The sequence below is a fragment of the Kogia breviceps genome, chromosome 1 (assembly GCF_026419965.1).
Source record: "Kogia breviceps isolate mKogBre1 chromosome 1, mKogBre1 haplotype 1, whole genome shotgun sequence".
NCBI classification, from domain to species: Eukaryota; Metazoa; Chordata; class Mammalia; order Artiodactyla; family Physeteridae; genus Kogia; species Kogia breviceps.
In genome coordinates, this window is record NC_081310.1 from 2,090,375 (window position 1) to 2,378,732 (window position 288,358).

Consider the following 288,358-nt stretch of genomic DNA (forward strand, 5'->3'; position numbering starts at 1 on the left):
GGCAGGCGGACTCTCAACCACTGCGCCACCAGGGAAGCCCTATATATTCTTGATATCAATTCATTATCCGATATATGATTTGTAAATATTTTCTTCCATTCTATGTGCTGCCTTTTTACTCTCTTGACAGTGTCCTTTGATGCACAAAAGTTTTAAATTTTGAGGTAGTCTCACTCATCTATGTTTTGTTTTGTTGCCTGTGCATTTGGTGTAATATTCAAGAAGTCATTGCCAAATCCAGCGTCATGAAGTCTTCCTCTACTGGAGGTTATTTTAACTCATAGTCTCCATCATGTTTCCTTGCCCTCAGGTTCAAGTCTAGACTCATCATGGCCCTTAGGGCTCTTCATGCCTGACCCCTGATGAAAATGCACCCTCTCTTCATTCATTCAGAAACTCGACACACACTTATTGAATATGACCATGTTTTAGACACTGGAAGCAAAGTAGACAGAAATCTTTGTTCTTGTGGGTCTTACAATCTAGCGAGCAAGCTCAGAAAACAAAGTAAAGAGTAAATGAATTATACATTCATGTGAAATTATATAAAAGAGTAGATATTAACATTTTTGGCCATAAGTAGTGATAACTGCCATGTGGAAAGAAAAATAGATCATACGAGGGCTCAGGCGTTCTTAGGTGGAGGGCTGGTTTGCAATTTTAAGAAGGTCACTAGGGTAGGCCTCTGAGTAGGAGACATTTAAATAAACACTTGAAGCTGCCAGGGTGTGAGCCCCGTGGGTATCTGGGTGAGATCCTGTGCAAAGGCCCTGAGGTGGGAATCTGTCCATTCAAAAAGGAGGAGGAGGTGTGAGGTCAGAGCGGTTGTGGGAGGGGAGGTCATGTCCCGTGGGATCTTATGGGCCACGTAAAGACTCTGAGTGAAGTATGGAGCAGAGGAGGGTCATGATCCGACCTGACACTTGCACAGCCTCACGCTGGGCCTGTGTTGAGGATTCAGTGTAAGGGGGCAGGGGCGGGAGCAGAGTCATCTGTCCGTTAGAAGAGTGTTGTGAGAATCCAGGTAAAAGACAGTGGTGCTTTGGATCAGACGGCCAGCCAAGGAGGTGTGTTGGGGAAGGGTGCCCTGGTGCTAGATCACAGCTCTCAAGTCCCTCTTCTTTGCAAAGTTGCGGTTCTAACCCATGCTTAATATGGCACGCCTCTCGTTACAACTCCTAGAAGAAAATACATTTCTATTTCGCTGAATGATCAATAAAGGGTCTCTTACACATCCGGGTGTAGTTACTTGTTAGCCAGAACCTCTCTAGCCAAAGGGCCCCCTCTACGAAAATGTTAGTGTCGAGGACGTCGGTCTACCCAGCCAGTCTCTGACCTCTCCTGTCCCTTGCACACGAGGGGAACTGTCTGAGGGCAGTTACTTGTGAATGCAGCAGTGGTGCCGGGTGTTGGAAGCGGGGACGGGGGAGTCCGGGAGTGCTGATCGTAAGTCATGGGATTTGTAATTAAACTCTCCTGTTATTAAAGCAGAAATTCATGGAGACTCCGGCCTGTGTGGGGCTGGGAGTTATTTATCACAGGAATTCAGCCTGCTTTGCTATAAAAGTGTTGTTATATTATTGCATTCAGGAGATCCAGACACTGATTCTTAAATATCTGTAGCTACAGATGGGCAGACATCACGTTGACGTTCTTCCTGATGTCAAACTTACTGAGACTTTTGTGCGCGTGCGTGTCTGTGGGACTAACGTCTTACCCTTTCTTCGCTGAATCTTGCCTTTTTTAGGCACCCAGTAGGTGTCTCAGACTCACAAGCGCAGCTAGTAGGGGCGCAGAATGAGTATACGAGCATAACTTATCCCTTTGCTATGTCCTGGGCGCCTCTCTAGGAGAAGCTAGCCCCCCAGTGAAGGCAGCAGCCATCAGTTAAATAAACAAGCATTTCTATGATGGCAGCAGCCTCAGCGGGGGTGCACCCACCACGTTAGTCTCTACTGAGGGACTTTGCTGACGGAACCATAGTTGAGAATTATACAGTGAGTTTTTCCTTCCACGTGGGGCCAGTTACCACTTGGTACGTGTGAAACTGAGATAAACATACATTAAAATATATTAACCTACGTCTGTTTTTTTTTTTTTTCCGGTACGCGGGTCTCTCACTGTTGCGGCCTCTCCCGTTGCGGAGCACAGGCTCCGGACGCGCAGGCTCAGCGGCCACGGCTCACGGGCCCAGCTGCTCCGCGGCACGTGGGATCCTCCCGGACCGGGGCACCGCCCGCGTACCCCGCATCGGCAGGCGGACTCTCAACCACTGAGCCACCAGGGAAGCCCTATCATCACTTTAAATGGAGCCTTGAATATGGTTGGACTCAAGTCTACCATCTTTGTTTTGTATCGGCCCCAACGATTCTTTGTTCTTTTCCTCCTCCTTTCCTGCCTCTTTTTTGGTAAATTGAATATTTTTTAGTATTCCATTTTATCTCCTCTATTGACTTTTAACTATACCTCTTGTGTGTGTGCGTGTCTGTGTGTGGTTGCATTAGAGATTACGATACGCCTCTTTAACTTACCCTAGTCTACCTTCAAATAACATTATCTTACCTCACTACCATCACTTTAGTTAATTTTTCATATGATCACGAGGGAAAAATCAATGCTGTACCTACTATATTTATGTGAAGATTAGCTGTGTTCAGATTTGCATTTTAAAATCAATGTGGATGTACAGGGCCCCTCTGCCTAATCACAGCATTGATCGTGCAGTTCACAGATGTTGCTGGCTTGCCTGAGGATTTTATTTCTTCAGAGACAAATAACTCTTTTGGTTTTCTCTTTTGAAATAACGGATGTAAATTAAGAAAACAAAAGGAAACATTTAGCAGAAATCTTTCTTTAAAGGGAAGTTGAAGTGGGGCTGCAGTACAGGCGGTGGTGTAATGACCTTTCTTCACAGTGAAGGCGACAGGAGTTTCTACCTCTCAGGCATGGGTACCATTTTATTGAGGTTTGTGTTGACTAACTCATCATCTGAGAAAGTGAATGGATTTGAGGGGCTCAGTTTGGGGGTGCGTGCTCTTTGCCTATGACAGAACCCCTTGCCATGGTCTCCATGGTCCCCTTTCTTGCCTTCCCGTGTGACATGTGTGCTACAGCCCATTTCACACCTCCGTGTCTATCTCAGAAGTCAATGTCTTGTGCACCAGGGACGAGGGGCCTCTCCTGGCACAGGGACACGCAAGTGCTAACTGCTCAGTACAGCTGACTTAACGGATCCGCTATGTCTATGCAGACCGGCCATCTCTGGAAACTACTTTTCTTGGCTACCAAAGGAGCAACTTAAAAAAAATATATATCAGCGCCTTTACAAATAGCATATGGTGAAACATTGCCCCTGCTTATAAAATTATTGGCTTGACCTTCAAGCCTTGAATCCTACAAAATTCCATCTGTTATTATTTTACAATGTATAGGAGTTCACGTTACTTATCACTGTTTGTGCATTTAATTTTCAAAGTGACATTTTAGTGGCGTGTCATACCTTATAGTAGGGGATGCATGAGTGGTTATTTTAGCTGATTAGCCAAATTACTAGGTAGAAAGAACTGTGTTTATGACGATTGAGAAAGCAAAGGAGGGCATGCTTTATTATTCAGAAATACTCTCCAAAATACTTTTACCCAATGAACATCCACATACACGATCAGGTAATGCTCATCGTACAACTATTTTGCTTTTTCTTAAACAGTTCGTTTAAAATTACTTTATTTGGTTGCGTGGGGTCTTAGTTGCGGCAGTCGGGCTCCTTAGTTGTGGCATGCAAACTCTTAGTTGTGGCATGCATGTGGGATCTAGTTCCCTGGCCAAGGATTGAACCCAGGCCCCCTGAATCGGGGGCGCAGAATCTTATCCACTGCACCACCAGGGAAGTCCCTAACTGTTTTGCTTTTAACTGGTTACCTGGAATAGTTGCTTTCCAGGTTCTTATCAGGAACTAAAATTACAAACTCACTGCCATTAATATCTTTCAAAAGCTCTGCAGAGAGAAACAGTATTTATGGAGGAGTGCCTGAAGTCTCTGCTGTCTATCCATTTTTTAGATGTCATCAGCAGCCGGTGGTCTCCCAGACCCCTGGGGGAATGTGGAGTGATTGCAAGGTCGCCTGGAAGTCCTCCATTGAAGGTATGATCATTTCTGTCATTTTTGTCTGTAAGGACACCACGCTGACGTTGAATAGTTTGTTTAAGGGAATAGAGCCTTTTCCAACATCCAGGTCTTCGCTCAGAAGAAGAAAATCGTGTGATAAATGACGTCAGTCATGGGACATGGAGCTGGAATCTCCAGGCTCTGAACTTAACCACTGGGGTTTCATGCCCCACTTCGGCATCACAGGATCCGGCTTCGGAAAAGACCCGAGGGCTGGCGTGGGTCACTTTTGTTCATCTGTGCTGTGGGTACCAGGCAGCTGGTAACACGGGCAGGGGCGTTTCCCTCTGGAGGTGCACTTGCTGGGATGCCAAACTGTTCTTTGTAGCCGACAACCTTTATAGCTGCTTTAAATAACTGTTTTTTACAATATCAATAAAGAAAATAATTTTTAAAAATTCCCCCTTGAAATGGAACAGGGAGAGTAGCAGCCTCCACGGCTCAGGTGTGTCAGGACGCGCGGTGACTGCGGTGATCCGACCGGCTCTTGCTACCCGGTCCGCCACCCAGAGCTGAACTGCGGTAGTGAGCACCGTGCTTTGTTTGCAGCCACGTTTTGCTTGGCTTATTGTTGCCTGCAGTGGACTGTGCATTCACAGAGGGAGGCATAAGAAGCACTGAATTTTTTGAAGGTCGTATGAAGCCTCTAAATCATAGTAATTCTGCCAATTTACCTCCAGTTGCTCTTCATCAGATCTGTACGTTGCATTCATCTGATCTGAATTCTGATACAGCATCAAGATGCCTCTAGCTTTCAAAAGCCAGGGGCAAGAGAGGGAAACAGAACGGTGATGACATCCAATTTAGCTCTTCGTTTATAGAGAATTAAAACTACCCATGGGGGCGATAGGAAAGCCTTTGCAAATAGTAACGGGAAACCTTCTTTTTTATCTTGTCATCCAGAAATAAAACAGATGATAAAAATAACATTTTAAATGTAAAATGTGTTTCAAACATCTGCTCCTGAAGACAGTCGTTAATCCATATTAGAGCAGTTAAATTAATTAACTATATTTAATGTACAGTTCATCCCCAAAGCAAATATAAAATGGAGGTTTAACATTTGTCATCAAATCATGTCTCTTGATACAAATACTTTAACGTACATTAAGCATGATACTTATTAACGGGAAAAGGTCAAATTTTATAGTTATGTAATGCACATCTTTACATATGATATTTAAATACGCTTTAATAATTTCCAACTACAATAAAATATCTTTTCTTTCTCAAAATCATTCCTCAATCACATACCTCACACAAGTGACACAATTAAAAAATTCCAGAAGGAACGTGTGAGACCGTGAAATGGGTTTGAACGTCAAGGAAGGTTAGGAAACATTAATGTAGATTACATCTTAGGAAAACAGGAAGAAAAGTAAAAGCAAGTAACGGAACGATCTGTATTATTTTATAAATGACAAACAAAATAAATTCTCCTTCCATGCGGTCTTTCTCTACATATAAATGTAAATGTATGAAGTGTTGAAAGCTCTGAAAGGATTCACCCCAAACTGTTAACAGCGATTCTCTCTGAGGAAGCGAACAGCTTCAGGCTAGGCAGGGAGAGAGAAAGCAGGTATGTGTTTATGTACTACGTTTAGGGAGAGAGAAAGCAGGTATGTGTTTATGTACTACGTTTAGGGAACGAGAAAGCAGGTATGTGTTTAGGTACTACGTTTAGGGAGAGAGAAAGCAGGTATGTGTTTATGTCCTACGTTTAGGGAGAGAGAAAGCAGGTATGTGTTTATGTCCTACGTTTAGGGAGAGAGAAAGCAGGTATGTGTTTATGTCCTACGTTTAGGGAGAGAGAAAGCAGGTATGTGTTTATGTCCTACGTTTAGGGAGAGAGAAAGCAGGTATGTGTTTAGGTACTACGTTTAGGGAGAGAGAAAGCAGGTATGTGTTTAGGTACTACGTTTAGGGAACGAGAAAGCAGGTATGTGTTTAGGTACTACGTTTAGGGAGAGAGAAAGCAGGTATGTGTTTAGGTGCTACGTTTAGGGAGCGAGAAAGCAGGTATGTGTTTAGGTACTACGTTTTACTTGTGTAATAATAATAATAATAGTAATAGTAATAATGGAAAGCAAAAAGTTAAGGGGTGGCCACGGCCAGGAACGAGTCTCTTAGATCTTGTGCTGCAGAGTGTAACTGCCCCCTGACCCCGGCTGCCACCCTGACCCCCCTCACGGTGGGCCGTCTAGGCCACACTCCAGGGGCTACTCCCAGCCAGTGTTGGTGTGCGGGGCAGGGAGGGGGGACTCAGGCAGGCCTGTTCGCGGGAAGTAGGGGGGCGCCTCGGATGGGAGAGTGTGGCGTGAGGACTCCCTGTTGGCCTTGGCAAAACTTTAAAAAGACTGCTCTGCAGTTTATGACCTCCCTCCCTCCCAACCCCAAGATTGGCATCTCACTCCGACAGCAGGGCCAGCCTTTTCCAGGGCCCCCACATCTTCCCTCGCTGGTTTCTCCCATTCACCTGGCACTCTAATCCCATCTTAGCATCCACTTTTCAGGGGGCCCTGACTAACATAAAGGCTTAAGAAAGAAAATTAATGACAGATGAAGCCAGCACCGTGCTGCTCGAGCGCTAGAGATCGCTGCTCCACTGGCGGTGCTGGGATACTGGCGGTGCTGCTCTACTGGCGGTGCTGCTCTACTGGCGGTGCTGGGATACTGGCGGTGCTGCTCTACTGGCGGTGCTGCTCTACTGGCGGTGCTGGGATACTGGCGGTGCTGGGATACTGGCGGTGCTGCTCTACTGGTGATGCTGGTCTACTGGCGGTGCTGGTCTACTGGCGGTGCTGGGATACTGGCGGTGCTGGGATACTGGAGGTGCTGCTCTACTGGCGGTGCCGGGATACTGGAGGTGCTGCTCTACTGGCGGTGCTGGGATACTGGCAGTGCTGGGATACTGGAGGTGCTGCTCTACTGGCCGTGCTGCTCTACTGGTGATGCTGGTCTACTGGCGGTGCTGGTCTACTGGCGGTGCTGGGATACTGGAGGTGCTGGTCTACTGGCGGTGCCGGGATACTGGAGGTGCTGCTCTACTGGCGGTGCTGGGATACTGGCAGTGCTGGGATACTGGAGGTGCTGCTCTACTGGCCGTGCTGCTCTACTGGTGATGCTGGTCTACTGGCGGTGGCCAGCATGGGGAGACATGCATCTGACACCGAGTTCTCTCATGGCAGCATTCACAATACATGTAAGTTAAATGTATTGTACTTATAAGTGTTATTTAGGCGCATGAGATTGATTTATTTATTTTCAGTCAATTGAGGTACTTAACATAAATATGATAGATTAAATCTACAAACGCAATTTAAATTTTTTGAAGAAGTTTAATGTCCTAAGTTAGTGAAAGGCAAGAAATATTAATCAATACCCTTAAAGGTGATGTGAAGGTTTGTAGTTTTATAAATAAAATAATAAGATATGAAGTCGTTCTTAAAATTTAAGGAAAAAATAGGCTTTTGAACTTGAAAACAATGAGAAGTAAGTATTGATTAGGGAAAAAAAAGTAATTTTCAACCCAATTGAATGTTCTTTTCTACATACTAAAATTATCCTCAAGAGTACCTCAGGGACTTCGCTGGTGGTGCACTGGTTAAGAACCCGCCTGCATGGGCTTCCCTGGTGGCGCAGTGGTTGAGAATCCGCCTGCCGATGCAGGAGACACGGGTTCGTGCCCTGGTCCGGGAAGATCCCACATGCCGCGGAGCAACTAAGCCCGTGAGCCATGGCCGCTAGGCCAGCGCGTTCGGGGCCTGTGCTCCGCAACGGGAGAGGCCACAACAGTGAGAGGCCCGCATACCGCAAAAAAAAAAAAAAAAAAAAGAACCTGCCTGCCAATGCAGGGGACACGGGTTTGAGCCCTGGTCCAGGAAAATCCCACATGCCGCGGAGCAACTAAGCCCGTGAGCCACAACTACTGAGCCGGTGAGCCACAACTACTGAGCCCCCGTGCCACAACTACCGAAGCCCGCACACCTAGAGCCCGTGCTCCACAGCAAGAGAAGCCACTGCAGTGAGAAGCCCGTGCACCACAAAGAAAACTAGCCCCCGCTCACCGCAACTAGAGCGCCGCAACTAGAGAAAGCCCGCGTGCAGCAACGAAGACCCAATGCAGCCAAAATAAATAAATAAATAAAGTAAATAAAATAAAACGAAATAAAAAAGAGTACCTCAAAGTTCACGTTTAGTAACGAGTAAGGCGGGGTGTTCATGCGGGTGGTGTGCTGGTAAATACTTAATAACCGGTTCTCTGGGGCGGGGGGATATGCCAGTATATATTTACATAAGATTATTAGGATTTTACCTATATAAAGGGTGCGTGTACCTATGGGAACACTATTTCATGCTTGTCTTGATTTGAGGCAACCGTACTGCTTTCAAAAAAGAGCCAGCCACGAACCAGAAGAAGCGCAGGCTAAAGGGGTTCTGGCAAAGGTCACACATGCATCACCTGCCTCCTGTGTCCAGTTCCCCCGGATTCAGCAAATATTTACTGAGAACTTCATGAGCAAGGCGTGGTCGGTGCTGAGACGAGGTGTACACAGGCACCCCTGGGAGCCCAGGGGAGGCTCCTTAGGCTCAGCTTGAAGGCAACTCTGAGGACTTCTCGGATGTGGGAATCCGAACTTCGAAGGCTGCGTAGAAGTTGGGGAGAAAGTGCCTGTTACCGACAGTGTATTCCGAGTTGATACAGTTTTCAAAAAAGTTTCAACAGTATTTCTTTTGAAAGAAAATCCTTTGGAATTAGCGTCAGCAGCTGTTGAGAAGTAGACAAGAGAGGATTCCAGCAAAAATAGGGGAAGCCATGCCTTCTGAGTATATACAGATATACAATGGGTAGTGGGTCAGAGACGTGGTCTTGGCCACGCAGCAGCCGTGAGTCACGGGAGCCTTGTCTCAGGAAGTGATGTTTAAACCTAAGCGATGCTTAGCAATTAGCCAAAAGGGGAAGGGTAAGAGTTTCTCAGGAAGAGGGAACAACGGGAACGAAGGCCCTGAGATGAGAGGAGGACATTTTATTAAAAACAAAAAAGTCTCGAGCGGCTGGAGCCAAGGGAGAGGGTGGCTGGGAGGTGAGGCTGGAGAGGTCGATGGGGGCCAGGAGAGAAGGTTCTGGGACACCCCTGACAGGAGACTGGAGTCTAACCAGAGGCGATCAGAAGCCTTTGAAGAGTTTCCCGTGGGGAGGGGACACGATCAGATTCACCTTTTCAGATAATCACTGTGGCCGCAGGCAGCAGGATTGATTGGATAGTTGCCGTGCAGTCATGCGAAACAAAAAAACCCAAACAAGCCGCAAAACAGCCTTTTTCATTTGACTTGAGCGACTCTGAAACCATCGTAAGGAAAATTTCAACACATGCTGACGTAGGAAATACAGTTCTGTTCCTTCAACGATACTGAATGTCTTCTATTTTGCATTCTGTGTCTCCTTGCATATTCATGGCCGAGTCCCGGTGGCAGCGCGGGGCTGCCTTGGCGTTCATTAGCCACGGCCACGTAAACGGCAGCTGTTACCCGCCCCGGAGCGTGGGAGCCGCTGCCCACGCAGGAGCATGTCACTGTCAATCCGTTTTCAGTGGTGGCTCTTATTTGTGACTTAGAACTTGGGCTCCTGTTTGATACCATTGTTTGTTTTCTCCGCGCGGAGGGGCTTCGTAACTGCGAGTCCCCTCAAGCCGGGTGACACTGGCGTCTCATGTTACATGAGATTCGGTTGCTCAGAGCACGGCCGCCCGCGATAGTTTAAATTATTCTTGGCAAACGTTCGTTCCCCTCCTCTCCTGCCAGGGGCAGACTCTGCTTCTCTGTGTTGTTGATTTTGGACTTGGCCGCGTGACTTGCTTTGGTCAAAGGACTTGTAATTGATGTCCTGTAATCTGGGGCCTCGACGTGCTTGCAGGCCGGCCAGACGGGGGCCTGAGCTCCAGGGGCCGTGGTCTGCGGAGGGAGAGAGATGCATGGAGCCGGCCTGTCCCCAGCCAACACCCACCCGGCCTCTGCCTGCTGGACAGGTCACTGTGCTGAGCCCAGCCCGCACCCCTCAAAGCGGGACACTCTTTGTCATAAAGGCGCTGCGTCTGCGTGCTTTGTCCTGCAGCGCACCGATGGCGAGAGCTGACTGAACCGACCGTCTCCCGGATGCTGCTTTCCCAGAGCTCCTCTGGGGGAATTTTCTACGTGCCACGGAGTCGTACATTTTGAATGAGTTTAGCCACTTTGAAAGCATAGTACTATGTGTTTGTACTAAACCTTGGTTGGGGCCCGGGGCTTTAAACTCTAATGGGGAACATGGGCTTAAATAACCACGTAAGTAACTGAGCTAGGATCCCTTGAACTCGGTTCTGTGAGGGCTTAACCAAGGGAGTCTGCCTGAGACAGTGGAGTCTGCAGCTCTGCCATGGAATCCGTGGACCCGAGACTACGGATGACAGATAATGATACGACCGCCAGTAACACCAGTCACAGCCGCGGATCTCACGTGCTGCTGGGGGCTCCGCTCTAAGAGCCTCACCAACACTGACCGGTGTGGTCCTCACTGAGGACTAACCCAGCAAAGAGCTGGTGGCGGCTGAGGCCACAGGCAGAGGGAGAAGCTCAGGAAGGGCCCGGGATGGGTGGGGACATGGCGCCCCCAGGGAGCCGAAAGGCATTCATGCAGGGGTGTTGATGGAGGGTGGCACGCCCACCGCCCACCGAGGTGACCAGGCTGGGTGGGTCAGCTGGAGGGTATTTACGCTGAGAACCAGGGGAAGCCGTCGAAGGGCCTTAAGCAGGATGTGGAATGGGCCATCCCAGCAGGTTGCGTTTAGCACAGAGAGTTCAGGCGGGTGCGCGAAAGGTCGGAAGGTCCCAAAGAAGGATGAAGGGACATCAGGGAGGGGTAAGGGGGGTCTTGCAATGAACCAGGCCTGAAATCATGGTGACTTAGGCCGGGGCGACGGGTGTGGAGGTGTAGAGAAGCGGACATGGCTGAGCTGTGTTAGGAGAGAAAATCTGCAGGGCTGAATGATTGGGTAGAGACCTTTAGTGTTATTGATTAGCTTCGCGGTTGAGTATCAACATTTTACGTGTAACTACGCAGCCCCCCTGGGGGGTTTCCCAGTGGAGGCCCAGAGCTTGGAAGGAAGAGTGGTTTTCTGGTTCAGTGATCCTCTGTGAAGGAGGGGGAGGAGACCCCAGCCAGCTAACCGGTGCCTTGAAGGCAGTGAACGAGTCACTGCCCGCAGACCACGTTCTGCGTTTGCACCCGCGTCGCCGTTTGGAAATGAGAGGAACTGGACAAATGTGAGGACATAACAAAACAATCCACAATTTGGGCATTGACAACGCCACCTGTTGCTAAATTATTATCATCTTAGGTTTCCACGAGGGGCTCAGTGGCTCGCGGGGAGAATTCCAAATGAGCCGGGAAGATGCCTTCAGGGCTGCTAGCCTCCCACGTGACCGGGGATGCATTTTACGTTGCTTTTCCGAAGTTCAGGAGGGTATTATGCGCTTCCCTGGGAACTAAGGGTCTGCTCACTTAATGTTCTCCAGCCTTAGAAGCTGTTCCTACCTACATGTGTATTAAATCTATAATGAATGCAAATTTAAGGGAGTTTATAGTCTGTTTCCCTCTTCCATTGAAAGGAAATCTGATTTTGGCTTTAAATGCCTTTGGAGACACATTAGAATATTTTAGGTGATTAATAGGTTAGGAAAAATTTGCTTCTGGTGGGTTTTGCCTCAGCATTTTATTTTTCTTTCTTTATTTTATTGAAGTTTCAGGTGTACAATATAGGGATTCAATATTTTTATAGATTCCATTTAAAGTTATTACAAAATAATGGCTATATTTCCCTGTGCTGTACAATACATCCTTGTTGCCTATTTATTTTTTACATGGTAGTTTGTATCTCTTAATCCCTAACCCCTATCTTGCCCCTCCCCACTGGTAACCACTAGTTTGTTTTGTTATATGCATTCATTTGTTTTATTTTTTTAGGTTCCACAAATAAGCGATAACATATAGTATTTGTCCTTCTCTGGATGATTTATTTCACTAAGCATAAAACCCTCTATGTCCATCCATGTTGTTGTAAACAGCAGAATTTCGTTCTTTTTTATGGCTGAGTAGTATTCCATTGTACATAGACACTGCATCTTCTCAGTCTATTAGCGTGTAGTCGGGCACTTGGGTGGCTGCCATGTCTTGGCTATTGTAAATAATGCTCCATGAACACTGGGGTGCGTGACTCTTTTCAAGTTAGTGCTTTTGTTTTCTTCAGATAAGTACCTAGGAATTGAATTGCTGGATCCTATGGTGGCTCTATTTTGAGTTTTGGTTTTTTTTAAATAAATTTATTTATTTTTATTTATTTATTTTTGGTTGTGTTGGGTCTTCGTTTCTGTGTGAGAGCTTTCTCTAGTTGTGGCAAGAAGGGGCCATTCTTCATTGCGATGCGCGGGCCTCTCACTGTCGCGGCCTCTCTTGTTGCGGAGCACGGGCTCCAGACGCGCAGGCTCAGTAGTTGTGGCTCACGGGCCCAGCCGCCCCGCGGCATGTGGGATCTTCCCGGACCGGGGCCCGAACCCGCGTCCCCTGCATCGGCAGGCGGATTCTCAACCACTGCGCCACCAGGGAAGCCCTGGCGAGAGGAGAGATGGGGAAAATGTCCTTGCCTTTCAGCTATGCTATTTAAACAAGTGAAATAAACTAAACGTAGTCCCCTGCTCCCTTCCCCCCCAAACCCCAACTCCTTTTTAAACAATTATGGGTGGTAAGTTATTTAAGGTAGAACATCAAATTATTGAAATTACTTTAAAATCAACAGTGGGCATCTCTGTATCCATTGATTGGCCAGTTGCACATCGTTCCTTCCTTAATTCCTTCATTACGTGGGTGTTGAGAGAGCCGACTTTGTGCTGGCTCTGGGGGTTCAGCAGGGAACAAAGTCCCCGCCCTCGGGAAGCTGACATTCTTCTAAGGAGGCAGGCGTTGAACGTGGTGCTCAGGTTGTGACGAGGGCCGTGAAGGAAACGGCCGACACGGTCACCGTGCTATGGAGGTGGGTAGCAGAGTCCTGCAGCGGCCCGAGCGCCACGCTTCCCAGAGGACGAGCCGCAGCCCCAGTCAACGGTCATGAACCTGGTGAGCTCGGGGGGTGAGGCCGGCACAGCTGCAGCTGAGGGAGGAGAGTGGAAAGAGACAGCTTGCAGAGGCCGGCTGCAGCCAGAGCCACGGTTCACCTGCCCCGTCTGTCTTTGTCCACCCACCCATTGATGTGTATACCTTCCCATCAAAAGTCCTGTGGGACAGCTTATAAACATACACCTAACAGGAGGAGACAAATCAAGGAGAGGAGAGGGGGCGACTCGACAAAGAAGATAAAGCTGGCAGAAGAGGAGCTGCAAAATGCACATGCTACCATCTGTACCCTTGTAAGCGGGGTGGGTCTACAGACTTAGTTCGGAGCTTCCTAGCAGCCAAAGCAAAGAGAGAAAAGGGATCAGTCAGGTGATTCATGAGGGTCCATGAGATCAAAGCAAACTATTTTCCGAGGAGAAATACTTCCCTGTGTCCTGGGAGTTGAGGAAACTTCTTTCTGGCATCTGTGGTGTCTTGTCAGGTCACCGGGGCTGAGGGGCACCTTGGATTCCCAGCATCTGCTTCCCTGGTTGGCTCTGGGTAGAAGCGGCTGAAAGACAGAGAACGTGGTGCCTGACTTAGAAGGTGGGAGGGACCAGCCGCTTTTACTCTCTGCAGGCCGCGGAGCCCACACAGAAGGGGCACACCCAAGGCTGCTGGCAGCTCCCACCGGGCGCCTGCTCTCCTGCACGACCGCCCCTTCTGTCCACACCTTGCCCTGAAGGCAGGGGCGGCCTGCCCCCCCCCCCCACTTCCGTGCATCTCCGCCAGCTCAGCTCCCCTCCACGCCCACCTCTGGCAGCCCCTGCCCTGAGCCCAGCTCCCCACCTGTGTCCCCCTGTGCCAGAGCTTCAGGAGGGCTGGGGCTGACGCTGCCCTGATCTTCCTCCCCAGCTGGGGACCGTGCAGGTCCTGTAGTAACTCCCCTGGCTCCTGATCCGCATCGTGGCTCTGCTTCCTGATCAAAGCTTGAGTGAGATGGGCTCTTACAAGGGGATTGGATGGCAGGACGGAAGCCATCCCCTCAGCACACGCGGTAGCCAGAAGTCCCCTCAGAGGACACGAGCAAACACGGACTGGCCACCTGCCCTGTTATGGGGTCCGCAGCGAGGAGGGGGAGGCTGCTGCCACCCCCAGCCTGTCACTTACTCAGGAGCTGCCGGGCCCAGTTCAGACCCACTCGGCCACATGAGGCCACTGGGTGCTTGAAAAGTGGCTCCTGCCACTGGGGAACTCAGTTTTAAGTTGTAACAAATGAAAATTAAAAGTAAGAAAAACTGGTAACTCGGGTCGGTTATTGGAAAACTTTTAAGTATGATTCGGAACAATTTGAGTATGTGAGTCTATATTTTTTACTTTAAATTTTATGAAACCTAAATCCATATCTACTATCTCTGATGAAAATCTGGAGTTCAAATTGAGAAAGGTTGTGATTGTAAAATACACACTGCATTTTAAAGACTCAGTGTGAAAAAAAGACCATAAAACACTTCATTAATAATTTTTTCTGTAAATCACGTTGAGACAATAGTATTTTGAATTAAATAAAATATTTGAGTAAAATTTCATCCTCTTTACCTTTCATTAAAATTACCTTTCATTAAAGGATAAATTTCATTTCTCTTTACCTTTTTTAATGTGGCTACAAGAAGATGTAAAGTTTTGTACGTGGCTGGCGCGTTTCTACTGGGCAGTGCTACTCTGGAGCTCAAGGTAGCACCATGGATGAAACGACATTTATTTGTGTGTCTCTCTATCAATGGTGGGACAGAATTACCTCCTGGCAAATGTGGCGGAAATCGGTCTGACACTTTGATGAGGTCCTGAACTTGATTCTACTGGACCGTCCAGTTTGAGTCAGACACTGTCTTTACACGATGGGGAATTGTTTTGCTGAGTCTATGACACGAATGGCAGACAAACATATAATAAACCAAGAAACACATTTCACAGTGCAGGTAACAAAGGATGTCAATCTCACTTTTCTCCCAGGAGAAATTTTGTTGGTGAATTTAAATCTCCATGTTCCTTGATATTTAGGAGACTTTGTATTTAGGGCAGTTTTCGTACTTGGGTCTGAGATTGATGAGACCTCTTTGGGGAAATCTCAAAATTCTGGGTGTAAGAAGCCTCTCTTTGTTGAAAAGGAAAAGGGGCTCAAGACAGTTTTATAAATGCTGATGTGAAGTAAGCACAAATTATATGCAAATGGAATTCCTCTGGGCGTGTAATATTGACTCTGGAGTTAAAAAAGCTTTGTAATATCGCTCCTTTAATTGGTACTTGTGAGGGTCACACGGAGGTGCTTGTGAATAAGAGCACAGCTGGTGGGGCTTCCCTGGTGGCGCAGGGGTTAAGAATCCGCCTACCAATGCAGGGGACACGGGTTTGAGCCCTGGTCCGGGAAGATCCCGCAAGCCTGCGCTTTAGAGCCCGCGAGCCACAACTACTGAAGCCCGTGGGCTTAGAGCCTGTGCGCTGCAATGAGAAGCCCGCTCGCCACAACTAGAGAAAGTCTGCCCGCAGCAACGAAGACCCAACGCAGCCAAAAATAAATAAATTTGTTAAAAAATAAAAAAATAAGAAGAGTACAGCTGGTGTGAACTTCTAGAACTTTCTGCATTAATCAACAAAGATTCTTTTCTGTTCCATCAGGCCCAGGGCCCTCCCTGCGGGAGATTGGAGGGGTGAGGGGCGATGGTGGAGGGGTGGAGGGTGGAGTCCACTCTCTGCTAGAGTTCCTAGTACAGTCACTGGGGCAGGGACCAGTGGTGGGAAAAGCACTGCCCCTGTGCTCTAAGCAGACGCAAAGTAAGTATAAGCCAAAGGGAAAATCTAGAGGAAAGACAGTTATCGCCTTTAGGAGTAGTCTAGGTGTTCCCCGACATGACCAGTCCTTCATTTGGCCTCCTTACGGTTCTTTTCTTTAAAAGAAAACCTGAATAAGAGCGAACGAGGGCTTGACCGTCGGTTGCGGGAAGAGCCACTGATGAGGAATGGCAGCTCTTTGTGGAAAGTGCTTTATGCTACAATTTTAAACGTTCTTCACTGAGGATTTCAAGCAAAAACCTACCTTTTACCTATGTGCTTCAGCCTCTTTTGCCCCTCAATCCACCTGGCCCCTGGCGGGGGCGGTGGGTGGAGGTGGGCGGAGAGCAGAGGTCTGTCTGGGAAATGGATTCTTACCGCCTCGCACTAAAATGCTACTACAACGATTGTACATCCCCCAGTCATGAGTAAACAAGTCAGTTTAGCAAAGGACTTGTTTTTCTCCAGTCCCCATGCTGATCTCAAGCTGTGACCTCTCCTCCTCCCTCCTGGTTGTAGGTAAGTCTACCTAGGCAGGCACTGGGTAGCCTTAGGAGTTCGAGGCTGGGCCGGCGGCTTGCGTGTCGGCTGGCTCTCAACGGTAGACCATTGGAAGTTTCGCGTTTTCTGTGCGGCCAGCGAGAACCGTGGAGCTGTTCCGTGGCCCTGCGTCCTCTGCTTTGCAGCCGTTTTCAGCTGTGCACACACCTCCTGTAGCCTGAGGACAGCGTGTCTGCTGGCGTCCGGTGGTTTCCAAAATGAAGTGTGTGCAGTGAAGGCCTACGGAAGGAAAATGTGAGAGCTTCCCTTTCTACTTTTATCTCATCTCCCTTTTATCTGTTTTTTGGCATAAGTTTTACAGCCTGACTAACGTAGTGGTAAAGGTTCACAATCCCTTATTCTGGCGTCCGACAGCTCCCAAAGCCACAAGTTATTTTTTTAATTCGGTTGTCAGCTCAGCCTGACCTGACCGGAATGGATGTGTGGCTATTTATAGCTTTTATTGAGCCCAATTCATGCGAGCCATCAGAATAATCATATGTTTCTATGCAGAAGTCCTGAAGTTTCCTCACGGGGGACTGGGGGGGGGGTGCCCTCGATTTCCAAGGAACGGAACGTGACGTATGGTGTACGCACCCTATTACCTTACTGAAATCGGAAAAATTCTGAAGCATGTTTGGTTCTGAGGATTTTGGCTGAGGGTTTGGGACCTGTAGCTGTGTACTATTTATTTATAAATGAATAATGTACAGGGTTCAGGCTCCTGGTAAGTCTTGTGACCACACAGTCTTGGAGTCCAATACCCAGGCCGGTGCCTCTGACATTGACCTTGTCTGGACGGGGGCCTCCTGACCCACGGGGAAGGTTTCCAGGTGCCGTGTGTGGTGACTGCTGACCTCGCACTGATCACCCACCTTCGGGTAAACACAGCAGGTAGAAGGACAGATGTGGGGCAAACCAGAGACAGAAGGAATCAAAGGTCCTCTGTACCTTGGTTAAGAAAATCCGCACAGCTTAGAGCCTGCCAAGACATTTCTTGGGATGGGAAACTCACGGCTCAATGCTAGAAATTAATATTTATTTTCTTGCCCTGTAAAATATTCCATTTGTCATAATAAAATTTAAGAAATCATTTTGTACATAATGACTTTTTCACAATTGACAGAAGCAGTTATTCATATTTTAAATCCGAGAGAAAAAGAGAGAAATTTGGGCCTGAAAGTTACGAATTAAGTAGAGATTTCCAGTCTCCTAACTGTCATGATGGAATGATGAAATCACAGTAACAAGAGAAATCAAATGATGGGAAACAGTCTGACGAGGGCGGCAGCATACCCAAATGTTTTGTGTTAGCTTCCCTCAGCTTTCTTATAAGTTGTCACAGTGTTTGCTTTATACTCAGAGCCTTAAAAAATAAACTTGGGGGCTTCCCTGGTGGCGCAGTGGTTGAGAATTCGCCTGCCGATGCAGGGGACGCGGGTTCGTGCCCCGGTCCGGGAAGATCCCACGTGCCGCGGAGCGGCTGGGCCCGTGAGCCATGGCCACTGAGCCTGCGCGTCCGGAGCCTGTGCTCCGCAACGGGAGAGGCCACAGCAGTGAGAGGCCCACGTACCACACACACACACACAAAAAAAAACTTGGTGCGTGGGACTTCCCTGGTGGCACAGTGGATAGGAACCCGCCTGCTAGTGCAGGGGACACGGGTTCGATCCCTGGTCTGGAAGATCCCACGTGCTGCGGAGCAACTAAGCCCGTGCGCCACAACTACTGAGCCTGTGTTCTAGAGCCTGCGAGCCACCGCTACTGAGTCCACGTGCTGCAACTACTGAAGCCCGGACGCCTAGAGCCCACGGTCTGCAACAAAAGAAGCCTTCGCAACGAAGCGTAGCCCCCGCTCACCGCAACTAGAAAAAGCCCGCGCCCGGCAATGAAGACCCAAAGCAGCCAATAAATAAATAAATAATTAATTAAAAGGAACAAATCTTAAAAAAAATAAACTTGGTGCAATTCTGAAGGATTTTGCCGAGCAACTTTTGCATTTGCCGTCATGCCAAAGATGCAAGGGTGTAGCATCCTTGGACATCTGTCGTGGTGTTTACCCCAGGGCAGCAGAATGGCGCGTGCAGTGTTTGCTCCTGGAGTTTTCTGGTCGGCTCTGGGGACACCAAGTGTCACTCTGACTCCAGTAAGTAATGCCAGTGGTACGGGTAGATGGATCTGACAGGCCTGAGGCCTAACAGCATCTCAGGCGCCTTTCTACAATGAAGGCTATCCATCAGCGCTCCGAATGTGCTGCAGCCGCAGAGGGTGACAAGGGAATAACATCCCTTTCTCTTCCATCGACAGGGGTAATAACTCCTCACTCCCTGGGGACAGATTGTAAAAGCCAATAGCCAGGAGCTGTGAAGCAGGGAGGGTGGAAGAATTGAAAATTAAAGAGGGAGTGGAAATTTGGCGTAAGGCTTTAGTGAGACGGAAGAAACCATCAAACGTCAGTCTTTTAATTGCCTTGTTGTTGACACGAGCGTTTGCAAATGTTCATTTTGATTGCTTAATTATTTTAAGCAGATTATTAAGATCGTGTACATTTTATAAATGCGGCTTTACGCTTCACGTTTGTGTTTCTGTGGCGAATGTTCCAATAGGCTGAGACTTAATATCTGGGTCTTTTTGAAGTCACTGTTGAAAATTCCCTTTTGACAATGGATTTAAAAATATCGCCATGAAGCAAGATGCAAGGGCACGTCGGACGGCTTAAAATGCTTAACCTGACGTCTTTATTTCCTGTTGCGTATCTGCGTGTCTATGGCGGCGGAATTTGACAGGGCTGTGTTTATGCATATCGCATACAATATTTTTCAACGGCTAAGAATTTCTGTTTTCGAGTAACCTCCAAAATGACTTAAATGCCGTGCGGACGTTCGTCTTCTTACGGCAACTGAGTGCTTTGCGTTCACGGCACCACACGCATCAGTGAGTTTGGGGGCCCCAGTGTTGCTTTGCCTTCAATGTAGCCCGAAGAAAGTTTTCACGTCTTAGAAAATCATGCCGTTGGCCGACTGATGCCTTTGAACGCCGCCTGCTTTATAGGAAACGCGCTTCCTTAGCTTTTAAACGAGGACTGGTGTTCAGTTAAATCTCCTGCGGACTCAGTTCACTGAAGGTGACAGCAGTCCTCACTCGGGCTCAATGAGAGGAGACACGACAGTAAATTTTTCCGACGGCGACAGGAGATCTTGTTATAGGAGTCAGAGCAGGGGTCAGGGCAGAGCCTGTTGATGACTGAGGAAAAGAGAAATAAATTCATTCTGCTTCAGGCACTTTGTCAAGTGCCAGTAGCTTACCATTGAGAGCTAGTCACCCGTCCCAGTCGTACGGCCCTAGAGGTCACCCCTCCGAGATAAATCACAGCCCCGCATGGGCGCAGCCACCCACCGCCACTCGAGGATGAAATCAAAGAGAGGAGTGCGGCTTTCGGGAGGGAAAGGGCCGCGAATACCTCACCACGTGTTGCTGTTTAATGCAATCTGCGGCTCGATATTGATCTCCCGAATCAAGTCATTAAAATGTGCAGTTTTTGTTTATTGGAATGAAGCAATTAAATGGTTCAGTTATGCCAGACCTTACCTTTTCTGATGAAAACTATTGATTTGTTGCCACAGCTTTATAAGCGACAATGTTTTTGATTACTCTTGACAAACCTCCTTGGAGTGTTAATTAAAATGGTACCAGATGAGCAGGTGTGGGAGATCATTAGATGGGCCGGATCACACCGCCGCACTTCATATTCTGCAGCCTTGCATAATGAATAGGGCACAAGAGGGCGGAAACAATATCTTCATCAGCAGAATTAGCATCTTCACTTTTTAAAAAACTAGGGGACGTTACATTTGACGGTACAGATGCTTGGAAATCACTGGTTCACTCCTCCCGCTACGTTGGATCAAAATTTGCTTTTCAGGTTTTGCTTTAATTTTCCCAACGTCTGATGAGTTGCTGGTTTTGTTTCCGAGGTAGCAAATATTTAAACACATATTTATACAGATAACTGAGGAATCAAATAAGGCTCTTCCAGTGCTTATGCAGATGAAGTCATGAATATTAATTGGATTCCACTTAACACATTCAAAATCCCCTCAGTAAAATATCTTCAGCAGGATTCTAAGAAATATTTTACTACTTGTTTTGGGGACCTGCATGAAATATGATTATTTAGGACTACGCTCTTCTGAAGACTACGTTCTGTTGATTTATAATCCTACTTTCTCTGCAGCTATTGTAAGAGTGTTGCATTTTAAAAATTAAAAATACTCAGTGATAATTTAGAAAATCAGAGGAAAATAATACTCATGTTTTTGAGAAACGAATGATCTTTACATTCGTGATATTTGTCTCGAAACTTGATTTAATTATTACTTCATTAATATAGGCATTGAGGGGAACTTCTTCAGTTTTGCAGAACACACAGAATTTAAGTAAATGAAGTTAGATTTAAAATCCTCTGTGATCTGGTGTCTGTGGAGAGCAAGGCAGCTTGCATTTCTCAGATTCATGGGCCCTGAAAAGAACTTTGAGAGGTCATCTAATCCAGTCCCCTGTTGCCAAAGTAGCTGTTTAAAAATGCACAATTTTTCATTAGTCTGGAATTTTAAAAAGGATTAATGAATTTATAAATGCATTATTTACTATGTTTTGATCATGTATATCTAACTGGAGCTAACAGTTAGACTTCGAAATGATAAGTTTTTTTTTTTTAATCTCAACTTCTCTTAGTAAAATGTTTTTTATAGTTTATGAAGTGTTTTTCCATTTACGTTCCTTCATTTGATCAACAAGCAAGCTTTATACCTTAAAGAAAGGTTTTATAATTTTTAAAATATACTTCTGGCTCAGTTTATTCAGCTGACTTAATAATATTTATAAGCTGTAACAATTTGAAGCTATGTTGTAGTTTCACAGCCTCTGTCATGAACAGCTTCTGGAAAGCATAAGGGAAACCTACACTATTACTTGTGTTTTGTAGTTGAAGGGAAATAGGAAGTTCAGATAAAAGCTTCAGTACAGTCTGTTTAGTTCTAAAATCTAACTCACTATTTCTAAGTCCCATAAATAATCATTGTACTCTATCAACCACATAAGCAAAATATTATAACTAAAAAACATAGAATAGTTTTTGCAGGATCTTAGAATTCTAGTGTTAGAATGTTTGCTTGTATCCTTCTGCCTAAAAACGTAGTCATCTGAAACAAAGAAACCATCCATTTTGCTCATGTATTTTCAGTTAGGGCTGGTTCATCTGCTGGACCAGGGGCTGAGGCTCCACCTTCAAGGCGGCTCATTGAGATGGTCCGCAAATTGGTGCCGGTTGTCAGCTAGGAACTCAGCCAGGTCTGTGGGCCGGGAGCCTCCCCAGGTGGGCCTCCCCGAGGCTTACCTTCCGGCTCGATGGCCAGGTTCCGAGACCGAGGGTCCCAAGAGAACAAGGCAAAGTACGCGGCATTTAAAAACTCTAGCCTCGGAAGTCCCAGCGTCACGTCTGCCATACTCTCGGTTGAGGCGGGCCTAAAGGTCTATTCAGGTTTGCGGAGAGGGGAGTGTCAAGGTCAGGTTTCAGAAGAGCTTGTGGAATGAGAGATGCTGAAGCCATCTTTGGGTGACACAATTTGTCACAGAAACCATGTGTCCAATCCCTTTGCATAACACATATTATTTTGGGTGTGATTTAATTTGAGAGAGGTAGAAGTGAATGGAAAATCAAACAAGATTCTAATAATTCAACCATAGGTATTCTTTAAACAGCATATTTTAAGCCGTATTTTGTTTCAGAGAGAAGGGCATAAAGACAGGCCATTCTTTTAAAATTTTTATTATTCTTTATTTTATTGAAGTATCGTTGATTTACAACGTTGTGTTAATTTCGAGACAGGTCATTCCTAATGAGATCGTGAGTGTGAGAGCACTTTGAAATCTGTAATCTATAATGTAAGATTCAATGGGAAATGAAAACTGTGAATTAAAAGAAATCATAACAATTGTTTAGTCAATATCTACTTCACCATCCTTTGAAAATCAGTTAGGTTCCGATGAAAAGAAGCCACGCTGTTTCCAAAAATTCTAACTCCTTTGTCAGCTTTTGTTGTTGTATGTTGTTACATTAGAAACTCATTTGCTGTGGCAATCACGTTCGATGTTTGCTGACAGTCTATGACTGCATCGTAGCGTTACGTATCTGGAATCTTTAAGAGTTCTCTCATTTATTCAGTGAATACTTGTGCTTCTATCCTGCGCCAGCCACTGTTCTAGGCCCTTCGAAAATGATTCTCCGATGGGCTTCCCTGGTGGCGCAGTGGTTGAGAGTCCGCCTGCCGATGCGGGGGACGCGGGTTCGAGCCCCGGTCCGGGAGGATCCCACGTGCCGCGGAGCGGCTGGGCCCGTGAGCCGTGGCCGCTGCGCCTGCGCGTCCGGAGCCTGTGCTCCGCCACGGAAGAGGCCGCGACAGTGAGAGGCCCGTGTACCGCAAAAAAAAAAAAAAAAAGTGAAAAAATAATTATAAAATACTTTAAAAACAAATAGTAGGGCTTCCCTGGTGGCGCAGTGGTTGGGGGTCCGCCTGCCGATGCGGGGGACGCGGGTTCGTGCCCCAGTCCGGGAGGATCCCACGTGCCGCGGAGCGGCTGGGCCCGTGAGCCATGGCCGCTGAGCCTGCGCGTCCGGAGCCTGTGCTCCGCAACGGGAGAGGCCACAGCGGTGAGAAGCCCGTGTACCGCAAAAAAAAAAAAAAAAGGCCGGAGGACTTGGGCACGGAGCCGTGAAGGATGCCGGCGACTCGGCCGCGATCTGGCGGAACAGCCCACGAGCCCCTGAAAGGTGTCTCTCAGGGTCCCAGCGCGGCCGGGGCGCTGGGCTTGTGCTAACACCCGTCCGCTGTCAGCCAGAGGCGGCCGGCGTCCGGCCGAGCGCCGTGGAACGCGCAGACGGCCTGTCAGCAAAGGCGGCAAACGTGCGCTGCTACGAAAAGCTGTTTACATCAGCCTCCAGGACTGCGTGCGGTGAAGCTGGCGTCGTGTCACCACCGAGCTGCTCCTCCCTGCCCACGGCCGGCACGGGCCTTCCGTAAGGCCCCGTCGCTGGCGTCCCCGCGCCCTGGTGGGGGGGCTGGGGCCGTAACGGGGGAGGCGGGGCGCCGGTGAGCGGCCGCTGCGCCGCAGGCGTCGGAAGTGGCTTGGCCCCGGTTCCGTTGCTGTGTTTTGGCTGCGCTGCGAGGCTCGCGAGACCTCAGTTCCCCGCCCGGGGGTTGCGCCGGCGCCGTGGCAGTGAGAGCCCCGAGTCCTACCCATTAGGCCACCAGGGAACGCCCCCCAATTCTGTTTCATTGACCCTTGATCGCAGCCTCGGCCCTGGACCCGATGAACGCACAGCGGACCCTCGCCTCCGGTGCGTGGCCGCCGGGGGTGGACGGACGGAGGCCCCGCTGTCTGCCTCTGCGGACACGGGCTTCCTCAGCTCCTCGCTGGGGAGGTTTACGCTGGGAAGGTCTCTGTCCTCGTCCTCCAAGACGCTCTGCTCTCAGGCCCGGGCTGCATGAGGGACAGAACTACACTTTTTTTGTTTTTCTCCCTTGACCTCTTCATGGCACCTCCCTCACAAATTCCAGATGCCCTGCCGATGCTGTTCAGGATGTGTCGTCGTACTGCTGTTCAATAGCGACACCGTTGGGGAAGCTGTCCGGCTAGTTTCTTTGTTAAAGAAGAATCTGCAAAAACTGTCCCCGTGCTCAGCTTTGTAATCAGCACCAATTCCTCTCATCGAAACATACTTGAAAAATGAGTAAATACGAAAAGCATATTGTATATTAATTTGCCCTGAAATTCAAACTATTACAAGGACAGAAAGACCCTCAACAGAATAATTTGCATAATTATTTTCTATATAAATAGATAATTTAAACCAATTTATATCATATTTGGCTTAAATTTTATGCATTTAAAAAATAGGCATTCGGACTTCCCCGGTGGTCCAGCGGTTAAGACTGCACGCTCCCAGTGCAGGGGGCCCAGGTTCGATCCCCGGTTTGGGAACTAGATCCTGAACACCGCAACTAAAGATCCCGCAAGCTGCAACGAAGATCCTGCTTGCCGCAACTAAGACCTGTCGCAGCCAAATAAATAAATAAATAAACATCAAAAAAATAGGCATTATTTGTTGTGTCATTTCTAAGTTACCATGTTTCAAGTTTTCTGATGTATTTTTCAAGATGGGTGAGCTCATAAATGATTAGAGTAAAATGTTTAAGAAAATATGATTTGTTGGCCCGTTTTCTCCAGGAACAACATTTAAGTTAAGATCAAGATGGGTATGGAACAATGTCATGTGACGTGATAGAGAACTGAATTTTACTGATGGTATATGTAATGTCCTCAAAGCAAGATTGATGTGAGGCTGTGAGGGAAACAGTAAAGACAGCTCCCCTCTATTGCTTGGGAACATTCTCATCTTCACAATTGTCCTGGAGAATCAGATCATTTCAATAGATTTGATAAGGAGTAGGTTTTGATCTCCTATATTTTTATAGGTTATAGACCTTCTTTACATTATCACATGAAATCGAAAGCTTTCAGCTCCCAGGTTTAAGATGAAAGAAAAAGGTATTGTCCATATAAATTTAATCTAGAACAGTATATTTCCTGTATGTGAGGCTACTAAAACAGGAACATGGAGACCCTCCCTACAGTCTTTTAAGAGTCTGAAATTTTTCGCTGATAATAATTTTGTCAAATGTTATTTCAGGAAGGCAGCATGGGAGCAGTGGACATGATATGCACCTTTATAATTTGGATTAGGGAGATCATTTTATTGGCTCTTGGTATGTGTGGTATTTTCGTAGATGTCTCAGAGTGACTGGATTTTTTAAAAAGTATGGCTAGCACAAAAAAGAAAAAACAAAAGAAAATGTAACAAAGCCAGAGCACGGGCTTGTGCCCACTTTGGGGGACCCACGCCGAGCTGCCTGTCCTTCCAAACGTGGGCTACTCGGTTTCCTGTTTTCCACACCCAGGAGCCTGCTTCAGTGGCAGGCTTTTCCACACACCCCAGGAGATCGCTTCCTTAAAGTGGCTCATTATTTATCATTGAAGTGAGCCATCGGAATTTCTTTAATTCCTGTTTGACTTAGCGCATGCAAAATGCTATCATTATCTGGGAGAAGATAATGTTAACTTATAACATTACCCAGTGTAATAATTAAGTGACCTTTGCAAAACAAACCTGATCAGGGAGTTTAGAAAACAACGAAGATGGAGGTCAAGTTGATTCCCTTCCAAGCCTTTGGGTCTATAACCTGACATGAACAACCGTTAAAGCCTGTCTAGTTATTGGAAGAAGTTCTTTCATGTGTCTTGACTAATGTGATCAAAATTTAGAAATCTCTTTAGCTCCAGCCAAATATCAAGTGAGCTGAAATTCACCCTGTGTGGTCCTCAATCTGTCTGCCTCCGTCTACCTGTCTGTATCCAGATTCTCCATCATTTTTGTCTGTCTCTTAGCAACACTTGGAGAGACTATGACAACCTAGTTTACACTCAAGTATAAATGACAGTTTGCCGAGTATCGACCTTTTCTAGGGCTATTTGTACTTTAAAATGAGATACAATTCTGAGCTAAGAAAATAAAAATTTGAAATTGTAGGCTTCAGTTAACTTGGCAGGAGGGGTATTTTGGGTGCATGTTGAAACTTCTCAGCACCCCTGTAATCATATCAACTAAAAATTTGTTTCTTTAAACCCAGATCTATGCTGTGCTCTCTTGTATTTATTAGATGGTGTAGTATGCTTTTTAAAAAAAATTTGAATTGACCTACAGTCCAAGTTTACTCTTATGTTGTGAGAAGTTACACACTTGAGATGTCTATGTTTCCCCCCTGGCCAAAATCATCTGATGACCTTATTTCTTAATTTTGTCTCAACAGGAAGGAAACCTTATTTTCGTTTTCTTATTTGTCCTAAAATATACCATCCTTTCAAACATTTTTGAATTTCCTAAAATCATTTTTACGAATGTTACATTCTTTTAAGCATTTCATTGACTTTTAAAAAAGTACCTATTTTTAAAGAAAAACTTAAGTGCTGTCCCAGTTTCCAGTTTCCCCTGTTCACCTACCCCTATAAGCCGGCCATAGGTGTCCTGGGCATCAAATGTCACTCAAGTATTGGGGGGATGAAAGTATAAAATGTGTAAAATAAATGGTGATGGGCTTTTATCGAAAAGCTGATAAAATGAACATTCTGATTGAAGATTGTTGCTTTGATGCTATAACATTTGCAATATTTATTTGTAGCTTCTGCCTCAATTATTACACTAAGAGGAATATTTTTGCTTTGTAGTAATTGATGGGGAAATGTTTCAACACACTGCACTCTGATTTATAAAAGAGCACAAGATTAAAGTTGGAAAGATTGGATTAATCTGACACTACGTTTCCCGATAACGTATCTGATATATGGTGTGATACCAGTAAACATGCAGTAAAAAGTCAAGGGATTTTTATCCCAGTATAATTTCAAAAGAAATACCAAAGACTTAGTGGCTTTGCAAAGAAGTAAAAGTACAGCAATTATTTATCTGATTAGGGCTGAAATCCGTCCAGGTCTAGATATAAGATTCTACGGGATTGAAAAGCTTGTAGCTGGAATATTATTGCACTCGGTTGTTGATTTCACTGGGCCTTGGGAATGTCGTTAATACTCAAGGTCTTGCGATCTGTAATGAGTCTTCTTGTTCTAACATAGTGTGATTTGGCTACTTTCTCAAATTACTTCCCCCTCATCTTTAGATACACACAGTCTTTTCCCAGATGTCCTTATTGTACCATGGTTTCCTATTATCAACAGATTGGAACGGTTTATATTTAGAATACTGGACAATATTGCTTACCTATGCTCCCCTTTTTTTTTTCTTAAAGAAAATTTTCATGAACTGTCTTATTTCTGTGTTATACGGCTAATTGATTAAAAGGCAGCAAAAATTCAGCATCTCAGCAAGTACTCCATAATCAGCCATATTTATAAACACAGCTTCATAAAAATAGGCCATGATATTCCGTTGGCCGTACAATGACTAAACACTTACATCCTTGGAGAATCGCGCTCACGTTCGGTGATGCATCAGCACACGTTTTATCTATCACCAAAAGAGCATCCCACTTAAAGCTTTCCCCCATGGTAATCAAGGTTAAAGTCAGAGAAAAATTATATTCCCTCCAGAGACGACATCAAGATGAGGTGAATAGTTTTAGAAGACTAGCCCACTGGGTCAAGTTCTTGCCATGACATCATCTTGACTAAATTTGACTTTCCCATTTCACTGCCAAGATGTCTGTCGACTTTCTTCTTGAAAAAAACCTTGACTTCTAATACCTTTTGCCTGAAGGCAGGAGTATACTGTTTCTTTTATTATTATATGTTCTCTTTCTTCAATTGCTTGTTATAAAGATTGCTATAAGATTTGTTTGGTTCAGTGCTCACAGTTTCAACAGAGTTTTAGTAACTTAGCAATGTGTTTGAAGCTATAAAATAATTTTAGTATTCACAGGTCAAGTCTTAAGAATGGTCAGGCCTCCTAATCTTGTTTCTAATACAAGGCACTCCTGTCCTTTGGACAGCTGCAAGTATAATGAATTCATTCAGTCCACTGATATTTATTTAGACCTCCTCTATGCCATTCGCTGTTGACACAGTGGAGTAAGTCACCGTCCAGAGAGCCTAGTGTTTAATAGGGGAGACAACTGACATTCACCTTACAGTGTGAAAAGCAAGATGTAGGGGCTGGCTTTTAATACGTGGGAGAGTTGGGGAGAAAGCGAACCTGGGCTGAGTCAGAATAGGAGTTAGTCATCTGAACGTGCTCATGATGGACTAAATATTCCCAGTGGAGGGAATGGACTGTAGAAAGCTTGAAGGTTAGAGGGCAACTCCAGGAACTAACTGCAGTGCATGTGGGTGAGGAGGGTTCAGGGTCCACCCAGAGGTTTGGATGTGAAGGCTCTTTAGGCAAAATGGGAGGCCCTGGAGGATTTTAGGTGATCAAGTGACATGATAAGAAAGGACAGTTTGATGGTTAAGGGCTGTACTAGGTGGGTTCAAATCCCATCCTTGTCACTTAATTTTTTTAATTTTTAATTTTAATTTCAGACTATAATACAAAGCTACAGTAATCAAGACAATATGGTATTGGCACAAAAACAGAAACATAGATCAATGGAACAAGATAGAAAGCCCAGAGGTAAACCCACGCACCTATGGTCAACTAATCTATGACAAATGAGGCAAGGATATAAAATGGAGAAAAGGCAGCCTCTTCAATAAGTGGTGCTGGGAAAACTGGACAGCTACATGTAAAAGAATGAAATCAGAACACTCCCTAACACCATACACAAAAATAAACTCAAAATGGATTAGAGACCTAAATGTAAGCCCAGACACTATAAAACTCTTAGAGGAAAACATAGGAAGAAGACTCATTGACATAAATCACAGCAAGATCTTTTTTGATCCACCTCCTAGAGTAATGGAAATAAAAACAAAAATAAACAAATGGGACCTAATGAAACTTAAAAGCTTTTGCACAGCAAAGGAAACCATAAACAAGATGAAAAGACAACCCTCAGAATGGGAGAAAATATTTGCAAACGAATCAACAGACAAAGGATTAATCTCCAAAATATATAAATAGCTCATGCAGCTCTATATTAAAAAAACAAACAACCCAATCCAAAAATGGGCAGAAGACCTAAATAGACATTTCTCTAAAGAAGACATACAGATGGCCAAGAGGCACATGAAAAGCTGCTCAACATCACTAATTATTAGAGAAATGCAAATCAAAACTACCATGAGGCATCACCTCACACCAGTTAGAATAGACATCATCAGAAAATCTACAAACAACAAATGCTGGAGAGGGTGTGGAGAAAAGGGAACCCTCTTGCACTGTTAGTGGGAATGTAAATGGGTACAGCCACTATGGAGAACAGTATGGAGGTTCCCTAAAAAACTAAAAATAGAATTACCATATGACCCAGTAATCCCACTACTGGGCATATACCCTGAGAAAACCACAATTCCAAAAGACATGCACCCCAATGTTCATTCCAGCACTATTTACAATAGGCAGGTCATGGAAGCAACCTAAACGCCCATCGACAGATGAATGGATAAAGAAGACGTGGTACATATATACAGTGGAATATTACTCAGCCATAAAAAGGAACGAAATTGGGTCATCTGTTGAGACGTGGATGGATCTAGAGACTGTCATACAGAGTGAAGTTAGTCAGAAAGAGAAAAACAAATATCGTATATTAACACATGTATGTGGAACCTAGAAAAATGGTACAGATGAACCAGTTTTCAGGGCAGAAATTGAGACACAGATGTAGAGAACAAACGTATGGACACCAAGGGGGGAAAACCACGGTGGGGTGAGGATGGTGGTGTGCTGAATTGGGCGATTGGGATTGACATGTATTCACTGATGTGTATAAAATTGATGACCAATAAGAACCTGCTGTATAAAAAAAAGTAATCAAGTGTATTCTATTGGAAAGGAGCAAAAATAGACCATATTTACTGTCTAAATTGTGTAATAATTTAATGATATTTAGCATCTATTGCAGATGTATTTATTATTGCAGATTGTATTTGCTTTATTGTGTTGCTTTTTTGAAGTATAGTTGATTTACAATGTTTCAAGTGTACAGCAAAGTGATTCACTTATCCATATCTATCTATTCTTTCTCAGATTCTTTTCCATTATAGGTTATTACAAGATACTGACTATAGTTCCCTGTGCTGTACTGTAGGTCCTTGTTGCTTATCTGTTTTGTATATAGTCGTGTATATCTGTTAGTCCCAACCTTCTAATTTATCCCCCCCAACACCCCTGTCACTTTAGATGCCTCTCTTTTCCTGTCTGGGAACTCACCTGACTCAAGATGGTATACTGAGGATCGAATGAGGTGATACATGTGAAATGCTTTAATCGTTCTTAGCACTTGTGCTCAGTAAATGCTGTTGTTATTGTCCTAACCCTGGAGTGGCTGATGAGGTCCTGGTGCCAGGTAACTAACTACCCTTTAGTATTAATCCAGGGGATCCATGATGAACTAAGGCGTGGAGGTGGGGAGAAAGAGGTATAAATTATGGGGGATTTAGAAGGTAAAGCAACAGGATCTGGTGATCCACTGGATATGGTGGGGGTAGGGGAAGGACCTACTGGAAGTGGGGGAGGGGTCAGGGCTCCCCGGGATTCTAGCTGGGGTATCTGGGTGGATAGTGGTATTAATCAAGGAAGAGAGAGAATGGAATGAGGGGGGCAGTGGGTTATGTCGCCTGTGAAGTGTTGGAGGCGAGCCAGTGAGCGTCCAGACATCTGGGCAGGAGCTCAGGAAGAAGGTTCTTGCCGGAGATGTCCATCTGAGCTTATGGGTGGTCATCGAAGCCACCAGAATACTTTGGGCTGCAAGGAACTGCGGCAATCCAAGTCAAACTGACTCAAAAAAGAGATTATTAGCTCTGAAGAGTGAAAGAGCCCAGAGGTAGGCTGGCAGTCAGGCTTGTTTCATCTGGGGCTGTAGCCTTACCTCTCTGGGGCTTACTTTCTCTGCCTGGGGCTACTGCGCCCCTCCTCCTCTGGCTGGTGGCCAAGGGCTCCATCAGCTCCACCAGCCTCATTCACGGACACATTTGACAGTGTCCCAAAGAAGAGATGTCGGGTCTGAAGTGTGTCTCTTGGAAGAAGGAGGCGCAGAGGCTTTCCCTGAGTTCTCAGTGCCCCCCACGACCTGAAGAGTTGGGGCACAGGTGGGGTCAGTGGTCTAGACAGGCAGGAGATGGGGACTTGAGTGGGAACCAGCATTCTGCCAGGGAAGGACCGTGGTGGAGAACCAAGCAGGCTCACTCTCGCAGAGGGACACATGAGCCTCCCGAAGGAACTGTGAAGGAGAAGAAAGCAGGACTGGGACGAAATCCTGGGGAAAGCCAGACTTCAGGAAGGTGAAGAGAAAGAAGGGTCTTGGGTTATTTTGAAACAAGGTTTTTTTTCTTCCCCCCCGCCCCCTTGTAAAGTTTTTAAAATTTTTTGGCCATGCTGAGTGGTCTGTAGGATCTTAGTTCCCCAACCAGGGATCGAAGCCGTGCCCCCTGCAGTGGAAGCCCAGAGTCTTAACCACTGGACCACCAGGGAAGTCCTGTTGGTGGACTTTTTTTTTTAACATCTCTATTGGAGTATAATCGCCTGACAATGGTGCGTTAGCTTCTGCTGTATAACAAAGTGAGTCAGCTATACATATACATATGTTCCCATATCTCCTCCCTCTTGCGTCGCCCTCCCACCCTCCCTATCCCACCCCTCTAGATGGTCACTAGCTGGTTTTTTTTTTTACTGCAGATGTTTCTCACTCAGAAAACTTGAGAGGAAACCATTGGCCAAAGAAGGATGGAGTATGTGTTTCACGCCCTCTTGTGATTTGTTAAATTTTCAATCTCCACAGAAACCAAACTCAAGTCACTGGGTCTTAGGCTTCAAGAGAGACACGTTTTTGTAAGGGGTCTGTGAACCCATAGCTCTGACGAACATTTTATGTGGGAAATAACCCAAAGCCCTGTGGCCTTGCACATATGGGGTGCTCAGGAAATGGCGGCCAAGCCCGGGGCTGAGGGGGAGGTCGGGCCCCCATCACAGAGTGTCTGGACCTCATGCTGGAGGCGACCGATGGAGACCCAGAAGGGCTTCAGAGCAGGGTGTGTGTGGTCAGGACTGGGGGCCGGGGGAGGTCATTATGAGTCAGAGTTGGTCATGGATTTATGTGGCCTAGACGGGAGAACGAGAGCACAGTTGGAAAGCTACTCGTGAGAGTCTAGGATAGAGATTCGAGGGCTACTGTGTTGGATGTAAAGACAAAATTGGGATTGAGGGGTGGGTAGTGGGCAAGGGTACAGATTCAAGGAGTATTTAGGAGGTAAGATGATTCTAGGCTGGTTCTCAGGTTTCTGGTCCAAGTGACCGGGTGACCGGTGGTGAGATAGCTGTAGGGCAGGAGGACAGCGAGGTCGGGCTTGTCCAGAAGGGTCAGGTGTGTCCCCTACGGGGAACCCAGAGGGCAGCCTAGGGGAGGTGTCCTGTAGGTGGCTGGATGGACAGATCCAGGGCTCTGGGGAGAGGGCCAAGCAAAGCACTCCGCGTGGTACGTTCTATACAGTGAATCGGGGCGGGGTGACAAGCCTGCCCCCTGACGCTGGTTCCTTACCCAGCTCTTGACTTGGGCTAGAATTTGCCTCTTGACAGCCTCTGGAACCCGTTCTGCTACCCTCTGGGGGGCCAATAGAGGAAGAGGCGGGATTGCGGTGCTGCTTGGTGAAGTGGTGACAATCTGACCGTTCTTCGAAAATGTGAACCCAAGGAAAGCCCCACAGGGGAGGCGGTGGGGCTCTGGGCACCTCACCACTGCATCCCCACCCCCATGCCCATCACGGCTTCTTTCCCTTCTCGGCAAAGCTCTGCGGGCTCGTCGGCTCCCCGGGTCCTCTGTGGCCCAGAGACGGATGCGTTATTCCGGGGAAGAGCGATGAGATGAGAATAACAACAAAAAAGACACATGATTGAAGACGTACTCTTTCGCTTACCTTTTCAGACTCATTTTCACAAGGTGGCACTTCTTGAAATGCCATAGTTTAGAAAAATATGAGCGTTTCCTATTTATGGCGCCCTGGCCTGTGAGATGAAAACTTCTTGCAGTTCCAATCTCTCTCATCAGATTTGGGGGTAAATAGGCTTCACTCACCCCTGACGATGCCATGAGGAACAGCGCCTCCGTAGGATGGAACTCCATTGATTTTTCATAAAAGTTTAATAAGATGCTACAGGTCAAACGCTTTGCAAAGTTTGCTATAAATTTTAGTGAGGAACTGAGCAAGATGTAATTGAATGAGAAAATGGAAATGCAACTTGTTCCAGTGCAGTGGCGTGGATGAGAGAACAGGGAGAAGGAGGCCCTCCCGCCATCTCGCCATGGCTGACCCGCGAGTGCGAGGCTCAGGCCTGATCCCTGGTGACTTAGTACACCTGTTACCCATCAGTCACCTACTCGGAACGTCACTGACATTGATCAGGTACGTTCTAGGGGTGCCGGTTACATAGGACCATCAGTATGCTTTGCATCTGACTTAATTTCCAGGTTGTGCTTTCTGGTTATATTGTCTGATACCATAATAAAGACTAGCGTAAATTATCTTCCTTTCAAACCAGCTGCGCTATTTCCAGTACCTGTAATTTATGCTGTATTGATTTACTTTAAATTTTCTAAAGGAATGCAAATTTATTTCATTTTGACATAAGATACTCTCTCTTCCTAAATATGGCTCTGCTTTTCACATTCATAATGTATCTTACTTAAAGATTTTGAGAGTCTATTTTCTTCAGTTGCGTTGGAAATGATACCAATCCGTGCATTCCTTTTTTCTTATTAAAAAGTGATGGTCTCGGGCTTCCCTGGTGGCGCAGTGGTTGAGAGTCCGCCTGCCGATGCAGGGGATACGGGTTCGTGCCCCGGTCCGGGAAGATCCCACGTGCCGCGGAGCGGCTGAGCCCGTGAGCCGTGGCCGCTGCGCCTGCGCGTCCGGAGCCTGTGCTCCGCAACGGGAGAGGCCACAGCGGTGAGAGGCCCGCGTACCGCAAAAAAAAAAAAAACCAACAACAAAAAAAGTGATGATCTCTTTAAAGACCTTTGGCTAGTGTCTGTCATTGATTTAAAATTTCTTGCTCAACACAGCACATTCTACCTAAACAATCTGTTTAGAATCAATTTAACGTCTCGAAATATCACACACGCACACACGAATGATATTTCTTACAACTGTGTTGCTGTGGAGATAGATACGGGAAAGATCGGCTCGGTAGGCTTCCTTTGCCGTACTACTTTCTCAGTTGACACATAAACTTTCTCTCTCCTTTGTTGGTGAAATTTAGGATAGAGTTAGATGGATGCTTTTAGAATGTCTCTGCTTTGCAAAAAGCAGCTAGTTCGCGTGCTGGTTTAAGAGACCCGAGCCTAATGGAGACTGGGAGGTTAAGATGATGCGGGCAAAACCATTTTCAAACAACAGCCTTCAATTTCAGATTCCAGTAAATTACTAGGAAGTTGTGCAACTGCTACTTAACAGACACGGACTAATTATAGACCGGGAGTGGTGAGTCTCATCCTGCGGATACACAATATAATTCCTTTCAGAGAAGCAAAGGCATGTTGTTAATATCAGGCCGTATTAGCTGATACGCCCCCAATTTCAAAGGGGTTTCTTTAAAAGGGTTCATATGACAAAGAACCAGCAGGTAGCAATCTGAGCTTTGGACATTGAACTATTCTTTGGTGGCTCTTTTGTAAATGGCTGCACATAACTCAAAATTCTGAGTCACAGGGCTTCCCTGGTGGCGCAGCGGTTGAGAGTCCGCCTGCCGATGCAGGGGACGCGGGTTCGTGCCCCGGTCCGGGAAGATCCCACGTGCCGCGGAGCGGCTGGGCCCGTGAGCCGTGGCCGCTGAGCCTGCGCGTCCGGAGCCTGTGCTCCGCAATGGGAGAGGCCACAGCAGTGAGAGGCCCGCGTACCGCAAAAAAAAAAAAAAAAAAAAAAAAATTCTGAGTCACAATCCTCTACTCTGCAACATTTGTTTCTCTATAACAACCACTTTTATTTATTAATGACAATAACAGTTACCATAGCCAAAAATTATTGAACCTTTCCTCTTTGCTAAGTGGTTTATATACCCTAGCCCATTTAGCCCTGCCAATAACCCTGAGAGAGTATTATTCCATTATCTTATAACAGATGGAAAATGGTAGCTCAGAGGGGTTAAGGAACTCGCCCAAGGTTACACAGTTAATAAGTGGGGGAGCCTGGATTCAAAGCCAGCTTAGCCTGTGCAGTGTTGCTCATCTTAGTTGGGGATGGCTAAGTGGGCCATTCCTAGTTCTGGGGCTCCGTGCGACTGAATTTTCCTGTGCCCTGAAGATCTCCAGGGTATTGGATGCTCTTGGAGGAAAGAGGCGGTTGGCCCTTGAGCCCCAAAAGGAATGTGTTTTGCAGTTTGACTACAGATGGTCCTGAGAGCTGGGGTTTCACACCAGTGAGTCTCTGGGGGCTGCTCCAGGTCTTGGAACCTATAGATGCTCCTGGGATCCCTCATGTCTCCCTAGTGGGAAGCGTATTTATCCAGATCTTGGGTCTATGCCTTGTAATATCTAGGAAATGCCTAGAGGTGCCAATATCTGAACTTGTTGGTTGATTTGAGACATCCTGGTAAGACTCAAATCTCTATGGGTCCTCAAAGAACTCAACTTCTTCTCTAGAGCTCTTCTTGTCAAGAGCCTCGCCTATTCTAGGCATCGGTCCTCGGATAGCTGGGATTCTTTCACACCAACCCGGGCAGGCTTTCCGGTCTTTACATGCGGGCAAGAGAGCCTTTCCCCGAGGAGGGCTCCCCTTCCGCCAGGTCAGCTCCTCAACCAGGCACGGAGGGTCACCGACTCCCTCCTTTCCTGGTGTCTTGCCTGTGTTCACACCAGGTGACTCAGATGCAAACACAAAATGATGGCTTTACTATCAATAATTAGTATGTAAATCTTGTGGTTTGTCTAGCTGATTTAGAAGCATTTTCTGAATATTTTATGATGATTTTCCACTTAGATGGAAGAACTTTTAAATCTTTTAATCACTCATTCGTTCATTCATCATAGACTGTGTGTCGTGAAGTTTCAGGCTTGGGGATGTGGCTGTGAGTCAGGCAGATGAGGGCTCCACCCTCACCGGCTTACGCTCTGATGGTGGTGGAGGGACGAGATACACAAATACAGAAATGCAATATCAGGGTAGGAGGAGGGCTGTGCAGAGAACTCTAGCAGGTGAAAGGATATCAGGGGCTAGGTGGCTCATTTAGACCCCAAGTCCAGGGGTGGCCTCTCTGAGGAGACGGTGTGAATGACAGCATCCACCACATGCAGATCTGGAGGATGGAACTTTAGGGAGGAAGGAGCAGAGCCCGTTCAAGGAAGAGAGACAGGGCAGCGGGTGAGAGGGGCAGGGTTTAACCCACACTCGGCTTTTTGTGCAGAAACGTAGCCCCGCTGTTCTTTGTACAGCCCCCAAAACAGTTAGTTTACGCAGTTAGAGGTCATGTTCACCGACCCTTTCTCTGAAGATGTCGTGAGTACATCCACCAGGGTCAAGCACGTTTAGGCGCTGTCGGTGCACAGTGGTGAGACAGGCGGACTCCTGTCCCCAGGAACCTCAGTCTCGGGAGGATGCTTGAGGCTACGGATGTGTCGGACGTGTGCCATGCCGTGTGGTAAACCTCTGTGGGGACACGGAGAAAAGCATCTGTCCTGGGAAAGGGAGTCTTCCTGGGGGAAGGGAAGCCTGACGTGGGACCTGGGTACAAGCGGTGTTTGGCGGGGGAGGGGATGGAAAGTGGATTCCACGTGCAGGGACTTACCTAAGTGAGGGTCAGGGGTCAGAGGAGAACAAGCTTGTATGGGGACGGCAGTGCGGTGTGAACACAGCAAACAGTGAGGGGGGCAGTGTTCCCAAGATGTGCAAATTGTGCGTGATAGAGCAACGCACGAATGCATTTTTAAAACTTGAGGTATCAGTATTCTGTGATAGCCTATAAGAGAAAAGAACCTAAAAAAGAGTGAATATATGTATATGTATAACTGAATCACTTTGGTGTACACCTGAAAGTCACACAACATCTTAAATCAGCTATACACCCATGAAATTAAAATTTTAAAAAATTTTTAAAAATTGAGGCATAGTTGACATATAACATCCTATTCGTTTCAGGCAGACGTAATGATTCACTATTTGTATATATCGTGAAACGACCACTACAGAAAGTCTGATTAATATCTGTCATATTATGTGCATATACCCGAATGCACAAATGCATCTTTAAACTTCAGAAACAAGAGAATACCATTATGAAATGTGAAAATCATAAAAAGGAAAGAAATGCAAAGTATTTGTAGTTTTCACAGCGAAACCTTTACCCCGGGGAAGTTCATGTGTCCAAATGACAGTTCCGTGAGTTCAAATTCTCCTTGTCACGGAACCTCAGACTCAGAAACGCGAGCCTTTGGCTTCTTGCTTGATTGTGGCATTTTACTTTTGCAGCACGCCCCAGGTAGAGCATGTGTCACTTGTTTTCCGTAAATGATACAAGCACTTTCATAAACAAGTTATCTTGGTAACAAAGGATGTAGCACCAGCAGGAAGGAAGGTCAGAAGAGCCTAGAGTTACTGGGGAAACATATAATGCCTGGCCACGTTTTTTCCTGGGGAGAAGTGTTTGGCCTCAGGAGGGTGTCACGTGGGCTTGATAGGGAGGTTGCGGAAGTGCCGTGTGTATCTGCGTAACACACACGATCGCTGGAAAGTGAAGAAGGAAAGGAGTCTGTTCATTGTCCGTGCAGCAGAAATGCTACATCCTGATCCTGACGGGAAGCTCTGCTTTGTGTTGTTCTTGCTGACCGGTGGAGCGCGTTCGAATACTCCAAAGGAGAAGGGCATGCGCTCGGCGTGGCTCATGGGATTAGGTTTAGTGAAACCGATCCACTGCGCTGCCTTGCTGGATTGGTAAACCATGAGATATACGTCTTTGTTTATTTTTAATTTATTTTGTTATTGAACTAACATTTGTTTATAGTATTCTATGTTTCATGTGTAAAACATTTTAGGTCCACTTCTGTTTACCCGACAACATGCTCACCACCAAGAATTTATCTTCCATCCGTCACCGGACAGTTGGTCCCCTCTACCCGTTTCCCCCTCCCACCCCCGCCCGTTCCCCCCTTGCCCTCTAGTCACCGCTACTCTGTTCTCTGTATCCACGTGATAAACCACGGTATTTAGTCTTCTATTAATATGAAGCGTATTTTAATGGAGCAGCTGGCAGATCCTTTTCCAAGGGGTCATCTCATAAGGACATGTTTTACAAATTTGGAAGATGGATACCGAGCAATGGATGTGCCTTTCTCTTATCTTGAAAATTCAGCTGATTCCCAAGAGCTCTCTGGCTGGTTTGCGGGAAAAGTTAGAAGAATTAGAAAACGTTTTATTTGGATGAGTGTGAGAGCGGCTTTTGTTTACTTGAAGCAATTAAAGACGAGACTCCTGGGAATTCCCGGGCGGTCCAGGGGTTGGGACTCGCTGCTTTCACTGCCGAGGGTGCAGGTTCGATGCCTGGTCAGGGAAGGAAGATCCCACAAGCTGTGTGGCGCGGCCAAAAAAGAAGAAACAAAAAAAAGACAAGAATCCGCAGGAAACCACACAATAATATCTGTTTCTGATATAGCCATTGATTTCTAATTTTCTTTGAAGAATCGAGACAAAAAGCACCCAGTACTTCGTAGTGTTTATATGTGTGTGTGTTCCAAACTATTCTTTAGGGTAGAAAACTGCAGATTGCATATGTATCTCTCCCCCATATAACTATATCATCCTATAGTTAACTGTACAGAAAAATGACACTGTGGCAATCCAGCTTAAAACCTTAGAAAGAAGTGATTCCTGTGTACTGGTGAAAAGGGCACAAAAGTTTAACTTTGCACCCTGATTAAGGGACTCACAAAAGAACTTCCTTCCTCTTTGCAAATAACTCACATAGTCAGGTTGTCCATGAAGCAGGAAGCAGGCAAATATACAGAATGAAATTAGGAATATCTTTGGTCTTTACAAGAGATCGTATCACACTGTCTGTTTCCCGCCTTTATCTACACCCTGCGTTAGACAGCTGCTCTGAGAGAGATGCCTGTTTCTCCGGCCCTCCCGCCCCCTCCCCGCCACTGCCAGCCCCTCCCAAAGCAGGCCTGTCCGTCCTCGGTCCTCGAACGGCGCTCTTTCTAAAGTTGAACTTACTGGGCCTATCTTAAAAAGGACGAGAGATAATGCAAAGCACCACTGGGTAAAACTCGGGGATAGTCAGCCTTGGGGGAAATCACCAGAGGCTGGGGGAAGTCAGGAAGGCTTCCTGGAGGAGATGGGACTTGGGCTTGGCTTTTAAAGGGGGAGTGGGACTCAGGCCAAGTGCAGAAGATGAGCCAGGATGGTCATTCTGGGCAGAGAAAAGCTTCCATTCCTATTTGAGCCCCACAGAATGTCATAATGAGTGAATGAATGCCTCCCAAAATGGTCCAGGGTGGGAATGACACGTCCACACTGCTATATTTAAAATAAATAACCCTCACGGAAAAAGAAAGAAAACAGAAAGTTTGCTATGTTGGAAAACACGATGGTCTAGGAATTGCAGGCACCCTTGGCACTTCGTGTGCCTCATTTGTAAAACCAGGGTCTGGCCTCCAGGCTCTGAGGCCCCTCGTAGCTCTGTGGTTAATTGTGGTTTATAAGCATACAGGCTCCCTTTCTCTGGTTACCTTCGAGAACAAAGTACAGAAACATCGGGCAGGTTCTTTCCTCAGCCCGAGCCCATCACAGATCTCCCATTTGTGAGCCGAGGTTCTTTGTCACTGTCCCGTTTTGTGGCGTGAATCTTCCTGTCTCTGCCCCGGGCGTCTGCTTTCTCTATCTGCTGATTGAGACCAAACTGATCACTGAGGTCCTGGCAGGAAGCGTAGGTGCTGAATCACCGTTTCTCCCTAGTCCGTCCTCACGCAGCTGGTTCCCCCGCAGCCTCCAGCCCAGATGAAGAGAGAGAAGGGGAGAGGCTTCACTTCCCACGTCGGGCGCTTGGAATGAGAACAGGCTTTCCTGCCCCGAGAGGGGTTCAGAGGCATCTGGAGTGAAAGACTCCTGCCTCCCTGGGAAAAGGGCGAGAGGCACCCACACAGAGATCAGGATGCTATGGGATCTGCTTCTAAATCTCACAACACGCCAAGTGCTGAGAGTATAAAAGTCTGCTTGACAAATCTCAGAAATATGCCCCCACCTCCGCCCAGGACTGGGTGACCCCTCTCTAAATGACACCGATTTTGAGGTCTCTCAAGAATTGAGTTTTAAAAGTCGATCCAAGGGCCTGTGGCTATTAGAATATCAGCGTCTTCTTAAGAAGGCCTGCTTTGGGGTCAGCTTCTTGGCCCTAATGTCTCATTCTCCTGCTTTGTGTGTGTGTGTGTGTGTGTGTGTGTGTGTGTGTGTGTGTGTGTGTGGTGTGTATATGTGAGCGTGCATGTGTGTGTGCTTGTATGTATGTGCACGTGCTAAGTGCCTATTTGCTCTTCAGACCATTCCCAAGTGACCGGAACTTGTGTCACGCAGCTGAGATTTGCAGGGAGGATCTGGATTAAAAGATTTCCCTGTTAGCGACGGAGTTATTGCTGCAATGGGTACAATTATACGAGTCTCATTTCTTCGGCGATTCTCATTGTGCTAAAAATAGCAACGGCTCCGGGCTGCCGGGTGGAGGATTTGAGATTTAGATTTAAATCCCTCTGACATGTTGGAAATCTCTAGGGAGAGCCTACACTCAGGTGTATCCTGAGTATCCACACTCAGGTGACAACTAGGAGGGGAGGAAAAAGAGATGCAGGCGTTTCCCACGTCGCGTCGTACAAAGCAGACTTGCCCATAAGTTGACTGAAAGGCATTTCTGCCCCGATACAGCCTCGGATCCTTCGGAAAGTTGGGTAGAAAATGCTTGAACTTCCATTAGTGAAACGACTGCTCTACAGACGTGCAGTTGTGACACTGAACAGGAGATCCCTGGAAGACGTAGAGAATCGTACCCTCAGCGGTGACATTATTTTTCTGAGACTTGGATATGGTATTTAGAAGTGAACTTAGGAGCAGGGGATGGAGTAAACAGTGAAAGAAGGACAACCAAGAAAACATCTGGATCCTTACCAGGTGAACTTGCATCCTCGTATATCCTTGGAACACGCATTTTATTGTGGAAACTGAAAAAAAAAAAAATCGTATTTGTTGAGAATAAGTTTTAAAAATACAAAACGTATCTTGCTCTTTCTAGCTGTTGCTATGGTTTTGAGTCATACATCATTAGCAGGCCGGCACTCCAATGATGTATTAAAGCCATACATCATAACTACGCCATGGCTTTGATGATATATTAATGTAATTCGTGGTTAAGGCGCCATTGGCCCCATGATGTATGACTCAAAACACCACCAATCGGTTAGATCAACACACAGGGACCTGTGTGTTAGGGACAGGAGAATGGCAAATGATTCTGGACCAAAATACAATCGAACTGCTCAGAGATGTCTCGCCCACAAGGCAGTTCTGTGAGATTGCATGGGCTTCAAAGGCGAGCCCGGGAGGAGTGGGTCTGTGCAGCTGGCAAAGGGCGGGGAGATGCCCGCTCTGACCCCGTGGGAACCTGCGCCCGGGGCCAAATTGTCCCGAGGTGGGGGAGGAGCATGCTTCCGCTTCGCCCAGCACCAGCCATTATCTCAAGTCGTCCCTGCCGAGACGCCACTGGACGTTACGCGCCTCATTCCAGAGATCAGGGACCTGAGGTTCCCAGCAGGGAAGCGAGGTGACGTGCTCGGGAGTGACGGGGCTGCGACCGGAGCCCGTGTCTGTCTGTCTCTAGAGCCGCGTGGACGGGCTCCTTCTGATTTCGTGCCCGCGTACAATATCAAGAGGAGGCATTTGAAGGAGCAGATCTGGGGAAGCTCAGGCAGTGTTACAGGCTTCTGGCAGCTGTCTGAGTTCCTCAGGGTCCTGCCGAAGGCCCGACCTCTGGGTGAGGGACGGGGGCCCCTGGGGGCCGGCTCAGCTGGGGACCAGAAGCTCGACGTTGCCCCTTATGTCTCCTGATCAGCCTCCTCCCCGGATTCCAGGCTTCCACTCCGCCTCCTGCGACAAATCCATCCTTCCCACGGCAGCCAGAGTCGTTATTTAAAACTGCAAATCCCACCATGTAGCCATTTTACTTCCTTCCCTTCGCGGCTCTGCACTGCACTGAGAGTAGAATCAAACTCACTGCCTGGTCCCCGAAGCAGCCCCGACCCTTGGTGGGCTCGCTGCTGCCTTAGGGCTTTTACACGCATCGGTGACCTTGACCAGCTTGGAATGGCTCCTTCGAAGGTCTCACCTTAGGCGCCACCTTCTCCGAGAGGCTGTAGCAGATCACCCGGCCACTCTTTCCCGCCCTTCCCTGCTGTGCATGTCTTATGACTCCCCGATAATTCATTGCTTCTTGCTCTGTGTCTTGCCTTCCTCCTGGAAACCCTAGTGGCAAAAGCCTAGACCTGGTCTCTCGTGTTCTTGTCTGTGTCCCAGGGCTTAAGACAGAGCCGGGTGCACGGGGCAGCTCACTAACGATGACGAAAACTAAAGACGACGTGTTGATTGATTGACTGACTGACGGTGGAGATAGCTACGGTTCATGAGAAGACTCAAACACGAGCTGTCGCAGAGCTAAAGGAAAAAGAGGGTTCGTAACAAGGGACGGTGCTGGCCTGAGAGAGACGGCTGACATTTCCACGTGGCATATGAGATGGCCCTTTCTGCAGCAATTGGAAGGCGGAGCTGGACTAGGATCGGGTGGATTTTACACACAGTGCAGGGTGTACACGGTGTACACGGTCGTGTGGGATCCCATTGACATTCGTGCAAAACTTCAAAAAGTGAGAAATTATAATCACAACCCCTTTCACCCTTCCTCACGGTGGCTGATGTTGGAGAAGCTGCGGGTGTTTCGTATTCATAATGATCACAGACCCTTGTATTGGTACTTTGACATATTTTTCGTAAGCAAGTTCCCCGAAATTGTATTAGCTTCAGGTCTCCCAAACCTAGGTTCACCCCTGGTTGAAAGCATGTTTTGGAAGAATGAGAATGGGAAAAAGAGTGTGGTTGTAGACTGTGTCCTGATCAGTGTAGATCAGGGGTCCCCAGCCCCTGGGCTGCGGGCCGGTACCGGTCTGCGGCCTGTTAGGAACCGGGCCGCACGGCAGGAGGTGAGCTGTGGGTGAGCCAGCAAAGCTTCACCTGCCGCCCCCCCTGCCATCGCTCCCATCACCGCCCGAAACATGCCCCCCACCCACATGCCCTGTCCGTGGAAAAACTGTCTTCCAAGCAACTGGCCCCTGGTGCCGAAAATATTGGGGACTGCTGGTCTAGATGATGGAAAACTAATTAGTGTCCAGTAATCCTTTCACTTTACAGTGGGAAGGAATTGTGTCTTACGATTTATTATAACTATCTCTTGTCAGACAAAGAGCTCAGAGCCTGGGAAAAAAAGGGAAGTTTCTGGAACTTTCTTCCTTTCTTACAACTCATCTGTTTCTTGCCTTATTTTCTTGGGGTCTTGGAAAGCAATGGACTATTTAATTTTGGATAAATTAATTCACATTAAGAGGTTATTCATTTAGTGTGTTGTTTGCGGTTAGAGGGCTTCTCAAGGGATGACAGAGAATGAGGAAATTTAGGACAACACGGTAGAAGGTATGAGAGGCAAGAAGCGTTTAGATAGCCCTCAAATCAAGGACCGAAATGCCCTCTATTAAGTTAAATAAACCGATTTGTTGGGTGTCTTCCAAGTGCGAATTGTTGGGAGTTAAACGGCGACTCAGTGACTCAAATCAGAAGCCGTGTCCTTTAAAATTACGTTTACAGGAGTTATACTTCAATTTCCAAATTTAGTACTAAATGGTGATGTTTCATGTGTCATTCACCACTGTTAGAAAATGTCGAGAGTTTGACTTTATTATAAAACAATGCAGGGTTACAAAATTTTAGTATGCTTTAAAAAAACGTATCTGGCTTTAATTAATAATGAATATTAATTGTCTATAATTAACATACACAATTGGAATTCACGTTGGCAAATTAAATAGACAAGTATTATTTGTGTTTATTGAAAGACCTATTTAGGACTTCAGAGATTGTAGTACAGAAGACATTTCATGGTTCCTGAGGAGATAAAGCATTAACTTGTGAAAAATAGAAATAACAGCACAAAAAAAATAGCAAAAGAATTGTATCTCTTGGTTGGTCGCTAAATGAACTGTACAGATAATAGATACTAGGGTAGTTTTTTAAAAATTTAATTTTTATTTTATATTGGGGTATAGTTGATTTACAGTGTTGTGTTAGTTTCAGGCGTACAGCTTAGTGACTCAGTTTTACATACACATATATCTCTTCTTTTTCAGATTCTTTTCCCATATAGGTTATTACAGAGTATTGAGTTCTCTGTGCTATACAGCAGGTCCTGGTTGATTATTTTATATATAGTGGTGTGTATATGTTAATCTTAAACTCCTAATTTATCCCTCCCCTCCGGTAAACATAAATTTGTTTACCAAGTCTGTGAGTCTGTTTCTGTCTTGTAAATAAGTTCATTTGTATCATCTTTTTAGAGTCCACATATAAGCGATATCATATGGTGTTTGTCTTTCTCTGTCTGACTTCCTTCACTTAGTATGAGCATCTCTAGGTCCATCCATGTTGCTGCAAGTGGCATCTTTTCATTCTCTTTTATGGCTGAGGGGTAAAGGAGGAAGGGAACCTGCAGGGCAGGAGGCTTTATGGAAGTGATGGGATACGAACTCTGTCTTTCAAGGCTCAAGAGGAGTGATCAATCAATTCAAGAAGTTATTAATCCCCTTTTATTCGATATGCTTATATTTGACCTCACATGAGACTAGATAAGTATAAAATGATTTCTGCATTCAAGATACTTTCAACCTAATAGGGATATTACTAAAAAGCATGGAAGTTTCCCAGGGGGATGGAATAGTAAGAACTGCAGTACGAGGCGGGTGTCACTGAGCCCGTTTGCGCGGAAGGAGCGGTTTCCCGAGTACTAGCGGGACCCCAGGTAGCCGATGGCTAAGCGGCTTCCAGACTTTTCGTTTTTCCTGCAGCCAGTGAGGAATCACTTAAACACCATGAACGTGTAGCTCTTTTGTGCTCTCACCACGTCCGCGCGTCATGCTAAGCGCGCGCGTTCTTTGGAGGAGAATAGCAAACACCACTGAATCCGGGGCTGCCTGGTCCCAGGCCCCGCGTCTGCAGGCGAGCGTGATGGTGCAGGCGCGGGTGGGGCGGGCTGCACGGAAGGCAGAACTGAGACCGAGCGATCAGGGCGGTACGTGCGCGGAGGAAGTCGGGAGGCGCAGACCTCCGAACGCAGGAGCGTCTTAATCACCCGACACAGAATCGAGATGCCTTGCCGTGGGTGACGAGGGTGTGGTGCGTATGCAGAAGCGGAATGTTCCGCGGCCAGAAAAGAGAACAAAACGATGCCACTCGCGGCAACATGGTTGGACCCAGAGATGATCCTGCTCAGCGAAGTGAGTCAGACAGAGCCAAACACCGTGTGCTATCGCTCGTGTGTGGAACCTGAACAGATAATGCGAGTGAATTTATTGACAACACAGAAGCAGACTCACAGACATAGAAAACAAACTCATGGGCTTCCGTGGTGGCGCAGCGGTTGGGAGCCCGCCTGCCGATGCGGGGGATGCGGGTTCGTGCCCCGGTCCGGGAGGATCCCACGTGCCGCGGAGCGGCTGGGCCCGTGAGCCGTGGCCGCTGCGCCTGCGCGTCCGGAGCCTGTGCTCCGCGACGGGAGAGGCCACAACAGTGAGAGGCCCGCGCACCGGAAAAAAAAAAAAAAAAAAAATTCACATTACTTAATTTAAAATAGTCTTCCTTATTCTTTGGCTAGTATCTTCATAAAATCATAGTTTCACATGATAAGTGTGCCAGAGACAGTGCATTTGTTTCTAGCGAATGTAAAAGTTTGGCATGGTTTGTAGTGCGTGTTCAGAAGAGCAGGAGGGGGACCGCACGGCGGCGCAGCGGGAGTCACGTGACCGGGCGGAGTTGGCTGAGAAAGTCTGCGCAGCAGCCGCCTCGCTCAGCTTCACGGACTCCATTCACAGGCTTGTTCCGTTCCGTGGTGTGAAGGAGAATGTAACAGCGATTGAGTTTAGTTCCTCAGAAGGTAAATTTTAAAACATGAAGTACTGCCATGATTTACTTAAGTTTGTTGAAAAATCTCTTTATTAAAAGCTGGGACAGGGCTTCCCTGGTGGCTCAGTGGTTGAGAGTCCGCCTGCCGATGCGGGGGACGCGGGTTCGTGCCCCGGTCCGGGAGGATCCCACGTGCCGCGGAGCGGCTGGGCCCGTGAGCCGTGGCCGCTGCGCCTGCGCGTCCGGAGCCTGTGCTCCGCAACGGGAGAGGCCACGACAGTGAGAGGCCCGCGTACCGCAAAAAAAAAAAAAAAAGAAAACAAACTTATGGTTCCCAAAGGGGCAAGGGAGGGAGGGGTACATTTGGGACTTGGGATTAGCAGATTGCAAGAAGAGATGCACTGCCAACAGCTCTTCCTCGGAGGCCAGCGTTTCAGCATTGCCCCCGGGGCGCAATGGTTTTTTCCAGCTATTATTAGTCCTACACGAGCAGAACCCCGGGGGCTGTCACCAGGACCAGGAGGGGCCTTGCTTAAATGGTATGCAGTCGTAAGGACGGCTGAGTAAAACATGCCCGTGGCATTTTTCTTCTGGGCCCTCCCAATTCTCTCATTTTTGCGCCTGCCTTTGAGTTTATGGAGACCAAAAAGCCTAGCGGTGGAACACGCGAAGCCGGTCAGCGTCCGGGGTCCCCGGGAGTCCTGCGAGCCTTGGCGGCCAGACGCAGCCAGGGGCGCTGCTACAAGCTGTGGCTGCCACGGGCTCCCGGCTGGTGGCCCACCCTCCTCGCCAGTTCCTTCGATCCGAGCTTGCAGGGGGCCTCGGGGAGACCGGCCCTCTCCGTTGCAGGCCTCGTCGGGTGGCTCTGAGGCTGCGGTAGGCGGCGGGGTGCCGCAGGGGACCACGGTGTCTCCTCAGAGCCGGCCCCCGGCAGGGCCCCCACATCTCCCACGAGTTACAGTTGGCTGGAGGAGTGGGAGGTGGCGCGGGGGCGGCGCGAGGGGCGGCAGGGTGGCCGTGATCTCGGGGAGCCGGCGTGAGCAGTGTGTCCCGAGCTCCCGGCCGGTGAGGAGACCCGCGCCAGGAAGGACACAAGTGGGGGCGCTTTCCTGGGCTCTGTGAAGTTTCCCTCGTGGTCACGTTTCTGGGATGGCTGTGTTCACACCTGAGCGTGAAAGTTGCCTTGAGTGACAGGTGGGGAACGTGTTGCTTCAGACGCAGTTAAGTGATGAGCATCTAGGTATAGAGTTTGCATGTCCCGCACGGCAGGTTCCTGGACCAGGCGAGGCTGCTCAGTGGGTGCTGAGCCGGAATTCGTACGCCTGGCCCCAAATTCGTCGTGTGTCTCAAAGAAGATATTGAACAGCCATTAGAACTACGGGAAAAAAATGCAACCTTGAGAAGATATGTTATTTCCTTTTTTTCTTTTTTTTTAGGTAAATTATAAAAGTGAATTTTATCGTTTTTTTTTTTAATTGGAGTACAACTGCTTTACAATGTTGTGTTAGTTTCTGCTGTACAGCGAAGCGAATCAGCTGTCTGTACACGGTATGTCATTTTCATCTGTTTCAATTTCTAAAACTCTACGTTGAGAAAGTCTTTTATGAATTCGTTATCCAACTAGATAGAAATCAAGAACGAGAGAAGTATGAGAGAAAAATAATAAATGGGACTGACCAACGAGAAGACTTCTTCCATCCTTAGAATGCTGACGCCATTATTGTGATTTATAAATATTAAAAAAAAAACCCAAGCACGAGAGAAACAGATTTCAGGAGGGCTTCGCGTGGCTCAGCTGGGGAGGGCTGAGCTTGATCATTTAGGTTTTGCAAACACGGCGGCGTAGTCAAGGGTTGGGGCTTAGGAATCTGTGGTTCAAACTCTTCTATCTCATAGTCTTAACCCCTGAAAAGACCCAAAATGTAAGAAAAGATGGACACAAAATCCTACTTGTGGCTTACACAGAGGCACTGCCGGGATACTGAAAACTAGAGCCAACACCTCACGCAGCAGAATTTCCTCGGAGCTTCTCCTCTTGTCTAGGGCTGGGATGGGGGGATAGGAAATCGTAGGCAAAGGGACAAAAAATATTTCTATGTGCTGCTGCTTGGGGGTCCGCCGTGCGGGGCGAGGGCTTGAAAAGGCAGTACGGCCCTGCCAGCTGTTGAAGGAAGTCCTAAGGTGCTTGTGTTTGTTGGGGCTCTTGGTTGAAACTCATAGGAGCCCAGCTCAAAGCAGCTCAAGAAAGAATGAGACTTTATCAACTCAGGCCAAGCCTAAGAGAACGGAAAAGCAATGGAAAAGGCGTTGTCCTGCCTTGTCCACGAGCTCTGGGTTGCCAGGAAGCTGACTCTCATCGCAGAAGTTCTGCTTTCCTCCGCTGTGTTTGATTTTCAGGCAAATTTCTACCAGGTGGTGTCCGCAACGGCCCCTGCAACTACAGTCGCCGTGAGCCCAGAGGGAGAGAGGGCGTGTCTGTCCAGGAGCTTCAGCACAAGGATGAGGGTGCTTGCCCTGGCCGTGTGGGGTCAGTGGCCGTCCTTGAAGCGGTCGTGGCCGTTCTGTGGTGCTGTGGCCAGGCCAGGGTCAAGGCTCACTCTTGGAACTGGAGGTGAAGGTCCAGCTCCCCCCCCAGAAACGTTCGGATGGAGGGTGGAAGAAGCCTGGCGTCCCAAAGGAAAATGGGTCTCGTTACAAAGAGAAGGGGAAAGGGATGCTAGGCGGGTGACGAGAAGAGGTGTGTGCCCGTGTGCTCGCGGCCAAGGAGCCTGTCATCTCCGCGCCCACCGCTGATGTCCTGGCTGGCCCCTGAGCACACCCCGCCCCCCCCATCAGACAACAGCCGCCAGCCGCCGGGTATGTGCTCCCCCATCAGACTGGCCCCCTGGCACTGCATCCCCCAGCATCAGGCTACACACAGCTGCTCTGTGACATTCCTTCCCTACTATTTCCTAAGGCTGTTTCTTGTTTTAAGTAGTTCTTTATACATATAAATGTAAACGATCACAGTAAAACAATTCAAATGGAAACTTATTATAAAATTCCCTAACCACCAGCCCCTAGTCCCTAAGGTGACCCAAATGGTAGAGGTCTGGAGTATGTCTCCATATATGCAAGTATCTATGTATCTACCATCTATCTATCCTTTTATTTTTTTTTATTAACAAATTGTTTCATATTATGTATATTGCTCTCCAACTTGCTTTTTCACTTAGTGATATTCGCAGCATCTTTCCCTATTGGCACACAAAGTTTCATTTAGCAGCTGCGTAATATCCCGTTAAACGAATGCACTATAATTTACTTAACCATTTTCCTGTTCATGGACACTCATGTTATATTCATGGTTGTATTTCAAACAATCCTGTCATGATCATTGCTGTACACATAGTGTGCTTTTACAAGTATATCTGTAAGCTAATTTCCTAGAAGTGAGCTTGTTCAAAGGCTATATGCATTTTAACTTTGCGGAGATGTTCATAAGTTGACCTCCGAGAAGTCTGCATCAATTTCCATTCATACCCAGAGCACTGGGAGTGTGTTTCCTGACACCCAGTCACCGCTGGGAATCTAAACGTTTCACTTTAGTTAATCCGGCCGGCAAAAAGGGCATATCCTTGTTTTTATTTGCAACTTAAGATTAGAAATGAAGTCGAGCATCTTTTAATACGTTTAGCCAGTCTCTATTTAACTTCTGTGAACTTAAACTCTGTTCTTTCTACCCTCATTGAGACGTTAATGGTTGGCTCACTTCATACTCTGTTTTCCCCTTGAGAATTCATTTCTTCCTGGTTGTGTAATATGATACGTGTAGATTTATCATCCATTGAATCCCAGGATGTTAGAGCTGAAGAAACTCTTGAGCTGATGCCATGATGCATTTTCATTTCCAGATAAACTGAGGTCTAGGGAAGCAAACAGTTGTCCAAGATCCAAGACTGGGTCAGAACCACAACACGCGCTGTCTGAGATGTTACCTGGCTCTTTTATTCTGCTGTGGATGACGGGAGGTCTACCTTGGACGTTTAAACCACTCGCTTTAATCTACGAGCATCCCAAAGAGTTTCTTTTGACTATAATCACAACCCAATGAGCCAGCTTCCCCATCCAGTGTTTCACGTAATGGTGTATTTTATCACAGTCCAGCGGTCCTGCAGGCTGGATGTCTGCGTGTTAAACTCCCCTGAGCGCAGCAGTAAAACGCCCTGCGTGTCAGGGGCTGTAGCTCAGGGAGAGAGAGCTTCTAACGCTCGGTCAACACCAATGCAGGACACATCAAGTGAGAAAAATCAATAGTCCCACTCCTGCCATTACTTACGGTTTTCACGGATTGTTTAATATAATGAAATAGCTACAGGAAAAAAAGAAGTCTAAAACTTCATATTATATTCTCATCTTTGTAGAGCTATCCCAAATTCCTCATGAAATCATCCTCATTTAATTTCAGCCTTGAAATTGGAATTTTATCTTCCTTACATTCCTTAGGGGACCCTTAGCTAATTACTGAAATCTGAGTTTATCATTAGGGAAATTTAAAAATGAGAATTGATCTGTCACAGACTTTAATCCAAGGCACCCTAAGTACATAGATTCCAGACTTCACTGTTTCCACTGTATCACCTTGTTTTTTTCCCCCCTACTAAAGGAAGACTTTTTATCATTTTTATAATTTAGATACATCTACATCTTCTTTTCTTAAACTAAGATCTTTTAAAAAAATTAAAGAACTTATAAGGATGTTATAAAGTTACTAATATAATTTTCCAATTGATAGAAAAAACATAAGATTTTGAGGAAAATAATTGAACAAAACAAAAATAATTGGCCATGTAATGCTTAAGTTGCATGTTACCAAGTAATCCAATTAGAAAGCAAAAAAAAGTGAGGTACAAATATAGAAGAAAAAGCATATATTTGTATTTTAAATACTGTAATTAATTGAAAATGCTTAATATGTGGTCTCAGAGTTTTTCTTTTTCAGCCAAACGTGTAGAGCTCAACCGCAGTTCGGCCGGGGACCTGTGCTGAGGGGCCGAGGGGTCTAAATGCACTATTTCTGTTTTCTGAGTGAGTTGTTGTATTTTTTTCCCTTTCCATTTCCAGGCTCTGGTCAGCTAATTATTGGAATCCTGAACATTCTGTCCTGATACTTGAAAGTTCTTGACTTCTATGTGGGCCAAGAGAGGCACATTGGGTACAGGGAAGTTCTCCCAGCCCTGTTTTACTGACCTTCTCTCCAAGTACCTTCTTAAGAAATTGTGTTTACATCAATGGAATTGTACCCTTGGTTTCAGCTAAATGCTATTGGGAACTAGTGTATTGATACTAATAAAAATGTTCTTGCTTTCAGCAGCTGACTTTCTGTGAAAGTCATGGCAAAAGTCAGATATTTTTAATACATATTCAAGGGAATGGATTTCTAATGAAAAAGCAGAAGCAGGGTTGGATGAGGCAAGGGGACAGCACCCCCTCTCCTAGGGTTCTGTCTGGACAGAGCAGCAGAGACTAAAGAGCCGGCCTGGGAACGGCAGTGATGAAGGATGCTTCTACCTAAGAAAGTACTTAAGAAAAGATTGTAGAAACCTTCCTCTTAGTGGTCTACCCACCCCCCCCAACAAAACCCAACACCCAGTGGCCAGATTTATGGGGATGCTGACAATTGAAACCTAACACTGACTGAAGACCATGGAGATACCCACAGATATCAGAAGCTCTGAACATCAAATAATGAACAGTGGCAAATTCAGAGGGGAATTATTTACTGTCAGGTAAGTCAAGGCAGAAGAGCTGTTTAGGTAGGAGGTCAGGGGAGCCTAAAAGGGGGTAATGAATGTGTGCTCCTCTCACTTCGACAAGCCTTTTTTCCATCATTAAAGATGGAAGTACAGCAGAAGACTATCACTATTTAACTGGAAGTGTACACAAAAGTTTGTTCTAAAAAGATGTTTTTTTTAAATTAATTAATTAATTAATTAATTGGCTGTGTTGGGTCTTCATTGCTGCGCGCAGGCTTTCTCTAGTTGCGGCGAGCGGGGGCTACTCTTCTTTGTGGTGCGCGGGCTTCTCATTGCAGTGGCTTCTCTTGTTGTGGAGCACGGGTTCTAGTTGCATGGGCTTCTGTAGTTGTGGCACGCGGGCTCAGTAGTTGGGGTGCACAGGCTTAGTTGCTTTGTGGCATGTGGGATCTTCCTGGACCAGGGCTTGAACCCGTGTCTCCTGCATTGGCCGGCATATTCTTAACCACTGTGCCATCAGGGAAGCCCTAAAAAGATTTTTTGATCAATAATTACCCATTTAAAAAAATGCACCATTGACAGATTGGGTCAAGACGGCGGAGTAGAAGAATGCGTGCTCGCTCCCTCTCGCGAGAGCACCAGAATCACAGCTAACAGCTGAACAATCATCAACAGAAAGACACTGGAACTCACCAAAAAAGATACCCCACTTCCAAAGACAATGGAGAAGACACAAGGAGGGGCGCAATCACAATAAAATAAAATCCCATAACCACTGGGTGGGTGACCCACAAACTGGAGAACAATTATACCACAGAAGTCCACCCACTGGAGTGAAGGTTCTGAGCCCCATGTCAGGCTCCCCAACCTGGGGGTCCAGCAACAGGAGGAGGAATTCCCAGAGAATCAGACTTTGAAGGCTCGTGGTATTTGACTGCAGGACTTTGGCAGGACTGGGGGAAACAGAGACTCCACTCTTGGAGGGCACACACAAAGTAGTGTGTGCATCAGGACCCAGGGGAAGGAGAAGTGACCCCATAGGAGACTGCAGAGGCAGGGGGTGGCTGTGGCTCACCAGGGGGAAAAGGACACTGGCAGCAGAAGTTCTGGGAAGTACTCCTTGGTGTGAGCCCTCCTGGAGCCTGCCATTAGCCCCACTAAAGGGTCTGTTGCTGCTGTATCACCTCAGGCCAAACAACCAACAGGGAGGGAACCCAGCCCCACCCATCAGAAGACAAGTGGGTTAAAGTTTCACTGAGCTCTGCCCACCAGAGCAACATCCAGCTCTACCCACCACCAGTCCCTCCCATCAGGAAACTTGCACAAGCCTCTTAGATAGACTCAACCACCAGAGGGCAGACAGCAGAAGCAAGAAGAACTACAATCCTGCAGCCTGTGGAACGAAAACCACATTCACAGAAAGATAAATAAAATGAAAAGGCAGAGGACTACATACCAGAGGAAGGAACAAGATAAAACTCCAGAAAAACAACTAAATGAAGTGGAGATAGGCAACCTTTTAGAAAAAAATATCAGAAAAATGGTAGTAAAGATGATCCAGGACCTTGGAAAAAGAATGGAGGCAAAGATCAAGAAGTTGCAAGAAATGTTTAACAAAGATCTAGAAGAATTAAAGAAAAAACACTTAGAAAAATTAAAGGACAAACAAAGATGAACAATACAATAACTGAAATGAAAAATACACTAGAAGGAATCAATAACAGAATAACTGAGGCAGAAGAATGGATAAGTGACCTGGAAGACAGAATGGTGGAATTCACGGCTGAGGAAAAGAATAAAGAAAAAAGAATGAAAAGAAATGAAGACAGACTAGGAGACTGCAAATGCATCAACATTTGCATTATAAGGGTCCCAGAAGAAGGAGAGAGAGAGAAAGGACCAGAGAAAATATTTGAAGAGATTATATTTGAAAACTTCCCTAACATGGGAAAGGAAATAGCCACCCAAGTCCAGGAAGCGCAGAGAGTCCCAGGAAGGATAAACCCAAGGAGAAACATGCCAAGACACATAGTAATCAAAGAGACAAAAATTAAAGACAAAGAAAAATTATTAAAAGCAACAAGGGAAAAATGACAAATAGCATACAAGAGAACTCCCATAAGGTTAATAGCTGATTTCTCAGCAGAAACACTACAAGCCAGAAGGGAGGGGCACTATATATTTAAAGTAATGAAAGGGAAGAACCTGCAACCAAGATTACTCTACCCGCAAGGATCTCATTCAGATTCAATGGAGAAATCAAAAGGTTTACAGACAAGCAAAAGCTAATAGAATTCAGCAGGATCAAACTAGCTCTACAACAAATGCTAAAGGAACTTCTCTCAATGGGAAACACAAGAGAAGAAAAGGACCTACAAAAACAAACCCAAAACAATTAAGAAAATGGTAATAGGAACATACATATCGATAATTACCTTAAAAGTGAATGGATTAAATGCTCCAAAAGACCAGGTTTACTGAATGGATACAAAAACAAGACCCATATATATGCTGTCTACAAGAGACCCACTTCAGACTTAGGGGCACATACAGAATGAAAGTGAGGGAATGGGAAAAGATATTCCATGTGAATGGAAATCAAAAGAAAGCTGGAGTAGCAATACTCATATCAGATAAAATAGACTTTAAAGTATGTTACAAGAGACACTTGTAACATTCTAGGAAGGACACTACATAATGATCAAGGGATCAATCCAAGAAGAAGATATAACAATTATATATGCACCCAACATAGGAGCACCTCAATACATAAGGCAAATGCATTATGAGGAAGAGGAAATCGACAGTAACACATAATAGTGGGGAACTTTAACACCTCACTTACACCAATGGACAGATCATCCAGACAGAAAATTAATAAGGAAACACAAGATTTAAATGACACAATAGAACAGATAGATTTAATTGATATTTATAGGACATTCCATCCAAAAGCAGCAGATTACACTTTCTTCTCAAGTGCACACGGAACAGTCTCCAGGAGAGATCATATCTTTGGTCACAAATCAAGTCTTGGTAAATTTAAGAAAGTTGAAATCATATCAATCATCTTTTCTGACCACTACGCTATGAGATTATAAATAAATTCCAGGGAAAAAAAACGTAAAAAAAACCCCAAACATATCGAGGCTAAACAGTACCCTACTAAATAACCAAGAGATCACTGAAGAAATCAAAGAGGAAATCAAAAAATACCTGGAGACAAATGACAATGAAAACAGGATGATCCAAAACCTACGGGATGCAGCAAAAGCAGTTCTAAGAGGGAAGTTTATAGCAATACAAACCTACCTCAAGAAAGAAGAAAAATCTCAAACAATCTAACCTTACACCTAAAGGAACTAGAGAAAGAAGAACAAACAAAACCCAAAGTCAGTAGAAGGAAAGAAATCATAAAGATCAGAGCAGAAATAAATGAAATAGAGACAAAGAAAACAAGAGCAAAGATCAATAAAACTAAAAGTTGGTTCTCTGAGAAGATAAACAAAATTGATAAACCTTTAGCCAGACTCATCAAGAAAACGAGGGAGAGAACTCAAATCAATAAAATTAGAGGGCTTCCCTGGTGGCGCAGTGGTTGAGAATCCGCCTGACGATGCAGGGGACACGGGTTCGTGCCCCGGTCGGGGAAGATCCCACATGCCGCGGAGCGGCTGGGCCCGTGAGCCATGGCCGCTGAGCCTGTGCATCCGGAGCCTGTGCTCCACAACGGGAGAGGCCACAACAGTGAGAGGCCCGTGTACCACCAAAAAATAAATAAATAAATAAATTAAATAAAATAAAAAAATAAAATTAGAAATGAAAAAGGAGAAGTTACAATGGACACCGCAGAAATACAAAGCATCATAAGAGACTACTACAAGCAACTCTATTCCAATAAAATGGACAACGTGGAAAAAATGGACAAATTCTTAGAAAGGTATAACATTCCAAGACTAAACCAGGAAGAAACAGAAAATATGAAGACCAATCACAAGTAGTGAAATTGAAACTGTGATTAAAAATCTTCCAACAAACAAAAGTCTAGGACCAGATGGCTTAACAGGTGAATTCTTTTTTTAAATTATTTATTTATTTATTTATTTATTTATGGCTCAGATCCCAGACCAGGTATTAAACCTGTGTTCCCTGCATTGGCAGGCAGATTCTTACCCACTGCACCACCAGGGAAGTCCCTTCACAGGTGAATTCTGTCAAACATTTAGAGAAGAGCTAACACCCATTCTTCTCAAACTCTTCCCAAAAATTGCAGAGGAAGGAACACTCCCAAACTCATTCTACGAGGCCACCATCACCCTGATACCAAAACCAGACAAAGATACTACAAAAAAAAAAAAAAGAAAATTACAGAGCAATATCACCAATGAATATAGATGCAAAAATCCTCAACAAAATACAAGCAAACAGAATCCAACAATACATTAAAAGGATCATACACCATGATCAAGTGGGGTTTATCCCAGGGATGCAAGGATTCTTCAATATATGTAAATCAATCAGTGTGATAAACCATATTAACAAATTGAAGAATAAAAACCATATGATCATCTCAGTAGATGCAGAAAAAGCTTATGACAAATTTCAATACCCATTTGTGATAAAAACCCTCCAGAAAGTAGGCATAGAGGGAACCTACCTCAACATAATAAAAGCCATATATGACAAACCCACAGCAAACATCATTCTCAATGGTGAAAAACTGAAAGCATTTCCTGTAAGATCAGGAACAAGACAAGGATGTCCACTCTCACCACTATTATTCAACATAGTTTTGGAAGTCCTATCCATGGCAATCAGAGAAGAAAAAGAAATAAAAGTAATACAAATTGGAAAAGAAGTAAAACTGTCACTATTTGCAGATGACATGATACTATACATAGAGAATCCTAAAGATGCCACCAGAAAACTACTAGAGCTCATCAATGAATTTGGTAAGTTACAGGATACAAAATTAATGCACAGAAATCTCTTGCATTCCTATACAGTAACAACAAAAGACCAGAAATAGAAATTAAGGAAACAATCCTATTCACCATAGCAAGAAAAAGAAGAAAATACCTAGGAATAAACTTACCTAAGGATGTAAAAGACCTGTACTAAGAAAACTATAAGACACTGATGAAAGAAATAAAAAATGACACAAACAGATGGAGAGATATACCATGTTCTTGGATTGGAAGGATCAATATTGTGAAAATGACTATTCTACCCAAAGCAATCTACAGATGCAATGCAATCCCTATCAAATTACCAATGGCAGTTTTTACAGAACTAGAACAAAAAAATCTTAAAATTTGTATGGAGACAAAAAAGACCCCAAATAACCAAATCAATCTTGAGAGAAATAAAAAGGAGCTGGAGGAATCAGACTCCCTGACTTTAGACTATACTGCAGAGCTACAGTAATCAAGACAATATGGTACTGGCACAAAAACAGAAATATAGATCAATGGAACAGGATAGAAAGCCCAGAGAAAAACCCACGCACCTATGGTCAACTAATCTATGACAAATGAGGCAAGGATATACAATGGAGAAAAAAACAGTCTCTTCAATAAGTGGTGCTGGGAAAACTGGACAGCTACATGTAATAGAATGAAATCAGAACACTCCCTAACACCATACACAAAAATAAACTAAAAATGGATTAAAGACCTAAATGTAAGACCAGGCACTGTAAAACTCTTAGAGGAAAACATAGGAAGAACACTCTTTCACATAAATCACAGCAAGATCTTTTTTGCTGCATCTCCTAGAGTAATGGAAACAAAAACAAAAATAAACAAATGGTACCTAATGAAACTTAAAATCTTTTGCACAGCAAAGGAAACTATAAACAAGATGAAAAGAGAACCCTCATAATGGGAGAAAATATTTGCAAATGAATCAATGGACAAAGGATTAATCTCCAAAATATATAAACAGCTCATGCATCTCAATATGTTTTTAAAAAACCAACCCAATTAATAAATGGGCAGAAGACCTAAATAGACATTTCTCCAAAGAGGACATACAGATGGCCGAGAAGTATATAAAAATCTGCTCAACATCACTAATTATTAGAGAAATGCAAATCAAAACTATAAAGAGGTATCACCTCACACCATTTAGAATGGGCATCATCAGAAATTCTACAAACAACAAATGCTGGAGAGGGTGTGGAAAAAAGTGAACGCTCTTGCACTGTTGGTGGGAATGTAAACTGATACAGCCACTATGGAGAACAGTATGGAGATTCCTTAAAAAACTAAAAATAGAACTACCATACGACTCAGCAATCCCACTACTGGGCATATACCAAGAGCAAACCATACTTCAAAAAGACACATGCACCCCAATGTTCATTGCAGCACTCTTTATAATAGCCAGGTCCTGGAAGCAACCTAAATGCCCATCGACAGATGAATGGATAAAGAAGATGTGGTAGGGCTTCCCTGGTGGTGCAGTGGTTGAGAGTCTACCTGCCGATGCAGGGGACACGGGTTCATGCCCCGGTCTGGGAAGATCCCACATGCCATGGAGCGGCTAGGCCCATGAGCCATGGCCTCTGAGCCTGCACGTCTGGGGCCTGTGCTCCACAACGGGAGAGGCCGCAACAGTGAGAGGCCAGAGTACCACAAAAAAAAAAAAGAAAAAAAAAAAAAGATGTGGTACCTACATACAATGGAATATTACTCAGCCATAAAAAGGAACGAAATTGGGTTATTTGTAGAGATGTGGTTGGATGTAGAGACTGTCATACAGAGTGAAGTAAGTCAGAAAGAGAAAAACAAATATCGTATATTAACGCATATATGTGGAATCTAGAAAAATGGTACAGATGAACCGGTTTACAGGGCATAAATTGAGACACAGATGTAGAGAACAAACGTATGGACACCAAGGGGGGAAAGCGGGGGGCGGGGTGGTGGTGCTGTGATGAATTGGGAGGTTTGGATTGACATGTATACACTGATGTGTATAAAATAGATGACTAATAAGAACCTGTTGTATATAAAAAAATATTAAATTTTTAAAAAAGTGCACCACTGTAAGGTTAAAACATCAGTGTGCTGTTGTGTGTTGCAAAGTGGAGACGGTGAGATGAGCCAGGCTGAGACGGACCAGCGGACGGCTCTGTGCAGCCCCAATCGGCATGGTGCCCGCTGGTGGGGACAGTCAGGGACCGATGCAACAGGACCGTCGAAAGGGATTTTGCATTGCGTTTCTGATTTCAAAACTTAGGCTCTTGACCACATGACTCTGTGCGTGCGTGTGTGTGTGTGTGTGTGTGTGTGTGTGTGTGTGTGTGTGTGTGTGTGTAAAGCTACCCAGGAAGTTGAAAGAAGGGGAGTTTGTACACACCTTTCATCATCAAGAAAGTTAAACAGGTTACATGTGAGGAGAGCCTTGAAGATGGATAGGCATTTAAAAAATTCTAAATTCTAATTATTGGTATAAAACAGTATTTTTTTCTTATAAAAATAATACATGCTCTCTGCAGAAAAAATAGAGAATTCGATAATAAAAAGAAAGAAAGAAAGAAAAAAAACCACCCAGGATTGTGCTACCAAGAGAGATCTCCTTTTAGCAACTTGGTATATATCTTCTTTTTTAAATTGAGGTATAGTTGATTTACAATGTAGCAACTTGGTGTATATCTTCTAAAACCTAATTTCCTTTTTCTAGGTAGACTGGTGGGTAGATTGATGGAGAAAGAGAGAAGAAGAAGCATGTTTATTGGGGGGGGACTAATGTATTGTTTGCACTTGTTTATTTTGTTTTTTTAGTCAATGTTATCTTAAGGAAGTAGGTCACAGATTTTGATGGGTGGAGAGGTCAGAGGTATTTTAGGCAGAGGAAAGCTTTAACAGGACCATGGATCTAGAAAGGACTGTAGGGTGTGATTCAAGAGTAGATGTGCAATTTGAGGGGGTGTTTAGGCTGAGGGCAAGTTTGCAGCCAGATTGGTAACACTTTAGACTATCCGACTAGAGAGTCGGGAATTTATTTGGTAGAAAAGGTGAAACCATTAAACTATTTTTGAATTTTCTAAAGCTTTGCTTTAGAAAGGTTAATTTAGGAATCATAAACTGGAGGGAGAGGAATACGACGAGATTAGAGAGTTGAGAGCTTGTTAGAGGACTATACTCCAGGTGAGAGGAACCAGGAACAAAAATGAGGTGGTGACAGTAGAGGGAGAGGAAAGAGGAGCCGCAGAAGAGGAAGAATTAATGGAGTAACTGGGTATCTGACTCGTGTGTGCGTCGGGGAAGGGAAAAATCAAAGGTGGATGAGGGCTACAAGCGACGGGCCGTGAACAGTCCTGGGGAGGTTGGAGGAAGAGCTCATCCAGGAGTCAGATGATAAGATGCTGACTCCGGGGGGTCAGGGAGACACCCAAGGTGCAGGCGTCTGTCGGGCCATCAGAGATGTGAGTGGCTGTTGAAAGAGCTCACGACTCTCAGTTACTCATGAGAAGCTTCTGGAAGCCAAAGGTGGGCCCCCTATTAAAAGCTCTAGTCTGCATCTTCCATGTGTGTTGAGCTCCCTAAGAGGCCGCCTCTGGCAGAGTGCCAGCGCCGTCCACGCACTCCGCTTGACCCTAGTGACCGATGGCCATGCTTCACTGAGCTCTGCGTCCACACGTGGTTCTGGGCCATAAATGCCGGGTCATCGTTTCATTCTGAGATCCTTTTCTTGGTTGATTAATTTTGATCTTCTTGAACAGAGTGGGGTGGCTGTATCCCAAGCGCGTATCTAAATGAGAAGGAAATGGCGTGTTTCCACCAAAAAGGGAGTAAGAAGCGTCGCTTTGGCTGCTTTAAGAGACAGGTGGTCCACACGTGGCAACGCTCAGGTCCACCTCTTCCTCCTCCTACGGTACCACAGCTCAGCTGTTTGTAGAGATGGTGTGAATCTTGCCCAAGTCATTAAAAAGGATTCATACTCTGAACCCGAGGCGCAGGGAACCCTGTGAGATTTGAGAATGTGTGTTGGTGTCCAGCCGGAAGACCGCGTGCACACTTTTAAGCCCTCTGAATCTGCATGAGCAGATGCCAGGCTGTAGGGTGCTTCCATGGAGTCTTGGAGAGACGACTCTCAGGGACGCTGGCTGGGTGCAGTCCAGCTCAGGTTGGAGCCATGGGTCTAGAGGCCAGACTTAGACCTTCTACTGCTTCCTAAGACGCAGGCTTAGATGCCAAAGCTTGCCTGATTCTCCCCATTTCTAATTTCCTCATCGCCCCTACTTTGGATTCAACTCCGTCCTCTTGACTCTTCTTGACCTAGACTATTCCAACAGCTTCACTGGCCACATCCCAGTCAACCCCTCCTCCACGCTGCTGCCGGCATGGTCTTTCTAAAACGCTCCGAATATGACACTTAACCTACGCAAAATCCTTTCAACACCTGCACTGTTTATAGAGGTGAACGCAATCTCCTCAGCTTACGGGAGCAAACCCTCGCACGCCCCGTCCTCAGTCACCTTTGCAGGCCTTTGCCACTGCCCACACTTGGTGCTTGCACGCCTTAACACGTACCCATTTCTCTGCTGGTAACGCCTTCTTCCTGGCCAGCTCATCTTGGTTCTCCAAAGACGAGTGTGTGCGTCCCTTCTGTGAATCACTCTGTTTTCTTGTTCTCTCTCTCTCTGCATGTTGGCTGAAAAAATTCCTCTCTCATCTGTGTTCCATTAGCTCTCTGTTCTCTTTATCATAATGCACACTGTGGTGTGGTAGATTGTTAACTATTTACGTGTCTTTTTCTCTGGCCGGGATATGGTTCCCCAAGGGCAGGACTGTATTATATGTATCTCTTCACCTTTTCAGGAAACATAAAATAAGTGTTGTTTAAAAAAATGGGGGGAGGGGTGTATTCTGAACCATAGCTTGATCCAACCTCAATCTTTAGTTTGGGGTTTGTTATTTATAAGGCAAATTGAATGGAAAGGGTAAGAGTTCTAACTGTCTAGCAGCAAACACACGTATTTATAGCTCTCATCTTTTTACAATAAAACTGGGATTTTGTAGAATATTTAGAAAAGGGAATGTAATCGAATTTCCTTTTTCTCAACTTGCTAAGTCCAAAGCTTCCCCTATCATTCCTTTTAACTTTATTATTCAAAATATTATAAAATGTATTGGTATGCTTGCATATCTTATAAAACACAGTGTAGCAAAAACGATTTAGTCTCTTTTCTCAGGGATTGAGAATGTCAGTAACATGTGTCAAGAACCTTTGAAATGTTTCTATATCTTGCTCTGGTAATCTCTAGAATCGAAGGAATCGACTGTAAATACAGGACAAGGTTGTTGCTGAAAAATGCACCGTTGGAGCTGAGATCTTGTGGCCCTCCTGGAGGTGTGCGCCACGGCTCTCCCTTCAAGAGAAAGGCTGCGGAGAGAAGGGTGGGTGGTCAGAGCACAGCCTCCAGCCGCTGCCCCTTCGGACCCAGCATCACGTACACCCAGGGCTGCTTTCACCCCAGATGGCCGCAATGTCCTCAGAGCTACACTGGGCTATAAGGCTCTTCTTTTTTATTTTATTTTAAAAATTGAAGTAGAGTTATTTTACAATGTTGTGTTAGTTTCTGCTGTACGGTAAAGTGATTCAGTTGTACATATATGCATTCTTTTTCATATTCTTTTCCATTATGGTTTATTACAGGATATTGAATGTAGTTCCTTGTGCTCTACAGTAGGACCTTGTTATGTATCCATTCTCTATATTTTGCATCTGCTGATCCCAAACTTCCAATCCATCCCTCCCCCACCCCTCCCCCGCCCCCTTGGCAACCACCAGTCTGTTCTCTATGTCTGCGAGTCTGTTTCGTAGATAAGTTCATTTGTGTCACAGTTTAGATCCCACATTTAAGTGAGATCATATGATATTTGTCTTTTATCTTTCTGGCTTGGTTCACTTAGTATGATAATCTCTAGGTCCATCCATGTTGCTGCAAGTGGCATTATTTCGCTCTTTTTATGGCTGAGTAATATTCCATCGTATATATGTACCACAGCTTCTTTATCCATTCACCTGTCGATGGACATTTAGGTTGCTTCCATGTCTTGGCTATTGTAAATAGTGCTGCTATGAACATAGGGGTGCATGTATCTTTTTGAATTACAGTTTTGTCTGGATATATGCCCAGGAGTGGGATTGCTAGATCATATGGTAATTCTATTTTTAGTTTTTAAGGAACCTGCCTACTGCTCTCTATAGTGTCTGCACCGTTTACATTCCCACCCACAGCGTAGGAGGGTTCCCTTTTCCTTTTTTGGTTTGAAACTCTTCTTGTCCAGCCCTTTCTTCCTCTGTCCTTTCACAAGTGTCAGACCTTTGTTTTGCTCTGAAGCCTCCCTGCTCCTTCTCCCTTTATCCTTCACAGGAGTTTCCTTGGCAAATCTCCTGCACTTTTGTTTCCATCTCGGCACCTGCTTCCCAGAGGGTCTGACCTCACTGAGCTGTAGAATGAGTAGGAGGGGTGCTTGGGGCAGAGGGGCAGAAGCTGCGCACGATGTGAGATGAACCGGGAGGGGAGGCGGTGCTGCACTGTTCAAGGAAGGGTTCTGTTTGTTTGTTTACTTTACCCTCAAATCTTTATCTGTGCAACGACTTTTTTAAAGTAAATTTATTTATTTATTATTGGCTGTGTTGGGTCTTCATTGCTGCGCGCGGGCTTTCTCTAGTTGCGGCGAGCGGGGGCCCCTCTTCTTTGGGGTGTGTGGGCTTCTCATTGCGGTGGCTTCTCTTGTTGCAGAGCATGGGCTGTAGGCGCGCGGGCTGCGGTAGTTGTGGCACGTGGGCTCAGTAGCTGTGGCTCGTGGGCTCTAGAGCGCAGGCTCAGTAGTTGCGGCGCAGGGGCTTCATTGCTCCGCGGCATGTGGGATCCTCCCGGACCAGGGATCGAACCCGTGTCCCCTGCATTGGCAGGCGGATGCTTAACCGTTGTGCCACCAGGGACGTCCCTGTGCAAAGATTTTAGTCAGAGAGGATGATCAAATTTGAATCTGGAAATATTATTCTGGCACCACGGGAGCAAGGCTCAGGAGGCTAGTCCAGTAACCTAAGTGAGAGTTAGTGGTGGTCTGAGCTCGGGTGGTGACGAGATGAAGACTGAGGTGTATTTGAGGGATATTTAAGAAATAAGGAGACAAAGAAGAGGGAGGCATAAAGCTTCTGCGTTTGGGCTCATGTAACTCAACGGATGGATGACCACACGTTGGACTGGGGACCCTTGTGCAGAGCTGAGTGTAGAGGGAAGAGGCGGAATCCTCTGGATTCGCATGGACTGGGTGTGAGATGCTCAGGAAGAGAGTCAAGTGGACATTTGAAACTAGGGCCAGGACAGGGGAGAAAGATGTGTGCAGGGGGGCAAGTGGTGCTGTGGGCGGGGACGCAGCACCTGGCGACCCTGGGACCAGAGGCTCTTCAGTGAAGGACGGGAGTGGCCGGGCTGTCAGCGGGGGACAGCAGCCCCCCTGCAAGGGGCCTGGGGCCGAGCTGCAGGAAGAGTCATTTATGGTTTGACAGAAGCACAGATGAGCTATGAAGTGGAGGGGCAGGGGGCCATCCATCCTTTCTGCCAACACGGTGTGCCTGGAGTGTGGCGACCACACACACACACACCCACATGCACACACACAACCACATATGCACGCGCACACACGCGCACACACACGCACACATGCACGCGCACACACAGCCACATATGCACGCACACACACACAACCACATATGCACGCACACGCACACATGCACACACAACCACACATGCATGCGCACACACACGCACGCTCACACAAACATCAACACGTTTATTTTAAGGGAGGCAGCAAGCCTGAAGTTTGTAGAGCAGGCTGGCAACTCAGGCAGGCGCTGATGCTAGAGTCTTGAGGCAGAATTTCTTCTTTTTCTGAGAAACCTCAGTTTTTGCTCTTTTAGGGCCTTTCAGCTGATTGGATGAAGCCCAGCCACATTTACTGAAGATTATCTCTTTACTTAAAACCAGTGCTCGTAGCATTAACCCCAGCTACGAAATACCTTCCCAGCAACACCTGCCTCGGTGTTTGATTCCGGGACTGGGTTCTGTAGCCAAGGCAGGCTGAGCCGTAAAAGCAGCCTCACAGGGACTGGGGATGGGCGAGGAGCGGCTCACGGGACCCCGAGGTTGCAATGCAGGCCCGTGGGGGGAGGGAAATGCCTGCTGTGTTTGAAGACTCGGGAAGGGGCTGGGTATGGACCGGCCACTCCAGAAGGCCTGGTGGCAGGGGTGTGAGATCGGTGGAGCCCCCAGGATTGAGAGGGGCTGTACCAGAGGCTCCCGCGGCTGTGGAGGGACAGACAAGTGTGACCAGCTCCGCTCCATCTTCACCCCCGCGGGTGCGCCCGGGGCCAGCCTGGCTCCTCTGGGATCCGGTCCGCCTTTGGGCAGGCCTCCCCTGGATGTAGGGAAGCAGCACGTCGGAGATGGGGGGGCGGTGACGTGATGCCCCGTCCCCACCACCGCCACCCCCACCTCCCTGGTCGCGCCATTAGGCTGCACTCTTGTAACTCTGCGTCACTTATCTTCTGGCACAGATGGCTATGTCTTATAGTGGCTTTCTAAGTTGTTTATTAACTATTGCCAGCTATGCTATGATTCGGAAAGGACGCGTCTTTCAGGGGTGCGGGAGCAGGGGCCGCCACCTGCGGGAAAACAGGAGTAAAATCTGCCAATATTTTTGGTTGAATGAATATGTTTGGACTTCCCTGGTGGTCCGCTGGGTGAGACTCCGAGCTCCCAATGCAGGGGGCCCGGGTTCCATCCCTGGTCGGGGAGCTGAGATCCCACAGGCCGCAACTAAGAGTCCGCACGCCGCAACTGAAGAGCCCACGTGCCGCAGTGACGATCCCGTGTGCTGCAACTAAGACCCGGCGCGGCCAAAATAAATAAGTAAATAACCGATTGAATAAAAAGAGTATGTGTATACTTTGCAAGCACCAACTTGCTTGGAAAGAGTGGATGTCTGCCCCGTCACTGCTCAAGAACTAAGTGTCACGGAGCCATGGGGGAGGCGTAAAGAAGCACCCCCCCCCCGGAGTGATCTGTGGCTTCAGTTTTCCGCTCCGTAAACTAGGTGGAGAATAACTCCTGCCTGGATTTTTCCAGATGATTATAAGAAGCAGATTCAGTCAACGGAGAAAATTAATTCCTGAGGAGAGCTGTTGTTACTGCTGTAAGTGTGGCTACTTTTATTCTTATTCTCCCTATTTACATAGACTGTAAATGCAATGTGGAATTTTAACGTGGCCTCAACACCAGGGAAAACGGTGCATGTGGGACCCTGCTGGGTCTTTCCCAGTAAAAACTGCTTATCGTTGATCTGCTCATGTCTGATTTCTTAATCAGCAGGATGTTTATTTAGACTTTCCCTGCTTGTGTGATTCTCACCCTGCTGGGTTAAACCCCAGCGTGGCCGGGCTTTTTGACGCGGGAGGACCACACTGGTTTCCGACAAGCCTCCGGCCTCCTCGTGCTGAGGCTGCTTTGACGCTGCAGACAAATTGCCTCAGGGTATCCGCAGCTTACCTGGCTTCTTTCCTCTGTTTATGAGGCGGATTGCCTCTCTTTCTCTTCCTGTGTGGGAGCCAGATCTCAGTCTTGGAAATCAGAACGATTCACCCTCATATACATACGTGCATCCGACTGAAATTTCACAGGAATCCAAGGTACAACCAAGGCGCTAATGCGGTTTCGTGGGGGCACAGCTACCTGAATTGCTGGGACCCTCGGCTGCCGTTCAGAGCTCAGCGCTGATGGCAAACCCGACGTGGCCGTGGCCGTGGCCGCACTCACTCACTTGCAGGGTGGCGGGAAAAGAAGCTAGCGGTTTACGTCACTCTGGTTTTAATTTATCCATTTGGAAGTTGTGATTTTTAGGGCAGAGATTATTCTGAATTTTACCCTCCGCCTTAGCGAGCAGATGAAAGTGTTTATCCTTCTTATAGAACACGCTTGTTTTCAAGCACTGGGTAGGCGGCTATCTTGCAGATCATCGCTGTGTTAATTATATCCCATCGCCTTGACTGTGTACACTACTCAGGGTATCAAGTTCACCCAAATGGATTAAAAATCTGTGCATTTCGTGGAGCAACAGAAAGAAGCCACCTCAGTGTCACTGACGCTCAGAGCACGTGCCCCCTCCTCCCCCGCATCCCGTGGTCTCTTCAAGATGCGGACCTGCTTCTCCCCGAACACTCTCCGTGAACACCCTTCACCCCTCCTGGTTCCTTGGCCTGCCCTCCATCCTTCCTGCCCCCTCGCCTGGGCCCTCGAGTCCCATCACGCCGGACAACTTGCGAGTACACAGGGACTTGTGAGCTACCAGGGCTGTGCCAGGGGGTCCCAACCAGCAACGTCGTTCCCCGCTGTGTCCTCTTCCTTATCCGTGTTTCAGGAGACCGCTCACGGGTCTCATCACCCCCACGTCCTGCCCCATTCACTCCTCCTCTGGCCTCCACAGAGCCTGGCCGTCGGGGCACCCAGGGCGGCTGCAACTGCTTATTCAGGCGGTTTCTCCGTCATCCGGCTGAGCGAGTCCTCAACGCCAGGCACCGGCTTCCACCTCTGAAGCCCAGCAGCGAATACACCTCCTGGTCCTTAGAGGGCACTCGGTAAATATTTCTCGAATAAGCGCTTTGTATCTATGTACTAAGCTTGTTCTAAACAAGGCCATCTCCTAGTCAAGTTATTCTTAGCCTAGTTTCTTAGCTTGTAGGTCTTTGCTCCTTGAAGTGCGGTCCGAGGACCAGGGTCCCCCGGGGACGTGTTAGACACGCAGAATGTCAGCCCCTCCCCAGACCCACTAATCAAAACCTGCATTTTCATCAGATCTCCAGGTGATTGTGGGACCCTTCAGATTTGAAAGCACTGCTTCAGATAACTGAAAGTACAGCGATTGCGTTTCTTTAAAAATAATCCTGTGATTCAGATTTTTAAACCCTTTTTTGAAATACAATTGTATTATTCTAAGCTACTTTGTAAAAAAGTTTTTACTAAAACCCTAGTATGCTAATTTCAGGAGTGATTTTTAACGCAAAATAAAATTTCATTTACATTTGATGCTATTGCAGGTACAGGAAATTTCTTTTTTCATTTTTTCGTTTATTTTTAAACATCTTTATTGGAGTATGATTGCTTTGCAGTGGCGTGTTCGTTCCTGCTTCATGACAAAGTGAATCAGCTCTACGTATACATACATCCCCCTATCTCCTCCCTCCTGCGTCTCCCTCCCATATTTTTTTTTTTCTTTTTTTTATGGTACGCAGCCCTCTCACTGCTGTGGCCTCTCCCGTCGCGAAGCACAGGCTCCGGACGCGCAGGCTCAGCGGCCACGGCTCACGGGCCCAGCCGCTCCGCGGCACGTGGGATCCTCCCGGACCGGGGCTCGAACCCGCGTCCCCTGCGTCGGCAGGCGGACTCTCAACCGCTGCGCCACCAGGGAAGCCCCCTCCCTCCCATATTTTTAAATGTCTTCTAAAATTTTGATTTTATGCTGGAGTGCAGTTGACGCACAATGCTGCGTTAGTCTCAGGTGTACAGCGAGGTGATTCGGTTACATCTATCTATCTACCTATTCTTTTTCAGATTATTTTCCCATTTAGGAAATTTCTGCGGTAAAAAGGACCACGGGGGGAGCGAAGTGTAACGCACAAGCTCTGCGTTTCCTCCTCGGAGGGGCTTTGGGAGGCCGTCCGGCTGGAAGAGGGGCCAATGCGCCTTGAAGTTGCATCTGCGTGACAGCACACCACGGCTTGGATGACATGTGACCAGGTTCACGTTCGATTTTTCTAGAGAGGCATTCGTCCACACTTCATACAGGGCTGGGGAGATGTCAGTTGTCCACTACAGGGAACGGGTTAACTGCTTTGCCTCCTTTTCTGTGGACGCGTCCACAGCCAGCCCATCAGCAGACCCTGCAGGCATCACCTCTGGAAGGTGCCCGGACCGCGCGCTGCGCCCTACGTTTCCCTCTGTCTCCGTTATCCTAGACCCTTCGTTATCACAGCAGCCCCCAACCGTCCCCCCCCCGGTCTTCTCTCCCACCGCCCGCCCAGCCCCCGGTCCCCACCCGGGGCCGGATCGCACCCCTCGGCCCCCCGCCCCCGGGGGCCTCCCCTCCTGCCTCCCCCTGGCGGACCCTGTGTCCTCGCCCCCCCACCCCCGGGCCCAGCCCTGCACCCTCTCGGGCTTTCTCCCCTCGCCCGCTCCAGCTCCCGTGTACGCCAGCCCTCCACACAGGCCTGGACGCCCCCGCCTCCGGGCAGGACACCCTTCCCGCCCTGGAAACCGGTCCCCGACGGCTCGCGCCTTCTGTCTTCAGGCGGCAGAGTCCCTCCCCGCCCCGTCTCTCCTGCGCCCTGCACGCCCTTTCCGTCTCTCGATGCTGTTTGATTTCATCTTGGCAACTGTCACCATCGCCCGCTAGGTACAGATTTATGACCCTGCCGCGATCATTCAAACTCCCTCAGCCGAGCGTGTGTCCTGCTGTCCCCTGTGTCACCCCAGTGCCCAGAAGAGCCTGGCACAGAGCAGTTGCTTCCTCGGTATCGGGTGGCCGGAGGGCTGAAGGGAGCATGGAGGGCTGGTTAAGGGTTTTGGGGGGCGCGGCTCAAGTCCACCGTCGTTAACAAGACGTCACCTGCAAGGGACGGAACCCCAGACTCGCCAACGAGCTGCCGTCCCGTCGGGTTAGAGATCTGCTCTTTCCTTCCTCGTCCGCGTTGCTGTCATTCTCGGAAGGCCACGGTTAGCAGCCAAGCTGGAGACAGAGCGGGAAGTTCTTAAATAATCACCGCTGTTTTTCTCTATTAGGGTTACACCCTCTTTATTTATTCCCCTTCCCTCCCAGTTTGCCTTCCTTTAAAAAAATTATTTATTGATTTACTTATTTATTTACCTGAAGTGTAGTTGATTTTACACATATACGTACACATTCTTTTTAATATTCTTTTCCATTGCGGTTTAGCCCAGGGCATTGGATAGAGTTCCCTGTGCTCTACAGCAGGACCTTGTGGTTTATCCATCCTGTGTGTAATAGTTCACATCTGCTGACCCCAAACTCCCAGTCCTTCCCTCCTCCCCAGTTTTCCTGCTTAGACTTTAGGGTCTGTGCCACTTGGAACTGATGACATATTTATTTCCAATGGAAGTTTTTTTTCAGTGACTCCCAGCAAGTCCCAAACCATTGGCCCAAACCAAGGATCGACAAACGTCTTCTATAAAGGGCCAGAGAGGAAATGTTGCAGGCTTTTGCAGGCAACGTGTGGTCTTTGCCGCAGCCATTCTGTGCTTGTAGTGTAGCAGATGTATAGACAATACTGAAATTCGTGTGATTGTGTCGCAACAGAAGTTCACAAAAGCAGGTCTGTGGGATTTGGCTCATGGGCCATAGCGAGCTGACCCCTGGCCTAAATCAGAGTCATATGTTTCTAGACGGTGAGCCCTCGTGGGCAGGAACGGCGTCTAACACATATATTCGGTACAAAGGAGTATCTTCTGAGTAAGGAAATACATATACATATATAAACCCTAAGACAAACCCATCGGTCATTTTATATTGGATGTAACTAGTCACAGGTACAACGCTTGATACTTGGTCCTTCCGTGGCTCGAGGATTTGGGGCTCTGGAACTTGACGGTGAGGAATGTGTAGCCGAGGAAGACTTTATATCATCACTTCTAAGACACACATTTTCCCAATGAAACTTATTCCAAGTCAGAGTATGTCTTACAATGGCAGAAGCATGTTCCCCTTTCAGTGGTGTGTACAATCATGGCATTATCTCACAACTGACATGACACGAATTGATCTTAGATTTGAAGAAATAAGGTCTTTCTCACTTGGATTTTCAGATCAAAGAGTGGCCAAACAAAACAGTCATCTGAGTCAGAACTCTGTTGTCTATGAGGCAATGACTGCAAGGACTGATGAAGCTCATAGCGTCTGTGTCTTAGGTGCTAAAGGTACTCATTGCTTTAACTTTCACACAATAGGAACACTCACGGTGAGTCAATTGACAGTGAAAAGTCAAGTAGGTTTCCATGTTTGGACCATAATGGCTTTAAGAATTATTTTCTGAGTCATATCTCCTCTATCCTAGACAATCAAGAATCTATTGACATAGAAATTATCAGTGAAAGTACAATTTTAGATTATTAGGTTCTCTTTGAAAGCAGTTATAAGAAAGGTGAAGAGGAGGATTTTCATACAAATCAGGATCTTTCAAGGTGAAAGATCTGTTAACACTGCTTTTCAAATTATTTGTGTTTTCAGATATATGTCACATTCCGAGAAAAGCCATTAAATATTGGATTCAATCCAGGAGGCATTTATTAAGCACCTATTATGAGCAGGTATGGAGTTACAAGCAGCTGAGGCCGGGAGCAGGATTGGGTCCCTGGAGGAGGGTCTGCGCGCTCACAGCTTCCTGGTGGAGGACACAGGGGGCGTTCACTAGACTTTAATTCCTTTTTAATTCTTTAGCCCCATGTGATGGCACATTACCCAACTGGCACGTGCGTTTTCTTGGGCTGGGAGGTCTGTGGGTGCTATTTTGCAGGCAATTCGTCAGAAATTAAGTAGGGAGGGAGGGAGGGAAGGACAGGTCATCGCCTTTGGGCATCTGGGCCTGGACCGGGCCACTGCTGTCTTGAGCTCCTGACCACAGGTGGGTAAGTAGCTTATTCACATTCCTCTGATCAAGAGAAGTACGGGACCGAAATGGCCCACACAAGACGTAGAGCAAGATCCGGCGAGCTGGGGACAAGGTCTTAGCCTGTGTGGGGAGCACAGTTCCCCGTTTTAAAGGTCGTTGAGGCCACAGCGGGGAGGTGAGGCGGGTGGGGAGATGAGCACCTCCCCGGCTACTCTTTCCCCCCACCTCCCTCCATCTCTGGGGGACTGACGCTCTCTCTGGGGTGTCCCCAGATACGCAAGTGGCAGGTGTGCAGCCCCATGTTTGCAAAGCCACACTTCTAACCGGGGGCTGAAGGGAGCCGGGACCCCCTCGTAGGCACCGAGGGGGTGACAGGAGCGAATTTCCACTCCGGCCCTCCTGAGAGACAGAAGGGAGGTCCCAGGCTTTTGTTCGGCTCGGCGGACTCGGAAGCAAACACAGATGGTTAACAACAAGTTGTGTTACCAATGGATTACAAAATAAGCAGGCTTTGGGTTTCCCTATTGCCGCCCCCCGCCCCCCCCCCCACCCCGATGATCACGAATTGTGTTCACAATAACAAAAAAACACTCGTAGCCCCGAGGTCCCCCCGCAGTCCCCTCCCGGCCCGAACCTGCCAGGCGGCTCTGTTGCACATCAGATTGTATTTGGGAAAGTTTCCCGCAGAGCTTGAAAAACAGGAACTTGGCACCTCTGTGGGTCGTAAATCAGAGCTGGATGGAAAGCCCCTTCTTCTGACTCTCAGCGCCGTGGAAGCTGTTACTGCCCTGCATGAAAAGAAACGCAGGAAGCTCCGAGGATGCTGCAGTGCAGCTACAATAATCACACATGGGTAAGATCATTTGATGTCATTCCTTATTTGGCCACAGTTTTTCACAGAGTGAGGTCATACAGTGACAGTTTTAATATCAGGAGAACAATGACACTTCTCGTTGTTACCTGGCTGGATCCCAGGTTACAGGCTTTTTCTTCTGCAGAGGGGCGCCCACATCCCGTCTGCCCCCCACCCCCCCTTTAATCCCTCGAGGTTCTGAACTCATCCTCTGTCCTCCGGGCTCTCGCGTCTGGGACTCTCCCTCGGCACCCGGTTCCCACCTCTCCTTCCTCACTACTCACCCGAGGTTCAGCGCTTCACGCCTTTGTGGGCAGCGCCCACCTCTAAATACTGCACCTTCCACCACCTTCTCTTTGGCCAGTAACATTCTGGGCGCCAATGTAGCTGGAGAAGGTGGCTGCATTTTAGTGTTGAAGACGACCCAGCTCCTCGTTTGACTTCCTTTACGTTGAGACGAAACCAAGCGAACGCGAACAAGGAGAAAATGAGCAGAGAAAAAGCAGAAACCACTGAGGCACGCGAATGTTACTTTTGGCCTTCGTTATGCCACCGTGGTTGTTACAGACGTGAGATGGGCACATGATCGGGCTGTGTTCTCTTGCCTTTTCTTGCCATGTATATAGATCTCCGCTGAAGCTGGGCAAAGGGAGGGCTCGTCCCGAAGAGTCAGGCAGCGTGACGACGGGACAAAAAAAAAAGCAGCCGCGCAGCTCAGCACCCACCTCCTCCTGTGTTGTTCTGCAGTTTCTGGGCTGATCCGGGAGAAACGCGCGGCTCCGTGGGGAAAGGGAGCTGGGTTAGCACCCTGGCCTTGCCGGCCAGCAGCCGTGCAACCTTAGGAAACCACAGTGGTTCAAGTTCAGCCGCAGCTTCCTCATCTGTGATGCGACGGTGATAAACAATGCCCACCTCCTAGGCTTGTGAGAAGCGGAGGAGAGGATCTGATGAAATGAGGGCTCAGCATGGCTGCAGGGCACAATCTTGGTTCTCTGTGGCATCAGTGACGCTGGGAGCTGGTGCGTGGGTGGGGGTGGGAGACGCGAGGCCTCCCCTGGGTACTTGCACACTTTCTTCTCCTTTAAGGGAGGCAGGAGGCTGGGTGAGCACCGGCTGGGCATCGACCCGGGAACTTGGCCGCAATCCAGGCCACACAATCGTTGTAGGAACATTTGACCCTGGAATAACACAAGGCCACACGGCAGGAACAGAGGGGAAGTAAAAACCGCCACGGCCACACCGGGGGCAGCGCGACACGTGTTTCCACGCTTATTTATAGAAGCCGCTCCACCTCAGTGGCAGAGAGCTTTTGACGGTCGGTCCTAATTTATTTCTGGGGAAAATCCTCGGGACAAGATCTTTTGCTCTTCTTCTTTTAAAAATAGTGAGTACTTCAGTAAGTGGGCCGACGGCAAAGGTAGGTGAGCCGAAATGACAGGCACAAAATGTCTTTTCTAAGTAAACATCATTGCCTTGGATTCATAGATAGGATGTTATGAATAGTGAATGCAGATACGATGCTTCTTGAATGATTTTGTGATAAAATAAATAGGGAAACTACTAGTCGGACTAGAGTACAGTTACAACACGGTCAAGACTAACGTTTGGGTGGGCAATGGTGGTGATGCTTCCTGCCGAGAAGGTGCACAAATAAAGGTTTACAGCCCCCGATTCTTGTGTACGTAAGACTCAAAGAATTTGTACGCGGTGGATGTCGCCGAGGTCCCGGGCAATCGACACCTGTTTCAGATGTGCCAGTGGTTATAACCGATCACTCCCACTCTTGTTGAGACAAAGAATGTTTCTGTGTTTTGGGTGCCACTATTTAAAAAACTGTCTGTCACCGTTGCTTCTTTTGAGTCCTAAAGAAAAGGCTCAGTAATGAACACAGGTCCTGCAGGATGCCTGGTGTGTGCTTCCAGGGGGCTCAAAGCACGGGGTTTAGAATCAAACAGAATCATGTGAACCCTGCCCTACTACTTACTGACTATAAGACCCGGGCAAGTTACTTAACTTCTGTAAACGTGAGTTTCCTTGTCGTAAGATGGGGTTGCCTCGAGGATTCAATAATATCGTTTCTGCATATTACAGGAAATGCTAAGCTTCTGAAACAAAGAGACTCCAAAATACAGTGGCTTAAATAAGAGCAGTTAATTTCTCTCTCACCTGAGTCCACACCTTGGGTCCGGGCAGGGAAGGAGGTAAGAGCCAAAGTCCAAGGAAAGTGGCTGGTCTCTGACTGCTGGAAAAGGCTGAGAAGTGGGATGATTGGTTCCGCCCACGTTCCACCACCATTGGCTCATCTTGGGCACATGATCACACCAGCTGCAAAGAAAGCTGGGAAATGTAGTCTTTCACTGGGGAGCCATGTGTCCAGGAAACCAGGAAGGATGGATTTTGGGGAGACAACTAACAAGTCTGTCACAGTACGTAGCTCACAATGCCTAGCACATAATAAATGCTTAAAGAGAGATGCTGTTATTTTCTTGAATCATTTCTATTATGTGTTCTTTGGATGCATTTCCTCAATGAGATCATTTCCTGGAACATAGTAGATGCTCAGTAATTTTCAGGTGAGAAATATTGGATTAGTAAGCACATTGTTTTTCTTTCAGTTAAGACATTGCTGTGGATGGCATGGGTTTCTCCAGTGCAACCTCTTCCCTTTTCTTTTTTTAAAAATAAATTTATTTATTTATTTTTGGCCGCGCTGGGTCTTCGTTGCTGCGCGCGGGCTTTCTCTAGTTGCGGTGAGCAGGGGCTACTCTTCATTGCAGTGCACGGGCTTCTCACTGCGGTGGCTTCTCTTGTTGCAGAGCACGGGCTTCAGTAGTTGCAGCACTTGGGCTCAGTAGTTGTGGCGCACGGGCTTAGCTGCTCCGCGGCACGTGGGATCTTCCCGGACCGGGGCTCGAACCCGTGTCCCCTGCATCGGTAGGCGGATTCTTAACCACTGCGCCACCAGGGGAGCCCCCAGTGCAACCTCTTTCGTTGGCTCTCTGTTGTCAGCTGGCAGGGAGCGCTCTGAGGAAGCAAGTACCGGCAACCTTCCCGGGTCACCCCATCTGACCTCAGGGCATTGTGGCCCACAGAGGAGGTGCACGTGGGGAAGCAGCACCTCCACCACCACAGGTTACCTCTACTCTTCGGCAGATGCTGGAGAAGCAGTGTTGAATGAATGAACAGAATGTTTCAAAAAGTCACCCTTGGAAGGATGCCTCCCGTCTCCCCTTGGCTCTGTCTCACAGACGTGGTCCTGGGGACAGTCTCAGCCCAGTGTCCCAGGGAGGCTGGGCTGGGGTCCACAAGACCTCCTGGGGCACCCAGGGGCCGCCCCGTGCTGGCCTCAGCTCAGGAGGGGAGCCTGAAGGGCCCAGCAATCACCAGTCTACTGGCTTCTTGACCGTTTAGTGTCAAACTCACATCAGGGATACTCGGCGATTAGTCTAATTACACTCCTTCTGCCTCTTCCCCTCTTTCCTAGCAGCAATTAAACACGCGGCGTTTCACAGACTGGTTCTCAGCTTTGCTACAAACAAAACCACCATCACAGCCTGAGCTCAGTCACTGAATTATTAATTCCTCACTTAACATAAAACAAATGCCTATGTGAAACAGTTAAAGGACTGCAGGAATATTTATTTTGAGTGACTAAACCATACACTTCCTGTTCAGCCTTAAGGAAAATTGGTCTTTATTATTCCAGGGAAATGTCAAGATCACTGAGTGTCGTAGCATTTTGACCTGTGTTATGGAGAACAAACTCTCCACATGGTTCTCATAAAAATATACATCAGAGATGGCTTCAAACCGAACGTCAAACTTAGTTAAAGGTACAAACCTCTTCAAAGTTTTCGTGAATATCGAATATAACAATCAAATGCACATCAGCGAGAACCTTTTTTTTTTTTTTTCTCCCCCCTCAGGGGCTGCTTCATGCTGATGGATTCAGCAACTTTGCGAGAGTTAGAAATTCTAAGTTACGTGAGTGATTCTGTTTGCTCGTCAGAATCACCTCCGCTGGCTGTCGGGCTGGGCTTCAGAAAAACTCCCCCTCCAATTTTTTAAAAAATGTATAGAACCACTTATAAACACATTCAAAAATTTACGTTCGATGCCTTCCTTGACCTGTGTGATGATTACCTGGGTATATACATATGTAAAAGTTTATCAAACTGTACACATTTCTATATGTGAAGTAAGTTTCCAACTAAGTATGAATATATACATATTTTTCCATATGCCATGGAATGTCAGCAAGAATTTTGTTTTTCAAGTTCTTCCTAGTAAGAGGTTGACAACGGAGATGCGTTTTGTGTGGGCCACAATTTAGTTGATGAAAAATCTTAACTCCGCAATCTACTAGACTCTAGGTATGGCGTTTTGGATCTGATTCCTTGGTATCCTTTGGTGGGACCATAAGAAGAATCAGTGCCTGCCTGACAAAGGCACGACCCCTCCTGCTGGTCTTGGCAGGGGGAGGGAGAGGAAAGCAGGGTGTGTAAGGGGGAGGGCTGGACCACCACATATCATAAGCCTTGTTAAGTGTTTTGTGGCTCTTGCACTATTTTGTAATAGAGATAATTGATAAATTCCAAAATGGATTGTGGAGGTATTTTCTTGCTTCAAACAACTCCAAAGGCTCCATGGTATTGAAGGAGGCTAGGGACTTCCCTGGCGGTCCAGTGGTTAAGACTCCGCGCTTCCAATGCGGGGGACACAGGTTTGATCCCTGGGCGGGGAATTAAGATCTCACATAGCGTGTGGCCATAAATAAATAAATAGCTAGATAAATAAACAGAGAAGGCTAATGTCTAGAACAAAAAGATGTTAAATTTTAGGGTTAAACTCCAAAAACATTTAAAGGCTTTTATCCATAATATCACTGGTAACACTGATATCAAATATCAATACCTTAGTACCTGATGCCTGATTTTCTTTGCCTTTTGAAGCAGACCCTAAGCATCACCCTCGTTTAGAGACAGCATATTTGTCACGTTTAAGGCCATGGGTCTTAGAGCCACACTTCCCACTGACTAGTGTATCACTTTGAGCAAGAAGCTGTAAGAGGAGGAGGAGGAGGAGGAGGACACCTCGTGGAGCTGAGCTGAGGGTCAAGTGAATTAACCAAACACCTGGCGACGCGACTAGGGTACAGTGAGCTCTACAAAGACAGATACTGTAAGAGATTTCTGCCAACAGTTGTAACAGTTAAGGATACAAATTGCTTTGTGTCATGTATGGAGATGTGATGCACAGATCAAGTTCGATGCTTCAGGTGTCCAGCTAAGGGCAGTGGACCCCCTGAGAAGGTATCTAGAGAAGGAAAAGTATCTCTTCGTGTGGAATTCTTTGGACTCCATTCCTAGTCAAGGATCTCAGTTACGTAGAAGCTTTAGAACCCAACAGAATGAGGACACCATAAAAACTTCTAAAAATGTCAGGCTGGGCATATCAACATTTATTGAAATACTGAAAAAAAATTCCATTTTGTTGAGAATTCCTGGCAAGAACCAACAGGACAGTTTGATTTCACTGAGACAGTAAGTAATGTCAACAAGGAACCAACTTCACACTCTAAACATGGCATGGGTTCAGATCCAGCAGAAGATCCGTAAGACAAATATTCGGACATGACAGAGTTTGCTTATAAACACAGACCAACGATAGTAGACCAGGCCAAGCCCCAAACCTTCCTATTTGAGTCTGCTTTTACTGATAAATCCTGTGGTTGATAAAGCAGTTGCTAAGTCAACGTCTGGTTGTAAGCCCCTCAACGACGAACACTTGTGCGCTTCTCACGGGCCATGGACGCCCAGCGGCTGGCACTCTTGTTTGTCGGCTTCTGCCTTTAGTGGCACCAGCAGCATGGCTGTAGTCTCCGTGTTGCCCCTCTTTCTAGCTGTTCTCATGGTGTCATTTACTAGGTCAACAGCACACCAATATGTGACAGTTTTTAGGCGTTAATTGTGGGGAATACTGTATATTTAAAATAAAACCTGGACTTTTGGAATCAATGTATTTGTTTTTTACAATTTTTTTTTGAAATGTTGAGGACCCTCCAAATAACTATCCCCCAAATCTCGAAATTGCTTCCACCCTTGTTCATACCCACTGATGGAACCATTTCATTAACTGTTGACATTCTTCTCCTCCAACTTGGTTTTTAACTGGGGAGAGCACAGATGCTGCCGTTTTATTTTATTTTATTTTATTTTTTTTTATTTTTTTTTTTTTTGTGGTACGCGGGCCTCTCACTGCTGTGGCCTCTCCCGTTGCGGAGCACAGGCTCCGGACGCGCAGGCTCAGCGGCCATGGCTCACAGGCTTAGTTGCTCCGCGGCATGTGGGATCTTCCCGGACCGGGGCACGAACCCGTGTCTCCTGCATCGGCAGGCGGATTCTCAACCACTGCGCCACCAGGGAAGCCCCATCTGCCGTTTTATTTTACTGCTTTGGATATAGACTCTGCTCAGCTATTTTTCCGTTGTCCTCTGAGCCGTGGAGATGACACGGGTGACCGAGCTCTGCACGAGGAGCTGTGGACGCCCGGCTTAGCTAACGGGTACCCTTCACATGGACGCGTATTAGAGGCGATGAATAAAAATAATAAAATAATCCTCTCTGTACACACAGAAGCAATAACTAATATCTTTGGTATACAACTTACAACGCTTGGAAAGAAAAACCAGGTAAGACTCCACCCTTGTTAAATTTACTTGAAAACAGAGGAGGTTACAAGTCACATAATTTACAATAGATATTAAATAAACTACAGCAAGAATTAGGAAGATTTACAGACATTTAATCAAGTGAATGATTTTAATTCATTAAGACCCCTCTCCGTCTCTGAACTATGTTCCGCTAACTTGACATGCTACAATAAACACGTATATTTGGTTTCTTCAGTCTTGGCTATCTTAGACAAAGGCGAAACCAAGGAACAATAAATTAGCATCATAATTGTCTACAGTTGAAACTATGATATACAATATAAATAAACTATTCAAAAGCCGGAAACATTTATGAAAAAATTAAGGGACTAGGAGATACTTTCATTTTTTTTTTTTACAGTTTCTACAAGTGATTGTGCCGCCGATAATCTCAAAAAAAATTAAAGTCTAAATGAGATTCCCGTTTTTGATTTTAGTGTCTCACGACATATAATAACTAAGTACTGTTAAAAATAATTACCAATCAGAAAAATAACATTAAGGTAATTACTGCTTTAGCTCTTTTGTCATATCACAGGTTCCCCCCTCCCCCTAGAGGACCTAAAGAATGTAAACACTCTATTTTATTTGACTTTAAAGCATTAATACTTTATGTTAAACAAATGTTGATCCACATCTGCACAGCTACCTTTGAGAATTGTGAAGTAAGGCAAGATTTCTGTATCTGTGGCATCGCCTGTTAATAATACTGACAGCGTCGTTTGGAGAGTTTGTTTCGCAATTCTCTGTCCTCCAATTTGTTCAACAGCAGACTTTTAGACTTAGAAAGGTCAGTATCACTCTCTTCCCTTCCCTTTTGGGGAAGATTTGAATCACTTTACTACCCTTCCAGGCCATACGTAAAGATCACTGTTTCCTCTCTGCGTTTAGGGGAGGATCACTTGCAACGAGTCAATTTATCCGCACACCCCTTCCTTTTTATCTTGCTTAGCTTAACATGCCGCAGTTTTGTTCTAAACTATTTAGAACTGTGACTACTTGACACCCTAGCAAAATACATTTCATGGTGTATTTTTTTAATGAACTACGAACCTTGATGGTTAAAAAGGCTGATGTAGTCTCACAAGCCTTTGTGCTGGAAATTTTTATGAAATCCTACAGTGCTAAAGCTCAAGCTTTCCAAGTTTGTACTCGTTGCCCTTAATAGTAATTAATGCTTCTATAAGATCAGAAGAGAGGGATACTGCCTGCTTTTTTTTTTTTTTTTAACATCAACACATGACAAAACAAACCAGAACATAGTCAAAATGGCAAGCTAACATATTCATAGACTGTTCTTATTAGCTGTTTGCAGGTCTAAGACACAGACATTCAAGATTAGGCTTTTCACGATTTGGTGGAGCTACTAGTGGGTGTGGCGGAGCGCTAGTCCTTAGTACAGATTCCGTGATCACGGGACAGAAGGTGCTGCGTCCTAGAAAGGAAGAGGGAAGGGGCTATGATCGGTGCAGCTGATGAACTCTTGAGCATGGATTCAGTTCAGCTTTACCACGGAGGAATTCCGTAAGCTCAAATCCCCCGCTGCGAAAGCCTAATGGGTAACACGGATCAGTTCCTAGATTTCTTCACAGCGGAGATCAGTTTCAATATACAAGAACCGTTCTGTCCATTTGCATCCTGGCGTGGTGTGGGGATCCACCTGTGAGTTCAATTCACTCCATTCCAACGTCTTTTCTACGGAATTCTTTGGGCTCGTGACGCCTTTGATTCACAGCCTGCAGTACAAATACCCTGATCCTTCATTCATTGGCTATTAAGTATTTGATTATTATGCTTCCTTAACTTCAATATCTTTAAACCAAGTGTTTAATTCGTGTTGCTTGGAGCCATTCAGAGGCTTTTTTGTTTGTTTTTTTGTTTGTTTTTTCCCCTTTCTTCCTGTTCTTCTTTTCCTCCACCGATCTCTTTGCGTTTTGGAAGCCGCACGCCTCGGGGCTGTAACTACGCTCGTTTTGCGTGCAACATCTCAATCAGCAGGTTGTTGTAGGGCACGTCCCCGTTCAGGTGCTTGTAGTAGAGGTACTCCTCGGCCTGCATGCTGATGGCCCGGATCTCAGGTAGTCGGAGTAGCAGCTGCCCGAATTTCTCTGTTTGCTGTGGGTAGTTGCACATCGTATAGTCCAGCAGGGCAGCGTTGACTTGCTCCTGGACACCTTCGACCAGCTGGAAGTTCTCCAGGTTTTTGACATCTGGATTTAAACAAAAAACAAAAAACCCACAATAATTCGACGATGTTTTCATTCCTGTTTACCCCAGCGGCGTTCAGTTAAAAGAGGTATTTTCCTCCCGACATAAAGCAGACTCGATACAATGCTCGAGGTTCAGTCTGCCCCAGCCACCAGGCTTCCTGGGAAAACGATCACAAAAGAGCTTCAGAAGAATGTCTTGTTGAAATTCTGCCTACACCTCCAGATCAATTAGACACCAATGGATTTTGAGCAAGGTCAATTCTTTTCATACCTCACAAAAGGAAAGGTTTAAGCATTCCTAAAGCAGAGAGATCATAATATATTACCAGCAAATGAGTCCCTCCAGGAAGACCTATCTTAACCCAGTATATGACACAATTCATAGGATTCTGTATTAATTTTTCGGACCCAAGGTGAAATCTGTGTCCAGGGTCTGATGTAGTTAATTCTAATAAAAAGTGACAGGGTTCTTGTTTCTGTTTGACATTTTCTAAATGATTCTGAAAGCCTCTGACTTGTCTAGCCTATGCTAATGAACCATCTGTACACTGCAGTGACTGCCAGAGTAATAGTCGCTGCTGGGAACTCTCTAAAATATATGTCTCGGTGACTAATGATCTTTATCAAATGAAAGCCTCGTCCTTTAGGCAGAGTTCAAGCCAGGATGGCCGGCACCCTTTAACCTGAATGTGGTTTCTAAAGTCTGATACTTCACTTTTTTTCCCCCTCTTTCTTCTTCCTTCCGGACATGAGTCGCTCACACAGAGGAGACGGAGGGGGCAATCCACCCGGCCTATAACTCCCGGAGATCCTCTGCCTCACAGGCCCTCTTAAATGCTGAATGAGAGGGAAACAGAGTCAAAAGACAGACCGACACACACACACACACACACACGGACGATGAGCAAGGGAAAACGGTTGTGGTGCAATTTCTCTTGTGGAGTTTATTTATGTTAACTGTACAAGCACTTTTACACGATGTGTATATAGAAGCCTCCGGAAGAAATGCATGGATATGCGTGTGCGTTTACAGACATCCACGCTAAGAAGGTAAACAGATGCATCCACCCCTCCCCCTGCTTTATTTTCTAATTGGAGAAAAATAAATAAGAACGATTCTCTAGAAAACCACATAATACTATGACTAAAAGGTTAAATGTGCTAAACTCAGTTAAGAGTTACCAAAATAACTCTTATCCAATATTTTTGGCTCTGTACGTGGGTAAGCTTAGCCTGTATGTATGTGCGGGTCCATTTTGGTATCTCTAAAGGCTGTTACAATAGGCTGCCTTACATTTGCCGTTGAAATGTGTCCAGGATGATTTCAGTGTTTACATTTTGAGCCGTAACTTTGCAGGAAACATGCTCGCCCCTTTCCGTCCCCAAATCTCTGCCCCAAATTAAAAACAGTGGGGAATTAGGACCGACATAGAGTGAGCATTCGGGGTCACATCTATGTCAAAGTACGATGGGGGAATCAGAAATATTTGATGATTTATTAATGAGATGTACAAACAGACAAATGCTACACTATGAGCTCACGCCTTCCTGGGGCGTTGAAACTGACATTTAAATTGTTACCCACTGGACGTTTGCACCCAGGTGGCACTTGACAGTTAATAAAGCAGTTTCCATCTGTCTCATCTAAAATGTCTTAAGAGTTATTTTAAGTTATTTGAAATAGTATATGTGGTTCAAAGTTACAAAATGTAAACAACTGGAGGTACCTTGCCTACGCTGTACCTGGGCAAACGACAGAAAAAGCTACACTCGCGTTAGCCTGCTTCTCTGCGGCGCTTACACTTTCAGAGGCTCACGCTCTGCCTACCGACGTCAGTCCTTCGTAAAGCTTCGCAGCAGAGAACGGGTGAGGCACAAACAGTTCCTCTGAAGTCTCACCGACTTCTTAGTCCTCCCTTCTCTTTACCCTCCACTCAACCTAAAGAAAACATTTAAGCCTAAACGTGAAACGTAAGGAAAAATTTAGTTTTCTCTTTTATTTACCAGTAAGAAGTTGGAAAAAAAAAAAAAAACCCAAACAAGCAACTTCCAGTGTTACAGTGATTTTTAACACAATCGTAGGAAAAAAAATCGAAATGGAGTACTGTTTTATGCTACAATGAAAGATATTCTCACAGCAAGAAAAGCTAGCAAGAGTCACAGAGGTTTATAGGGAGGAATTTGCAGGGAATGAAATGCAAGATAAACGAATAATAGTCTTTTCAGAAAGTTGTTTTTGAAACCTTCTTTCTTTGATAAATGTATCTTTTGAGAACGAGGTTTAACCTTCTGTGATAAATTATGGGACTCTGTTAAGAAAAAAAAACCAAAAACAGCCAACTGCTAACAAACATAAAACAAAGGATGGATCATAAGTTCTGGTTTATTCACTTACTATTGGTACATATAATCATTAAAATCTGCAGATCCGCATTCGCTGGGTGATTTCTGTGACTACTGTCCAAACTGCCACCTTTCTCCCCAGAGTTTAAAAACACATGCAATTTTCCTTCTGAAGGAAAATCCTGTGTTTTTAATGTGTTTATCATTAAACACACAAAAAGTTATGCTGCTAGTTGCCCCCAAAGTACTTACTAACTGAATGTCTATTTTGTTTTCTATGTCTGTACAGGCAATTTGTAATTTAGTGGCAATGATTCTGATATGTAAGCAACAAGGTCAAAAAAAGAAAGAAAGAGGGAATTCCCTGGTGGTGCAGTGGCTAAGACTCCGCCCTTTCACTGTAGGGGGTGTGGGTTCAATCCCTGGTCGGGGGCTAAGATCCTACAAGCCACCCACGCGGCACGGGCCCCCAAAAAAAGGAAGGAAAGAAAGAAAAAGATTTTGATTGAATTACTCTCATTCACCGACCAAGAAGTTCCTGGATCATTGCTCTCTTTCAGCTCCTGTCTCTCTCACTGCACCTTGCCCGCCTTTATTTTTTTTTATTTTTTTTTTGCGGTGCGCGGGCCTCTCACTGCTGTGGCCTCTCCCGTTGCGGAGCACAGGCTCCGGACGCGCAGGCGCAGCAGCCACGGCTCACGGGCTTAGCTGCTCCGCGGCATGTGGGATCTTCCCGGACCGGGGCACGAACCCGTGTCCCCTGCATCGGCAGGCGGACTCTCAACCACTGCGCCACCAGGGAAGCCCTGCCCGCCTTTATTAATCGTCCATTTCCCTATGTACAGTGCCAGCATCTTCGGGTGACATGTTACATATTATATGTTTTAGTCACGGCTTCCCCAGGGATTTCTCCAAGTACTGTTTGCTTTATATTAGTGGTATATTTGTCCAAGGTTGATTAGTTATAAAATGACCTATTACATTAGCTGTCGTGTTATCTCATAAGTCCATCTCCTTTCTTTTTCTAATTTGAGAGCAGCTTTCAAAAATTGATTTATACAACAGACCTCTCCCTGAAATATTTTAAAGGTAATAGTGTGTTCTGTTCAAAGAATCCTGTGGTGAATTCTTTTGTGAGTCCCTGGGTTCCCGAGTGTCTCTCATTTTCGGTCTGACAGGCAGGCCTTGGTTTTTCCACTATGGGGGAATGTAAATTGGTGCGGCCACTGTGGAAAACAGTATGGAGGTTTCTCAAAAAACTAAAACTAGAACTATATTGTATGGCCCAGAAATTCCACTCCTGGGTATATATCTGAAAAAAATGAAAACAATAATTCGAAAAGATACATACACCTCAATGTTCACAGCAGCGTTATTTACAATGGGCAAAATATGGAAGCAACCTAAGTGCCCATCAATAGACGAATGGATAAAGACAACGTGGTACATATATACAATGGAATATTACTCAGCCATAAAAAAGAATAAAATCCTGCCATTTGCAACAACGTGGATGGACGTGGAGGGTATCATGCTAAGTGAAACAAGTCAGGCAGAGAAAGACAAATACTGTAATGATATCACTTATATGTGGAATCTAAAAACTACAACAAACTAGTGAATATGAATATAACAAAAAAAGAAACAGACTCATAGATACAGAGAACAAACAAGTGGTGACCAGTGGGGAGAGGGAAGGATCGGGGCTGGAAATTACGAGGTACAAACTCCTATGTACAAAATAAATAAGCTACAAGGATATATCGTACAACACAAGGAATATAGCCAATATCTTATAATAACTATAAATGGAATATAACCTTTAAACATTGTGAATTAAAAAAAAAAGCCAATGGAGAAGTGCCAAAACACAGAGGCCACCACCTCTAGGAAGACTTGGAATTTTCCCTTTCATGTAGCTCACTTGTATGTACTTTTTAGCAAGAGTCCAGAAATTTCAGTGTGCTCCCATAATGCTCACAGAATTCCTTTTTATGCTACTCACTGCTCTTTCCTGAAAAATTAAACATGAAATACATTTAAAATCTTCACCATATCCTCTGGGATGCTCCTCTACCAGCCGAGCGAGCCCTCCTCTAATGAATGGGTGCTTCGCGTGCTTGGGGGGTCTTAGCTCATCCCTTCTCGGAGTCCGTGGCACAGGAAATTCGTGAATGAACTGATATTTCCCCCCAGCTCTTCTGTGGCGCTTCAACCCAAAGCCTCCCGCGTTTGGTACACGACGCTTTTCTTCGACGTTTATGTAAACTTCATCTTAATACAATGTAGAAACGCAAGTTAATGAGCCCTATCGTTATAAATTCTGAGTTGGAAACAGTATGTAAACAGACAGAGGCATCCAACCCTTTCTCCAGCGCCTTTAAATTTTGATGGCTGGCAAAATCATTGAGCTTCTCCTCTAAGTATCAATCTCTTATCATCTATTCTACTTTACTCACTCAGGGACTAATTACCAACTTTTTATGTGAGGCAGCATTAGGATAAGCTCACAGTGGGGTACTCAGATTTTTTTCCATCCTTAGTGGAAAGTAAACCCTTAGGTCTTCTTGAATATATTACAGCTGGCTTTTCGGTCATTACGTGGCGTTCAGGCTCTTTCTGAAGATGAAGATACTGATTTCTGTCTCCCTGGTACCTGCCATGTGGCATAGGCTGTAAATTCTCCCAGTCAGCACACTCTTTTCATAGACTGGTCCTTTGCTGAGCAAGGAGGCCGGGGGGCCGGGAGACTCAAATGGCCCAAGAATATAATTACCTTGGTTCACTTTCCACACGTGGGGAAAAAAATCTCATCCCGTCCTTTCAAAGATACAAAAGTGGGGAAAAGAGGTACCACTCTGCACCCGGAGAACTCTTCTTTCCCCTGTGGCTTTTGGAGGGGTGACACGTGTAAACTGGCTCACCATTTGTCCTCAGAAGACCCTTTCCTTTGTGAGGCCGGCAAGGGAGAAAGGAAATGAATTTTCTATAAGGAATTCATTTACAAATTATTTTTAAAGGGCTATATTGAAATAATTTGTATACATAATGGTGTAGGAACTTCTGGAGAGCAACATGCTAGTTCTTTTCATATGAACCAAGTTCACTTAATAGTGAGGGCTCTTTAGGGGCTGGAGTCTACTCTGCTTCCAGTAAAACGTAAACGCAAGATTTTAAATTCATTACTGGTAAGTCCTTTACATAAATGCGTGTGTGTATATGTGTGCACACGTGTATGATTATTAGCCAAGAGCCGTTTTTAGCGACCGGAACACACAGTTCAATGTCTTCATATACAAATTCCTAACAAGAAAATGCAACCCTCTGACGGGAACTTTGTGTAAAAATGTGGACATACAGCGTACGTATTATTTCTGTACGTAGAAAGAAGCCCTTCCAGCTGGTTGGGGCTTCGTAAGTTACCAAACATGCTACCATGCCTCACTTATTCTTTCATACCTTATGTACACACAATCCATGAATGCATTCATTCATTCGTTCATTCAAAGAGCCCTGTGCCAGGTGTTGAAGATAGAGGAATAAAAGACACAGTCTCTGTGTCCAGTGCTTCCGAGACAAGAAGTGGGTGCCCTTGACACACACAGGATGGGCACCTAACCCAGGGCCTGGGGGCAAGAAGGGTTCTTGGGGGAAGCGACACCTGAGAGGTTTTTTTGTTTTGTTTTGTTTTTTGCGGTACGCGGGCCTCTCACTGTTGTGGCCTCTCCCGTCGCGGAGCACAGGCTCCGGACGCGCTGGCTCAGCGGCCATGGCTCACGGGCCCAGCCGCTCCGCGGCACGTGGGATCCTCCCGGACCGGGGCTCGAACCCGTGTCCCCTGCATCGGCAGGCGGACTCCCAACCACCGCGCCCCCAGGGAAGCCCGACCTGAGAGGTTTTGGGAAATGGGTGAGCTGAGCACTGCAAGACCTTACGAAGGGGGGACGCGGTCAGCTCTCTGAGCCAGAAAGAGCCCGTGGGTGGCGAGGCTGTCTCGGGAATACGGGCGACAAGCGCGGTGGCCCTGGGGGTGCGGGTGGGCTTGAAGGGCGCCAGGATGGCTGACTCGGCAGAGCTTGCTGGCCCGGGTTAATCGCGAGCGACGCTCCTGGACGACGCCAGGCGGGCGGGCGGGGGGCCATCCCTCCAGCGGGGGGTGGGGGGGTGGGGGTGCAGCCGTGGTGAGTTTAAGCGGCCCGTGGGACGTTCCCTAGGGCTGTAGGGGAGACGGCTGGAGATACAGGTCTAGACGCAGCCGAGAGGCAGGCCTGGTGTCCAGACGTGGGAGCCGTCCGCGGACAGGTGATGGGTGAAACCCCCGGGGTCGGTGGGGTCGTGTGCACAGAGAGGAGAAGGGTTCAGTGCTGGGACTCCGGAGACGCGGCCAACTTGCCGAGGCTTCTTTCTTGAGAAGGCATTACGGGGGGTGTTACTGAGATTTAGACTCAGAGAGAGTAAACAGCTGTTCCACTATCTCTACGTTAAGGACACACCCAGAGACTGGGGCAGCGCTGACACGTAGCAAGCGCTTGTCAACGTGCATAGGGTTTTTTTGTTAACCTATCTCATTTAATACTGTTAAGAATCCTACAGGGAAGGTACTATGATTCTTATTTTCCAGGGGGAAGAAACAGGCTGAGAGGGGTTCAGTGAGTCACACACGTCCTGAGCCGGAATGCCTGTCTCCCTGGAAACCCCTGGGCTCCGCCCCACGAGATCACAGAGGTGGGACCTGAGCCCCAAAGGGCTCGGGACATCGCAGTCGCAGAGCTTCCCCCGCATGTCACAGCCCACAAGTTCCTGCCACCTGCGGGGCTTGCAGAAAGGGCAGTGCTGGTTGGTCCAATAGTTCAGTTTCTAAAGGCTCTCACGGCCCCTGAATGAAGCTTTCGGAGAATCTGGATGAGACAACATACACTCCTGACACTTACATTGACGTATTACACACCGTAATCGTCCTCATGCCACAGATCAAGGTTAAAAATAGTCGCAGCTGACACTGAGCAGGGTCCAACGTCACAGATGCCCTCCTGGGGGCCTCTTCTGGGCACGCCCGAGCCCAGCCCTTGCCACCGGGGCTGTGGAGGTGCCGGCACTGAGAAGTAAGCTTCTCCATGCTAACCTGCTTTATATTTAGAAAAGAGGGTTTCATCAATTTAAAAAGCCTGAAAGCCGCTCGATTTGTGACAGGAATGGTGGTCTAATCTAGTTTCAAGCAAGTCAGTCAGTCCCCTCTGAGCCAGTTTTTCCATCTGCAAAATGGGGAAATAATTCTTGGGATCGCTTAAAAGTAAAGTGATACCTTAAATATGAATAAACTTTGAAAAGTGGACAAGCATTGTATACTCACAGGGCCTTGTTTTTCTTATAATTTTACTGATAAAATTTGGAGATTTTGTTTTGCCTCCAATACACACCTGGAAGGTAACCTTTCTACACACCAATGGGATCGTCTTCCTGCCATAGAGTTTCACGGACAGAACAGAATCTCCGATGTTGCAGTTTTCCAAAATTAATGGAAGGTAGAGAGATCACTTGCAAGTTTATCCTATCCTCAATCACAAAGAATATTCAGGAAAAACATGGCCAAGGCTTAAGTTTCAGTTAAAGATATTCCACCATGTTTTCTTAATTTTGAAGCCCAGTTTCCCCAAACACATATGACACTCTGAACAAAAGGTTGCTAATGCAGTGCCTCACATGTTTGCTAAAAAGTACGGGCTCAGGAAATACCATTGCATAAAGAACGTCACCCGCGGTGGGCCTGCCCTTTTGTCAGCCTTGCGTTCATAATATGTCACCCCCAAGAGGCAGTGGTTTTTTTCCCAAAGGAGAAGAACACTCCTCACTAATCAAATGTGGTGATTTCTAGTCCAGATTCTGTCTCCAAGTGTGAGATCACAAGCATGTCACTCTTTGGGGCCTCAAGTTTCCCGGCCCGTGAAGGGCCAACGGCTGGCCTTGACGATCTCTTGTCACCCAGCTCTCAGAGTCTACAACTGCGTGATTACGAGCCCAAATTCTGGAAGGAAGGTGCTGGATGGGTGTCGTCCACAAACAAGTATCCCTCTGCACCCACTGCATCACCTGCGTTTTCACTCAACTGTCCGGACAGGACTTCAATTCTCCAAGTTGGTTTCTGGCCTGAATTACAAATTATTTCAAACTCTGTTTCGCATGCAGCCGTGATTTGACACGCCACGCCACAGGAAAATGGGACCTGAGTTCACGTATGTCCTAGCAGCGCCCCCCTTTACGAGGAAGGGTGTAGCTTTTGCATGGACTTGAGGACAAAGCTTGCAGAAGTTGCAAAGCTGCCTCCGGGTGCTGACACGGGTCAGGCACCCTTTCCGGAGTCTACAGATTATAGACTGGATACAAACGGTGTCACTTAAAAGCGTCGAACAGAACACTGTCCCGTGAGTTTACATACATGTCCTTCTCAGGATAAGACGCACACCCTTGCCCCAGTCTAACCCTGAGACCACACCTCCGCCGGGCTCCTCTCTGGCCACAGTGGTCCTCTGGCTTGTTTCTGCCTCGGCACCGCGCACTTGCTGCTGCTGCCTTCGGGGTGGTTCTTCCTGATCGTGCGGGGCTCTGTCCCTCACGTCACCCGAGCCTCTGCTCACACACCAGCCCCTCGGAGAAGCCCCTGCGGAGAACCAGTTCCAAAACATCGCCGCCTCACGATCGGATCGCTCTGGCTGCTGACTCCGCCTCAGTTTTCCTTAAAAATATACGCCACGTGCCACGTGTGCAAGACCTATGCGTGCCCCCGTGTTTGCTCACAGACACACAGTTCGCGGTAGCCAAAAGGCGGAGGCAACCCAAGTGCCCATTTCTGGGTAAAGAGATAAACAAAACGTGGTCTCTACATACAGTGGAATAGCGGGCAGCCTTGAGAAGGAGGGACATTCTCATTACGACGCGGACGACACAGATGAACCTTGAGGACGTGTCGCCAGGTGAAAGAGGCCGGTTACAAAAAGACAAATACTGTATGATTTCACTCATCTAAGGTACCCAGAGCAGTCAGGTTCATGGAGACGGAAGTAAAAGGGTGCCTGCCAGGGCCTGGGGGAAGCGGGAAATGGGGGTAGTTTAATGCGTACAGAGTTTCAGTTTTGCAAAACGGAAAGCGTCTGGGAGATTGGTTGCACGACAACAGAAATGGACTTAATGCCTCTGAACTGTACCCTTAAAAGCGGCAAAGGTGAGAAATTTTATGTTCTGTAGAGAACAGACTGGTGGTTGCCGAGGGGGAGGGGGTTGGGGGAGGGGTGGAGGGGGAGTTCGGGGTCAGCACATGTGAGCTATTATATACAGGACGGGTAAACGACAAGGTCCTACCGTACAGCACAGGGAACTATATAGTCAGTGTCCTGGGATAAACCGTAATGGAAAAGAGTACGAAAAAGAAATCACATATACGTATAACTGTGTCGCTTTGCTGTACAGCAGAAACTAACACAACATCGTAAATCGACTATACTTCAATTTTAAAAAAAAGACATTTTATGTTCTGTGTATTTTGCCACAATTAAACATTGAATAATGTACTGTACGTGTAGGTTATTAAACATAATGTAACAGACACCTGAGAATCCACGGCTTTGCAGAACCAGACACCCTCCAGGTTCCCTGTGTACCCCTTCCACGGACCAATTCCTGATGCTGTAGAGTGACCGCTATCCATTCTGTGTTTCCTCCTCCCTCACATCCCTAAACTGTACATTCTCATTGATGCCTGGCTGACTTTACAGGATACCGTTATTTGTCTAATCCTTATGCTTGCCTGTCATCCCACAAGAAGGAAAGCTGTGGGACTTCTCTGGTGGCGCAGTGCTGAAGAATCCACCTTGCAATGCAGGGGACACAGGTTCGATCCCTGGTCAGGGAACTAAGATCCCACATGCCGCGGGGTAACTAAGCCCACGTGCCACAACTACTGAGCACACGAGCCACAACTACTGAGCTCATGTGTCTCAGCTAGAGCCCGCATGCCACAACTACAGAGCCCACTTGCCCTGGAGCCTGCCCGCCACCACTAGAGAAGAGAAAACCCACACGCCGCAACTAGAGAGAAGCCCGTGCGCTGCAGCGAAGAGCCCACGTGCCTCAACAAAAATCCCGCGTGCTGCAACTAAAATCCGACGCAGCCAAAATAAACAGACGAACAAACAAACAAACAAATAAATAAAAACGCAGAAGGAAAGCTGTGAAGGCCAGGACTTGGTCTAATTTGCAGCTGAGCCCCAGCATCTAGGCCAGTGCACAGCACAGAGAAAACCCTCACTAAATATGTGAGGGATGAATGAAAGAATACATTTCTTGGTTAAATACTGCTTGGCCCTAAACCCCAATCTTTCTTTCCTCCTCCTTCTTTTTTCTGGGGGCCTCTGACATGCTGTTATGCTTCCATATCAAATTCACGGCAGACTTTGTTTCGTGCAGAACTGTTTCATAATCGTAAACAAAAAGCACCAGCTCCAGTCTGTGTTGTGCTTTCTAGGGACATGTTTCAGTGGGGATTCTGGCTGGGTGCTTTGCCTGCAGCGCCAGGGCAGCCAGCGTTTCTCGCCTCCTTTGCACCTTCTGCGTGAAGAACATTTATCTCCTCTGCTGCCCCCTCCCCCCTCCCCCGCGCACTCAAGGCCCCGGGCTATGGCTTTATTCTGTCCTGTAGATCCAACCGCTTCCTGGACAGCCTGCCTGAAAGGCTAGCGGGCATCACAGACCTGGGTGTGTGACACCACACGCTCCATTCCCTGGTTTCTGGGAGCCCCACCCGGCTCCTGATTTTCCTGCACCGATTTTCAGACCAATGTCCCCCAGCCTTGGCACAGACCTCCGGGCCTCCAGGAAGCCTCCCCCAAGCCCATCTCCGTTTGCCCACGACAGGGGCCGCTGGATGTCACCTGGTTACCTGTCAACTGCGAGGACCCCAACCTTGGTAATGGCCCCCCCCTCCCGAGGCCTAGCACGGTGCCTGGACAAAGTCGAACCCCCTTCACGCTTGTTACACGAGAGAATACATTTTCACATTAATTTACATATCCATCTTCGCCTTGTCTGTGTCTGGAAGGCCTTCCTGAACCTACAGTCCCTGTGTCCTGCCTCTCCTCCTAGACGGCATCCTCGTGGAAGCCCAAATGCCCACTACAGATCCCAGGAAACTTGCTACTTCGAATGAAGCTCCCACGGATATGAACCATATGCAGAGTTACTCCCTAAGGAGGGACTAAACACCTCACACGAGCCCAAGTCGCAGCTACTAGACCCTCAGGCAGTTTCCTCACTTGGTTAAACTCATAACCAATTTCAGCTATAAGAGTAGAACACATTTCCTATCATTCCTCTCTAAACAGTGAGGAATTTTTGCCTCAAAATAATTTCACAATTTGCTACAAAATTGAAGAAACTGAGTTCAGTGTGTAGGAGAAGGAAGGCCATCTGGTTTGTTTGATGTTATGAAGTGGTGCGTAATCTGAAGATGTTGAGAAAAGTCTCTCTGGGGTCTGTGTGCTACGTCAGGGACCAACCTCTGACATACGACATTCATTATTTTCCTTCTCTGAAAACAAATTTGCAATTTGTTTTCCAGAATTCTGAGGGATACAGATGAGGAAGGAAGGCTATATACTACAGGGGTTTTAAGATCAAGAATTGAAACAGATTGTAAGTTTTATCAACCTCTACATGCCACACGATACTGAAAGCCACATAAAAATGCATGGAGAATGAAAGGGGAGAAAAAAAAAAAAAAAACAGGTCTCTGGCTGGGAATCGATAGAATATTTTGAACCAGGAAACAGAATTTAAAGGGGCACAGGATGAGGCAATTTCCTGGTTTCCCCCCGAAATTTCCAATAAAGCTGTCTGTCAAACAGACATAATATGAAGGGCAAATATATACAACATTTTGATAAAATAGGTAGCATTTCAAGTTGCAGCTGCCCTGGCCGGCCGGCCTTGGGAGACTGGGTCCTTATCTTGTTATAAAGACCATCTGTCCCCTCCGAATAGGAAATATCCACATGCATAAAAAGCTGTCCTTCTTCAGAGAAAAGCTCCTCACCCCACTCTCGTGGTCACGTTCTAAAACAGTTTGCGAATCATACGTTTGCATTTTTGATTTGCACTCAGGGAAGTCTGCAGTTTGGTCCACGCTTTCTTATTCTCTTCGAATAAGGTATGGGCTTCGGTTTGTTCACAGGCAAGTCAAGCCTATGAATAAACCAACGTTATCATATGAAAGAGAATTAAACAGGCAGATCCAAGTGGGGATATATTAAGCCAAACTTAAGCTGCAGTTGTTGAATTTAGCCTGGGCTCCGTGTCTGGTTTGCCTCAGGATAAATTCAGCTTTCCAGCTAATCGAATGAGGAAAACTGCCTCAGGTATGATAAAATTTACAAGAGAGGCTGTCCAACCGTTCTTGTTAAGAATATTAGCTTAAAGGCATTCTTATGTCTTTGGAATGAACACCGTATTTGCATTTAATTATTTGATGTCAAACTTTTACGAACTTGGATCCCATATTAGCTGAGCCAGTTAAAATATTATTTTGTGGCAGAGTGGGTGACAAAAAGCCCAACTCAGTCCGACGTACTCAGCTTTGGTTAGTGTTGTACAACTTTCCTACGGACTCTGGGAGAGATTATTTCTAAGAGAAAAAAGAAAGGGGAACATTTGCGAATATAAATGTACATTTAGTAAACAAGGTACTGTATTCGCAATACACAGTTGACTTCAAACATTTTTCCACCTTAGAGCCATAGTCCGCAAGACAGAAGATGTAATCTTCTAGATATTTCTACCCATACAATCAACAGTCCTTCGTAATTCAGCATTTGAAAGAAATCCTTTTCTTTAAAGGTCTCTTGTTAGTCCACAGGCAGCAGCCCCAGTTGCATTGCCAGGGGCAGCTTGTTCTACACACAAGGCTGGTTCCAGCCTGTTTTCTCTGTCCTCCAGGCCTGGGGGGTGGCGAGGGATGGAAAGGGCCAGAGATGAGAAGGGCCAAGGGTCCCGGGAAGCGGGGGGTGGGGGGTGGGGGGTGGTGGTGGTGGTGGGGGGGTGGTGGTGGGGTGGAGGGAGAAGTTTCCTTCCAACTAAAGAGCTGGTGGAAATGTCAAAAAAAAAAAAGGCATTCGCCAATCTCCCCCAAATAACCAGTTTATTCTGTATCACTTGTAATTACTCAGACCTCAGGGCCTGTAGCTGATGGGGCAGGAACCTCAAGGAATCTTCTCTGGTACCAAGGCCACCAGACGGTAGGACAGTCTGGTGCCATAAAGACACAGATGTGTCCCCACCATCCAGCGGTGCTTCCGACCCGATTCCCTGGGTGATAGGGCCCCAGGGGTATCACTGCTGTGACTTGGCTTCCACGCTTCCCACCCAGTGGCAGCTGTGATTGGATGTGAAAGAATCAGACACCCCGTGGACCTGTTCTCACGCCATTCATTTCAACAGCAACCAAGACGCCAATGTAACACACCCATCATTTGAAAGAGTAAGTCTTGGTTATTTTGAAAGAAGGAAACACATTACAGTTAAGTCGATACAAGAATGTGCAACAAGGTAAGGAATTCTGCCTCCCAAATGGCAAGAAATAGAGACTATGGGAAACTCCAGCACTGTCTGTGGCCGGTGCACGAATTAACACTCAGCTCCCTGAGCGCTATTCAAGTCGGGTTTTATATTTGATCAGAAGTTTAAAGGATGCCTTTCTGAATCACACTGTGAATATCTAACTCCGGAGAAATAAACTCTATCTGAAACCAGCAGCAGAATCAGAAATTCAAGGAATTAGAAGTACTAGTTATGTGTCATCTATTTTAAAATCCATTTTTAAACTGTTAAAGGCCTTTTGTAAGGTATTTAATGAAATATAGGCTTAGTGTGTCTTACGATTTCTGAGAATGAAACATGTGTTTAGTTCTTTGAACTTCTGTCAAAGCCTTTTCATCTATTTTATCTCCCCTCCCCCAACACTCCCGGCGGGCCGGGCACCAGTCTTCTGAGAAAGACACACCATGGATTAATGATAGGATTCGGTGCAAAAGCTGGCAGAATCGGGGAGTTTTAAATGCTGCTTCTGATGACCCCAATCCTCTTTTAATTGTACCCCACTGTGATAACTCCATTATTTTGGAGAAAGCATTGGGGTGAGATCACTAAAATTGCATTTCTTTAATTACATGTGAATTCAGCTTTCTGTTGCCAAGTTGAATTCGTGAGGTTTCTTGTACTTTGCATGTTCTGTTTCCACTTGTACTAAAAAGTAACATCACAATCAGGAAAATGCTTGCAACTTTAGGCCCATATGAGAACTGTTATTTGTATATGTCTCTTCTAAACATCCAAGGTTTGTTCCTTTGGTTTTTTTTTTTCAGTTTGTAGCTAAAATAAAACTACTTTTTAAGAGCTAGATACACTTGTTACTTATCATTACATAATCTTCCTCAGCTTATTAAAATTCCGCTCAATAAGATCAGAGGTTGAATGAAGGGGGAAAAAAAAAAAAATCATTCGGCCGAACCAAGACTTACTTTGAATCATTTGACTGTAAAAAGAAAACAGAGGTCTTTGGGGAGAGAACCAAGGGGAAGGGAAACTGATTACCTCACAAGATCATTAAAGCCAAATACTTATCAATTTTTTGGACATAAGTTAATAATTCATCCAACTGCTTAGGGATATGTATTTGTACGTGAAAGACAGAAAATCCATCACCAATTTGTTTTGTATTTGTTTAACGATGTGGCAGAGAAAGTAACAGGAAAGACGAGACTGAGAACTTTTAAGAGCTTGAAACATTTTGCAAAGGAAGCTCTCCACACCCCACCTGCCCGCCTTGATGGGACCGTGGGATTTGCGAAGACAGTGACAGCACTGATATACCTTATATTTGATCGTATTTGTTCTGGAAAATACTGTGCTCAGTTCTAAGCCTGCAGAGCAAGGGAACGATGGATAGGTGGTGGCCATACCTTTCCACACCCAGGTATCATGAATTTAAGCGTTGGTAGAGGTTGGCACTCTTGGGGCTGTGTTATAGCCAACTCTTGACTATTTAAGGGGAATTACTGATCCTTGCGTTTCCACCGCTGGGAAAAGGTGATTTTAAATCTGTGAACCTCTCACTGGCCAGCTGACCTTGGAACGAGGAAAAGGCTCCAAGCCTCAGTTTCCTCATGTTTTATTTTATTTATTTTAAAATTTATCGGGTTTTTTTGGCTGTGTTGGGCCTTCGTTGCTGTGCCCGGGCTTTCTCTGGTTGCGGCGAGCGGGGGCTACTCTTCACTGCGGTGCGCGGGCTTCTCGTCGCGGTGGCTTCTCTGGTTGCGGAGCACGGGCTCTAGGCGCGTGGGCTTCAGTACTTGTGGCATGCGGGCTCAGTAGTTGTGGCTCGTGGGCTCTAGCGCGCAGGCTCAGTGGTTGTGGCGCACGGGCTTAGTTGCTCCGCGGCATGTGGGATCTTCCTGGCCCAGGGCTCGAACCCGTGTCCTCTGCATTGGCAGGTGGACTCTTAACCACTGAGCCACCAGGGAAGCCCTCCTCCTCTTTTAAATGTATTTTAACAGTCATTCCCACGAGGCAGGACAGTGCCCAGGCCGTAGAGTACCTTTAGTCATTTCATCCAGGGATGACTTCCTTGCCGAGAAGTATCTCCAGAGCCGAGGAGGCTCTTTCTGACCCGAGGCATCCCCCAGAGCGGCTCCGGCGGGGGTCAGGGTCAGTGGGGGAGATGCTGAGCTGTGCGACCTTCTCCCTGTACCAATTGCCACAGTCAGGGCCGCTCCCGTGGCCCCGAGGAGCCCTGGGTGGCGCCTGCTGTGTCTCACGGGCATTTCCTTAAGTGTTCAGGACATGAGAGAAAACACCAGATACTCTTCCCCTGTGCCTCGTGGGGGCCCAGTGGCTGGACCCACATCAGGTTCAAGGGCAGCTCCACACCGCTCAGCGCCTCCGAGGTACAGTTGGTATTCATAACCGCTCTCCTCTTGTGAAGCAGAGGATTGAAATAGCTGTTTAAGGTTTGATTTTTGGATAATCTGCCAATTATCTGTTGTCCTTCAGCCTTCATTAACAGAGAAAATCGGGGATAAGTTTTAAAATTCCAGAGTGACATTAGATCACAAACAGCAATCTGGGAGCTGATCTGACAGTGACCAAAGGCAACAGCGACTCCAGAACCGCTGAGGCTCTTCCAAGAGTGAACCGCGCCCTGGTTATTCCTCGGTTGTGAAGAAATAAGGAAGCTTCCATTTCCTAAATTTTAAAGAAACACGTCTTCAAAGCGTTAAACACGTCTCAAAACAGAAGGGGTAAAAAAAAGATTCTTGAGATGCTTGTCTTTCTCCCAGTCTATTGTGTAATAGTGAAAAAAGCCAAACCTTTTTCTGAGCTTAATTTTAAACTCTATGAATATGACATTTGTGGATGGAGATGTCTCTTTTCAGAAAGGTGTACAACTTAGATCGCATGAGGTGACCAGACCAACTGTTTCTCTTCCCTATCGCAAAGCAAATAAATCCCTCATCATCTAATCAAGAACAGTTCTTATTTCTCTGATTCAGACAAAAGTCACGGTGGAAAGGAAATCAGCTGGATGTATGGAAATACATAGTGTCCTGTAACAGCCGTCTGACCACTTTCAGCTTGTAAGGTAGGGACCTTGTCCATTTATGGTGAATGGCCTATTAACTCATAATGTCAGCAAGAAACACTTCCGAGGTCTCTATCTATGCTCCCATTATCTCACTTAAGGCTAAGTGAGACAGCCCAGTAGGTGGACGTTATTGTTGTTTTTATTATTCCACTTTGGTGCTGGTTCGCGGCAGATTGAACTGGGAACTGGATTAGAATCCAGGTCCATTGGCTTTGCAAGTTTTGCCCTCTGTGCCTTTAATCACGTCCTGCATTTTGTTACTGGGAGACGAGGGCTTTGGTGGGAGTGGAGGTGAGGGAGAAAAGTTCCTTCCACCCTCCCGAAGCACGGTTGACTGTTGGCCCCAAAGTTGCAGCATTGATATTCCTAATGCCCTGTCTACAAAGGGGGTCCCCCGGAGAGGCTGGAAGTGCAGAACTGATGCGCCAGTGACATGAAATCTTTCTAAACTTCTGAAAGAGCTTTCCAGGCGCTCAGGCAGATGCCAGAAGAGTGCAGATGGGAGACTGGAGTCAACAGAAACCAGGCACCGGCGAAAGAACAAGGCAGCTTCCTGAGCACAGGTGCATCTCTGTCTCCGGTAAGACGCTTCCTAAACGTTTGGTTGGGGTTCCCATAATCCCTTTATGGTCAGGGTGTGCACTTCCGAGTGGCGGGTTGCTGTGGGACCACCAGGAGAGGGTTCCCTCTGTCTCTCGAGTGTCACTCATTGTCCTGTGGACACACACGGGGCCTGTGGCCACCGCGATCAGCTGAACGCATGAAAGGTCAGCAGGTGTCTCCCCTGTGGCTGGACGAGAGGCGGCGAAGAGAAGTGCGTGGCCTCTGCCCTAGGACAAGCCCGTACCTTCCCAAATGTGTCAAGTGCGAGGACGGCCAGCGGCGAGGGGCGAGTCTAGCTCAGGAAATCACACCATCTGTGGGGCTGCCCCTAGCACACTCCTGCACAAGCACTCCTGACATGCTCACGTGCTCGGCTGCCGGACGCTGAGACAGATGGCAAGGGTCCTACGCTGAGGAGCTAGACGAAGCAGGGCAGGTGGGGACCCCTGTGACGGGGAGACCTCGTGATGGGGTGAAAGTGGAAAGAATACTTGTGACACATATAAAAACGTCCACATTATTTTTCTTAACTAATCTGCATAAAGAATGCACCAATTTAAGAATTCAACTGGATCACAGGATAATATTTATGCCAAGGCAATTCCAGAGTACTTTTTCTGATACATGAACTTCCTTTATTCTCTTCTTGATTAGGAAGAAAATTCAAATCGTATATGATTAGGGAATGAAATAAGTATAATCGTTCCTTTGCTTTTGTGTATATTTGGTTTTCTACTACTGACCGATTCTCCCTCCCTCCTTTCTTTCTTCCTTCCTTCCTCTCTTTCTTTCCTTCTCTTTCCCTCCTCTCTCTTCCTTCTTCCTCCCTGCCTTCCCTCCTTTTCCTTTCCCTCCTCTCTCTTCCTCACCTTGTTTATTTTCTCATACATGATCACCTCATTTTCACTGCATTCTCAATTCCTGCTTAAAACGTATTCTCTTTCACTGCACCTATTTTTAAAAAACATCCAACACCCACTGCACGTGCGGATGTCAGACCAGCAACCTCCCTGGCGGGGAGCCAGCTGAGTTGATGGCAAATTTGCTGTCATTCTGGATTTCCCCATTAATTTGACCCTACGGGGCTGAGGAAGCTGGGCTGGGAAGCCCCTCCCAGACGCAATATCCTGCTGCTGCGGGGTTTCCTGCCGGGGCCTATGCCTTCTGTCTGCAGCCGCCAGCAGCTCAGGGGCAGCCCCGGCAGGTCTGGCGTTAGGGTTCACTCAGTGTGTCACGGAAAGGGTTCTTTTTAACTCCGCGAAACAAAGTACGTGGAGAGACTGCATGTTGGCCACCAGGCAACAGAATTATTGAAAAAGAGCACGGGTGTGACATGGAGAGAAGTGTTAGCTGAGTTCACAGGGATTTTGTAATGATGCCTGGCTGAAAACCATCCGACTGATATTCCATGTGACTTAGGTCTCCAATTACAGTCAGGACAACCACCTCGAAAGCGGGTTAAAAAAACTACTGCACATACCGAACGCGCAGAACATCAACCAGGAAAATAGCAGAAGAAATAAATGAGAGCAAGAATATAATTAGAGGGCTTCCCTGGTGGCGCAGCGGTGGAGCGTCCGCCTGCCGATGCAGGGGACGCGGGTTCGTGCCCCGGTTCGGGAAGATCCCACGTGCCGCGGAGCGGCTGGGCCCGTGAGCCATGGCCGCTGCGCCTGCGCGTCCGGAGCCTGCGCTCCGCAACGGGAGAGGCCGCGACAGTGAGAGGCCCGCGTACCGGAAAAAAAAAAAAAAAAAAAAAAAAGCAAAAAAAAGAATATAATTAGAGATCGGCCATGTATGAATTATCTGTACAGGTTTAATTGTTGGGGACATTGGCAAATAAAAAGGGTAGCTAAGTTCGTGGATGTCACCAGCCACCTGACTCGCCAGGGAAAGGAGCATGTGTCTCTGAGGCCACCGTGCAGAAGGGGAGAGGCTGTGCGTTCTGTTGTCAGAATTTCAAAGGGAAATTTAAAACATTCTCACACAAAATCTGTTAGCATATAAACACAAAAGGAAAAAAAAAAAACCCAGAAGTTGGGAATAATATGAAAGAAAATGGAATATTTGAAAACTTCATCATTGAAATATTTCTCCCTCCCTTCCCCGCCCCCCACTCCCAAACAAACCAACCCCGAGAAGTCAAACCTCTTGTTCAGATTCATCTTTAAATGCTCCTTTGGGGAGGTTGATCTCCCGCTCAAGGCTTTTTGCTTGTTTGTTTGTTGTTTGTTTAATGTTGAGTGACATTTCCAAAAACTATTTCTGTTGTTCTTTAAGACTCTTATACAAATGCAAACATTATCCAGGTGCAAGTTTCTACCTTCTCGATAAATATATTATCTCTAAAGATAATTTTTATAATGGGGGTTTGGAGTTGGAGCAGAGTAGTGAAATATGAAACACCTTTACATGGTAAGTCCTCCACATACAAACGAGTTCTGTTCTGAGAGCACGTTCGTAAGTCCAATTTGTTTGTAAGTCAGCTTAGGTACCCAACTAGCACAACTGGCCACATACTGCTGCTTTTAAGCTTGCTTCTGGACATCCTAGGCTTGAAATAAAGATACTGCACTACCGCACTCTCTACAGTCCTGCACAGTAAAGTGTACAAAACCACAACCACTTGTAGAGGATGCATGCATGTGACCACGTGCACCAGACACGTGACCTAACTTACGTGACTGGACGTGGGGACACACGTTCGCGTCTTTGAAAGTTTGCAACTTGAAGGTTCATATGCAGGGGACTTACCATATAGATCGTTACTATCAGAAAGTAATGAATGTGCGTGTGTGAGAGAGAGCGTTTCATTGCACATATATTTTGAGTTTGGGAATTTAGTAGGACTTACGATTGTACACAGCTCGGATTCGAGACTTGTTAGGAACTGCTTTGCAGATCTCCTCTTTCTTTTGCCCAAATTGATGCTGAAATGCTAGAGAAGATCTGAGGCTTTGCCTGCCTCCCAGGCGTGGACTTGGTAGCCAAGATGCTCTCGAGGCAAATAAAGGTACTCGTTGCGCTAAAACCCCAAGTCACTGCCCGGCGTGTGCTCTGTAAGAGGATTCGACTCATCCACTGTCTGTGGCGCCTCCTGAGCTGACCGGACTCTGGCGATATCACTTTACAGGGACACGGTCTGCACCGTCCTCGGCCAGGTGGACGTGTGACTTTTTTTGTACCTTTCACCCCAGCAGCGGTCACTTCCTGCTCAGAGAGTCAGGAGGGGACACAGTAACCTGGAAAGTCCTCCTGCTGCCCAGAGGACCTGAAGGGGACAGTTGCAAAACAGAACCCACAGGAGAAGCATCTCTACGTCCATCTGGGCAAGAGCCTGCTTTTGTTGTGAAAGATGCTTAAGCTCTCGGTGCCTTCCGAGTGGCTTTCCCAGGCTCTCTCTACTCTTCTGTTTCAAATACAGCAGCATTTCTAAAATTCCCTACCACCGGTGTGCCAAATCCCACCGTTTTCCGTTCAGCCCGGAAGAAACGGGTCACGTGGGCGCACCTTCCGCGGCCGGTACGCGGGGTCTCACCAGGTACGCTACTGCTGCCGCGGCTCTTCGCTTGATGTACACGGTAAAGAAAGCTCGCTATTGATTTTTCTGTAGCTGCTTGTAACTATTATAGTTGATACATCAATAGAAAAGGAAAGCACAATGTTTCATGGGAGGCAGAAAATCAGAGAATACATGATGCCCTGACGGTAAATCACGGCCTAATCTTAGGAATTGATAGATTGTTCCTGCTAACTCGAAACCCACGGCTCTCCTGAAAAAGACTGTCCTATAATCGCCCAATACGTTCTAACAGACTGACTGCACGCGGAGGTGCTAAAGGACCCCAGACCATGTTTCATCTTCTCAAGGGGCCCTTCTTCCTCTGCAGGGCGAGTGAGTGTGTGTGTGGGGGTCACTTCAGCTGGGTGGTGTGCCCTCGGGAGGACCATTTTCCTTTTCCCCCTCCTCTTTCTAGAGCTGAAATGTCATATCATTTGGGACACCACGAAACGCACCAACATTTGCATTATAGGGGTCCCAGAAGGAGAAGAGAGAGAGAAAGGGTCCGATAAAATATTTGAAGGGATTATAGTTGAAAACTTCCCTAACTTGGGAAAGGAAACAGTCGCTCAAGTCCAGGAAGCGCAGAGAGTCCCATACAGCATAAACCCAAGAAGGAACACGCGGAGACACATACTAATCAAACAAACAAAAATTAAAGACAACGAGAAAATATTAAAAGCAACAAGGGAAAAGCAACAAATAACGTACAAGGGAATCCCCATAAGGGTGACGGCTGCTTTTTCAGCAGAAACTCTCTCTCTCTAAAGCCAGAAGGGAGTGTGGCACGGTATATTTTAAGTGAGGAAAGGGAAAAACCTACAACCAAGATTACTCTACCTGACAAGGATCTCATCCAGATTCCACAGAGAAATCAAAAGCTTTACAGACAAGCAAAAGCTAAGAGAATTCAGCACCACCAAACCAGCTTTACAACAAATGCTAAAGGAACTTCTCTAGGCAGAAAAGAGCTGAAACGTCAGAGACCCCAGGAAAGCTCGGAGGGTAGGTCATTTCTGAGGACAGCAAACAACAGAGAGAAAATCACGAAGTACCACTTACTCTTAACACCCAACAGTGTGAGAGAGCTGGGCACTGGTAATAAGAGTATTTTAGTTATTGGGTCAGAAAAGGTACCTAGGCTGAAAGGACCTAAACTGTGGCAGTTTCTGCCCTCAAAAAGAGGTACACGGGACTTGCCTGGTGGCGCAGTGGCTAAGAGTCCGCCTGCCAATGCAGGAGACACGGGTTCGAGCCCCGGTCCGGGAAGATCCCGCGTGCCACGGAACAACTGAGCCCGTGCGTCACAACTACTGAGCCCACGTGCCACAACTACGGAAGCCTGCATGCCACAACTATTGAAGCCCGCACACCTAGAGGCCATGCTCCACAGTAAGAGAGGCCACTGCAAAAAGTCCGCGCACCGCAACGAAGAGTAATCCCTGCTCGCCGCAACTAGAGAAAGCCCGTGGCCACAACAACGAAGACACAACGCAGCCAAAAATGAGTGAATGAATGAATGAATAAAAATTAAAAACACAAAAAGGCACATGGCATCCTGTGACTCACGGGGATGCTCTTATGTCATTAGAATCATGCTCAAAAAACGTCTGGGGCATCAACAATGCCTGCATTCTGCCTTTAGAGAACCTTGAAAAAACCTTAACTCAATAACTAAGAACCCTGTATTAACGTGCTGTCTCCTGACTTTTCTTTCCCTCTGTCTGTCTCCAAGCCCCCACCAGCTTCGCTGGACATTCCCCCACATTTAAATGCGTGGAGTTAATGCGACAACAATGACACCTATTCTGTGTACCCTTGGGGTTTCAGTTATTTTACAAGCATCTTGTAGTCAGTCCGCTAATTACTGGACCTCTGAGCATTGTCTGAAGCTCCACAGCACACGTATTAATGAGTTAACGAGGAGCCATATTTCTAAGTGGTGCTGATAATACCCAGAGTCTAAGTGCTATAAACACAGAGGCATGAAATATACATGATACTAACCTCCAGGGTTGTGTTTGACTCTACATCAGATTGATGCTATAAAAACAAGCTAGTGATGGATAAACTGGTTTACTTATTAACTCTCTTTTTGCACAGGCTCAGCGGCCACGGCTCACGGGCCCAGCCGCTCCGCAGCACGTGGGATCTTCCCGGACCGGGGCACGAACCCGCGTCCCCTGCATCGGCAGGCGGACTCCTAACCACTGCGCCACCAGGGAAGCCCTACTTTTTTTTTTTTAAACTAGTCAATCTAAACATGTATTTGACAATCATTTCCTTCTCATTGTGATAGAAATGCTTGTCTGAAAGGTAAACAGTGCAGTCCCCCAGTTTAAATCTCCATATATCTACTCAGCATGAGATAACTATTGGTGTACTGATTAAGTAAAAACAAAAGAAATTTTGTGTTATTTAGCCTTGGAGATCTTATTGTAGGTAAATGTACAATTTCCAAATGGAGTCTTAGAAGTACTGAAAATTCTTGGGGTAGTTTGGGTGGTCTGGGAGCCATGATTCTCAGAGATGGACAGGATGGGCATTGCTGTGTGCTTCTCCGAACAATTTGCACATGGCAGTTATTTAATAACTAGTTCTAATTTGATTTTATTTAATATTTAAGATATTTTTATTAGCAGAAAATTAGATCTTAAATATATCATCAGGTGCCTTGGATGCTCTCCAGTACCCAGAGATAAAGGATGGCGGAAGGTTTCCATGGCGCCCTGCAGATGGCCATTTACACAGGCTGTTAAAATCATGGCTGTGTTGTGTTAGAACAAACAGGCAAAGCCCACTGTCCTGTGTCTTCCTCCACGGAAGATTTCCTACGGTAGCCTCGGCTAAGCAATCCAGAGCAACGAGATCCACGGAGGAGGGAGACAGAAAGCAAACCTACTCTTTTTCCGTATCTATATTTGGAGGGCTGTGGACAGCTCACATTCATCTCAGAGAATTCTCCACATAGCACTGCAAACCTCGCAGATGCAGTTCCACAACGAAATTAGCAACTCAAGACACATGGTCCATATGTAGCAATCTTACTAATATTTAGCAGTCTTGGATTTGGATTTCGTAGTCCTTAATATTTGGTAACCTTATAATTTTTAGTTCATTTGTAGTTTTATTTTGCTTTTCCAATCTTTTGTTTTTGGCCGCATTGTGCAGCATGTGGGATCTTAGTTCCCGGACCAGGGATTGAACCTGTGCCCCCTGCAGTGGAAGTGCCCAGTTTTAACCACTGGACCGCCAGGGAAGTCCCCGGTTTTATTTTGCTTTTCATTACAGTGAGAAGTTGTATGTGTATAACTCTCTCTCTCTCTCTCTCTCTCTCTCTCTCTCTCTCTCTCTCTATATATATATATATATATATATATATATATATATATATATCCATTTTTGAAGAATAGTTATATTTGGTAATATTTAGTAAAGCTTACAATCATTGATCCAGTATATTTGTCCCCAATATTTATTTATTTTGAAATCTCACATCTCCAGGGCTCACATCTCCATCTGTCTGGTAAACGGCATTCTTCCTGTACGTGAACTCTTCCTTGATGCTCAAGCCCTTCTTAGGGTCCACTTTCTTTATTTGTGGCATCAGGGCACCCAGGGACCTGCAATGTGAGGACCTAGTGTGGCCAGACCTTCTAATTTTTCAGAAGGAACCTGAAATTTACATTTTATGTTGGTTCTCTTACTTAAAAAGTTGGATCATCTTCTTAAAATAAAAAAAAAAAAAAGGGTCCAAATCTTACTAACGGGCCACCAATTAAAGACATTGCCTGGGTTAATATTTTTCAGACCAGGGTAAGTGGACCACCTGCTTCAGGCTTGCCTGAGACGTTGTTAAAATACTGACATCAGGGCTTCCCTGGTGGAGCAGTGGTTGAGAGTCCGCCTGCCGATGCAGGGGACACGGGTTCGCGCCCCGGTCCGGGAGGATCCCACGTGCCGCGGAGCGGCTGGGCCCGTGAGCCATGGCCGCTGAGCCTGCACATCTGGAGCCTGTGCTCCGCAACGGGAGAGGCCGCGGCAGTGAGAGGCCCGCGTACCGCAAAAAAAAAAAAAAGAAAAAAAAAAAAATACTGACATCACTCTGGAAATTCTGATTCGGTAGTTCTGTGCATACTAACCTATGCCGGAAGTGATTCTAACGGGCCACAAGATTTAGCAATGACTGTTAAGGCCTAGAGTGCTTGAGGGGATTAAACGCACACCCCGGGGCCTTGTCCTTGGGTTTTCCTATTTCGTAGGTCTGAGATACCTGTGCTTTTCATAAGGGCCCCGTGATGCTGACACGGGGCGGGGCGGGGGGGCGGCGGCGGTGGTCCACAGACAGTGGCCCAAGGGGCTCACGTCTGAACAACACGAACAGCAATTACACAAGTCCTGGGTACGGACACGTGTGAAACAGAGTGGGGCGTGGGGCGTGGGCCTGCGGGGAGCCAGGCTGGACGGCCCCTTCCTCACCACGTGCTCGCTGATCCTACGGAACGTACTCGAGCTCAGTTCTCCCGTCTGTAAAATGAGCACATTTCACACCACGTGACAACGGGCGAAAGAATTACATGACATAACGATGTCTTGGGCAGCTCATGGTACAGAGTAGTTTCTTAAAAAATATTACTTTAATACCATCTTCCGTGTAAGACTATTTTAAAAACACTTTTACTGAAGTAGAGTTGATTTACAGTGTCGTGTTAATTTCTGCGGTACAGCAAAGTGATTCAGTTACACGTATATATAATTTATCTATGTATGGTTAGACAGTATAAGACTATTTGAAGCCATCGAGCCTGGGTAGCACGGTTTGAAATGCTATTTCAGATTTACTGCAAATGCTGGAGTAGAGATGGAAAAACACATCGATTCGTAGGAGAGAGAAATTTTTTCCCAGAGAGGGAGGGTTGGGAAAGTCTGTCTCTCAGTGAGGGAGGAAAGGGTTTGTCTGAGCTTGAAAGACTGAGGGGACCTATAAATGGTATTTCAAGAAGATGAGCAGAACAAGATAGTAAGATGCCCCACAGGGTCTAGGAATAGCCAATTGTCCGGTTTGCTGGGAAACACGTGAGGAGGGAATGGAAAATAGTGGGACGTGACCTGGGAAAGGCAGACTGGAGTCCCACTCCACAGGGCTTTACTACGAAACCCCGGCTGGACGCGTTATTCCGTGTGTGTGCGTGTGTGTCCGTGGCGGTAGCGGTGCAGGGATCGAAGGATGTCGGGGTCTTTGGAAAGAGAAGGAAAGAGAAGGCAGGCACCTGCTGGACTTCAGTTCGGAGTCTCCGTGAGTTCACATTCGGATACACCCTTCCTGCTTCAAACTCATCGACAACAGAAAAGTATTCAGTGAGAGAAAAACGACATAGCTAGGCTCAAAAACAATACCAATATCTCCGTCAGCAACAGAACAGAAATGCAGGGCAGTGGCCAAGGCTGAAACGGTCAACAGTAGCTGGAGTCCAGCTGCTGGAGGGTGGTGAGGGCTGAAGTGCTGTGGTCAGGCTCAGAGATCAGGACGTGGCATGGGGCCGGGGGAGGGACTCAAAAAAAAAAAAAAAGAGAGACAGAGGAAGAAGAGAAACTATTCCTGCTTTACTGCCTGAGCAGCATATCCTGGCAAGCTGTGGAACCAGGAAAGGTAGCAGGGGAAACCGATCCCTGGATGAACTGAGGCAGCTCATCCCCTGTCTCTGTGCCTGGATCTGACCTGCCTCCAGTGTTGCCATAGTACAGAGGCCTGATCCCCGTTGTAAAACCTGGCTCCAAACTCGGGCTCTTGAAGCTCTAGATGGAAGGAAATGGGGAAATGCCAAGTCAAGATCAGCACAAAGTGGGCTAGAGACCAAAAGCCAGAGAAGAGAAAGAGACAGAAACAATAACCACCAAAAATCTCACTCAAGACCAGTCTGCAAATCATATCGTGCACAACCAAGAAGACATGTTGCTAAGGATGAAGCCAACATCAACAATGAAAACATCAATTCACTCCAGGAAGAACCGTTTCTGTGCAAGATTTGGATGAGAGTTTTAAAATTAGTTTGCATAGAGTGTTCAAGAGGTAAATAAAGGGATATTATTCACTAAAAAAAATGAAAGCAATTGGCAAAAATTTAACACTAGTAGACACATACAAAAAATAATTTAGAAATTTTTAAAATCAAAAATAATTATTCAAATAAAAATGAATTGATGGGACACTTGCTAGACTAGATATGGCTGAAGAGAGAATGAAATGTTATTAATGCAAAAAAGCAGCACATTGAAACAATGGGGGGAAAAGGCATGAAAAAGAAAGACATAGGGACTTCCCTGGTGGCACCGTGGTTAAGAATCTGCCTGCCAATGCAGGGGACACGCATTCGATCCCTGGTCTGGGAAGATCCCATATGCTGCAGAGCAATTAAGCCCGTGTGCCACAACTACTGAGCCTGTGCTCTAGAGCCTGTGGGCCACAACTATTGAGCCCACATGCCACAACTACTGAAGCCTGCACGCTTATAGCCCGTGTTCCGCAACAAGAGAAACCACTGCAACAAGAACCCCTGCACGCCACTACTAGAGAAAGCCCGTGCGCAGCAATGAAGACCCAACACAACCAAGATAAATAAATAAATAAGTTTTTTAAAAAAGAGAGAGAGAGACATAAAAGATAGAGTAATAGGAGTTAACAAAGAGATTTACAAAGAAGTAACATGAAAAGAGAATAATTTTCTTTCGTCCAGTATCCTCTAGCTGGATACTGTACAAGTCGTTCCTCGGTATCTACAGGGGATTGGTTCCATGCCCCCTCACGGCCCCCGCCACAGATACCAAAATCCAAGGATGCTCAAGTCCCATAGCTGGCCCTCCACAACCACGGTTCTACATCCACAGGTCCAACCAACTGTGTATCATGCAGTACTGTATGTATTTATGGAAACAAATCCACGTGTATGTGGATCCATGTGGTTCAATCCCATGTTGTTCAAGGGTCAACTGTACTTAGACATCTTGGGGTGAAAGTGTAAGATGTCAGCAGTAAAGAGAAAACCTTAGAAGTTCCCAGGGAGAAAAGGCAGCAGACCTCCAAGAGCCTTCTCAAGTGTTCAGAGATCTTGCCAACCTGAAGTTTTATATCCAACTAAACTATTCAAATGAGGCAAAATTTGAAACATTTTCATGCATACAAAGACTAGGATGGTTTACCAGTAAACAGATCGCACTCATTTCGTAAAATACAGATTATAAACACATGCTCGCCATATGGCCCCGCAAATACATTCTTGGGCATTTATCCCAGAGAAATGAGAACTCGAGTTTACACAAATACCTGTACTGGATGCTTATAACGGCTTTATCTGTAATAGCCTTAAACTGGGAACAACCCAAATGTCCTTCAACAGATGAAGAGTGGAATGAACTGTAGTCCATCTACATCGTGGGCTACTACATGGCCACAGAAACAGCAAACTATTGGACACTCATGGATGGATCTCAAGGGAATACTGCTGAGAGAAAACAGCCAGTCCCGAATGGCTATCAACTGTATAATTATATTTATATAACATTCCTGAAATATCAAAATTACAGAGATGAGGAACAGAGGAGTAATTACCAGGAATTAAGAATGGGGGAAGGGGTGGGTGTGGGTACGAAAGGGTAGCACCAGAAAGCCTCGTGGTGATGGAAAGCTGCTGTATCATGATTGTGCTGGTGGTTATACCAATCTACACATGTGATAAAATTGCAGGAACCACACACAATCGGGTGTTTAGCTGGTGAAATAAGCAAACTGAATAACTGAATAAGCTCTACTTGGTCTGCACCAATGTCACTTCCTGGTTTTTACACTGAGTATAGTAATGCAAGAGGCTGGCATTGGGTAAAGTAGATGTAGGGCATGTGGAATCTCCCAGTAAGATTTGTTTTGCAACATCCTGTAAATCTATAATGTTCTCAAAATTAAATTTCAAAAGAGATGACAGACTGGATGAAAACAAACCAAATCAAAGTCTAGCAACACATGCTGCTCACAAGTCACCCACCTGACACACAGAGACGCGAGAAATCCTACCAAATCAACTGAACGGTCGACAGTAAAGAGATGGGGAAAATATGTCAATATTAATCTTTAAAAGGTAATAAAACACTCAATATCAGACCAAGCTGATTTTAAGACGAAAGCACTAAAAAAAGAGGAACATTATAGTAATAGAAGAAATAACCCACCAAGAAGATACAACAAAGGTAACAAGAATAATATAAACAAATAAAACTTGGCACCTAACGGACACTGTATTTTTTTTGTACATGTGCCACATTTAGATAAATTACCTAATATCAAATTATAAAGGACGTCCTAACGTATTTCAATGAATCAACGATATGTATAACCTCATCATGCAATCGATTAGAATCCAAAAATGAAAAGATAGTCAAAATGTACCCATTTCTTTGGAAATTTAAAAAAGCACTATTAAACAAATCATGGATTTTAAAACAACAGATCAGAATGGCGGTCATGAAACATTTATAGCTGATAGGATTGTCCAGGCTGTGTACCACCCTAAGGGACACACTGACATAGACAATGGTGAGAAGCGTACCCCCTAGAGGTCGGTAGAGTGACTGCTGAGGCAGGTCTGCATGTCCCAGCAAGCCTGCCCCATCAGACCTGCTGCAGATTCAGCTATGGCCGTGCCAAGCAGCAACTTTCTAACACTGAATGCACTCGTGAAGAATAACTGAAATGCACGGCTGAAAACAGATGAACAGAATATTCAACTCAAGAAGCTAGAATGAAAAGAACAAAATAATAAAGAGCAGAAGGTAAAGGAAAAAAAGAAGGATAATCAGAACGACAGCTTTTTTTTTTTTTTTTTTTAAAGAAAAAAAGGTAAATAGACAAAACTTTTCATAGTACGTTGTGGGACTTTAGAAGCCTTCCCATTAAAGACTTCAATAAAGAGGGCTTGTTATCACAGCTTCAGGTCAATATTATCTAGCCAATAAAATAAGACAAGAAAAGGAATTTGAGCGGCAAAACATAAATCTGTAATTACTTGCAGACTATGATCGTATGCAAGATAAACTACAGGAAAGCCATTTCGAATGCAGGAATTCAGCAAGTTTGTTAAACACAAGTTCAGTGTTAAAAAAAATAGTTACTTGTACATTGGCCAATTGGAAAACGTAAGAGAAAAAGTTAACATTCCCAATAACAACAAACTCTATAACGTAGCTAGGATAAATAATTTACAAATGATACCTCTGAGGAGAAAATGACAAGGAATTATTGAAGGACACCAATGTACACCTGACTAAAGGAGAGATAAGCTATGTTCATGGACGGGAAGGGCTCGATTCTGTAAAGATAATCATTCTCCCCAAATTAATCTCTAAATACAAGGCAATTCTTTTCAAAATTCCAACCAGACTCCTTGTAAAATTACAGCAAGCCAATCCTAAAGTTTATATGCAAAAGCAAAAGCATAAGGATAATTAAGACTACTCTGAAATAAAAGGTAGAGGGACAAAAAGTATAATGATACTTAAACATGTGGGACAATCAAAGAGACCATTAGGACAAAACAGAAAGTCCCGAAAGAGATCCACACACATACAGATCTTGAGTATACATGAAAGGTGGCATTAAAAATAGTGGGAAAGACGAGCTATTCAATTTCATGAGTGTTGGGGAAACTGACTGCCTGTAAAGAAAAGAAGACAAAACAAAATAAAAACTAGATCCCTACACGTCACACTATCCACAAAAATTAATTCTGGGTGTATTAAAAGATCTAAATGTGAAAATCAAGGTCTTAATATATCTGGAAAAAAGCTAAAGGAGAATGAATCTTATGACCTCAAAGGTAGGGAAGGATTTCTTAAAAGAAGCTACAAAAAGCAAAAACCTTGTAGGAAAATATGAATGAATATGGCTATTTCTGTGAAAGAAAAGATACATGAAAAGAGCGAAAGGAAAAGCCAAACTTATCCATCTATCTATGTATTTATGTATATCTCTATATCTCTATCTACATCTATATCTAAGAGTGCCCTTCAAATTGATAAGGAAAGGGCTTCCCTGGTGGCGCAGCGGTTGAGAGTCCGCCTGCCGATGCGGGGGACGCGGGTTCGAGCCCCGGTCCGGGAGGATCCCACGTGCCGCGGAGCGGCTGGGCCCGTGAGCCGTGGCCGCTGAGCCTGCGCGTGCGGAGCAACGGGAGGGGCCACAGCAGTGAGAGGCCCGCGTACGGCAAAAAAAAAAAATTGATAAGGAAAGGCATACATTGCAATAGGCAAAGGACACGAACAGGTACCTTCAGAGAAACATGTAAAAAGATTTCTAATCACACTTGTAATCAGAACGACAGAAATTCAGTGATGGTGTTGATGGCGTGGAGACTCGAGAGCTCTCAGTTACTGTGTCTGGGGATGCAGTTTGGTCCAGACATTCTGAGGAACAATGTGGCAGTTTCTAGAACTGGAACGGACTCCCAGCCATGTATGTCCAGGGAGGCGTGTAGAAAAATGTTCCCTTAGTGTGGTTTGTAATAAATAGCCCCCACCTGGAGAATGAATCAACAGATTGTGGTCCATTAAATAACGAAATGTATGGCCCAGTGAAAATGATTATCCAGGCTCTGGATTTATCAAGGATTCCAGATCTGCAAGAATCAACACAGGAATCTGGAACACAGGGTGCGAAAAGGGAAAATGAATTTGTTTTTTAATCCTGAAAGCCTCAATTCTTTTGTAAGATAAGAATAAGTTTCTGCAGCTACCCCTTTGAGAGAGGAAGTTTCTTGAAGTTATAATTAGAAACGATACTGTTACAGTATTCATGCAACCAATCCTTTTTGATACGGGTTGTTCTGGACAGATGCCAGGACATGTGGTTATCCAATTTGCCCTGTAATTTCTTGCGGCAAGCAATAACGACAACTTCTTTTAAAGTTTAATTTTAAAAGAGATGGATAATTACTCAAACTCTACCCTGACTCTATCACGACTGTACTAAAGATTTTTGTGATGAAAACTTTAATTTTGATTATTCTTAAAAGACTTTAAAACCTGCACACATTCGTCTTTTCCTCTCTACTTCCTACTCTCCCACGCTACTAAGCTCAGTCCTTTGATTCTGAAGCTATAGCCACGGTAGGAAAGGGAGAATGTGTTAATGATCCAGCCTCAGAATATCTGATAAATTATAAGATTCTGTTTACCTTAAAGATTTGGAGGACAGGAAGTTGGACACCAGATGGTTCTTCACATTAAAAAGAAAAGTCTGCATAGAACCAGCAAGTCAGCATGAACCCTAAGGGCCCTGAAATTTCAGCCCTGCTTCTGACTTTGCATTGAGAAAACTCGCCATCTCATTCCTAAAACTGGTCAGTAGAAAGCAGCCCTGGGGGAAACCCCACGTGGCAGTCTTGAGCAGGAAAGCTGGGGAGGGGGCTCGCCAGCCACGAAAAAGGTAGGGCGGGGAAGGACCAGGTATCCTCCAGATTCCCGGCAGGTCTATTTAGACGGGGTCATCACCAACCTAAGTGACAAGCATTGGTACAGTGCCTTCTGGCTTACACACGTAATCACCGAGCACACCCGCTACGTGAGTGTTTTTCCTAACATGAACTATATTTTCCAGGCATGGTGCTGAGTGCTAGGAAGGCAGAAGGAAAAGAGGCCCGGCATTCTATACAATGACAAAATACTGTGGTAGGTGGAGATTTGTGAAAGAAGCAACAGGAATTCAGAGGAAGAAGTGTGGATCTGTCTGTGGAGTGAGAGAAAGAAGACTTGTCAGAGAAGGTGGTTTTGATCTGAGATGTGAAGGGTGACCCCCCCACAAATACCCAACACACCCTGGTGTCCGTGTTTTACAGTCGAGGGGGGGCAAAGCTCCAGGGGGACTCACATCGTGAGGGATGTTGCTGACACCAGCTGGGGCTCCCCCACGCCTGCCCCGACCCATCCTGCTTCCACGTGGGAGGACCCAGGACGCTGAACCAAAACTATTTTAAAACATGTACAAGTTCATGTTTTCATTTTTCGCACTCCACTGAGTATCTTGAGTTTGAAGCCAGCAATACTCGGGGGGGGGGGGGGACGGGGGGTGGGTCTGATAATATTAGAATCACTATTAGTAATTGTTATTAATAAAGCATCCTATTACTTTAAAATACGGTCCTTAAAGAACAAAGTTAATTTCTCTGAAAGCTTTTGTCTCTCAAATTTCAACACTTCCCTTGGAAGGAATAAGTTACCCACTATTTTCATTCCAAAAGGAATAGCTTTCTTTCTCAAAGTGAAATCTTCCATTTTGTATACTGGAAGCTGTCATTTCTATTTAGCCATTAGAAAGCAGAGATTCAGTATTAACAAGTTTGAAAGAAGAATTTACAACCCTTTTAGGTAAAGTTAACTACAGAACATTGATAATTCTAGAAAATGGGAGGGAAACGTTGGAGAATTTCCTGGGGAAAACATTCTCCAGGGAGCAGGTGTCAGCCCGGCTCTTCCACACTCTGCTACAATGTCAGCATCAGCGGGGCCCCAGCTGCCGAGAAAGGGGACCGGTTGTTTATTGCGTGACTTTGGTCTGATTCGGGGATGCATATGGTAAATGAACCAAAAGGGAGGGGCTTCAGCTTGCCTCCTCTGACATATTTCAAAATATCAAAGGGGACGATGGCGCCTTGGCTTAGTAGATCAAAGATTTCAAATGTGTCTTGGTGCTGAATGAACAGGTAGTTTCTGCTGCCACAGGGAAGATCTTCTTCATATCATCTGTACACCAGACACTGTATTCGGGGAGGAGGAATTTCCCAATAAGGGGACCTCACTTTTATGACTTTTGCTGAACGTAAATAGAGAGGCTTTGGATAATAATTCTGGGTACCACGGGCCAGGTGCTGTGCTAAGTTCATAATAATGACTGCATTTAACCCTCACAATAGTGCTTTTAGGGAGGACGTTACCATTTCGATTTTACCGATGGGGAAACAGGACAGCTAAGGTGCCTATAGGCGCCTGGATTCAAGCCCGCAGCCTCTCCCACCTCGGTAGTAATAAACTGCTTACGAACGCTTCCCCATTTCCCTCTTGCAACGTCAGGACCCAAATCCTAAGGCTTCCTTTCCAGTGGGTGTCGACGGAGAGCAACAGGTCTGGGGTTAGCACAGCCGGCCGGGGTCACAGGCTCTGGGGCTCCGAGCTGTGTGGCCTTGGGCGCGTGAGCCAGTCTCTGAACCCAGCCACGTTCTAAAATGACTCTAACCTGTTGCATGTAAAGAGTGCTTTCTAAATAAACAAGTTCTCCACGCTAGTAGCAAGCATTGGAGGGAAGGGGCAGGGGTGGTTGTTGAACGCGGCGGACCCCACCCTTTTTGGCACCAGGGACGGGTTTCGTGGAAGATGATTCTTCCACGGACGGGGCGGGGGGGTGGCTCAGGCGGCGATGTGAGCGATGGGGGCTGCGGGTGACGCTTCACTCGCTGGGCGGCCGCTCACCTCCTGCTGTGCGGCCCGCCTCCCAACAGGTGCCGAGGGCCCCGGGGACCCTTGGTTTAATGGGAACAGAGTTTCAATTTAGGAGATGAAAGGTATTCTAGAGACGCATGGCGGTGATGGTTACAAAACAACGTGAACGAACACTCAAAGATGGTTAAAATGGTAGGTTTCATGTTACTTACCTATATTTTACCACAATTTGTAAAAAAATTTAAATGAGAAAAAAAAATCTGTACCTTAAGAAGAAATCCTGCAGAGATGACAGTAATACAAATATAATCATTATTTTCTCTTAGGACACAGAGTGGAGAGAACAGGTTATTTCAGGTGCACCATCAATGCTTATATATTACTAAGACAGGACAAAATGACACACACCTTGAACGTGGCCACTCCCCTCTAGGGACTAGGCAGAACTGTCCCATTTGAGGTCAGTGTTTCCACTCTGGTCACACTACTGCCCTCACGGATGGCTCCCCCTCACCCCCGGCCACTGCCCCTGACCCTGGGGCCAAGTGGGGGAATCCAAGTGTCATGAATGTGCGGAGTGCCTTCTTCCAAAGCCGGGACACCCAGGACCTGGCGCGCGCTGCAGAGCCTCCAGAGCCTCCAGAATGTAATAAAAGGCAACGAGCATTCCTTGCTTTCCTGCGAAATTACTTGTATGCATCACAATGATGACATTTTTTAGATTTAGTGAAGAAATTTGGCCAAGAAATATCTTGATCTACTTTTGAAATAAAGCAACAGCGGTAATTCAGCCAGTATTGAAATCCACCTCTGTGCTCTTTTCCTGTGTGTGGAGTCCAAAATTTTCAGTTCAGACCTTGACCCTGTGCACCAGTCACTTGACCTCTGTTCAGCTCAATTTCCTCATCCAGGAGGGAGAAGTGGTTGGACTTGGCCACAGTGCAGGTTCTTTTCAGGGCTCGGGCCAAAGTTTCTGTGAAAAATCCAGGTAGAAGATGGAAGGAAGGAAGGAAGGAAGGAGGGAGGGAAGGAGGGAGGGAGGGAGGGAGGGGGAGGGAGGGAGGGAGGGAAGGAAGGAAGGAAGGAAGGAGGGAAGGAGGGAGGGAAAGAGGGAGGGAAGGAGGGGGGAGGGAGGGAAGGAGGGAGGGAGAGAGGGAGGGAGGGAAGGAGAGGGGGGGGAGGAAGGAAGGAGGGAAGGAGGGGGGAGGGAGGGAAGGAGGGAGGGAGAGAGGGAGGGAGGGAAGGAGAGGAGGGGAAGGAAGGAAGGAAGGAGGGAGGGAGAGAGGGAGGGAGGGAGGGAGGGAGGAAGGAAGGAAGGAGGGAGAGAGGGAGGGAGGAAGGAAGGAAGGAAGGAGGGAGAGAGGGAGGGAGGAAGGAAGGAAGGAAGGAAGGAGGGAGAGAGGGAGGGAAGGAAGGAAAGAGGGAGGGAGGAAGGAAGGAAGGAGGGAGGGAGGGAGGAAGGAAGGAAGGAAGGAAGGAAGGAAGGAGGGAGGGAGGGAGGGAGAGAGGGAGGGAGGGAGGGAGGGAGGAAGGAAGGAAGGAGGGAGAGAGGGAGGGAGGGAGGGAGGGAGGGAGGGAAGGAAGGAAGGAAGGAGGGATGGAGGGAGGGAAGGAGAGAGGGAGGGAAGGAGGGAAGGAGGGAGGGAAGGAGGGGGGAGGGAGGGAAGGAAGGAAGGAAGGAGGGAGGGAGGGAGGGAGGGAGGGAAGGAAGGAAGGGTGGAAGGAAGTGGGGGCTGGGCAGCCAGGACTAGCGCATCAGGCAGTGCATTCCCGCGTGTGCCTTTTCTGGAAGGGTGTCCGCAGGGTCCAAGTGAAGTTCTGTATCACGTGGGGAGCTTCCTTCTCTTCTGGAGGACTGTGCAGCCCGCTCAGATACCACTGAGTGCAACGGTTTTGCACGTAGTAGGCACTTAGTAGGTTTTGTCATTTAATGCTTCAGAGCAACGAAAGGTCTGTATCTTTTATATCTGCTCTTGGTTGGTGGCTTGAATTGGTCCGTCTTAACCAAATAGTACCCAGAACGCAAGACTGGATCTTATCACTCAACTAGAAAGAAGGCATACGAATGACTGGGCTGTGAGTCACGGATTGGCTCCATTCTAGAATGACCCCGAGACCTGGGGGGTCCGGAGTTAACTCGTGTGCAGAACCTGAACTGGCCACGTCGACCAGCTAACCTCTTCCGAGTCAAGACTAGGACAGCCGCTTTATTTGTTCATTTTTTCTTTGGGCCGCGTGGCATGTGGGATCTTAGTTCCCTGACCAGGGATCGAACCCGCGCCCCCTGCATTGGAAGGGCAGAGTCTTAACCACTGGACCGCCAGGGAAGTCCCTAAGACAGGCACTTTATTCTGGGATTTTAACAGGGCAGCTGACAGGGCTACGGCAGGAGGAACGGCCGCTCGCACACTCAGCGCTCTCATCCGCTCTCCTCGCACGTTACTCCCAGTTTGCTGGGCCAACACAACCGAAAAATCATCTCCCTAAATAGCAGTAGTTAGCAAAAGGACGATATGAGTAGGAACAACTGAAAAATGATAAATATCTTTAGGCATAAGCTATTCAGAAATATGCCTAAATAAATGCTATTTGGGCAATTATATTCTTGTGCCAGCAGATAACAAATGATAATCGCTTCTTCCGTGGCTGTAAATTCGTATTGATTCAGTTCGAACTTAGAACTCCAAAATGAATCCTATCTGGTCACTGCTAAACTGCTTTGCTCGCTGAAAGAAAAAAAGAATCCACACAACACCTATTACACTGCATTTAATTAAGACAAGCATTAACTTTATGTGCCATTATTTGCTCCTGTGAAATCTCTACGGTGTAAATATTGAACGGCGGTATCCCCTGAATGCTAATCAATCCTTTCTGAATTTCAAATGATTACATAAATTTTAGGAAATGCTTATTTGCCAGCATTACCCTCTGCTACATATATATCAGCTGGGCATTAATATGGAGATCAGTGTGGTTATTTGACAAGTGTCTAGTGAGTGTTTTTCTAAATTAGAGTATCATATAGGGAAAGGGAAAAACTGAGATTGCATGCTAATTGTAAGAAGAACCCAGGGAGCTCTCTTTCGCTTATCTGTGTCATGAGGAACAATTTAACCAGTGCAACTGGGTAAAGATGTGAGGGGAATGCATGCATCACTAGACCTTGCAGGCCAGTTGGTGATGGCGTGTGTGTGTGTGTGTGTGTGCGCGCGCGCGTGCACGTGTGAGGGTTTGCACGGTGAGGTATATTGAAGGGCTCCAATAAAGCAAATATTGTGACCAGCCTCAGGAAGGACAATTACCACATCATGGGAAGGTTGGTTTTTGCTGTTTTCATCTTTTATGCAGATACTTTGTAGGCAGCATTTTTATATGACACGCGGACAGTTGTGCCTGTTTCAGAATTGAATTAATACAGTATCCAGATACACATGGTGATGCACAAATACAAATGTTTGCTAGTGTTCCAGCCTCCGAAGCTTTGCCAGCGCTTCTGGAGGGAGGCGGTGAGCTGAGGATGAAATGGGCCCTGCAACGCGTCCTGGCGCGGCCGTGGCTTTGCTCCACAGCGGTCCATACACTTGGTGTGCTGTTGTCTGATTGACAAAGTGATCAGTTCATTTTGCTTTAGGCACTGCAAACACAGTGTTTAATCACTGCGATCAAATCTGTCTGTTGGATTTGGAAACCTCTTTCATGAACTGGATTTAATGTTGCAAAAAAGCAACGGGGCATTCCAGTTTCCCTTTGTTCCTGTTTTCTTAGATTTGTGTTTTCTTCCCCCCCACTGCCCCCGTCCACCGCCCCTTCCAACTCAATAGGGGCACACAGTTCGATGGCAAAAAAACCCCTCAGACCCAACAACTGGCTGGACCTCTGCTGGAGAGGTGGGCAAAACCAGCAGCCTCTTCTGTAACCCCTGGCATTCCCTTCTCCAAAGGCGTTTGTCGCTATTTCCAGGCTAGTCTAGAAGTGCCGGGGGACGGAGCACGGGGCCTCTACCGTCTCCACGTGTGCGCCCCCTGCCAGGGGTGCCCGGCTTGGGGAGGGCGGCTGGGGGAGGGCGGGGAGCCCGGGCACAGCCAGACCACCCCACAACTCGCCAATCATCAGGCGAGGCTGCAAAAACTGCTTCCTTCCCCCAGGAGGCAGGGACGTACACAGATGCTGTGCTGACCTCTGGACTGGGATTGGCAAATGGAATGCAGTTTAGCGAAGAGGTTACACCCTCCACTGCCATCCTCCTCAGGGCTGCAAACACCCTGGCGGACGGGAGGAATTGGGTGCAAGGTGAAGTCTTCTCTTATTAGAGGAGAGCACGCGGCATCAGTGCTGGTAGCTTCAAGGTGGCCTTTCTCATCCGGCAGCAGAAGAACCGAAGAACCGAGTCCTCCCTGAAGGGGGCCACGATTGAATCGCTGTGGTCTCCAGGCCGGTAACACGGGGGAGCCTTTTGTGTGCGTACTTAAGGACGGAATGTTTGCTCTTCCTGCAAGTCCTGTGGCCTCTGGTTAATGAGATGTGAGGGCAATAGCTGCTCTGCAATTCTTGGCCTGTTATAAAGCCTTCATGTTTCAACTGAAACCTACAGATATAAATAATGTGGTCCTGACAGTGGTCAGAGCTCCCTTACGAGACAGAAGTTCTAAGCTCTGCACAGAGGCCCTGACTACACGTGGGTCACCTCCCTACTGGCATTTTGCTTTGCCTTTTGCTCTGCGGGGACCTCTTATACAGTGTCTTGGCCATGTTCTGACCTTGAAAGCCAGGAGGAGAAGTGACATATGTAGGAAAAGAAAACAAAGATAGATCTTTATTTAAAGCCCCAAGCAGAAGAATTACTGGACAAAATTCAAACAAGAAAAAAATACCTATCCTATCAAACTTAACTAAGCCCTTTGGAAAACCAGTGACTGAAAATACATTTCCTTAACCCAAAAGACTATGAACTTACCATCCACATTCTCCAGCTAGAAAACATGCTGCACTTTCATTTACTATTAACAATGTCAACAGCATATTGCAAGAGTCAGGGTGGACCCTTTAGCAAAGCGGAAAGTTGTACCTGAAGATAGAATTTACTAATTCTTCCCTCTCCCACCAAGGAGAGCTTCATGCCCTGAACCTCCCAGACACCTATGGCTCCTCTTTTTCTATTTTAGGGTTTTTAACGCCAAAGACCACCCAAGGGGAAGCAGACAATGACGGTCAAGTTACTGTGGCTAATTTTCTCCTTTGAACATCAGCGTGCAAATAGATAGAAAGTAGACATACAAGTAATAATGAAAGCTTATGATCATGCAGCTTTCCTGACGCATAGTGAGTGGTCCAAAGAAAACTAAAAACCTAAGAGGTAACAATAAGCCCACAAGGAGGGATTCTCGAGAGGGAGGTCCCAAGGCTATAAGGCAAATGCCTTCAACAAGCTTTTGCTGAAACCCTGAACCCAGAGTCCGTACAGACATACACACATACACAAGCAACCAACTCACACTGAAAAACCAAGGGAAGTGAAAAGCTTCACAGTTATTGAGTATATTCAGTAAAAATTGGAAATTCATGTAAAGCAGTTCCCTGCTTCTACCTAGGAGAGGCTGGTTTTCTTTATGGTCCATATTCCTCAGATGATGGTCCAATTCCCCACATCATTCTGTCTGTATAGATGGTGCCTTAGGATGTAGGGAGCATTTTAAAAATATTGATCGATGAGCTCCTATGTCCCCGAAGAGGAGAGTGTGCTGTAGCTGAGAAAACGCGGACTGGAATTTGGGGTTGTTAGTTCCAGACCCGGGTCTGAGCCCAAAACGTTGGGGGTAAATCACCTAGTGTTTTTATTTCAAATGCAAAATGGAAGGGAGATAGTAAATGATTTCCCCGCTTGAAGTATTTTATTATTAACACTACAGAAGAAAAGCCTTCCTGCTGCCTCCTGCTACCCTGTGATATGTGTCCTGCTGAGAGTCACAATTCCGACACACTCCAAATACTGATCATCGGTCCTTAATTCCATTAATTATTTTATTCCCAAAGGAGAGGATTCTGTCTAGTCTCTACTTTCCTTATAAGAATTCCCTTCCCGGGGCTTCCCTGGTGGCGCCGTGGTTGAGAGTCCGCCTGCCGATGCGGGGGACGCGGGTTCGTGCCCCGGTCCGGGAGGATCCCACGTGCCGCGGATCGGCTGGGCCCGTGAGCCGTGGCCGCTGAGCCTGCGCGTCCGGAGCCTGTGCTCCGCAACGGGAGGGGCCACAACAGTGAGAGGCCCGCGTACCACAAAAAAAAAAAGAAAAAAAAAAAAAAAAGAATTCCCTTCACAATGTGAAGACATATCCTTATTTTCTAAAATTAAAAGATGTCAAATTGTCTAATATGTATTATAGGATCTATTTTCTAGTCTCCCTTTCTTCAAATTTTGTGCATTTTTTTAAAACTAATTTTTCCAGTTCCCATTACTTTTTTTTTTTAACTTAGAAGTTGGAAGGAAAAGCTTTCTTTCACTTATGAATGCGATAAATATTTCTTAAAAACCTACTACGTGTCAGAGAGTAGGCCAGGAGCAAAATGCAAACTGGTAACAGAAATAATGTAATTTTGCAACATGGATGGACCTAGAGATGATCCTACTATAAGTGAAGTCAGTCAGACAGAGAAAGACAAATAGCATATGATATCACTTATATGTGGAATCTAAAAAAAAATGATACAAATGAACTTACTTAAAAAACAGAACTAGACTCACAGACAGAGAAAACAAACTTATGGTCCCCAAAGGGGACAGGGGCGGACGAGGGAGAAATCAGGAGTTTGGGATTAACATATATGCACCGCTATATATAAAATAGGTAACCAAGATGGACCTGCTGTAGAGCACAGGGAACTATAGTCAGTATCTTGTAATAACCTATAATGGACAAAAATCTAAAAAAAAGAATACACACACACACACACAAAACTGAGTCACTTTGCTGTACACCTGAAACACTGTCAACCAACTATATTGGTTTCAATTAAAAAAAAAAAAGAAAACAGCTATTAGAGAGTTCTTTGGAAAAACTAGTCTCCAGAACTAACCTGCACTTGGATAGGACTTCGCAGCTTAACCACTTCCCATTACAGATCACAAGCTACTTTGGTAAAGGCTTTGCCTTGAGTTTAAAACTAAGTAAGTCTAACTGAAGCACTCCGCTGTACACCTGAAACTAACACGACCCCGTAAATCAACGAACTATATTCCAATATCAAATAAACATTAAATAAAGTATCTGCTTAAAAAAAAAAAACTAAGTAAGTCTATTGATGCATCTATTTTATCAGCAACATTTCCTAAGTCCCTCCGGTGCACTGAGCAATGTGCTAGAATCTGGGATGTAGAGAGACATAAAGGACAATCTCTAACCCCAATCGACGTTTTACGCTGGGGAAATCCTCTCAAAGAGAATAAACAATCTCTTTAACTCAACTGAGTGTGAAAAAGTGCTTTCAGAAATACTGGCTGGGGCTTCCCTGGTGGCGCAGTGGTTGAGAGTCCGCCTGCCGATGCAGGAGACACGGGTTCGAGCCCCGGTCCGGGAAGATCCCACGTGCCGCGGAGCAACTAAGCCCGTGAGCCATGGCCGCTGCGCCTGCGCGTCCAGAGCCTGCGCTCCGCAATGGGAGAGGCCACGGCAGTGAGAGGCCCGCGTACCGCAAAAAAAAAAAAAAAAAAAAAAAAAGAAATACTGGCTGACCAGAGGATAACTCACATCGAGTCAAGGGCAGTCATCAGGGGAAACAGGATGCAATATGCCTCTACTTTCTCCTGCCACCTGGGATCCAACAAGAGTCCAGCAGCGTCTAGACACGGAGCCTGAGGCTGAGAAAATCCCCAAAGGCAGAGTAACCTCTTAGCTGGTGCGTTCTGGTCACTTGCTGCTCTGAGCACCCAGGCCACACGCGTACTCCTGATGGGCTTGCCCATGTCATGACATTATTCAGGGAGCTGCAGTTAAAGACCAGGGGACTGCTTCTCAGCTCTGCGTTTGTTTTCAGGAGGTACAGTTAATGGAAATTCTACTGGTCTTTGGAACACAGGCGATAATGACAGTATTGGGGGATCAGGACCCCACACACCTCTTCCTCTATGAGATTTCTTTCTGCCCTGGTTGGTGACAGCAAATTTCATCCGTCACTTTGATTCCTTTTTAAAAGGTGGGAGTACAGACCAATAAATAAACAAAAATTTTATTTTGGCCTCTCTTGGGTCGTCAATATTAACTGGCCAACCTAGAATTATCTCCATGGATGCAAATTATCTCACAGTTAGGTGAGAAAAAGGGTGGGGGGGTGGGAGGAGGGAGTAATAGGATTTTAAGAAGACATTCCAACCAGCAAAGACTGGGCCTCCAGAGTCTGTTATATCACACACAGAGAAATATCCTGGGAGAGGAGCATTTTTTACTTTTATTCCCTTTTTTTCAACCAGCTTACCCAACTGATGTCTGCTCACGGATACTATTTGAGGAGGAAAAAAAAAAATCAGGCAGCAGAGTGGGAGGAAAAAAAAAAATCAGGCAGCAGAGTGGGAGGAAAAAAAAAAATCAGGCAGCAGAGTGGAAGAATTTTGGTCAACTGTACTTTTTACTTTAGTCCTGTCATTAGTCCTGTCATTTAGTCCTTTCACGGAAGGACCCAGCTTCAGTGAAGGATGACTTCTGGAAGGCAGGCGGTTGGACCTCAACGAATCAGCTGCTGTCCCTATAGCGCTTCCCGTCCTGGTCGAAGCACCCAGGACCCTGAGACGCATCCCAGCCGTTTCCTCCGAACCCCATCACATCCCACGCTCTGCACCCCGTAACGTGTCCACACCCCATCTCACTCCTGTCTCCGAGGGCGTTAAAGCCACTCGGAACACAGTTTCTGGGTCCCTTTTCCACACGACTCCCAGGAAGGCAAGTCAACCTCAGCGACGCACTTCACGCCCCTTGAAAGAATCCCGCCGTCCGTCTAGATTTTTTGCAGGATGAAGACCGTGGTACCCAGTTTGGGTCACCGCTGTGTCCCGGCGGCTGCTCAGAGCAAGTGCTCGGGACCTGCGGAGCGTCTCTCGCCTGCCCCTCCGGCACGTCCGCTGCGTCTCTCAAGCCACACTGGTCTCCCAAGAGGGCCGGCCCTGAACTCACCTTGCCCTCCTGCCTCCGGCGTCCAGGAGGCTTAGGGGACAGTACCTGCGCGCGCCCACGCCCACTCTCTCACCGCGTCCATCAGGAAAGCCTGCTTCATCTTTCACCAAGAGCGCCCGGCCCCTCTCCACACAGCCCCTGGCCTGGGCTCAGTCCCCAGAAGCCTCGCTTTTCTCCAGGATCCCAGAGGCTCAAGGCTGGGCTGGGATCAGAACACAGCCGGTTTCAGACTCGGGCGCACAGGCTCAGCTTTCGAGGGAGGCCCTGCTATGATTTCACTGCCATCACGGGTAAAACAGGCTTTGGGAGGCTGGCCTGGGTACCCAGAGGTTAGCTATCCACATCCCTCAGTGGAGTTTTTGTCCCCCAAAGACTGATTATGCATTGTTTCCGTGGAGGGAGAAAAGCTTTCCATTCACAAACCGGACACTACCTGAACTTTACTGCCAAGTTAACTTTATTCTTGCTTCTTTGAAAATAAACTCTTGGCCAAACCTGATTTACCCCGGGTCGATCGGAGAGCCATGCTGTCCTTTCCTCCTTAAACGACAAACAGACACGGTTCTAAGGGACATTCAGCTGGTGCCCCGGGTCCTGAGACAGTTAACACCCTCATTGAACCAGAGAGTTCTGTGTGTGGCTGAGGTTCCGGTAAACACACGACCCAACGGTTCAGGAAGATGATCTGCGGGGTTCGAGTGCTGAGAGCACTTCAGGGACCCCAACCCCACCCTGTCTACCCATGCCTAGTGTTTGGCAGAGATTTAATAATTTTGAAAAACGACGAAGGAACCATAAAAGAGATGAAAACTAAACAGAGCTGCTGGTTAATCTCGGCGTCGTCCAACGTCACGCAGTTCTTCAACGAATTTGAAATACCACGGAAGTGAGATGAATCTCTTTAAACATTTCACCACCAAGATGCTATAAGATTTCTTACACACACATTACCACACTTTCCATCTAATTACCGATCAAACGTGCGAGTTGAAAAGACGAAGATCTTGCCATAAACCAGAATAATTTGCGAGATGACAGCAAAGCAGGCCTATGCTATCTTCCTCCGGATTTTTAAAAAGACTGTTCTTGAGTACAACACGTAGGCTTAGTCAAATAGAACTTTCCGATTTCTTGTGGTTAATACAGAAACCATACAGGACCCAGTGCTGCCATGGTAAACCTTTGAACACCACATCTGTGAAATTCTGTTGTCTTTTTAAATTTTCAGTAACATTTCTTTTTGCTATATTTATCACATTTTCCAAAATATGAAAATGTTCCTTTTTCTTTTAAATGTTGACTACATGTGAAAAATTAACTCTGGTTCTATTACTTCAAACTGCCCCTTTATTAGCAACAGTTGTGCAGTGCTGTCAAGAGGAATTTTAAAATGAAAGTACCACATCTGGAGTGTAGACACATCTGTTTTACTTTGCAGTATGTTTTATTGTTTTATTTCTAAGGATATGAATTCACAACTATCTTATAACTGAAGACTAAAGAAAAAACATATGTTGGTAAATCTGATTTCTGCATTTTTTTCATTCAAGGGAAGTTGCCTCCCTCAGCTGTCTGCCAATAAGTAATAAATGGACTTGGCAAAAAGTTTATTTAAGTTGGCTTTATTAAGCCAACAAAATACAGAAATCAAGTACGGGACAGGCAGAGAAATCTGTTCCTTTGAAGTCAATAAAAATCCATCTCCTTAATCCTTTTTTTATTCCAAGCAGTGGTGATTTTTCTCAACTGACTCACTGGGAGCCTTGATTTAGCTAATCTGTCTTGTTTAGTTACCTTTCTTCTCCAAAGCTTTCCTAAAGAAGCATCCTTTCCCCTTGACAACCGCCATCTTTTATGCTTGCATAGTGGTGCATCTGGTTACAAACACTCTCTAGTTAATCCCGATAGAGATTTAGGAAACAGGTTTTTAATTACCATCCATACTTTACAAGAACAAAAACAGCAGTGGCTCGCAAGCTGAAACAAAAGCTGCAGAGAAACGACCAACAGCAGCGAGGTGGCCAAAATGTGACACCGGGCGTCCTTCCCAGCCCTCTGTCGTCCATCAGCGTCACCCACTCATGACATCCATCAGGGAGGAACACTCAGGACTCCGGGCACAACTCCTTCCCCCTACGCCAAACCACCCACGACAGGGCTATGACTCAGCCAGGAACACACACAGGAAAACATAATTGAGCTGCAAGATTTCACGATTAGAAAAGAAGGTCATTGTCTCGGAAGAACAAAAACACGGATGGACCTCAAGACGCTTAAAGGTCAGTATCATTTAGTCATTTTTATGAGAAAAGGGTTCCTTACCTAAACTAAACAGCACCAGGAATTTCAGACACACGAACTCTCGCTGGTCAAACTGCAGAGAACGAAGCTTCGCCACCAACTCCTGTGCGTGACTCATGAGGTTGTTGAGTGTGGCCCCCGCTTGTGAGGCTACGATGGCATAGTCCACCTGCAACACAGCGTCAGTTCAGGGCCTTTTCAGAACCGGAAGTTCTACATTCTATATTTATTTATGATTTACGTTCAAATTTATATACGCAGATACACAGATATTAAAAATACGTACACGTCTAGATTTCCCCTGGGACTTTTTAGCACCGTGGGTAAAATCAGGTCGCGGTGTAGATTCATAACACAGGGGCCTTTCCCCATGAAAACGCTCTGAGACACATTCTATTATTATAAACGCCATCTAATCATCCTGATCAATCCAATCATTTTGAGAAGGCTTGTAGCAAGCAGGTCTTGACTGTCTCAATTGTACGTGTAGATACCTTTGTCTTTTTTCCTATTGCGAAGTGACATTATCACCTGAGATGAAAATCGTTAGCTCATGAGTCGGTTTAAAGAAAAATACACTGTCCAGAAAAAGTGAATCCAGGGTGGCATTCTATATGCACGTGAAGTTAATTAATGAGGCAAGGGAAGGCAGAGATGTGTTTCTAATTTTATTAAGAGACTTCATTTTCAAGTAATCATTGCTCAAGATTTGCATGCTTATGGATGATGAAAGAATCCCATTTAGATTATTCTTTGGTTTGCTGCTTCCTCAAAAGCTACAAAGACTAGCTACTTTCCTATGATTGTCAAGACATTTCTCTCTAATGACAGCAGTCATCTTATTTATGAGAAGAATAATTTCTTGATTCAGAAAACAAAAAAAGGTTTATTTCCTTCTTCATTGAAAAAGAAAAAAAAAAAAGGTGCTGCAATGCATCCATCTCAGATTATCCACGGGGACACCAAAAGCTCAATTTATAATAATAAGTTAAAATGTAGGGGTGGCTGTCAATGGCAGAAGTGGCTTTGCGGCTGCAATTACAGTATAATGGGAAAGCCTAGTTGGTACCGGACGCTCCCATCCTTTTTTTTTTTTTACTGGCGAGCTCTCAGGCAACCACATACTCTTTTAGGTGCATTTAATATTTGCAGCAGCAGCAAATTTGTCTGGGAGGCAAGCCCTCATCTGCCCGTCACCCGGAGCAGACTGTATTAAATTTTTATATTTATTGACATTTCATTACCATAATTGACTGCACTTGCTTCTCCAGGAGAAGGCACAGCGCTGCCTCCTAAGCAGGAGAATGAGTCCCTCGAGGAGAATTTGCAATTAAAAACAAGGCAGGATGGATTTTTTTTTTTTTTTATTGTGTAAATATGATGAGTTGAAGTTTCAGCTTTAACTTGAGAATACTGGGTGAACAGAAACCTTTTTTTGAGAGTGAGAAAAATTATGAGTCAGTGGAAAGACGGCCCCCCACCCCAAAGGTGTCAATCAGTTTACAGAGGGTCAACTGCGCGTGCAGAAGCCCCAGTCTGGACGTGTCCTGGGGAGGCCCCCGCGTCACCACTGCACTGTGCTGGTCCAGGTGCCCGCAAGTCCCCTCTAAATTCCCACATCAACTGTCCTGAGCGCGCCTGTGGTTTCTGTTGCAGATTGTGTGAAAGGAAGGGCCAGCACACAGGCAGCCCGAGGCCTGAGCCGGAAGCACAGAGGGCAAGTGGACGGATGTCACGGACCACGTGAGGGTGAGGGGCCCGGCACACCCAGGGGGTCCCAACCACCGATGTACCAGCTCTCTTACAGGAGAATGTTGTGGCCTCTCCCGTTGCGGAGCGCAGGCTCAGCGGCCACGGCTCACGGGCCCAGCCGCTCCGCGGCACGTGGGATCCTCCCGGACCGGGGCGCGAACCCGCGTCCCCTGCATCGGCAGGCGGACTCTCAACCGCTGCGCCACCAGGGAAGCCCAAGGATGTTCTTCTTACTTAACAGGGGTGGCTGAGCGCCGTGTCCCTTGGAAACTGTACAGGCTCTAACTACGCTACATGACAGTAATGTAAATCCTATAGGGACAGCCGGGGTGAACTGGGGACGGCAGCAGGGCCAGAGGTAGAGGAAGCCTGGGTCAGGACAGGAGAGGGTGTGGGCCAGTGAAGCCACTGATGAAGCAGGAGCCTTGGGTAGTCTCGGGAAGGCTCCATCTTTCACGCCCCCATCTCTCAGTGACGCACTTCAGCTGGGTGAGAGTAAGGTGCCATCCACTTCCATCGATATCAAGAAACGAGAGTAGTTGGTACCACACTGCCAGCTTAATCTTGGAATCGATTTCTGAAAGCATCGTCGGTCTAGCTTAGAATGTACATAACGCTTTTTTTTTTTTTTTTGGCTGCAGCGTGTGGCACGCGGGATCTCAGTTCCCCGACCAGGGATCGAACCTGCGCCCCCTGCGTTGGAAGCCCGGAGTCCTAACCACTGGACCGCCAGGGAAGTCCAGGTACACAACACATTTTAATAAAAATCACTAGTGGATCCCTAAACCGGGAAGGTGTACTACTAAAATAAGCCAGAAATAAGTTGGTATTCATTGATTTTTTATTATTAAGACGGGGTTAATTCAATGTTGCTATGTCTGTGGTTCTAACAGGTAGGCAGTTAAGTTCAAATACTAGAACTTCACGGTTGCAGAGGTAGTACCTTGTAACTGAAAGGACTCTAAATAATATTTTTAAAAATATGGGTTAATTACAGTTTGCTATAACAGCTATGAAAGAAGTTCAACTATTAGAACTTCATACTCGGAAAATAACACGCTCTAATGGAAAGGGACTGAAGTGGTTTCACAGGATTCTGTACTTAGTGAGAAGGACTTCAGGAAATCAATTGTCACGCCAACAACTTTACCGCTATACATTTATTTACATGCTAATTTGAAAGCCCAAACAGGCTTATGAAACGGAGGCTCTGATAACCTTTCTTTCAGGGGTGATTTATCCAGTTGCATGGCTCTGAAGGAGAGGCAGTGATTGATTCCTGAAACGGCGCCCAGATCGGCAACTTCCTGACATTTTATTACAAACATAATTATATTTTCATTGTTGAATGCGGAGTTTGCCCTCATTTCAGGAGCAGCTGGCCTTGTCTTTTATGTACTTAGTAAAATTAATTTATCGCTCGCTTACATGGAATCTTTGTGCCATTAAATTCAACAGAGATATTGAAGAAATACTATAAGCGGATATAGCCCCTTTGGATAAATTTCACTCATCATGAAGGTAGCAACAGTTGTAGCTAAATTGCTTTTAGTTCTAATAGCTGAAATGTTTGATGACTTGTACGTTGTAAGATGCCTGTCTTTCTAATACGATGCACAATAATAGAAGGTAATGAATAAGGTGCCAGTAGAGCAGTCCTTTCCCTTAGGGACATCTTACAGCGGCTGTTAATTAGCTACAACATGCAAATACTGAAAGTGGTGCCACATCAAAACCCTCTACCGTTGTTTTATATATACACATACAGCCATATGTTTTGTGTGCGCGTATTTTAAAAATACTGCAGAGAAACGAATTCTTGTCAGTGATAAGATGCTAAATATTTGGAATTGATTCGGCAGTGCTTAACGTTACTGATAATTATTTCCTTTTGGCTTAACAAGGTTATTTAATGTACACTTACAGAAGCCAGACTAAAAGACAGAATTAAAATAGCTAACGTTAGGGTTAAGTAAGAAATTCCGTTGTGTTGGCAAACCGCAAAGTCGCAATAATTGATACTAAAGACTAGAAATGCCATCTACTCCTTGACTGTTCTTGGTTTGGAAAATCAGAGAGAAAAAGGCACTTTCTCTACTTTTCACATGGTAATTACCTTTACCCAGGGGCAGCACTTAAGGCAAAATGAAACATGAAATAAGGAGCATTTCTAAAGAGCAGGAACGGAAGTGCTCCGAGAAAGAATGGTACAAACCCATTTGATTTCTGGAACTCAGAAGGATGAAATCGAATTAGTTTGTGGGCCGAGTCGTGTTCTTCTAATGCAGCTCCCAGTCGGGTTTCGGAGGGAGGGGGTTGGGAGTCAGACCCGTGATGCAACCCTGAAAACGGGTACACTTCTCCCAAGGACCTGAGCCACAGGATGAAAAGGCTCAGCAAAAATTCACAAGATCAGGAAGTCAAGCCCACTGAGGCTTGATTCTAGAAAGCCTTTCTCATGAATAGTGCAGAAAGCAGAGACCACACAGTGATGGGACTGATCCAGTCTGTAACAACTCTGACAGAATGCTTCCCTTCAGTTTGCTTGGGAACATGTGATTTATTTATAATTCCGCAGGTGATGTGGAGACAGCCTTTCATTTTCAAATACGCACTGCTGGGGTTTCTCAGCACATAAACATTTACGGCCGATGTAAACGGTCACAGTGCCCGAGTCCCCTGTCCTGAAGCACCGTTCAACACACGCCTGGCACAGCCCAAAGGAGTAAACACATCTCCGCATTCCTTGCATCCATTTTAATAACACACCAGTTAGAAGACGGGGGCTAAGAAATGGGAGGGACAGGCCCACATCCTGTAAAGTTGGAATGAGGTCCATTAAGTAGACTTTCTCTTCCCCCAGGTGCCCAGAAGGCCAAATGTCTCTCTTCTTGCAAACCTTTGCTCCGGTCTCACCTTCTCGGCAAGGATCAACCAACCCGTCCTATTCACGCTGCCACAACCACGGATGTAGGTCGATTCTCCTTTACACCAGTTACTTTTTTTAAAAAAAACTTCAGCAGCACTTTGACCTCTAGCATTTATTAGGGTTACTGATTATTGTCAGTTTCTCCTGGGACACTGTTAAGCTCCCCTGTTCAGCTGGACCCTGCAGGATGCTCAACAAGGATTTGTTGACTGAGCAAATACCTATTCAGAAAGGAGCAGGACCGCACTGCAATTTCCCCTTTCCACCTTCCTTTTCGATAATGACAGGCTCTTACTAACTAACACTAACACTGCCTTCCCTTCTCACTTGCTGGACATTAGGCCAAGTATTTAGATGATTGATATATGATATTTGAATAGGTCTCTTCCACCAACATGATTCCAAAATAGGGAGGATTCCACCATTTCTAAGGGTTTTTTTTTTTTTTTTTGAAAAGGCAGACACACAAGTGTGGTAGATGCATGCAGAAGCTTGAGGGAAAAACCCTAGGTACGAACCATTCGTTTTGATTCAGCAATTGTTTTGACCCTTCAAAGCGCAACTTTCAATCCCAGAAGCCTGGAAGCGGCGGCCGTTCGTGATCACGACGGCTTTTACAAGTTTCACTGAAATCATCCAAGCAGGAACGGAGCGCACCAAGTCAGCTTTTCTAAATTATTTGCGGCCAGTGTCCCTTTCAAAGCACAAAAGTGCTCCTGACCTCGTGAAAATACATTCCTGCCACCTTGAACGTGCTTAATAAAAAGACACTTTTCTTTTGGGGTCTACACTCACCTGTTGCCCAGTAACCAGAAAGATGGACCCTTCCTTTCCGTGAACCACCTGTCGGTAAATGTGGTCGAGAATTAGGAGCTCACTCCAGCAGTTCTGAAGCAGCTTCATTTGGTCATCAACCTGTAAAAGAAATAGAAAAAAATGCCACTGTAACTCAGTACTTTTTTTTTTTTTTTGCATGATTTTTTTTTTTACCTGAGAACCCACTCTAAGCAAGGAAGGACCACCAAAGGTCACCGAAGCAGATGCCCAGAATTTCCATCCTTCCTCCTGAAAATCATTCTTTTCATTTGGACAAATACTTTTTAGGCCACATATAAACACTTGAACTAAATATTTATAATCAATGAGCTGCTAGGAAAAGGTATGCTATTAGATGTGGGTCTATCATTAGCTCTACTAGCATTTGCTTGTGGGAAGTACGGGTGCCTCAGCCTTTCCTCAGTGGACCCCATTAGAATGACCCCCAATAGCCCAGGCCCAAGCTGAAATGGGACACGGATATTAGCAAGCCAGCAAACTGTGAGGAATCCTATGCGAGGCAATCGGCAGGACAGCCCAAGTGGCTTTTGAATTTAGAGGCACACGGCCGTTAGGTGTCACCAGTGTCCCCCCAAAGTCCAGATTGTGCTAGACTTTGACTAGAGCAATCACCGAGCTTGGTCTTGATGTTCACCTGCACTTGCTTTATGATTTGGATAATTTCCCCACAAACCCCCTACACTTCAGCTTCCACATCTGAAAAACAGGCCACGTACAGTACACCCCCCCCACCCATCACAGGACGGCAGTGGGGAGGAAAACGAAGAGGGCTGCATCACGGTGAGTATTTTCTCCGCACGGTGTCACCCCCCAGGGCACCGCATTCTTCAATGACAGTAACGCACCTATCTCAGGTACAGGCCACATATCCAAGGTCAAACGCGGAGGGCATACGGATCCCTTTCCGTGGCTCTTTGAGCCAGCTCCTTTCCATTTTGTACTACATACCAGCCAAAGATCGTGGCGTGCCCAAATACATCACGCGTTTATACCAACAACACCTGATATTTAGATGTCATGTAACAGTTTTGAAGAGTTTTGCGTATTGTTTTAGATTTAATTCAGAGAACCCGCCTGTGGAGTTAGCAGAGCCGGCATCGTGTTCTTCAATTTACATTATGAGAAAATATGGTCTCAGAGACCTATTAACTGGTACCCCTAGAGGATTCTCTTTCTCTCTCTCAAGCTCTAGGATGTCTCCCAATTACACAGAGAGGTGCCAGACTCACAGACATAAGAAATAAACAAATATACACTAAATCAAATAGATAGGCAACAAGGATCTACTGTAATGACCCAGGGAACAATCAATATTCAGTATTTTATAATAACCTACAATGGAAAATAATCTGAAAAAAAATATATATATATATAACTGAATTACTTTGCTGTACACCTGAAACTAACACAATATTGTAAATCAACTCTACCCATTCTTTTTAAAAAAGAAAAAGAGGTGTTAGAATTTTCTAAACGGAATTAATTTAACTCACTTATAATAAATTCATCTTTAAGCAGATATTTAATGAGATTCGGGACGGCTGGGTGATTCCTAGGAAGTTTCCACACACACATCACCAGTGATAGGAGCTTAGGGCTGACTATTGCCATGAGTCTAGAAAACACGACAGTACTGAACTTAGACTAAAGCAAGGATCCGAGGTACAATCGCGCACTTTCCAGCTCTGAGAGCTTGGCCAAGCCACGTAGCTCTCCAAGCCTTATCCTCTCACCTAACAATACAAGAGATAGTTTTTGTCTCTGAGGATGGAATGAACAAAGCGTGACACAATACACTAATGAAGAAACAATGCCAAACCCAAGGCTCCTAGCTGGAAGACCATATGGATCCTGTTGAGAAGGAAAGAGGTAATAACTGCAGAGGCTGAAGCTACCGTCAGCCTCTGTGATGGGGGAAAGGCATCCCCAAACATCTCCGTCAGAAATTACTTGTTCTGACCAAAAGAAATTCCACTCGTTAAGTAAACAGATGTTAAGAGCCACTGATTTGTTGCGTCTAAGTGCTGGGTCTGGGGTATCACGGTGAACGAAGCAGGAGCAGTCCCTGCCTCGTGGAAATTACTGTCCTGGGGGAGGACACTCACCTACACAGGCGAGTGGGCTGGTGACAGAGGAAGCTCATCCTTCTTCAGCGGCAGCTCCACGTCGGTGCTGTGCGTACACGTCGGGCCGAGCGTGGCAGCTGAAGGAGACCCACCTTGCTGCTCTCTGCACACAGCTCACACTAGAAGCTGCAGCCGCAAGTCCGAACAACGTCGGTGTTCTCACGCCCGGCGGTTTTCAGGGACCGTCCCTCTCAGATGCTCGGGGCACCTTCAGAGCCAATTGCACTTGATTCTACCGGGTTTACTACACCTCATTCCAGCTCATAGCCCATCAGCGTCTTATTTCAGATGTATCAGTCCACGGTGGCAATTCAGGTCCCCTGCACATTTTCTTCTGTGATGTGAAGCTTTAGTTATTAGTTTAGCACTCTTTCCAGGGAAGCTGAAAATACTACACTTTGAGATCGCTTCCCCAGAAACAGTTATCATACCCAAAGGCTGCCAAGAATTGTGGAATAACCTCGAAGCGTGGTTCAAGACGTCTGGACGGGAGTCCAGCTTAAGAACCTATTTACACGGCAGGAAGATGTCTGATTTCCATCTCGCAGGGGGAAAAGTGAAAAAGCGAAGAGATGATCTTCTTGTCGTGTAGAAGCAGCATGTTTCCTGGAGCCATCACTCGGAGGGGCTTTTCCTCCTCGTGTGCATGTGGTGGCCCCTATCCTTGGTGTACAACACGAGAGGAATACTTACAGCAACAGTTTACCAGCATCAAAGCCTGTTCAAGTTGTAAGATAGGAAGCTCACTTTCCCTGGCCTTCTTTTCTTTTGTGATCAGGATACACTTCCAGATAAGGATATATTTGTGTGTCATGCTCAGAAAGAGTGGAGTGTATCATTTTCAGACCTTATTCCTAACTCTGTGTGTGTGTGTGTGTGTGTGTGTGTGTGTGTGTGTGTGTGTGTAGAGATGGATTGGCTTTGAAAATCTGTCTATTTCCTCTGCTGCTTCAGAAGTTGCAGGGATAGACGAAATTGAGCATGTCTATTTCCCATAACCAGCACTTCCTTTTTGGTTTTGTATTTTGTGCAGTTCACGTCATCATTTCTTCTGTTTCCACCAAGTACTGTAAGTGCTTGTTTATTTGTCTCACTCCATGAGGCTGGGGCAGCCTGGAAGCCGCAGCTCCCGGGGGGGTCCAGTGCAGCCCCAGCCCTGCATGGCTGACCGTGGTGCCTTCACTTCTGCAAGTGTCTGCTTTTGGCCGGTGTCTCTGGTACACGGACAACGACAGCGAAAGTGACTCCTTCCGGGCTCGTGGAGGGAAGGGTCACCTTCACCCTGTGGTGAACACACGATGAGCTTCCCCACATGGGCTGGCAGGTCTGGACCCACCGCTGGTAAAGACTTCTCGACTGATTGTAATTTTAACATCCCTCTCGGGCAATTGATGCCTTGTTTTAAGGCTCTCTGAGGAGGTTTTGCAGGCTGACATTCCATTTCAATATTGCCATAATTGATTATGTGGTATTTTATGTTATCTTAAAGTTGGAGAGTATGTAACTTCACGGGGCTTTGGGTGACACAGTTTTTATGCAGCTCTATGAATGCAAGGACACGGCAAATATGATGACCGACTTGTTTCTTATCTCCAGATAAGAGATGCTGGCAATTTTGAAGATAATTTCTCTTTAGGAAGGAGTGTTATAGGTGATATGGTGGAGGGGGTGCGGAGAAGAGGAGAAAAATAATCTACTACTTTTGAGTAAATTTCCAGGTATGAATGCTGTCAACAAACAATTTCAGGTGGCATTTGGGGAGCCCAGACAGGGGACTGAGGGAGTGTAATTTCCATGACGTAGCAAAACCTCTCACTAGCTGGTAATACCCCCTCATACAATCCCGTGTTATCAGCTGTAATAAAAAGAAGGGCTTATCTCAGAACCTAGTCACTCATCAGAAACGACTCACACTGGTATTACAGATGAGCAGTGAGCGAACACACAGGCCTCATATTGTTGCGAACACACCTTCCCACAGCCCAGGACGTTAATCATTAGAAACCTGTGCTTTCTCATAAGAGGAGTGAATTTGGCAAACAATTAGAAGAAGAAAAATGTGTAGATCTTTCTCAAGCCCAGCTGAACTTATCAGACCCTTTTCGTTGCCCCCTCAAATTTACCTTTGCACAGTCTGGCCATTGAACTGTGATTCCGCTTTCCCTCTTGCAGGGGCATTTATTTGAAAATTGACATCATGAACCACTGTGGTTAAGCTTTAAGGAAGGTATGTTTAGGAAAACATTCCACTGACATGGGTTGGTAATTTAAAGTGGACGTGAACCCATTTCTAATTTCAGATCATTCAATCTGGTGTGTGGCCAGGCCTTGTGCTAGAAAGTTGGGGGGAAAACAGAGGTGGCCAGGACCCAATCCCTGCCTTTAAGAAAGTCACACTCCAAGGAGAGGAGACAGAAGTATGCATCCATTATGATAACCCCATGTGCACTAGAAACTGGGGGTCGCTTTACCCTGCTTCGTTTCTCGGGGAGACTTCCAGGGCGTCACAGAAGCTTCTGAGAAGCGTACGTTTAAGCAAGTCTTAATGTTGTAGAACCACTTAATAAACTTCTTTTTTTTTTTTTCTCAGTAGCTCCTGTTAAAACAATGCTTGGAACAAAGTATTATTTTAAAAAAAGTGAAGATTCTTCAGAACCATTACAAATAACATCCAGCTATTATTTCTGGACAAGAGAAAAACAATCCTTGCAGGTGGACCTCCATTTCCTTACACTTTCTTTTGTGACAATGATGGCATTTTATAAAGGTATAGTCAGAAGCAGGGAGAGCAAAATCAAAACCCAAACAAATCAGCATCAACTTACAACTCCTAATGAGAACCTACTTCGGTGAAGACAGACACACAACTGCTTGAATTCAGGGCTTTATAAACAGCACTGATGGTTATCTGCAACCTCTGTAATAAACTGCTACAAAGTCCAAGAAAAAATGATTCCACACCAACAATGATTAAACAAGCACTAAGAACAATACTGTACAAGAGACACAACAGCCTAACTCGCCTGTCAATCGTTGCAAAACGCAACAGATTTATGGGCAGCTCTTCCCTGCTCAGAGACAGCGGAAGCGATTCCTGTGTATTTGTTAATTGCTGAAGCGATTCCTGTGTATTTGTTAATTGCGGGCTCTTGGTCCAGAGTACAAAGACCTGCGTGGCAACACTCAGCCAGGGACTCAGCTCTTCTGGCCGCTTCTCCATTTCTCCAGTGGACCCACAAAGGATTTTTTTCCTCCCTCTGGGATCGAAACTGTCTTCCAGGTGAGGGAAGCAGGAGGCAGAGACGTTTGACTGCAGGGTACCTGCCCTGTGTTTGCACTCCCACCAACTCCCTCCCATCTAGGTCACGACCGAGAGTCCACGGACATTATTAGGACCCCGTGAGTCCACGGGCTTCTCCATCTAGTTGCAGCTCATCACATGCACCGTCACTAGAATGATCTATCTCGGTCAGGCTATTCCTCTGGACACAAACCTCATCCACATTCCCTCGATTTCCCTTGGAAGACCTCCTCCCAAAGCAAACCTCCCCGACCAGTGTGGGGGGGTCGGACACCGACCAGTGTGCCCACTGGCCCATCATCCAGGAACGGAGGGGGTCGAGTGGCTGCCCTACAGCTGATAGCCTCAACCTGCAGGGACATGGGCCACCTCCACACCATCAGGGGTAAAGTGGCTGGGAGGTGAACACGGGAGCTGTCGGCAGAGGACCGAGACAGAAGATAAAATTGCCCAGCCCTCAATCTACTTCTTGAACATCTCAATCCGGGGGCAGCAGAGGTGGCAGGGGTACGAAACCTCAGGGAGCCCTAAGGGGACCACCCTGGACCCAGGGTCCAAGAGCAGGTGCCCTGGACCACGATGAGTCAGCAGAACAGGCTCAAAAAATCCTCAGTTAGGAAGCGAGGGAATCGTGTGATTTGTGTTGGAGGCTTTCCATCAACAATCACTAAGTTTCTTTCGAAGACGAATGCTTCCAAAGGTTAAGTTTCACTTATCCGGAACATTCAGATGCCTGGTACGCCTTATTTCCCAGGGATGCTGAATTCAATTTTCTTTTATTTAAAGGTGGGCTAATGCCAGATATTCAATGCTGACTTTTTTCAGTTACATACATGTGAAGTTATTACATCAGAGAGAGACACCTTGGAGGTCTGGAAGGAAAAGACTGCATGGTGTATGTAAACATGAAATATCACTATTGAGATCTATGTCATCACCACACAACATGATGTAATTTAACTAATTTCTTTCGAACAGAATTGTAGCTACATTCTCAGAATTTGTCAAAATGAAGGATAACTTTTTCCCAGATTTTCCTCTTCCTCTTATCCACATTTCAAACAGCTTCTTATTGAAATATGAATTAATGATAAGTTAATAGTACGCTCATTGTACTTGTGGGGTCAATTAAGAGTTTGCACCCAGTAGTACTGGTAGTGTCTTCTGTTCAGGTTTCTATGCCCAGTCACATAGAATTTACGTGATCTGACTAAGTTGAGCGCTAAGAGGTAAAGAGACCATTCTTCCTTGTGGTCTAAGGAACAGATCACATTCTGCTGTTTCAAAGTCAAAGCATGTTCATTCTTTTACACAGGTGTCCAGTTTCCCAGCACCCATTATTGAAAAGACTGTCTTTTCTCCATTGTATACTCTTGTCTCCTTTGTTGAAGATTAGTTGACCATAAGTACATGGGTTTATTTCTGGGTTCCTGTTCCATTGATCTATGTGTCTGCTTTTGTGTGAGTACCATACTGTTTTGATGACTGTAGCTTTGTAGTATAGTCTGAAGCCAGGCAGCCTGATTCCTCCGGCTCCATTTTTCTTTCTCAAGATTGCTTTGGCTATTCGGGGTCTTTGTGTTTCCATAAAAATTTTAAATATTTGGCTTCCCTGGTGGCGCAGTGGTTGAGAGTCTGCCTGCCAATGCAGGGGACACGGGCTCGTGCCCTGGTCCGGGAAGATCCCACATGCCGTGGAGCAGCTGGGCCTGTGAGCCATGGCCGCTGCGCCTACGCGTCCCGAGCCTGTGCTCCGCGGCGGGAGAGGCCACAACAGTGAGAGGCCCGCGTACCACCCCAAAAAAAACAAAACAAAACAAACAAACAAACAAAAATTTTAAATATTTTGTGTATAGCACAGGGAACTCTACTCAACAGTCTGTAATAACCTAAATGGGAAAAGAATCTGAAAAAGAATATAGATATAGATATAGACATGTATAACTGAATCACTCTGCTCTACAGCTGAAACTAACAACATTGTAAATCAACTATGCTGCAATATAAAACAGAAATTTTTTAAAAAGTCAAAGCATGTTCATATGCAAAGAGATGGGAAGAAAAGGGGGTTTTTGCCACTCAGAGAAGGTGAGCTGTGTCCAAAGCCCCCCTAAGAGGGGCTTTGACAGGACAATTCAGTCAGCACGACAGGGGTGATTCTTCCGGAAGGCGGCAGTCTTTTACAAAGTCAAGAAGTAGGAATTGGCATATTGGTGACCTTCATGGCCAGCCCAGCCCCAGATTTAGTGAGACCAGCATTAAAAAGGTTGGTTTGTACAAGGGCATGCTTAACCTAGGACTCATTCACCTCGTCAGGTTATGGACATTTCCCAATGAACGATCAATCAAATTACACAGATTGGTGTTGGGTGCCATTGAGACCTGAATGAAATAAGACCTAATTCTTTTTTTTTTTGCGGTACGCGGGGCTCTCACTGTTGTGGCCTCTCCCGTTGCGGAGCACAGGCTCCGGACGCGTAGGCTCAGCGGCCACGGCCCACGGGCCCAGCCGCTCCGCGGCACGTGGGATCCTCCCAGACCGGGGCACAAACCCGCGTCCCCTGCATCGGCAGGCGGACTCTCAACCACTGCGCCACCAGGGAAGCCCCAGACCTAATTCTTATGCTCAAGGAACTTACAGACGAACTGAGCAAACATGACACACCCACACAAAATAACCAGCGCACAAGGTAACATATAACGTGTTAAACTCCGTGGAATGAATGATTAGAAAATAAATAAATATGTGTGTTTGTGTGTGTGTGTGTGTGTGTGTGTGTGTGTGTGTGTAAAATAAAACATCCTACACACTACTATATATAATAGATAATCAACAAGGACAGGGAACTCTATTCAATACTCTGTAATATCTTCTGATGGTCTATTTTCCAAAGATAACCTGACACACTCCAGAAATGGAGAAAAGGTATACATTTTAGGCCCCTTCATTTATAGCCTAGTTCAGGACCACTAGACACTACGAAGGAAATATACAGGCTTCACAGCTCAGAAACCTGGGTTTCTACCTTGACATCCTCACCATGTAACTCTGGGCAAAGAGTTCAAACTCCTTAAACCTCAGCTGCTCTCCCAAGCCATTGCTTTTGTTAAATGGCATAAACACAAGTGTGCCCAGCCGGGTGGCTGGCACACAGCAGACACATGGTGAGGAAGCCTGAATCTAAACAAACAAAGGAAGAGGCCAAATATAAGAGGTGCTGAGTGAAGTACAGAGGAAAAAGATTTCAGGTGACGGCAAAGGTTGCTGAACAAGAAAAGAAATAGTTTAAGGCAGATCAATGTGAAATATTTTCCAGTGCTTTCTCCTAGTAGGTATTGTTTCATTTAGGACCACTGCCTGTTTCCTGTTCTCTAGTTTAGAAATCTCCTCTGTATAATTAAGGCAATGTTCCTCACATGTCTGACCAGGCGGATCTTTCAGCCATGTGGACAAAGCCCTTTAAGCCTGGTTGGAATGTCCAGAAAGCATCTGTGAATATGATTGTCGTTTTCAGACTAGGGTAGCGAGGTTAAGATTATAATCTTCATTTTCCAGATACTGCCTTAAAGACAAGAATGACAGCAGCCACAGAATTCCAGGTATGCAACAGCCTATTGTCCGGACGACAGTGATTAAGGCATAAATTTTGGCAGCCCTACTTGCCATGAAATGGACCCACGGCTGGAGTCCTTGGGACACCAGATGGAGAAGAAAGGAAGATGCACGAGCTGTGACTCCCTGAAGGTCTGAAGGCGGCTTCCTCCTTGGTAGGCTGCATTTCAAACCCAGAAGAAAAAAAAAAAAAAGTTTTTAAGAGGCTAAAATGTCCTTGGATCCTTTTTGGCTGGCTGCTTCAATCAGGCTTTTGGCCAAAGAAAGGAGGAAAGAACCCAAGTGGCCTAAATACCACTCACCAAAAATACAACCCACATTAGGGCAGAGGCAAAGGAGACGTCCCTCAGGACCATTCAGTGATGGGAATTCTCTGGGTACAAAGGCTCCTGGGAAAATCCCTCCACCCGGTTCCCCAGTGACACAGGAGGACATGCTCCCTTCACAGGATTCAACTTCCCCCTTCAGGTCGCAGTGCTGAGGACACATGAACCTGCACCTTCAGAGGTGCCCAGAGATATGTTCACAGAAGTGGTGGCAACTAAAGAGAAAACTCCAGGAGTCGAAAGTGCAGGATGATTATTTCTAGGTAAACCAAACCATTTTCGCTTTGCCTAATTAATGTCTGCTTGGTCAGTGCTGAGAGGACCCGGTAACCAACCACCTTTAGTTCAAAGACTTCATTTTACAGAGGAGGACATTCCAGTCAGGTGGGCTGTGGTGTATGTAGCAGGTGAGGTGGGGGCCCAAAAGGTGGTGGGAATCCAGGTGTTCTGAATGCCAGCCCAGTGCTCTGTCACTAAGCCTTTTTCACACAGGAATAAAGAACACTCTTTTTCTCTAAAACGTTTTTAAAGAGGTAACATTGCCTCAATTTATTTCCTGCAAGGAAATATATTAATGGTAATTTAATGTTTCTATTTCAAATGTGAAGAAGGTTGACTTGAGAAATAAAATCCTTTGGAAATATACAACAAACATGGTTACCCAACGATAGAAGCTTGGATTTTTCTTATCTGGATGTAAAATCTAGATAGATGCTCTTGCCTATTTTTTGGGGAAAGACTCTGAAGGTAACTTGAATGGAGGGTGAGCTAAGACCTGCCATTTACTTAATCCCAAGGGGATCTGTTTTGTGCCCCAATTGAAATGGGGATACCGTTCTTCTGGGTAAACTAGAATCAAGATGGAGAAAGGGCCCACAGAAAAGAAAAAAAAAATGAAAAAGGAGTATCCTCTCTTCCTATTTTTGAAAACCCACAAATTATGATTTGATATTACTGACTACATTTTTCTCTCAAGATACTTAGGCAAATATTAACTTAATTTGATCCTGGGGCCTTTTTCCTAATAGCCCACATATAACCTCATAGGATGTGTCCATTCGGTCATGACGGAAAGAGGGGCACCTGGCCAGCCATCTGTGGGGGCCACCTTTCCCCAGCTGTGTCCCTGGAGCAGCATCTGGGGTCACCTCCCTCCAACCTGTCGGCCCTGCACCTCCACAGCCATGCACCTGGCTTCCTGGTGCCCCCTGGGCCATCACTGAAGGGCCAGGAAGCCCCCGCCTGGCCTGGCCCCGGTCCCAGAAGACCCAAAGGCAAACGGAGCTGTCACATAACTCCTGGTTGCCGGCGCCCCTTCCTAGAGCTCGGCAGGGAGGGATACGGCAGGGGTCCCCATCCCCCGTTAGGAACTGGGCAGCCCAGCAGGCAGGTGACGGGTGAGCGAGGGAAGCTTCACCTGCAACTCGCCATCACGCATCACCACCTGAAGCCCCCTCCCAGCCCCCGTCCGTGGAAAAACCGTCTCCCACGAAACCGGTCCCTGGTGCCAAAAAGGCTGGGGACCGCAGGGACACAGGACTCAACTCCGCTCCAGGGCCCAAAGCGAAACATGAAAGAGATCAGCATCACGGAAACACTATTTTCCAATAGCGTATCGGCACTCATTTCAAATAATGTTTTAGGTCCTCGGTTCTGGCCACTTAAAAGGGGAAAGAAAACGTCCTACAAAGCTGCAAGGCAGTGTGATATTTGGAAGCAAAATCACGCGAGCTAGATTTATTTTTATTTTTTTTTGCGGTACGCGGGCCTCTCACTGTTGTGGCCTCTCCCGCTGCGGAGCACAGGCTCCGGACGCGCAGGCTCAGCGGCCACGGCTCACGGGCCCAGCGGCTCCGCGGCACGTGGGATCCTCCCGGACCGGGGCTTGAACCCGCGTCCCCCGCATCGGCAGGCGGACTCGCAACCACTGAGCCACCAGGGAAGCCCCGCGAGCTAGATTTTTATCGACACCAGCCCTAGCTCTTTGCACCTGTGTGACGAGGCTGGCCCTTACAATACATTTCCCGTTACTTCTACTCTCGTGCTCGATTCCAGGCTCAGAGAGAACCGCGTGGGCTCCGATGCTGCATTGCCCCGCTGAATGTGCCCCATGAGGCCAGTCAGTATCCTACGGCTCGGTCCCAAGTCAATCCCTTTATGCCTCTGGTACTTCTAGTAGTGTTTCCTTTATTCACTCTAAGTAAACTGCACAATTACAGGGTTTACATCTGAATATAATGATGAAAGATCATTGTATTATTATATATGTGAGATAGCAAACCAAGGTCTAAGAGAATTATGCATAGCAGAGCTACCCTGATACACAGAAGTTCCTGCCAAGACGGCTGGGAAGTGAAAGGCAGATACTGAAATTCCATTTTCCCAATTATTCTCATTGTAAAATGGGAGAATTACCCCTGGCCTGGGATCGAAGGAACCCCTCTAAGCTGGGGGCGGGTTAAGCATCCTCAAGGAAGGAGAGGGAATGAGAGAACTGTGTCCTTTTCCACTGCCTCTGGGTTTCACACAATAGAAGTAATACTCCGTTTAAGTGATTAATTTTGTTTGCATTTGATTCTAAGTACGGATCACATAGAAAATGGGCGTACTATTAATAGGAACGAATTATTGACATTTTCTGCAGGCAACCTGGTTCTTCGAGGGAGAGCATTCCTCAGAGGAAGAAGAAGAGCCGTGTGGTTCTGTTTTTAGAGGCACATCCTTGTTCATACATCCCACACTCCCGGGTGTTCTATGAGCCTGTGTCTGCAGAGTGACCCGGTTGGCTGTATGTTTGGTGTAGGCTGGTCAGTTCACATCCACCAGGAAAGCAGTGCAGCCAACTCATGAAGTCGATTAATCTTTTAAATTGGACTGATCAACAGTTTCTAGATTGTGTGGACGGATACAGGCCTAGAGGTGAGTTAGTTATGACGACCCATCAAGCACACTATACTGCTTTCAACAGCTGGTCATGCGATTAGCGCGAGATCGCATTTGAGTGTTAAGAAAGCAGCACTGTGCTGTGAGTGGCGTTCTGATCACTGCAATAACAAAAACGCAGCAACAGGAGCACAAGTCTTTAGAATCAGTCTGTCACGTGTCCTGTCTTAATGATGTCGGCCATTGCACACGAGTTAGAGAGGAAAGGCCTTTCAGGTCCAACATGCAGTACTTTTCCTATTATTTCTTTATGACCAATTAGGACTTTTCCCTGCCCCCCCAAAAAATATTTTTAAAATCTTTCTTGACTGTGATTCAGAACCTAGAAGATATCAAATAATCATAACTCACTCCTAGGCTAGGGGGCCTAAAAGAATCCACCAACGCAGGACCTAGCCAGGCCGCAAGTTGAGCTGAACGGTGCAGCCGTGTCCCAGCCCAGTTCCCCGGGGCCCAGCCCAACCGGCTCTCAACTACTTGCTGCCTCCTCTCCAGCAGCTGCCAAAAGGAGCTCAGATACAGCAGATGGTCCCTTACTGTGACCTCCTGCCTTCAGAAAGGTGGCGCACGGGGGACAGAAGAGGTAGAGCCTAAGATGTGGAATCTTACAAAGGTCTAAAGAGGCAACTTTTCCTGTGAAAAATACTTGCAACGGGAAAAATAACTTCAAAGCGGTGTTTTACAGATGTCAATTTCAGAAATCCCCATCCAGAGAATGAGGTGTAATTCTAGGTTGCAAACATTTGACCTAAGTCTACTTGCCTCCCACTCAAGCCTGACTCTCTCTCCCAAAGCAAAATCTGCTTTTGCTCCGGGAGGAAATAATTAGCAAAATGGAGTCTAGGAGAAGCCTATGGCTTCACGAAAGCGACTGCTCATTGCCCTGCACGGCACCACGCTGGGGCTGGGAGGGGTCAAGGCGAACAGGAAACACTTCTCAAGGAGTTTGTCACCACATGGGATGGAAATAAGGAGGGCTGGGGGGCTGCCGTTTGCCCAAGAGCCCTTGGAAACTATGCCTGAGAGTTAGAAGGGCTCTGAGCGTGCCCCTGTCCAGCTTGAACCTGGAATCTACACTTTTTTCTGATGGGAAACGTTTGCTTGTTGGCTTGTTTCTCCCTCACCTCTAGAATTCCCATGGCCCATTACTTCCAGGAAGGAGTACACAAAGGTCACATAAATGCTTTACGAGCTGGATTCACCCAGCCACTGCTTCCTCGGTGCTCTGGCAATTAAAGGAATGGCAGAGGGACTTTAGACAAAAAAGGAACACGGGAGTGACTCCTGGGCCCTGAAGACCACACCGAGCAGGTATCGTTTAGTTAAGAAAAGAGCTGTGGCTGAGTAATACGCCATTGTATGTATGTGCCACCAGTAAAGATGCTAAATAAAAAATAAAATGAAAAGAAAAGAAAGAAAGAAATGAGCTGTGTTTTGGCAACACCCACGCTATACTTGAAAGCAAGCCATCTGCCTATATTCAAATACATTTAATTCCTACGTCGAACAGACATGACTTATAAACTACAGAGGAAAAACCTTTCGCCCTGGGTGGCACCCCTGATGCCACCCTCAGCTCGGGGAGACCTCCATCCACACGTGAGCCCATCAGTCCGAGGAGGGGAGCGCCCGTGAGCTCAGATCGATACGGTGAAGTATGGAGATGGATCTCGTCCCGGACAGAGCACACCGTCAAGCTCCTCTCCGTGACCTTTGCCCGGTGGCACAAATCAGACTCCACCACAAACCCCATTCTTCAGCGTGGCCCTTCCGTCTTTGCTTGCTTTAACCAGGCACACTGCAGGCAGACCTCAAAGGTGACTATGAGAAATGACAGTGCATCTTCTCTACAGACTAGGTCTTGAAGAATTTGTACCTTCTGTCTGAAGTTATGGGCAAGATAGCGTAAGTGCCTGCTCTTAAAGCATGTTCTCTTAAGAAGCACCCTTTTCTTCTTCTTTTTCTTTTTTACAACCAAAGGTGCTGGATGTCTCTCTAGGCAGGAAGCCTCATAACAGCTTCACTTCATCCTCCCTTAAGAGCTCAGGAGATGTAGCCGTGCTCACCCCCTGTGCTTCTCAAACTTCCAGGTACCTTCAGTTAACTGGGATCTTGTTAAAACGCAGGTTCTGATTCGGCAGATTCTGGGACTGGGGTCCTGCACATCTAACAATGTGACCAGTGAGGCCGGCACTGACGGAATCATCACCCCTTGAATTAAAAGTTCTAGAAAATTCCAGCAAAAAGATGGGTACCTCCCCTCCACACGTGCGTGTGTGTGCACACACGGCCTCACACATACACTCACACACCATCGTCTGGGGCCCAGGAATACGGTACGAGAAAATACACAGAGATGGTAAAGGGCAAGAGCTTGGGAATCTGACAGGCCTGATGCAAAGCCAGACTCCACCCACGGCTGACGGAGGAGGGTGACCTTGAGCAAAGCACTTAACTCCTTGAGCCTTACTTTAGTCCAGCTTCCAGCAAGTTCTTTTTTTAAAAACTTTATTGGATTATAGTTGATTTATAATGTTGTGTTAGTGTTTCAGCAAAGTGATTCAGTTATACATATGCATATGTTTATTCTTTTTCAGATTCTTTTCTCGTGTAGGTTATCACAGAATATCGAGTAGAGTTCCCTGTGCTCTACAGCAGGTCCTTGTTGGGGGTGTCTCCACTGCCTTGCTGATGGGAAAATTCTGGTTTGGGAACTGCCTTCAGCTGGCATCAAGCTTTAATCCCTATGAGGGAGTAAATACCCACAGGAGTGATATTTAAACCACTGGTCTTACAAGGGCGGTCAGAGGGTCCAAGAGGTGAAACCTGTCTTTCCATTTGTGCTCAGATGGTCCTTGCCCTTTGACCCTCTGCCTCTCAGGACAGTGCAGAGGCCCCAGGATGCAGTGACATCACTCTTGTGCTCTGACCACTTCTCCGTTTTAACTCCTAAGACGTTAACAGTGAGAGTTAAAGCGCACACGAACTAAAGGTCTTGGGGTCCTCAGTCATTGTCAAGAGTGCAAAGGGTCTTGCAGTCGAAAAGTCTGAGACCACTGCTTTAAATCAGTATCGATCACTTTCATATTAACACGGGTGAGTTTCTGACAAGTTAACAGCTCGGTGCCGTGAGTTCAAAACCCTGCTAGGGTTTGTGGGAGGATCCTCGGCAGTGACAAAGAAGGGGTGGGGACGAACTGGAAAGATAGACGTAAGTAAATACCACCGGGGGAAAGAGGGTAAGATGATCACCATATGTCCCAGATTTGGTCAGACAGCCCCAATTCCAGAGAGTTCCGTGACGACAATTACACTTGCCACATCAGTGGCTTCGAGTTTGGTGGTGGAATATGCGGACACGTTAGCTAAAAAAGAACAAGCAAGATACGACAGTCATAGAGGAAGGGGGGAAACTAATTCCAGGTCAAGCCACTGAGGACGGTTTCTGGAACTGGGGTTTAGCTCAGCCACACGTCTGATAAGCGCCGTGAAGGGGTCTCGTCGCGAGCCAAGCATAGCGGTGGGGAGGCTGCAAAGGCGGGCAAGTGCGAGCACTTGGGTGTGTCTAGGCTGCGGAGGGAGATGGAAAGGTGGAGACGCTGACATGCCTGCCGAGTGGCGGTTCACCTTTTCTGCACGTGCAGCTCACAGCTGAGAGCCGCGTGATGAAATCAGAAAACCCGGGATAGCGGCCGGAAGGGACGTGCTCTCTGAGAGTCAGGGAAGGCAAAACTGGGGGCGACTAGAGGAGACCTCTGAGCGGTGACCCTGGTGGCTGAGCATCCGTGTGTCCTGCAAGCCGTGCACACGGCTCCTGCGGAGTCTGGAAGAGAAGGTTTATGGGGAAGTATCGCCAAGAACGTGCGCTGTGAGAAGGGGAGGGACCCTCGGACTTCACAACAGGCAGAGGGGACACGGAGCTGAAGGCACACACATGAGCCTTTCCGGAGGATAGGTTTTGGGGGAGAGGGAGAGAGAGAGAGGGAGGGAGGGAGGGAGGGAGGGAGGGAGGGAGGGAGGGAGGGAGGGAGAGAGAGAGAGAGAGAGAGAGAGAGAGGGAGAGAGGGAGAGGGAAAGTGGGGGAGAGGGAGAGGGAGGGAGAGGGAGAGAGGGACAGTGGGGGAGAGTGTGTGTAGGTTTTGGGAGAGAGAGAGAGAGAGAGAGAGGGAGAGTGTGTAGGTTTTGGGAGAGAGAGAGAGAGTGTGTGTAGGTTTTGGGAGAGAGAGAGATAGAGAGAGAGAGAGAGAAAGTGTAGGTTTTGGGAGGGAGAGAGAGAGAGAGAGAGTGTAGGTTTTGGGAGAGAGAGAGAGTGTATGTAGGTTTTGGGAGAGAGAGAGAGAGAGAGAGAGAGTGTGTAGGTTTTGGGAGAGAGAGAGAGATAGAGAGAGAGAGAGAGAGAGAGAGAGAGAGAGAGTGTAGGTTTTGGGAGAGAGAGAGAGAGAGTGTGTAGGTTTTGGGAGGGAGAGAGAGAGAGAGAGAGTGTAGGATTTGGGAGAGAGAGAGAGAGTGTGTAGGTTTTGGGAGAGAGAGAGAGAGAGAGAGAGTGTGTAGGTTTTGGGAGAGAGAGAGAGAGAGAGAGAGTGTAGGTTTTGGGAGAGAGAGAGAGATAGAGAGAGAGGGATAGAGAGAGAGAGAGAGAGAGTGTAGGTTTTGGGAGAGAGAGAGAGAGTGTGTAGGTTTTGGGAGGGAGAGAGAGAGAGAGAGAGAGAGAGAGAGAGAGTGTAGGATTTGGGAGAGAGAGAGAGAGAGTGTAGGTTTTGGGAGAGAGAGAGAGAGAGAGAGAGAGAGAGAGAGAGAGTGTAGGTTTTGGGGGAGAGAGAGAGAGAGAGAGTGTGTAGGTTTTGGGAGAGAGAGAGAGAGAGATAGAGAGAGAGAGAGAGATAGAGAGAGAGAGAGAGAGAGAGAGAGAGAGAGAGTGTGTGTGTGTGTGTGTGTGTGTGTGTGTGTGTGTGTGTTGATGGGCGGGCGTGAGCATTTGTGGAGTACATACCTGTGGCTAAAACATGGCAGGTAGGTCAGAGCTCAAAGAAATCACGTGAACAAAGCCCTCAGCTTCTTCAGAAACTACAATTTGCCTGCCCTTTGCTTCTTTGTCCCAGTTTTAACCCAGGTCAGGGTTGTAGAGAAAAAAAGGGACTCCCGTGTGTTGAGATTTTCCTCTCCTCGGGGGACCTCTATTATTGCACTCATCATATTGTAATGCAATTATCTGAGGGTTTTTTGTGTTTTTTTTTTTAATTTCTAAAAAAGTTTCCGGAACTCATTCTCTCCCTACCCTCATACTGTTCCATGAATAACAGACATAATTATCTGGCATAACTAAGCCTGTCTGACATACTAATAAAAGGAAGTACAAAGTCACTTAGCAACAGTGGGTGAATCAGATTTGACTCTTGCAGTTCTTTTACCTTCCCTTCAGCCTGAGTGCCCCCAGCATTTGTCTCCTGACGACGGAGTTCGATAAACTGATGGTCTCACAGCCATGCTCCCCTCCCTCCATCCTTCAGTGGGGATGAGGGACTAAGCAGCTCTTACATCAGACCCAAGAGAAACGGGAGAGAGTGATACAGACTTCAGAGAATTGTCTCGTAAAATTCTGCTTAACTACACAGTAGATACCAAATGCATACAATTAAACACATCGGCTGGTTTGAACAATAAGCTGCTTTGGTCTTTACCAGGTATCTCTCTATTTTGGAATCTCAGAAATGTAATTCTTTGTTGCGGAACAGTGTTCTAGCCTCTCCTCCCAGACCCCAAGCAGCAGCGGTGCTCATATTTTACACACATGAGCCCTCCTCTTTGAAGATGGAGGCAATTTCATCTCCGTGCATCCAGATTCTCGCACCGTGCACTGTGCAAATATTATTTTATTTAATTTAAAAATACCATGTCAGTAGGACATGATTCCTATTATACAGACAAGGACACTAAAGTTAAGCCCCTTTCCTAAGAGCATATGCCCAGAAAGTGGCAGAGCTAAGACCTGAGGCAAGTCTGACCCCAAAGCCCATGCCATCTCCGCATCAGGAGGCCTCTGCTGTGATCAGAGAGAAGTAACAAGTTACCCAGTGCCCCGCACCAAGCCCAGGTACTTGTATCAAATACAGCACCCGACTGTCAAGCCTCAATTAAGGAAAGAAGAAATGGACATTTCCTGATCACAGACTACCAGGAAACTTGATTTGTGTGAAGTCCTGTAGTCCTCCATTACGCCTGTGAAAGAAGTAACCTTGTGTCCTGCAGGGGGGAGCCTGACTCTTACACAACATAGGTGGAGACCCAGGACTGGGAGAGGGGACACGTCCAGCTCCGACCACCACCCTCTCCACTCCCAAGAGGTGCAGAGCCGGGGTAACTCATGCTGGAGCCTCCTTGGCGCAGAGCCCGGATGTTTCTGCTGCCTGTGACCTTCAAGTCATTCGACCTGGTACAAAGCTGCTTACAACATGGCCCGACGACAGAATTCTTAATACATCGTTGCCAAACCGAACTTGGGTCTGCCTGCACAGCATGCGGCAAAGCCAATCTACTGACACCAGGTTGTGGTAAAGGAAAGCACAGCGTTTACGGCAAGGTGCCAAGTAAAGAGAACGGGCATCTCGTGCTCAAAAGACCTGACCAACTCCCGGATGGCTTTCAGGGGACGATTTTTAAAGGTAACATTTAGGGTGAGGGCTGCAGGGTGTACGTCTTTCTTCTGACTGGTTGGTGCTGAGGTAACGGGGTGATGTTTGGGGAATTTTAATCATACTCCGATTGCAGAACTATTTTGTTTCCTGACTGCTTTTCCTTTGTTTCTGCATCTCCCGACTTCCGTGATCAGTGACTGCTTGAGTCTGCTCTTTGGAACTCAGGAAAGGCCCAGGAGGCTACAGCCTTTTTCTACAGACGTGAAACGGGGGACGCAGAGGGGTTTTGTACCCAGGAGGACCCCAAAGGCTCCTGATAGGTTTCAATATTAGATTTTAGCACTGTTCAACCCAGCTTGATGTTGCAGCTAGAAAACCTGATTCTCTTTTGGTAAGTATGTTTGCTTTCCTGTTACATTTTGTACTTATGGGTATAGTACACTTTGGTACTGCATTTTGTGATGCCAAAAATGTTTATTGTGCTTATATTATCAAATTGATGAATTAGAGAAGGTACTCCAAAAGGATTAATGCATTTTTTTTGTGGTACGCGGGCCTCTCACTGTTGTGGCCTCTCCCGTTGTGGAGCACAGGCTCAGCGGCCACGGCTCACGGGCCCAGCCGCTCTGCGGCATGTGGGATCCTCCCGGACCGGAGCACAAACCCGCGTCCCCTGCATCGGGAGGCGGACTCTCAACCACTGCGCCACCAGGGAAGCCCCGGATTAATGCATTTTTAATGAAACTGCGTAACTCATTATTCTCTAAGAATAATGGCAGCTCTGTGGAGGTTACAAATGAAAGTCTACAAATGGGTATCATTTAGCTGTCACATGGAAAAAAAATTTCTAGAGATTCCATCAGGCTTTAAAATCATTGTTTATTTGTATGATTTCCACCCTTCTCTGACTAGTTTACCTAAAAAGGTTACTTTTAATTTATTTTAAACAAATTATTATTCTCCTTAACCATTATTGTTCCTTTTTACCTTGACTCTGAGCTTCAAAAAGTAACACTAACTATTAAAATAAACTTTGGGACTTCCCTGGCGGTCCGGGAAAGTTCAGGGTTAAGGCTTTGCGCCTCCACTGCAGCGGGTGAGGGTTCGATCCCTGGTGGGGCGCTAAGATCCCGCGTGCCGCGCCGTGCAGCCAAAAAACAAAAAACCTTTGAACATATCCAGGGAATGTACTTGAACTCATATTATACATTGGGTGGGAGAACTGGGGAGTCTCTTGGAGGCTTAAACAGAGGAGGAGCAGGAACATTCCATGATGTGTAGCTTTAATCCTTGATTAGGCTAGTTTGATAAATTTGAAATGCTTTTATTGTCAGTGTAATTATTCAAAAAAGATTCATAACCACTAAAATACATCTCAAATATATTCCTCAAAAGAAGGGATGCTGAACCTCTAAGTCCTAAAATGTAAGTGGCACACAACTGACCTTTGATAAGAATTTACTGAATCAAAGAAGGAATCTTAAAATTATCTGACCAACGCGATGGCAGCTCAACTGTACGTCTGTGACTTAGGTCGTGTAAGTGTAAGGAAATCGGGATTCACGTTGCTTCGGCAGCTGCTTGAGGTTACACACAGGATCCAGTCTTTCATTCTCCAGGAACTATTTAGAGGCTGTACAGGAATCCATAGAATCCATAAAAATTGGTATCATCTCACCGTTTGAATCGATTTAAAAACCATGTATGCTCACCTATTTAAATTTTAAATTACTTTTAAAGTTGATAAGAAAATTTAAAGGAAACCTCAAAGGAGATATGCATTGAGAATAATTTGGATAACAAAGAGAATATTTGTTACTCAAGAAGAGGCAGCTGGAATTAATGCCTTAGGATGAAATGAATTGATTTTATTTCAGAAATACAGTGAGTTGAACCACAGTATCCATTTCTTTAAAAATTCCTTCTTACTCTGCCCCACCCTATTAGTAGGTAAATCTAAATGGTTGATGGAACATCAAAATATAATGACACGGCTTCCCTGGTGGCACAGTGGTTGAGAGTCCGCCTGCCGATGCAAGGCACGCGGGCTCGAGCCCCGGTCTGGGAGGATCCCACGTGCCGCGGAGCGGCTGGGCCCGTGAGCCGTGGCCGCTGAGCCTGCGCGTCCGGAGCCTGTGCTCTGCAACGGGAGAGGCCACAGCTGTGAGAGGCCCACGTACCGGGAAAAAAAAAAAAAAAAAAATAATGACAATAAGGTGACAATACTGTTTTATGTTGCTGATAGTCTGATATCTGTAACCGATTGTCTTGTTTAAAGTTACCATTAGAAATCTAAGTTCTGAAAAACATCTTAACTGGTAGAAAAATTGTGACTTTTTACCTTTAAGTGAAAATAAATGCTATATGAAAAATCAGAATTTCTAGACCGGGGACTTCCCTGGTGGTCCAGTGGTAAAGAATCCGCCTTCCAATGTGAGGGACGCGGGTTCGATCCCTGGTCGATGGGGGAACTAAGATCCCACGTGCCGCAACTGTGGAGCTCGCGCGCCTCAACTAGAGAGAGAAAACCCGCACACCGAAACTAAGGCCCGACGCAGCCAAAAATAAATAAAATAAAATAAATAAATAAAAAATAAATCTTAAAAAAAAAAAAAAAAGAATTTCTGGACTGAAAAACTTAGAGACATTTGGTCTGAGTTTAGTTTCTTAGAGCTTATGTTAGAAGGGTCATCCTAATTCCAGAAAAAAAAATAAATTCTTTTCAGGTAGCTTGCATACATTGTTAGATGAAAGACGGATTAATAAATGTAAAAGCTTTGCAGATTCACAACCAGTGTTTTAGGGGGGGGTCTCTGTTGAAAAGCTGACGACTAATTATAAAAACCTGACTGCACTAATCAATACTCAGATCAACATTAGGTGCCTTTTATAGACAGAAACATGGGCGTTATGTCTCCCGTAAGTAATGTACTCAAACCGGGAGTCTAAAACATTCTGATATGAAATGTGAAGGTATAAGCAGTCTAATTATTAAAAGTCCTTCCAAATAATGAGTTGACTTTTATGAGGACATTAGACACATCAAAGACATTTTTTTTGGTTTCCGTTTGATTCCTGATTTTGTAATGAGCTTTAGACTTTTACAGTGACAAATGTCAGTCAAATAATTAACTAATACAAAGTACCCTGGTGCAAGACATCTAATGTGATGGTCTCACAACAGCCACAAGAAATCATTTTTTGTTCTCCAAGGAAATTTTAGCATTGTATACATGAATACGATTATGAGTTCTAGAATGTAAACATACTGATCTTTTAAAAAGTGCATCTGTGATATCCAAGTCTTTTTCAGCATCTTTCCCCTACTTCAGAGGTATCCTTAGACTAATGATAACAAAAATGTCCTCCTACAAAGCAGCTTTTGGGGAGCAGTTGCCTGTCAAATAAACACTGTGCCTTCCCTCCAGTGAAAACTCTCTCTCTGTGGCATTGAGGGAAAAAAGCAAGCTCTTCAACAGATTCAAACCGGAGGAAAACCAGAAATAGACGCAACCAGACACCTGCTGACAAACACTGACAAATCCCACTGACACTGCAGTGACCCCCAGTTAGTCAAGATTTAATGAAGGGCATAATTAAGTCAGTGGAACAGAACACTAATGAGTGTGTTTTTAATACGGGCAATTATACGTAAAAATACAAAGTGTGATGGAGATTTTCATTAAAATGAACGGTACAGAATAACAAACAGGGCAAAGTGTGCGTCTTCTATGGCTGTGGAAAAAAAAAAAGTTGAATCTGTCTCAGGCTGAGTAATACTCTAGCAAGTTTATGTTGGCTTCATGCTGGGAACATTTGTTATTCTAATTTTGCAACAATAAGCAACTATGGGTATTGAGATCCTGTTTTCAATGCAGATTCCATTGGCTTTGAAGCCCTTCTGTGGTTAGCATTTTGTCCAACTGCAAATGAGCAATTAAGAGACTGCAAGCGTTTGGCTTCCTCTGGCTTGCCTTCTGGAAGAGTCCATCTGAGCGGGCGACCTGACAGATGCAGAAGACCGGGGCTCCTCGCTAATTCAGAGCCAGCCCCCATCCTGTGAGAGCCTGTGATTTGACCGTTGCTTTGGGCACGGACATCACCCACAGAATGATGGTCTACTGTGGGCAAGTCCTGCCGAGGAAGAGTGAACAGGGCTGGTAACTCTTCCAACGTGAAAATGAGGCGTTTAGGTCACAAGCAAAAACAAAAGTCTAAAACCACATTATATTCTGGGACTGAAAAGCATCCTGGTGTGGTTTGGGACGTGCCCTTCTGCTGGGATTCTTTTATCTACGGTGTTCCCCGGCCGGGGGCCGCATCTATCCAAGCAACAAGTGGAAAAGCACAATCCACTCACCATCCAACCGTGTCCTTACTTAGTGATTCTGAAGCTTTCCTTTAAAAAATTCAGGCCACTTTCTTCCTGCAGGTACTAAACAGGTCCCCCAGTCTGGTGGTCTAACCTGCGCTTTTGCAATATTCCAGAGGAAAAGAAACGAACATCTCTGTAAGCCTATTATTAGCAGGGCCAGTGGTCAGACACTGCATCTTTCTACTGAGGGCTGGGCTGGATGTGGGACATCCTGAATAAGGATTGGGACAAGGGTGCCTTGTAAAGTATGTGTGAATTGTTTATAATTTGTGGCACAGCTGCACCTCTCCCTCAAAAATTAAATTCCTACTGGTACCTACATATTATCAGACTGTTTGCCCAATATTAACTTCTCATAAATCCCCATGTATCTATGATGGTAATGAGTTTGCCTTTGACAAAGCGATTCAGCGTAATAAAAATGTCCACAAACAGAACTCTAACACTTCGTACAGTGGTGTGAGTATTGACCGCACACAAGGGCAGTGGACACTAAAGAACTGCAAAGAAAGCTCACCTTGTGTTTAGCTAGTGAGTTTACAGAACTCATTTCTCCTGGATGCTTGCCATAAAAACAAGCATTATCTCTCTGACAAGGCTAGTATCACAGTCATCAGGAATTATAAAGTCTAAGATTTTATATATACAACACCCCCAACCAGAGTTAATCATTAATTTCAGAAGACCGGTAAGTTAAGGCATATTAGAATTCCTAATATTTTCGTGATCATTAAATCTACGAACACCAGGAGGCGGAGATAAGTGACTTTTGCAGCTTTAGAATCTGCAGTACAACTTCTGAGCGGCCGCAAGGTTCACGCAAGACACCGGTTCCATGAATCTGGTGTCCAGTTCCGTTCACTTGTACCATTTGCACCGTCAGACATAGTTTTGGGTGGCGTCGACCAGTGGTTCTCGTTAGGCAAAAATCTACCACCCGTCTGGGTGTAAAGCATCTTTTTGCAAAGGTCTTGTTCTCTCCCTTCCCCAAATCACCTCAAACTTTCTGAACACGATAATAAAATAGACTAAGCCCTTTATTCAAAGCTTAGGGGGAGTGCAAAACAGAAAGTCCAAAGCTGTCTGCTGGCATCTGTCTTTTCACGCGAGCAACTTTTGAAACCCTAATGACCGAATGTCCCCCTGGGTCCGCCTTACGTGACCCCCCCCCCACACGTCTGATACCCACCACCCCTTCCACCCTCATGATTTTGGGCAAGGCCGCCCTTATCAAGTGCTGTATGAATGAACAGAAGTCTCTTTCATCCCCCACTGGCCTCATGGTTCAAAAGGAACTACTAAAATAGCAACAGAACTCCAGCCGCAGCCTGGTAGGCGGCTCGCACACGTCCCATTCTTGTTCCTTGGGCCCGTGAGAGGTTGGAGAGCTCAGCAAAATTTTTATGTACGGGAGCAGGGCCCAAGGAAAACTCACACGCCACAACCAATTGCGGACAGGGGTCATCTATCAGCAGACAAATGCAGGAACTCCAGAATGTCTCTCCCCAAATGAAATAATAGATCTTTGAAAGCCAATGCCCGTTTTAGGCCCGAGGCCCATATATCAAGCCTGAGCGGCTTGTGAAATCGCTCCAAGGCCATTAACCTTCCACCTGTTTCCCCTTGTCCTTCAGGACGAGACCCTGCCCTTGATTTTACTCCCTTCCCCTGTTCATCTTCCGACAGGGCGTAAAGGTAAAGCAGCAGGCCTGTGAAATAATTCAAAGGCAATGGACCAGGGCCATGGTTACAAATCTCTGCCACTGGCACTGTGACTTATGCAGGCAGTTTGTCACACACGAGCCAGGTGACCTCTGTGACACAACAGAGAAAAATGTCGCCGGAGATCAAAGATGGGATCCGAGTGCTCGAAGGAACTCTGCTCCACGGAGCGAGAGGGTTTCCTGGCACCCAAGGATGTCCCTGATACCAGCACCATTTGTTCTAGCGAAACAGGAAAGGTAAGGCCGGGGCGCCCGCGTTGAAATCATTGCTGTCAGGTGGTGTTGGGGCTCTCCTGCAACGTCAGGATTCGATCTCTGTTTTCTGGATGCGCCTTGACTTGCTGTGAATGCCGGAAGTAGGCAACACGAATCTACCAGTTTGACCTTAATACACAGAAGTTAATCGAATTCGAAAAATGTAAAAGTGCGCGCACGAAGAAATGTGTCCGCTTAAGAACTTAAAAGCTATCGTTATGATGGTAAAAACGAAGTTTTACTGAAAATTATTAATTTGCTGGATGAAAGAAATGGGTTAGTAAATTTTCTGAGACTCACACTACACTCCTTAAAAGGAATCGTACACGTTTAGTTATGTATGTATCATGTGTTAAAAAAACTGATAGCATCAAATGAGGTCACCTACACGAAAGCGCTCTTGAAAATGCAGGGACTTCCCTGGCGGTCCAGTGGTGAGGACTCCAACCTTTTACCGCTGAGAGCATGGGTTCAGTCCCCGGCCAGGGAACTAAGATCCCACAAGCCACACGGCACGACCAAAAATAAAAAATGAATTACAAAAATAAAAAAGTCCAGGGCTTCCCTGGTGGCGCAGTGGTTGAGGGTCCGCCTGCCGATGCGGGGGACGCGGGTTCGTGCCCCGGTCCGGGAGGATCCCACGTGCCGCGGAGCGGCTGGGCCCGTGAGCCGTGGCCGCTGAGCCTGTGCTTCCGGAGCCTGCGCTCCGCAACGGGAGAGGCCACAACAGTGAGAGGCCCGCATACCGGGAAAAAAAAATAAAAAAAAAAAAAAAAAAATAAAAAATAAAAAAGTCCAAACCTTTCTCCAAATGACAGGAGAATTTAGGAAAATGTCGAATTACCCTTAGGTGGCTTAAAAACACAGAGATGTTCGCTGGAAGGAAATGAGCAGTTTAGATGTTCTTAAAACTGAATTAGAGTTCATTCCTACTTAGTATTTATCACTTGAACTACGATTTTCTCCAGTCACTTTGTGCAGCTGAATATTCTGTGTTGGGTACAGAAAATGAACAAGGCTGGAAACTGTCCGCCCTAGGCCCCTTGTCGCTTTGGTAGGAGCATTTAATTTTGAATTTTTCATCAATTAAAAACAACAGCAACAGTCTCGACCCACTGATTGGGAGGCGCAAAGCAGAGCTCAGTTCATTCCTTTCCTGCTCTAAAGCAAGGCCTCCGCTGGGAGGCGTGACACCCTCTGTCACCCCCTCCTCTAGTTGTGTACACAGCGGATCTCTTCCAAGTGTCATACACATCGGTCTTTAGTTGGCCAAGTTACATGACTTTCCATTCTCCAAGCAGGTTGACACCAATGTCAAATGTCTACCATGTGGAAACGTTAGAAAATTAAAATAATTAACTTAAAGAAATAATTAGAAAGTTCTGCTGCTGAAGTCTTGGGCCATTTTTAAAGGCCTCCCTTAATTTTCACAGAAACACGAAGCTACCCAACCACAGAGTTCTTAACCAGGGGCTGCCCCTGGGCTCCAGGGGGTCTGTGAAGCCCCAGGATGGCATGCGAACTCCTGTTTATGCGCTTTCCTGGGAAGAGCCGTAATCACTTTCATCAGATACTCAGAGGTGTTTGTGATCCAAAGAAGGTGAACAGTAACTGACAGAAACTAGAATTCGAAGCCCCGAAGTTTTTACCACCAAACTAGAATCCAGAACCGTTGAGAACTTGAAAGGCCCCTAAAGGTCACCCAGCCTGACCTGTCATCTTGCAGATGAGGCCGAAGAGGCTGACGGGCAGCCACATGGCCACGATTTTATCATAAAATGCTAGTTAGTGAAATGAGACCCCTCCGCACTCTTGCTTCCTAACCTAGGATCCTCCCCCTTCCATGAGATCCCAAACTTTCCATTGACTGTTACTTAAAAGTCAGATTTTGTTTCATGTCCCTTAAAATAATTTCTCTGTGATACAGAAACCTAATTATAAGAGATACCTATGTATTCTAAAAAGCACAGAACATTTTATAATTATGGCCTCAGGCATCTGCTGTTATGAATAAACATTAAAAGACTTTCCTGGGCTTCCCTGGTGGCGCAGTGGTTGAGAATCCGCCTGCCGATGCAGGGGATACGGGTTCGTGCCCCGGTCCGGGAAGATCCCACATGCCGCGGAGCGGCTGGGCCCGTGAGCCATGGCCGCTGGGCCTGCGCATCCGGAGCCTGTGCCCCGCAACGGGAGAGGCCACAACAGTGAGAGGCCCGCATACCACAAAAAAAAAAAAAAAAAAAAAAAGACTTTCCTTTGCGGATTAGAGTTTGTTTTGACAAAAAACGGCAGTAAAATGATGGATAAGATGCCTTGAATTCTTGTTAGGTTTCCTTCCTGAAATAGATGGCGCGTGTGTGTGTGTGCGTGTGTGTGTGTGTGTGTGTGTGTGTGTGTGTAGTAGGACAGGGTGGGCCTAAGTTTTAAGTAGCTTTGTTGTACCTATTTCATGGTAAGCACAGTTTAAGCTTCTCTATAAATTAACATTTAATGTGCACAGGTAAAAGCCACTGTCTCTTACGGTAAGCGTGGATGCGCCTTTGGAATATTCATGAAAATTTCAAATCAAGATCATGTAATGCTACCTATTACCAATAAATATGTTTCTACTTAATGTTTATTTTGAATTCTCTCTGCTTCCAAATTATGAACAAAAGCACAAAGCAAGGCATGCCATTCAATTAGCTGAATCCTCAGGCTGAAGTAAGGCACTGAAGGCTTCCCGTAAACCACCTAAAATAGTCGCTCCTTTTAGAAGGAAATGCTGGACCCCCAAAATGGAAAAGATCTGCTAATAATAAGCTATCCTAAATTTTTTAATCCAGTAATGGTCTATGATTTTAAAACAAATAAAAATATGGTTAGCCTGCAGCCAAAAAAAAAAAAAAAGAAGAATTCCTGGGCATGAATCACTGCTTACATTCTTTTCCATCCACAAACAATTTCGTTTGGGAAAGTTGCCACGTAGTATCGACGGTGACAACAAATGGTATTGTCCCGTGAACATCTGTTTCCGACTCGGACGCTGATACTGCGGGCTGAGGACTCGGGACCTGCCCGGTGCTCACAAGCTGCCACACAGGAACTGGAAGTCACTGGTACGTTGAGGTTTTATTATTGGAACACAGGAAAACTTTATCATCGTGCTGGGAAGTTCTGTATCTTTTGAAATATTGGAACCGGGGCTATGTTAGCACATTAAACCATGCGGAAGACAAGGGAGGAAAAACACGGTTTCTTGTCTGTTCTGTCCTTGGTTTGATGTTCCCACCCAATCTTCATATAACTTCCTCACCCACCCTCAACTGCAAACTATTTTGTTTGCTATGGTTGTGATTGAGTTTAGTTTCTTGGAAAAAATTGAGAGAACCGAGAAACCAAAGAAATTCTAAGCCAAACATGATAAATAAACACCATTGTTTCTTAACAAAAAAAAAATCAAATGAAAACAGAAGAGCTTTTATATACACTTTGGTATTTTTTTTCTAAATTCAAACTACCATGCTTACATTCTTTAGAAACCTGGCAACACAGAGCTCATCATAAAGGCTCCTGACTAGAGAATCCTCACCTCAGTCCAAGCTGTTAAAAGAAGGAAGGCGAAGAGCTTCCGGGAGAAAAGCCACTGTGAATAGAACACGGGGGGGAGGGGTGGACACAGGATGCAGACGTGGGGCTTGTGCTTTTGAACTTGAACCTGTCTGTACCAGCGATGGTTCGTGCTATCATGCTATCAACAGCCGTGCAAGGGCACAGGAGAGATTTCTCCTCTGTTTTACACCTTTTCTCTGTTTCACGTCGACTTTTAAACAAAAACCATACCGGGAGTAAAAGTTATTCACAATGGTCATTCTAAACGGTAACGCATTGTCTGCTCAAATTATTTGCATACTCCAAATTAATTTGCATATCGCTGAAGCAAAGAGGCTTCCCTGTTCCCTCTGTGGTCAAACACGGATTCACTTATATGCATGGAGGTGCTGAGGGGAAATGCAATCAATGCTTGACTTCCATGTATTTTTTAAAATGTTTCATGCTATCTACAAAAGAGTGCATATAGGTATATGTATAACTGATTCACTTTGCTGTTCAGCAGAGAGTAACACAACATTGTAAATCAACTCTACTCCGATAAAAATTAATTTAAAAAGAGTTTCACTCTAAAAAGACATATTGGAACGTATTCTATAAGATACTGTTTGCCCTGTTTGACATTGCATATAATAGGCACTCAAAAAATACTTGTTGAATAAATCACTAAATCACAGAGCCAGCTATCCAGCTGAGGATAAGAAAATAATAAATTTCTACTGGAGAGAGATAAATCTAATACTTAAGTGGCCTAAGAAAGAGAACCTTTTTCACCAGAAAACACATAGTTTGTGCATAAGTAATTTATGTTTAAAAAAAAAAGCTACTAATACTAAACACCTCATCGTCACAACTTCATATCCTGAAAATCACCACAAATATAACTGCTTTAAAAATAATTACTCTCCCTACCACATAGGGAAAAATATAGCTGTATTTGGGGAAGTTATCTTTTCTACTTTTGATGCTGGGCCATACTGATGAAAAACAAAAACAAAGTACTTGAGATTTGTTTTTCTGTCACTTAACTACAGTTTTATAATCATTTCTCAAATAGGTGCACATCACCAGTTATGAAAAAAGAAAAAAAACTTAGCAGACAACGTACAATACGATTCATGCATGTGAATCCTTTGTTATAGAAAATAAGATAAAATAGAAATTTGTTGTACGTGTCATATGGGACAGTAGCAGCCTATGTTTATATTGTCTTTTATGCTTTTCAACTCACCTTTATCACGTCATCGGTTCCTCACCAGAGCCTTGTCAGGTAACCAAGTACAGCCATTTCCATCCCTTTTTATGAGGCATCCTTCAAGATGGAGTTGATTCAGATGGCCCCATTTCTACAAAGTTTCCCTGGGCGCCCTTCCCTCAGATAGAGTACAGTTCTGCCCTGTGTTCTCGCATAGGGGTCACGTCGCTATGACACACTCTTTGTAAACTCCAGGTCTGCCCTCCCAGCCACAAATGGCCTGCGAGCGGGAACCAGGTACTTGGATTTACCTCGTAACCCCACTGCTTAGCGTTGGGCCTGGCGGCTCAAGGCATGTTGGCTACCTTCATCAATCAGGAAACTGGCACACGGACACACCTGTAAGTGCTTTGACCCAGACCTCGCTGGTGGCTCAGGTGATGCAGACACCTGACTCCTGGTCCTGGGCCGTCCGTCCGCTCTGCCTTCCAGCTTCAGCCACATCAACGAATCCTCTAGAGATACAATCTGATAATCACCAAATAAGCTAACAAAAAGGCAAGCCCTCGGTGCCGATTTTAGTAAGGAGGTCAAGATAAAGTTCTTCATCACACCTTTTGGCACCCAGAGGAAATATCAGCCTGCCAGCTTTACAAACATGCCAGTAAAAAGAATTTCCTTGGCAAACAGATAGCATGGAAATGTCCTCTTTAAAAATCAATTAACCCACTATATTCATGAGCTTACTAGAAATATTTCCTATGCCATGGACCACAAGGCTCTCTGAGAAGCTCTTCCCCTTTCTATTTCTGGATTCTTCTTTTGTTCATCCATGCTAATAATAGTAGCAGACTTGGGGGTTATTTATAGCAGTGTGAGTCTGTGAACACTTTATTCATTTATATATCCTGTGTTTATTGTTACCTTACCATTCTGGTAATTAAAAGTGTCCCTCCAAGATTTTATTTAGTAACAAATCACCTGTAAATAGCATTTCTTTTAATATATGAAAGCCTATATTTAAACTCAATAAAATATTTTACTCCCATTTCCTTATTAACTAAAAACAGATTTCCATGGTGGGGCATGGGAGGGGTATATAACTGGGTGTTCTTCCCAAATTTTATATGAATTATTATTATTTGACCTTTAGATGTTTTGATTAAAAGAATCTCACTTTATGCGGCAGCTCACGTATTCTCAAATCACTCAAATTTTGTCTCTTGATATTGAAGCAAAGTTGCTATTATAACTAACCCACAAGGAGTTTATTAATCACCAGACTATCATGTAAAAACATATCTGATTGCTATATAATATGGTTAAACATATACTATTTTAAAAATGCCTTGGGACTTCCCTGGTGGCACAGTGGTTAAGAATCCACCTGCCAATGCAGGGGACACAGGTTCGAGCCCTGGTCCGGGAAGATCCCACATGCCGTAGGGCAGCTAAGCCCACGCGCCACAACTACTGACCCTGTGCCCTAGAGCCTGCGAGCCACAGCTACTGAGCCCGTGCGCCACAGCTACCGAAGCCTGCGTGCCTAGAGCCCGTGCTCCGCAACAAGAGAAGCCACCGCAGTGAGAAGCCCACACAGCGCAAAGAAGAGTAGCCCCCGCTAACCACAACTAGAGAAAGCCCGCGCGCAACAACGAAGACCCAATGCAGCCAAAAAAAAAAAAAGCCTCATTTTCTCCCCTCCCTTGCCCACCAAACTGCTTGCTGGAATACAGTCTCTGTAAATGGTCCCACCTAGGGATTCCCTTTGTAGCCAATGGGTTTTCCGGTATAAGAAGTATCTAAAATTAGGAAGATCAATTTTGCCAGATTTACTTCTGCGGTTTCTTTACCTTGATTTTTTTTAAAAAATTTTACTTTATATTGGAGCATAGTTTGATTAACAATGTTGTGTTAGTTTCAGGTGTACAGCAAAGTGATTCAGTTGTACATGTATCTATTCTTTTTCAAATTATTTTCCCATCTTGATTTTTGATGAGTTAGAGCCTATCTGTTTACAAGTATTTCCTTGTGAAGACAGTCATAGCAAAGATAAATCAATTCTTCCCTCATATCTAAGACAACAGACAAGCATATTCTGTCAACCTGAAGCAGCATCCCATGTCCCTGGATCCCTTCATAACACAACACAGACTGTTTTAATCACAAAATCAAATGCAAGATAGCCTGTGTACATCTTTTTTAAATTGATCAACTTTTAAGACCTTCAGAAAAAAATATCTGCTAAATGTTATGATTGGCTCTGTCTGGGAGGAGTGAGATGCTGAGAAACCCAGGTGTACCGGCACCTGCAGGCTTCCTGAATAGAACTACCATATGATCCAGCATTTCCACTCCTGGATATACATCCAAAAAAAACCCCCGACTAATCCGAAAAGATACATGCACCCCAATGTTCATAGCAGCATTATTTACAATAGCCAAGGCCCAAAAGCAACCTAAGTGTCCATCAACAGATGAATGGATGAAGAAGGTGTGGCACATATATACAATGGAATATTACTCAGCCATAAAAGGAAATAAAATTGAGTTATTTGTAGTGAGGTGGATGGACCTGGAGTCTGTCATACAGAGTGAAGTAAGTCAGAAGGATAAAAACAAATACCGTATGCTAACACATATATATGGAATCTAAAAAAAAAATGTCATGAAGAGATCAGTGGTAGGATGGGAATAAAACACAGACCTACTAGAGCATGGACTTGAGGACATGGGGAGGGGGAAGGGTAAGCTGTGATGATGTGAGAGAGTGGCATGGACATATATACACTACCAAATGTAAAACAGAGAGCTAGTGGGAAGCAGCTGCATAGCACAGGGAGTTCACCTCTGTGCTTTGTGACCACCTAGAGGGGTGGGATAGGGAGGGTGCTAGGGAGGGAGACGCAAGAGGGAAGAGATATGGGAACATATGTATATGTATAAGTGATTCACTCTGTTGTAAAGGAGAAACGAACACACCATTGTAAAACAGTTATACTCAAATAAAGATGTTAAAAAAAAAACAGATAATGGATAAAGAAGATGTGGTACAAATATACAATGGAACATTGCTCAGCCATAAAAAAGAATGAAATTTTGCCATTTGCGGCAACATGGATGGACTTGCAGGGCATTACACTAAGTGAAATAAGTCAGAGAAAAAAAACAAACACTGTATGATATCACTTATATATGGAGTCTGAAAAATACAACAAACTAGTGAATAGAACAAAAAAGAAGCCGACTCGCAGATACAGAGAACAAACTAGTGGTTACCAGTTTGATGGGGGGGTGGGGCGATACAGGGGTGAGGAGGAAGGGTTATTCTGCGATTATATGAAATCATGTGTGTGAAGCTTTTGGAAATTGTAAAGCACTATAGAATTTAATGAATCTTTCATGCAACAAATAAGTGAACTAATATTACAAGAAAAAAAGAAGATAGTCTATTTAGAGAAATAATCAGCAGTTCAGTAGAGGATTCAATCACAAAAGCTCTCTTTTAATAATTTTTTTTTTTTACTTCTCTGTTCTAAAACTGATCGAACTAAGAGAGTCAGGGAAAGTGGGAACAATTAATAAACATTTATTTACCAATTCTCAACAGGAGATAATTTAACAACTGGATTTGCCCAACCCTCAAATGTACAGAACAATAGATTTGGGGCAGCTTTGCTGTTTCAAGTGCCCTTTCAATGTGTTTTTACCTAGCCTTCTATTTTGATAAAGTTAAAGCTAAACAAATACTCCGTACCTCAGAAACCTTTGTAAAGATATTACACCTTTGCCTCCAAGTGTTTTCAGATCTAAGCTAATCATTGATTTAGTGGGGTTTTTTTTTTTCCTTCCTCCTGAAGTGAAGTGGGTTAGGGCTCAAAGCTGTGGAAAAACCTACTGCAAAAGCATGTGAAGTACTATTTTGTGGATATAACACTGTGACAGTGTGTTCTGTGTGGCACATTTGATTTCGAAATAAAAGAACGTTAATCTAAATGGTTCTATACATAATGTGACTGATCTCTACTTTCTCACTAGGTAGTCATCTGGGTAAATAATTCCTAACCAAAGAAGAAAATGGCTCAAAAAAAAAAAAATCTCATAAAAGGACAGGAATCTGGAAAAGTGGGTAGTCTGTTCTCATTTCAAAAAATAAATTCATTTTAATAAGAACCTACTGTATAGCACAGGGAACTCTACTCAATACTCTGTAATGGCTTATATGGGAAAAGAATCTTAAAAAGAGTGGATACAGGTATATGTATAACTGATTCACTTTGATGTACAGCATAAACTAACACAACATTGTAAATCAAGTATACTCCAATAAGAAATTTTAAAAAGAAATAAATTCATTTTCACTCTCTTGTTCCAAAGGATGTCAACGCGTTTCTCCTCTGCCCTACAAATTCTTCCAGAATTCTCTCATTTACTGACCGTCGCCACGACTCATGTTTATACGTCACGAGGTAGGGTATGCTCCCGTGAAGCAAGAGTCAGCTACCTGAATCAGCTCTAATCCCGATTCACTGATACTTTCAATTTTTAGAAGAGATTTTCTATTAAACGTTATTATGCAGGAACAGTCCATGAAACCTCCTGATTGATTATTTTACTTAAAGGAGATTCTTGACTTGTAGTTTATTTAGAAATAAAAACCACAAGACACTCCAAAATATGACTTGGCTCATAGAATTTGCTAGACTGTCTTTCCTCTCTACCTTAATTACTCCTCAAAACAAAAGTCCACAGTTAATGCACAAAGGGACCCTGTTACCTGTCCATTCAACAAATACATACTCCTTTGGTCCCCTGTATAATAAATAAATGAATTTATTTCAGTTTTATCGATGTATTTAGTTGACATATGAAATTGTAAGATATTTAAAGTGTACCTTGTGATGATTTGATTATACATCTACTTTAAAAAAAAATTTATTGGAGTAGAGTTGATTTACAATGCTGTGTTCATTTCTGCTGTATAGCAAAGTGAATCAGTTATACGTATACGCACATCCACTCTTTTTAGGATTCTTTTCCCACATAAGTCATTACAGAGTATTGAGCAGAGTTCCCTGTGCTCTACAGTAGGTCCTTATTACTTACCTATTTTATATATAGTCGTGTGTGTATGTCAGTCCCAATGTCCCAGTTTATCCCTCCCTGCTAAATTTTGAAAGGATCCCCCCCATCTAGTTAATTAACACACCCACCACCTCATTTCTTTACTTATTTTTGTTTTGGCAAGAACATTTAAGCTCTTCTGCGCAATTTATATAGTCATACCACCTCACAAATGAAAAACACTTGAGAAATTCACTTCATTTTTTTTTTAGCGATACTAGAAGTGAGTAAAATTCACTTTTTAAAAACCTCTCAAAACCTTTAAACTTTATTTTGAATGTTGAGCTCTCAAGACCCAACTCTTCATCAAAACGTTCTGCAAGGTCCCATTTGAAAGCCGACAAGTCCAGCTTAGAGGTAACCACTCATGGCTGCGTGTATAGTACCGAGACCCAGTTAGAGATTCTATTTTCCAATGTTCTTCCTAACGAATCCCTTCAGAGTTCTGGTCTTTTTACTCAGATGTGTAAGTCACGACTGGGTAAATAAAATCAAACAGGAAATGGATGATCACGTTAATAGTTTACAATGCGATTCTAAGAGGAAGGAAAAAACCGAATTTTTCCAATCTGAGGACCCCCAAACCTTTATATCCTCTTTCATCTCACCACGGGAAACCCCTAACGTTTCTCATGAGATCACTGTGGCACCTCCATGTACACGAAGTACTACTGTTATCGGAGAGTCTGAATTCTCTATGAATCTCTCATCAAAACTGAAAGAGAACTTAACAGCACTTTCTGCATAAACTGGTTGGATATGTATATGAGACATGTCTTAGGGCAAGGAGAGTGGGGTCGGAGGAACAGGGTGACGAGTCAGAGCGGCCAGTCGGTGAGCCTAGGTGGGGAGAAGGTGGACAAGCCAGAGAGCATCCAACGATGCTGTACTTATGTCGTCCGTCTACAGGCAGGACTATCTTTTGTCCCATGACCAATGAGGAATTATTTTTAGAAAGAAAACTCGGTAAAAGTGTCTGGGCTTTGTATCTGTGTTATTCAATTTGGGTGGTCTACACTTGAATCCTATTTGACCATCGTGCAGATTCTTTTTTTTTTTAAACATATTTATTGGATATAATTGCTTTACAATGGTGCGTTAGTTTCTGCTTTATAACAAAGTGAATCAGTTATACATATACATATGTTCCCATATCTCTTCCCTCTTGCGTCTCCCTCCCTAGCACCCTCCCTATCCCACCCCTCTAGGTGGTCACAAAGCCCTGAGCTGATCTCCCTGTGCTATGCGGCTGCTTCCCACTAGCTATCTATTGTACATTTGGTAGTGTATATAAGTCCATGCCACTCTCTCACTTCGTCACAGTTTACTCTTCCCCCTCCCCATATCCTCAAGGCCATGCTCTAGTAAGTCTGTGTTTTATTCCCCTCCTACCCCTAGGCTCTTCATGACATTTTTTTTGTTTTTTCTTAGATTCCATATATATGTGTTAGCTTACGGTATTTGTTTTTCTCCTTCTGACTTACTTCACTCTGTATGACAGACTCCAGGTCCATCCACCTCACTACAAATAACTCAGTTTCATTTCTTTTTATGGCTGAGTAATATTCCATTGTATGTATGTGCCACATCTTCTTTATCCATTCATCTGTCGATGGACACTTAGGTTGCTTCCCTGTCCTGGCTATTGTAAATAGAGCTGCAATGAACATTTTGGTACATGACTCTTTTTGAATTATGGTTTTCTCAGGGTATATGCCCAGTAGTGGGATTGCTGGGTCGTATGGTAGTTCTATTTGTAGTTTTTTAAGGAAGCTCCATACTGTTCTCCATAGTGGCTGTATCAATTTACATTCCCACCAGCAGTGCAAGAGGGTTCCCTTTTCTCCACATCCTCTCCAGCATTTATTGTTTCTAAATTTTTTTATGATGGCCAGTCTGACCGGTGTGAGATGATACCTCATTGTAGTTTTGATTTGCATTTCTCTAATGATTAATGATGTTGAGCATTCTTTCATGTGTTTGTTGGCAATCTGTATATCTTCTTTGGAGAAATGGCATTTTTTACAGAACTAGAACAAAAAATTTCACAATTTGTATGGAAATACAAAAGACCCCGAATAGCCAAAGTAATCTTGAGAACGAAAAATGGAGCTGGAGGAATCAGGCTCCCTGACTTCAGACTATACTACAAGGCTACAGTAATCAAGACAGTATGGTACTGGCACAAAAACAGAAATATAGATCAATGGAGCAGGATAGAAAGCCCAGAGATAAACCCACACACATATGGTCACCTTATCTTTGATAAAGGAGGGAAGGATATACAGTGGAGAAAAGACAGCCTCTTCAATAAGTGGTGCTGGGAAAACTGGACAGGTACATGTAAAAGTATGAGATTAGAACACTCCCTAACACCATACACAAAAAGAAGCTCAAAATGGGTTAAAGACCTAAATATAAGTCCAGAAACTATCAAACTCTTAGAGGAAAACATAGGCAGAACATTCTATGACATAAATCACAGCAAGATCCTTTGTGACCCATCTCCTAGAGAAATGGAAATAAAAACAAAAATAAACAAATGGGACCTAATGAAACTTAAAAGCTTTTGCACAGCAAAGGAAACCATAAACAAGACCAAAAGACTACCCTCAAAATGGGAGAAAATGGTTGCAAATGAAGCAACTGACAAAGGATTAATCTCCAAAATTTACAAGCAGCTCATGCAGCTCAATGACAGAAAAACAAACAACCCAATCCAAACATGGGAAGAAGACGTAAATAGACATTTCTCCATGCAGATTCTTTATCCCCACCTTCCTCCTAGCCACAGTGATAACCTATGCAAGAAATTCCTTGGCAGAAAGCAAATCAGAGGCACTTATACCTGAAACAAATGAGCTTAAGCTTCAGGAACCTTCCGATGTATGAGCGCTCTCCTGGCTCTTGAGGGAACCCAAGCAATTCCATGCACAAGGACTAAAGTTTGTAAAATGTGCAAAATAGATGATATTTTTGTTTTTGTTTTCATCGAGTGCTTCCTAAATTGTTTAAGTTTCAGGGTCCACAAAGCTGAGGTCAGTCTGTGTTGCAAGTGACCACGGACTTGGGCTAATAAGTGAGTGGGCAAGACATTGTTTCAACAGCAAAGATACTGGACAAAATAGTATCAGGGTTTTTTCAGTGCCTAGAAGTAAATTAAGTAAGGTACTAAGCAGTGGGAAACAAAGTCCTTTCGGAGTAGATAAAACACTCCTTGCTGCTGGCAGGGTTATCGATCCTGGTTTGTCTGGCATATTCATGTCCATCTATGATTTTGTAGGTAAATCCCTGGATTTGTTTTATAATCCAAACTCCGCCCACTGCCCTGCGCTGGGGTGAGAGAAGCTTTGGAGAGACTATAGCTTAGATTATCTCTGATTTCTACTACAGAAAAGAAAGTGAAAGCTGTTAGAAAAGCAACAAAGATAATGAAAGGATTGGAGATACAGCTTGGAAAGAATATTTTCAATAACGAGCAATATTCTCCTCATAAAACAAACTGAGTCCACGTCAAGATGGTGACTCAAACCTTGCGGTCCAATGCTAGAGAATCCATATGGAAGTAAGAAAAATCCTTTTAAAGGTTTGACGGTCCAAATCTGGTTTACACTCTTGGAAGGAGGAAGTCACGTGGGATCCAGCAGTGAATGTCCTCAGCCACTAATTTCCCGGAGGTGCCACTCCGATTGAATTTGCATCCTGGTCAGTTAGTGTCGGCAGAGTGTTAGTGTCCAGTCTTAACAGTTAGTGTCCAGTCTTAACCAGACTCCTGTGTCTTAATTATTGAAATCAGTTTGAATCCCTTAATGACAATATCTGTAGGTTTTCATGGAGCTGCAATTCAACAAGCTGTAACTCAGTTAACAGGACAGAATCAAGCCAAGGGTACCCTCCTGTTTTGACTTTATGACAGAGGGGGTGACACTTCTGTAGAAGGAAGGGTTTTAAGTTGCAAATCAAAGAGCAGCCGGACTGCTGCTAAACTCTGCAGTAGATGGCAGGGGAGTGTGGAGAATCCTGGCCTCTAAGAGAGCTTGGATTCTTATCTGCACTGGCTGGTTTAGTTGTCTTCTCCAGAATAATCAGTGGTTCCCAAAGCAGGCATCTAAGGACCGGCCCTGGCCGCTGCGTCTATCTGTTCCGGGAGCATTTTAGGAAGTTTGCAGCCCCTGCTCCCAGAGATGCTGGTTCCCCTTCCTTCTCAACAAATGGCTGTCAACGGCTCGAGCCAAAAACCTAAGGTGTGCTTGTCTCATCTTTTTATCCCAAAGCCCCTTTGAGCAAATCCGGTCGGCTTCACCTCAACCTGTGTCCTGAGTCCATCGCTTCTCTCCACTCCCACTGTCATGCCCTGTCTAAGCCGCTGGGTTGCTGAATCTCCTACACCCTTTCTTGCTTCCCCCTGACCCATTTCCCACCTACAGCCAGAGCAACACTTCTGATAATGAAATTCGATGAAGACACTCCAGTGCCTAAAACCCTAAGCGTGCTGATCCCAGACAGAATAAAATCCAAGCCCTACGTGCGTTGCACATGGCCAACTCTTTGACTTATGCACTTTGGCCCTCGTCACGTTTCTTGAAAATGCCAAGCTGGTTTCCACCTCAGGGCTTTTGCACTTGCTGTTCCTGTGCCCGGACTTCTACATCTCTAGACTTAGCAAGGCTGGTTCTTTCCTGCTGTTTAGATTTCCGTTCAAGTGTCCACCCTTCACGTCTGTCTTCTCTGAAGCCCTCTAACTGCTCCCTCTCTTCCTATGTACCCTCCTCACTCATTTATTCTAACTGTTCACATTATCTTTCTTGGCAGTTTATCATCTGCTTCCCTCCCACTACAAAGTAAGTGTCAATAAAAATGGTACCCTGTTGGTCTTGTTCACAACAGCATCCTCTGGTTTAGAGCAGGGCTTGGCACTTAGTGGGTATTTAATTAACATGTACTGAATGAATAAATGAAGGAATGATTCGAACAAATAATTTTAAAAGCTGGTATGTGATAGCTCTAGGTTCACCGGGCTAGATAGCACCCTCCCCCCAATAACGTGAATATAAACTGATTTGGTGCCACTAAATCAATGACTATGAAATAAACAGCAATAGATAAGCGTCAGGTTAAAAAGAAAAAGCTTTCTGGTCAAAACACATGTTATACGGAAGAAATTTTCAAATGTCACATTTGTTTAAATTAAACATGAAACAAAGACCAAGACCTCAAATATATTCATGTCACCAATTAACTGGAATTTACCTAGAAGGAAAAGGCCTATTGGAAAGAACAGCAGAAATAACAAACTATACAGAAAAGATACCAACTATATGCCTTCTTTACAACAACAACAGAGTTTTAAGTGATACATAAAAAGAAATCATTAGGAATGTATTTCAGCTAAATGCTGGGAAATGAGGGAAAACCACACCGAAGCTGAACTCAAAAAAGGAAACAGGGCTTCCCTGGCGGTGCAGCGGTTGAGAATCCGCCTGCCGATGCAGGGCACGCGGGTTCGAGCCCTGGTCCGGGAAGATCCCACGTGTCGCGGAGCAACTAAGCCCACACGCCACAACTACTGAGCCTGCGCTCTAGAGCCCGCGAGCCACAACTACTGAGCCCGTGCGCCACAACTACTGAAGCCCACTCACCTAGAGCTGGTGCTCCCCAAGAAGAGAAGACACCGCAGTGAAAAAAGCCTGCTCACCGTAACTAGAGAAAGCCCGTGCGCAGCAACGAAGACCCAGTGCAGCCAAAAATCAATAAATAAACAAAACCAAAAAGGGAACAGCAATTATGCACTGGTCCCCAAAGCACAGTGCACAGGCCTTACGTTTTGGTACCAGCTGTTCTCTGCTGGGGACGCCTCCCTGACTCCCCTCACTTCTACCTGCTCATCTGGCTGACATCTCATCCTCATCCTCCAAGACTTGCCCCTCCCCCGCCCCAGGCTGGGTAGGCGCCCCACAAGAGCGTACCCTACGTTCTGGACAAACCTCTGTCTCTCAGTTTTCGCCATTATTGGACTGCTGCCATGTTTCTCAGAGGTCAGCTTGCTGTCTATGAGAAGTCAATCGTCTTTTCCAGTTCCAATACATTTCAAACGTCAGTGGAAGCAAAGTCACAAGTAGCTGCACAAGCTTTCAGAGTCAGGGTTGGCTGTGGTATTTGGTGCTGCATTTACTCTAATTGAGAAAAGCGCCCAGGAGGATGTAACTTGTGTCCGGCCAGGCCCACTTGTCTTGTCTCGTCTGCCGTAATACAGCAAGGAGACCGACACACAGGAGGAACTCATTACGGGTGTGATGAATGAGGAGCTGAACAAGTGAATTCATAAATTAAGAAAAGCTGAAATCTGTCCTAATCCTAGGTCACAACTCATCATTTATGCCAGAAATGTTTTACAGGTAGCTTGAGAGTGGGATTCAACCCTAAAGAAAAATGCTACGTCCTGGTGAATGAAATGCAGGTGTAATATGTTTTGATTCTTTCCAAAAGCCAGCTTGCGGCTGGACCCATCCACATACATGACAGGAATGAAGTTACGTTTTCAAGACCGTGACCTGTCATTGACAAAGCCATCAAAGGAATTCTCCACGGTCAAATAAAACTCCTTTGCAAACATTCATAACCGCACATCCCAATACGTGAGTGCAAACTATTAATGCTTTTAAATAAGTTAGACCCCGCAAAAGTGAGGGCTACGGTTTGTACTGCAAATATCTGGCGTGATTTAAACCTAATACAAACAGGAATACTATTGTGCCCAAGCATCTTCTCTCCTTAGTTCACTTGCCAAACAGATCCAGAATATTGTTTTCTCCAAAACTGGAGCAAGAATCAATTAAAATGTATAATAATGTGTTAACTAGCTAACACAGCAATTCACATTAAGGGACATTTGAAGCCCTGAGTTTTTAGCAACGGAACTGTTCTTTCTTCCCTCTGTAAGATTTATAATTGAAAGAATGCCGTGAGAGATGCCTTTCATCAGCTCCACGAGTTCCATTTCCCGCTTTGATAAACTGTACAAGGAAAATCTAAGGCACTTCAATCTCCCCAAGTACATTTGATTAGCTAGTCAAAATAACATGACAGCTTTCATCACCCAAAGGAAAACTTTTGAAGAATTCTGTTGCCAACACTTCTGCCCAAACACTAATCTATATCATTATTTTACAAGGGGAAATGTAATATTTAGTAGGTTTTTTTTTCTTTTTTAATTAGGCAATAAGCCAAGCCTCTTATCCATCACGACTTCAGATCAAAAAAGCACAACCGTGGTGCTCGGATGTGTGTGGTAAAGAAGGATTTGGGGTGATTTCAGACGAGGCAAGATACTGTGGTCAAAATAAAACAGGTCTTAGAATGAGCCAACATTTCAGAGAACACATCTGAAAACAGGATAGGTACTCAAAACTCTGTGATATATACACACAAGATCTGCCCGGGGGAACCACGTGCGACCCAAAACCTATCCACGTGGGACCCAAAACCTATATGTGAGTGGAATTATTTTTTACCAAATGAATGTGAGTGTATCTGTATCAGTCACATCAAGAGCACTGCTTAAGAAGACATTGAAATCCTGAGAGGGGCTTCCCTGGTGGCGCAGTGGTTGAGGGTCCGCCTGCCGATGCAGGGGACGCGGGTTCGAGCCCCGGTCCGGGAAGATCCCACGTGCCGCGGAGCGGCTGGGCCCGTGAGCCGTGGCCGCTGAGCCTGCGCGTCCGGAGCCTGTGCTCCGCAACGGGAGAGGCCGCAACAGTGAGAGGCCCGCATACCGCAAAAAAAAAAAAAAAAAAAAAACCTGAGAATTTTCCGATTACCAATTAGCAATTTAATGTCGCCTGAAAGTGAAGACAGAATGTTATCTCTGCTGCCTTTACCCCCATCCCTTCCAACCCGTCCTCCTCCTCCACATCTTGGGTGTATCCATTCAACACGGATCTGGTACCTTCTGTGTTTCATCCCCCCTGAACGTATGTTTTTAATTTAAATAATTATCCCGCTCTCACAGGTAAAGTATTTCTGTAAACAGCGTATTTGGAAATGTGATAGTCAATTCACCGGAGGTGGTCCCGCTGCAGACTCTAAAAATCAACACCGTGAGCCATCGGCTGAAAGGCCAGTTATCTCCGCGCTCCTAAATGAAAGACAAGAGGCACCCATGTGGGGTTACCTCCTGCTTTTGCAAAGCTCTTGTGCAATAAAAGACAGACTTTAGACCTATTGGCCAATTAGTCCATTTGGCCTGGAAAGAAAACGCACTCTTACAGAATCAGAAGCCGATCAAGGCTGGTTGTCAAGTCAACCCCCCAGTGTTGTGTAATCCTGGTGACACGTCTAAAGATTCAAGCTAACGTGGTGTTCTTTTAGTTTCTGGAGAGAAATGAACAGCAGCAGGGCCCAGCAGTCCTGCGCACTTCAGATTTGTACAACTTCTCCTCCAAGCGTTTGGCTGTTCCTTCAAAGGACGCTGTATGTGAAGAAGTCACAGGCTTGGTCCTGGGAGGTCGGAAACATGGCATTTGAAAATGATTTCCAGGGAGGAAGTTAAAAGGGAGGGACGCATCGGTAGCCCTTTGTGGGACCGTGTGATGTCGCTACACAACGTACATAGGTAGCAGGGCTTTGCCATGCGCCGCTGCTGAGAAACAAGGAGAATTTCGAGGCTGTCTTTGCACGGATGTTACAGGATCCACACGTTCCCCTGCTTAATCTCCTTGGCCCTTGCCCTTGAAGGTGACCTGCTACCCCCAACAGAGAAGCCCGCTGCGTGGGGTCCCCTCACCCAGAGACGGGGCCACATAGACGTTCCATCTACTGTCCCGGAATGCAGCCCACTCTGGGGGTCTAGGTACTCAACTGTTTCTCACGCTTCTCCATCCATCCTCGGACCTACGGGGCTCGGGTGCCCTCCTGGTCCACCACGTTTCCACCCGCGGGGAAAATGCAGGTGCGGCCGAGGACAGGGGTCCCAGGAACCACGATACTGTACAGAGCAATGCCTGCAGGTGCCTCTAAGGAGCTGAGGCATCCCGAGGGAAGGAGGAGAAGCCATGTGAGAGAGAAAAGAGAAAGGGAGTCCGGGCAGACAGAAAAGGAGAGATGGAGGTGAAGGAAAGCGGAGAAAATCAGGAAAGTGACACAGAAGGTCCGAGTGTCTCCAGAGAAGCTGGCTGGGGACCCCTGCACAGGCGGCCTGAGCTTCGCCTGGTGCACAGAAAAGGCAGAAGTGCAGAGGGAATTCGGTTTTAAGCATCAGACGTTTAAGAAAGACCCAGCTGCTGGCAGAGGTGGTGCCGTGTACACCTCTGTTCTCAAGTGTGGGTGGTATTCTTGGGTTAGACATTAATGTCTTTAACGTGAACAACAGCACAAATGCCCAATTTCCGTGCAGCCATTCTGCAAACGGATGTGAAGCCCTCAAAGATTTGTATGATCGACTTCCCAAGTTGTCGAAGAATGAGTCAGAGTACAGTCCTCCTCCACTTACCCTGGAATACAGAAAGACCTATTTTACCTCACAGGTTCAGAGGGCAAACTCCTTCCAATTGTGTTAAGGAGTGTCATACAGGAGTCACGTCTTCGGCTTTGTCACCCAGTACCTGACTCTGTGTCACAGCAGACGCCGTGGGCAGACGGGGTCCTGGGGCTCAGGGACTCAGGGAGCCCCCCACCCCCCCGCACTGAGGAATGAACGTCTGGGACCTTCTGTGAGATCTGTGAGCAGTTTGTGTGCCCTGCCGGGCAGGCGCAGGGCTTGGAGCGAGCAGGGACCCGCGCTGTTCTCAGCGAACAAGTGTGTACCTGCGTCTAAGCAGACAGACGGATGCACGTGCCTCTGCTGATCACGGGGTAGGAACCGGTGCTGGGCATTGGCGGTGGCGGGTGGGGGGGGGGACGACAGCCTGCCCAGCGTCCCCAGGTTGAGAAGACCGCCCCCCTGCAGCACCCGATGGCCTCCTTCTGCGCCCCCCCAGTTACAGCCCCTTTTACGGATGAAGGTTTAGAAGCTCCAGAGTCTGCCACCGGCGGCAAACTCCTCATCTTCTCTGGATGCAAAGGGTTCTGGATTCCAGCCCTACAAGGTCGCCCTCCAATTGAAAAAAGAAAAAGAATTTACATGTCCTCGGGCCAATTTAAGCAACTGCTCTCTGTAGTTTAAGAGTCACAGAGATCCTTTAAGACCTACTGTAAAGTGGTATTGAGATGGGCATAGTCTACAAAAGACCGCCATATACATTTTTGGTTTCGATGACATTGTTACCACTTGTTAGCCATGGGACCTGGGGCCAGTCGGTGAAAATCTTTAGGTCTTGGTGGCCTAAACTGCACATTGGGAGCAAACCTGCCCGCTGCCCAGGGATTAATTAGTATTAAGTGAGATACAGTACTGGGAAAGCACTTAACAACCATATTAAGTGAGATACAGTACTGGTAAAGCACTTAACAACCGTGCGACTCACAGTAAAAACTCAGTAAATGGCGGGTATTAGCCTCACCTATTATCCAAACTCTGCAGGAAAAACGGAAGTATTTTCTGCTCACCTTGAGTCTTCCCTAAACCTCGCCTATTAATGGAGCGCCAAGCCTCGGGGGCAGGTTACCTGCTGAGGTGTTGTTTTCCCATGTCTTTGTCTCTTCCTCCATCTTTCTCATTCCTGATCCCCACCCATCCCCCCAAAACTGATTCAAGTGTCTCGGTTAATTTTGCCGGTACTAACAGATTATTTGACTACAAAACTTGGTTGTTTAAAAACCAAGTTAGCAAAAGTACACTGAGGTAACACCTCACACCGGTCAGAATGGCCATCACTAAAAAGCCTACAATGATAAATGCTGGAGAGGGTGTGGAGAAAAGGGAACCCTCCTGCACTGTTGTGGGAATGTAAACTGGTGCAGCCACTACGGAGAACAGTATGCAGGTTCCTCAAAAAACTAAACATAGAGCTACCATATACTCCAGCAATCCCACTCCTGGGCATATAGTCAAAACTCTAATTCAAAAGGATGCAGACACCCCAGTGTTCATAGCAGCAATGTTTATAATAGCTGAGACACGGAAACAACCTAAATGTCCATCGACAGATGAGTGGGTAAATTAGACGTGGTGTGTATGTGTATAATATATATACATACATACATATATATATAAATATGTGTACATATATATATGGTGGAATATTACTCAGCCATAAAAAAAGAATGAAATAATAGCATTTGCAGCAACATGGATGGACCTAGAGATGATCATACTAAGTGAAGTAAGTCAGACAGAGAAAGACAAATATCATATGATATCACTTCTAAGTGGAATCTAAAATAGGACACAAATGAACTTATCTATGAAACAGAAACAGACTCACAGACACAGAGAACAGACTTGTGGTTGCCAAGGGGGAGAGGGGCTTGGGGAGGGAAGGATTGGGAGTTTGGGATTAGCAGATGCAAACTATTATATATAGAACGGATAAACAACAAGGTCCTACTGTGGAGCACAGGGAACTATAGTCAATACCCTGTGATAAACCATATGGAAAAAGATATGAAAGTGAATGTATATAACTGAGTCACTTTGCTGTACAGCAGAAATTAACACATTGTAAATCAACTATACTTGAATAAAATAAATTTTAAAAATAAAAACGTAGTTAACAAACTTTTATTAATTAATTAACTCCGTGTCTCTTTGGGCCCATAAGGGAGGGATGGACGTGTCCTCTGGAAGGACCACGTTATGTGACAGCAGCGGTCCAGGGCTTTCCCTCTCCCTAAGACCAGAGGAGACCTTGTCTTGTCCTCATTTCCCAGAGCTACCCTAAGGAGCAGACCAGAAAAGGTCCTGAGGCACCCAGACCTAGAGCAGGCAAAGAGTGAGCCCGCGATAAAAGGGACCTCTCTTCCCTTCAACGCCTGACCTTGAGCAGAGAAAAGAAGACGCCCATTTTCTTCCTGCTCCTCATTGAACATTTCAGACGCCAGACAATGGCCCAGCCAGTTAAACACGGGTTCCTTGGGCACGGCTGGCTATTCCCATGCTCCCCACGATGCTGGTAGATAACAAATCGATTAACAGGGGGCTTCCCCGGTGGCGCAGTGGCTGAGAATCCGCCTGCCAATGCAGGGGACACGGGTTCGAGCCCCGGTCTGGGAAGATACCACATGCCGCGGAGCAGCTAAGCCCGTGCGCCACAACTACTGGGCCCGCGAGCCACAACTACTGAAGCCCGCACGCCTAGAGCCCGTGCTCCACGACAAGAGAAGCCACCGCAGTGAGAAGCCCGCGCACCGCCACGAAGAGTAGCCCCCGCTCGCCGCAACTAGAGAAAGCCCGCGCGCAGCAACGAAGACCCAACGCAGCCAAAAGTTTTTTAAAAAATAGATTAACAGGAACAGGAAGCGTACCGGGTGTGTGAACAAGCAAAGCCGGTATGAAGCCATCATCATTGCTTCGACCCAATCTCCTGGCTTCCCAGGGAGGAAACGACTGGCATGGAAACGACTAGCGGCCTGGCTACGCTGAAACCAAGCTTCGAGAAGTCAGAGTCTAAACCGAGTCTGCAGTTCGCAGATGCATCCTCTCTAAATAAAGCAAATGTAATACTTTAAAAAGGAACACGGGGGCTTCCCTGGTGGCGCAGCGGTTGAGAGTCCGCCTGCCGATGCAGGGGACGCGGGTTCGAGCCCCGGTCCGGGAGGATCCCACGTGCCGCGGAGCGGCTGGGCCCGTGAGCCGTGGCCGCTGAGCCTGCGTGTCCGGAGCCTGCGCCCCGCAACGGGAGAGGCCACAACAGTGAGAGGCCCGCGTACAGGAAAAAAAAAAAAAAAAAAAAAAGGAACACGTAAGGTGGAGAAGCCACATCTCCGCAGTCAGGGGGCCATTTCCACCGAAGAACGACACCTATAGCACAAACAGGTATTGACGGGACAGTGACCAAGAGACTTTAAAGTCTAAAGAATGGATTTTCTCAATCAGTAACCGACACAGAGGCAGTAAGACCCATGCCTGTACAAGCAAGGAAGAGGCTAGAATCATATACACGCTCAGCGCCACCAACCAGCCCAGAGGCTTCTGTGCCAGGTCTGCCTGGAGGGCATCACAGAAGCGCACGTCCGATGCCTGAAGAGCCCCGAGTCATGGAATCAGACCTGCAGATTCCAGTGTTCCCTCCAAAGTCAAAGGCAGAAGAAAACCGCCCAGCCCCGGTGGAAGAAAAGCCAGTTTCCTCATTTCCTTGTAAACCTACGAAGGGTCGGTTTCTTTTCTTCTGATCTCTTTTTTTTTTTTTTTTTTTTTTTGCGGTACGCGGGCCTCTCACTGTTGTGGCCTCTCCCGCTGCGGAGCGCAGGCTCCGGACGCGCAGGCTCAGCGGCCACGGCTCACGGGCCCAGCCGCTCCGCGGCACGTGGGATCCTCCCGGACCGGGGCACGAACCCGCGTCCCCTGCATCGGCAGGCGGACTCTCAACCGCTGCGCCACCAGGGAAGCCCCCTTCTGATCTCTTTTTGATGAGCAGGTTGAATGGTCACAGATATTTGAATTTGCCTTCAGATAGAAACACTTCTCCCCTCTTGACGGGAAATCACTTCAATGCCCGTCAGAACTACTTTGCATCCAAAGAAATGAAAACACAGGTAAATAAAGCGACAGACTATAATTCTGGGTATGTGACCCTGAACCCCAAAGCTCAGGGGGAATCAAAGGGGAGCAGGACGGAGGGTGAATGTGGGAAAACAAGACGCATGCACTGCCCCCAACACACACACACACGAAGGGTTAAGCAAGTCCATTAAACATGGCTTAAAATTGGGGCAAATCCATAAAAAGGAATGAAATTGGGTCATTTGTAGGGATGTGGATGGACCTAGAGTCTGTCATCAGAGTGAAGTAAGTCAAAAAGAGAAAAACAAATATTGTATATTAACGCATATATGTGGAACCTAGAAAAACGGTACAGATGAACCTATTTGCAGGGCAGGAATAGAGACGCAGACGTAGAGAAGGGACACGTGGACACAGGGGGCGAAGGGGAGGGTGGGACAAATTGGGAGATTAGGATTGACATAAATACACTACCCTGTGTAAAACAGACAGCTAGTGGGAAGCTGCTGTATAGCGCAGGGAGATCAGCTCGGTGCCCCGTGATGATCTACATGGGTGCGACGGGGGGAGCGGGGGAGGTCCAAGAGGGAAGGGATATAGGTTTACATAGAGCTGATTCACTTCGTTGCACAGCAGAAACTAACACAACATTGTAAAGCAACTGTACTCCAAAAAAAAAAAAAAAAAATTGGGGCAAATCCAGCGAAATCTCAAACCGCAGACCTATATTGGTTGGGAGAAGTGAACTAAGGCTTGGGAAAAGTGATCTAGGGTGTTAAAAATAAATAAATAAAACTCTGCTCAAAAAGCTTCTGCGCCAGAGCAGAGAAAAAAGGCTTGGTTCCACCCCCAGTCTCCTCACTTTCGAGAAAACTGGCTTCGGCACGGCTGAATTCCTTTGGCACAAACTCCCTGCCTCTGAGCCTTATTTTCCACAGGAACACTAGTTATGTGTTTCACTCAGGATTAATTTAGAATTTTTTTTTTTTAATTCCTCCATGTATCAGAATCATTCACGGAGGGGAAGTTCTTCTATACCCATTCCCAGAATCCTCTGAAGACATCTGGTCTCATTAGAAGATCAAATAGATCCTCCAGATTCATTAGTTGTTCAACACAGTGGGAATTATTTTCTCACTGCTCTTGTGTTTGTGAGATACTCAAGACACAGATGAGAAAAAAATAACGGAAAGAAAAAAGCACAATTTTCTTGACTCACAAAGACAGTGCTTTCTATGATATGGCGGGGCGGGGGGAAGGGGGGATTCTGGAATTCGCTCTTGATTTCCAAAAACACAAGGAAAAGTCAAGAGTATAGGCCACTGTAAGACAGATGGGGTTTAAAGATTTGAAGGGAGGGACTTCTCTGGTGGCGCAGTGGTTAAGAATCCGCCTGCCAATGCAGGGGACACGGGTTCGATCCCTGGTCCTGGAAGATCCCACATGCCGCGGAGCAACTAAGCCTGCGCGTGTGCCACAACTACTGAGGTTGCGCTCTAGAGTCCGCGTGCCGCAACTACTGAAGCCTGCGCACCTAGAGCCCGTGCTCCGCAACAAGAGAAGCCACTGCAATGAGAAGCCCGTGCACCGCAACGAAGAGCGGCCCCCGCTCGCCGCAACTAGAGAAAAGCGCGTGCGCAGCAACGAAGACCCAACGCAGCCCCCAAAAAGAAAAAAGGATTTGAAGGTATGGTGAATGTACGATACTACCCCCCAAAATATCGTCATACTTCTGTAATTCGTGGCCCATCTATCAACTGGTTACAATCCTAAATTCTCTTCCTTCCTATTTTTGCAAACATACATAAAAAGGAGCCCATGCTGTTACACCCAGCATCAAGTAGGACCCAGGACATTAACTTCCTTTAGCCATTTTCCCGCAGAGCAGAACTGCACGTGGCTGCTGCACCAGATTCTCCCCGAGAGGGGGCTGGGAGCTGAGGGAAAGGCACTCGGAGAGCTCTGGACACTCCTCCAGGGCTCACAAGCGCCGGCCGGCTGGTAAATGACGTCCCAGTGGCCTGCGAGAATTATAGTAGCTTTCTAAAGTGACTCACTCACTCCCGGGGGGTCGTCCGGGCTCACAGAAAATCTATCTCCCTGATTATTAGTGATTTAGTCATTGGGTGGTAGTGATGGACTTCTGATAACGTGGAGATCTGCTTTAGCTTCACCGGCAAAGGCGTGTATTTTTGGAGTCAAAGGTTACACGGCTTCCTTGCGTGTGTGCATTGGGGGTGGGGGGCAGGGCTGCGGAGAAGCACAGCTTCTTGGAACCTGAATCTACCAGTCCTAGCTCTGCCCTCGTGTAGCTGTAGAATCTGGTACAAGCCACAGGCCCCCTGCCTCAGCTCCTTCGTATGTAAATGGAGAGGGTAGAATCAAACGACCCCACCGTCTCTTCCAGATCTGGAAAAATCTGTGGTTTCTAGTCAAGGAGACCATTGGATGCACAAGTGCTGTTTGGAAACCTAGTAGTTTCAGGGTGTTAATCTCATCTTTTCCATTGCCGTGATTTTGGATGGAGATCAAGATTGTTCCTTACAGGTATAGAGGAAAACGGAACAGCTCACTGACATGTGTCCTCTCTCTCTCTTTTTCCTGCTCATCATACACCTCTGAGGCCGCACATTTTCTTTTTTTTTTCTTTTTTTTTTTTTTTTTTTTTTTTTTTGCGGTACGCGGGCCTCTCACTGTTGTGGCCTCTCCCGTTGCGGAGCACAGGCTCCGGACGCGCAGGCTCAGCGGCCATGGCTCACGGGCTTAGTTGCTCCGCGGCACGTGGGATCTTCCCGGACCGGGGCACGAACCCGTGTCTCCTGCATCGGCAGGCGGATTCTCAACCACTGCGCCACCAGGGAAGCCCTCGCACACTTTCTATGAGTATCTTGTTTTGTTTCTTTTCTTTTTTTGCTGCTCGTGTGCTATGTCTCAAGATGCGTGTTTGGGCGTTACACTTTCCTCTTTCCCCTTCCAATATTTTGAATGGGAACCAGAATATCTCTTTTTGCACCTTGTAACTATGTAGAAAAACAAAACAACCCACCGAATTTCCTCTGGCCCTTCTGATCCCTTAAATAGTAAACAAATGGAATCTGTATTCCCTCTTCTTACTCACGGAGAGAATGTAACTTGTCCTGGGAGAGTGAGAAAGGGGTCATTTGCAAAATTGCCTTATTATCCTATTACGCTCCGGAGCAAATATGCGCCTTTTCATCTTGGGGTCGTAGAGGTGTAAGCAATCTGATCTGCCCTGTAAGTATATCGCTTGATGGGTAACTTGCAGTGAAGTTAACAAGAAAAAGACAAATGTGTAAAGGGGAACATTCCTCTTCCCAAACGGTATTTTTAAATCACAAGTTTAAAAAAAAAAAAAAAAATCACAAGTTTTGCAGGAACTGGGCTGCAGGTTTCGGGGATGTCTTGGAGGCCAGGCCGGGAGGGAGAGGCCTTGTCCAGGAGGCGTTCTTAGCGGTGGCCGGTAGACAACGCCCAGCAGAAGGTCCATGACACCTTTCCAGGAGCAGCGTTTCTTGGACTGCTGGTCATGCCTCATTAGTGGGTCATGAAATCAATTTAGGGGGTCATGACCAGAAAGTTTTAAAAAGCATGAAATAAATTAGACTAAAGCAGAACAGAATAGAGAATATCAGAGTGCGTGGCGTGGACAAAATCATGTACTGTCTCGTGGAACTCTGGCTCAGTTGTGTGCGTGTGTGCGGGGTGTGTGCATGTGTGTGTGTGTGTGTGTGTGTGTGTGTGTGTGTGTGTGTGTGTGATGTGTTTGGTACACCAGGTTCCAGGGTAGAATCTATTTCTTACTGCAGGTCTTAGTTCAGTGGTTTGAAACCCTCTGTGCTGGAGAAATACACGGCAACGCACGTCTCCATGCTGGCTTCAAACGCCTTGGTCTGGTTTCCACAAAGTAAATTTATAAACAAAGGAAAAGGAATTCTTCTGAAGCAAATGGTCACCTCACAACTCCATATTTAAATGACCCCTAAGTTATTCTGAAATTCTACTTCTCTTTCTCTGGAAAATACTTAAACGGAATCGGTGTAAGCCCAAGGCAAATGGTGAAGTGGGTCCAGTTTGTCTTTTTCTCCTGGGGGCACCGCCCACCCCTTACAGGTGTCACCCCCGGGGGTTTCTATCTGTTCCCTTTCCCTCTTTAATAAAGCATATTCTCATGAAAGACTGATAAATGCCTTAAACAACATAAATGACTGATATTGCTTTAATATGTCCCGTTCTCAAAAGTGTTTACATTTTAGCCAAATATGAACTCTCATGCCCTAGAAAAGAATCTCATACAATTTAATTCCAGGGAAAAGAAAAGAGAAATTTGGAGGGCGTTTTCTCCTAGCACTCTTAAAGTCCCATCTGGGGGGCTCTATATTCACTTTATAACGTTCCTTTCTTTTTTCACGTGTAATTAATACACATGATTTCTTTCCCCACGCTTTTGTGAAACAAACTTCAACGGTCTTTTTTTTTTGCATAGATATTTACGCAATCGTCTCACCATAAAGTCTTTGAGAGCAAATATTCTGTCTTATTCCACTTTGCATCCATATCCTACATCAACTAACTGCCTGACAAGCCTGAGGTCCTCAACTGGCAGGAGTCAATGACGATTACACAATCTCACTTTTGTACCACACCTGTGGTAATACTGTTTGCCAACGTCAAACTAATCAGAGTACAAGTGCATGTTGTTTTCCTGAATATAAGAGTAATACCTAAAGCCTCCACACACTTGTCATAAAACAATAAGAGCCATTTTAAAATACCACCGATTGATTGAGTATATAATACAGGCCGGGTTCCCAGGACTAGATGCTTTGCCCATAGAGTCTCATTTATTCCTCTGAAAACCTCAATACACGTATTGCTATTCCCTCCATATCCTCCATCAGCCCCCAAGCACCACACCTACAACTTTACCTGCGAGGAAACTAAGGCTCAGAGATTGAGGACCCGCCCACAAAGCCAGTTACTAAGTAGCAACAAAGATCTAATGCAAACTGGTTTCCTCGGACTTGGGAGGCTGTGCTTTTCCTCACTTGTACATTTCCTAACATTTCGGCTGTATGTAAAATTATCATTTTCATTTTCATTTTCCAATTTCTTACCTGTTCTCTTAAGGGACAAAGTCGCGAACCTAAGAGCACCGGGAAACTTTTGTTTGGTTTTGTTTTGAATGATAAATGCCCTGACATTCCCGTGTGGTTCCATACTCAGAGGGTCCGGCGTGACAGCTAACAGTGCATCCTGCCCCCCCCCCCCCGCCCCCAGTGATCCCCACCACGAGCCCGTCTGCACGGGCAGGACAGAGGCCTAGAGAGTAGGGCTGGACCCGTCAGCATCCTAACAGCGGGCCGGAGGGAGCCTAGTAACTTACTCGGATCCGTTTGGATAATTTTTCTGTTGCAGATCACAGTGCCAGGTGAAGACGGCCACGCAAGGCGCTGCTTTCTTTTGCACGTGGCTTCCACATTCCCCAGCCCAGCCGCGCACACAGAACTTTAAACAGAACCCTTTCCATGAAAAGTCTGCTTTGTACTGTCCTTCTCTCAGAGATTTTAAAATCTCCTCCCAAAGTCCTCGGTGTCTGAGGCAGCCACAGGCACAGGAAGAAATTGATTTTGTGACAGACAGACTAGCAATCAAACCCAGGATTCAGTTTTGTTTTCAACACGGAGAACGAAATCACTGACCACCAAATACGGTTTGGTAGCTACTCTCAGATCCCAAACTTCTCTGTAACTTTCCCATATTAATTCGGTCTTCAGTTTCAGGAAATAAAATAATTATGTAGTTAAACAGAGATCCTTAGACAAACAAGGGCTGTGTTTACAATGTACCAATCCATTAAAATCAACGACAGACACGGATTATGAGTAGCAAAGCCCAGCCAAGCAGGCTAGCACTTGCCATGGGCCCATTCCCCAGCCAACAGCGGTAAACATCCTACTGGAATCTGCTCCGAAAACAAAGGCTCTACCAACCTAATGTCAAGGTAAACAGGTAGTAAATACCTACTTGCTAACTACTAACCAGCGGTACCACTTGCATTCTTCAGCGTCTAAAACACAAAGAAATGTTGGCCTTTTTCCCTTCTAAATCGGCACCATTATAAGAGCTTTTTACGTGGTAATTTTTGTAAAGTTTACTAGGTTCTGTTTCACACGGGCTTCAGTTTTTTTGCCATAAACCATCTGAGGTTAAAGGGAGTAAGTAAAGACATTCTCCTACTCAGAAGAAAACAAAAAAAAAAGCCAACCAGCTTTCCCCTATTTGACATGAAATGCCCCCAGATGAAGAGCTACAGAGAAGAACAGCCCCATAAAGTTAAGCTGCAAACAGTTCTGACGTCAAGGTCAAAACCATCATTTTACAAAGAAGGAAAGTAAGGAGGACGCGTTTTCCGCACCAAGACCCTATCAAGCAGGCACAGAGCCGGGCCTCCCGGCAGAGAGCAGCTCTAAGCTCCGAGCGAGCGCTGGCGCGTACGTACCTTGAGCTCCCTGAAGAAGACGCTACTCCGCGCCCACTCCACGATGGAGAAGAGGGTCTGGTCCGCCATCTTGCACATGACCCCGAACGTGCTGAGCCTCTCGTGTTTGCTGCGGTTTGCCTGCTCCTGCTGCAAATAGGCCATGATCCTGGCCTGGACCTGGGGCTCGTCGGGCTCACACTTGAGCAGTTCCAGGATCAGGTGAGGCACGCTGGCAGGGGAGCTGCTCTGGTAACTGTCCATGTAGGGGTAGCCCAAGATGGGCTCCGGGGAGCTGGTGTAGGGGTCTGGGTACTCAGACTTGATGGCCCGGCTGGGAAAGTGGCTGTAGGTCTGGTAGCCTTGCAGGCTGCCAGGAGGTGGCATCGTCATGCTGATGGGGGATGTCACGAAGGGACTCCGGTCGTAGTCTGTAGGAGGCAAGGCAGCATGGTGCAGAGGTAGGCCTTTGGAGACAGAATGGATGTTCTGAATTGCGGAGGAGATGCTCAGCTCGGAGGGCATGGCCTGGATCACCTGAGGCATGGCCTCTAGCTTAAGTCCATTGGCTCGGATGAGGGCTTTCTTCTGCTGCTTCAGGGCCCTGTCCCTCTTGTACATGGGCCCGAACTTATTCCTTCCTCCACGCATTCGGTCCGCCCTCACCGCTGTTGGGATGGGGGAAGAAGAAAGGAAAGTCAGGGTAAAAATAAGATGCAAATTATTAGCATTCTCCAGATCTCCAGATCAGTCAGACAGGCTGAAAATGGACCAGAAGTGGTCTCGTGTGGTTGCTTTCATGACAATAGCCCACGAAGACGCCAAAAAAAAAAAGCCGTGTCCCCTTTATTTATGAATTCTTTCCCCCAAGCGTGCCTGTCATCAAAAAACTATTTCAGATACATAGGGACATATTAACCCTCTGGCGACTGCAGAGATTTCCGAATTTTTGCTACACACAGGAGATGCTTTATGCTGCTAAGGAAGAGGATCAGGTTCTATCATGCCAGTGATGCTGTGATTCTCTTTATGGAAACCCAAACTGCTAAAAGGGAAACAAACAAACAAACAAAAATCAAAGGAGCCATTTCTGGATTCAATTGTGACTATTTCTCAGAACATCTTCCTCTCTCAAAGTCTTTCGGTTAATTTGCTGCAAAAGTGTTAGGTACATGCTCTTCTTGGAAAATCATCCTCACCTGGACGTCAGGGGCACACATGAGGTAGCCACCGGTGACTGTTTTCCATGTAGGCAGAACTGGACGTAATTAAAGCGAATTCATTTCAGAAGCTGTCAAAACGGTCCACGGTCACGATGCTATGTGGCGTCTGGGACCACGTCTAGTAATTTACTTAGCAGGACTCTCCTAGCTCCTGGTGGCCAGTGGCAATTAGATAGGACCCAGCAACCTCTGACAGCTTGTGACATATTGAAATTGCTGGAGGTTAAGTTTTTGAGCTTTTTATCTTAGGATTAGTATAGCATTAAAAATTTATTGTGAATGCTAGGTATCCAGAACACTGCACAAGATAATAAAGAGTTTCTCATCTGGACGATAATTTATTGAATATTTAATTGTTTCATATCACTGTGAACAAAGCATGAACATGCATTGCAAGTGACTTACTGTTAAGAAAGCACACTTTTCAAGGTAAAGAAATGTAACCTTTTCCCTTTGTTAAAAAAAAAAGGAATCAAATGACATCATCTGCAACCACAACATTTAATTTTTAACATTTTATCTTCTGAGTCTCATACTATAGTAAGCATCTACCACATTGTTTTGCTGTTTGGAAAATAATACAGGGATTGGTAATGAAGAAATGAACAAGAATCAGTTACTTCTTTTCTCAATCTCATCTTAAAAGCAACACTGACTTAACAGTCCTCCTGATAGCACAAGTAGCTACTCCTATTGGGAGGGAACCTATTCGCAATTCAGCAGACTTCTCTGAAATTTTTTTGAGTATTGCCATCAAGTCTGAGTGCCACATAACAGAAAAGCCCCAAACACGACTAGTCTGTGCCTCACTGATCAAATAAAATGCACTCCTGTATCTGGCACATCTCAGGGATCTGTATCACTTCTTATTACTTTATTTACAATATATTTCATCTCTGGAAAGTCAGTAGGTCAGAGGCTGAAAAACAGCAACACACCATAATAGTCCATGAACTACAAATTATTTACACAAGTCACATATTAAATGTTACTTCCTGCCAATCTGTACATCGTAAGTGCAGGTTCTACTTCTTCAACATAAAGTTTAATGTAGCTTTTGAGGAACCATTCTCTTGTTTTTGTCAAACCAATGCTACTGATGTAATGGTTCATTATTTTTCATGTTTCCTGCTTCTCAAAAAATTTTTTTTTATTTTGCAGACTCAGTCATCATCTTAAAAAAAAAAAGAAAGAAAGAAAAGAAACGTGCTTTCCCACACAATCAAAAATGATACTCTACATGAGAAAATCTTTTTATAATTAAAGGCTTTAACTCTTGTTCAGGAATCATGAAACCAATAGCAACAATTATGACAAGCATACCTATTTAAAAAGATTAAAATCAATTTTTTTACTAGGGCATCCTGATTTGAAAACTTAAAGGATTTTAAAAAATATTTTGGCAAATTATTTTTACCTGTTGTCAGCTGAATCATGTTAGTTTTGCTTTCATCTAACCTGACCTTTCATCTAACCTATGAAATATGCATCTGCCCCTCAAACTAAGAAAAGAGGTGAGAAGACAGAACTCTGGTATTAGAATTCTTTGCCTAGTAAATTTCACCAGCATTTAAATGAGACTCGGACTATTCTGCTGACAAAACATCAAAAGATCTTATTGTCCATAGTGTTAAAAGACTAGGAAAATACTGTCACCATGTTATAAGTACAATGTTGTTTTAAATCCTATGTCCTTGGAGAGTTTTAACAGGCAGTGAGTGGTCTTTAGAAAAAACTTACCTTCTAGCTTCATTCCAACACTTAGACATTTTTGAAATCGACAGTAAGGACAGCGCTTTCTCTGTGTCTTGTCAATTTGGCAGTTCTGGTTTTCTATACACGTGTACCTTTTATTGTTTTGGACTGTTCGCTTAAAAAAGCCCTATAAGAGAAAATAGTGAGACATATTAGCAATCTAACACCCATCTCTTCCATTGTTTCATTTTAAGGAAATCACCAGTAAATCTTTTCATTGCACCGTTTGAGCCCTTATGTGGTTCTGTGGTTTGTTTTACATTTTAACAAGATCAACCCTCCAAAACCAGGCTAGGGTAGAGATTTTTCTGGCATCAGAGTTATATTTCAAGAATCGCATCAAATCTTGGGGAGCTTTAGCTACACACCATCTTATCTCAACATTCAGGGAAAGATACATGCATATTAACCAGTAATTTTCTGAAGAAAATCTGTTTTCCTATTAACCTTCACATTCCAGATAAGGAGCTTATATAGAGAGCAGCATTGTTTTGAAGTAGTCTGATACAATATCAGTGGCAAACTACTGTAAAATAGCAATGGAAAAATGGAATAGCAAAACACCTCAGACTTTTAACAAATGTCAGCACTAGATAGTTAAAAGCAAAAGGATTTAAAGAATAAAATGGGAAAATGTGCATAATTCCACTGGAATGCATTCAACTTGGGGAACTGTGTAAAGAAAAAGGTGAAACTCATGAGGAAAAAAGGCATATATACATAGCAGAGAGCTTAATTTTAGCAGAGTGTATGCCTTCCTTATATTTCACCTACAAGAATTAATCAAAAATAAAATCTGTAGCTTTGTAACATAATAAGAGCTTGGATGGTATATTCTGTTTGTCCTACTAGCCACAAAGTGAAACCATCTTACTTTGTTATAAAGAAAGAAGGGATTTTCTTGGCAGTGGTTTAAGTAATTGTACTGAGTTTTCTACTTTTAAAAATGTTGAAAAATAGGGGGTATCAAATTTACTGGGAATATATGAAAAAGGTCTGAGATAAATCCTTAATGTATAGTTGACATTGTTAGTAATAATACAGTACATCTTACATATTAAATTTTTTTGCATTTAAATAGGTCATATAATATATTTATGAAAACTACTCATTATAAACTTAAGATCTGGTTTCTAATTCTTTATGATATAGATTTCAAAAAAAATCTTAAAAATTATTTTTGGAATAAATCAGGATGAAATCATGCAGTTGGGAATTTAGACTTTTATGTCTGTGGGTAAAAAATGTTTGGATGTGTAGCACAGAATACTCTGAAGTTAAAATGTATCTGGGAAATACTTTGTCATGTTCACTCTCGAGAACAACAATGCTTTAAATACATATGAGTCAAGCAAAATCAATACTTTGGACCGTTAGAAATAGAAGTCTTTCTACAGCTCTATCACCTTCCTACCATAAACTATTTTAAAGCCATGAGACTGGCAAAGTTTTCTAAACAGGATAAAATCTCTTTGCCTTTTGAATTAAATTGGACACATATTTCTAAGAACCATCTCACTAAGACTCACTCATTCCCTCTCTCATTTTTAACTGGGTCCAAAAGAGACAGTCTATATTTAGCTTTAAGAAGTAATCCAATGGTTTATGTTAGTTTTGAGCATTATATTCCTCAGGTAGCAACATAGAAGGCAAACCTTGCAGCTTTCACAGGTGAGGAGCCCATAATGGTACCCAGACACTTTATCTCCACAAACGGGACAGAGTTCCTCAAGATCTTCATCATAGGAGTAATTCACCATTTTAAACTGAGACACTGAAACAAGAGAAACGCACGCACATATTCAATTAATTTACTAGGTAGGTTTTAATCCTGCAACAAAAACCATTTTGGTGACTGGTGGGCAAACATCACCAGGTAAACTAGAAAATAAAAATGCTTTACCCAGATGTACTGCAGAGAGCTGTTTTCATACACTGGAAGTAAAACATCTTTTGGCATGCGCTTTGCATCATTTAATTTAAAAATAACTCTAATTTCTTGCGTTAAAAATTCTTAAGCTGACCACTGTTGAACACGAGTCCCCCTAACGCTGCAAAGCAACAGATCAGCATAGAAACACGAATTGCATAAAGTAACAACTTCGAATTTCTTTCAAACCTCCTTGAGGTTGAGTTCCAAAACGTCACCTTTGCCTAAGGGAGAGGAAGGAGCACGCGGCATTATCCTCCCACTGGAATGAGCTTCCTCAAAGTCCACCGAACTATAGGGGTGTTTAGGGAAAGCAACACCAATATGCAAACACTTGGCGGGGGAACGGACGCCCCAGAAACCTTCTCAGCAGCCCCACTGTAACCACAGCCCGCGGCTCACAGCGTTCAGATCTGTTAGATCAACCCAAACATTCAGTTACGTATTGATAGGGCTTTCCCCTCCACACTTTTCAAAAATCTCCTGTAAAAATAAAAAGGCAGGACGCCCGCTGCGCCCCCCCCCTCGCAAAAAAAAAGAAGAAGAAGGAAGGGAAAAGAGACACACGAGGGTTGGGCCGCGTCGCAAAGGACTGAAGTCGCTTAATGAACTTCACATGTTTCCGATATCATCACCGCAAAACATAAACACCTCGAGTTCGCCCCGTTACACAGAAACCAGGCCGCGGCTCTGGGCGGCTCCCTGCAGGGATCGGGTGACCGGCCTTCCTTCCGACGCAGCACCGCGAAGGCGTCTTCACAGCTCCAAGACGGGTAAACTGCATAGCAGAGGCAGCGGCCAGGGGACCCCAGATAATACCTGATCCGGTCCCGCCCGGAGACTCGGTCCTCGCCGGCCGAGCCTCGCAGCGCGCGCCGCAGGGGACGGATGGCGAGGGCAGGTCCGCGCAGCCCGGCCGCCGCCGCGGCCTCCCGGCACCTCCGGCGAAAGCCCGGGCGCACTCGCCCCTCGCCCCTTGCTCAACCTTCGGCTACACACAGGCGCACAAGCGCCCCAGTCAAGTTTGTTTTAAGTTAATCAGTGGCATTTGCAGGGGGCGGGGCGGGGCGGGAGGGGGTGGATGGGCGACCGAGCGCCAGGCAGAAGCTTCCTCTGATTTGTTTACCAAATAGGAAAAGGAGAAAGAGCCCCCAGCCCACCGCCAAAGTACTCGGCCGCTCCATCACCGCGGCGGCCTCCTTGCCAATGCTTACTGGTTTTTTTTTTCTCTTTAAAATAAAGTTCTATTTTCCTCACGGATTCTGGGGGCCCCCGCTGAGGGCCGTCGGGGTGGGGGTCCCTGCAGCGCTTCTCGGCCGAGCCGCGACCCTGCAGAGTGCGGCCGGCTCTCCCCCAGGGGCTCAGAGCCCGGGGCTGGGGCATTAACCTGGCTGAGTTAGCCAGAGTCTGGGCGGGGCGGGGGTGGGGGTGTCCCGGGAGGAGATGTTCCAGCCGGGGCAGACGTGTGGGCTCCGGGAAACGGAGATAAAGAGACGCAGAGCGCAGCCCTCCCGGAGGCGCCCTAAGAGGTCCGCGCTCGCGTTGGGGGAGCCTGGGGGGTTGGCCGAGGCTGAGAGTTCCAGAAGCTTGTTAATAGCCCCATCCCTCCTAAAGCTCGTGACCACCGTCTTGAGGCACGTTTTAGGGACGGAAAAAGGTGTGCTTTACCAAGTGTGTTCTCTTCCCACCCACCCCCCTTTCCCCAACAAAGTAAACTTTAACTTCGCATCTGAGAGGCTCGGAGAGGCAACCGTTTCCAGGGGACCCGGTGCGCGCCTCGGGGATCCGACACCCAAAAGACCGGGGCTGGGGGTGGGGACCCTCTTGGAAAATTCAAAGACAGAGGCCGTGTGGGGAGACCGACGCTGCGGTGCGAGACCGGGGCACCTTTCAGAGGCGCCCAGGTGCTGTTAACCCAAGTTAGCGTTTGGAGCACGGAGAGCACCCGAGCAAATACGTCCCGGTCTTGAGAAAGCAGGGGGAGCGGCGGGGCCTTGGACAGCGAAGGCCTCAGGGGCGCGCGGACAAGTTCCCCGAACGAACTGTCCTGGGACCCGGCAGCGGGCCCTCTTTCTGGCCCCCGGGCCCCCGCCCCCGCGGGTCGGACGGCGGTGCGTCCCCGGCCGAGACCACCTGGTCCTGGGGTGCCTGTCCGCAAGGGCTCCCCTCCGGCGGCCGCGTGGCCTGGATGGAGGAAGCCTCGCCCGGGTGCTGCCCACCCGCTTCCGACCCCGGCGCTGAGCCAGCGGCCGGAGGCTTCCCGGAGCCCTAGGCACCGAGGAAAGCCAGCTTTCTGCTCCGGGGCGGCAGGTCGGGTCGAGAACGCCCCTCTCGAACTCTACAAAGAAAACACTGCAATGGCATCTCCCTCCCGCCTCCCCCCAAACCCTGATTCTTGCCTGCACAGCTTCCTGCTCCGGCTTTTCCCTCCGCTGCTTCGCCCGAGCCGCCCAGAAACGCGCGCGCTAAGGGGAGGCAGAAACTTTCCCTCGGCCCAAGAATCTCGCCGGCCCCAAGGACGCCCAAAGCATGGTCCTTCGCGGCAGCTGGCGGCGGAGGGTCCCGGAGGCAGCGCCCCGGCGCCGCTTCCCCCGCGCCCCCCTTCGCGGAATCCCAGGTGCCAGAGGGAAAGCCTCTCTGGGCCCACCGGGTGCCCTCGGCGGCCAACCTGCAAGTTGGAGTCTGGGGCCTCGGGCCCAGGGGACGTCCACGGCCCTCCCTGGAGGCTGAGCGAGACCCCAGGACCCGCGAGCGGATCCGACCCCGGCAGCAGGACGCACGCGTCCCCGCCGTGCCCTCTCCTCAAAGCAGCGCGGCGACCGCAGGCCCCGGGCCCAGCGCCGCCTCTCCCGCACAGCCGCGTGCGCCAGCCCTGAACCCTGCTCTCCACGCCTGCCCGGCCCTTTCAAGTCGTTCAAGGGGATGGCAAGAAGCGTTCCGGGCCCGCAGGCCCGCCGGCCCGCACATGCTGCGCGCGGGCAGGGGCGAGGATGGAAGGGCACCGGTGACTTTTCCTAGCATTGTTGCCTTCCCGGCCCCGAGCGACTGCGGTGAACTTCGGAAGGGCCAGATCTAGAGTCGCTTATTTTGGAATGCGGCGAAAATACAGCCTACGGGATTTGTGGGGTTTTTTGTTTTTGTTTTTGTTTTGCTGTAGTTAGCAATCAGAAGCTGGGAAATGAAAAAGGACTTCCAGATTCCCAGGTCTCAGACAGAAGAGCTTGAGGCTAAACCGCCGCCCCCGCCCAGCACTCACTCCGCAGCGCCCGGCCAGAGGACGGGCTGGGAATAACTGGTTCTCTCCAGTTCTGCCTGCAGTTTTAGGAAGTTGTTCAAATTCGAGCCGGCTCCCTGGGTGCGTCCTAACACCGCTGAGCCCGCTCTCCCCGAGGCTCCATCTCTCTCTGCAGTTGACTTTCCCAGGCAGTGTTCTGCCACCGCCCAAGAGCGCTGGTTCAAGTTCCCGCCGATTCCAACCACTGGGAACCTGCTCGGGTTTCCCGCGAGACATTCCGTTCCTTAGAATGATCTTTAGAATAATAAGAGCTTTGGCCTGGAGCTGCCCCGCTCTTGTAGCCAGAGCTCGAAGCCTCTCTTTTCTTAATTAGAAGTGGCCAGTTAGGCATTGCTTGGAAAATCCCCGCCCCGCATTGTTCGAGAGCCATAAACTTTTATGCCTGCCCCTGGGGAAGGGGCCCCGCAGCCCCCCGCAGCCCCGCGGCGACCCGCGCTCGGCGGCCAGTCAAGCGCCCGCGCGGGGCGGGCGGCTGCAGCCCGCGGGGCGAGCCCGGGGCGCTGGAGCCGCGGGAGCCAGGCGCCGCGAGCGCCTCCTTACCTTGCATGTTTTCCGGCATCTGCCCCTGTTCCCCATGCGACCGAGCCAGTCCCAGAGCTTCCGTCTCCACTTTGGGCAGCATGACAAGGCGGCCGCGGGCGGGGTCGGGGGTCCGCGCCGGTCCGGAAGCCCAGCACCTGGACGCCGGCGGCACAGCTTCAACTCCGCCGGGAAGAAGGAGGGGGCGACCGGGCGGCTGCTTCCTCGCCCGCCGGCAGGAGCGCGCCTCCGCCGCCTCCGCGGCTGCCGTCAGGACCCCCGAGCCCCGTCCAGGCTCGCGGCTCCCGAGCCGCCCCCGAACCGCGAGGAGGAGGAGGCAGCGGGCTGCAGGCGAAGCCCGCGTCCGGGCGCCCCGGTCCGGCTCGGCAAGGGCGCAGCTGCCCGGGGCGCGAACGCGGGTACGGCCGAGCTCCGGGCGCGCAGCGGAGGCGGCGGCCGACCTGCTGCTGCTGCTGCTGCCGCGGCCGCGGCGCCGCTGCTCCCGGACGGCTCGGCTCGGGCCCCCCGCCCCCCGCCCTCCGCCCTCCGCCGCGCAGCGCTCGGGATCCGCAGGGTCTCTCGCGCGCGCTTTCTCTGGCCTCGCTCTCCTCTCCCTCCTCGCCTTTCCTCTCCTCTCCGCCCCTTCCCCGTCTCGGCTTCCCTCCCGCTCCCTATCAGGCTTGGAGGTAGGAAGTTCCAGCCTCCCCCGGCCGCTTCGTCTACTCCTCTCGCCAGCCCGGGGAGGCGAGGCCGGGGAGGAGAAGGGAGGTGAGTCGGGCTGGGCAGGGGAAGAGGGGCTGAGGGGTGACGACAGTGGCTGGGGACGCGGGCTCCGGACTCGGGTCGGACACCAGGCGCCAGCCAATGAGGACGAGGCGCAGGCTCCAGTCCCCTCGCCTGCCCCAACCTCTTCACCCCGCCTCGCCCCCTCCTACCCCACCCAGGCCCGGGGCGGGGGAGGCGCGCGCGGCGGGTCTTCGCCGCGGGCGAGAGGCGACCTCTGTCTGAGCGCGGCGGCCGAGGAGAAGCTCGCGCGGAGGTGTCCGCGCGCACGGGGCAAGCCAGAGGGGCGCGAGCGGGAGTTGGGGGTGAGGGGGCGCCCCCCGAGTGCGCCGGGTGAGGGGCTGCGGGAGGCGTTAAACGCATTTAAACAACCCAGAAATGCAAAGAAGAGCTGGCCTGCTCGCGAGGGTCTCTCGTTCCCCTCGGCGCTCAGTCCGCGGGCCCCCGGCAGTGGCGGAGCGTCACGGTTCACCTGCGCACCGAGGGCACCGCCGTGTCGCCGGGAATCTGAACGGCTATCCCCGTTTCCCCATTCTTCCCCAGTTCCTTCTCTCACTTATAAACAACCCCCCCCGCCCCCCGTTCCTCGAGCCCAAGATGATCCTGGCGGAAGACTTCCTAAATTTTGGTGAACTGGGTTTCCATACAGAATGCAAAGGGCAGCCTGGGCTTTCCTTTCTCCTTTTGCTGCCTCTTGGGTGGGACGATCCACATGAGGCCCAGAGGCCCAGCACTTTAAAAAAAGTTTTAAAGAACCATCTGTTAGGCAAGCTCTTCCTCCACCCGCTCAGCCCCATCTTCAAAGTTTTCGGATCTCATCCCAACAAGATGAAAACATTTTTTTTTTCCCCCAGCCTCCTGACTGCATGTGAAATGCCTCATATTCAGTGTCTGCTGTGAGACCGGGTAATTATCAGAGTCCACCCACAAGGGGGTGAATTTGAATCTCAAAGGCTCTGAATTTATGCTACTTGAATGGTACAGAGATCACACAGTCAAACTAGCCAGTCCAGTATTTGACGACTTGAAAAATACTCCAATCACTGCCATGCATAATCCACACTTTTATACGAAACGGGTCGTTCCTCACCTCCCCGCGCCTGGCGATTCAGATACTGTTGCCTCTCGAAACGGATTTGGTCATTTTGCTGTTTAACATGCAGGATGCAGAATCTAAGTTATTTAAATCTCAGTTTTAGTAGCGTCTGCAGGTTTCAGGAAAATGTTTAAACTTGGTGGCAGGGCTGACCGTTAGTCTGTAAAGGGGAGCGGGCCGAGGTTGCCAAAACTAGTGACCCTGAAGGCGCTCAGATTTTGGTGACAGTCCATCCATTTGCAGGGTTTCCTATAGTTATTTTAAGTGTCCCTGTGAATTAAATTCAGAAAGGGGATAAAGTCTCAGGGCTCAAACCGGTGCACGCTGCACTTTGCTTATGTGGATGCAGGTGAACTTCGAGCATCAGTTTATTACAAAGCCTTACTTTAAGAGGACCCTCAACCCACGGCAACCAAACAGCACACGGGGGCACTTCTGCAACGCCTTTCCAACACCAGGCTGGAGCTCTGTGGGAGGGAAGGCCCTCTGGTTGCTGGAACGGGAGGAGGAGGTTAGGAGAGCTGAGAGAAGTAGATGGACGGTCTGACAGCACCAGGGACTTGTAGTGTGGCCTAAATCTCTGCCGGGACTTGGGGCTGAGCCTGACCTGGCTGGAGGCAAACTTTGTGATCAAGTTCAGGGCCCAGCCTCAGCCCCAGGAGGGACCTGTTTAGGCCACACCTGACACCTCTTACGCCTAGGCCAGTCCGCCCTCCCATCACACCCCCAAAGACCTGGAGTGACGGTGACAAAGGGCCAGCTGGCATCCATTTGTCTCCTCACAAAAGCGAGCGGCGATGACGGGAGACTAGGGGCTGGGCTCAAGGCTTTAAAAATCCTCCCTCAAGAGAATCCACAGTTGAATCTCTAGTCCAGGCTGACGGCTCAGCTTAGTCAGCTGCGAACCCAACGGGCACCGAAAGCGCAGGAGGTCTCAAGCCGAGAGAAAACTCCCCTTTCTGAGAACCAAAGGAACCGCAAGCCCCCAGTGCCCCAGGCCTCCAGCTCCAGGAACGGAGGAGCCCCCGAGGGCCCCACACCTATCCAGGTCTCCTCGGGGGACGTCGAAACCCCGTCTTCGGTGGACAGGGCGGGAAATCTCCCGCGAGAGAGACCCGAGAGTACAGTCACCTTTAGCCCGGGCGCTCTGCGTGGGGTTTAGGGGAGCAGACGCAGAGACGGGGGGGGGGCAGGCCTCGGCTTCCGACCTCGCGCTCCTTACCGCCCTCCAAGTGCACCCTTCCCCCATCCTCCGCCCCAGCACTTACTCTGGTCCTTTGCCCCTTCAATTCCGCTCGGCTGGGGGTCCCCAGGGGAGCCCGGGACCCGTTTGCCCCGTGACCTGGGATGGGCCTGGGCGTCTCCCAGAACATCCTCGCGGAAAGGGCGCGGGGGTGGGGGGGCGGGGAGGTGCCCGCGGTGCCGGGTCGGTTACCTGGGAATGGTTCCAGGTGGCAGAGGCCTCCGCGCGAGGCGGGAGGGCGAAGCGGGCGCCAGGAGGGGAGGCACCTGAGATGGGGGTGGGGGACTGGGCCTGTGCGGTCTACACGTCTCGGCTCGCGGTGGTCTGCGTTCACGGAGAGGTACACCCACCGCCTTGGAATGATAAAGCCTCGGCAGGCGGGCCGACCCCCCCACCCTCCTTCGGGGAAGTCTCACCCACTGCCTTAGTGGGAGCGCGCAGAGGAAGCCACCCCGGCTGCGGGGCCTGTAACTAACCGGTGGGGGCGCGAGGCCGCCCCGCGCGTTCTCGTCTCGCTCCCCGCTCCCCTGCCAACTCCCGGCAAACTTCGCTCTCCTTTCCCCCCGCTTCGCCCGCGCCTCCACCTCCTTTCCTACGGGGCTGGTCTCCAGGCTCGTCCTTCCCGGTTCTGACTGCGTCCTCGAGCGTTGATTGACGGTTGCAATTACAAAGGATGATGCCTCGGGGAGGCTCCCGCAGCCTTGATGAGCCCGAGAAGCGCAGTCCCGGCATATTTTATCCAGACTCAGCGCCACGGGGCCGTGCGCCCCGTCCACCCGCGGGCGGGAGCGGAGGGGGTCTCGCGCTCCCCGCCCGCTCGGAGGCGACTGCCTTGCTCTCCCGCCGCCGCCTGCCCGTGGCTCCGCGCCGCGTTCCCGAGCGCGCGCCGGGCACGGCCCGCCCTTGCGGGCCTGACCTGCGAAGTGTCGGGCGGCCCCGCGCGCTTCCCGCGTGCAGTCTGCAAAGGCGTAAGAGGGCATGGTTTTCGGGACGGGTTCAAGTTTCCTGGGCTCGGCGGACACGGGTCCCCGGAAGGACAGCGTGAGACCCACGTCTCCCGCCCGCCTGGGTGGGGAGAAGCCTGCCACGACCCAGCACGACCCGCCCAACCCCGCGCGAAACTTGCAAATCTACATCCTTGGAAACCATGTCTAACACCTCCTCCATTCCTACTTTTTGGTGCTTTCGAGAAACCAGAATACTTTTCTCGTAGCACGTGCCTACTCTTTAGCCGCAGAAGAAACCTAGATTCCCGCGCCCCCCCCCCCGCCGCCCCCGCGAAAGTCTCCACGACCAGGCCGGGATAGCCCGAGGGGAAAGAGAAACAAGTTTATCAGTCTCCTGAAGCTCGGGTTCTCCGCCCCTCCCACTCGAAAAGCCCATCAGAAGCCACTTTTGCTTTCCTCTGAAAATGAAGTTCAGCTAGAACTCCAGAGTTCCGCTCCTGAGCTGGGGCCGGGAAGCGGGGTGGTGCTGGGCTACCCACCCACCCACCCACCCGCCCCGCTTCTAGGCGCTCCACCCCCGCGTTCGAAACACTTTTTTTTTTTTTTTAAAGAGAGGTTAAATTTTAGTGCAGACATATAAATTAACAAAGAGCATCGAATTGGCCGAAGCTTTCAGAAAATAAACTGGAATAGGTGAGAAGTCGTGTCGTTAAAAAAAAAAAGTCCCTTTCTGCTGCCTGAGTAAACAGCCTGTAGTCCGGGAGGAAAAACTGCGGCCAGTCTAGGAGACCTTCTACCCCTAGAAAGACCGCCTGGTAGGGGGTGGCCAGCCAGTGGCGACTGATTCACTGCCACTATGGGAGTATCTTAGTATATCAGGGCCCCGTCTTTACCAGCGAGGAAAACGCAAGGTGCCGCATGCATGTGGGTAATCAAGACTCCTCCACCCCCCTCCAAACAAACTCGCATCCTTTCCCCGAAGGACACGGGAGCTTTTGGGAGACTTTGGCCTGTAGTATCGCAGTCTCCAGCTCTCGGTAATAAGGCTTCCCCGTAGAACTTTTTAGACTTCATTTTCTTTGGGGCGGGTTGCCCCTGCCCAGGGGTCGAGGCGCGTCCCACCTTGGTCGAGCCGGTGCCCCTCGAGGTGAGTGGGGAGGTCCAGTCTGGAGAAAGGAGCCGGCTGGGAAATAACCTTGGGTAGGTGGTCCAATCTAATCTAGCTTTTCCTCTCCGTAACTGCAATGGAGATGTGAGTCAGCTCCAACTCAGCACTGGAGACTCCACTCTCGGAACCATCCCTGTCCATCCTCGGGACAGACCAGAACACTGAGTGGCGTTCTCGAGGACGACGCTGGCGCCTGCAGGCCGCCAAGCCCCGGGTGAACCTGCTGGACGCTCACACGGCGACTCCCCACCCACCCACCCCCCGCCCAGTCCCTCCCGCGCCTCGACCTGGACCGGGCACTCAGATCTGGGCACTAGGTGATTCTAGGCTGGCATCCCATGGAACCTGGCCACACTGGAAGCCCCGTGAGGGGAGGGACGACGTGCCGCCCAGCTTCCGAATCCCCGGCTGCGGCCGCGCGGGGGTGGACCATCTGGGAGCCCCCTGCCTTAGGGAAGCCCCCGCACACGGTGTTCCGGTTCTTAAGATCAGAGTGCCGGACCCGCAGCGCTGCGGCCGTCGAGCAATTCAGGTCCCTCTTGGACAACACAGAAAGAGTGGGTTTGGAAAGGCGGCACTCGGGGTGGTCTCGTCCCCCCGGGACTTGCCGCGCGGGCGTAGGGAGAGCGTTAGGGGCCCCGAGATGCCGCGCATCGCGCTTTTCGGAGGGTGCCAGCTCCTTTTCCAACGTGCAGACAACTTTCGTGGTTAAGAGATGGTGGCCAGCGTGCGCCGGGCCTTGGGGACGAATTCTTTCGCTTTCCCCCAGGGTTTTTTGTCTGGACACTGTGGGGCGTCGCGTCGGGGACCTGGCGGCGAGTTCCGAGCCGCTTTCTTTCCAATCCTATAGTCACCGCTGGAGGCGGCGGAGCTTTGGGGCCCTGAGGCTGCGGACGTCCAGAGCCAAGCCTCAGCAGCATTAACGGTGAAAAACGTTAGCGCCGGGCGTGGGACCAGCATCTCCCTGCAGGAGACACACCCGGCTTTGTCAAGAGTGCTTAAAAAGGGCGGGGAAGAGGTGCTTAAACTATCTCTTTCCCTATGCCCTCCCCAACGGGAGACCTTTGCTCGTTTCTTAGGAATAACAAGTCCTCGCTAAACTCACTCATTTTGAGTGATTTCCCTGCCGTCCTCATAGCACTGACTCTATAGCAAGTGGATGCTGTGAATTTCCTCTCAATTTCCTTTTCATCCACTCAGGAGCCCCGCGAGTTGCTACCATAAACCACAGAACTGCAAGCTCAACGTCAAACTCCAGAGATCCTTTCAGGAAATTCCAGAGACAGAGACCAGAAGTGCGTCCCCGCCCCCCTCACGCCAGGGCCTCCCGTCTCTGCTCAGCTCTCCGGGCTCCAGGTGGATCCACCCCACCCATACGCCACGCCCCAGCCCACCCTTCCAAATTCTCCGGGGTTTCCACAGCGGATTGAACAGGAAGATAAAGAGCAATTGACAAATGTCTTACTTAAGCCCAAGATGCCTTTCGGAAGAAAGTCTGAGTAGACAAACATTGTTTGTAATCATAATTTCTTTATATCAGCAAGGGCAAAAGATACTACCTTGAGGAAAAAGCATGGATTTCAGAGTCACATCCATGACTTATTCACAGCCCACTCTTCTGACAAACTGAGTGACCTTGGGTAAATCACTTGACCTTGCTGAGTCCATGTTTTTCTTCATCAGTAAAGTAAGGCTAACAAAGAAAACTTTTTTTAAACAAAATAAACTTTATACACAGGTGATCGTGTCAGAGGAGCAGCCCACCACGCTGTTATTAATATCAGTTCTTTTGTCTTTTTCTCTGTCTCCCTGATCTCCCCCAAACCATCCTCTGTAAGGAAAACAACTAGGAAAGGAATCACTAGCCATTCTAAGGACCATTAAAAATGGATCCTTCCAGTGGGAGGTTCTTGCCAACGCCACCATCTTGCAGTGTTTGACAGAGTCCTCAGGACTCAGTCACATTACCCGCAGATATTCAGCTTATCTGAGGTTTCAAAGCAAAGTATGTCTTTTCTCACTGTCAGTCACATGAAAACACACATTACAGAGCTTCCTCAAAGACTGAGAAAGGGGCAGCCTTTATTAGTCTGCCCAGTTTCAGTCCCCATGTTTCCCCAGGCTCAATCTCTCATACACGGGTCATATTTCAGCTCTTCCCCACGCCCTCCCCAGACACAATGCCCCCCAAACTCCTGAAGTTCCTTGAAGCCAAGTGGGTTTCTCAGAGGAGTTGTTCCAGCAAGGTGAAGAGTGAAGACATACCCTCAAATGAGTAGCTTTATCCCGAGGTAGGTTCTGGACTTGGGGAGTAAGACGTCTGACTCTTGCCCTGCACAGGGCATCCCTGGAGGTGTTTGGGGAGGTTGGAAAACTGGCGGGAGACTGTCCCAGAGCCCCTCTCTAGCTCAGCTCAAGTTCAAGGCTGAATCCAAGATAACCCTAGACATTGTGTCTGCGTGGAGCGGTCAAGTAAAGAAAAAAAGCATTCCCAAGCCTCTGTTCTGGCTTCATCCATACATCTCTCTCGGTTTATTTTAAAAGGCATTAAAGAAATTCTTCAAGTCCCATCACAATTGAGGATCCAGGCCAGCAAAGAGAATCTGAGATGCATTGTTTCGGAAGTGGGCAGGAGCCGGGAAGGAGACAAGGCTCCGAGGCTTAGCTTCCTGGAGGGAACTGGCTGCCTTAGCCCAGCAGCAAGAATGAGACCACGGGCTTGGGTGACTGGTGTTCTAAACAGCACTGCGAATAAAGCTGGCTAGAGGTTAGGGTGACATAACAGGCTTTCTCACTTTCCACTGTGTGACGTTGACTTCCAGAGAACTTAAGGGCACAGAGCTTACTGGAGGTTATCACTGGAATCAAATCAGACTCCGAGAGTGCTAACGGGACCAGATAGCAACGTTTATATCACAGTCTCAAGATAGCATTTGCACTGTGATTACGTACCCCTAACCACACAGACAGAACTTCCTGTGGTCAGGATGCCACATTATATGGACTGTATAATATTCTTCAAAAATGCACTTAATTCGAAGAATTACATAAATTTAATACAAATCAAACATAACTTTGAGCACATTGCAAGAGGGTCAATAAATACTCGTCACGTGACATGTTTCCTACCACACAGATTTGGCTCTTTTGCTGACATAGACAGGTACTTTATTCTCTCTCTCAAAGTAGTACTGCGTATCATTCAGTAAAATCACCCCATTTGTGAGAAAGAAAAAAGCCTAAGCCAGAAACCAAGAATCTGGACAGCATCCCAGAGCTAGTTAACTTTAGGGGAACGATCTGGTTATAACCCAAGTCTGCTGCTCTTACACCGCACAGATTATCTTGCAGGTAAACCAGAAGGAACAACAGCATCTTATTTTCACTTTTCTATGTGAGCACAGACATCTATATGCAGTTTTCATGGAACCACCAGTGTGCAGAAAAGAAAAATGTCACGCCGTGTCTCTAGGACCCATAGAGACAGCTTTTTAGATAAACAGAGGCACATTTCCCAGAACACAAATGAGCAGATGTCGAATTCAAACCTTGGCTGAGCTGTACATACACTGGGCTTAGTTTGGGGAACCTCTCCCCACTCCATCCCAACGTGCAACTTGCCATCAAAGCCACCGGGACCTCAGACCCTCTGAGCTGCACCCGTGGGTTCTCCTCACTGGGCCTGCCCGGGGCGGTCAGAACCCCATCCAAGAGGCAACTGGCCTTCAGGGACCCACTGGAGGACCTGACGGCTCCACTGTCCCTCCAGGCGACGGTCTAGCCAAGAACCCCGGGAATGGCCCCCAGCACCCCCAGAAGGCTACGCTGTGAAGCAGAACGACCCTCAGTGCTAGCAGCCGCCTCCGGGTAACCAAGATGATTAAAATAGGGGCACCTCACAACCAACCGTGGGGCTGCAATACCCGGGGACAGGGGAGAGAGTGGGCCTGGGCCGGGAGGGGGCGGTGGCTGCGAATGAGATCCGGAAAGAGGGGTTTTTTTAACCGGAAAATTCACTGTTATTTTGTCACCCCAGGCTCTGGCGCCCGGAAGTGCCCGCACAGGTTTCGGGTGTCGGGGGTGGGCTCGCCGAGGCTCTGGGCTCCTCCTTCGGGGCCTTCTTGAGGCTCAGCCTCCAGCGATCCCTCCGGGGCTAGACGGACGCCCCGCCGGCTGCCGGCGCTCCGGACCCGGCGGACCCCAGACTTGCAGGTGGTCCAGCTTCACGCCCGGGACGGACCGGCGCGGTGTGAGTGCCGGGCGTCGGGTGAAAAATACGCTTCTTCCGCGGTAGCCGAGGCAACGCGAAAGCGGCTCCTCCACCACCATCTCCCCCGCATTCCTTCACCCACGGCCTGCGCCGCGCCGTGGGGTCCTCGTGTGTGGTCTCGGGAATGCCCTCGCCCTGAATTCGCATCCGCGCGCGGGTGAGTCTCCGAGCGCGCCCCCGCCGCGCGCCCCCGCTTCCCCGGCCCCAGCGCGCCCTCGCCTCCCCGGCCCGAGCGCGTCCCCGCCGCGCGCCCCCGCCTCCCCGGCCCGAGCGCGTCCCCGCCGCGCGCCCCCGCCTCCCCGGCCCGAGCGCGTCCCCGCCGCGCGCCCCCGCCTCCCCGGCCCGAGCGCGCCCTCGCCTCCCCGGCCCCAGCGCGCCCCCGCCGCGCGCCCCCGCCTCCCCGGCCCGAGCGCGCCCTCGCCGCGTGCAGCCGACGGCAGCAGCGCGGTGGCCCAGCGCGGCCGCTGCCTGCAGGGACCCTTCGCCCATGCGCCCAGGCGGCTGCGCCCCGGGCAAAGATTTGAAATCGCTCTGTGTTCTCTTCTAGCTCCTACTTTGCCCGTATTTTCTTTTTATCAGCAGAGCAGTTGATTCTCTGTTGCTCTCTGCCTGCCCTCCCGGTGTTTTCTTTCTCGTAAGTACAGAACATTTTTTTGGTAACCGTTTCCTCAATTGATATACTTTAGGGTGTAGCTGGCCCATAAAAAAAGCAATCACTGCGTTCGGTGGAGTCAGCTGGTTATCAAGGGAGAAAGGAAAAGCCGGAGCCTTGATTTTCCTTCTTGTTCCAGCGGCGCTGGGACTCAGCGCCGATGACAGGCCTCTGCGAATTACAGGGAAATTCCAGTTCGAAAGTCTAAGAAAATGCTACAAGAAAGGGCTTAGGTCCTTCGAGAACTAGTGGGAAGGAAGAAGGGCAAGATTTCCAACAGACTAATAATTACAGATCCCGAGGATTTACTTCCCTCTAGTCCTTTACTTTCAGGATTTATTAAAGGTATTCTTGCTGTAACGTTAACGTTTGTGACTCGCCATTATTTATTTAAAATGAAAATAAACTTTGTTTACTTATTCTGTTTATGAAAATAAGACATGCTCATTATTTTGAAAAACAGTCACCCTTAACTTCTAATCCTTAACTAATGATGGTATGTTTTTGTTTTTGGCTCGAAAAACAAAAGTTTTCTATAATATCTGCAATGAATGAGACATACTGTGATGTGGCTTGAGACTCCACAGATACGTGAAAGCGCTTGTTAGAGTTTGATCCATGGTGACTCCGTATGGTTAACTTGTTTCAAGTTGTTCAAATTTTAGTTTATTATTTCTCATTTAAAATTAGCAGAAAATATTAGGGAGGAAGGTGAGATATTGTACATTTTGTTTTCTGGCTGTTTTAGGCCAATAGGATGGCATGCAAAAACAGAGGATATAATGAATATTTGAAATATTCGTTTGCCTTTTTTGAACTTCAAGAAAGATAAATGTGTGATATATATGTGGACTTATGTGCTTTTAATAAACACAATTGGAAAAGCAGTGACTTATAATAGTAAATACATCGATGAGATTAAATTACATGTATTAGTGTAGCAGCAGGATAACAAAGAGATAATAAAAAGAGCAACTCCTACTTACCGACAGGTGTAAGTCCGTGCTTTAGAGATTCTTGTAAATCCCCAGTACCCGAATTAGAAGACATTGTTAATGAAATTATAGGCAGTCCTTTGGCTTAAAGCAGAAGTCATTGAGCGTAAGAAAAAGTGCAACTTGTCAAATTTTGTAGCCTTGGGGAGGACACATCAGACTACAGTAACCCTTAGTGAAAGTTAAGAAAAAGCAAAAAACAAAACAAAAAAATCCAAGAATCCAGAAAGTTACAAGCAAGTATTTCCCTGGACTCTGTACTTTTTCCAGCATTAGTGACCTGCTGTAAACAATATATCCAGTTTCATGATGGTTTCTAATCAGAGGAATGGAAACTTTCGATAGGCTTGGACTAACCACGTGATCCTATGCAGGTTGATAAGAGGACCCTGTTATAAAGTGACAGCAAAAGAGATAAGAGCTCTCGGCAGATAATGGCAAACAAATGATTAACTCAGAAATGGAGAGGTGCAGTGCAGCTCAGAGAGTGGAAAGTTGTAAAACTGTGGGGTCAGAAGATCATACTTAGTGGATAAAACTCCAAACCAGCTTAAATCCACTAACTCAACTTAGGCTTGTGACATACCCCCTTGATGTCATCACCTCTCTGCATAGAGGAGGACAGACGTAGCTCTTCTGACCTCTGTAAATATATTTTAGATGATAACGTTGGCAGACATCCATTCTTTAAGTGATGACTCGGGATATGATTGACACTTTGAAGCTCTACAGGTAGCAGTACCGAGCCTGTGCTCATGTATTTATTCATGTTTTGTCAACCAGCTTTTTTGTCATGCCTGTTCATTAGCTGAAGAGTTAACCTTAGCTTGTTTGTACGTTGGGCAGTTGATTAAAAGGGCAGCCTATCTCTTTACCCCAATAAAGTAAAACTTATACTTTGAGGTTAATGCTGGCAAAATGATGAATGTGTAATATGCTTTCCGTAATTTAAAAACTATCATTCTTTCCTTGAATCCATGGAAAAACATCTGGATTACTCCTGACCATGAAAGAACTATTACTCAAATGACCAAGGGTAGTTTTAGGCTCTTGTGAAATATCCCTGTTGTTCTTTAAAGTAATAAAGTCTGGATTCTTAGAGCAATGTATGTCTTTTCCTATGTTGTAGAACAACTGCTAGTTAGTTATTTTCTTGTATGTTTTGATTTTGCTAATGGAGCAAACTTTTTAAAAAAATTTTTTATTGGCCTGAGATCCTATTTGGAAAACCCAGAATGTTTGTGTATAGCATTTTTTCCCATCAAAATTTTAATTTTTTTGGATTAGGTTTGACTGCATATAATAGAAAAAGCAGAACGCCAGTGGTTTAAATGAGACATTTATTTCTCTCTTGTAGAAGAAATTCAGAGGTGGTGATGGTACAGTGGCCCTACAAAGTTGTATAGGACCTGGTTCTTTCCATTTTACTCTCCTCTGTCTCTTGTCCTCATGTTCCAAAATGACTGCTAGAGGTCAGCCATCACCACCAGGAAGCAGTACAGAGGAAGGGAGGAAACACATATTCCTTTACCAGGACATTTCCTGAAAGTACCCTGTAAACACTTTGCCTACAGCTCACTAGGCAGAGATTTGACACATACCCACACTTAGCTGCAAGGGAGGCTGGGGTGTGAAGTATATAGCTGGGCAAATCAATGTATATTTCAAACTAACAAGGATTGGGTAATTATAATCATTTGTGTCAGTTCTCTGTTGTTATTTCTTTAAACAGTCAAACAATAATGTGGCATAATACCAGAAATGTACATATGCAGATATTAAAATTAATAATATTTAATAATTTAATATTAATAATTTAACATTATTAAATAATAATTTTAAAATTATTATTTTTAGATTTTTTATTGGAGTATAGTTGATTTACAATGTTGTGTTAGTTTCAGTTGTACAGCAAAGTGATTCAGTTATACATATATATCCATTCTAAAAAAGTATTATTTATAAATATATTAACTTGTAGCTATTAAAGTATATTACTATAAATAACACATTGAAAATTGAAAATAGCTGTTTTCCAAAACAAAGTAATCCATAAAAAGTGACATTTTCAGAAGTCTTTCTAATGTCTAACTTCATAGAAAACTGGATTCTCACATCTCCTTCTGCATTCAGTCTGTAGTGATATGTTGTTTTGGCTGAAGTATATAAAAAACATGGGACTTCCCTCATGGTGCAGTGGTTAAGAATCCACCTGCCAATGCAGGGGACACTGGTTCGAGCCCTGGTCCGGGAAGATCCCACATGCTGCGAAGAAACTAAGCCCGCGAGACACAACTACTGAGCCCGTGTGTCACAACTCCTGAGCCTGTGCTCTAGAGCCCATGCTCTGCAACAAGAGAAGCCACCGCAATGAGAAGCCCACACACCGCAACAAGGAGTGGCCCCCCCCCTCGCCTCAACTAGAGAAAGCCCACAGGCAGCAATGAAGACCCAACACAGCCAAACATAAATAAAATTTTAAAATAATAATAATAATAAAAACATGGTCTTCAGACTACGAAGTCAGAAGAAAAGAGCAGTATTACAATAGCTTTTTCAGATAGTTATGGATCTTTTTCTTTGATACTACACCCAAATTCCACAAGTGATATCTTCTTCATAGTTGAAATGTGGAATGCTTAATCAAATCTGTGAACATTTTGTCCTCTATTGCACTAAAAGTCATTGACCTTTTTTACACTTCAAATGCACCTTTTCCTGTGCATGATTTTATTACATCTTACACTGGTGATTTGGAAAAATATGTGTTCATCAAATTTGGCAAATGTTCCAAATGTGGACAAATATCAAAACTTATACTCACTAATATCACCACTGATCTCATCAGAAGTCTTTCCAACTCTCAGTGGAACATACAGATTTTCTAAAGTCCAAATGTTCACTTGAAAGTCTGAGTTTTATCAGTGAAAAAAGTACTATCAGTTTTTTCCTTGAAGTAATAGGTTTACTTCGTATTCAAGAAATGTCTCCAAAATACCTATGTCTAAATAACCATAGTCTGTCAGCCATTCTCAAAATGTAAAAATAACATTTCATTAAAGAAGCTGCCACGTTCTTCAAGAGTAACATGGTTTTTTAAAATTGAAGTAGAGTTGAGGTACAATGTCGTGTTAATTTCTGCTGTACAGCAAAGTGACTCAGTTATATGCATACATATTTGTATACATATATATATGTTCTTTCTTATATTCTTTTCCATTATGATTTATCCCAGGGCATTGAATATAGTTCCCTGTGCTCTACAGTAGGACCTTGTTGTCCATCCTTTCTATAAGAGTAGCGTGTTAAGAATTTTTTTACCAGCCAAATCGTATATGGAATATGCCATTGTTCTGGTCAGAGAATACAACGTTTGCAATTTTTTATAAAACAAAATGGTCTGTTGGGACTTCCCTGGTGGTCCAGGATCCTGCAAGCTGCGCAGCGCAGGCAAAAAAAAAAAAAAAAAAAAAAAAAAAGTCTGTTAATTTGGTCTGTTTTAAAAATGTGCTTTCATAATTACATTTTCATGAAATTGGGGGTATGGAAGGGATCTGAATGGAATTAAAATCGATAATATCTTCTTTTGTTAAATATTATGATCCATATCCACCCCCCCCAAAAAAAAAAGTTTGACAAGAAAGCACATTGGAATTTCTTCTGTGAACAGAAACTTTTCCTGGTCTCCTCAACCTCCGTGTCCTAACCAGCGCTGCCTGTTCCGAACAGGTTGTGGAAGGATTTTTGGAAGACCTGGATGCTCACCAGAGGGACCTGAGATTCGGGCTGTTTTTATGACTTTTCTTGTCTTTGAGATACATGTCAAGATTATTTCAAAATATAATTCCCTACACCTCAGGGTTACTCCTTTAGGGGAGTAAAGTTAGGAAACTCAACACCATATGATCCAGCAATCCCGCTCCTGGGCATGTATCCAGAAGAAACTATAATTCAAAAAGACACATGCACCCCAAAGTTCACAGCAGCACCCTTCACAGTAGCCAGGACATGGAAGCAAGCTAAATGCCCATTGACAGATGAATGGATAAAGAAGCTGTGGCACATATATACAGTGAAATAGTCCCTAGCCATAAAAAAGAATGCAATAACGCCATTTGCAGCAACATGGATGGACCTAGAGATGATCGTACTAAGTGACGTAAGTCAAAGACGAGTACTACGTGATATCCCTTATGTGTGGAATCTAAAACATGATGCGAACAAACTTATCTATGACAGAAACAGACTCACAGACATAGAGAACAGACCTGAACACATTATAACCTAATTAGATCAGTTGTTTAAATCAAAATGTTAATAAGGCTAAAGTCCAAGTTTTATAAATGGAATAATTACTTGCAAGATCATATGGACACCTAGTATCGCTAGCTAACACTCACAGACTTGGGCCTTAATTAGGAGGGGATCAGTACAATACACTGTTGTGCAGTTAATAAAAACAAAGTGACCTTTTCCGAAAATTTTGCTTGGATGGGGATACTGGGTACGTTGGAATATAAGTTTATGACACTAGCTAATTTTCATGTTAAAATTGAAATTTTATTTTATTCTTTTAGGTTTCTGGAAGAGAATCTTTCTCAATCAGTGACTAAAGCCCATGTATCAATATTTTCAAGCCTTTATGTGCTTTTAAACAATATAAACATTGATGCTTCTTTTTTAAATTTAATTTTTATTTTATATTATAGGTGATTTACAATGTTGTGTTAGTTTCAGGTGTACAGCAAAGTGATTCAGTTATACATATACATACATCCATTCTTTTTCAGGTTCTTTCCCCATATAAGTTATTACAAGAATATTGAGTAGAGTTCCCTGTGCTATACAGTAGGTTTTTGTTGATTATTTATTTTATATATAGTAGTGTGGATGCTTTTCTTAAACTAAGTAAATAGGGTGCGTATGTACGTGTACAGATCATTTATAACTGATTATATGGACGTTGGTTGTAACATAATTTCACACGTCATATACTGTAATAGTTTAAGCAGTCATTGTCTGAAGAGTCACATTATAGAATTCATTATCCCCCCTTTTTTTCTTTGTTGTTTACTCTGATTACTGTTATTTTTCATTTCTCCTCTTGCTTCATGTTATTTTGGTTGAAATGTTGGAATACTGCATTGGAATGATAAAAGTGCTATATGGAAAGACCAGTTAGAAGAGAAATGAGAATAAAGGAAGACCTCTCACCTCCTCCCTCTCTGCCACGTTTTAGCTGTGTTGCTGGCTCCCGGCCCTGCTGGACACACACTCTCCTCTGTATCCGGTTTGGGTGGCATGGGGCCTGGGTGACTCCTGGAAATCAGGGTGAGAATTGGCAGTGGCCATGACTGTGGTCCAGAGATGGCATTTGATAAACATGCTGGTTTTTTCTCTGAGCTTTAAGCTCTTGTGTACACTCTACTTTGCATGAATACATTAGATATTATTTACTTAGATTACTTTTTTTCTTTTAAATATATCATGGATTTCAAAACAGGATTTTTATTGAAACCAATGATTTCTTCTCTAATTTTCAGATAGAAACCCCGAAGGAGCATATATTTTTGCAGGCATATTTTCCACCTGTAATGCTTTGGAAGACGTAGGTCTTCTTTCACACATGCCTGAGTGTTGGACACACGTTTGTTAAGGCTTTACATATTACTCAACCCATCAAATCCTCCCGACGTGCTGGCTGTGCAGCTAATTGTCTTTACCTGAAAAACCGTGCAGTTGCCGTTGGTGAATGCAGCCTATCTGAGCAGGAGAGCACATTATAAGATCCCGGTCGCCATGAAGGTAGTAGTTAAGCATCTGGGATTTGAGATCAGAAAGTTCACAATTGCCATACTCCCTTTGTTCCCTACTCAGGGGCAAAGCAATGCTTGACCTCTTTGAGCATTCAAGTCTTCAAGTAAAAATGATAAAAATTATGGAATCCGATAGTGTTTGTTGTGAGAAGTAAACGAGATCATATATAGAAAGTGCCCAATACATTTTTTGTTGTTGTTTGTTTGTTTTTGTGGTACGCGGGCCTCTACACTGTTGTGGCCTCTCCCGTTGCGGAGCGCAGGCTCCGAACGCGCAGGCGCAGCGGCCACGGCTCACGGGCCCAGTCGCTCCGCGGCACGTGTGATCTTCCCGGACCGGGGCGCGAACCCGCGTCCCCTGCATCGGCAGGCGGACTCTCAACCACTGCGCCACCAGGGAAGCCCCCCAATACATATTTTGATGTCATTAAAAACCAGTATGGACCGTGTGACTTGGGTTCTTGGGTGACAGACTCATCTTCCAGAATGGAATTTTGGAAAACATATGCAAGTTTCTTCTTTTGTATTTTGTTCTTGACACCAGTTCTTAGTTTAGTCACATACTACTTGACACCCTATAGAAGACCTCCCATGATTTATCATTTAATAGCATTATGTAGTGCTTTTCTTTCTCTTCCTTTCTGTGTATGGCTAATAAAACATGGAACAATAAAAAAGATTGGATTTCATGCTTTGTTACATGCTTCTGATTAGACAGAATTATTTACAAAATATACAGAAAACGTTAAAGGGTGATAGCATCACTGGGTTCCTAATAACTCCCACCAGAACCTTTAAAACATACTATTTGCTATTTGTCACTCTTATTCGCGTTCCTGTAGAACTTACTGGCATGTGGAGGAAACGTTGCATTAATGAGTTACTTTGGCCTTTTGAAGCTTATCTAGGAGGCTAATTGAATAGAAATAGATACTCAGTACTTTGTGAGAAATGAACATATTTTTGTGAAAGAAAGGCTGGAATAACATTCACATGTGATATGAACAACAGGTGCTCGGAACTCAGCCCCAAAGATGGTTAATGAACAATTTAGGTTCCAGCCGGGCTGGGGGAAAAGCACAAAAGAAATTACAACCTCAATTTTTAGTAATTCTTTTTCCCAATCAAGGCAGTCTAACCACTTCCTTTTGGTGAATGTGGGCATTTAATCACCTTCATTATCTCCCCGAACTCAGATACCACCACAGAGCACACGTTTACAGTGATTCACATGTACAAGGATGCATGTTTATAATGATAAAACATTATTTGCTAACGGATTTCAGACCAGGATTTGTCAATGATTGACAGATAACTAATGAGTCCTAGGCATCTTTGCCAAAATCCAGAAGGCATTCGGTAATGTCATCTGAACCCGGGCTGCGTGAGGATGTTGAAGTTCAGTTAATGAATTACAGTCACTGTAAACTTCCTGAATATACTCTTCCAAGACATTATGACCTATCTGTTCGGAATGGGTATTCTTGTAAAATCGGATTTCTGGTCAGCACCGTGCATGAGCATATACCAGAAAGGCCCTGTGGCTATGTTTATACTTGGATTTATTAAGAACAATCACCCCAAATGACTCATCATTCAAATGGACTGATTGAACCAGATATTGGGGAGTTTACAGAGGACTTCTAAGAAGAGCCACTTAGTTTTTGCCAAACCATGGCTTCCTGGGGCATTTTTGCTGATACCCTTCACTAACGATGTCATTTGTCACTGATTTCATTTAAGACTGATTTCATTTAAGACCTGGGCTAGCATTGGCACCGAATAAATAAATAAAGAAATAATCAGCTTCTTTAACAACCCCCAAGCCCCGAATTATATAAGATGATGGGGTGGCAGATCTGGAAAAATAATGACTATGTAAAGATTTCTTTTCACTCTTTTTAATAACTGTGAGAAATGTGGCACCTGGCAGGAAAGATAAGTTACTTTTACACAGTACTATTATGGCCAGGTAAATATTACTCACTTTTTATAGCACTAATAATTAAACAGAGCCTTAGTCAAGCTTTCAGCAACTGAAATATTTAAGACTTTATTCTTCTGTAGGCTTGTGTCGAGTTCTCCATGTTTATCACAATCTGTGATTTGACTTATGGTTCATATCTTTATTTAGAGTAAATAAAATAAACTCAGTGCCATTTTGTTTCCATTTAAGGCCTTTTAAAACATTTAGGCAAATAACTAAATTATCTACACTGTTTTTAAAAGGGATCTGTAGAGCATCCAAAGTGATTTCCCTAGGTGTTACATAGTAATTATTTTCTAAAAAATATGGAGCCATAAAATACATGTCAGACATGCCTAATTCATACAACTGAAGGTTATGTATTACCTGACATTATCTCGTAGACCACATGAATAAAACACTTTTTCAAGTAATAAGTGTTCCTCTAGAATGGAATATTTTATTTGGTTAAATCTTATATGGGGACATATAACTCAATCTTGATTGCATTTCAGTTATTCTAATAGACATTGTTTTATTGTTTTTTTTGCCCTCTCAATCCTTTGTGAAAAAAATGTTTAATTAAAAATGATAAAGTAGAATTTTAAGATATCTATTCCTTAAACAGTTTCTCAACACAGCAATCTGTGATTAGTCAAAACATCAATCATCAATCTACTGACTGTAATAAAATAATGGCATAAATGCACATTACACTTTGGGAAAGGAAAGATAAAACCAAAAAAGAAAGGACTAATTGATAAAAAACTGAAGATACTTAGAAAGGTCATCTTATACTATATGAAACTGAGAAAAACAAAAATGAGTTTCAAAGAGGTAGGCATACTTTCTACCTGTTATTTTTATTTCCATGGACATAGAAAGTTATACCCTCAAGCATAGTTTATTTAGATACTAATGTATTTTAGATTTTTCAAGTTCTTTTGCATTTCCCAGAAAGCCACAAGCCATCTAATTTTTCTATTTTACGCTAATAATTAAGAGAAAAAAGAGTTGATATTACAGGTAAATAAAAAAATTGAAATCGTTGTGAATTTCAATTATCTATTCTCTCTTTCATTAACTTCCATTACCACCCAAACTTAAATGTGCTCCTTTTAAATTTAGTACCAGTTTTGGCCTTTATTATGATCTTAAAGCTTTATTCATATTAATTATATAATATTAATATCAGAATATATATGATATTTAGAACAGTTGTTACTAGATATGCGATTTTGGACTACTTTTTCGACCTCTCTTTACCTCTATAGCCTCATGTATCATTTCACCATTTACTGAGCACATACTATATGCCAGGCACTCTATGAAGTGCCTTCCATATGCTCTATCATTTAATCCTAAAACTAATTGTTATGAATTAAATGATATATATGCCTGGCATACAGCAGTTATTCAATAAATATCAGCTGACAATATTAGTATTGATGTCTGGGAAGATTTACACTAGGGAAATGCAAAGACCTTTAAACATAGAATTGGTAATGCAGGGTGTCCTTAAATGATGTAAATATATATACATATCAACAAATCATAAGTGCAGATCCAATTCATCATGTCCCAAATGGAACTCATTATCTTTCATTTCAAAGGCCATTTTTTTTTTTTTTTTTTTGGATGAATGACGCCACCAAATTGCTACATCGGAAATTTGGGTATCATTCTAAAAGCCTCCCTCTGATTTACTTGCTGTGTCTGTTCAGTTGCCCAGCTCAGCCCATTCTGTTTCAATACTATCCCTCAGTGCAGCCCGTCCTCCGGTTCCGTCATTGCCTTGGCTTCCGACATCCACACTGGACAGCTCACGGCTTTGAGCCAGAGGGACTCGAGGTCTGGTCCGGGCACATCGTTGATTAACATGGTGACTCTTGGTGAATTCTGTGTTCTCTTTAACTCTGTTTTCTCAGTGTGGGTGCAGCATGAACCACGACTCCTGAGACGGTGGGAAGGTTCGATGAGAACTCACGGGGCAGGCGTTGCCTGATGACTGATGCATACAGGCCCCCCCTCATTTCTCCCTTTGATCCTTTCTGTCACCTCCCGAGGCTTCCTTGTCTTTGCTCTGGCTTCCTCCAGGCCTCTTCTCACACTCCTGCTTAACGAATTTTTAAAAAACTGAATAATGATGATGCTGCTTAAAATTCTTCAATGGTTTGCCATACTCTTTTTTTTTTTTTTAAAGTATGTATTTTATTTTATTTATTTTTGGCCGTGCTGGGTCTTTGTTGCTGCGCGCGGGCTTTCTCTAGTTGCGGCGAGGGGGGGCTACTTACTCATCGTTGAGGTGCGCGGGCTTCTCATTGCGGTGGCTTCTCTTGTTGCGGAGCACGGGCTCTAGGCGCGCGGGCTTCAGTAGTTGTGGCGCACGGGCTCAGTAGTCGTGGTGCACGGGCTTCGTTGCTCCGCGGCACGTGGGATCTTCCCGGACCAGGGCTCGAACCCGTGTCCCCGGCACTGGCAGGCGGATTCTTGACCACTGCGCCACCAAGGAAGCCCTGCCGTACTCTTTAGGATAAAAAGTTCATACTGTTTAAGTTTATTACACAAGACCCTTTAGGATCTGACCTTTTTTTTTTTTTTTTTAAACTCCTCTGATCTATCTTCTCCCCCACTTTCTCATTCATTCTGTACTCTACCTATAAAGGACTACTTGTCAATCCTCCAAACACCGTAGTATTTCATGCCTCTCTCTGTTCACTCATCTCTTCATTTGTTCATTTATCCATCCATCCATCTGCTTCATCAGCTAAAACGTACACGAGGCTATAATGGCGCTGGGGATAAAGAGTCAGCCTCACGAGGTTCGATTTGGCGGAAGAGAGCAAAGAGGAGAGTTAATCATCAGAGCTTAGGGCGCCGGTGTCCCTGATCCACCTTGGGAGCGATGAGTGGCGAGCCTTCTGGAGGAAGTGGGGCTGGAGGAGCCTTGAGGACAAAGCCCAGTGAGCCGCGTGACGAGGGGGTTCCTGGGAGGAAGCAGCTCCCAGCGGCCACGGAAGCAGGAGGAGCTGTGGAGTGCTTGCGGTCCTAAGCCCCATCCCACAGGAGCAAAGCCTGGCCTGTGTTTAAGATACGTCCTTGGAGCGTGGAAACATGCACACAGAGAGAACGGCCAACGACTGGGGGTGCCTGGATAAATGATACTATCTCCACTTCACTGGCTACAACGCAGCCATGGAAGAAAAAAGCCAAGCAGAGCCTTCGCTGGATGGCTTGGAGGGATCGCTGTGAAGTATTTATCGCTGCATTGGGCAAAGCAAGGTAACTGTGGGAGTGGGAGAAACGAACAAAAGAGAAGAAGAGATGATAGAGGCCTATGAGCACATTTATGCATTTAGGTAAAAATCTGTGTACACGTAGATAAGTATACAAATAAAATAAAGAGATTAAAGCAACTTAGAAAATGCAGTCAAGTATAAGGGGGAGATATACAAATCACCTGTAATCCTGACATCTTGAGATCTTAAAGCTCTGAAATATTTTCTTCGAATCTTTTCCTAGGTATTTAAGGATTTAAATACAGACAAATTTGGTATCATATTGTATATATTGTTTTTATGTTCTGCCCTTTAAAAAATTATTTATAACAACCCTTGCTTAATAGCTATTACAACGTTTATTTCATTTTATTTATTTATTTTTTCCAGCATGTGGGATCTTAGTTCCCCAACCAGGGATCAAACCCGTGCCCCCTGCATTGAGAGCATGGAGTCAACCACTGGACCACCAGGGAAGGCCCTCTAGTCTGCCCTTTTAAACATCTATGTTATATGATCAATATTTTTCCATCCCATTATATTTTTTCTAAATCATGATTTTAAATTTCTGGCTGCTGTTCCTTTAGATCGCTCTTTTGTAATTTATCTTTCTCTTGTTGGACATTCAGTGTTCATTCATTAATTTTCCTGATTTAAATAACCTTGGCCTTGTCACTTATTAGCTGTGTGACCATGGACGGCTTACTTAATCTTTTTGCACCTCAGTAAAATGGAAATAGTAATAGTATAGGGTTGTTAGAAAGAGGAAAATGGGGACTTCCCTGGTGGTGCAGTGGTTAAGACCGCGCTTCCAATGCAGGGGGCCCGGGTTTGATCCCTAGTCAGGCAACTAGATCCTGCATGCATGCTGCAACTAAGAGTCCTCATTGCCACAACTAAGAGTCCACGTGCCACAACTAAGGAGGCTGCCTGCCGCAACTGAGGAGCCTGGCACAACCAAATAAATATTTTTTAAAAAGAGTAAAATGACTTAAAATGTATTTCCTTGTAAGTGAGGCTGGCACAAAGAAAGTACTCAATAAACACTCTTTGTTTTTTCATTAGTTTGTTTTTGTTTTCTTTTTTAAAAGCTCTCTCTTTGGAAGCTGTCTGAAGCAGCATATGAAAATTTCTTCTCTTCTATAGGCGGAAGATGACAGCGCCTCCCTCAGACCACTGTGTGGATATTAAACAAAATGTTCCAAATGGTTAATGTGGTACCTGATACCCCACAGATGCTTATTTTTCCCTGGGTGTTTTCAAGTCTCCATAAAATGTTCTTCCTTTGTTCTCAGATGGCGCCCAGCGTATATTCTATTATATATTGTATGCTATGTTATTATCTATATTGTATCTTATATACAGGACTTATGTCTCTGTACTGTGATGGCTTATTTTCTCTTTTGTTTGTGAAGAGGTGAGTCCTTTGTCTGTTCCCACCTCCCGACACAAGGATTATACACTGTGGGCACTCAGTGAATGTCTGGGGAAGGAAGAGTATCGAGAAAGAAGATCTAAGATGAAGGTTATTTGAGAGAACAGGAAAGAAAAAGACAAAAGAAAAATGATCATGGGGGACTTCCCTGGTGGTGCAGTGGTTAAGAATCCGCCTGCCAATGCAAGAGACACGGGTTTGAGCCCTGGTCCGAGAAGATCCCACATGCCGCGGAGCAACTAACCCCATGCGCAACAGCTACTGATCCTGCGCTCTAGAACCCAGGAGCCACAACTACTGAGCCCGCGTGCCACAACTACTGAGCCCGTGCGCCTAGAGCCCATGCTCCGCAACAAGAGGAGCCACCGCAACGAGAAGCCCGCGCACCGCAATGAAGAGTAGCCCCCGCTCGCCGCAACTAGAGAAAGCCCACACGCAACAACGAAGACCCAACGCGGCCAAAAAAAAAAAAAAAATTAATTAATTAATTTTAAAAAATGATCATAGGAGTTGGGATTAAATGTTAGGGAAATGGAGAAGGTGAAAAAGGGGAAGATAGTGTGAAGATACGGTGAGGGTCTCGGTGGTGTGAACTGGGGCTGATCACTTGGGGGAAGAATCGGAGTGAGGCGACTCTGGCTAGCAGGGCGCAGGGGAGGCTACAGTACACAGCTAACTGCTCACTTTTGGGTCCCTGCTGTGTGGCAGGCACGGGGCTACGTTCTAGTACAGGTTGTGTCTCACTGACTCATTTCAAGCACCCTGGTGGTCCAGCGGCTAAGCCTCCTCGATCCCAATGCAGGGGGCCCGGGTTCGATCCCTGGCCGGGGAACTAGATCCCGCCTGCACGCTGCACTAAGAAGTCCGCATGCTGCAACTAAAGATCCCTCATGCTGCAATTAAGACCTGGCACAGCCAAAGTGAATAAATAATTTTTTTAAAAGTTCCCTGTAGGGGCTTCCCTGGTGGTGCAGTGGTTGAGAGTCCGCCTGCCGATGCAGGGGACACGGGTTTGTGCCCCGATCCGGGAAGATCCCACATGCCATGGAGCGGCTGGGCCCGTGAGCCATGGCCGCTGAGCCTGCGCGTCCGGAGCCTGTGCTCCGCAACAAGAGAGGCCACAACGGGGAGAGGCCCGCATACCGCAAAAACAAACAAACAAACAAAAAAAGTTCCTTGTATTAGGTAAATGATTTTAATTCCTCCATGAACGAAGTATCTCCCAGAACTATTTTCAGAATAAGGAAACTGGGAATTCCCTAGTGGTCCAGTGGTTAGGACTCTGTGCTTTCACTGCCGAGGGCCTGGGTTCAGTCCCTGGTCAGGGAGCTAAGGTCCATTAGCTGCGTGGCACAGCAGAAAATAAATTAAAAAACGAATGAGAAAACTGCCCAAATGTCCATCAACAGATGAATGGATACAGCGAATGTGGTACATGTATACAATGGAATATTACTCGGCCATAACAAAGAATGAAATAATGCATCTGCAGCAACATGGATGCAACTGGAGTTGTCATACTGAGTGAAGTGAGTCAGACAGAGAAAGACGGATATCATATGGTATCACTTAAATGTGGAATCTAAGAAAAAAGGTACCAGTGAACGTATTTACAAAATAGAAACGGACTCACAGACATAGAAAACAAACTTATGGTTACCAAAGGGGAAAGGGGAGAGAGGGACAAATTAGGAGTCTGGGATTGACATATACACACGACTATATATAAAGTAGAAAACCAACAAGGACCTACTGTGTAGCACAGGGAACTCTACTCTGTATCTTGTGATAACCTATGAGGAAAAAGAATGTGAAAAAGAACATAGATATATCTGAATCACCGTGCTGTACACGTGACGCTAACACCACATTGTAAACACTTCAATGAAAGAAAAAAGAATGAGGAAACTGGAGATTTGTGAAGCTAAACTGTTTGCCCAGAGTCAACCAGCTAAGCAACGGAGGTGCGATTCGCAGGTCTGTCTGGCCCCAGAGCCTGGGAGGGCATCCCTCTGCTTTCCCCAGTCCTTTACGGAGCTCGGACCAGACCTGGCTTCAGTGCTTCTCCAGCAAGGTCAAGTGTGTCCCGTCAGTCACCGCGGTACATGACACAGCCAGCCTGGCTCTCAGTGTTCTACTCCGTTAATAGCTCGGCATATGGTCGTTGACATTCTTATGGCGCTCCCTGGTGATCCGTGAAGAGACGGAGGCTTGTAGTAGGAAACCAAACGAAGGAGGTCAGGATGTCCCCCGAGAGATGACGCAAAGAGCTGGTCTCAGGGGGCCAAGTGAAAGGGACACCGTGCTCACGTCCCTCTTCATCCATAGCCGTGCCGCTTGGCCTGCCTGGGTTATGAGTCATCAATGAAAAGACACGAACATGGAGGACATAAAGTAGACACAGGCCAGGGGGCGGTGTTTTTCTGTACTCAACGTTGGTTCAACAGATGGGGAGACGTCAATAGCAAAACCCAAACCGATTTTATTCTTGAACAGGGATATGAACCTGGAAACCTTCAACACTTGAGAAGCGAAAGGCTAAAACACTTGATAATATATTTTTTAAACTCCCAAACATGTGAGCTTCAAGAAAGCCACAGCGGAGATGCCAGAAATGAAAAAAATCACTTGGAAAAAAAAAAAAAAAGACCAGAGCTTTTAGGCGGAAGGCACCAGGCTTTGTAGCTGCATTTCAGTCCATTTTGATAGGGTAATTGCAGCAGAACCAGAAATAACTACACACTCTCTCTGGCCCTGATTCCGCATCTCTTAGTTCTGAATTCTGAGTTGTACATACAATTTTTAGGGGCTTATCAGAGCTTGCAGCGCTCCCGTTTCTGATATGACTGGAGTTTAGATTCTTGCAAAGAGGCTACCGAACTGGAGGAAAATTTGAGGAATGTTTTCCGCTTTACTTATTTCATCAGAAATGAAGACACTTCTACATTCTCCCAAATTTAGTCTCAGTAACGGGTTACCATGGTTGGTTTGGGTTGTCTGAGGCTAATCCCTGAGATTTGGGGTGTCAATGAGAGGGAATGATTTGAACAATTAACGTTGATTTTCTTTTCATAATAATGACTAAGTTCCATGCTTCCTAATGTGGGATGGATGCCAGGTTTTACTTCCAATTTGACTGTCTTATAAACTTGAGGCGTTGGACGAATATTTTGAAGTGATTTTGGCCTGCACCATGGATAAAGGCCACACACTTCTGTAGTCTGTACGGCCCCAAGTATTTTTTAAAAATAATTTTTGGGGCTTCCCTGATGGCGCAGCGGTTGAGAGTCCGCCTGCCGATGCAGGGGACGCGGGTTCGCGCCCCGGTCCGGGAGGATCCCACGTGCCGCGGAGCGGCTGGGCCCGTGAGCCATGGCCGCTGAGCCTGCGCGTCCGGAGCCTGTGCTCCGCAACGGGAGAGGCCCACAACGGTCAGAGGCCCGCGCACCGCAAAAAAAAAAAAAAGAATAAGGAAAATATCGTCTCTCTCCCATCGTAAGAGAGTCAGCGATGGGGCCACTCCAGGGCTGGGTCTCTCGTGGCTCGGTGATGTCACCAGGGCTCTGGTTCTCTCTGTCTCTGCCGTTGCCAACATGATGCCCTCTCCTCCGGTAGCTTCATTGTTGCCAGGGGGCCGCAGCCATCCCAGGAATCGCACTGGACAAGAAAACAAGGTCCAGTGCATGAGGCGAGGGTGTCCTGTTTCCTAGTTTTCCATCAGGAAAGAAATCCTCCAAGTAACACGCCAGCACATTCCTCTCCGTGTCGTGGGCGAGATCCTGGTCACAAGCCCGTCCCTAAACCCGTCCCTGGTGGCGTGGCCGTGAGAATATTCAGGACTCAGCCTCGAGCTGAGCTCACTATGGGGTCACTTTTCCAGTGGGGAGAGATGAGGGTTCTGTTGACAAGGCAGCAAGGGAGAACGGACAGGGCAAGCAACGCAGAGTGTCAGCCCCGCCCCTGAAGTTTTGTTCCCTTCCTACCTTCCTCAGCACCTGTGCCACGCTAGCCACCATTAATTTCACACACACAGGCAAGACACAGTCTGCAAAGGGAGAAAGGAACAGTCTGTGCGGATGGGATTTAACACCGTGACTCGGAAAGGACGTGGGAGACGTGCAGGTGCATCAGAGACGCGGGTCAGCGGGTAGGTCACACTTATGACACACCACCATTCCCTACGCAACCGAATTAAGATCAGATGTCCAAGAGGTACGAGCCTTGGGAACCGAAGATGAGCTTCAGGCCCTACAGAAGCTTGGACATTTCCTGTTTCCCCTGGGATTTTTATGTTGGTGATACAGAGCTGTAGAATTTGCCATCAATTCGCTGACTTGGGCAGCCATTATCCGGAGGTACAGCTACCTTGCAGAACAAAAATAAAATTGGGCTCGTTGAAACATCCACCGGGAGGCTGGCAGAGAGCAGACCAAAATGTACGTGGTGCTTTTATAGAAATGATCTCACTGGAGTATTCCTGTCCTATCTTCTGCCTCACTAATTATAGCAAGCATTAGAGTACTAATTACTACGTCCAGACACTGGTCCATACACTTGATATCAATCAACTTATTTGCTCAACAGCCCTGCGAGGGAAAAAGCCACAATCGTCCCCATTCTAAAGACTGACCCACGGTGAGCTTGCGTGGTTTGCACAAGGTTGAAGAGATTATAAATGGGAGGAACTGTGGTCTCGTGGTTTTTGCACGGAGCCACTACACCCTCCGTCTCTTTAGGAAGCTTGAACCTGCCACCGATGTCACTTGGATAATTTTCTGTCTTATCAGGGATTCTATTTAACCTCAATGCAGGAGAATATTAAAACATGCTTTGACCGTTCGTTGCCTCACTGGTGCTTTTTTTGTTTGTTTTGTTTTCTGTCTTTTTTTCTTTTCTTAATGATTGTTTTGCATCTCACAACATCTCCTAAGTTTAAATTGAAAATCCAGAGAGACTTTGGTTAACACCTCTAATAAATATAGAGCTGGAAATCAGACATTATATTGGGCTGGCCAAAAAGTTAGTTCGGGATTTTCTGTAACATCTTATGGAAAAAACCCAAACGAACTTTTTGGCCAAGCCAATACATGTGTGTGTGTGTGTGTGTGTGTGCGTGTGCATGTGTGCGTGTGCGTGTGCGTGTGTGTGTGTGCGTCCGTCCAGAGGCAGTAATGTGCTGGAGTTGGTACCCAGCTCCCAAGGCCAATGGCATTGAGGTTCGCTCCGCTGTGCCTTGGGCAAGTTAAGCCCTCAGTGCCTCAATTTCTTCATCTGTACAAGAAGGATAATCATTGTACGTATGTCCTAAGGCCGTTGTGAGGGTTAAATGGGTTAATTACACCAAAAGTCTGACACATAGTAACAACAAATGTTGGTTATTACTTCTTCCCTATTGTTTGCAAACCACTCAGATCTTCCAAGGTGAACATTTTTGACTAGAACTAGAAAATTATTAAATATATTTTTAATAACTTTATTTATTTATGGCTGCGTTGGGTCTTCGTTGCTGTGCATGGGCTTTCTCTAGTCGCGGCGAGCGGGGGCTACTCTTCGTTGCAGTGCGCGGGCTTCTCATTGCGGTGGCTTCTCTTGTTGCGGGGCACGGGCTCTAGGTGCACGGGCTTCAGCAGTTGTGGCTCGCGGGCCTAGTTGCTCCCCGGAATGTGGGACCTTCTCGGACCAGGGCTCAAACCCGTGACCCCTTCATTGGCTGGTGGATTCTTGACAACTGCGCCGCCAGAGTAGTCCAAGAAAATTATTAAATATTGATTGGAATTGATTCCAACAATCATTTATTCATCTTAAACCTACATATGGAAAATAAAACCCTTCATGTCTGCTTGGGAAAAGTTCTGGGAATTGTCATTGTGGTAAAAGCTGCTTTCTAGACCTTCTTTTGATATCGAAGTGGATATGGCGTAAATGGAATACGGAGAGCAGTCTGGTGAAGTGGGTCAGTGTGTACTCAGATGTTCTTTTTCTTTTTGCGTTGCTGGGGGGAAGAGGGGTGTCCCTGATTTTGCTGACCTGGCCTCAGCCTGTGAGAACTTGGTGAGGTTGGCAAAGCACAGATGGCATCTCATGTGCCCTGGTCTACACGTCTATGTCCCATCTACACATATTTTCTAGAGAAAGTATCCATCCATTCATTATTGGTTCAGTGACAGTGTGCGAGGTTCGCCCACATTTAAAACTGAAAGGCAAAAGGCGGAAAATCAAGAAATACTTGCATGTGTGAAATGAGTTAGGAGATTAAAATTTTTTTTTTGAAGAATGGGTTTCCAAACAATTGGATAACAAATTAGGTATTCCTGGCTTTATCTTATTTGATATCAGTAAAAGCATTAGCAAAAGTTGGCCCAATTTAGGAATCCACAATACTTTGTACTTCGTCTTAAGCCTCAGTGATGACTGCCATTGTCCTGGAAGGTGGTTGGACAATTTTGATTTACTGCAAGGATCTGCCTCAATCCTAAAGTCACTAAGAGATACAAAAGACCTATTGTGCTGATAACTTTTGAAGTTTTATGTGAACTGCTATTGTGTTAACACCTTCTAAACATTTTATTAGATAATTTCAAACATGTTTTAAATGCAGCTTCTTAAAAAAAAACAGTGTTCAAAAACATTTATGAACGCTGATCTAAACATCTAAAGACATTTAATTGAATTTGCAATAAAATTGTGAATCTGAAAACAAATTCTTTTGTTATATCCTAACACTGGAGAGTGGTATTTCAAGAGCTTAAGTTTGAATTTTTTGTGAAGATGTTTTTTCTTTTATTCAACTTTAGTTATCTCATCTGTACAAACTGGTTACAATTATAAATCTGTCTCAGACTCCTGGAAGGGCCGATAGAAATGATTCTAGAGCCCTTTATGGAACTTTTCTACATTCAGCATAAAAGTTATACTTTATAACTTTAGGGAATTTTTCTTTACAGCTCTTATAATCTACAATCTATAGGAAATATTTTATTCTTCTTGGCTTAGCTTAAAATATAACTCTGTAGCTAGAGACACACACTTGTGCATGTGTGTGTGTATCAAAAACACAAAGTACTATCTTGGAATTTTAAAATCTTATCACTTTGAAAGCTAGCTAGTGTTTAATTTCATTTAATTTTATTTTTTTAAAATTGAAGTACAGTTAATTTACAAGGTTGTGTTAGTTTCAAGTGTACAGAGAAGTGATTCAGTTATATATATATATATATATATATATATAGTTTTCCAGATTCTTTCCCATTATAGGTTATTACAAGATATTGAGTACAGTTCCCTGTGCTGTACAGTAGGTTCTTGTTGTTTATCTATTTTTATATATAGTCGTGTGTATCTGTTAATCCCAAACTCCTAATTTATCTCTCTATCCACCACTATCCTTCCCCCCACCCCCAATATCCCCTTTGGTAATCCTAAGTTTGTTTTCTATGTCTGTCGGTCTGTTTCTGTTTTGTAAATAAGTTTCTTTGTATCATGTTTTTTAGATTCCACATATAAGTGATATCATATGATACGGTGTTTAATTTTTATCATTGCGTTTCTATTTTAAATTTCGGAATGTAAACCTCACCTGATGTCACTTGGGATGATTTTTGATTTGGCATGTACACACACACACACACACACACACACACACACACACACACTCTCTCTCTCTCTCTCTCTCTCTCTCTCTCTCTCTCTCTCACATATCTACACAAATACACGTACACAGTTACACACATATATGTATACATATATATTTATACACATATATATGTGTGTCTGTGTGTGTCTGTGTGTGTGTGTGTGTGTATATATGTTATACTTTCTTCTGAGTTGTGTTCTCGGGAGCCTGAAAGATGTCTTTCTTTAGATTGCCAAGATCGTAACACTTCTACTCCTTTCACTTCATCTCCCATTGTACCACGAGGAAAGCACCCATAGTATTACCTTCCCTTAATGAGACAGATTAACTGGGGCCTGAGCGCTTGCGTTGCGAAAGCCCGAGCGACGAATCAGTGGCGGGGCTGCCGTTGTGTAAGTGGTGACTCACGGGGGTCGGGGGGGCCTGGACGCGCTCAGCCCCCTCGCTGGTCCTGGATGATACTACCCGCGGGTAGATGGCCGCCCTGAGAAGCCTGACCTTGCTTCGGCTGCATTTTTACACTGGCTTAACGTTAAAAACCCGGTTACTCTCTTCCCTTGTTTCACATCTGAAAACTAGCAAATGTAGGTCCTCTCCTGACTCCTTCCAAAGAGCAAACAACCCCTGTCACACCTGTGATTCCAGAACGTTAACCCCAAGTCCCTCTGTACCAGCAATACATTTAAACAACTCAACTCCTCTCTTCGTAGAAGCATCAGTTTTGTACCCCGGACTTGAATCTTGTTCGAGGTACTGCTGGATAGCAGGCGAGACCTCTCTGATTTGTGAAGGATAACTTCAGAATCGCAGAGTCCCCGAATCATTTTACCATGAGGTTAGGCGGGCATTGCATTTGGTGACGCCGGGTTTAAGATTTCCTCCTCTTTCTTTTTGTACCTTTGAAAGAAACCACCGGGAATTCCCTGGCGGCCCCATGGCTAGGACTCCACGTTTTCACTGCCCAAGGCTGGGGTTCGATCCCTGGTTGGGGAACTAAGAAACCACGAACAAGAGAAGACCACTGGACCTGTCCTTCTCCTCAGGAACCAAGCGAGTATTTTGCATCTGGGACCAGCCAACTGCAAGGCCCATTTTCTCCCTGACACGTGGCTGAGCTACAGCTGCCCGTCCAGAAGGTAAAGCGCAGCCCAGTTGCCTGTGTTTCTGTCTTTACAGTATCTTGATTTGGACCTTATTAGTCAAAAGAGAGAAAGAGATAAAATATCTAGAATGTTTAAGCTACTGGGGAATAAGCACTTTGGGGAGAGATAAAGAAAAAAGCCGGGGGGCTTCCCTTCCCTGGGGGCGCAGCGGTTGGGAGTCCGCCCGCCGATGCAGGGGACGCGGGTTCGAGCCCCGGTCCGGGAGGATCCCACGCGCCGCGGAGCGGCTGGGCCCGTGAGCCGTGGCCGCTGAGCCTGCGCGTCCGGAGCCTGTGCTCTGCGGCGGGAGAGGCCACAACAGTGAGAGGCCCGCGTATCACCAAAAAAAAAAAAAAAAAAAGCCTAGTATTTTCAATAAATGACATAGTAGTATGTAAATATATTTAGAATCTTAAGGTCAAAGCCGTTTTGTTATTTTTAGAAACAGACAAATGTATTAGGCATAATTAAATTTGCTCATAAATGATTACTTTTAAAATGAAAGTTTGAAAGAATAATCCAGGACAAAAAACTCCTCCATTTCTTCTATCTCTCGACCACTCTCTCTCATATTTTTGACAAAATAGAGGAAGCACCCTGCATCCTCCTCGTCCAAATGTTTCTGGGTTCTTTTCTCCTAGGTTTCTCACTGCTCATCACTTTCTAGCCCTGTTTTCTCAAGTTGTGGAGGGTTTTTTGTTCTTTGTTTTTTTGACAGAGTTTGGTAGCCTTGCTTTCGTGCCAATAGTAAGCAAAAGAGAGTTTGAAACCTTAAAAAGAAAAGTTTTCCACTTGTAAGAACGAATGATCAAGCTGCTGATGTTTAGGTGTTTCCTCTTTGGTAGGAATGGATGTCTACCGGGTACCTGCTCTTTGCCAGGCACTGTGTGAAGTGCGGCGACCAAAACGACACCAAGATGCCCTGGAAGCATCCATGACAGCATCGCCCTGACCAGCCATGCTCATAGCTTATCACCTCCAAAAAGCACCACGATGAAAGTCTCTGCACTTTAAAAAAGATTAAATCCTCTTTAATTTACTTACTTTTCATGTTTAAGGGAACTACAAACACTTAGACCGTGGTATGCGGTTATAGAAGTGGATATGACTTATATTTTCACATATAGAAGACCGATCACTCAGCTTCCCTTATCAAAGTGTTATCAAGCATCCTCTAGCATGTTGGCCGTTTTTATGGAAGATACAGTAGACGCCTAAGACGTTATCCTTGCCCTCAAGGAACTTACAGCATTTGAAGAGAGTCTATTTGTTTGTTTTTGTTTTGGGGGTGGGGGAAGGGAGTTTGCTTTGGTATTTTGCTAAGCTAGTTAATTCCTATTTCAACCGGTCAGTGAGAAAAATAAAATGTAAGTACTATATCCAAGTATAGCATTTATGTACTCTGAGACCTCTGGTTTCTGAGTCTCTTGGCTTTGAAAGTATAGTAAGATAATTCTTCTCATAAATAATCATAAATGCAGACCTCTTTCATACCGTATGGACATTGGAAAATATTTATAAAAGCTTATACAATGCCCACATCCAATTTTTATTATTCAGTTGCCTGGGTTTTATAAATCTTAAATGTGAGTGTTAGAATAGACCCATATGGTCTTTTAATTAATCTTCCACCATTTCCAACTGCATTTCCTTTATCTGTTTGAACCTAAATATTCTTTTACAATCAGTTACACGCTTTGTACCTTGCATGTGCAATCCCCGACCAGCTGAGTTTACAGCAGCGTAGGCTGCAGAGCTGTTCACCAAACACACATTACCGGGCACCTTTTGAATGACACCTGCTGGCCGGAGTGCTGGTGATAAGAGGAGCAAGGGGACAGTTCATGGTCACATGGGAGACAAAAATATATTGTGAGAAGAGCTGCCACCATATTACCTATGGGCTTCAGAGGGTCCCAGTAACTGGCGTTGGGAGACTTGAGATGTGCTCTTAGTCTGAGAAATAAAAATTACTGCTCAGAAATTATATTCCTTGGAATTTCCCTGGTGGAGCGGTGGATAAGACTGAGCCGAGTCCAATCCCTGACCGGGTCCAATCCCTGGTCAGGGAACTAGATCCCACATGCACGCGGCAACTAAGAGTTCGCATGCCACAACTAAGGAGCCCACGTGCCGCAAAGACCTGGTGCAACCAAATAAATAAATATCTTTTCAAAAAAGAAATCATATTCTTCTTCCTAAATTATTCTGAAGGAGCCATTCTTGCACGTTGTTCGTTTGCGTTGTTCGTATTTGGCCTTTCCAAAACAAGACAGGAGGTTGATTGGAACAGAAATGATCAAAGTGAAAAGGAGCTTTTCTGTGGTTCGCGGTTGGGGGCAGGGGGGGTGGGTCTTGTTTTCCAGAGATCTCTCCATCCTTGGGACAATTGTCGATGGGTAGACGTTTCTGGGTCACCAGCAGCTGAGCCTGTGAGAGCAAAGATGAGAATCGTGAGTGGAACTGAGAGTTTTTGCACTTAAGGGAGTGGGTCCTGGGAGGTTGAGTCAGGAAGTCTTTTTCTTCAACTTCTGGTTTGAATTTGGGGCAAGTTTTGGGGCTAAAGGCACAGTGAGAGCTGTCTGCCAGACTTTTTTTTTTTTTTTTTTTTAAATCAATCGGACACATTGTTTGTTCCTCTGGGTTTGATAGACGTGTTGTAATAAGGTCCTGAACTGCTCGCTACCTCTTTATGTACCTTCTGTCTAAAGGCTTGTTACTATTGTGACCTATATTCATGGAACCACAAACAATGGGTTTAACCATTAACTTTCAAACCACCTTTAAATGAATTCTTTTATAAGATGAGAATTATATGGGTTTCCACTGGTTGCTTAGAGGGAAAAAGGAAAGGATTCCGTTTGAGCCAGGTTATTAAGGACCTGGGAGTTGGTTAGGATGCCCTTAGACTGGGCAGGTAACTTGCCTTGACCTGACCATGTCAGATAACACTGTTTAGCTGACAGTCCAGTGTCCCCGAAAATCATAAGGCTTTGTGAAGCTGGTCTGTCTGTGAGTAAAATTGAATTGTGGCAACATCTCGTATTCATTGAGTTAAACCTCACAGTCTATGCCAATACCTAGTGTCCATTAAGGTACAACTTGATGTTAGCTATGTATTTTCAGGGCCCTTCCTGGTGAGCCCTGGGAAAGTTACAGGCTACAAAGAATACATTGTTTTATCAAGAGATAGGAAACATTGAAATCCTGTCCCTTGAGGTTCATAATTATCTCTATGCATTTTCTATTTTTAATTGAACAGCAATCCAAATAAAGGGTAGCTTCCAGAATACTATACAATCCGGTAGTGCCTGATGTGTCGTGTAAAATAAAAAGACCATCCCTTTGGAGTGGGGAAACTGACCTTATTTGGATGGCTCATGAAATACCATCAGTAACATAGGACCCCATTTGGGGTCTTCCATAGTTTCTACGTTTTTGCTGTTTAAATGGGGTGTAATTTTCACATGCTGCTTTGCATCCGTTGAACCTATGCCATAGTGTAGGATTTTTTTTCCCCCCATAACATTAGAAAAGCCTTCTCCTATCCTTCTGGTAGATTAATTATTTTTCAGAACCTATCTCTGGGCTGCTTTAACCTTCTGGCCCCAAGTTTCAGATCAAGAAATAGAAACACAGCGAGGCCAGGTGATGGGTTCAGCAGAGTGGAGGAATCAGCAAAAGCCAGCCTCGTGATTCCAATCCTGAGTTCGCTGCCTGCGTCATCAGGCTGTTCCCAAGTAACTACTTTATTTATTTATTTTTCATGTATTTATTTATTTTTGGCTGCGTTGGGTCTTCGTTGCTGCATGCGGGCTTTCCCTAGTTGCGGCGAGCGGGGGCTACTCTTCACTGTGGTGCACGGGCTCTAGGCGAGTGGGCTTCAGTAGTTGTGGCACGCAGGCTCAGTAGTTGTGGCACGCGGGCTCAGTAGTTGTGGCTCGCGGGCTCTAGAGCACAGGCTTAGTAGTTGTGGTGCACGGGCTTTGTGGCTCCGCAGCATGTGGGATCTTCCCGGACTGGGGCTCGAACCCGTGTCCCCTGTATTGGCAGGCGAATTCTTAACTACTGTGCCACCAGGGAAGTCCCCTGAGTAACTACTTTAACGGCAATTCTCTGATTCACAAACATACAGGCTGCTTCTGATTAAATTACTTTATCTGCTTCATCAATGCTTTGACAAATTTATTGTCTATGCTCTCATTTAGCAATTAATTATATAATGTGGCAGGTTTTTCCTGTTGGTATTTTGTATTATTATTTAATCTTTTTTCTCTCCAACTTTACTGTGTTGTTACTTATTCATGTACACTTAAATCTGTATTCCTTAAGAAAGACTGTGCCATATGTGAATTTCCTAAGGAAAAGACTGGCTCCTATAATTCTTTGCAGGCTCTCAAAGGCATAAGGCCTTGCATACAGATTGCTGGAATTTAAATTGATCTCATTTTCATTAGCTAAAACATCGTTTTAGGTTTTGAAGCACTTCTCTGCTGGTATTAATTGATGTATTACTGAAGTAGAGATCTTTATTACCTGGTTAGTATCAAAGTAACCAAAAAATACCTTTAAGTCATGGGATGCTGAAAAAAGTATTTGTTCATAGGTACGAGTGCCACAGTGTCTGAAGTTCCCAGCCTGTTGTGAAATTAACAAACAATTTCCACGAGGACCTACATACAAGTCAAGGGTACAACACACCAACCCATTACGATTTTAGTGTATAGGCAATGCTATGGGCAGGTTTTCAGTGGGTACAAGGCACTGGGATGGGAGACTGAGTCAATGTGCTCTTCATAATATTGTTATTATTATTATTGTCATCATTATTGATAATTGTGAGACTAGACATTTCTTGGTCATTACCATATGATATTCAAAAGTGTTAATTAATCCTCACGACATCACAACATCCTTAGGAAGTAAGCTCCGTTAGGACCATATTTTATATTATGAGGAAACTGGAGCTCAGAGATGTTGAGCAACTTGCCTAAGGTCACACAGCCGGAGACTGACATGGTCAGCAATCAGGTGGCCCGGCTCCAGGACCTGAGCCGAGAAGAGCAGTACTGGGGGTTGGATGGGGGGGACAGAGGAGGCTGGCTGTGCCGATGAGACTTGGCCTGCCCTCGAGTTCCTTAGAATTTTCTCTAAGGTAGAATCTTTGTCTGTGACGTATCCCCCCAGGCTTGGCCTCAAGACACATGAAGCCGGTGGAAAGAGGAAATCAGGCTTTGCAGAAGGTATTTTTTTGTCATCAGCAGCGAAGTGCTTGCTGCTTGGAGGAGGGCAGTAAATGACACACAGGAGGAGACTGGATCCCACTCCCGCAGCAGAGCTGGCAGGGAAGACAGAAAGCTGCATGATTAAGCAGCAAACGTAGACGCATTGACTTGTGCGTGGAAGTGCAGGGTCTGGGAGCCGTGACGGCAGGGAAGTTGGAGACAGCCGCCAGGGCTCCTCCCCACGACAGCTCCCGTTCAGCCCCATCGGACCACAACCGGAGACCTTGCCAACTGCATCAGGTTTCTGGATCTTCCCCCTTCGTTTCACTTCATTTTTGTTTCCTGCTCCTGTAAGTAAAAGTCCATCCTGAGGTGCTGAAGATAATCTGCTCTAAATTTTCACTTCGGATCAAACCCATTGACTCCGCACAAGACACTGGAGCTGGGGGCTTCCCTGGTGGCGCAGTGGTTGAGAGTCCGCCTGCCGGTGCAGGGGTCACGGGTTCGTGCCCCGGTCCGGGAAGATCCCACATGCCGCGGAGCAGCTGGGCCCGTGAGCCATGGCCGCTGAGCCTGCGCATCCGGAGCCTGTGCTCCGCAACGGAAGAGGCCCAAATACCGCAAAAAAAAAAAAAAAAAAAAAAAGACACTGGAGCTGGGCTCTGTCTATTCCTCCATTGTTGTGTGTAAGGGGGCAGAGCACGGATGATGGAGTGACCCACGGCACCTGAGCACCTGCTCGCACCGGAGCTGGACCAGACCCCCCCCCCATCTCAGCGCCCTTTTCTCCCCCAAAGTTGGCCAAGAGGGGTCCGTTTAGCGTGTTTGCGCTCCCTCTGTGGTGACAGAACATTCCATCGTAATTCTTTCACTGTCTACTGCGGCACTCACCTCCTTGAAGTTAGGCGTGCCCATGTCTGTGAATTCCTTTGGCCAATAAAATGTGGGCAGAAGAGACAATTATGTGATACTTCTGGGAAAAAAAACATGCAGTGTCGGTGTGAGACTCTCCAGAGCTCTTTTTGCCCAAGAGCTGTGGCTCCCAGACAGTGAGGATGACGGAGCTTTCCCCAGCATGGACGGCTGCCTCGCTGCGTCCGAGACCGTGGTCCCTGCACAGACGTCGAGCACGTGAGAAATGAAGAAGTCGCCCAGATGACAGCCATGTTTGTTACTGCCCTGGCCTGGCCTGCCCTGACGATTACGGATGGGTTTTAGGAATCTGTATTAGCTGAATCAGTGAGCCCTGTGGGGTGGCAGACACTGGGATAAGTATTGAAGAAGATTTCCTCGTTTAACAATTTAACACTTACCATAACCCGAAGGAGGCACGCATCTACACCATTTGCAAACGAAGACGTTGAGTCTAAGGCAGGTCAATAAATTCCCCGAGTTACTCAGCTAGTAAGAACCACAGTTACTCCCAGGCACGTCTGGCTCTAAGCCTCCGTTTCTGTGTTTCTTTTTCACTCCGTCCGCTGCCTGCCTCAGCGTGGCGTTACTCTTGAGTGTTGACCCACGTGCACCCTGCGGAGCGCCTACTGTGTGTTTATCCCCGTGGGTAACGAGGGAGAGAGCCGAGTCCTGCACTTAAGGAAATCAGAGTCGAGCGGAGGGTAGGAAAGGACGTGAAGCAATAATGACCAAGATGAGATGTGAGTCTGGGGTTAAGCAGCCTCTGAACATCGAGCTGGGGCTTGGAGGTTAGTTTGGAGGTAAACAGATGGGAACCACGGGAGAGACCAGCCTACGCTGTCTGACGTGGTGATGGACGGTGTGAGATCTGGAGCCTGAGTTTGGATAGCGGCTCCACAACGTAAGCTTCCTGTAGCCCCTGTGCCTTTACTTGTGAACTGGGGTCAGTCACAGTCCTCATGTCACGGAGCTGTGGTGGTGATTGTATCGGGTGGTGAACATATCACTTAGCAAAGTGATGCACACAGTGGATGCTCAATAAACGTCAGCTGTCTTCAGGCCCTGGAAACAGTCGGCATTGGTATGGAAACCCGACTGGGAAGTAAGCGTGTGTGTGGTCATATCCTTGGGCTTAAAGGCTTCTGCTGATGTCTGATTCTTCTTTCGAGACCCACAGAGGGTGGAGAAGCCTCTGCCAATGCGGCAGGCTTATCTCTGTGTTCAGTGCTATCAGGGTACAAAGATGAACTAGGTACGATCACTCTTGCGCTGAGGAGCTTGCATTTATTCAGGAAGAAACGCTCAAGGGACTTACCCCGTGGAGGACGGGAGAGCAAGGAGGGAAGGAGGGGCAGAGAGTAGGGTGACTGGGACTCCCCGGGCCCAGGGTTAGGAGACAGAACACAGGTTTTGTGGAACAGATGCAAATGGAAAGCAGAGTGGACATTGTTCTTACTGTTTTTACAAATCCACTCCAGCAACTGCATGGATGTGAGTTCCTACATGTCTGTATATATCTTTCACTTTATGAAGTCATGCTGAGGAAAAGAGCATGGGTTTTTGAGTCACTCTGATATGGGTTTAAATCCTCAGTCCCTTGCGGCCTGATCTTGGGCAAATCTCTTAACACGCTTGAAGTTCAGTTTCCTCATCTGTAAGATGGGGATGGGGCTTCCCTGGTGGCGCAGCGGTTGAGAATCTGCCTGCTAATGCAGGGGCCCGTGAGCCACAACTACTGAGCCTGCGCCTCTGGAGCCTGTGCTCCGCAACAAGAGAGGCCGCGACAGTGAGAGGCCCGCGCACCGCGATGAGGAGTGGGCCCCGCTTGCCACAGCTAGAGAAAGCCCTCGCGCAGAAACGAAGACCCAACACAGCCAAAAATACATAAATAAATTAATAAACTCCTACCCCCACCGTCTTCTTAAAAATGGGGATAATACCCATATCGCAGAACTTAAGATGGATAAAGAAATGTGCTTTTAAAGCCCCCAACACAGGGACTTTTATCAGAATTCTTGCTAGTGGTAGCTGTTACTGTCATTACTAAAGGATCTTTTTTTAAAAAATAATAGATCTTTATTGGTGTATAGTTGCTTCACAATACCGTGTTAGTTTCTTTCGTTCTACTGACTTTGGGTTTTCTTTGTTCTTCTTTCTGTAGTTGTTTTAAATGTAGGGTTTGATTGTTTACTTGAGATTCTTCTTGTTTCTTGAGGTAGGATTGTATTGCTATAAACTTTCCTCTTAGAACTGCTTTTGCTGCATCCCATAGGTTTTGGGTCATCCTGTTTTCATTGTCATTTGTTTCTATGTATTTTTTTATTTCTTCTTTGATTTCTTCAGTGATCTCTTGGTTATTTAGTAGTGCACTGTTTATAGCACCCATGTATTTGTATTTTTTACAGTTTTTTTCCTGCAATTGATTTTCAATCTCAGAGCTTTGTGGTCATAAAGGATGCTTGATATGATTTCAATTTTCTTAAATTTTCCAAGGCTCAATTTGTGACCCAAGATGTGATCTATCCTGGAGAATGTTCCATGTGCACTTGAGAAGAAAGGGTATTCTGCCACTTTTGGGTGGAATGTTCTATAAATATAATTAGATCTATTTGGTCTATTGTGTCATTTAACACTTGTGTTTCCTTATTTATTTTCTGTTTGGATGATCTGTCCATTGGTGTAAGTGGGGTGTTAAAGTCCCCTACTATTATTGTGTTACTGTCGATTTCTCCTTTCATGGTTATTAGCATTTGCCTTATGTATTGAGGTGCTCCTATGTTGGGTGCATTAATATTATAATTGTTATATCTTCTTCTTGGATTGATCCTTTGATCATTATGTAGTGTCCCTCCTTATCTCTTGAAACAGTCTTTATTTTAAAGTTGATTTCATCTGATACGAGTATTGCTACTCCAGCTTTCTTTTGATTTCCATTTCCATGGAATATCTTTTTCCATCCCTTCACTTTCAGTCTGTATGTGTCCTTAAGTCTGAAGTCGGTCTCTTGTAGACAGCATATATATGGGTTTTTAAAAAAATTAATTAATTAATTAATTTTTATTTTTGGCTGAGTTAGGTCTTCGCTGCTGCATGAGGGCTTTCTCTAGCTGTGGTGAGCAGGGGCTACTCTTCGGTGTGGTGCGTGGGCTTCTCACTGTGGTGGCTTCTCTTGTTGCGGAGCGTGGGCTCTAGGCACACGGGCTTCAGTAGTTGTGGCATACAGGCTCAGTAGTGGTGGCTTGCGGGCTCTATAGCGCAGGCTCAGTAGTTGTGGCGCACGGGGTTTAGTTGTTCCATGGCACATGGGATCTTCCTGGACTCGGGCTCCAACCCATGTCCCCTGCATTGGCAGGCAGATTCTTAACCACTGTGCCCCCAGGGAAGCCCCTCCACACCACCTTTTGAAGTCCATGAGAGGGTGGGCTCTTTCTTGAGATGGACCCAACCTCCCACGATGGCAGGTCCCTGTCTGTCACTTACACACTCCTCCCACCCCCCGTGAAGCGTCTGTAAGGATCGATGGCTCCTGAGTCAGCCTGGCCTCAGAGTAGGTCCAAGTGTGTAAAGAATTGGTATGGGAAGAGGGGGTAAACAAGCTTTCACAGCTCACCGGGAAAAGGGAAGTGCCAACCTGCTTGGTGGTTGAATGTTTCATCTCACTGGAGAGTAGAAATGGAGAGAAATTCTCTCTTACAACAGAGGGAAACGCACGGGCTCTGCCTACCACCTCCGCCAAGGGCCAAGCACCCCCTCAATGCCTACGAGATTGTAAGTGACTGATTTCTCTCTCTGCTCTTGTTTCCTCGAATCCACCTATGTCTTGGTTCAACTATTGGCATCACATCTCACTAGCTCTTTTATATGAGACAAATGACTTTGTTACTGTGAACCTCAATGTTTCCATCTGTAAAGCAGAAGTATTAATACTATCTCCAAAGATGGTTGTGAAAATTAAAATAACACAGAGAGCGTGATTCTCATGGCACTCGATAAATAGAAGATGTTCATTAAATGTGTCTTTCCTTTTGCATATTACGAGAAGAACGAGTAATACAGACAAAAACGACTGAGCACGTGTTAAAGTCCCTGAATTTCCTCCCTGTTGAGTACACTTCAAGCTGGAAATGTCTCACCTGGGTAACCAAAACTTTCTTAGGCTTAGTTCCACGTCTGTAAAATTGTGATAAAATTGCTTCCTCGTTGGGGGATTTGTGAAAAGAAAAAGATAGGATAAAGCCTGCAGAATGCTTCACATAGTATCTGAAACATGGTACTTTTTGATAAAAAGAAGCAGCTGATAATCAATTATTAATCATCAAACAAGGCACTACAACCTTTTCTAGCTAATTTTAAATTCAAGTTCTGGGAGAGCAGAAAACACCTCCGCGAACCAACCCTAATACGTGTTTACATCTGTTGATATTTATGGCAGCTTGAAGTGAGAAGAATACTACATAGCTTTCTCACATTATTCAACAAATCCAATAAGTTTTTGAGTGAAGAATAAATAAAAGAGCAATAAATTTAATTTATCAGATTAGCTCTAACTGATCAATGTTGAGATAATGGAGCATGGAGTATATATACTTTGAGGAATGAGGTCCTAAATAATTTCAGACGGAGGGAAAAGGGCAGAAAGAGAATTATATGAGCCATAAACCTCCTATGTAATAATTTATTTTGGCTTAGGCTTACCCAATCTACATGTTCCTGGAGCTAAACAATGCTAAGGTAGACCTAGCCACCTGCATGTTTTTTCTCATCCACCATATTTCTTGCACAGATGTATGTTTCTTTCCCCTGATAATTGTATTTAAGGAGTCTGAAAAATCATAGAATCCCTTTGAGCAAGTATCTGACTTTTCCTGATGTTTGGAAATTCAGGCATAGACAAATGACTAAGCTGGCAAAGGAAACTTAATTCTGTTCCCAACTTTAAATTCCTACGGGAACGTCGATTGGCTTTTCACCATATTCATATGCCTTGTGAGGAAATGTTCCCGCTGATGGAGGTTCAGAAAGAGAATTCTAAGAAAGAAAATTCTCCTCCTTTCTTGGTTCTTCAAAATGAGTCATCCCATGAGGGGCTGCTAGTGTTGGAGGGACTTCTGCAGAGGCGGGGGGTGGCTCTGTTTCACCGTGGGGACAAGGACACTGGCAGCAGACCCTTATAATGCAAATGTTGATGCATTTAATGTCTTCCAAGAGGTCTCTTAGGCTGGCTTCATTTCTTTTCATTCTTTTTTCTTTATTCTGCTCCGCAGCAGTGAATCCCACCATTCTGTCTTCCAGGTCACTTACCCGTTCTTCTGCTATTGATTCCTTCTGGTGTAGTTTTCATTTCAGTTATTGTATTGTTCATCTCTGTTTGTTTGTTCTTTAGTTCTTCTAGATCTTTGTTAAACATTTCTTGTATTTTCTCAATCCATACCTCCATTCTATTTCTGGGATTCTGGATCATTTTTTTGTGTGGTTTTGTTTGTTTGTTTTTTTGCAGTACGCGGACCTCTCACTGCTGCGGCCTCTCCTGTTGCGGAGCACAGGCTCCGGACGCGCAGGCTCGGCGGCCACGGCTCACGGGCCCAGCCGCTCCGCGGCACGTGGGATCCTCCCGGACCGGGGCACGAACCCTCATCCCCTGCATCGGCAGGTGGATTCTCAACCACTGCGCCACCAGGGAAGCCCTGGATCATTTTTACTATCATTACTCTGAATTCTTTTTCAGGTAAGTTGCCTATTTCCTTGCTCCTTCATCTGTGACATATTTTTTTGTTGTCTCTCTCTTTTTTTTTTTATGAGTGGGATTGTGTTCCTCTCTTACTGGTTGTTTGGCCTGAGGCTTCCAATGCTAGAGTTTGTAGGCTATTGTGTACAGCTGGTCTTGGTGCTGAGATGAGGAACTTGGTGAGACCTCACTCCAATGAATATTCCCTGGGGTCTGAGATTCTCTGTTAGTCCAGTGGTTTGGACTTGGAGCTCCCAGCTCAGGAGCTTCAGCCTAACCCTGGGCCTGTGAACCAAGATCCTGCAAGCCACTTGGCAAAAAACCCCAAAAAACCAAAAAAAAAAAAAAAAAATAACAAAGTAAAAAGTAAAATTAGACTAGGAGGGCTTCCCTGGTGGCGCCGTGGTTGAGAGTCCGCCTGCCGATGCGGGGTACGCGGGTTCGTGTCCCGGTCCGGGAGGATCCCACGTGCCGTGGAGCGGCTGGGCCCGTGAGCCGTGGCCGCTGAGCCTGCGCGTCCGGAGCCTGTGCTCCGCAACGGGAGAGGCCACAGCAGTGAGAGGCCCACAAACCACAAAAAAAAAAAAAAAAAAAAAAATTAGATTAGGAAACTAACAGGTATGTTAGGAAGAATATAAAAATAAATTATAGATGAATCAACAACCGGAAGGTACATCAGTACCACAACAGTAAAAAAGAGGAGGAGGGAAAAGAAAAATCAAAAGGGGGGTGGGACAGGCCTTAGCTGTGGAGGGTGGGGCCTAAGCAAGGGAGAGGTTTGGGCAGTGGACCAGGCAAATGCTCAGGACCCACAGGGCTGGAAAAGGCCCTGGGGGCCTGGGGGGTGGGGCTTAGGCTCAAGGAACAGAAGGGACCTAAGTGTGTCCTCCACCCCTGGTCTCAGAGGACAGGGGACCTCACCTGGGAGCTCAGCAGGCTTTCTGGGCTTGAGTGGGTGGGGCAACCCCCTCCTCTCCTTTCCTGCTCCTCTGGTTTGGGGTCTGGGAGGGCCCCTCCCCTCCCCTCCCCTCCCCTCCCCTCCCCTCCCCTCCCCTCCCCTCCCCTCCCCTCCCCTCCCCTCCCCTCCCGCCTGCCTCTCCTGATCTTCCCGGACTCCCTCTTATGCCCCCAAGGACCCACGCGGCCTGGAGAGGGGCTTGGAGGCCAGGGGATCGGCCTGGGAGCTCAGCAGGGGTTTCTCCTGTCCCCTTGGGCACCAGAGTCCCCCACCAGCAGCTGGCAGCCGCCCTAGTGGTTGGGAGACGCTAACTGTGCGTCTTCCCACACCACCATCTTGACTTCGCCTCGAAAGGATCTTAAAGATTATGTCAAGCAGTTCTTGTCAAGATGTGATCTGTGAATCTGTACATCACAGAGAGGCCCTCAAGAAGGGACCATGACATGTTAATCCTCTTCTCTTACTGTTTCACCTAATCATTCTCTCTCCCTTTGGTGCTTTTTAAGAAAAGGAAGAAGATCTAGAAGTCTGTGACAAGAGCACCATATGGAATATGAAGATTGTCACTTTACTCTTATTAATCTTAATTAATCACATATCACGTACAACTGGTTCCTTAAGATGGCTATTTTCAACGTAACCTAACAGCAAACCAGTTGAGTTGCTGTTTTCACTTCTCTCTTCTTCCTGGTTTAGTCTAAACCCGGCAAAGAATTACATATATGTCAAGTGAAATCAAGTGTGGTGATCTCACCCTTCTGTTGAGGGGCTCTGCTGGCCTCTGCTGTCCTGGAGACGCGGCCACTTTGGCTGCAAAGCCCGGTACGGTCACCCCCGCAGGCCAGAGCCCCCCAGCTTCACGTGGAACTCCTGGGTTAACTGGCTGTCCCAGCGGGACCTCAGGGCATATTTTCTTATCCTTTAACTGTTTCTGAGCTGTCCTTTCACAAACAGTCCTCACAATCTTGCTTTATGCGTTCTTGTCACACTGGAGTCTGCGTCCATCATGGAGTTTTCAGGCTGAACCCGGTTTTCATGGCCCCATTGGGTCTTCATCCTGCGGAGGAACCAGGGCTACACCTGAAGGAGGGGGAGCGAGGAGCCTCGATAGAGGGGCTTTGGGGGCCCTTCAGTTCCTTCATTTAGTTGTTTCACAAATATTTATCGAGTGCCTTATTCTGAACGGGTGCAGTGGTTCTGGAGATACTGTGGTAGATAAAAACGTAACCCCTGACTTTCTAGGCGTTTTTCTAGCTCGGTATGCAGTTGAGGCAAGTCAGCAAGCAGTCAATCAGAAACGAGGGGTCGCTGGGTATGCAATGTGTCCACAGAAGACGCGGAGCCCCCCCAGCGAGGACTGAGTCCTCTGACCTCTTTCGCGGCTCTTGTCACTTGCTGCCTTGGGTGGTTCTGTGTGTATATGTCTTTTTTTTTTTCTGAACTATAAGACAAGATTTGGGGGGGCAAGGACTTTGTCTTATTTAACCCTGTGTCCTCCCATGCAGGCAGTTCAGTTCCTAGTATGTAATAACCACTCAAATGCTTGTGGGATAAAAATGTCATCTCTCCCTCATGATATTGGCTTTATCCGGAAAAATATTATGCAAGTGAATCCCAGCCTCCGATTAAAAAAAAAAACTTTATTTCATATTGGAGTATAGTTGATTAACAATGTTGTGTTAGTTTCAGGTGTACAGCAAAGTGATTCAGTTGTACATATAGATATATCCACTTTTTAAATATTCTTTTCCCATTTAGATTATTACAGAGTATTGAGTGGAGTTCCCTGCACTATACAGGAGGTCCTTGTTGGTTACCTGTTATATATATGGTGTTGATAGTTAGTATCTAATAATCCCAGTCTCCCAGTTTATCCCTCCCCAATTTTAAGCCTCCAATTTTAATCCTGTAAGAAGAATATTATAGAATATATATTATAATATCATAAAAGAGAAAAGATTATAACACATGATCCCAGTAGCATACCTCATTCATTAATGAGTTAGCATTCGTGAGGAAATGAGTAAAATTTCAAAAAGCGTTTAAGAGCTCCTACCATGGGCAGACACTGTCGTAAACGTGAGTATGCTTCAGTAAAGAACCCACACTTAGCCCTTCCATCATGGAGCTGAAAGCCCCGGGGAGGAGATGGCAAACAAACTCGGATTGAAATTCCAGGTTTCTTCTCTCCCACGTGCTCCTGACTAGCCCAAGCTCCAGGGGTCATTGGTTCTTTGCCCTGGAGGCAGGGATGGAAGCACAGTTGACCCTTGAACAAAGCAGCCATCAGCCGCGGCGCCTGCCCCCTCTGCGCAGTGGAAGATCCTTGTATAATTGACAGCTGGCCCTGCTCTCCGTCCGCAGTCCCTCCCTCCTGCGGGTTCTCCATATTCACGATTCCACATCCGCGGATGCGACCAACTCCTGAACGTGTGCTGTGCTATTTACTATTGAAAAAAATCCACATGTAAGTGGACAGACGCAGCTCAGACCCGTACTGTTCAAGGGTCAACTGTAGGAAGGGGGGAGCTCCGAGGAGTCTGTGGGGAAGTACCAACCTGAAAGGGAGGCTTCCAGCCCTCAGCCATCGTTCCCCCCACCTCCCACCATCCCCAGCTGGTGGGGGAAATGCCTGGCTGAGCCCTGGCCCTGCAGAATATTTACAAATCAAAGGCTGCTCTCAGTCTTCAGCTTTCTCGGAGTTCCCAGAGAATGCCCTCCCTGTGGACCAGAAAATAGCTTTGCTTTACATCCATTGCTTTGCTGCCTTCCAGAGAAACTTCAGGGAATCAGAAGCAGCCTTTCCAGTTTTATCAACGCAGCTTTGATTACTACAGATATCCTGGACCAAAGTATTGATATAGTTTCTTCTGATAGTAAAAAAGATGGCTTCTACATTGAAGATAGTCCTAAAGAAACTCTGAGAAATGCAGCAATTTTTTTGCATTGAGTGTAATGAGTGTACTAGTTAGGACTTGGCTCCACTATGCCGAACCAGGCAGACTTCCTTTTTCTCTCACACAAATGTGGGTGACCTGCGTCTGCTGTGGCCACACCACGAACATCAGGGACCCAGGGTTCTTGTTTCTCTCAATATGTGCCTTTCACCACACAGTCAAAGATACTGATGCTACAGACACATTCCACCCAGCAGAAAGTTAAGGGTGAATTAGAGCACGGTGCGTCCAGGGGTTTGTACACACCACTTCTGCTTGTATCCCACCGGCTAGATCTTAGATATACAGCCATGTGGCAGCAAAAGTGGCTGGGAAAAACATTTATTTATTGTAAGGATCATATATCTAGCTTTTAATCTCTATTTATTTCCTCTCTGATCTTTATTATTTCTGCTGACTTTACGTTTTGTTTGTTCTTCTTTTTCTGATTCTTTTAGGTGGTAGGTTAGATAGTTTGAGATTTTTCTTTTTTGAGGAATGCCTGTATTGGTATGAACTTTGCACTAAGAAGTGCTTTTGCTGCATCCCATAGCTTTTGTATGGGTGTGTTTTCATTGTCATTTGCCTCCAGGTGTTTTTAAATTTCTTCTTTGATTTCATCGTTGATCTATTTTTTTTTTAGTAGCATGTTTTTTAGTCTCCATGTAATCATTTTTTCTCATTTCTTTTTCTGTGGTTAATTTCTAGTTAAATAGGAGGATTTTACTCACAACGAGAAGACATGGGTTCTTTGGAGACAAGTAGCGGTTTCCGACATTCTGGACCAACTCGAAGACTCTTGCTACCACCGGGGCGAGATATGATTGTGCTGCAGGACTAAATTATAGCTGTGACAGAGCACCGGGTTTCTCCAGAGAACCTCCAAATCCATGCAATCTGATGCAAACCACCGTCTCAGTTTGAGCATGGTATGCAGCCAGCAGTGCAGCGCAGGATGGTGGCTTTTCAATGGTGGGGCGGAGGTGGGTAAGTTGGCCAGACTAATTTAACACTAAAATTAGTTCTGTATCTTGCCCCGGATCATTCCAAAGCATTTAATCTAAGTTTTCAACGTGATGCTACCTTATAAATTAGTAGGCTTCTACTGAAATGAACAAATCGACTGAATTGTGATGAAACTGAAGCCGGTGTATACCGTTAATTTAATCTGGGACTTTGGCTGTGTCTTTGAAGTGGGAACTGGAATTGTTTTCATATGTGTTTATTTGATATTGAAGATGGCTTTTCTGGTTCCAGAGATGAGAAGCTCAAGTATGAAAATATAACAAGCCATCAGTGTAGCAATGGATGCGGAGTCTCTAAACTTCTATTGCCCAATACAGCAGTTACTGGCTATTTAAATTATTTAAATCATTTAAAATGAGATTTATTTCCTCAGTTGCACTCGCCACGTTTCGGAGGCTTCATAGCCCTTCATGGCTAGTGTCTGCCATAATGGACAATGTGGGAGGGGAACGTTACCGTCTTTGCAGGGAGGCCGGCTGGACCGCACTGCTGCCTTTACTCTTGAGGGAGAAGCAAGCTGCAGGAGTCAAATAAAGTGCTGCATTCACTTTCACATTCAATATGATTGCCAAAATATTATATTAAAGGACTGGTTGCATTCTGATGACAAAGATGAACAAGATACCAGAGGAAGGGATCAGAATCAAGATAGCAGGAAGTGAACACTGGCGCATATTATGGACCAATATATTGGATCACACACATATATATATATATGTTACGTTCACGTTAAGAATCCAAAACTGGGCTCAAATCAGATGAGACTTGTTCTTCCAGTACCAGGAGATCTAATACATGATGGCCTTGATTGGATTGTTGAGTGCCGTTGTTGTAGAAATTCATCAGTGTCATTTTGGACACTGTTTGAAGATATCGGGGTGCTTAGGCTCTTGCTACCCTTTTTATTTTCAGTGGATTGCAGAGGCCCGCTATCTAGTATGTGATCTCTGACACAGTCTGTCATCGCTTGCAGCAAATTAAAAACCACGATTGCCCCATAATGGGCAGTGGAAGAAAAATGTTCCAGCTCTTCGCTGATACCTTGTGCTTCGGACAGTGGGCTACAGTGTCACCCAGCAACCTGCACCTCAGCCAGCAGTGGTGTAGCTGTCACTAAATCTAAGGCATTTTGTAGGACCTTTTAACTCGATCCCAGTTAGCTTTTAAATGCATTGGCTCAAATGAAACAAGAAAAGAAGGATGATTAGGATATAAGATCATGCTTACCTGTGTTTCTAGGAAAACTTTAGAATTTTTTATGTAGTTTTTTTTTTTTTGGCAAAATTTGGAAAAAGATTCTAAGTGTAGCTTGGTCATAGTTTGAGATGCTTAGGAAGCATTCAAGTACTATAGACGTTTCCTTCTTTTCTGTATTTCCTTTCAATCTTTATTTACATTTTAGATCATTGCAATCATAATGATGGAAAATAGCACTTGTTTATCTCGGTGTTACCTTATATTTGAACATTTTCCTGTGCTGTTCTACGTCGCTACTGTGTATTTATAAAGGTGTTTTTAAAAGTTGCCTAACGGTCCGCTGTGCTCCTCCGCATTTGTGCCAACATTTACTTGATCATCTCTGTCTTCCTGAGAATGCTGGTTTCCAATTATTTGTTATTTTGAATTAATATGCAGTAGACCTCTTTATGAAATCATCTTTTTTTTTTCTTCTTTTAAATGATTAGGATGAATTCCTAAGAAATGAGATTATCGGTACAAATGGGACAAGTGCCATTACGGCTCTGATGCCTGTTGCCACTTCTCTCCTGAGAGGTACACTGGTTTGTACTGATCAAATAGAAGCGGACTGTTCTCACCACCATCTTCCTACGTTCAAAAAAATCAGTTGTAAATGGGTATCCTGAATGTATGCAGATCTGTAATGTATGCAACTGCTTGTTCACGTTTCTGTGTCCCCAGATACTAGTTATATGATCTGGATAACATTTTCAAGCCTCAGTTTTATTATCTATAAAACGGGAAGGGAAGTGTATACTCTTAGGTTTATGGCTAAGATTAAATAATATAACATCTACGGCCCAGTGCCCAGCACATAGCAAAGGTTAATTATTTTTACTGTTGTTATTAGTATTTATTTTCATTTCCTTAACTACTAACATGTACTGTTTTATAATTTTCATTTTCTTTTGTGTGACTTAGCTGTTTCCATCTTTTGTCTTTTTGTTTTTGGGGTTCTGTTATTCTTAAACCTTAACATGAGATATTTATGACACTCCTTATTTGCCATTTATACTAATTTTCCTCTGATCTTGAAGTTTTTATTGTATAGAAATTTAAATATTTTATTTTATTAGATCCAGTTATCTTTTCTTTCAGATTTTCTTCCATTGCGTCAAAAATGAGGAACATATGATCATTCTTCCAAAGACCTAATTGGTTTTCTGCTACTTTTTAATGATTTAAAAACTATTTAATGGACTCTATCTTGGAGTTTGATTTAGTGCATTAATATAAATCATTGTCTGCCTCCTTTTTCCCGTCCACAAAGTTATCTAGTTATCATAATACCATTTAAAAATCATCTTCCCGTCGGCGCGACGGGCTTCCCGTCTTAGAACCATGGCCCAGTTGGTTCGTAACCTCGCGGAGAAGGGCCCGGCGCTGGTCAGCGCTGCTGTGACTTACTCGAAGCCTCGATTGGCCACATTTTGGCACTATGCCAAGGTTGAGCTGGTTCCTCCAACCCCTGCTGAGATCCCTACAGCTCTTCAGAGCTTGAGAAAAATTATCAATAGTGCTCAAACTGGTAGCTTCAAACAGCTCACAGTTAAGGAAGCTCTACTGAATGGTTTGGTGGCCACTGAGGGGTGGATGTGGTTTTATGTTGGCGAGATCTAAGGCAAGCGTGGCATCATTGGCTATGATGTTTGAAGACCAATCTTTGCTCTGTTATTTGGGTGTCCTTGGACCATGTGTGAGCAGACTGCTATTTGAATAAAATAAGACAATGTGTCAAAAAAATAAAAAAAAATAATAAAAAAAAATAAAAATCATGTTCCCGTTTCTATTGTCTTGTGATAACTGATTTTCCACACCTTACCTTCTGTTATGTGACTGTTCTAATCAGTAATGAGGTATTTGATTTGACCACTTCTTTGAGGTCACTGGGGCAAGCGGTGTCCAGGAATTTTCGCTGTCTTGGCAGAGTCCAGCATTTACAAAGAAACTTGGTCACCATATTCTGTGTCACAAGGTAATTGTGGGTAGTACACAAGAGCTTAGTGTACTCGAAAGCTGTAAATCTTATCTTAGTACATAAAATAAAACTGGCTAATGATCACCGACCGTATTTTCTTTTCTTCTAAGGGATGGGCTTCAAAAAGAAAAGGGGGGCGGGTTTCTTACAACAGCACTAAAACAGCTTTTAAGCCAAAAATAGCCTTATGTCAACCAAGACAGTTTACCCTCATTACACAAACATGCCTTTCTCAATTCCGTCCTTTTATGCTATAATTGTTTCCACTCTATAGAACTCCATGAGAGAGTATGTCAAAAATACATTTGCTTCTACAAAAATATTTTTAAAGTACTTTACTTTCCAGAAGGACCAGGAGCTGGCTTTGGACAAGGCGTGTCGGGGCAGGTTGGTTTAGAGGACGTATAGCGCACAGCGCCAATAATCTATCTGTCACGTACAGTTCCAGATACCAGTGCAGCAACGTGGTGAGCCTGTTGGGTGTGGGGTTTGGGGCAAGGCCGGCCTGGTTAGCGGTAGGTTATTTAATTATCTAGTGAAGGTGGAATCACTGTGCTTGGTTCTTGATTGGGAAGCTTTGCTTGGAGATCAATCTGGATTAGTCCCCGTGAATCCAACCAGTTCAGGTTTATGGCTCTGCTCTAGTTCACCCAAGGCATGAAAAGGTGGCCTTTATAGCCTTTTTGACTGTACCGACTTTTCTTACGGTGGAAGCAGCATGGACTTGGGTTGATGACAGTTAGTGAAATGTGCAAAGAATTTCATGAGCTGCATCTCTAAGCATGGATCGAGGCTTTCCCTTAAGGGGAGAACAGAGCCCTTGTGTTTCAGCTGTTTACAATTCAGCTGGGGAGACAAGACCGACACATATAAAAACTTAACTAGCAGTAAAAACCAGTATATGAATCGAAGCCAAATGGTGGGGTAGTGACCGAGTGAGAGTTCACAGACAGGAAAATCACTGCTGGGTGGAGGAATAGGCAGCAGCTTCCTAAGTGCGTTAAGACACACCTGCGTCTTGAAGGATGGACGGGTGATGAGCTGGAGGGTGGAGAGCAGCCCAAAGAAAGATAAAGGGTCTTGAAGGAACAAAATGTACTGAAGAAGCAGTGATTAAACAAGACAGGCTGGGGTAGAGATTAGAGGGAGGAACTTGCAGCCTGATTATGAACAACCTTGAAAGCCAGACTTTTTTTTTTTTTTCTAAGTAACTAAAGGAAAACTAACTTTTTTCACTTACTAATCTTCTCCAACAGCTCTCTGGATTTGAACGCCAGACATCATTGTAGATATCTTTGGAATTTGGGCCTTATATTTTTCTTGAGTAGGGTAATAGTGAAGGATTTATTTGGAGTTTTAAAAACACAAGAGGCTTCCCTGGTGGCGCAGTGGTTGAGAGTCTGCCTGCCGATGCAGGGGACGCGGGTTCGTGCCCCGGTCCGGGAGGATCCCACGTGCCGCGGAGCGGCTGGGCCCGTGAGCCGTGGCCGCTGCGCCTGCGCGTCCGGAGCCTGTGCTCCGCAACGGGAGAGGCCACAACGGTGAGAGGCCCGCGTACCGCTAAAAAAAAAAAAAAAGAATCCGCCTGCCAATGCAGGGGACACGGGTTCGAGCCCTGGTCCGGGAAGATCCCACAGGCCGCGGAGCAACTAAGCCCGTGCGCCACAACTACTGAGCCTGCACTCTAGAGCCCGCGAGCCACAACTGCTGAGCCCGTGTGCCTAGAGCCTGTGCTCCGCAACAAGGAGAAGCCACCGCAGTGAGAAGCCCGTGCACCGCAACGAAGAGTAGCCCCCGCTCACCGCAATGAGAGAAAGCCCGCGCGCAGCAACGAAGACCCAACGCAGCCAAAAACAACAACAACAAAACCCAGAAAAAAACCAAAACGAAGACCACAGAGGATTGTTAGGGCAGTGAAACTACTCTGTATGTGGCTACCATAGTGGAATCCCGTGGAGATGTATTTCTCCAAACCCATAGGCTGTATAACACCAAGAGTGAACCCTAATGTGAACTAGGACTCTGGTGATGATGATAAAGTCAGTGTAGTTTCATCAGTTGTAGCGAACCTACCATGCCTGGGCGATGTTGATAATGGAGGAGGCTAATCCCACAGATGACGCCCACCCCTTCCCCCGTGAAGGTAGCGGGAAATCGCCCTACCTTCCACTCTGCTAACCTAACACTGCTCAAAAAATAAACTCTATTAAAAAAAAGATTGAAGAAAGAACACTAGAGAGTAATAGAGCTACATAGGTTTCTTTCTTTTAAAGATTTAAATTGAGATAACTAAGGTAAAACTTTTTCTATTTTTAAAATTTTTTATTGAAGTATAGCTGTTTTACAGTGTTGTGTTAGTTTCAGGTATAAAGCAAAGTGATTCAGTTTTATATATAATATAATATAATATATATTATATATAACTGAATAAAGTATATATAATATAGTAATATAGAGCATATATAATATATAGTATGATATATATAATAATATGTATATTGTTTTTCAGATTCTTTTCCATTACAAGATACTGAGTAGAGTTCCCTGTGCTAGACAGTAGGTCCCTGTTGTTTACCTGTGTTATATACGCTGGTGTGTATCTGTTCATCCCAAACTCCTAGTTTATCTCTCCCCACCCCTCTCTCTGCACCTTATGGTTACCACCGCTTTGGTAATCATAAGTTTGTCTTCTATGTCTGTGAGGAGGTAAAACTTTTAAAATGCACACCTCCTAGGGAGAAAGATGTGAAGGATTTGATCTTTCATCTGTGATTTAAAACATCATGTTTGCTTCTTTGAAGCCCTCCTCTTAGAAATAATTTGGCTCGTGGTATCCTAAAAATTATATTTCTAACATTTGTCACTTGGGCTTGTCCCCTTTCAAACAGTCCTTAAAATATATCACCGTGATCACGATGGATCTCCCAATCGCCAAGTCCTATTTGTCAGCCAGCCACACGAGTTGGTGTTTTCTATAAAGCAAGTTCCAGGCTTACGATTCCTGCCACCTGGCTAGTTATAGCCCTACACCTGGCCAGGTGATGCGGAAGAGAGTGTCTTGGTACCCAACACCCGGATGTGCAGGATCAGAGCAGGGCAGCAGGTTCTGCATCATTCAGGACAAGATCTTCCTCACTGTTTTATGTATGCTTTTTGGGTCACCTCAATTCTCCCCCCAGGCTGAGGAAATTCAGGCACGCAGTTCAAGGAGTTAAGGGATTTGTAATGAGACCCAAGAGGTGGCAAAGGACAAAATTTGTTTATTTTGTCTATCTGTTCCGTATCGCAGAATTCTCTCGTCTCATATTTCTTATAAATATTTTGACGTTCTGTTGCATTTTCTCAAATTTCTTCCATCTGGAAGAGTAGTATATTGATCAGACAGCCACAGCCATCTCGTCTACCTTCACATCCTGGACATCCAGTTGCTGGCCAAAAAAAAATGTATAACATAATACCTGCTGAGTCGGGTCATGCAGACTTCCTTTTTTTTTTTTTGAAATTGAAGTACAGTTGATTTACAATGTTGTGTTAGTTTTAGGTGTACAGCAAAGTAATATATCTATATTCTTTTTCAGATTCTTTTCCCTTGTAGATTATTACAAAATATTGAGTTTAGTTCCCTGTGATATAGGGTAGGTGCTTGTTGATTAACTATTTTATATATAGTAGTGTGTATTTGTTTACCCCAAACTCCTAATTTATCCCCCCTACCCCCTTTCCCCTTTGGTAACCATAAGTTTGTTTCCTATGTCTGTGAGTCTATTTCTGTTTCGTAAATAAGTTCATTTGTATCTTTTTCTTTTTAAAAAGTTTTAATTTTATACTGGAGTATAGTTGATTAACAGTGTTGTGTTTGTATCTTTTTCTTTTAGGTTTCCATTTTGAAATGACATTTAAAACAAGAGTGGGAATTGAAACTAATGAAATACAAGGAGGACTGATGATTTCTTTCATTGGCTGTCAAGATTACTTTTGTTGCTTATAGAGTCTCAATCCCCCAGCGAGCATCCTATCATTATACGCATCCTATCATATATATAATGTATACATTATATACATCCTATCATTATACATTTCCTCTTGTGCTCAAGAGGAAAAGCCTGGCGGGATCCCACACGGGAGGCCAGCGCTCACTGTGGGGTCAGATCTGTGTGGCCTCAGAGGCTGAATCCCATCACCCGTGGTCCAGCTCAGCTCTTCCCTGCATGGGCTTGACACGTGCTATTGGGAGGGTATCCCCTACATCATCTGAACTTGGAGTCCGCAGTGCTTGTTGTTTGGGCAAATGCCAGCACTTCTAAAATTCTAGGAAGAATAAAGAGAAGAAGGCTTTCAGAAGATGTGTCTCATGATGTTATGTTTTACTGTAAACCTCTCTTCAGGATAGCAGCACATTTAGGGAAACTCAACAAAATGCACTCAGATAGGATTACTTTTTACATCAGTGACTTTCTTTCTTCCTTACTCTTTTTTTTTTCCTGTCTTCAGTGTTTAGATTCCCTCAGTGTAACATTACTCCATGAATATTGTAGAAAAATGCAGAAAATATTTTTTAAAGTGTAAAAAATTAAAAAAAATTAAAATCCCACCATCAAAGAAAATCTGTGTTGAGGGTTTTTTTTTTTTTCATTCAGCTTTTTTGGAAACACAAATATATTTTTGGAAAACATAAAATCTTGTAGCTTCCTTTTATTTCTACTTGATGTCTTACCAGGAATATTTTCTCCTGTCATGCAACATTCTTTGTAAATATGACTTTTTTGATGATTGCTTAATATTCCATTTTATTAATTAATTAATTTAAAAAACAAATTCCTATTGTTAAAAATGTCCTTTGAGTGGTTTTTTTGGCCATCATAAATAAGGCTAAGATGGATAATATTGTATATAAGCTTTTTGAGTTGTTGCATAAAAAGAATTGAGTGTTTTTAAATTTTAAAAAATTTCTTGTTAGGATTAGCAGATCCAAACTACTATATATAAAATAGATAAACAACAAGGACCTACTGTATAGCACAGAGAACTATATTCAATATCTTGTAATAACCTATAATGGAAAAGAATCTGAAAAAATATATATATATCTGAGTCACTTTGCTGTATACCAGAAACTAACACAACATTGAATATCAACTGTACTTCAATGGAAAAAAGGAGAGACACACAAAAATATTCCTTGAAAATGTTTTTAATATGAAAAAATTCAAACACAGAAGTCGACTCTAATACAATGAATCCCTGGATATCTGCCACCGAGTTTCAAGTTATCAAGATTTTCACAGTTATCAATATTTCTCCAAATTTATGAATGATTACTTTTACTGTTCCAGGTACTCATTAAAAAAGTTTCAGGTTTTGAAAGGTCGTGCCAAGTTATTATATTTCCAAGAGCTGCCTTGTTAAAAATATGAGTGTGAAAAAGTAAATTTTATAGGCAAAAAAATGATTGTGTTGCTTTGATTTGCATTTAATTTGAGAGCCAAGAGTTTGAAGGTACTTTCAAATTTTGTCTGCAGTTAGTATTTATTCTTTTTGGATTGTACATTCATGTCCTTTGCCCATTTTTCTTTTCTGGTGTTGATCCTTTACTTATTTAAAGAGCCCTATATAAAAACGGTAATAGTTTGTCTGCCATAAATGTTACACATATTTCCCCCAGGTTTTATTTGCATTTTAAGTTATATGTATGCTGTTTTCTGAAAGACAGCAGTTTTCATTTTCAGGTAGATGTATCCACATATCAAAGCATTTGAGGGAATTCCCTGGTGGTCGGGACTCCGTGCTCTCACAGCCGAGGCCCCGGGTTCGATCCCTGGATGGGAAACTAAGATACCGCAAGCCCTGCGGCTTGGCCAAAAAAGAAAAAAAAAGAAAAAAAGAAATTTCACCAAAAAAACAAACCAAAAAAATCTTTTTTTTCCCCCTGTTTTTTAAGGCTTGTCTCCTCTTTCCGCTTTCAAGGTTTGAAAAAGTCTTGCACTCGGAGGCGATACACCAGGGGGAATAAGTTGTGAGCCCGGAGCCTTGTGCCTTGTTCCCGTCCTCACGTACAGGCTTTGTGACCTGAAGCCAGATCATTAACTTCTTTGTGCCTCGGTTTCTTCATCTGTAAAACACAAATGATTTATATTATCACCTGCTTCCTAAAGTTGAGGTGGGGATTCTGTGGAAGATACTTTGAAACACACAGTTAAGTACAAGGCAAATAAATGGGGGTCATTGTTAATGGCACATTTACCTCTTCAATCTGATTGAAGCCTTTGGGTGTGTAAATGATAATTATAAAATCCTTTCAGGAAAGTCTGTTTACAAAAATCTTCCTTTCTTGGGGGTGGCCAAAATTCAGCAGAGAGGGAAACATTTTTAAGAAATGGTTAAAAAAAAAAAACAAACCTATGCGTTCTCCCCTAATATTGAAATAAAAAGATAGACAGTTGCTCATAAAACATCTTAGAATTATAGAAAAGTATGTAATTATTAGAGGTGGAAGAAACTTTACCTATTATTAGTTAACCCTTGTTATTCAAAAGACTGAGGGGATTGGAGTGAAGAGTGGACCGGGTCTCAGGACTGGGAAGCAGCTGAGTCCATTTTTGTTCCAATTCTTTCCTAAGTAAAGAGTTGCTGAGGAAGGAGGAAAACCCCTCGCCCACTGGCAGAAGGAAAGGAGCCGTTCGTGGGCAGATTTACACAAAGTCCAGTCCAGAACTGAAGGAATGCACTCTCTCTTGAAATGAAGATTTGAAGTCACAGTGGGGTTTTTGCACCTGAACTCTCTGGTTAATTGCCACAGTCTTTGCTTTTGACTTGCTTATGAGGGATTTAACCCATTGAAATGCAACAATTGGAAAAATGACCTTCAGACTTCCGCCACAGGCCCAGCCTTTGCTCACTGGATGATAACTCTTCGTGGGGCACCGTGCGGGCCCCGCCCTGCAGCGGAGGACCGGACGGACCTGCCGCTTGCCCTCACGGAGCCTGTATTCCAGGCAGATTGCAAAAACGAATAATCAAGGTCATTTCAGTGCCAAGTGCAGCTGCATCGGGAGGCTGTTGTCTCACTGCGGGGCCGGGGTGGGGGGATGGCAGGGTGAGGGTAGACCCCGCTTTAGAAGGGGTGGCTGTGGAAGGCTCTTCTGCCGCGAAGTAAGAGCTTCAGAAGCTTCTGGGAGAAGCAGCCAGCTAAGTACACATCTTGGGGATGGGGTTTCAGGAGACGGAACACGAGGCGCCCACGGTCTGTGATCCCAAAAGGCTGGCTGTGTGATCTACTGGGTCTCCCCCCATTACTCGACCTTCTGTGTGTGAACTTGGGCAGATGTGGTCTACAATGACCCGGGGAGGAGATGCTATAGACCATTTTAGCCGTGGTTCTTGTAGATGGAAGGGGCCGGACCCTCTCCTCCATTACCCTGCGTACACGGCAGTCTCACAGAGGAGAAGGCGGGAGGGGGAAGCTTTGAAGAGGCCCGACAGCCTTAAAGAGCACATTTTGATGTTCCTTGAGCGTGCTCGTGCCATAGCACCAACACTGCCCGCGCTGCCAGGACGCTTCCGCACACGTGGCACTGGAGATGGTGGAGGCCGGCATTGATCGATTCCAGTAGTTGCAACATTTTTTCCTTTGAACTAGAAAACTCGCCTCTGGCCCTTTCTTCCGGGGAGCTCCCTAGGGAGGGAAGTTTCGTGAGAATTATGTTCCACCTTGACTTCTCACCTGTTGATGCTCTAGAAAGCTGTCAGGTTGACCACTTGTTTCAAATTCTCCCCTGAAGGATTAAAAGAAAAAAAAAAAAAAAAAGGACCTAACGAGCAAAGGAAAAGCCAGAGAAATCGTGTTACCAGCTCACTTATTTTTAACTCAAGGACTCACCCTTGGGAATGCTCAGGATTTTAGCTCTGCTTTTGGCTGGGTCGTTCTGCAGAATCATGGACTCGGAGAAGAAGAAACTCGTCCCATGAGGGCAGAGGTTTGTATTGTTTTCTTCTTCATGTTTGTATCAGCACCTTTAATAGTGCCTGACACATGAAAGGCCCTCAGTGAAATAGATACCAGGGACTTCCTTGGTGGCACAGTGGTTAAGAATCCACCTGCGAATGCAGGGGACACGGGTTCGAGCCCTGGTCCGGGAAAATCCCACGTGCCGCGGAGCGCGGAGCAACTAAGCCCGTGCGCCACAACTATGGAGCCTGCGCTCTAGAGCCTGCGAGCCACAACTACTGAGCCCATGTGCCACAACTACTGAAGCCCGTGCGCCTAGAGCCCGTGCTCCTCAACAAGAGAAGCCACCGCAATGAGAAGCCTGCTCGCCGCAATGAAGAGTAGCCCCCCCCTCGCCGCAACTAGGGAAAGCCCGTGCGCAGCAACAAAGACCCAACGGCAACCAAAAATAAATAAATAAAAATTAAAAAAAATAATAAAATAGATGTCAGATGAATCAATTAAAGCTACAAGGATCTAAAAGATATCTTTTCCCAACTCCTTCATATGATTTTCTCCTTCAGGGGTGACAATCTGGAGAGTTTTCTGATGTAGTCACCTAGAGGAGGGCCACTGTGGACCCTTGGTCCTACTTCTACTACTGAAGGACAAAGTGAGCTGGATGGTAAGAAATATATTCATTTTTATTCATATTCAAATTATGGGTGAAAATTCAGCACATCAGGAGCAGGTTAAATTTCTTGTCCTTGTGGATATTCGATTTCGTAAGACATCTCAGTCTCTAGCACTATTTTAATTTCTATGTGTCTTTATATTTAACGTGGGTTTCTTGTAGACAATATACAGTTGGGTGATGCTTTTGGATCCACTCAGACAATCTTTTAATTGACATTTAAAGTGATTATTAATATAGTTGGATTAATATCTACCATATTCTTTACTGCTTTCTATTTGCTGTTCTTTGTTCCTACTTTTGTTCCCCTTTCTTTCTTCCTTTCATGGTTTTAAATTTAATTTTAGTATTTATTTTTTAAAACTGAGGTATAGTTGACACATACTGTCATATTAGTCTCAGGCATACAACATAATGATTTGATATTTGTATATATTGTGAAAGGATCGCCTCAAGTCTACTTAATATCCATCACCATACATAGTTACATTTTTTTGGTTTTAATTTTAATTTTATTTTATTTTGGCCGTGCCATGTAGCTTCTGGGATCTTAGTTCCCAGATCAGGGATTGAACCCAGGCCCTCGGCAGTGAAAGCACGGAGTCCTAACCCCTGGACCGCTAGGGAATTCCCACACATTTTCTTTTTTTCTTGTAAGAACTTTTGTTTTTGGCTGCGTCGGGTCTTAGTTGCAGCACGCGGGCTCTCTAGTTGAGGCGCGCAGGCTCAGTAGTTGTGGAGCGGGGGCTTAGTTGCTCTGTGGCATGTTGGATCTTAGTTCCCTGAACAGCGATCGAACACGCATCCCCTGCATTGGAAGGCGGAGTCTTAACCACTGTGCCACCAGGGAAGTCCCTCTTGTGAGAACTTTTAAGATTTGCTCTCTCAGCAACTTTCAAATACATAATACAGTATTGTTAACTATAGTCACCATATGCTGCACATTAGATCCTCATGACTTGTTTATTTATTTCTATTACTGGAAGTTTGTACCTTTAACCCCCTTTACCTTTTTGCCCCATCTCTGCCTTTTGTGGTTTTAATTGAGCATTTTATAAGATTCCATTATCTCTCCTTTCTTAGCATATCTGTTATACTTTTTTACTTTGTTGAGTGGTTGCGCTAGAGTTTGCAATATACATTTACAACTCATCCAAGTTCATTCTCAAATAACACTGTAGCAGTATCAGTAGTGCAAGTACCTTTTAATAACAAAGTAACCCTAATTCCTCCCTCATCATTGCTGTCAATCATTTCACATATATAAGCTTACACAAGCATAAATATATATAACTATAATGATATATACATAAGCATACATAATCAAACACATTGTTGGTATTATTTTGAACAAACTGTTACCTGGTAGATCAGTGAAGAGTAAGAAAAATACAAGTTTTCATTTTACCTGCAGGTATTCCTTCTTCAATGTCTTCCTTTCTTCATGTAGATCTGACTTGTGTTAGTTTCCTTCTTTCTTGAGAACTTTTAATATTTCTTGCAAGGCAGGTCTACTTGCAACAAATTCTCTCAATTTTTGTTTGAGAAAGTCATTATTTATTCTTCCCTTTTGAAGGATAATGTCACAGGACACAGAATTCTAGGTTGATGGGTTTTTCTCTCACCACTTTAAATATTTCATTCCACTCTTGCTCCCAGGGTTTCTAAGGAGGAGTTGGGTGTAATTTTTATTTTAATTCCTCTGTAGTTAGGTTTTTTCCCTCTGGCTTCTTTCAGGCTTTTTTTTTTAAAAATCTTTCTGTAATTTGAAACTGATAGGTTGAAGCGTAGGGTTTTTTGGGGGCATTTATCCCACATGGTGTTTTCTGAGCTTCTTGAATCTGTGGTTTGGTGTCTGACATTGGTGTCTGATTTGGGGGAGATTCTCAGTTATTGTTTAAAATATTTCTTCTGTTGCTTTCTCTTTTTCCTCTCCTTCTGGTATTCCCAATACACATATGTTATACTTTCTGTAGCTGTCCCATAGATGTTGGATATTCTGTTCTGTTTTTTTCCTCAGTCTCTGTTTCCCTTGCTTTTTGGATTTTGAAATATTTCCATTGATATATCCTGTACCTCAGAGATTCTTCCCTCAGCTGTGTTCTGCCTCCTTTAAGAAGTCCATCAAAGGCATTCTGCATTTCTGTTGCAGTGTTTTTGATCAGTAGTGTTTCTTTTTTGATTCTTAGGATTTCCATCTCTCTGCTAACACTGACCATCTGCTCCTGCATGCTGGCTACTTTACCCATTAGCACCCTTAAGCATATCAATCACAGTGTTTCAAATTCCTGGTCTGATAATTCCAACATCCCTGCAATAGCTGGTTATTATGCTTGCTGTGTAGTTTCAAATTGTGTTTTGTGCCTTTTGGTATGCCTTGTAATTTTTTCTTGATAACTGGTCTGATCTATGAGGTTAATGGAACTGCTGTAAATGAGCCTTTAGGCATGTGGGGAGAGGTGTGGGTGAGGGGAAATGTTCCACAGCCCTGTGATCTGGGCTCAGTCTTTTTCTTTTTATCATTTAAGTTCATCGTCTTATATGGGCATGGTTTGTGGCGCCCCCAAACAATTACATAGTAACATCAGAGATCACACATTTTCAGACTTCTTCATTTCTGCAAGCTGGAAGTTGTGAAACGGAATTTCAATGGGGTCTTAATTTACACTTTCCTGAAAACGAATGAGTCTTGTATATCTTTTTGCATGTCTAGTTGCCATTGATTGGTTTCTTCTTCTAGGAGATGCCTTGTTCATTTGTACATCTTTCTTTTAAAGAATTCCTATATCTTCCTCACCCCACCCCCCTCGCCTCCGGGGCCGTTTTGGGTGGAACGAGATGGCTAGAGCGGGCTGGATTTCGTTATTTCCTTTCCCTGGGGCAGTTAGGCTCTGGTAACCCCCAGCAGCTTAGCCTCTGGTTAACCAGTTTCTCTTGAGGGCAGCCTGGTTAAGAAGAGCAGAGCTCTGGTCTCTTTCAAATGGCTCCTCTGCCCCTCCCCCCGCCGGAGCAGAGGGGATTTTTCTCCAACATTTACTGTGGGAATCAGGTTGAGTCCTGGAGGAAAGTCTCACGCTATTGTGTCCCCTGGAGTTTTTACCTCTCAGAGACGTCTGCTCTGAGCCATCAGCAGGTTGTGAATCTCAGCTTAGGGGTTCCCACGGCACCGGTTCACAAGGCCATTCCTCCCTCCCCACCGCCCCCAAAAGCTCTGACGCCCTGTGGCCACTTGCCCGCCTCTCTGATCTTAAGTTCTGGGGTCTGCTCTATGCCCTCCCCTCTCTTACGGATCCAAGAGGAGTCTTTGATTTTTCAGTCTGTTCAGCTTTTTACCTTTTTTTCCCCCCAGTAAACTGCTGACTTCCAAGCCCCTGACGGGTAGAACCAGAAACCAGAAGCCCTTGACATTATTTTCAATGATCATAAAACAACCAGAATGAAAGGATGTATAAAGCAAAGAGTGGACAGTCAGAAACACGAGTCTTAAATTGCTATTCGTTTCTCCATTTCCCTTTTAGCCTGGCTACAGTCCTGTCTTCTCCCCTGCCCCCTACCCCTCTCCACCCTCCCCGTGACAACTGGCTGTGCTCTCCTCTGGGACTCTCCTGTCTCCCTTCCTCCCCCAGGAAACTTGCTCATTCTCCAAGATTCTACCGTTTGCCTCTCCCCTCCTGGACAGAGCTGCTTATTCTGAACTCTGGCGGCATTTTGCTCCTATCCTGTAACGTTTACGTGCCTTTATTTTTTTATCATACATCTTTCCTTCACATTTGTAAATCCCAGGCGAACTCTCCCCTGAACTCCGAAATGCCTTCTCAGCTTCTCTACTTGAAAGTCTAATTGCTCCAACTTCACGGATCCCAAACTGAGCTCTGGGTCTCCCTTACCCTCTCCTGCGCCCCCCCCTCCCCCGTTCTGACAGCTCACAGCTTCCGCTGGGTCATGACAACCTCGTCTTTTTTCTTGCTCACGTTGAAAACTTTGGTGACGTCCTTGACTCCTACTTTCTCTCCTACAACAACATCAATCAGTCAGGGGATCCTGATAACTGTGTCTTCATCCAGAATCCGATCACTCGCTCCCATCTCTTGTCCAGGCCGCCATCATCTCTCATCTGGTTTATTATGATCGCTGCCTAACCGGTCTCTTTTCCTCATCCGATTTATTCTCAAGAAAACAACCGGATTTTTAAAAAAATTAATTAATTTTATTTTAAAATTTTTGGCTGTGTTGGGTCTTCGTTGCTGCGCGCGGGCTTTCTCTAGTTGCGGCGAGCGGGGGCTACTCTTCGTTGAGGTGCGCGGGCTTCTCACTGCGGTGGCTTCTCTTGTTGCGGAGCACGGGCTCTAGGCATGCGGGCTTCAGTAGTGTGGCACGTGGGCTCAGTAGCTGTGGCTCACGGGCTCTAGAGCGCAGGCTCAGCAGTTGTAGCACATGTGGCTTAGTTGCTCCGCAGCATGTGGGATCTTCCCGGACCAGGGCTCGAACCCGTGTCCCCTGCATTGGCAGGCAGATTCTTAACCACTGTGCCACCAGGGAAGTCCAGATTGATTCTTAAATATCCAGGTAAGTATCTACATCTGTGTCTGTGTCAGATGGATCATGTCCTTCTGTTTGACAGTGGCTCCTGTTTGACTCAGTAAAAGCCAGAGCCTCACGATGGTCTCCAGGACCCCACAAGGGCTACGCCCCTTCCCATCCCACCCTTACCGGCTGCCCATCTCCCGGTGCACACTCTGTTCCAATCTCACTGGTCCTCTGCTACTTCTTGGTTGGATATGCTGCCACAGGCCCTTTGCACAGGCTTTGCCCCTGCCTAATAACTGCACAGCTGGCTCTTTCACTTCCTTTAAGTCTTTGCTCAGATGGCACCTTTTCTAGGACACTTACCCTGACCACCCTATCGAAACCTGCAACCCCATCCTCTGCACTCCCAAATCCCCCTTGGCCTCTCTGTCTTGTCTTCCAGCACTTGTCACTTTCAAACATAGTATAGCATTTCCATGTGCATTGTTTCTGCTCTTTCTTCCATTATATTAATAGATCCACAAGAACAGGGATTTTTGACTGTTCTATTGATTGGTGTATTTCCAGGGCCTGGCACATATTAGGCACTCACATTTTCACTGAATGAATTAAGGAAGTCAGCTGTGCTTTCAGCACCTGCTCTATGTCCTATTATGTGACCAAAATGAACTCATTTGTTTCATTAGCACCTACGGGTATCAGGCACAAGGGATAAACTGGTAAGCTAAGGAGAAATGGCTGCCTCCCTAAAAGTATCTCACACTTATTGAGCATTTCTGTGTGGCAGGCACATATAAATACTAAGGATTTTAAAGATTTTATTTAATTCTCACAGCAACCCTAAGAGGTAGATATTTTTCAGATAGTGAAACTAAGGTGCAGAGAGGTTGAGAGACTTGCCCAAGGTCACACAGCAAGGAAGCGGTAGAGCCAGGATTTGGAGGCAGGCAGTGTAATTTTGTACTATTGTCACTTAGCTGCTGTGTTATATTTCCTCAAAGAAGTTACAGTGTAACGTGGGAGCCAGACTTCAAATAACTATTGACACAAACACGTATTTAACTGCAAACTGGAGGAAAAGATGAACTCCTAGAGAGTTGACATAATTTTTTTTTCTTGAGAGCCCGACACCCAGTAGTCTCTCAATAAATGGTCATTGGGTGAAGAGCATTCTCTGGATCCATGAACTGCTGCTCTGAGAAGTTAACCATGAAGTGAAGAACTATCTGAAGTGTGTGAATCCACAGTAAGAGTTTAGGGTTCTGAAAGAGGTGGTATGATTCCTAAAGGTGTGAACAACCCAGAGCGTCTCACAAGATAATTGTGGGCTGATAGCAACACAGCAAACATTTGCGGGGGGGACATTTTTTGATGGTGATGATAATAGTATCCATTTTTCAACCACACCTTCAAAAGGCAGCTGTTTTTTTTTTTTTTTTTTTGCAGTACGCGGGCCTCTCACTGCTGTGGCCTCTCCCGTTGCGGAGCACAGGCTCCGGACGCGCAGGCTCAGCGGCCATGGCTCACGGGCCCAGCCGCTCCGCGGCACGTGGGATCCTCCCGGACCGGGGCACGAACCCGTGTCCCCCGCATCGGCAGGCGGACTCTCAACCACTGCGCCACCAGGGAAGCCCAAGGCAGCTGTTTTATTTTTATTTTTTTTGATAGGTAAGAAGTGGATTTATTCAGAGAGAAGCGCACTCCACAGAGAGCGGGCCATCTCAGAAGGTGAGAAAGGCACCCGGGTGTGGGGCTGTCAGCTTTTATAGGGGTGGGTAATTTCATAGGCTAATGAGGGGGAGGAGCATTCCAGCTATTCCGGGAAGGGGCGGGGACTTCCAGGAATCAGACCACCGCCCATTTTCTGATCCTTCTGGTCGGCCTTGGAACTGTCACGGCACCTGTGCGTGAGTCCTTCAGCTTTGCTGAAGTGTTACAGTGAGCGAGTCCTGAGGCTCACGGTCTAGTGCAAGTCGACTCGTCCGCCATCTTGGACCCACTTGGTTCTAATCGGTTTATGTCATGTCCTCGGGCTGTGTCATTCTTTCAAAGGTTTCTAATCAGTTTATGTCATGTCCTCGGGCTGTGTCATTCTTTCAAAGGTTTCTAATCAGTCTATGTCACGTCCTCGGGCTGTGTCAACCATTCTTTCAAAGGTTGTGCCCTGCCCCCTTCCCTCCTGTTTCATTCTCCCCTCAGAGATTTTACTCCCATATTCTTATGGGAAGCAGACGGGCGATGGTCCGTCTTCTGTAACTGCTTCAAGGCTGAGTAGGGGCCTTGACCCTGCCTGTCAGGGAAGGCAGCTGTTTTATATCCTTTGTGTTTTAAGGCCAGTACAACACTGTGTCTGTAGACAACGCACTGGACTGTACCCATAAACATCTATTAAGAGGGTGGACCTCGTGTTATGTGTCCTTACCTCACACATAAACATTTTGTCAAAATCCCCTCTTCTGACTTCAGATATGCTTTTGGTAACAACAGACTCACTCGTCACTAGTTAAGTGTCTTTTGCTTCTTCACTAAGGTGCAGACACTAGAGGCCAGATTCTAGCTTCATGTCCTGGTGGCACTTCCTGCTCAGTACCTGCTGGTAGGGTGGAATCAACTTTGCCCATCCCCCGACCGATAATTTTATCTTCCAAACTTTGTAGGTGACCAACAGAATCCTTCCCTTATGAGGGAAGATGTGGACGTTATCCTTTTAGAAGCAAGGTTTGAGTATGTGTCCAGTGCATAGAAAAACCAAGATTTAAAAATTTCTAAAAATGGCTGAACAAATTACAAAGGTGATTTGGGAAGGGGAGCACAAAATGTTTAATGTTTGGGAAAAAAACTTCCGGGAATCTTTGAACTATTTTCTCCGTATCTTATTAAGTTTAGTGAAACTGCCTATGTATGCTCATAGTATTTCTACACAAGGTGTTTAAAATGGCATTTTCTAATCTCGGTCTCATGAAAAGACCTGGCTCACATAGAATATTTTCCTGAAAAGTCTCTGGTGGTTTCTATTACCCATGGCTTCTGAAAATTTAGCAAAACTTGTTTTTGGATTCTATTAAACCTCATTTAATAACTCATAGTTAGAAAGCTGAATATACACATGAAATGCTAAAAGCAAAAATTCAAGTATTTTCTTCTCATTATATCTAGTGGAATTTGTATATTCTACTCAGTTTATCAAACTACCATTAAACAAGCAATGTTTTGCAGGGTCTGCGTTGCATGAGTTCAAATTAGATTTTATTAGCATGATACTACGCTATGACAGTATGACAATTTTACCATTTTACTATTCCTATACAAGTTGTTAAAAAATATTGGGTCAAAAAAGTCCATTCAAGATATTCCAACAATCTATGTTAATGAAATGGAAAAAAAAACAAAACAAATAACAACATCCTGTATGTGTAGGAGTTGTGAGTCTAAAGTAATAGGACTAAATTTTTGAAAACCAAATACGCCAGAACTGATGCGTTCAAATAATGCTCTTTCCTCAAAAATAGTTACTCTGGAAGAAATTTACTTAGAATAATGATGTTATCAATGTACAAGCTATGTTTGGAACCCATCTTTAGATATTTTTCCAAAGTCCAAGGCGCAACCCTTGGATTCTTTTATTAGTGTGGTAGCCAGGACCCCCCTTCAGGAAAGGACTTGTTTGTTACCCAGCTGCTGTGGGTGTGGTTAGCTGACAGCTCCACTTGGTGGCTTTTCAGATTTGGCTTCAGCTTTCACGTTGAAGTCAGCCTCTTCTTAGAGAGGTCCCCACCCACGTCGAAGCAAGGCCTCAGGTCCAGCTGCGCTGCCCCCGGTGTGAGTCTCCCTGGACGAGCAATCTCTACTCCACACTCCCTGCCGAGCTGGCAGAGACATGGTCAGGTGTGCATCTCAGCCTGACATCTCCCTTTGCCCACCTGGCTTTTCCTCCTCTGCTTGTGCGTATCTTGGGCCCCTAACCTTCTCTTGTTTACTTTCCACAGAGACCAGCCTGTGATAACTGGCAACACAGTCACGCGTTAGTGCCTCGCATTTGCTAGTCGCTCTCTTATTACAAGAGATATGCTAAAGAACAAGACAGAGCTCCCGCCTAAAAGCGCATATTATCATCGGATGGGGGTACAGACGGATAGGCAATGATGCGGATACACGGGGAGGTAAGTGCAGCCTGATGGCAGAACTGAAGGTTTGGGGAAGTCAGGGAAGATTTCTGAAAGACATGGTTGCTAAGGTGATCTCCAAGGAAGCTGATGGGCAGGACGGAATGTTCTAGGAAGAGGAAACTGTGTGTGCAAAGGGACGGTGGCAGAGTGCACAGCGTGTCGGGTGAACAAAAAGGAGTTCTGAAAGCCGGAGCCGAGAGGCAGGGAACAACTTTGTGAGTGATTAGAAGAAAGCTTAGGAGGGAGATTCTGGATTTTCTTCGATTTTGCATTGAGAGTAAGAGATGAAATCAGAGAGATCAACAGGGCTTCGATTAGCAATGCCATTTGTAAACTAGGCTATAGGGAATTTGGTCTTTATCTTGAGGATAGAATTAGGAAGGCAATTAAAAAAAATCGCATCAGGGGACTTCCCTCGTTGTCCTGTGGTTAAGACTCCGTGCTTCTAATGAAGGGGGCGCGGGTTCGGTCCCTGGTCGGGGAACTGAGATCCCACATGCTGCGTGGTGAGGCCCCCCCCAAAAAAATATCAGATCAGATCTATGGTAGCAAGAAACATTCTGGATGCACTAAGGTGACTGGATTGTAGGGAGGCAAGCAGAGTCGTTATGCTGTTGCAAAATATCAAGGGACAGATGATGGCTGCTTGGGCCAGAATGGTGACAGTGGGACGGGGCTAAGTGGATACCTTCGATACATACATGGAGATAGAATTGAAGAGACTTGAGGGGGAAGGAGGACTTAAGGAAGATGGCCAAATTCTTGGCTTGGGCAACTCTGGTGGGTTGCCGTGTCCTTCTAGGCCACCTGAGAAGGACTGGAGGCCCTCTTGCTGGCTTGGAGATGGAGAGGACCACGGAACACACAGGTGGTCAGCGTCTAGCCGCTGAGAGGGGCCCCTATCTGGCAACCGGCCTGGAAATTGGCAACTAGACAGAAAGCCTGACCCTTCCAGACAGTAAACAGGAGAACGGGGCCCCTTGAGAGCCGCCTGAGTTGCTGTTGCCAAGGGAGCAACAGAGACTTAGTTTGGGGATAGGGGGTGAGGGAGACTTGTTAAATGAACGCGTGTGTAGTGGGGAGGACGGGGGCTGCAGGATAGTAAATAATGTCTTTGAGCTTCCAGGTCCGAACTTCCCAGAAGTGATCAACCAGTATTTTCTGAGCAAGGGGAGAGGGAAAAACAAACAAACAGACAAACAAAGAAACAAACAACAAACCTCTGCCTATCAGTAGCTGACAAGATGGTTTGGATCTTTGGGAGGAAAAAGAGGACAGTGATTTGAATCCAGGAAGCCTGGACCACAGCGCTCTCAAGCTGCCTGGGAGCTGAGAGCTGGGGGTGGCAGTGGAGCCGTGGGGGGGTGTACATGACGTCAGAGCGGCCGTCCTGCTCTGCAGGGGGCCTCTCACTGCCTGGCCCCTTCGGCTTGCATCCGGCGCTGGGGTTTGGGGGTAATTTAGAAGAGATTCTGGTTTTCTTGTCTCCTGGACTGTAGGACAGAACCCGAGTAATATTTTGCTGTGAGGCGATTCATTACAATTTGGACTTAAGGAGAGCCCGGGCTGCAAGCAGACTGACACTTCTCCAGCAGAAAAGGCTGTAAGATGCCTGTGTTTACTCTGTGTGTCTTCTGGGCCCGGACTGAAAACACTCTAGAATAATGCGTCTATCTGATGCTCTTATCATCTTGAGGCCACATCCCCTGATTTATGTCATAGACTTCTGACTGTGTCATAGCTGGCCATGTGTTCATTTCTTCCATGTTTTTCAGTGGGAGGTAAGTGGGCCTTTCCTGTAATCTGAAGCTGGAAAGCATCCGGAAGGCAGAGGCTGTATTTTGGTTATTTGCCTGAGACTTATCCCTCTGTTAAAAATGGCAATTGTCATATCGTAACAGTAAATCATATTCATTTGTGCATTCAACCAGTATTTGCTGAGTGCCTGCTATGTGGCAGGTACTTTTCTGGGTGCTGCAAATTCAGCAGTGAATAAAACCGACAAAACTCTGCTTTCATGGAGAGGAGACAGAGAATAAGTTAAATGAATGAAATATATCCTACGTTAGGTGTTGATAAGTACTAAAAAGGAAAATAGCACAGAGACAGGATGGGGCCTGGGGGGAGAGGTGTTGGGAGAGGCGGCCAGGGAAGGTGCCGCCCGGACCCCTGGCCTGGAGTCCATAGGATCCATAGGAAGGAGGGCTGTGGGCAGTCTTGCAGGAGGCATCTTTTTTTTTTTTTTTTTTTAGTTGTCATGTCTCTTTAATCTGGAACACTTCCTCAGCCTTTTCAGGAGGCATCTTTATCTGGTCCCTTATAAGTGCATTTTATTCTTAAGTATTTGAATGGCTCAATGATACAGTAACAGGGTTGGTCCGAAGGCTTTTACATGTGACTACGAAAATATTTATGAGTTTGATTTGCATTTACCACGGAGACAGTCCATTTGTCCCTGCCAGACTGGGACGTGGTGCTTTGTCTTGGTGCACAGAGAAAAACTCTAATTTTCAATAATGATTTTCACCTGAAATGTAACGTCTGCCACGTCTAAGAGCACCTCCCGCTCCGCCTGATGCGTATCGTGGGAGAATGGCCGCGTCTAGAATGGAAAGTAACCTAGTCAGAAAATGTTCAAACTGTGGGGAATCTCAAAGATTAGTTCATGGGCTCCCCAGCCCTGTACAGCAGGAGAAAGCAAAGCACTGACTTAGGTGCGGGCTACGATAACGTAACGGCAGACTGGGTCTCAGCCCCCTCTGCTCTGCGTTTACCCACCTGTCCACTGGGCCGCACGTCTCCCCAAGCGAGGACGGTTACAGACCCCTAGTTCCCGCCACTGAGAACCAGCGGTGGTTTTATTACTTCCCTGTGAGTTGATCACACCCAGAGGAGGCGAATTACGAATTAGGGCATCTGGCTGGTTGAGTCATACTCCATCCTCCGAAAGAAACTCCTTTCGCTGGAGGCAGAGGCTTCTTCAAACAAGCCAAGGAGAGTCCGTTCCAATTAGCTCTCCGTGCGTGACGCTTTCTGGGTTATCTCACTGGTAGCTTCTGATGGCCACAAAAAGAAAACAAACGCAGTGATTGACAGAAGAAAAGGAATTCTGTGATTCAGATTATGAATGTGTACAGAGTGGTTTGGATGGGACCTTGGAAAATTCTGCTGATTCCTGTGGAAGTACTTATTTTTTTGATGGCATGTTATTACAGATCATCTACAAAATGTAAATGGAAAAAATATGAGTGGGCTGGAGTCATGGGTGTCATTATGTGCCCAAGAAATTTCCCCCAAATGTCTTGCATGTCACTACTACAGTCCAATGTGTTTTGCTATCTGTAGTTTTTTTCTACCTAGTTTCAGGGGTATAATGATATACCTTTTACAATTTATTTAGTAATTTTAAATTTTTAATTTTGTTTTCTCACGCCACACACCTTGAGGGATCTTAGTTCCCTGAGCAGGGATGGAACCCGCGTCCCCGGCGGTGAAAGCGCCGAGTCCTGACCACTGGACCGCCAGGGGATTCCTGATATGCCTTTGAATCTCTGTACATGTTTCCTGACGTAAAGCTCTATATGGACATGATCTGCTGGGCCTGACAGATCTTTCTGTGAATGTGGGACAGGCTGAGATCGGAATGGACCATGGCCAGGAACCAGTTCACGGGCAGGTGACACCGCCAGCAAAGCAGAGCAGAGACACAAAATCAGAGTCCCCACGCGCGTCCGGTCAGGCGCATAGAGGTTAGACATCCTGGGCCAGGGTACACGTGGAGTGCCGTAGACCACGTTCCGCTGCTAGCTTGCCTTTGCTAAAGGCCCAGGGCAGAGCCCTTGTGGTCTGTGTGGGGAGGGAAGGAAGGAGAGGGGCTTCCTTGGCTTTAAAGCCATAATGTGCTAACATCTGCTCAGTGAAATCTTTCCTGATTCCTCTGGAGACGTGGTCGCTCCTGTCTCTGAGTTACCAGAGCAGTTGTATTTCTCCTATGACTTCTCACAGCTGTGTGCTATCTTGTAGCACAATCACTTGTGTTGCAATCTCTACAGCCTCCAAACTGCCTAGGACTGCTTCATGCATAACAGGTGCATGAGAGATGTTTACAGACTTGGATAGATAAGTCCTGATTGAGATATAGATACTGTAAAACAGGAATGCTAATAATACCTAGCATGTAGGGTGACTGTTAAAATAAATGAAAGTAATTGATCTGAAGTGCTTTGCTCAGGGCTGGGCACAAAGACGTTTATTTAATATTAGCTATTATTATTATTGATATAAATATTAATAGAAACAGTAAATCAGAATTTAAATGCTTGTTCTGCCAACTGGTCTTTTGGCTTCTATCAATTATTATAAGAACTCTGGAATAAGTTTTGATGATGAAAATATGATATTTTAAAAAATTTTCATTGGAGTAGAGTTGATTTTCAATGTTGTGTTGGTTTCAGGTGTACAGCGCTGTACAGTGCAGTTATAGGTATACATGTATAGACTCTTTTTCAGATTCTTTTCCCATATAGGTCATTACAGACTACTGAGCAGAGTTCTACAAAACAGAAATAGAGCCACAGATGTAGAAAACAAACTTATGGTCACCAGGGCAGGTAAGGAGGGGGTGAGGGATAAGTTGGGAGATTGGGATTGACATATACACACTGTTAAAACATGATATTTTTAACGTCCAGAGAAAACAGTGTTTTCAAATATTTCTTGTGCTCTGATTACTGATATTGAACTCAGGACCAAGGTTGGAATGATTGAAACGAACACCGTAGACTTCAAATATTTTGGGTCCCCAGAGGCCATATTTGAATCACAAAAGAAAGAAGAATAAAAATACTTCATTTGTCACTGAAGAGACATGTATGGAAAGATCCTTGAACAACCCAAGGAACTCTCATGAAGAAATCATCATGCTCACAAGAAATGAGATAATGAGGTTTTTTAAAGGCCAGGAGTTGCCCAATATGCATGATAAGTTTGGAGCCATAAATGAATGGTGAGGATGAGATAGCAGGGGTTTAGCTGCAGGCTGACCTCTCAGACACGGAACCTCTGGCAACGTCCCCAGCCGTGGACCACTAATTCAACAAGTCTGTTCTTTTGTGGTTTGGACCTTATAAACTATGACGTTTCAAGGGTCCCCATCAAGGGGGCAGGAAATGAGTTTTTCATCGTTTTGCTTTCTTTGTTGGTGTGACTTACGAAATGAGTTTCCTGAACATAGGAATGAGTTCTGATGATCTATACAGTGGTGCATACCACCTGAAAATGATATTATTACCTCCTAATTTGAGATGTCTTTTCATGTGGTTACCCTTTCATCAGAACTAGGTGTGAAACCTGATGAAGGCGGAATCGTGCTTTCTGTGTGTCCCTGCGTGTGTTATCATGGGTGATTATTAATTATAAATTTGCTTTGATTTAAGAGTTTGGTGTGATGTTGAGGCCAGTTTGATTTAGTAAAAAGCCAAAGGGGAAGGTTTGGCAACTGTCTTATGAAGGCTGGTGGTCAGTCTGTTTGGAAAACTTCACTCCAGTGATTAGGGCCTTGACTTCCCAGTATTTGGGGGATCTTTTTTGAAAATTCCTTTATAGATTAACATCTATACTCTATATGTCATAAAGAGAGTGAACAAGACAGGCCACAGCCGGGAAAAGATATTTACATCACAGATAAATGACAAATGATTGGGCCAGAATGCAGAGAATTTCAGTGAATTGATAGGAGCAAGACAAACAAGTGGAGTAGAAAAATGGCGAAAGATGTGAGTAATCACGTTGAGGAATGAGAGCCACAAGGAAGATACTGCTTTAGTCCCACTCAATGAAATTTCTAAAAAAATTATCTAATAACTTGTGGAGGAAGGCAATGTTTTTTTTTACAGGCTTTATAAACAGTAGCTTATTTGAGTCTCTCAACAACCCTATAAGGTATGTTCTATAATTACCTCCATTTCACAAATGAGGAAATGAAGGCACAGAGTGGTTAGTACGTTTTGCAAGGTCACACAGCAGAGAAGTGGCAGGGCCAGGGATTGAAGGTCCATGCGCTGGTTCCAGAGTCCACGAGCTTAGCCTCTGCTCCGCTCCTCCCCCTGACAGCGTGGAGGCTGGAAAAGTGCCCGTCGTCTGTGCTCACCCGGTTTGGAGGCAGTTTGGTGTGACCTCATGAAGTCGAACATGTGCGGACCACGTGGCCTGGCAATTCTTCCCGGTCTTCACTGCAGGGTCACTAATCCTTATACGTGTGGACTAAGAGATTCAAAGTGAAAGAGTCAGAGTAGCAGTGGTCGTAAAAGAGAGGGAAAAGCTTGGAAACAATCCAAATGTCCATTAATAGTAGCAAAGGTAAGTAAATTGGAGTCTATTCACACTATGGGCTACTTACTCTGCAGCATTTATGAAGTGGACTCAATGATTGTTCTCGTCTCTCCTCCCTTATGAGAAGTATTCTAACTCCATCGTATTGTGACTCAGCCTCCAGCCCCACTGCTTTGATACCTGGCCCCGAGCACTGCGTGGAACGTGTCCTGTGTGGGATATAACTCACACCTTTGTACCCCCTCCCACAACCATTATATTGTTCCTCACTGTTGCAAAGCTTGGCCCACTTTTTCTAGATGGTCATAGGGTCTCTGTTGTAACTCTGATGTAACTCTGCATCATAGCCACAGACAATACAAGGAACAAACGGGCAGGGCTAGGTACCACTAGAGCTTTATTTGTCAGACAGGCTCTACTCTAGGTGATCTGTGGTCTGCAGTATCAAAAGGCCTGTTGTACAAGCCCCCTCATGTTCTGATCTCATTCTTCTGTATTTTTATTTCCCTGATACACTGTGAAGCTTTCCTTCCACACTTCTGCACAAGCTCTTCTTCTGAAGAGTCCTTCTCCACTTTTCCCTACAGGTGAACTTCTTCCAACAGCCGAAACAAAACAAAAAAACACCAAAAGAAACCCCAAACAAGAAATAGTACAAAGCAAAACAAAGCCTCACCTGTGAAGCCTTCCCAGCTCTGCTTCCGGGAAGGACTGGGTGTTTTTTCTTATTTTCCCATAGAACCCTTCCACATTTCTGTTACAGCACTTGCTACCTGATTTCGTGATTCTTAAATATTTTCACCCCTTTCTCATCCCTTCCCAGTAGGCAGTAAATCCCCTGTGAATGTAAATTTGTCTCAATCATATTTGAATTTTATTTATTTATTTATTTGGTGGCACCGGGTCTTAGTTGCACCCGGCGGGCTCCTTCGTTGTGGCACGTGGGATCTAGTTCCCCGAGCAGGGGTCAAAGCTGGGCCCCCTGCACTGGGAGCGCGGAGTCTTAACCACTGCACCACCAGGGAAGTCCCTCATATTTGTATTATCAGAGCTAGCACAGTGGCTGGCACAGAGGTGGAGCCTAATAAATGCTTAGAAAGATGATACGGAAAACATGCTGCGGAATAGGGTGGGGAGTGCAAATCCTGTGAATTATGTCTATTGTCGTTAATTTAATTCATTTTTAGAGTAATGATTTTAATTTTTGTTCCAGATGTTTTTGGTTCTTATGGCATCATGTAGAGAGTTCAACTGGATTTTCAGCATTCTACCCACAGAATGTTCAGGGTCCCACCTGTGTAGACACTGGTGTCAACCATTTAGGGATGTCCCCTTTTTAAGAATCCAGTAATAACGTGGAAGAGAAAAGATATGGATAACGGCCATCTCTATTTGGCTTTGTCACACAGCCTTCTATGCACACCGTTGACCACAGAGTAAAGTATGGCTTCCTCTTTCCTGTTTCATGCTATATAGAAACAGAATCCTACAGTATGTATGAATCGTGACTTCTTCCCTTTCAATATCAAGTTGTTGAGGGTCCTCCACCATGAAGCAGCTGTATTTCACTCATTTAATATTAGACTTTATTTTAAAAATTTTATCATTGACTTATTTTTTTAAATTAATTAATTAATTAATTTTTGGCTGCGCTGGGTCTTTGTTGCCACGCGCGGGCTTTCTCTAGCTGTGGCGAGTCGGGGCTACTCTCCATTGCGGTGCGTGGGCTTCTCATTGCGGTGGCTTCTCTTGCTGCGGAGCACCGGCTCTAGGCGCACGGGCTTCAGTAGTTGTGGCGCATGGGCTCAGTAGTTGTGGCTCGCGGGCTCTAGAGCGCGGGCTGAGTAGTCGTGACGCACGGGCTTCGTTGCTCCGCGGCACGTGGGCTCTTCCCGGACCAGGGCTCGAACCCGTGTCCCCTGCATCGGCAGACGGATGCTTAACCACTGCGTCACCAGGGAACTCCCTGACTTATTGTTTTTTAAACCATGGTGCAGTATTTCGTTGTATGGAGGCGCCACCCCCTTACGGATCTGAGGCACATTTGGGACGTTTGATAGTTTTTCCGATGGATGAGTCAAGGAAGAGAGAAGCCTCTAGAAGGTTTTTCTAGTTGCCCGTGACGCCCCTGAACTGGGATGCGAACTGTAAGAAAAGGACGGGTTCTCTGGGGGAAGAGGATGCACTTGGGTTAGGGGATGGAGGTCAGAACCAAGGGTGCTGGGCTGGGTCGGAGACCAGCCAGATTAGAGCCCCGTATGCAGGGGGCTGGGACTGACTTCCTGCAGAAACAGTGCCTTTAGCCGTGCTGGGTGCCAGAGCTGGGCTGGGTGGGGGGCTGCGGTGATGGCACCCCCAGAGGGCAGGTGGGGGAGGAAGCCCGGAAGACGGAGCTGAGTGAGTGATGCACAGGCCTGGGAGCGTTTCTCATCACTTTGGTCCACGTTCCACTGTGTGAGCTCTGCTTCGTGACCTGACCTGACCGTGGAAACACCGCGGTTTCATTCTCAGGGTTTAGGGACATTTTATGGGGGACAAGAGCTGAGGAAAACGTGCCATCAGTGAAAAGGCTTGCTTTGGAGGTCACAAGTAGCTGTTTGCTTTGCTGTTTGAGCTTTTCCTCCAAAGAAGAAAATCTCCCCAAGACCATGCCAACAAATACTTGCTTATCTGTTGCTTCAACTGGCAGCTTGGCTTAAACCTAACTACTGTCCTTTCAACCCAGAGCCACAGAAATGTGGAAACAGCCTCTTTCTCTCCACCACATGCAAACAGGAGCATGAATTCTGGGTCTCATTCCCGTTGGGAGATAGCCAAAGTTATTGTGACAGGACGGTATTTTGAGCGATGTTGGCTATTTGTTTTTTGGAGCACAAAGCAAGCAATAAATCTGCCACCCTGAAAAATCAGGTTGTGACCTAGAGGAAGGAGCAAATTGTGACTTTAGGTAAAAAAGAGTGACCTACCAGGGAGGATAATTTATCATGATAACAAAATTGCTGGAGCTCTCCCGACAGACCAGGAAGAAGGGCTGCAGTAAGCAAATTCAGGAGATGCAAGCGTCCGAATATTTTTAACTGATCAATATTTCCAGGGTTCCCAAGCAGCCAAAAAACTGCCATCGTTCAGAATAAGTACATTGCTCACCTGATTTGTAGAAGGAAAAACTGAGAGTTCTGATTATTCTCTTTAAAAATATGTCACCAATCAACAATAGGTGTTCTTTGTAGGATGAAAAGAAATATTCTTCTGGGTATTGAAGTGAGAATGCTTGATTTTGGCCGGGGAAGCCGGAGAGAATGTGACCTGGAAATGCTTAAGGAAATTGACTAGTGGAAAGTAATGTCCTTCACTCACTCTTGTGTTAAAACTGGTCCTCCTTGGGACTTCCCGGGTGGTCCAGTGGTTAGGACTCCGGGCTTCCACTGCAGGGAACTAAGATCCCACATGCTGTGAGGCGCGGCCATAAAGAAAGAAAGAAAGAAAGAAAGATACATAGATAGATAGATAGATAGATAGATAGATAGATAGATAGATAGATAGATACATGAAAAAGCAAAAACAAAAACAAACCAAAAGATACTAGTCCTGCTGGAGGGGGAACCAAGCAAATATGTCACCTTGGGAATTACTGATATAGAGACGTAGGCGACACCAGAGATTATTTAAAACAATAATTCTGTCTTTCCACTTATACTGGACGTCTTTCATTGGCCCCTTTCGATCTGCTCTCCCTGCTGCTCCATCCTGCTCTGTGCCCCTGAAGGCGACTTCGAAGGGCTCCCATGTCCCCCGGATGTTGGTGGGGTTCAGTGAACGCCATCTGCTGGGGAGCACAGGGAAGGGAGACTGAGGACCCCTCCATCCTCCTCCTGCAGGGGCTGCAGATTGGCCATGTCCCTCTTCTGAAGTCACAGCTCCTGGAGGGAGCTCTTTTCTGCAGAGCCTTTTCTATCCCAAGTTTCCAGTGGCCTCCCCCTTGCCTTGACACTTCTGTCGCAGCGGTGATGGATGTGCCGGGTGTCACCCCCCCCCCCGGGGGTCCTGCACGGTCCTCAAGTTTCCCTGCACTCCGCCCACACCTTTGCGCACTAAGCCGTCCTCAGTTGCTGTGTGCCGCTTTCTGCTTGGTCCCCTGACGCATCCGTCACGACACAGACCACCTTCCGTAGACCTCAACCTCATCATGGCTTTTCAGGGACCCTGGGTGAACTCCAACAGGCCTTAACCGGGGGAGCGGGGGGGTGCTATCAGTCGCTGGATGAGGAATGCAACGTTTACACGATGTGGCTCCGTGTTGCAAACCACACGATACCTCCAAGCTTTGGCTATTTTATCAAACCCCGGTCTTTATCTCTAGATTCTGCTGAAATGTACAACGACAATGAGCCCGGCTTTATGTCATCACTTTTCCCTAAAGTTGAAGGCTAGATAAAGCGCTCCACTTCTGAGCTTGAACACCCGTGATCTTAGCCACGGTGGCCACAAGGCTGTGCGTAGTTTCACCTCAGTGGCCCGCGGATCCAGCCGCGCTCCCACCGACTTGGCAGGCTCACCCTACTTCTCCGAAGAGATTTAACAGCAGGGAGTTCACGTACGACCAAGACTTCATTACGCTTATCAGCTCTCCGTGCTTCCCTCCTTTCTGGTGCACCGCGAGGTGTTACTGAGTAATCTCCACTCGTCAGAAATATAAGTGTGCCCTCGCTCAGGACAGCTTCAATTCTACCTATTGTATTTTCTTCTTTAGGACGTTTTGGAAGGGATTCGACCGATTCCTTCCGTAGGGGGCCTTTGCTGCAGTGTGGTGTTGGATTACGTCCAGTAAACGAGCAAACCAGGAACCTCTAATTTTCTTGTGCAGGAGGCCCTGATGAAATGCATTCTTAACGTCAAGTGGCACGTGGATGCCTCTTGCTTTTCAGGCTAAGGCAGATTTTCAGGAAGAAAAGAACTTATTTGCTGCTTCTTTCGGTTTTATTATTGACCGAAAACAGGTTAAATATTTTTCTGCATCCATTTCCCCAGTCATCATATGTGTATATGCATAAACTGTGGCCCGAATGTCTTTTTAAAAAAACACCACGGGCTTCCCTGGTGGCGCAGTGGTTGAGAGTCTGCCTGCCGATGCAGGGGACGCGGGTTCGTGCCCCGGTCTGGGAGGATCCCACGTGCCGCGGAGCGGCTGGGCCCGTGAGCCATGGCCGCTGAGCCTGCGCGTCCGGAGCCTGTGCTCCGCAACGGGAGAGGCCACAGCAGTGAGAGGCCCGCGTACCGCAAAAAAAACAAAAACAAAAACAAAAAAACACCACAACCAAAACTATTGAATAGTATCTTATAAAATATTTGGTTATTAAATCTCTATTAACTTAATTACAATTAATTATAATAGAAGAGCATAAGTACTAAAGGGATATGAAAGAGGTGAAAGAGGTAGAATTTATTTAATTGATATTAATATTGATAGAGCAGAAGACTCAACATCACACAAACATTTTCAATTGTCTTAGACTTTAGTATTATTCATATAAAAGAGAAGAGAGAAGATGGATATTTGTGTCAGGCACTGAACTAAGAACTTTATGTACCTTATCTCATTTGGCTATTTACGTTAAATTTACCTCAATAGCCAAGACACGGGGACTTCCCTGGTGGCGCAGCGGTTGAGAGTCCGCCTGCCGATGCAGGGGACGTGGGTTCGAGCCCCGGTCCGGGAAGATCCCGCGTGCCGCGTGCGGAACAACTAAGCCCGTGCGCCACAGCTACTGAGCGTGCACTTTAGAGCCCGTGAGCCCAAACTCCTGAAGCCCACGTGCCTGGAGCCCGTGCTCTGCAATAAGAGAAGCCACCGCAATGAGAAGCCCGCGCACCGCAACGAAGAGTAGCCCCCGCTTGATGCGACTAGAGAAAGCCCGCGCGCAGCAACGAAGACCCCAAAACAAACAAACAAATAAATAAAACAGCCAAGACATGGAAGCAACCTAAATGTCCGTCAACAGAGGAATGAATAAAGAAGATGTGGTACATACACACACACACACACACACACACACACACACACACACACAATGGAATAGTACTCAGCCATTAAAAAGAATGAAATAACACCATTTACAGCAACATGGATGGACCTAGAGATTGTCATACTAAGTGAAGTAGGTCAGACAGAGAAAGACAAATGTCATATGATATCACTTATTTGTGGAATTAAAAAAAAAATGGAACAAATGATCTTATTTACAAAACAAAAATAGACTCAGAGACACAGAGAACAAAGTTATGGTTTCCAAAGGGGAAAGCAGGGTGGCGGGGGGAAGGGAAAGATAAATTAGGAGTTTGGGATTAACATAAACACACGACTATGTATAAAAGAGGTAAACAACAAGGACCTGCTGTAGAGCACAGGGAACTCTACTCAGTATTTTATCATAACTTATAATGGAAAAGAATCTGAAAAAGAATAAATATATATATATATATATATATATATCTGAATCACTTTGCTGTACACTTGAAACTAACACAGCATTGTAAATTAACTATATCTCAATTAAAAAATTTACTTTCAATTTTTGTTTCTTACAAGCTCTCACCAGGAGACTGACACCTACTGTGTGGTAGAGAAATCTCCCATAGATTTTAAAGGAATACTTATTGTTCCTTCTTGACAAGACATCTTGGAGTTCCGAATCTGCCAGTGTCCGTAGCCTTGGGGATTTTGTTTCTAAAAATGGCCCCTCGGGCAGACTCAGGGCAGAGCAGCGCAGCCAGAGCGGCCGGGGCAAGTTACCCACATCTTCCATAATCTCTCCTCGTCCTCCCAGCGGCTTTTGCAGGCCTCGGCCCGGAGCGCGTTCGTCGCCCTTGCCCGGGACCCTGCCTCGTCACCGACTCCAGGTCGTCCTTCCACCGGCTTCTCCACGGAGCCGGACGTGGTCCCCACTCCTTACCAATGTTCTCTCTGCTGTTGGCTGCGGTGACTTCGGTCTCTCCAGGCTGGTCCCCTCCCACGATGGCCCATCCCTTCTCAAGTCTAGACTCTACCCGGCCATCAGTCTCTGGGCTTCTTCAAGGCTCTGCCTGGGGACCACTCATCTTCTGAGGGCCCTTTTCAGAGCTTCGGACATGCACTTCCAGTTCAGCCATCTGTCAGATGCCGGCGAGACCCAGGCTTGCTTTTCTAGCCTCTCGTGTCATCGCTGCCCCACATTGAACGGCTACCTGCACTCCTCTAAGTGAACACCTCACAGACAATTCAGCCTTACTGTGTGTAAGATACAACTCACAATCCATCTCTTCCCCCACCTGGTTTCCCTACAGGGGTGCCCCTACCCCATTCTGGCACAAGGAACAAAGATCTTTCCTTCACTCCCTAACTCCAGTGTTATGTTTGTTTGTTTGTTTGAATCATTAAAGCATCTTTGAATCCAATCACCTGTCCTCACTACCACCCACTCCAGACTAGATTCCTAATGTGTCTTTCCTTCGTGACTCACTAACTTCAAATGCTTGAATCAGTTACCTCTTCTACAGTCAGAAGGTTTTCACAAAATGCACATCTGATCACGTCGCCTGCTTAATTAAAACCCTTCAAGTGACTTTATTTTTAGGAGAAGGATCCAAAGGCTTTCTCATGGCTTGTAAAACTTTGCAACTTCTGGCCTCTGGTTTTCTCTTTAGTTCATTTGAAGCCAGTCTCCCAACTGTTTCCTGTGCTTCTGCCCCTGTGACCTTATTTCAGTCTCTCAAACACACCAAAGCCCCTCCCACCACAGGACCTTTGCACTTGTGGTTTCTTCTTACTGGAATGCTCTGCTGCTCTTTACTTCCTCATAGTCTGGCTCCGTTGCTAGACCTTAGGTACCATGAAGATAAGAGCTATGCCTGTTTCTGCTTTTTATTTTATCTCCAGATGCAGTTCTGACATATAGAAGAAGCTCAATAAATATTTGCCTTGAAAGCATATATAGGTAACACCTATGACCAAATTCCATTTTCTGTTTGCCTTTTAACATCATATCAAAATATAAGCATTTTGTGCCAAAGTTAATACTTTAAATATGTACTGATATTTAAAAATTTTATATTGTTAGCTCTGTCAGTCTCTCTGCTTTGGTTTATTGGCACCATGCTTAAATAGGACTCTCTCAGTAGAGGATGATATGAATTTTCATCTATTTTTTATGATATAGCTCTTTCTTTAACAAAGTATTAATTTTTTTTAAAAGAATCTTTTATTTATTTATTCATCATTGGCTGTGTTGGTTGGGTCTTTGCTGTTGCGCGCGGGCTTTCTCTAGTTGTGGAGAGCTGGGGCTACTCTTCGTTGCGGTGTGTGGGCTTCTCTTGTTGTGGAACACAGGCTCTAGGTGCACAGGCTTCAGTAGTTGTGGCACGTGGGCTCAGTAGTTGTGGCTCGCGGTCTCTATAGCACAGGCTCAGTAGTTGTGGCACACGGGCTCAGTTGCTCTGTGGCATGTGGGATCTTCCCAGACCAGGGATCGAACCCATGTCCCCAGGTGGATTCTTAAAGACTGTGCCACCAGGGAATTCCCCCAAATATCAGATTTTTAACCATACGGAGTGTATTTGATGGCGAGATGTCAGGGAGTGAAGTTTTTGTTCTTCGTATAATACCTAATTTTCCCAACAGACCTTAATGAATGCTCCGTCACTTCCCCAAAGACTTATCCTACCACTTTCATTTTTTATTTTATGTATATTTCAGACTTTTTTGAGGTTTAATTTTGCTCTGTTGCTCTGTCATTTTGGTGACACATTAGAGTTGACCTTTGAACAATGAGGAAGTTAGGGCGCCTACCCTCTCTGCAGATTCAACCAGCCACAAGTTGCGTAGCCTGTAGTGTTTACTATTGAAAGCAAATCTGGATATAGGTGGACCTGTGCAATTCAAACCCATGTTGTTCAAAGATCCACTGTATTTTAGTAATGGTGACTTTATAAAGCATTTAAATATATTTTGACATATTTATATGTAGATTTATTTAATATATGGTTGTGACGGTTATCTATTGCTGCAATTATGCTGTATAACAACAATCCAAAATCCAATGGCTTAAAATAGCCCTTTTTTTTTTTTTTTTTTTTTTTTTTTTTGTGGTACGCGGGCCTCTCACTATTGTGGCCTCTCCCGTTGCGGAGCACAGGCTCCGGACGCGCAGGCTCAGCGGCCATGGCTCACGGGCCCAGCCGCTCCACGGCATGTGGGATCTTCCCGGACCGGGGCACGAACCCGTGTCCCCTGCATTGGCAGGCGGATTCTCAACCACTGCGCCACCAGGGAAGCCCAAAATAGCCCTTTTTAACAGGGTTTCAGCAAGCCGTTAAGCCTTAATGCCCTAAGGCGTTTATTACATGTAACAAATTAACTGTGCTCCATGGGGGAGAATTGAGAAAATTTTCACTCAAGTATTTTTTCTATAGGACTTAATTTTCTCATGGAAACCCCTTGGAGAAGGTATGGCTTAAAACAGTAAACATTTATTTAGCTCACGAGTCTGCAGCTTGATGTACGCCGGGTTAAACTGGCTTTAGCCGGGCTCATTCTTAGCCTGGTGGTTTGCTGGCCGTGGGCTGGGGAGACGCACTTAACCGGGTTGCACATCTTCTATCCTCCACGTGCCACAGCCCAGGCATTCGTACCGTGAGGGACAGAGAGCAGGGCGGGAAGCAAACACAGAGCATTTTCAAACCTCTGTTTGCAGCAAGTTTGCCGACATCTCATTGGCCAATACAAGTCACGTGACTGAACTCAGCCCTGAGGGTCAGGGAAGAAGTACACTTTACCTTTTGATGGAAGAAACTGCAGAGGCACCTTGCAAAGAAGGTGCGTGCAGGGAGGGATAGAGAAACTGAGACCATTAAGGTAATTAATGTACCATCATGATAGTCTCCTATTATTATTACTCTTTAAAGCTTCTTTACTGGCTCTTCCTGCAAATGTGTTATGTTCTGGAATCATCTTGTCAAGATAAAAAATGCCCACTGGGATCTGCATGGACAGAAAGCATAAACTGAATGCTGAGCTAGATGTTTTCAGGTATTCATGTCATTTGGTCTTTTCATTTCAGTAAATGAAAGCAGCTGTCACCACCCCCATTTCACAGGTAATGGCGTTGAGGTTCAGAGAGATTAAACACAGTCAGCTTTTGGTATCTGCGGGGAGATTGGTTCTGGGACCCCTGCAAATACCAAAATCCGTGGGTGATCAACTCCCTCGATGAAGGTGGTGCAGTATTTGCATGTAACCTACACACATCCTCCTGTATACCTTACATCAGCTCTCAATTAGTTATAATACCTAATACAATGTAACTGTTACGTAAATAGATGTAAATGGCTGCCTGCAGGTGGCAAATTCAAGCTTTGCTTTGGGGAACTTTCCAGAATTTTTTTTCTGAATATCTTCCATTTGAGGTCGGTTGAATCCGTGGATGTGGAACCCATGGATACTGAGGGCCGACTGTAACTTTTCATCAGGCAGCAAGTACGGTGAGAACCTGGGCTCAAACTTAAGCATTCCGCTTCAAGTCCACGTCTTCCACTCGTCCAGGGCTGCTTCCTTTGATAATTGCCGTGAGGCTTCAGCACGACATTGTCCATGAATGGGCCTGGAGAATTAAAGTGAGCTAAGACCCAGTGATTGTGAAGTCCTTTAAGTATCCTTGTTTCTGTAAATACAGGCATGTATCATTTTAACTGTGCTTTGCTTTACTGTGCTTTGTTTTTTTTTTTTTTTTTTTTTTGCGGTACGCGGGCTTCTCACTGTTCTGGCCTCTCCCGTCGCGGAGCACAGGCTCCGGACGCGCGGGCGCAGCGGCCACGGCTCACGGGCCCAGCCGCTCCACGGCACGTGGGATCTTCCCGGACCGGGGCTCGAACCCGCGTCCCCCGCATCGGCAGGCTTGAAGGTTTGTGGCAACCCTGTGTTGAGCAAGAGTATTGGTGCCGTGTTTCCAACAGCATTTGCCCATTTCATGTCTCTGTGTCACATTTTGGTAGTTCTTGCAAAATTTAAAACTTTTTCATTATTATTACATTTGCCAAGGCGATCTGTGATCCGTGATCTTTGGTGCTCCTATTGCAAAGCATTATGATTCACTGAAGGCTCAGGTTAACATTTTTTTAGCAATAAAGCATTTTAAAATTAAAGTATGTACCTTTTTTTTAGACATAGTGCTATTTTACGTTTAACAGACTACAGTATAGTATAAGCATAACTTTTCTATGTACTGGGAAACCAAAAAATTCATGTGACTAGCTTTATTGTGGTAGTCTGGAATTGGAAATGTCTCCCAGGAATGCCTGCAGAGCTCATGAAGTTTTTAATTTGTAGAAGAATCTTTTGTATCTCCCTCCTGTTTCATCCATTGGGTAACATGGTTTATAAAGTCGACTGAAGGAGATTAAATAATCACAAGAGAAGTGTAGTTGACATTTATTATGGAGGCACTCACTTTTATAGCTCTATTGTGTTATAATCCATTCAATTTTCTGGCAATTTAGAAGAACAACTATTTATAAGGGGATTAGCTATGTCTTCAGGCTGCCAAAATTTTCCCTTGGGAGGCTTTGATTGGGGTTCAGAAATGATGTAAAGGAGCGGAGGGCAAGTGGCAGGTGCTGGTGGCAGTGGTGCCAGGGGTGGTGTCAGATGCTGACTTACTTCATTTTATCATGCTGGGAAAATATGCTCAATAGGTAAATTCTCTGGAGGATGCCATACAGCCATTTGAAAAGTGAAATGTGTATTGAATACATGCGTTTTCCTGAAAGTGAAAGTGTTTTTTTGCTAGAAATTCTGGAAGCAAGCAGTAGAGGAAAGAGCAGCAACAAAATTGCTTGAAGTTAAACTTGTTTTGTTGTGAATATTCTTTATAAGAGCCAAACCGTTTTGTGTACGAAAACCAGTCCAATAGCCATCAGGCGTCTTAACGCTTTGGGTGGTCCCATCAATTCAGATCGTGAGTTCACCCCTCATGGAAGTGGCCGAAAGTCAGACGGGGTCATTGAATTCTGGGAACCCCGTTGGCCAAGCACGTGGCTTTGCATGGGGTTCTTCATACTGGCTTGAGAATCATGAGGACATTCATTTCCTCCGAGTTCGTTCATCTCCGCCGCGCCACCAGCCTGAGGACAGTATCGTGTATCCCTTAAGGTCCCAGTAAACATCCCTGAGAACCTGCTGCTGATGAGAAATGCAACTTAATCACTTTATCTTCAGCGCGGAACATCTAGAGAGAGGAGACTGCAGGAAGCTGTCTGCTCACAGCGGGAATTTAGGAGGCGTTGTAAGGACTGGAGATAACGCAGGTTAAGGCGTCTGGTCCACGGTGGGCACCCCACACGTGTTAGCTGTGATACCCACAACCGAGGGGCTGTCTGCATTTGCACCCTTCTGAACGGAGGAAGGGGGGGTGAGCTGGACCAGCGGGGTCCACAGCCCCCACTTTAGGCGCTTCCTAAAATCCTAGATTTCCAGGTTGCGGCACTGGTGATTCTTATTCAATAGATTTATTTTATTTTATTTTTTAATAAAGCTCTGCAGCTCATTCTGGTGGCCAGCTAAGTTTAGAAACCTCTAGAGGAGGAGATATCTAAATTCCCTCCCAGCTGCAGCACGGGGGACGCTGAGAAGGTTCCTTTCTCAGTACCTTCTGCTCGAGCTCCTTGCAAATTTGCGTTAACCGAGGTCACCTGATATCGTGCCCGCTCTCCAAGTGGGAGAACTTGAAATCTAACAGAAAACACAGACAGGGACCTGACTGAGGAAACCAAACAGTCCCATCTTTCTCTGAAGCCAGAATCAAACTAAGAATCTAGACTTGTGGGCGGTCACATCGAGGCACCAGGCTCTTGTCAGAGACGGTGGTCCTCAGGGCAGATGGGCTTCATGGGCTGAGCTGCTCTCATAGCCGCACCCATGCTTCAGGGAGTCCAAGACCTGGGATGCCTGGGGCACGCCTCAGTCCTTAGCCTTGTCCAAATTTCTTGTCTTGATTTCCAAGTTTATCTTACCGCATGAAGAGGAGGAAGGGAGTGTCTGCCGTCACATTTTCCTGCTGTCACACACAGCACTCTATGCCCATATGTAGGACACGTTCCCAAACATGTACCCTGTAGCCTGTGCATTTTGCTTCCAGACAAGAACACCCATCAGAACGCAGATGACTGAAAATAACTTGTCAGTGCGTCCTTAGGTACAGCCAGTATCTGTATGAATGTGTATATGTGTGTATCAACATATCCACTTGAAAAAACCCAATCATTTCTAAGCGACTAATTGACACATGTTGCATAACTAAAAGAGGACACCTTTGTGTCCTCATCACTGTTGTGTCCTCATCACTTTGTGTCCCCAACACCGATGTCAACAGACATCACTGCTGAGAGCTGCCAACGCAGAGATTTCTGATGCTCAGGAAAGGTGCATGTTTTCGTTCAGTTATCACCCTCTGTTGAAAGTGGACCCATAGGGTCCTCTTTGCTCTCAGGCTACGTGATGCCTGCCTTCTGCGCTACCCTTGGGTTATACTGGGCAGCCTCTGGCTGGGACATTTCTCTGTTATCCTAGCAGTGGAAAGGAGGTTTGTGGAAGACTTGTGGGTTTTGAGGAGGCTGGGATATTTAGCACATGGTAATTTAGGAATCGTACAGTTTTCTGAGTATTTGCCAGGATCTTGAACTGAATCGAGCCGGGAGCCCAAACCAGAAGCTGGTTAACCAACTTCAATTTCTGAAACAATAAACGAATCCCTTAACCGCAAACCGAGGGAGAAATGTTTCAGTTTTAACCTACTCAACCTGTTTAAACCAGAACTGGTTTTGAGTATTTTTTTTCTAAAACCACAGAACCATAACACCAAAATGTTTTCAAATCAGACCGAAATTAAATTTGGTCTGAGCTCCTGACTTCAACTTTGATAGTTGAAATGCTTTCTTTCATGTTCTGCATGCTTAGCGTTGATGAGAATTTGGTAGAACCTTGTGTCTGAAGATCAGAGGAATGTTGCCAAAGTTTACAAACAGCATTTCAAATATATTATCTTTATCACACAGGTTGAAAAATCCTGTCATAGACTAGATTCACGCAGGGTCCACTGAAGGTGAAGTCATGAGTCAGAGAAAGAGGTGCCTGGTGCCTGGGAGACCCCTTTAGATGTTTGTTGCATTTGCATTGGTCGCTGAGCCAAGTGGCCAACATTTATATAAAGTTTTTTGCATTATTCACCAAAGAAGGAAATAATAGACCCGTCCTCTTGTTCCTATACTACCTGTTACCTTGTACTACCAATGAACAGATGCTAAGATAATTCTAATTCACTGATGAATATGTTTCTTTGGAGCTTAGTTAAAAGCTCCATTCTTTTATTTTTATTTTATATTGGAGTTATGGTTAATTTACAATGTTGTGTTAGTTTCAGGTGTACTGCAATCCATTCTTTTGTTATAGACAGAGGCCCAAGGCTCTGAGAGGGTCAGTTCTTACAGCTGTGAATGGAAGAGCTATATTTAAGGCCAGCTCTGTTTTGAGTCATGGTCCAGCCTATTAACTACCATGAAATACGCCTTCTGGCTTGAGACACTGTTCGGTTTATTACCATATTTCCTCCTGTCTTGATAGGATTAGATAAAGACCACGCTGATTACTTTCGTGCTTTGGCAACACCGTAATGAATTAAGATTTTTTATGCCATTTTCTCTTCAGACAGTTTGTAACTGAGGAAGAGACAGCCAGGGAAAGCCCTGGTCCACCCCTGCCATCTCAGTGGCGCGCTATACAGAAGAGGAGCTTGACCACCACGAGACCCAGCCTAACTTTCCACTC

The 288,358-nt window shown here is 45.8% G+C and overlaps 1 protein-coding gene and 1 pseudogene across 2 annotated transcripts; one reads left to right on the top strand and one right to left on the bottom strand.

Moving 5' to 3' along the window:
• Positions 1-80,794: 80,794 nt before the first annotated feature.
• NR5A2 (nuclear receptor subfamily 5 group A member 2) lies at positions 80,795-197,664 on the bottom strand. Of its 2 annotated transcripts, none has more exons than XM_059040292.2 (7): positions 197,465-197,664; positions 193,355-193,473; positions 191,685-191,826; positions 188,743-189,389; positions 133,379-133,498; positions 127,924-128,071; positions 80,795-81,776 (listed from the first exon to the last, which is right to left on the bottom strand). In XM_059040292.2, exons 1-7 carry the CDS (start codon positions 197,544-197,546, stop codon positions 81,529-81,531), a joined length of 1,506 nt encoding a protein of 501 aa, XP_058896275.1. In that variant the 5' UTR covers positions 197,547-197,664; the 3' UTR covers positions 80,795-81,528. The 2 variants fall into 2 exon arrangements, with proteins under 2 accessions (XP_058896275.1, XP_066876804.1); XM_067020703.1 differs by lacking the exon at positions 197,465-197,664 and adding an exon at positions 194,449-194,672.
• A 51,542-nt stretch (positions 197,665-249,206) lies between these two features.
• Positions 249,207-249,526, top strand: LOC131742472 (ATP synthase subunit g, mitochondrial pseudogene; annotated as a pseudogene).
• Positions 249,527-288,358: the final 38,832 nt, after the last annotated feature.

Bases quoted from the DNA above. Each gene is read 5' to 3' on its own strand.
- NR5A2 (XM_059040292.2), bottom strand. From the start codon at position 197,546: ATGCTGCCCAAAGTGGAGACGGAAGCTCTGGGACTGGCTCGGTCGCAT. The intron at 189,390-191,684 runs GTAAGTTTTTTC...CCATCCCAACAG, and splicing joins TGTTGGAATGAAGCTAGAAG to CGGTGAGGGCGGACCGAATG. The intron at 133,499-188,742 runs GTACGTACGCGC...TTTCTTTTACAG, and splicing joins TCTTCTTCAGGGAGCTCAAG to GTTGATGACCAAATGAAGCT.